We start from the raw sequence: 279197 nt of genomic DNA on the forward strand, positions 1-279197 counted from the left end.
AAGCAGTAATTATCCATCTGCCAATAATCCCATGGGCAATGGCAGTCCTGGCATGTTCCAACTGTGCCAGCACGACTCAAGTCTTTGGGAGCAGCACACCACCACCAGTGGTGGGTGATAAAGCACAAGGAACTCCCTGTCCAGATAATTCCACCCAATTCCCATCAAAGCTCTTCCTCTCCCTTCTCCAGCAAAGCACAAAAGCTGGGAACACTCCTGGAAAAAGGAAGAATAAAGTGGAGAAAAGGCTACAATCTTTACTCACCATTTTAATACTGCCAACAAGTCTAACAGATTCAACTGTACACATGACAAACTGGGAGGAGTCTGGATGCAATCATGGATCAGCAAAGGAATGTAGGACTGGTTAGGGATGGCACTAGAGGGAAACAGGGATTTGGCACCACACAGACAAAGTAAAGGCATGCTCAGGACAGGGCTGGGCAGGGAGGGCCATGGGAAAGGCAGCACTGAATAATGCACCGTTTTCATCCCAAAAAATGCACAGGAATCAGTGGTTTGGGAGCTGGGAAGCAGCAGATTTCCCCCCAGCGAGGGCTCAGCTCCTCTCCCCACCAAGCTGGGATTATGCAGAGCACAACAAATCCCTTCCCATAAAACTGGCATAAAACTGGGCTCAAACCCCCAACAGAACCTAAACCCTCCTTCTGCTGCAGGAGCCTTTCCCAAAGCCTGGGGGGAGCAGGATGGTAACAAATCACACATGGAAAAAAAGCCGAAGCTCTAAGGATCCCTTGGTAGCTGCAGAAATATTAAATCCTGGCCATAGCAAGTGTTAAAAACAAGGAATTCCTGCTAAGAGGAATATTTTCTGCAGGATCTGCTCACATGTGCATAGTTAAGTGATTTTTTTTTGTTGTTTTTTTTTTTTAATTATTATTATTTTTAAAACAAGGTTTGCAAATAAAGAAATAAAGTTTAGTAAAGTTATAGTTTTCTCGATGGAAAAAAAAATAACCTTAAAAACAGACTAGTGGTGGCTTGTTAACCAAAGGAAGAGAGAAAGCTACATATCCAAGGTCTGGAATCCAGCTGGAATCCACCGCACATCCCGGAGATCACGTCGTCCAACGATGCCAGGAGGATCTACTCCCACTACGTGGCTTCACTGTGCCCTAATTCCACATCCCACAGCAATAAAAGGTCCCTAAGACAGAAGATTGTGCTAAAGAATTCCAGGATTCCGCATGTTCTCTGCTCCTGGGTCATGCTCGTCGCTGTCCCCACGAGGCAGCAAGAGGCTGGGGCTCACCAGGCAGAAACACTGGGAAGGAAACCAGGAATGTAGAGGGGAGCAGACAGAGCCCTTCCCAGCAGGACACCCAGAGCTGCATTTACCTCTCAGTAGAGCCCACATTCCTTGAGGTTGTTTTTGATGATGACGTCGGTGACGGCGTCGAAGACGAACTGGACGTTCTTGGTGTCGGTGGCGCAGGTGAAGTGGGTGTAGATCTCCTTGGTGTCCTTCCTCCGGTTCAGATCCTCAAACTGGCACTGGATGTAGGCGGCTGCCTCCTCGTACGTGTTGGAGCCTGCAAAGGAGAAGATCCCTGGCTTTGCCCACCGGCTCACGGGAGCTTTTAAGTCTGTATTAAGCTGCTTGCAACCATCTGCCTTATCCAGCTACAAATCCAAATCCACCATTAACTCCTTCTGGGAGACCTGAAGTCTATTCTCTGGGCAGTGACCTTGGACATGGGATCCAGGGATTGCCAGGCTCCACAGAGAGTAACAAATCATGGGAGTCATGGGCTGGAAGGGACCTTCAATCCCATCTCATTCCACCCCCTGCCAGGAATAGGGACACCTCACACTACACCAGATTGCCCCTGTCCAGCCTAGCCTCGAGCACTTCCAGGGACAGGGAATCCACAGCTTCTCTGGGAATCACAAAAATCAACAGGTTTGAAGAGATTTGAAGGATTGTTTAAGCATGTAAATGCCTCGAGCATTGCCCAGGTAAAACCTTCCACCTGTGTGGAACCACAGCAGGGATGGGTTCTGGAACAATCCACGCTGAACACCGACACTCCAGGGTGGACAGGAGCCAGAGCAAGACGTGGTTAAGTTCCACAGCCTCTAAAATTGAATTTGAATGGAATTACTGTCCCAGTTAGGTGTGGAAACCTAAGTGGGGAAGTGACTTTAATTTGCTGGAGTGCAACACTTTATTCCAGGGAAGGACAAAGGTTGTTCCCAACTCCAGCTCTTCCAAGAAAACAAGCACCAGCCAACTGAACAGGCCAGAACTGTCCAGGAGGCAGAGGGAAAGAACTGGGGGAAAAGTTTGTAACTGATCCTGGGTTGTGCAAGGCTCTGACTCACTCACTGCTTGCCCAGTGACACAGATGATCCCATGATCCCAGTGATCCCAGCCTACCTGTGTACTCTGGGTAGCAGATCGTTAGTGGGCTCTTCTTAATCTTCTCCTCAAACAGGTCTTTCTTGTTCAGGAAGAGGATGATGGAGGTGTCTGTGAACCATTTGTTGTTACAGATGCTGTCAAACAGTTTCATACTCTCATGCATCCGGTTCTGGAAAAGGAAATCCAACAGGGGAGATGTTAGGGAAGGGTGGGATGGGGGACAGAGGCCCTGCTGCACAGGGCAGACTCAAAATTGAGGTGTCACTGCCACATCCTCACTGCCATTGCCTCAGGAGGAGCACAGGGGGGACAGTTCACCTCCTCCTGCTCCTTCCTGGAGTGACTCACATGCAGAGAACAAGGCAAGAGAACAACTCCAGGCACCTCCCAGCAACCAAGTAGGTGGAAACCTCATGGATGGGTTGTATTAATCATTTTGTGGGGGCAAGATTCCACTGGCTTATTCAAAGAGTGCTCAACCTTGCAGCTCTCAGACAATTTAATGGGAGGAGTGTCGCCACATTTCTCTTCACAGAGAAAAGCAAGGCACAATTCTTCCCAAGAATATTTCTGGGTTTCACATTCTCTGAACCTCAGAGAAAGAAAAAACAATTCTTATCACTTGCTGTGCCTGTGTTTGTGCAAAAGTAGAATGTAATATGGAGATTGTTTACCCACAGGGATGGTGTTTTGTTTCCTTGGCCTGTCAGGGCAAGTGTGTGTGTGTGTGTTGGGACTGTTGGGTGACAGTCACGAGATTCTGTGCAGTTGTGCAGAGATGAGTGCTTGGCAGATTCAGTTTAGATGTAATATAGTATAGAATAACATAGTATAATAAAGTAATTAATTAGCTTTCTGCTAAGATGGGGTCAGATGCATCATTCTCTCCCCTTTGTCAGGGGACCCTGCAAATTCTATAGAAGGACTACACCAGGAACATTCCAACCTGGTGCAGGATGGAGCTAGGATGATCCCAGCTCCCTTCCACGCAGCCATAAATCCCAGAACACGCACCATCTCCTCGTCCTCAGCCAACACCAGGTCGTAGTCACTCAGGGCCACGCAGAAGATGATGGCTGTCACCCCCTCGAAGCAGTGGATCCACTTCTTCCGCTCCGAGCGCTGCCCTCCCACGTCGAACATCCTGGCAGAGGCAGGAGAAATGGCTCAGGAGCTGGGCACACCCCTCCTGCCTGGCCCCCGTGGTGCTCCCAAGGATGGGGAGGCTGAGCAGGGGTTGGGAACACGCAGGGTTTCAGGAGCTACCCTCAGGAGAGGGGGTGTTAAAATTCCCTTCCTGGGAGAGGGGATTTTAAATCAGTATTCTCTATTTTCTTTCAAGCTAGGGTAGATAGAGCTTGCAGCAACCTGGGCTAGTGGAAAGTGTCCCTGCCTGTCTGGTTCCAGCTGTCCCTGGATGAGATTTCATATCCCTTCCAAGCCAAACCATTCCATGAGTCTGGTTTTCAGCAGGAAGAACTGGAAGTCACCATCCAGAGTTCTGCTGATTTTGTTCTCTTTCCTACTTCCTTAGCAACAACTCATTTGCTTGACTGGACTCCAAGCACTTTCTCACAGCACCTCCAGGGAAATGGATTATTGGGAACACACTACCTGCAAGCTCCTGCTGGGACCCAGGAAGAGATTAAAGGGGTTAAGAAATCATTTCATTTATTAAAAATAATCTGAGGTACTGGAAGTTAAAGGCTGAGCAGTTGCTTATGGAATTTCTGTATAAATTGAATTAGTTTCTAATTAAATAGGAATTTGTGTCACAGGTAGTTCCAGCCCCCCTGCTCATCCAAATATTTTGATGAGAGACCAGGATTGGGATTTAATTAAATCAAGTTAATATCTGAGTTATTAAGTCATAGAGATTGATTTATTCCCAGAGCAGACAAGGAGCTGTCCAAGGGGGGATTGAATGATCCCAAACGAACTCCCACCTTCTATTTAACCCTTTGGTCTGGAAGGAAAGATGGAAATCTCTGTGAGAATCCAGAATATTTCCATAGCTTGAATCATTTACCATTAGCACAGAAAGATTCATGAAGGAAGAGCATCCCTGACACCTCAGCTCATCCCAGTTGCAGTCACTGAGGCTTCCCCATCCCATTATTGATGTCTGAGATGGAATATCACAGCAGAGCTGGCAGCACCAGGGTTTCTGATGGATTAATGCTTTCCTTTGTGGAGCAAATCCCTCTGGGACAGCACTCGTGTGTCTGGGGCCCTGCACATGATCAATGGCTCTGGGCAGGATCAGGAAGGAGGGTGGAGATGATTAAAGAACACACTGGAGATGCTAATCCTGATCCATCATCATGGGAAGACAAGTTATTCCCTGGCTGGACCAGAAGCTGCATAAATAAATTGATGATGCCAAGCATTTTGGCATTTTTGTTTAAAATGTTCTTAAATTGCACAGTTTGGAAGCCAAAATGCTGTTCTTCCAAAAACTGTGCAAAAGTTTCTTTCTCCAGAGGAGACCACGGAGATGCCCCAAGCACTGGAGCCCCTCTGCTCTGGATCCAGGAGAGCTGGGAAGGAGAATGCTCCAGGGAGACCTGAGAGTCCTTTCCAATGACTAAAGGGGCTCCAGTAGAGCTGGAAAAAGATCTGGGACAAGGGCCTGGAGGGACAGAACAAGGGGAATGGCTTCCCACTGCCTGAGGGCAGGGTTAGGTGGGATATTGGGAATAAATTCTTCCCTGCAAGGGTGCTGAGGTCCTGGCACAGGATGCCCAGAGCAGCTGTGGCTGCCCCTAAATCCATGGAAGTGTCCAAGGCCAGGCTGGACAGGCAGTGGAGCCACCTGGGATAGCTGAAGGTGTCCTAATCCATGGCAGGGAGCAGGGACCAAATGGGATTTTAAGTCCCACCCAATCCAAACCAACCTGGGATCCTGTTAAAACCCTTGGATTTTAGAAGCACCACTTGGATTTTGCTGCAACTCCATCAAAGTGTTTCACAGCCCATTTGTAAATAAGCCAACACACAATTTTTAGGAATGTGAGCAGGAAAGACTCCAAACCACTGGCACAGACAGAGGGAAGGGGGCTGAGCCACAGGCACTGCACTGTCCTACACCCTCCAGCACAGGAATGCTGTGGGGCTCCAGCTGTTTGTCAGGAGCACACTGGGATCTGAAGCAAGGAATTCCTAAGCAGCAGGAAGGGGAGCTACAGGGATCCAAGGTGAGGAAGGAGGGATGCAGCCTCAGCCTACAGAGGCCATGGGAGCCACTCTGAGGTTAGAGGAAGCTCGTTAGTGACATGTAAAGGGACACTGCCAGGAGCAGGCTGGATCCACAGCCTGGCAGGGACTGGATCAGCAGAGGGGACAGGGAAGTCCCAGCCCCTGCAGTGCCAGGCACAGGCTGGCAATTCCCAGAGGAACACATGGAGCACACCATGCATCCCAGAGCCACAGCCTGGCTACAGACACAGCTAGGTTCCTCTGCTCTGAGGAAAGGGTTAAACTCAAACTCAAACTCCAGTCAGTGTCCTTTTAGTATTATTGTTGGGATTGGATCCTGGAAACGAGCAGTCAGTACCTGTGTCTGCGATTCCAACATAAAAGCAGCTGAAAAGAACAGAAGGCAAATCAAAGTCAAACTGGTCTCTCCGGAGAGGATAACGGAGGGAAGGAGGGCAGTTAAACCAGGAGCAAGTGTGGGATGTGCCCCCAGTGCAGGGCACAGGCACAGCCCTTCACTCACTTGAAATAAAGGTCCTTGAAGGTGAAGTGAGTCTCCACAATTCCTGTAGTTTTCACTCTGGTCCGCAGCACATCCTGCTGAGTGGGAATGTAGGTCGGCTGGGATATTCTATCCAAGTCATTTAGGTAACTAAACCAGAAGAGACAACACAAGAGGCTTTTTTTAGTCGGCTGCCTCACCATGAATCTTTTATAAACTGCAGAACAAAGCACAGAATTTATTTATCTCCCTCACACAGCACAGCCCTCGAAGCAAACAACCCCCTGGGGCTGTCTTGAGGGATGTTTTGGGGGTTTGGGGATTTTAATCCCTCCCTGGATGACCTTGGAGGTAGAGCTGGGGGAGCTGAGCTGGCTGGGGAGGGTAGGGAGGGAATGCAGAGCTGTGCCAGGGCTGGATCTCCCAGGGCAATCCACAGTCAAGGTCTCTCGCTTCAAAGCACAAGGCAATAAATCCAAGGGTTTGCTGTTAAAGGGCAGGGATGCATCAAGGGAGCTGGGAGGGAGGGATGAAGCCCCTTAAAAACCATCCCAAACCAGGCAGATCCAGTCACCTCCTTCCCCAGCAAGATGACTCTGAGCATACAGCCCTGGAAGAAGCCACATCCTCGCAGAAATTTTCCCATCAAGACCTCAACTAATTCCAGCCCCAAGCACATTCCTTTCAGAGTTCAGCTCTCAGGCACACCAGCACGAGGTACAGATGATTCCCAGCAGGATCAGAAATCCCACTCCAGCCAGCAACACCTCTGAGCTTGTCTTCCCTCCTGCTCTGACAAAGATGAGATGGATCCCACAGCTCTGCAGGGATGGCACAGGCTGTGCTCTTTCTTGGGAACAGGTTTTAGTCACCCCAGCCCTGTGTCACTGGGAGGGCTCAGGGGCTCTGATGGGTGTAATAAAGCCTCCCAAATCTCACATTATCATCACAGATCCATTGGCAGCCAGGAATTTCTTCTTCCCATGTGCCTGGAAGCTGTGCAAGGAACCCCAGCAACACATCCCTCCTCCAACAGTTCCAGCATCACCCTGGCCAGGACTTGCTGAGCCCTGCCCTGTTTCCAAACCCCAGATCCCAGTGATCTGCCAGGACCTGCCCAGTGCCATGGGGCTTTTCCCACAGAGCTGGGATCTGAGAGTGGATTTAGTCCAGGAAGAGCTCGACTCTCTCAACTCCAGGAGGATGGCAGTTTGTGAGCTGCTGTGTGACCAGGACTGGGCCTTGCTTTAGTTTCACTTTGATGATTTGAAAGGTATTTACTTTCCTCAGCTTCTACCAAGTAATATTTCTGCTGAGGCAGTAACATGCCCAGATTTTTTTTTCTCCTCTCTCCCTCCTACCAGTTTAAGTTTAGCTGAGACACAGTGTATCAAAAGCCAGTGGGAATGCTAAGAACTGACCCAGCAGCTCCTCAAAGCCTGGCTTTGACACAGGTCACACCACTGATATGATAAATCAGGAATTGTTTGGGCTGAAAAGTCCCTTAAGATAGAGCCCCACTCTTACCCCAGCTGAAGCTGTAAAGCACCTGCTCCCAACAGCCACGTGGAACAATGGGCACTGAAATTGGTATAATTCCTAATTAAGGCTTTGGGAGCAGCCAGGGAGGGGGGAATGGAGCTGGCAAACAAACTCAATCAGGGAATAAAGCATATCAGATTCAGTGGTGCTGCCTGAAACAATAAACTGTGCCAGACTAATTCCAGGGAGACCTAAAGGGCAAATCCCATGGAAATATAAGCAGTTGGAAAACCCAGCAAAGGGGATTTCTGGGAAACCCTGAAAGGCCTGCCAAGTGTGGGCAGAGGAAGCACCTGTGCCCTCCCAAAAATCCAGGCTGTGGAGCCCAGCTATGGCCACTTGTATTTCAGATTAAGTGGAACTTGAAAAGGATACCCCAAAAAGCTGGAAAAGCAGAGTCTGAATCTCTTTGTTCCCAGTGGCTCCTGGTCCCAGTGCCACAGCCTGAGACACCCCTCACAAGCAGCTCTGAGAGCAAACACTGACCTTGCTGTGTCTCCCCTCATCCCAAGCACTTCCAATCCCTTCCCACCACCTCCTTCACCTCCATCAGGCTAAAGCTGCACCCCTCCTTCCCCACCTGGGATCCCTGTGTTTACAGAGCCAGCTATTCCTCATCCTTCAACACCACAAGCTTCCAAAAAGCAAATTTGGGTTTGTTTTCCTTCTTTTTTCATGCTTAAAATGAGCCCTAAGTACAAAAAAAGTGCTGATCAAGCCTACAGTGTCACTTGTTTGCCCTGCTGACTCTCCAAGCATTCCTGGGACATCCTGTGCCAGGCTGGCACAAGGCCAGTGTGTGCAGAGATCACTGAATCCCAGAATTCCAGGATGGTTTGGATGGAAGATGTGGGAAATGGATTTATAGAAAATTCTTAAAGCCTGACAGAAGGCTCACATAGTATGAATCTCTAAGTAAATTTTGAGAAAGAAAGGTTAACTTAGAAATGCCATGGAACAAGATAAACATTGTTGAGAGAGAAATGGAACTAGAAATAAGTTTCAAGGGATGGTTTTGTAAATCAGATTAGCTATTTTAGAGAAATAAAACTATAAAAGATATATTGTAGTAGGACTTACAAGAGGTAATTTTAAATGATTGGTTTTAAGGTATTTACAGTATGGTGTGGCTAAAGCTGATAAGCTAAGAAATGTTTATAAAGCATTGTAATTAGGAAATAGTTGGTTTCTGATGGGAATGGTGTGAATTATAACATCTCTATTGTCTCATCCTTCACATGAGACTGAAAATAGAAGTTTTTGAAATACCTCTCAGTTATCCCATCTGAGACCTTAAAGCTCACCTCATTCCACCCCTGCCATGGCAGGGACACCTTCCACTGTCCCAGGCTGCTCCAAGCCCCATTCAAGCCTGGCCTTGGGCACTGCCAGGGATCCAGGGGCAGCCACAGCTGCTCTGGGCACCCTCCCAGGGAACAATTCCTTCCCAGTATCCCATCTATCCCTGCCCTCTGGCAGTGGGAAGCCATTCCCCTTGTCCTGTCCCTCCAGGCCCTTGTCCAAAGCCTCTCCCAGCTCTTGAAGGAGCTCTCAGGTCTCCCTGGAGCCTTCTCTTCTCCAGGCTGTACACCCCCAGCTCTGATCACACTGTATTGGGAGCTCCAGTCTGATCAGGAAACATCCCAGTCCTGTCTCATCCCACACCCAGACAGCTCCAGGAAGCACAGAGGGCAGGACAGGGATGCTGGGAAATGAACAAGAGAGATAACAGAGCTCCCCTCGTCATCCTGCTCACAGCAACCTTGCAATGGTGATTTTCCTTACAATTCACTCCTTCTGGTGCTGAGAGGAAGGATTTCAGGGCCACAAATGGCTCTGAAAGTCTTTAAGGGGGGAAGGAGGGAGGAAGAAGAGGATGGGAAAAAGAGGAAGGGGGAAAAGAGGGGAGGGGAAAAAAGCAGTGGAAGAGGAGGGGAGGAAAAAAAAAGAGGGAGGGGAAAAAAGAGGAGGGGGGGAAAGGAGGAGAAGGAAAAACCTCACTTAGAAATAATCTAGGTTTTATCCAGCACCATGTCAGTGAATTTAGGCCAGAACTGGAATTTGGGAACACGAGGAGATGGCCAGGACTAGAGGAAGGTTGATCAGGACTGTGCTAATTGCCCATGAGACTGCAGATAATTACCTACAGCTTCCACAGGCTGGGATCTGCCTGAAATCCAGGAAAAGTATGAAAACTAGGAACAAAAACACTTTAAAGCATTATGTGCTTGGTGACATTTTCAAGTATCTTGAAAATCTGGAGAGGCATGAAATGGAAATGTACTTCACATTCACCCTGCTGGACCCCAAACAGGGGTTTAGAGGGGATATTGGGAAGGAATTCCTATCTGTGAGTGTGGTGAGGCCCTGGAATGGAATGCCCAGAGCAGCTGTGGCTGCCCCATCCCTGGAAGTGTCCAAAGCCAGGTTGGACAGGGCTTGGAGCAACCTGGGAAGGTGTGGAAGGTGTCCCTCCCATGGGGGTGGAATAAGATGAGCTTTAATTTAGTCCCTTAATTCTGGGATTAATTCTGGAGCTAGGCTGAAAGAGCTGGGAATGTTCAGCCTGGAGAAGAGAAGGCTCCAGGGATGGAGACCTCAGAGCCCCTTCCAAAGCCTAAAGGGGCTCCAGGAGAGCAGGAGAGGGGCTTGGGACAAGAGCATGGACAGACAGGACCAGAGGGAATGGCTTTCCACTGCCAAAGGGCAGGGTTACATGGGATATTGGGTAGGAATTGCTCCCTGGGAGGGTGGGCAGGCCCTGCACAGAGCCCAGAGCAGCTGTGGCTGCCCCATCCCTGGGAGTGTCCCAGGCCAGGTTGGACAGGGCTTGGAGCAGCCTGGGAAGGTGTGGAAGGTGTCCCTGCCCATGGAATCAGATGGGATTTAAGATCCCTTCCCCAAGTGTGCACAGAGGTCCCAATGCTCCTCCACAGCCCTGGCTGGAGGCAGGAGCTGGGAGCCACAGATTCATTGCTCACATCAGAGGGAAAGACAAATAGGAAGTTGAAAAAAGGCAAGTTAAAAAAAAAATAAATGCTTGCAACATTCCACAAAACCCAGGGTAGCTGCAGGGGGCTTTAGCAGATGGTGCTGGGAAAAGCACTGAGCATTTCCACATCAACAGCTTGGACCAGGAGCTACTCAGTGTTCTTAAAAAAAAACAAAAGAAGAAAACATGGAAAACACCACGATTCCAGGAAAGATTACTTGGATTAGTGTTATCCTCCACCTCCTCTCCTCCCATACCATCTCCAGCCTGCCAGGGCAGTGCTCTGACAGGCAGGATCTCTGCCTGCACAAGAAAGAAGTGTCCATGAAGCAGGAAACAGCAGGAAGGGGAGTTTTGGGAACAATTCTATGCTGAAATGCTTGGCTCTCTGCCACAGCAGCCTTGCTCTTGATGCTACCTGATTTTCACAAGCAGTTACTTGTCTGCTCCTCTCTTCCTCCATTCCATGTGTGTCTCAGCCCCAGAATCGCATGTGGAGCCAGAACTGGTCTGGAATCCCAGCACAGAACTGGATTTCAGATAGAAAACCAGGACAGAACTGGATTTCAGCTGGAAAACCAGCAAACAGGGCACAGATTTAACAGCTGCTCACACTGAGGTGCCAGTGCTGTTTGTAGGAGGTAATGAAAGGAACAGGGAAGTGAAATTCCCAAGAGAAGTGAGACAAAGCCTGTGTCATCCCACCAGAAAAAGGGGTGCAGTACATTCACCCTTCATTGGGCACTTGAACAGCTCCCCAGGGCATGGTCACAGCCCCAAGACTGGCAGAGCTCAAGGAGTGTTTGGACAATGCTCTCATCCATGGAAAAAAATCCCCCCAAACACAGGGTGGGATTTTGGGATGTCCTGTGCAAGGCCAGGAGTTGGACTTGAACTTGATGATCCTTGTGGGTCCCTTCCAGCTCAGGATATTCCATGATCAAAGCATGGACAAAGAAATGAATCAGGGAACACCAGAGATAAGGCGGGTCAGGAGCCATGTGTGGAGGGGGAGGAAAATCCTGGGAATTCTGCAAGTCCTGTGGAAGAACCAGCCCTTATAGTGGGGTGAATTTACCATGAAGAAATCAACCCACTGCTGGGTGTTTCCCAACTGTGGAGCTGCAGATGTATCAGAACACCAAGTTGGTTTGCTGCAACTTCCTGTGGTTTTGGGACAGGAAGCTGAATTTTCTGGGGCACTTCTCAGGAAACGCCTGGGTGGCTCATCCCAAGTGTAACACCCCCATCCCAGGCTGTGCCAGCTCCTCACAGCAGCCAGATCTGGACCTGTGGGTGGCAAATATCCAGGAACAGGAAGAACCCTCCAAAATCCCACCTCTGTAAGGCAGCTGGGTCAAGTAGGTACCTATAAAAGCAGGGTAACACCCTCTTTTCCCAATCTGCTCCATTTCTCCAGCTGCCTTCATCTTCCTCCTCTTCCAAAGCCATCCAGAAACACACCAAAGTTGCTCCTTCAGCTCCACTCCTGCTCTCTGCCCAAGTCCTTAAGCTTTCCTCCTCTTCTTCCCATCTTTCCATTCAATCATTCCTTCCTTTCCCCCTCCTCATCAATCTCTTTCCTCCCTTGGAACCTGAATTTCTTCCTTTCCTGCTGCAAAGACATGCACAAATCCAAGAAAACTCCCATCAGCCCTTCCCTTGATCCAAACCCCTGCCAAGGTGCTGCAAATTAAGAAGGGTTCTGCCTTATTTTCAAGCTCAAATATGCTCTGAACAGAAAAGCCCTGCAGGCAGTGAGCTGTGGTACAGCTAAAACTTCTCCACAAAGCTCTTCTCAACTCATTATTCAAAGGGTTTTTTTTCCAAGCTTAATTTAAAACTCATTTTTTTCCAAGCTTAAAGTAAGATGAATTTTCAGCTACAAATGCTGAAAAACACCTTTCAGAGTGTCAAATATTTGTTGCAGAGAGACCAAAAATGTGAGTTAAAAAAAAAAAGAGGAAAAAACCAACAACTGTTCTGCTCATCAAAGGAACAGTTTTTCCTTCCTGCACCAACCTGCCCTTGGAAAAAGATGAGGCATTTCATCAAAAATTCCATTAGCAGCCTGTTTATCTACTTGGAACCTTCCAGTTGTTCAGCAGCTGTGCTGATTTTAGGACCAGGACAAGAAGATTTTAGAATCAGAACAGTTTAGAGGCAGTGTTGCCTGTGAGGTGCCAGACACAGGGACAAGAGGGAAAGCTGTAAGGAGAAAACTGAGAATATTGATCTGCCAGGTAAGGGGATCCCATTTTGCAAATAGATAAATGTCAGGAAAGTGGCAGTTTTAAAATTTAAGAGTGTTGCTCTCTTTTGCAGGGACAATGGAGGTGACACAGCCAAACACCTGGCATGCCAACAGAATCACTGAGCTTGGAAAAGACCTCCAGGATCCAACCCCTGACCTTGTCACCAGAGCAGAACAGAATACTGAGTGCCATGTCCAGCTGGTCCATGAACACCTCCAGGGATGGGAACTCCACCACCTCACCTGGCAGCCCCTGCCAAGGCCTGGCCACGAAGAAATTCCTCCTGATGTCCAACCTGAACCTACCCTGGCACAGCCTGAGGCTGTTTCCCCTCATCCTGCCCCTGTTCCCTGGAGCAGAGCCCGACCTCCCTGGCTGTCCCCTCCTGTCAGGAGTTCTGCAGAGCCACAAGGTCCCTCCTGAGCCTCCTTTGCTCCAGGCTGAGCTCCTTTCCCAGCTCACTCAGCCCCTCCTCCAGCTCTGTTCCCTTCCCTGGACATGCTCCAGCCCCTCAATGTCATTCTTGTCATCAAAAACCCAAAACTGACCCCAGGATTGGAGGTGAGGCCTCAGCAGTGCCAAGAGCAGAGGGACAATCACTGCCCAGTGCCTGCTGGACACACTGATCCTGACCCAAGCCAGGTGCCAAAGTTTCTTCCATGAAACCAGCAAGTTTGTCAAAAATCACATTTTTCAAAATTAGATCAAATCCCTTGCTGTGAGGGTGGGGAGGCCCTGGCAGAGGCTGCACAGAGGAGCTGTGGCTGCCCCATCCCTGGGAGTGTTTAAGGTCAGACGAGATGGGGCCTGGAGCAGCCTGGGATACTGGAAGGTGTCCAGGCCCATGGCAGGGGGTGGAATGAGATCTTGAAGGTTCCTTCCAGCCCAAACCACTCCAGGATTAAATTCACCAAGGCACAAAACAAGGAATGTGGGGTTTTCCCAATGCCCCATAGGGAGAAGACAAACAGCCCTCCATCCCCAGTGTCACCCAGACAGGACCTTCCCACCCAGTCCCACCCCGCTCCAGCCACACTGGCCCCTCCTGGACCATTGTGGGAGCTGGGAAGAGCCCAGGAGCTGCTGTTGGTTCCTTACTAGGATGCAGAATCGTTCAGCTGGTATTCCCTGGATCTGCTGAAGCAGGCCTGCACTCCAGGGTCCCTCCAGAGGCGTTTGATGACTCCAGCCAGCTCAGCTGTCATCATTCCCTCCTCCGCGCTGCCAGCCAGCACGAACAGCTGCCGGGCATCGTCCTGCACGACAGGAACACATCTTTGGGACAGCCACCCACAGACACCTTCCCCACCAACAGCAACATCTCTGCATTAATTAATCACTGCTCTAATTACTCACAGCCCAGTCTATCCAGCTTGCTTTCAAAAGTCACGGAGTTGTTAACCCCGTGCAGCCAGAGAGGGAATTTTTGGGGGGGAAGCTCCAGGGCTGGGGGGTGAGATGCCCTGATCAGGGATGGCCACAGCACTTCCATGGGGATCACAGCTCTGAAGGCACCACCCCCACCAAAACCATGGGATTTCAGTCATTTGGTGTCATGTTTCAAGGAAAGGTGGGAATGCTGATGTGCCACTACAGTCCAATGAGCTGACCTAGAGGTTTTACTTGGAAAACCTCTGTTGGTGTGGCACAGCACCGGGAAAAGGAAAAAAAAAGTGAGCTCTGAGAGGTGATGGGACCAAAGCTTTGAGGATTTGTCTTTTGCTGCCAGAGCTGTCATAAGTGAGGGAGACTGATTTCTTAATAAAACATTTCCCCAGTAGATGGGATGGACTGTTTGGGATCTGAGCATAAAAAATCCCCCTCGGAAGCCAGAGCAGGATCACGCTCTTGTCCATGTTATCCAGTGGATTAGGGGAGGGAACCCCTGACTGCCCTACAGCCTCCCTCTGCTTTTATTCCCACCCTGGTCAGACCTGTCAGGTCCTTCTAGGACCTGTGAGAGACCTTCCACCACCCCAGCATTCTCCTCCTAACACCAGTTCCTCTCCCCCGAGCCCCAAACCCTGCATGTGCCAAGCTCAGGCTGCTGATCCCAAATCCACCTTATCGAGGTGTTAACAGCCAAATGCAGAGGGACCCCAGTTCTGGATCTCTGGAGGTCACTCCATGGTTCAATGCATTTCCTGGGAAAGCATGGCAAGGTTTTTGTCCTCTGCAATGGTGAAAATTCATGGCAGTCAGCTCTTGTGAAGCCACCCCAGCATGGGCAGGTAACTGAGAAAGGACCTGGATTCAGCATTTTCCTTGCTCCAGCTCCAAGATCCCAAGTCAGCTTCAACAAGCACCAAGAAAGGTGGAAGAGAACTCCAGGAAGATTTGAAGCAGCAGCTGAACAATAGCTTGGGTGAACACACGAGTGAAGATGTGCCCTTTGGCCAGGACTTGGAGTCATAAATCCAAAATAAATACCATAAATTCAAATTATCTGGGGCTGGATCAACTGCAGCACGAGACAGAACAGTCACAGTGCAGCCCTGTGCTGACACAATTCCTTTCTCCTGTACATTTCCAGGAATCCCTAGTTCCCCTTCTGTGCCTTTCCCACCACCACAACCATCAAGGTTTCCTGGCTTCCAGCTCAAAGTGCTGGACATAAATGCAAGAAACAGGCCAGGGAAGGAGCAGAGCTAGAGGGAAAGAGAAAAGCAGGGCCTCAAACCTCCCAAAATTTCAAACTCAAAATTCCCAAAAATTCAAATAATTTAGAGAAAAACTTGGGTTTTTCTTTGAGCACTCAAAGTACTAAAGGTTCTTACCCAGAACCTCAGTAAAATATTGATATTTTGTACTGACAATATACTAAAGTTATGACAGATTTTTTGCAACTTTATCTTGAAAAAAACATATTCTGGCCCAGACTGAAATTCCAGGATTCATTAACAAGTTCAGGCTAAGGAAATAAATGCAATACTCACTGCTCTGGCAACTTCCCCAAAGTCTATCTTTAGCCTCCCCATGGCTCTGATGATGGCAATGATGGATTGGATGGTGTTGCTGTACACAACCACTTTATACTGTTTGCATTCCTCCTCTGAGTAGCCATCCTCATGGATAATCCTGGAAGGAAACCAGCTTATTATTCCCAAGCCAAACCAGAAGGGCACCACACATTTTTCATCCCACAAAAACAAAGGCTGCAGCCTGCACTCACTTACTTCATCTGCTTCACAATGGTGCTTTTCCCAGACTCTCCAGCACCTGAAAAGCACAAAAACCATCCAGTTAACCACATGAAACTGAAAGGAAAAGCAGGATGTGCTTTTTCCAGTTCCCACAGAGAAGTTGATGGGGTCTGGCGTAGGATATTCCTTGTGCACTGCTGCTGGTAGTAGAGTTCCACTGGACTGTCCTGTCACATCCTTCCTGGATTTTATTTCCAGATGCCAACAGTCACCATGAGTTCATTGGCTAAAAAACCCTGAAATTTCTCAATTTCCAGAGATCAGCAAGGGCAGCCAACTGGGAGGCAGGTCTGAAGAGCTGGGATGAGGATTTATCCAACAGAGCAGCTCCCATCCCTCACTCCAGGCCAAGACAGCCAAAGTGCATCAGCACCACCAGATGCTGCCATGGTTACTGAGCTGGGCAGGAAAGGCCTTGAAAAACCAGGTGGGAAGAGACCCCTGGCACAGGGTGAAATCCCAGAGCTATCTGCATCCCATTCAAGGAATGCCAAGAATACCTGGCTTCCAAACCTCTGCAGGGCTGGGGGGGGGGGGGCAATTATCCCTGGTGGGGGTCAGTTACGCCTAGACAGCGGTCAGCTATCCCTGGGGGTGGGTCAGTTATGCCTAGACAGGGGTCAGTTATCCCTGGGGGTGGGTCAGTCATCCCTTGAAGAAGGGCCAGTTGCCCTGGGGAGGCAAATTACCCCTTGAAACAAGGTCAGTTACTCCTGACTGCAACACCCAGCAAGTTCCCTGGTTTTCCTATTTTTTTGTCCCAGATCCCAGATCCTGCCCAAACCAAGTCCCTCCTGCATGGCTCAGGGCAGTGGGCATCTGAGATTGCAAACCATCAGTTCTCCTGGTTTATGGGGCTTAGCAGAGCTCTCCACATGCCTGTCCCAGCCAGGAGTGTGCCAAAGGCAGGCACAATGCTCCTGAAGTCAGCAGAACTCCAGGACTTCACCTCGTGTGGCAGCAGGAGCTCAGCTCAGCTGGCTCTGCCACTGCCTGAGGGCTCCTTGGCCTCTAGACTCCCCCAGCTGCAGAGCTGGGCTGGCTGTAGGCAAGGAATGATGTTGGACCTGCTTGGATTTAGACAGATGACTCAGGTGAGCCTGGATGGAATAAATCACCCATAGAATTCCAGGATGGTTTGGGTTGGAATGGTCCTTAAATCCTATCCCATTCCACCCCCTGCTACAGGCAGGGACACCTTCACTGTCCCAGTTTCCTCCAAGCCCCATCCAGCCTGGCCTTGGATGCATCCAGGGACCCAGGGGCAGCCACAGCTGCTCTGGGCAAACTGGGCCAGGGCCTCTCCACCCCCAAAGGGGAGAATTCCTTCCCAATATCCCATCTAACCCTGCTCCTTGTCAGTGGGAAGCCATTCCCTGTGTCCTGTCACTCCAGGCCTTTGTCCAAAGATCCTCTCCAGCTCTCCTGAAGCCCCTTTCGATCTCAGGTCTTCCTGGACCCTTCCCTCCTCCAGGGTGAACATTCCCAGCGCTCCCAGAGCAGCTCAGGCTTTGTGGTCAGGTGTGAAAACATTAACACTCTGTGGACTCAGCACTTCCACCCTGGGAAGACACGAATCCTTTTTATTTCCCACGCCCACCCTCCACATTCCCAGGATCCAAGTGCTGGGATTTCAAATCTCTGGTGCCCCCAAACAGCTCTGAATCCAGACTGAGAAGGGACTTTTGACATGACCTGGCTGCTTTTGCCTTCTCAGCATCATTTACTGTTGTTTCCTCCTTAGATTATCCCAAAATAATCTCCTGCCACAGCCAAGCTGTTCTACCTGTCACCAACCCCATCAGATCCAACCTTGCCAATACAGCACTAATTCTAAGCAGATTCCTTTCCCCTCTCAACCCCAAACACTGCCTGGTAGAGCAGGAATTCCCCTCTCCGAGGTTACTCACACCTTACTTCAGAGGGGGAAAGTAGGAACCCACATCCTCTGAACTGTCTCCTCCCCAACACACTGCCCCAGACTGGCTCCTCAGCCATGGCCAAGCAGTGAGCTGTTATTCCTAAAGAAGTTTTTCCTGTTGTTCCAGGTTCTCTCTCTCAGGCAAGAGCCACCCAGACAAGGTACCTCATTAACACTCACTGAAAAACATCTCCCCTCCAGCTGCAGCTCTGGAATGGAAGGCTGGAGCTCCTGCTGGGATGGCCCAGGAGATGGGCAATGCCAGGGGAAAAAAAGGGATTAACACTGCCCATGTCTAGTCTGACACAGAGGAACAGCTTCCTGCTAACAAAAGGAGGATTAGATGGGATATTGGGAAGAAATTTCAGAGGGTGATGAGACCCTGGCACAGCTTTCCCAGAGAATTTGTGGCTCCCTCATCCCTGGAAGCAACCAGGTTCATTGGAAGGTGTCTCTGCTCATGGCAGGGGGTTAGATGAGCTTGAAGGTCCCTTCCCACCCAAACAATCCTGGATTCCATGATTCTGGAGCCAGGCTGGGAGAGCTGGTGGTGTCCAGCCTGGAGAAGGCTCTGGGGAGATCTTAGAGCCCTTTCCAGTGCCTAAAGGGAAGAGGAGCTTTGGACAAGGACCTGGAAGGACAGGATGAGGGGGGATGGCTTCCCACTGCCAGAGGTCAGGGATAGATGGGATATTGGGAAGGAAAAACTCCTTCTGATGGTGGCAAGCCCCTGGCACAGTGTGCCCAGAGAAGCTGTGGCTGCCCCATCCCTGGAAGTGTCCAAGGCCAGGCTGGACAGAGCTTGGAGCACCCTGGGCTGGTAGAAGGTGTCCCTGCCATCGCAGGGGAAGTTGGAATGCAATGCCTGGAAGGTTCTCTCACTCCACTCCAGCCAATCATTCCCATTTTACTCTTCCTTTCTGGACCTAATTTCAACATCTCTAGCTCTCACTCCCGTCCTTTGTGCTTCTCTAAACACCTGCAGATGTTCACACCAGAGAAGCTGCTATTCCCCTCTTCCCAACCCACTGGAAAGGGTTTGCCTGAAATGATCCATATTGGACCAGCTCAGGAGCTTTTATCCTGCACCCTTCGTTCCCACCTCTGGGGGCTTCCATGTGCTGTTTATACCCAGTGTGGCTGAATCCTTCAGTAGGAGAATAACAAATGGGAATTTGAATCCTACTAAAATACTGCTTCAGCCAACAACAAACTGATGCTCCACACTAGAAATTCACATCAAGAGTGGACAGAGTTACACTGGAATTTTTACAGATTCCTCAGGCAAAGCCTTCAACTCTGGGACCTTAGACAGGGACTAGATGGGAGCCAGGAACACCTCAAAGATTCAGAAGATGTGAGAGTGGATTCAAACCCATGGAAATCAGGATGTTCATTGGACATTTCTGGCTGTCTAAGGAGAAGCAAACCTTTCTCCTCTGCTCCCATGAGCACAGCCAGACAGGGATCACATTCTGCCACAAGAAACCAGGGCTGAGCTCAGCGTGAATGCTGTAACCCCACAGAAAAACTGCTTCAGAAGCCTTAATTTCCCTTTTCCCAAAATAGCAGTGAGGAACCTCTTCATCCCACCCTGGACACAAAGAGCAGCTCATCTGTTACAGGGATTGCCCCACTCCATAGACACACTGGGCAAGAATTCCACCATGCCCCTGTCCTCAATGCATCCTTCCACAGGCGTTCAACCATTCCCTCTGGAAACCAGATGGAGCCAGGAAGCATCACAGCTTCTGAAAACCCCCACACCTCACCCAGCAACATGCTAGACCACGCCTGTGACATCCCAGTAACCATCCCAGTAACCATCCCAGTAACCATCCCAGTAACCATCCCACAAGTTCTTAGGGAAAAGCTCAGCATTTAAGTGCTGGAATTCCATCTCCAAGGGTGGCAATCCCTGTACCCGTTCCTACAGCCAGATCCTACAGCCAGATCCCTTCTCCCTCCTAAGCAGGAGCAAACTGAGACAGCTTTCCAGCTGTATCAGTGCTGGCCCTGGGAATGCAAAGGATACACAGGGAGGAAATTACCATCCAGCCATTTCCCCCAAGAAAGCCAGAGGATTTCCTGGAGCAGCAGATGGCAAGCAACTTGGCATGGCCACGTGCTGGAGATTACAGGGAAAAGAGCAACAAAACACAGCTTGGACTGGGGATTCCAAGAGAGGAATTCCACACAACCCTAAATTTTTGCTTTAGAAATTCTCCAAGGAGGTAGGTCAGACTCCCTACATCTTCCAGACATAAGCATCCAGTTTCCTGCTCCAGAAGGTCCTAAAAGTCCTGTTTTGAGTGGTATTTTTCCCTGAAGTTGTATCAAAACTGCATTAAACTGTACTTCAGGAAAGGAATTCCACACACATAATTAAGGGGAAAAGCCCTGGAACATCTGCAAGTTTCTGAAGAGAAACCAGGTCACTGCTGAAACAAATCCTTCCAGGGACGGAACAGGGATGCACCGGAAAATCCATTAAAGTACAAATGAGGAAGATAAAACTGAAGGGCCTGACAGGCATGTGGCTTGGACCTGCAGCAACAGCCAGTTCAGAAACTCTGCAGGGATTTGGCAGGAGCTCCACTAGCCCACTCCTGAAGTGCTGCAGCCCTTGGTGAGCTCCCAGATCCAGGGGCATTTCACAGTAAACAGCTCAGGAATAACCCCAGGAGTTCACTTGAAGCCCCAGGGCTGAGCTACAGACCTGGGAATGTGACAGAACCCTCCACATGAGGAGCAGGCTGGAAGCAATACTGGATCATCTGGCTGTGGTTACAGCTCCCAAATCCCAAACGGAACCAGCTCCCCTCAGACAGGCTGAAAGGGGCCCAAACAAAAGCTCAACCAAATTGGGAGGAGTCCAGGTCCAAAAATATCCACTGGCTTGAGAGCCACTGGAATTGGGGAGCAGGAGCTGTTCAAATCACCCTAAATCCCAAAAGGTATCTCCCTGATAAACACATTTTCTTTATTTAACACTCATCCCACCCCACAAGGAACATGGACACCTCCCCTTACCCAACAACACCCTCCTTAGCTTTTCACAGCACTGCATTCCTAGATTGTATTCCAAGAGGAATATCTCCCCAACAGCCTCCAGCATCCCATGGACCTGTGCAGCCACATCTGGGGAAAGTTGAAGTATCAAATCCTCAGCATCTTCACCACTTCCCTCCTTCCAATCTCATCATGTGGAATGCATATCCCAGCATCCTGACCTTCCTAGCACTGCCATCCCTGGTAACACAGATCCCATATCCCCTTCTTGAGTTTTTTTTTATTTCAATGGAGATCTAGAAAATTCTTGGATACCACAGAATCAAATGCAGCAAGAGAACTGCACTGGGAATCAGGAGAAAGGGAAAAACACCAGAGAAAGGAGCAGTAGAGTTGTACCAGCAGGCTTGAAAAAAACAGCTATTGTTGGAAAAGTCAACAGGAGCCAGGAGAGATTAGGCTGACACTCCTAGTTTCACAAGAATGATGGGAAAAACAATATATTCAAATAAAACAGGGCACATGGGCTGGCTACAGCCTGCAGAGAGAACAGGAGCCACTGGCACAGGATAAACCACTTGAGGCTGTCACTGCCTCCAGAGGAGAAAAAGGTGAAGGCTTGGGTAAGAAATGGCATATTGGAAACAGGAGCAACATGAACCCTGAGACCACATCAGTGAAATTCTGGGCCTGCTGGAGCACATGGGCTGGAGCTGATGAGGCTTTTCCCACCAAAAGGTACCTGGGACATGCACAGGAAGAGCAGCAGCCCCGATGGAAGATGCCGAATCAAAGAAGAAATCCTGGAATGTTTGGGTTGGAAAGGACCTAAAATCCCACCCAATTCCACAACCTGCCATGGGCAGAGACACTTTCACTATCCCAGGCTGCTCCAAGCCCTGTCCAACCTGGCCTCAGACACACCCAGGGATGGGGCAGCCACAGCTGCTCTGGGCAAACTGGGTCAGGGCCTGCCCACCCTCACAGGGAGCAATTCCTTCCCAAAATCCCATGTAACCCTGTCCTCTGGCAGTGGGAAGCCATTCCTTCTCACCCTGTCCCTCCATCCTCTTGTCCAAAGCTCCTCTCCAGATGTCCTGGAGCCTCTTTAGGCACAGTAAGGGGGTCTAAGATCTCCCTGGATCCTTCTCTTCTCTTCTCTAGGCTGAGCATTCCCAGCTCTCCCAGACTGGCTCCAGAACAGAGGGGTTTTCCTTTTTGCCTTGAAACTATTGGAGCCTCAACCCTGTTTTAACTAAACAATTACTTTAAAGCTTAGAAACATCCTATTACCACTCAGAAGGCTGAAATATCTCCAGGAATTCTGCATCATTCCTGGGAAACATCAGGCTGTAGGAACCTGTCCCCTACACCCAGACCTGAGTGACCACTGATGGTACTGAGGAATTCCTTAAGGAGTTGCTGAAATAACCACAAACCAGCAGCAAACACCCTCTGCTGCACCCCTGAAAGTGTTTCAGGCCAGGCTGGATGGGGCTTGGGGCAACCTGGTCTAGTGGAAGGTGTCTCTGCCCTTTGCAGGGTATGGAATGGGATAAGTTTTAAAATGCCTTCCAGCCCAAATCATCCAGGGATTCTATAAGCACAGACCTCAGATTTGAATTTGTTTTCCCAGCTCTTTGATCTCCCCTAGGAGTGTTTTGAAGGAATTACGGCTGCTGTTGACCAGCATGGCTGGAGACCCCCATGGAGAGAGGCCTTGTGTGGCTCTTGGCTGAGCATCAAACCACCATCTCCAGCCTCCTGGGCACCCCCAGCTCCTCATCCACACACAGGGGATTACAGAATCATGGAAAGGTTTGGACTGGAGGGACTGTAAAGCTCTTCCCATTCCACCTCTGCCATGGGACACCTTCCACTATCCCAGATTGCTCTGAGCCCTGTCCAGCCTGACCTGGAACTCTTCCAGGGCTGGACACCTCAGAGCCCCTTCCAGAGCCTAAATGGGCTCCAGGAAAGCTGGAGAGGGACTTTGGACAAGAGTTGGAGGGACAGGACAAGGGAGAATAACTTCCCATTGCTAGAGGGCAGGGCTAGGTGGGGTATTGGGAAGGAATTGTTCCCTGTGAGGGTGGTGAGGCCCTGGCACAGGGTGCCCAGAGCAGCTGTGGCTGCTTCATCCCTGGGAGTGACCAAGGCCAGGCTGGACAGGGCTTGGAGCAGCCTGGGATAGTGGAAGTGTGCCTGCCCACGGAATGAGATGAGCCTTAATGTCCATTCCAACTCAATCCATTTCAGGATTTCATGATAAATGGACGTGCTTGGAGATATGGGATAAAAAGTCCAAGTCTGGTGTCTTTGGATCCAACTCTGAGTGGCAACAGCAGAGAAACAGCCAAGCAAGGCCTGTAAAACAAGAGCTGGATGATAAAACAACAGATAACTTGGAAAGAGAGGGAACAGTGGGAAACCCTGGGCTTGGAAAAGATATTTCTTAGTTTTCCTGATTATCAAGAGTCACCTTGTGCTGGGCTCGTTTTTAAAAGTCAAACACCCTCTGAATTTCCTGCAGGAACAACAATCCTGAGCTGTTCCAAACATGCAGCCAGGCTCTCCCTGCCCAGCAGCTCCTGCTGAGGGATAAACTCATTCCCCAAACACTGGGAGCTTGCAGGGATGGAGACCCCAAAGCACTGAGCTCCAGGAGGCCAACCCTGTGTCCCAGCATTTGGTGTTTGTTTCTAAAGCTGACCCAGGCAGCACCACCCTGGTAACCAGAGAAGGTTAAAGGATGCACTGAAGTGACCAAACACCAACTGGGAAAACATGAAACAAGAGCCAGGCATCGGATCCCCAGGAACAAAGGAGACAGCACAGGGATCACCACAAAGAGCGTGCTGGAAAAATAATCAGCATCTGTCCCTCACTGCAGCTCCAAACCCCATCTAAGGCATGAATTCCATTTTTCCATCCCACTTCTGCAGGGAACAAGTGCTGCATCCCAGGAGGAGCAGGCACAGCTCGGCTCACTCCAAACTTCCAGAAGATTAGATCCATGATCTAATTAAAAATTCCTCTTTACAGCTCCCTCTGCTCTTCTGAGAAAAGTTATTTCAATGCACTGCCTCAGAATTTAATGAAACTTGAATCATATCCAGAGGGCTCTTGGAGCATAGATGAAATCACAATTCCTCAACCAAGCTGTCTGCTGGAAATTGTCCATCCCCAAATCCCAGAGCTGGGCATGGACACTCACCCATGTGTCCTGACAAGAGTACATGATGTACACACCACACAGGGGGGCAGAAGAATTCCCATCCCACAGCTGGAAAATGGCAGTGTGTAGAAAAGAGGGCATCTGACCCTGGTGCAACAAATTCTCTTTTCCAGGAGATTAAATAAATCATGGCTGATTCCTGAAAAACTTGAGGGGTTTGGGCACTCTGGAGATAAGGAGCATTTTGCCTGTCCTGCACCTAGTTTTGGTGGGGAAAAGGCAGAACAGAAAATCAAGGGGAGACCCAATGGAAAGGTGGGAGAACATGGGTGGAAGCTGCAGCTCCCACACCTGAGGAAAGGGAAATTCCAGCCTCCAGTGCAGCTGTGGCAAGACCTCCACAGAGCTCAAAGCCCAGAGAAGAGCTGCATCTTCAAAGAGATCTGACCTGCTGTCAAATGAATTATAATCATGGAACTGTTGAGATTGGAAAAGCCCTCTGAGATCGAGTCCAACCATGTCCCAGCACTGCCATATCCACCCCTAATCCATGTCCCAGGTGCCACATCACATCTTTTTTGAGCATTTCCAGGGATGGAGACTCCACCACTGCCCTGGGCAGCCTGTGCCAGGGCTGGACAACCTTTGTCATGAAGAAATTTTCCCTGATATCCAACCCAAACCTTCTCTCGTGCAATCTGGCCTGAGGCAGGTCCTTGTGAACCGTGTGAGGAGAATCCTCCCATGGCCATGAGTCACCAGGAACCTCCAGCAGACCAGATTCCTTCAAGATCAGAGAAACAGCAGCTCCCTGCAGCTTCCCCAGCAGGATTCCTACAGCAGATCCCACAAGGAAGGACACTTGGAGCAGCAGCCACTGCTGGGACAACATCTGGAGACCAACACCCCATCACAGAGCTTCTTATCACCATTCCAAGGGCGTCCAGCAGCTCCAGAGCTGAGGAGCAGCCAGGTCTGACCCCCAGATGGATCCTCTGGAACAGGGATCCAAGGCACAGCTGCTGTGCTCCAAGAAAAGACACTTCAATTAACAACATCATTAACTGCAGCACCAGCTCTGCCTGGGTTTGCATCCCCAGAAAACACTTTCTTATCTTAAACCAAAACAGAAGTGAAACAGTGCTGAGGAAGCCTTGGGGAATTCAGGAATGAAAAAAGGTTGGAAAAATCAGTGTCAGGAAAAAACTGAGGGCTCCTGGAGTAGTGGAGGAGGGTGGATTATGCAAATTAAGGTTATTTTAAAACAAACTTATGCTTTTAATTGTTTTTGCATTAATCAGCAGCACCACTTCAACATAATTACACAGCATACCCAAACTCAGGGAAGCTGTCCAGGCTGAATTAAGGGTGTTTTGGGCAAAAACAGTCCAGCCTTGGTGCATCCACAGAGCCAGAGCCACAAAACCACCACTGACAGGGATTTGGGACTGGGACAGCTCTGGAATCCAGCTTCACCACTCAGGGTTACACAGACCCCTGAACAACATGCCAGACCTTGGAAAAGGCACTGCAAGGATCTGGGCTAGCTCCTACCCAAGCAGGAAGAGCTCCAGCACCCTCCTCCATTTGGCTGGAAAAATCTGCCAGGTTTCCCCACCAGCAGAACCCTGTGTGTGCCTGCTGAGGAGCCTTTTCCTGTGGCAAATGGGAGGAGAAAAATGGGACTGAGGGCTCCTGGGCCATTCCCAGCTTGCTCCCAGCCTCCCAGGAGCTTCAGTTGCTGTTCCAGAGAGTGAATCCACTGTTGCCATCACTCCAACCATGCCAGTGCCAATGCCAGCAGAGCTGCTGGTGGCATTCCAGCATGGAACAATAATTACATCCCACAGGGTTGTAACAACCAGGGTCAGTCATTATTCAATACTCAGGTTTCATTTGTTTTATAAAATATCCCCAGAACTTAGAATTGCTTAACAAATTTCAGAGTTGTGAAAGGGAAACACAACAAAAGGACTTGAAATCCCTGAGGAGAAGCTCCAGGATTAACTTTATCCCAGCAATACTGCAGTTATCCAGGTGCTGGGGTCACTTCCCCCAGCATCTGAGCCCTCTCCCAGGTGGAAGGTGCTGCAAAAGTCAAGCCAAAGCTCCCAGAAGAAGGGAACACAACTAGAATTCTCTCTCCTTCCTCCCCTGCTCAAGAGAAGATAAGGGTTACGGAGGAGAGAAAGGAAAACACACCCAAACCCTGATTTGGGGATTTCTGACTTCCTGTTCCCTCCCAAATCTCCTGATTTTTGGGGTATTTGACTTCCTTTCCTCTCCTCAGATCTTCCACTTCTGGTTGGATTTTTACTTCCCCTTTTCTCCCCAAGTCTCCCAATTTTCAGTGTCTTTACCTTCCTCTCTTTCTTCTCTTCCTAAATCTCCTGATTTCAGGTGTATTTTACTTCCTCTCCTCTCCCACATACCTCCCGATTTTCATGTGTTTTTAATTCCTCTTCCAAATCTCTTGATTTAGGCTGTATTTCACTTCTCCTCTCCCAAATTTCACTGTATTTGCATTTTCTCCCTCTCCTCTTCCAACCCTCCAGATTCTGGGTCCATCCCCAGCCTCCTCACACCCCAGCTGGGAAGGATCCAGCTCCCTCTCCACAGGAACAGCCCTTTCCCTGCACATCACAACTCTGCAGATCTCAAACTGGGGCAGCTCTTTTAATGGAGCTAGGAAGGATGTGTGGACTCCAAACTTCAGGAAAAATCCATTCTTTTTTCACCAAGCCTCTGAGAGGGGCAGAAACCACTCAGGGAATTACAAGAGACTCTGCAGATCCAGACAGTTTTATGTGGGATAAAAAACCCTTCTTCAAACCACAGAAAAATCCTCATGGACTTTTCCATCTGCTTTTAGTGCCTCAGTGAAAGGATGTTCCCAATGCAGATAATTTCTCCTGGGAATCCCCTGCTCTGCTTTACCTGCACATCAAGAAGGATGTGTGTGGGGAGATTCCAGCATTTCCTGGCATTCCCAGGAATTACCACACTCAGCTTTAAAACCATGAAATACCTGAGAGAGATTTGCAAGTGACAACCAGGTACAAACCTGACCTGGGATCAAGGTAGATAGAGAGGGAGGTCCAGATCAACATTTCAATTACTCTTAAAAAGCTCCTCACCTGCAGACACACCAGGAAGTGCAGGAATTTTCCTGCCATCCAAAGCCAACAGCGACCCAAAATTGGCTGTTGCTCTGAGTTCTAAAGCCTCACCTGGTTTTTAACACATTCCAGCTGATGACTGTTTCATTTTTGGGATACCCTCCCCCTTCCATGTTTGCTGATAAGACCTATCTCAGCCCCGAAGCCTTGGGTGCTTTGGAAAAAATGTCATACAAAAATATGAGGAAAGAATAATTCCATTCCAGGGAATGTGCAAGTGTTGCTTATTAACACCAAAACAAACACCTGGAGAACAAAGGATTCTCCTGACACACAGCCAAGAGCTTTTCCATGGACACAGCAAGTACAAAGCTCGGAGCAGCTCCTGCAGGGAGTGAAGAAAAAAGGCTAAATGGGAAAGAAAAAGGATTCCTGGAGCAGGATGGTTCCTTCACACATCCTGCTCTAACAGGACCCACTCAGTGCTGCTGTTCAGATCCTCACAGACTCCATCTGTCTCCTCCGAGACAGAAAAATCAGGATAACCAAAAATATATACCCAGACCTTGAAAAGAGAAATCAGCATGAGCAGATGGTTCATCAGCCCTGAGTAGTGCTCATAAAATTGTGAGGATTTGAGCAGAACTCCAGAGTCCTACACTGGTTTGGGTTAGAAGCTCATCCCAGTCCACTCCCTGCCATGTGCAGGGGCACATTCCACTATCCTAGGGTGCTCCAAGCCCTGTCCAGCCTGGCCTGGGACACTTCCAGGGATGGGGCAGCCATAGCTGCTCTGGGCACCCTGTGCCAGGGCATGCCCACCCTCACAGGGAGGGATTTCTCCCCACTATCCAGTTTCTCCCCAGTATCTCATCTCAATCTGCTCCCCAGCCTTCAGGGAGGGCAGCTTGTGCCTCCTCTGAGCTCCCATCATCACTTCCAAGAACTCCAAAACACAGACCAAACACAGCAAAACTCTGCTGAAGGGGAAATCCTTTTTACCATTTTACCCCCTCTCCCTGACCGGGAATTTAATTCCAGCCCCAGCATTCCCTCCCTTCCATGCCCAGACCCAGGGATGAGCTGTGCCTCTGCCAGGCTCGGCCCAGTCCCACCTGGGAGGGACCACGGGGAATTCCATCGGGACCCGGAGGGGACATTCCACCGGGAAAAGCCCATGGGCCACGTCCCAGGACAGCTCAGAACACCCTCGCCCCTCACTAGGATGGGATAAGCCATGCCCTCTCCCTCAGAAGGGGACCAGGGGACCCTCGGGACCCTCCTCAGCATCCGAGGATCCCTTGGGATCCACCTCAGCCCATCCAGGAATCCCTCGGGAACCACCTCAGCCCTGCCAGGGATCCCTTGGGATCCACCTCAGCCTATCCAGGGAACTCTCGGGATCCACCTCAGCCCATCCAGGGACCCCTCGGGAACCACTTCAGCTCTCCTAGAGATCCCTCGGGAACCACCTCAGCCCCTCCAAGGACCCCTCGGGAGCCAACTCAGCTCCCCTAGTGATTCTTCTGGAATCACTTCAGCTCCCCCAGGAATCCCTCAGGACCTCCTCAGCCCATCCAGGGATTCCTCGGGAATCTCTTCAGCTCCCCCAGGGATCCCTCGGGATCCACCTCAGCTCCCCCGGGGATTCTTCAGGATCCACCTCAGCTCATCCAGGCATCCCTCGGGACCCTCCTCAGCCCATCCATGGATCCCCCCGCTTCTACATTCCCAAACTCTTTCCTGAGGGCAGATGCAGCCCTTTGCCCAACCCCAGAATCCCCCCGGAGCCCGGAAGGCCGCATTCCGCTCTTCCCCCCGGGCCCCTCCTCACCGAGCAGCAGCAGCTTCACCTCCTTGGCCGCCTTCTCGCCGTCTTCCCGCAGGTTGCGGTCGATCATTTTACTCCTCTCCACCGCCGCCTTATCCTCGGCGCTCAGCGTGCACCCCATGGCGGCGGCGGGGGCGGCCGGGCGGCCGAGGGCGGGGGGACCGAGAGCGGGACCGGGATAGGGCCGGGACCGGGATCGGGATCGGGGCCGCAGCTGCCTCGGCCCGGGCGGCTCCTGAGGCGGCGCCGGATTTCCTGTCCTGGCCGCAGGGCACGCCGGGAAATGAAGTCCCGCGGGGTGATAGTGTGAGTACTTCCGCCTCGGTAGAGCGGGGCATGATGGGAGGAGCCATCACTTTCCGCCACGTTAGAGCGGAGTATGATGGGGGGGAAAAAAGCGCTTTACTTCCGCCTCGATAGAGCGAGACATGATGGGAAATACCCTACTTCCGGGCTCTCTTTGGCGGGCATGATGGGAGTTGTAGTCCTCGCGGGGGTCGGTGGGGTCCGTGGCGGCCCCAGCCCCCCAGCCCGCCCTCATGAAGGGGGCTCAGGCTCCGCACCTCCAGAGGGCCGGGCCTCGGCTCCGCGGCTGCGGGGCGGGCTCGGGGGAAGGGGAGCTGGTCTCCGGCGCTGAGGAGGGGTCTCAGGGCCATGGGGGAATGGAGGGGACCCCCTCCGCAGGCAGCCCCCCCCGGCTGTAGATTCCACCCCTCCCGGGGAGGCCCCAGACACGAGCCCCCACTCTTATCCCTGGCCCATCACCGGGCCTGTGCCCCCAGCTGCTGAGCCCCAGCCGGTGGTGCCACGGGACCCCCGATCCCCGCAGTGGCGGCCGTGCTGATGGGACCCCATCCTCACTTGCGATGGCAGCAGTGGGGACCCCCACACCCCGATGAGCGTGGTGGGACCCGCAATCCCCCACGGCAGTAAGGACCCCACACGCATCAGCAAGAGTGGCAGGACCCCCAATCCCCCTCTGTGGTGACAGAGATCCCCCAAACCTCAACGAGTGCTGTGGGACCCCCAATCCCCCACAGCAGTGAGGATCACTCCCACTCCAGCAACTGCCATGGGACCCCCAGCTCTCCATGGCTGCAGCAAGGACCCCCCACCCCATCACCCCAGTGGGCCTTGTGGGCCCCCCAGTTCCCCGTGGCTGCAGTGAGGAACCCCCACCCTCCATGGCACCGTGGTACCCCCAGCCCAGCAAGCATTGTGAGACCTCCAACCCTCCATGGCGGTGACAAAGCCCCCCCTCAACAAGTCACTGTGACCATCTCTCCCCTCAGAGCCACATTTACCCCAAACCCCCCAAACGCTACAGCCCCGCTTTGGCAGAGCCCGCCACGGGCACGAACACCCCGCTGCCCCCACCCCACTCCATCGCCTCGGCCGCCTCCTCCTCGATCTGCCCCGGGATGCGGAAATCCACCGGGGGCAGGTCCCGCCGCTCGGGGTTGGGGGGCTCTGGTGGGCGCCCGGTGCTCTGGAGGAACTGTAGGAAGTTCTCCTCGATGGAGCCCTCGCGGCTCGGCAGCCGCAGGTCCTCCTCCGGGGGCTGCTTGAAGAAGCAGGTGAGGAGCCGGCCGAGCTCACCGCGGATCTGCCGGTTGAGGCAGCCGTAGAAGAAGGGGTTGGAGGTGAAGCAGCAGAACCCCAGCCAGGTGACCACAGTCTCGGCCGCCGGCCCCGCCAAGGGCCGCGTGCTCAGCGCCGTGTACAGCTGGAAGGAGAAGTAGGGCAACCAGCAGAAGAGGAACTGGCCGCCCACGGCCAGCAGCACGGCGGCCGCCTTGCCCCCGCCAAACATCCTCTGTGGGGTGGTCCGAGGAGCCCCCGAGGTGGTGACCATGGTGGAGCGGCTGCTGAGCGACGCCGAGCGCCGGCGCGGCGTCTCCATCCAGGTGGGCGGCGGGCCGTGGTGCATGGCCGCCACCCGTGCCACCTTGAACATGCCGCAGTAGACCACGACGATGATGAGGAGCGGCAGGACGAAGTAGAAGGCGGCGAAGAAGACCACGAAGACCTTGCAGGACGGCCCGCGGCTCCACTGCAGGGAGCAGCCGTGAGCTCCGGGCGCCGGTGGACGGTCAGGGGACAGCCAGCCCAGCACGGGCACCAGGGAGGTGGCCACGGCCTTGAGCCACACGCCGGCCAGCACTCCGGCCACCAGCCCCGCGGTCATGCGCACCTCGTAGCGCAGCGGGTGCACCACGTAGTAGTAGCGCTCCACGTTGACGGTGGAGATGGAGAGGATGCACATGGAGGTGAGGCACACGCTGAGGAACAGGTACACGCGGCACACGGCCTCGCCCAGCCCCGGGCTCTCGAACACGGCCGAGCCCGACAGCATCTCCAGCGGCATCAGCGTGAGGGCGGCCAGGAAATCCACCAGGCACAGGTGGAACACGAAGACGAACTTGCGCAGCGCCGGCGTCTTGGCGATGACCGTCATGACGGCGGCGTTGCCCACGATGGCCGTGAGGTCCAGCAGCACCATGAAGAACAATCCCACGGACTTGGAGGCCGTGTCCTTGGGCTTGGCCTCGGCGGTGCTGTTGGGGGGCCGGGGCCCCCCTCTAGAGCCGTTCCAGCCCCAGGGTGAGGGCAGGAAGGGCTCCATCCAGCACGGCGCGGCCGGGCATCGCCAGAAGGTCACATCCTTGGTGGTCCGCGGGTGAGGGGGCACTCAGAGTACCCAAAGGTGCCCCCCAGCCCCACTCATGTCCCCGCTGCTCAGCCAGGGGGTACCTGGGGGAGGTGCAGCTGTCACTGGAGGGGGCAGGAGCCTGGAGGACCCCTGAGCGCTGAGCTGGACCCCCAGTTGCAGACACCAGGTACCTGGGGGGAGCTGGAGCTGTCAGAAAAGGGGGAGAGACTCTGAAGAGACCCCTGAGAGCTGAGCAGGACCCCCAGTTGCAGCCCCCCCCCCCCCCCAGTACTGGGGTGAAGGTGGAGCTGTCATGGTGGGGAGACCCGGGGGGGATCCCTGAGAGCCTGGGGGGGTTCACGGGTCACCTCTGACAGCCATGGCAGAGGCTACAGCTGTGCTGGGGGGAATGTGGTGTTGTCATGAGGGGACACAACCCTGGGGGGACCCCTGAGAGCTGAGCTGGACTCCTACCTGCATCCCACAGGTACCTGGGGGCAGGTGGAGCTGCCAGAAGAGAGGGGAGACCCTGAGGGAATCCCTGAGAGCTACGGTGGGATGACAGCTGACCCTTGAGTGACAGAGGGTGGGGCTCAACCCAGTTGTGACCCCCATCCACAGCCCCCAGGCACCTGGGGGAAGGTAGAGCTGCCAGAGGGGACAGAGAGCTCTGGGGGACACCTGAGATCCCAGGCAGGGTTCAGCACAGCTGTGACCCCCCTCACGTAGTCCCCATCACCCCCATCCATCTCCAAAACCCCTACATCAAATCCCTTCCCCAACCAAAAGCCTTGTTCCCCCAAAAATGAGCAATTCTGGGATAAACCCCCCTATTTCCAACGTTTCAACCGACAACACCCCAGTGGAGCCCTTTGCCCAGAGTGTGGGGACCACACGGGGGGGTCGGGATGGGTGGGGGGTCCTGAGAATGAGGAGAGGGGAGGGCCCAGCACCCCCAAGTCCTGGGTTCACCCCTTGTGCTTGGAGGCCTTGTGTGACCCCCCCACCCCGAGCTCACACCCCCTCCATGGGGATATGAGGGGGATGTGGGGGCTATCCCGGACCCCCCGGGTGTTCCCCACGGGGGCGGGGGTCCCCCCCCTGCCCCCCGAGGGAGGGATGCTGACGGAATGGGGGTGCAGCCGCGGCTCCCCCCTCCCCTTCTCACTGCCCGTGTCCCTCTCCCAGAGCCCCGGAGCGATGCCACCGGTTGGGGACCCCCTCCCACCCCCGGAGGAGTCTCGCCCACCTCCCCGGTATCTCCCCACCTTCCCAGGCCGGGCTCCCGGCGGGGCTGCTCGGCCGCGGCACCTACCCTGGGGGTCCGCATGGAGCCGGCCTGAGGCCGAGGGTCCCCGCTCCGGCCGGGGGAGGGGTCGGGGCTGGGGGGTGTCCCCGGGGTGGCGGGGGATGCTCGGGGCTGGAGCCACTGCGGCGAGGGTTGCTCCGCACCGCCCGGCTGCTGGGTCCTAGTGCCGCCCGCCTCGCCTCGGTACCCCGGGAACGGCCCGCGAGCCCCGGGGCTGCGGGCCCCGCAGTGGGGTGCTCGCTGCCCCCCGAAGCCTGGCTGTGCCCCCCGAGTGGGGAGCGGAGGGTGGGACACCCCCGGGTGCTGCCCCGCGTGTTGCTCTGTGCCTCAGTTTCTCCGTTTGCCTCCCGAAAGCGATGGGGAGGGCGTGGGGCCGGCGCTGGGGGGGAGAAGCCCCTCGGGGAAGGGGAGGGGGAGCTCGGGGGGTGTAGTGAGGAGGTGGTCTGGGGGAGGGGAGGTGGGAAGGGGGGATGGGGTGCAGAATGGCAGTGGGGGGCACAGGGTGGGGCCGATCAGAGGGGCCGCAGAGCCCCCCCAACTCTGCCTACCCCCACCCCAGAGCCCTTTCCCTCGCTCCCAGCTCAGCAATGGTGCAAATGGGATGGGGTCCGTGCCCCTCCCCGCCACGCCACGCCCCGTGCCTCAGTTTCCCCGGAACCCGGCCATTCCCTTCCAGGAAAGGGTGCTCATCTTTTCCATCCCTCCAAAATCCTGCTCGGGCTGCGAACTTTCCCCCTGCAGTGCCCTGGCCCCATCCCAAGGGTGGCCGGGTGGGATGCGCGGCCACCAGCTCCCATTCCCGGGATGGGGGTGACAAGTGATCCGTGGGTGACGCGTGTCCCTGCGCGTCACGTGGCCATTGCCAGGCTACGGGCTCCCAAAAATAAATCCACCCAAACCAGATTAGAAACGCCCGACCTCGGATGAACCAGCCCCGGCATTCCGGAGCCCGCGGGCGGCTCCCGGTGGGACCCCGGGCAGCGGGAACACCGGGAACACCGGGAACTGCGGCACGCGGGCTCCCGGTGGGCAGGAACGCGGCGGATTCACGGGAATCCCTCCTGCCCGGGCTCCGGACCCTGTGGGGGAAGTAGAGCGGGGGAATGAGTCCTGGTCCACAGAGTGGGGGGACACACGAACCCCCTCTTTTCCTGGGAACGTCTGTGGGCACCCTCGCCTTTTGTGGAACACCTGAGGACACCCCGACATGGCAGACACCTTGCTCTGGTACTCCTGGGATCCCTGACACTGCTGGCACCCACACCCCAGTTCCCAAGCACTATCCCACTCCCCCACTATCCCACCCCCGCCATCCCAGTACCATTATTTTTGCCCTCCAACACCCCAGTCCTCAAGCATCCCCTTATCCCAGCACCTTTGCACCCTAGTACCCCAACATCCTGGCACCCCAGTAATCCACACCTTGGCATCCCAGCACATGGCACCCCAGTACCTCAGCACCTCAGCACCCTCCATCCCAGTCCTCCACACCCTGTCACCCTGGTACCCCAGTATCCCAGTGCCCTGGCACTCCAGTGCCTCAGCACCCTGGCACCCCAGCAACCGAACATCCCAGTGCCCCTGAGCAGTGGAACCCCAATATCTCAGTGTCCTGGCACCCCACTATCCCAGCATCCTGGCACCCCAGCACTCCAGTCCCCAAAACTCCCACTGTCCCAGTCCTTGCCATCCCAGTCCCCATTATATTGGCACCCCAGTGCCCAAGCACCCCCCTATCCCAGCACCTTGGGCCCCCAGTACCCCATACCTTGGCACCCCAGTACCCAGTATCTGGGCACTCCAGGATATCAGCACCATGGCATCCTAGGACTGCTGACACCCCAACACCCTAATACCCCAGCACCCCATTTTCCCAGGACCCTGGCACCCCAACAATCCTACACCCCAGTGCTCCAGAGCAGTGGTACCCCACTACCTCAGTGTCCTGGCACCCCAGAACCTCAGTACTCTGCCCTCCCAAGTACCTCAACATTCTGGCACCCCAGCACCCCAACACCCCAGGCTATCCATCCTCCTGCACCCCAGAACCCCAGCCCCTGGCACCCCAGCACCCCAATACCCTGGGGTACTCATCCCCAGCACCCCAATACCTCACTAGCCAGATCCTGCAGCACCTTGGCACCCCAGCACCCAATGTCATGAAACCCCAGCACTCAGACACCTCAGCACCCCAACACCGCGGGGTACCAGTGTCCCAGTACCCACCCCTGGCACCCCAGTACCCCTGTCCGTGTCCCCTCTGCAGAGCCCCTGATGGACACGCGGGTTAGGCACGGTCACACCTGTGTGTGTGTTGTGTGTGTGTGTCTGTGTGTCTGTGTGTGTTCTGTGTGTCTGTGTGTCTGTGTCTGTGTGTTGTCTGTGTGTGTGTGCTTACACACGTGTGCTCCCACGTACCACCTGCCCCCGGGACCCCTCCTGCTGTCCCCTGGGACACTCCGGGCCCCCCAGGGCCGCCCAGATCCCGGTGTCGCCTGGGGATGTCGGGGTGTGGGTGGGGCCGGCTGTCGGGAGGGGTGTGGGCAGTGGGTTCTGGGCAGGGATTAACTCCAGGATTAAAACTGGGAAAATAAGGACGATCCAAGGACAAAATTCCCTGTCTGATTAAGGGGGGCATCCAGCCGGAGGGGAGCTTAGGGTGAAGGGAACAGGGTGAGGGGCACCCTGAGGACATCCTGTTCTGTGTTCCAGGGCTTCCTTTTAATCCCTGCCCCCCTTTGCAATAAAAAGCTGCATCATCCCAGCATGGTTTGTTCCAGCTCTTTTCCCTCTAATTTTGGACCCAAAATCCGGCACGAATGTTTGGATCTAAAAATACTCCTGAGAAGCAGAGCCACGAGTGGGGGGTGCGGGGCTCCCTGCTGGCTGGGGCTGGGACACCCAGGAGAGCCCCTCGGGGGCTGGGGCAGGGGAGTCCCCTCTGTCCGGGGTGGGGGGCTGTGGGGTGGGTCAGGAATTCGGGGGGATGGGGACCGTGGGGCTGTGCTGTCAGGAGAGGGAATTGGAGTGGGAGGGGGCTGGGGCTGACAGGGGATGGCATGGGGATGAAGATGGGGATAGGAGAGGGATGAGGATGGGGACAGGGATGGAACAGAGGTGATGGGGATGAGGATGGGGGGTGGGGACAGGGATGGGGACGAGATGAGGCTGGGTTGGATTGGACTGGATGAAATGGAAATGGGGCTGAGAACAGGAATGGGATGGGATGGGACAGGACGGGACGGGATGATGGGGATGAGAACAGGGATGGGATGGGGATGATGGGGATAGGGACAGAGGACAGGGATGAGAATGAGGATGGGGAGAGGATAGGAATGGGAGATGGGGACAAGGATGAGGACAGGGATGGAAGGGGGATGATGGGGATAGAGGACAGAGATGGGAATGAGGATAGGGGTATGGGAGAGATGAGTGTGAGGATAGAGATGGGGCATAGGGATGGGGATGGGATTGGGATGATGGAGAAGAGGACGGGAATAGAGATGAGGGTAAGGATGAGGATAGGGATACAGGATAGGGATGGGAATAAAGAGGGATATGAGGATGGGGGTAGGGAATGAGCTGGGGATGGAGAGTGGGATAAGGATAAAGATGGGATGGGGACAGGAACGGGGATGGGAATGGATCGGGGAGTGGGGACGAGGCGGGACAGGTTTGAGGACAGGGTCGGACATAGGGCTGGGGCTGGGGAGGGAAATGAGCACGGGGCGGAGGCTGGGGCTGGGCAGTGGGGTCGAGGTCGGTCATGGGGCCGGGGCCTGGAGCGGACAGAGGGCCGGGGTCGGACACGGGGCTGAGGCTGGGGCGGGAGATGGGGCCGGGGCTGGCGGGGGGACACGGGACTTGGGCTGGGGCCGGAGATGGGGCCGGAGGAGGACACGGGTCTGGGGCTGGTGTCAGACACGGGGCCGGGGTGGGACACGGGGCTGGGGCTCGGGTGGAGGATGGGATGGGGGCTGAGGTGGGACACGGGAGCGGGGCCGGGGCGGAGGATGGGCCGGGGCTGCTGTCGGACACAGGACAGGGGTCGCACACGGGTTTGGGGCAGGGGCCGCACACGGGCCGGTGCCGGTGCGGGTGCCGCGGCGCCGGGCGGGTTAAGCCGCGCGCTGCCGCCATTGGCGGAGCGCAGAGCGGCCGCAGCCAATGGGGCCGGGCCGAGCGCACCGGGCCGGCCCCAGACCCCGTCCCGGGGCGGATCGGGGCGGTTCGGCCGCGTTCGGGCCGGGTCGGAACCGTTCGGCTGCGTTCGGGCCGGGCTCGGCTCCGCTCGTCTGAACTCGGGGAGGATCGGGAAGGTTCGGCTACGTTCGGGCCGGGCTCGGCTCTACTCGGCTGAGCTCGGGAAGGATCGGGAAGGTTCGGCCCGGCCCGGTTCGGCCTGGCTTGGTTCGGCGCGGCCCGCTCGGCTTCTTTCGGCCTCGCTCGGCTCAGCTCGTCTCGCTTCGGCTTCTCTCAGCTCGGTTCGGCCCCGCTGGGATTCTCTCGGTTCGGCTCCGCTTGACTCGGTTCGGTTTGTCTGGGCCCGGCCCTGCCCGGTCGCCGCCGCACCGGGCCCGGTAACGCTCCGACCCCATCCCCGGTCCAGGCCCGAGCCCGGCCCCGGTAACGCCCCGGGAGGAAGGGGGGAGGGAGGCAGCGAGCATCCTCCGCCGCTCCGTCCGCAGCACGGCCGGGACCGGGGCGGGGGGGGAATCCTGGCTGGGGGGAGCAGCAGGAGCCCCGGGCCAGACGTGCCCCGGGTGGGTCGTGACAGTGGAAACAGCCACCGCGCACCGTGACCTGGTGAGCCGTGACCCAGGGACACCTTGTGACAGCAGGAGCGACCCCCCCAAGCCGTGACACTGAGGGAGCACCGGCGCACAAAGCCATTCCATGTCGTGACACCGGGGGAGCACAGCTACCCCAGGCAGTGACACTGGGTGAACAGCATGGCGCCTGATGACAGCGCTGTGACACCCCCCACCATGGCACCAGGTGAGCAGCCAGATCAGCAGGTGCTGTGACACCGGGGGGACCCTGCGCCTGGCACGTGCTGTGACACTGGGTGACCAAACCACCCTGTGCCGTGACTCCTGGGTGAGCCCTGAGCCTGGCACATGCTGTGACACTGGCCAGCCCGGACTGTGACAAATGATCGACCAACCTGGCATCTGCCACTGGGTGACCAAAGCCGCCATTGGACTGTGATACCAAGTGACCAAGCCTCTGCACCATGACGCCTGCTGAACCCTCAACCTGCCGCCTGCCATGACACCGTGTGACTGAAAGCCACCCCGTGCTGTGACACTGGGTGACCAAGCCACTCCACATCGTGACACCATGTGACTGAAGCCCCCTCCCACTGTCTACGCTGCCTTGTCCCCATCATGCCACCATCCCGTCAGCGCGCGGCCATGCGTGTCCCCACGGTGCCGCCGTCCCTGCTGCTGGCTCTGTCCCTGCTGTCCCCGTGGGGGTCTGCGGCGGGGAGCTGCCCCCCGCGCTGCGTCTGCGCCTCCAACCTGCTGAGCTGCTCTCAGGCCAACCTGAGCGCGGTGCCGGCGCCGCTGCCGCGCTTCACGGCCGTGCTGGACCTGAGCCACAACAACGTGACGCGGCTGCGCGCGGACTGGGCCCCGGCGCGGCTGCCGCACCTGCACGCGCTGCTGCTGAGCCACAACGGGCTGGCCTTCGTGTCCACCGAGGCCTTCGCCCACGTGCCGCGCCTGCGCCACCTCGACCTGTCCTCCAACCGCCTGCGCACGCTGGACGAGAACCTGTTCAGCGACCTGGGCGAGCTGGAGGTGCTGCTGCTCTACAACAACGAGATCGCCACGGTGGATCGCACGGCCTTCGAGAACCTGGGCCGGCTGCGCAAGCTCTACCTGGGGCAGAACCGCATCGCCCGCTTCCCGCTGGAGCTGCTGCGGGAGGGCACCCGGCTGCCGCAGCTGGCGCTGCTCGACCTGTCGGCCAACCGGCTGCGGGCCGTGCCCGCGGGCGAGCTGCAGGCGCTGCCCGCCTGGCTGCGCGACCGCCTCTACCTGCACAACAACCCCCTGACCTGCGACTGCCTGCTCTTCCAGCTGCTGGACCGCGGCCGCCGCCGCCACCTCAGCGCCGTGGAGGATTTCCAGGATGAGCTGCGCTGCTTCCCGCCCGGAGCCACGGCTCTCGTCAAGATCCTGGAGCTGGCGGGCAAGCCGCCTCTCAACTGCAGCAAGGCGCGGGAGGCCGTGCTGGAGGCGCACCTCGGGGACAGCGTGATGCTGGGCTGTGACAGCCGGTGGCAGGGCGTGCGCAGCCGGCACTGGGTGACGCCGGGCGGGGAGCGGGTGCTGGGGGACGGGGGCAACGGCAGCGTGGTCCTGCTGGCCAACGGCAGCCTTCAGCTGCGGGCGCTGCGCCCTGAGGATGCCGGCACTTACTCCTGCTGGGTGGCCGGACCCCTCCTCAACGAGACCCTCTACGTGGAGCTGCTGGTGCACAACTTCACCCTGCACGGCCCCCACGACACCCTGAACACGGCCTACACCACTCTGGTGGGCTGCATCCTGAGCGTGGTGCTGGTGCTCATCTACCTGTACCTCACCCCGTGCCGCTGCTGCTGCTGCCGCGGCACCGAGAAGCCGCCGGCGCCGCGCGACGACAGCATCAACTCCTCGGTGCTGAGCACCACCCCCAACCACGCCGGGGGCACCGGGGAGCCCTGCGGGTCCCACGTGGCCTCCAGTGCTGGCACGGGGCAGAACGGCCGGTTCAAGGGCGGGGGGACCACCCCAGTGCCCACCCGGCAGGGCCCCAAGGCGCAGAGGAAGGTGTCGGATCCAGACTCGGTGAGTTCTGTCTTCTCCGACACGCCCATCGTGGTGTGAGGGGACACTGTGGGGACGGTCCCCAGGGACACCCCGTGTCAGCCACTGCAAGCTGTCCCTGGGCAGGAGGAGTGGCCAGACCCCCACTGCCGTGTCCCCAGCTTGGGGGGTCACACCATCACACCCCAGGACTGAGCATTGCTGCTGGCCCCGCTGAGGTCACTGTCACCGTGGGACAGTGAGGGACAAAGATGTCACACACACTCTGGGGACAGTCTCCCACCGTGACTTGTCCCTGGGCAGGAGAGTTGGCCACACCCCCACTACCATGGCCCCAGCTTTTGGGGGTCCCGTCATCATCCCCCAGGACTGAGCATCATCCCCCACCCCCACTGAGACCACAAAGGGACGGTGAGGGACACGTGGGTGTGAGGAGATACTCCATGGGGACAGGACACCCTGTGTTCCTACTGCTGCTGTCACCTGTTCCCCATGGACATGCCATGGGCAGAAGGGGTGGCTGGACCCCTGCTGCCACGTCCCCAACTTGGGGGGCAACACCATTGTCCCCTGGGACAGAGCATCGCTGCTGGCCCCCACCGAGGTCACTGTGCTGCCACAAGGAACGAGGATGTGACACCATGGGGCAGTCCCCCCACTGTCACCTGTCACTGGGCAGGAAGGGTGGCCAGACCCCCACCACCATGTCCCAGCTTTTGGGGGTCCCACCATCACCCCCCAGGACTGAGCATCATCCCTCCCCTGCCAAGGTCCCTGAGGGACTGTGAGGGACAAGGGTGTGAGGGGCCACCGTGGGGAGTCCCCAGGGACATCCCGTGTCCCCACTGCCACTGCGAGCTGTCCCCAGGCTGGAGGGGTGGCTGGACCCCCATCACTGTGTCCCCAGCTTTTGGGGATCCCACCACCACCCCCAGGACTGAGCATCATCCCTCCCCTGCCAAGATCCCTGAGGGACTGCGAGGGACAAGGGTGTGAGGGGACAAACCGTGGGGACAATCTCCTGCTGTGACCTGTCCCCGGGCAGGAGGGATGAGCAGACTCCCACCACCGTGTCCTTCGTTTTTGGGGGTCCCACCATTGCCCCTCAGGACTGAGCATCGCTGCTGGCCCTGCCGAGGTCACTGCAGGACCACAGGGACACGTCTGTGAGGACAGCGTGGCCACCAGCTGCAGGGCATCAGCCCCACCAGGCACTGGAGGACTGAGGGACAGTGACAGTGACAGCTGTGACCCCCCAGGAGCGGCAGCAGCAGGCAGAACCCCCCTCCCCGCAGCCCCCCCATTCCCCCTGCCCCCCTTGGCATGTGCATGGCCAAGCATGAGTCCCCCGGGGAGCATGTGCCACCCCCATGGGGACACCGGGGGTGTGTCAACCCCCTGGGGAACCCCCAACACCTCCTGACCCTCCCTGCAACCCACAGCTGCAAGCAGAGCCCCCTCCCCCGCAGGGGGTGCGACCTGGGGGCTCCTGCACCCCAAGAAGGGGGTGCCCCCTCCCATGGGTGCCCCCTCCCATGGGTGTCCCCATGCCAGCCCAGCCTGTGCCCCCACCCTGGACATTCCCCCCCGCCCTGGGCAATGCCCAGCGATGCCTTGGCCAAAATAAACGTGTTTCCCTCGTGCCTGTGCGACCTTCACCCTTTTGGGGGGCTCCCAGGGGTGTCCCCTTGCTGGGGTGGGGGTGGGCTGGGGACAGGGTGACACTGCTGGGGGATCCCCCCCAGGGTGAGGCTGGGTGGGGGGCCCTGCTGCCCTCCCCACCCCATCTGGGGTGCAGGGGGGGGAGGGAGGGGGGCAGGGGGAGGCACCCAGGTCACCCCAGCGTGCCCATCCCAGGGTCCCTCTGACACACTGTGCTGGGAGGGGGCTCTGAGCACCCCCCTATGGCCAGCCCCTGCTTACCCCCAGCACCCCAATGACTCCACTGACACCCCTAGCACCTCAATGACCCCTGTGGTCACCTGCCTGTCCCCCTGGCACCCCAAAGATCCCCTATGGTCCCCAGTACCTCCCCTTTACCCCCCACCACCTTAATGACCCTCCGTGGACCCCAGCACCTCCCCAATTCACTGATCTCCCCAGCCCCTCAATGACCCCACTGCCCCCCAAGTCCCCACTGACCCTTTATGGTCCTCTGCACCCTCCTAGCACCCCAATGAACCTCACCTGTCCCCCGAGCACCCCAAAAACCTCCTGTGGTCCCCAGTATGCCCCCATCCATTCACTGAGCCTCCCCAGCACCCCAGTGACCCCGTTCACCACCACCCAGCACCCCAGAGAACTCCCAGAATGACCCCATTGACCATCTCCCAGCCCCCCAAAAACCCTTATGGGGCCCTGCCCACCCTGCAGCACCCCAAAGACCCCCTATACTCCCCAGTAAGCCCCCCAGCACCCCAATGACCCCCTCAGCCTCCCAGAGACCCTTATGAACCCCTGCCCAGCCCCACAGCCCCCCAGCACCCCAAAGACCCCCTTTGCTCCCCAGTAACTCTCCACAGCCCCCCCAACAAGCCCCCCAGTACCCCACTGCCCCCTCAACACTCTGAACAGCTCCAGTGACCCCTTCCAGCTCCCCAGTGACACTCGCCCAGCCCCCCAATAATTCCCCATGGTCCCCACTATCCCCCTGCCCCACTGAGCCCCCCCACCCCCAAACCCACGGACCCCCAGCACCCCCTTTCCCCCATCCCCCACTACACAACACTTTTATTTTTTTTCTCTTTGTTTGTTTTTTTTTTTTTTTTTTACAAAAAGAACAAAAAGAGCAACAACCGTTTCTTATAAATATCCGCGGCCGACGGGGCCCCGGGAGGTCCGGGGGGGTCCCCAGTGCCGCCCCCCCCTCCCGGGGCTGGTTTAGCAGCAAGAGAACAGAACTGAGAGTTTTGAGGTATTTTCTGGAAGTTTGGGATTTTTCCTTCGTGTTTCCTTGGGATTATTTTTTTTCCCCCTTCATCGGTTTTCTGGCGTTTCCCGGCGGGGAGGACACAGGGGGGCCCCCGGTGACCCCTCTGTTAATGGGCTTTGGACTGCAGGGGGGACAGGGGACGGGTCAGAGGGGACAGGGACCCGCAGGGACTCTCCACAGGAGCCCCACGGTGTCCCCAGGCTTGGGGGGGTCCTCAGAGTGTCCCCACCAGGACAAGGTGTCCCCCCTACAGCACAGGGTGTCCCTCCCACAGGACAGGGTGTCCCCCCCCACAGGACAGAGTGTCCCTCCCACAGGACAGGGTGTCCCTCCCACAGGACAGGGTGTCCTTCCCACAGGACAGGGTGTCCCCCCCACAGCACAGGGTGTCCCCCCCACAGCACAGGGTGTCCCTCCCACAGGACAGGGTGTCCCCCCCACAGGACAGGGTGTCCCCCCCACAGGACAGGGTGTCCCCCCCAGGACAGAGTGTCCCCACAGCACAGGGTGTCCCCCCCAGGACAGGGTGTCCCCCCCAGGACAGGGTGTCCCCCCAAGGACAGGGTGTCCCCCCTCACAGGACAGGGTGTCCCCACAGGACAGGTCCCTCAGGACAGGGTGTCCCGGTGCTATTCCCCTCCGGCCCGTGGTGTCCCCCCGGTCCCAGGCCATCTCTCAGGGCACAGTGACCCCAATCCCAGTGTCCCCAATCCCTGCTGGACCCTCAGGGGGGTCCCCCTGGCTCACCGCCCCCAGCCCTACCTTCAGGGCGCTCCTCTTCTCCTCGAATCCCAGGGGCGTCCCCGGCTTCTTCCTGCGGACGGAGCCCCCCGAGCCGGAGCTGCCGGGGCCGGGGGCGGGGGGCGCGGGCAGGGGGGGCGCGGCCTTGGCCTTCAGGGCTCGGCAGTAGGTGGCCGCGTTCTTGCGCTTCTTCACCTCATCCTCGGAGAGCCCCCGGGGCGGCGCCCCCAGCCCCAGCCCGGGCAGCGGCGGCGTTTGGGGGTCCCGGGCGGCGGGGGGGGCCCGGCAGGGCTGGCCGGGGGGCAGCCGGCGCACCCGCGGGGTCCCGTTGAGGATGGCGATGGAGGGCGAAGCCGGCGGGGTGAGTTTCGTCTTGCCGGGGGGAGCCAAGCCCGGATTTTTGCCCTTGACGCTGTCCCCCAAACAGGTCCGTTTGTAGGGGGGGCTGCCGGCCGTGGGGGGGGGCTGCCAGGGCCGGGGCTCCGCGTCCGTCCCGCCGGGCGCCTCCCGTGCCCGGGGGGATTTGCTGGCCTTGCTGGGGGGCAGTTTGCTGAAGGAGGGCGAGGGGGTGTTGGCGGGGAGGGGAGAGGTGATGGACTGAGTGCCGCCCCCCCCGCACTCGGGCTGGCTGCAGGCGGCCGCCGCCGGCGGGGACCCCACGGTGTAGGTGAGGCTGGTGGGGAGCCGGCACCCCCCGGCTGCCGAGAGGCTCCGGAGGGGCGGGGAAGGGGCTGCGGGGCCGTAAAGGGGGGCAGCGGGGCTGGGGGGGGCTGCGGGGAGGTGAAGAGGGGGGACGACGGCCGGAGGGATCTTCCTGTGGGAAGGGAAGGGGTGGGTGAGATGGGGAACCCCCAAAACCGCTCCCAGACACATCCCCCCAGTTCAGCAGGGGAGAGGTGAGATGGGACCTCTCCAAATCCCCATTCCCATCCCTCCAGCCCCACCCTGTCCTCCCCAGTTCAGGCGTGGAAATGCGAGATGGGAGCCCCTGCAAAATCACTACTCCCAGCCCTGCATCCCCACCTTGTCCCCCCGAGTTTGGATGGGAAGGGGTGAAACAGGACATCCCCTCAATCTCCATTACACCCCAATTCAGGTGTGGAAAGGTGAGATGGGAGCCCCCGCAAATCCTCACTCCCAGCCCTGCATCCCCACCTTGTCCCCTGAGCTTGGATGGGAAGGGGTGAAACAGGACATCCCCTCAAATTTCCATTACACCCCAATTCATGTGAGGAGGGGGTGAACGGAAGCCCCCCCACCCCAATCCCTGCTCTCAGTCCTGCATCCCCATCTTGTCTTTCCCAATTTGGGTGAGAAGGTGGTGAAATGGAGCCACTCAAATCCCCACTCCCATCTTTGTCCCGACAATCCTTCCTGATTCAGGTAGAGAGAGGGTCCCAAATCCCCACTCCCATCCCTCCATCCCCACCTTATCCTCATCAGTTTGGATCAGAACGGGGTGAAATGAGACCCCCCCATTTCCACTCACATCCTTGCACCCCCACCTTACCCCGCTGACTTTGAATGAGGGAGGGTACAACAAAACCCCACAAATCCCCACTCCCTTCCTCCCCCCCAATCCCAACACCACGCTGGGACCCCAAACCCCAGGCCTGGTCCCCTGGGCCCCCCTCACCTCCACCTGTGTGCGCTGAGGTGCTGCTCCAGCATGGAGCCCAGCGCGGCGCAGAACCGGTCCAGCCGCCGGTCGAACACGTAACAGCCCGGGGTCACCAGGCGGCTCCCGAAGGTGCAGAACTGGGGGGGCACCGTGCCAGGGTCACTGCAGCCCCCCCACAACCCCACCTCAACCACCCACCTGGCACGGAGCCGGGAACAGGACATGGGGATGGGTCACAGCTGGATTTGGGGGGCCCTGCCCAGCTCTGGGGTCTCACATGGATGGGTCACAGGTGGATTTGGGGGTCCCTGCCCTGCTCTGGGGTCTCACATGGATGGGTTGTGGTGGATTTGGGGGTCCCTGCCCTGCTCTGGGGTCTCACATGGATGGGTCACAGGTGGATTTGGGGGTCCCTGCCCTGCTCTGGAGTCTCACATGGATGGGTTGCTGCTGGGTTTGGGGGTCCCTGCCCAGCTCTGGGGTCCCCTCACTCACCGCCTGAGGCCGGGGTGGGCGCACTGGGGTCCGGGGGGGTTCCTCAGCCCCCTCCTCCTCGCTCTCCTCGCTGGACACGCGGCTGCCCCCCTTGGGCAGGGGCAGGGGGAGGGGGAGGCCTCCGGTGCTCCCCTCCCCAGAGGTGGCTGGAGCATCCTCAGGGTCACTGGCAGAAGAAAGTCGGGCCCTGCACCAGAGAGGAAGTTTTGGGGTGCTCGATACTTGGGGGGTCACTGTGAGACAATATGCAGCCCCTCCAAAACCCCACTCCTAATCCCTACAATGGGCCCCCCCAATCCAGGTGGGGAGAAATGCGACTCTCCCCACCCCAAATCCCTGCTTCCATCCACTTCCCCTCCCAATTCAGGTGCACAGGGGCTGAGACACGACCCCACAATTCTGCACTCACATTCCTGCTGCCCTGCCACACCCCCCAGTGCAGGTGGGGAAAGGTGAGATGGGAACCCCAAATCCCTGTTCCTATCCACATCCCCCCAAATTCAGCTGGTGAGACAAGACCCCCCAAATCCCAGCTCCCATCCACCTCCCCCTAAATTCAGCAGGTGAGACAGGACCCCCCAGATCCTTGCTCCAAACCACATCCCCCCAACCCAGGTGGGGAGGGGGTGAGATGGAACCCCCAAATCCCCACTCCCATTCCTGCCCTTTCAATGCATCCCCCCCAATTCAGGTGGGGCAAGGTGGGAGGAGACCCCCCCCAAACCCATGGGGTACTCACCTGGGGGGGTGCAAGCAGTGGGACAGCCTGGCTCGGCAGGGAGGGGTATTGGGGGGCTGCAGCAGTGAGGGGGTGTCCTGCAGGGCAGGGTGCAGTGGCTCCTTCTCAGGGGGGCTCCTGTCTTTTGGGGGGTCCCCTCGGCGGGTGCTGGCCTTGAGCTCAGCCACCAGCACATCGAAATCCTTGGCCCGACCTTGCACCTCCCGGCGCTGGTGCACTGAGTGGATCTGGGGAACAGCAGGGAGGGGCTCAGGACCCCCCAAAACACCCAGGCTGGGATATTGGGGTGTCCCCTCCCCATTTCCCGCTACCTTGCAGGTCAGCAGGCGGGTGCAGAGCTTGTTGGTGTCGGGGTTCCGCACCCCACACTGCCGGTTCAGGTCACACTCCTTACCTGGGGGGACAGGGAGGCAGAGGGTGCTGGGGAGTGCTGGGGGGGCACCCCAACGCCCCCCACTAGGGCTGGGCATCGAGCACCCACTCAGAGCAGCTCTGAGGGGGGACACAGCTCTGAGAGGTTTTGAGGGGGTGGGGGGGTCACCATGTGCTGCTCCCTCTCCTTTTTGCTCCTCTGCAGGGTGAGCCCCCCCATTTTTTGCCCCTTCCCTGTGGTGACACCTCCCCTTCCCCCCCCCCCCATTTTCCCCTGGGTCCTGCTAATGGCATTGCTCTCACCTGGGAGTGTCTGTGAGCACAGCAGCAATTGGCTCTGGTATTTTGAGGGCAGGGGGGCACATGTTTGACTCCCATCTTTTGGGGAATATGTGTCCAGCACCCATCTTTGGGGGTGATATATGTTCAAACCCCATATTTTGGGAAGGCACACATCCTATTTTGGGGAGGCACACATCCAAACTCCCTCTTTTGGGGTGGCACACACATTTGACACACATATTTTGGGGTGATACATGTTTGAACCCATATTTGGGGTGGGGCATGTGTTATACCCCCAAATTTTGGGAGGGACAACACATTTGGCCCCATATTTTGGGGGGATATGGGTTCAGCTTCCATATTTCAGGGTGACACATGTCCAACCCCCATGTTTTGGGGTGACACATGCCCAACACCCATATCTTTGTGGGGGACACGTGTTCAACCCCCACATTTTCAGAGGATACACATTTGACCCCCGTATTTTGGGGGGACACATGTTTCACCCACGTATTTTGGGGGGAACATGTGTTTAACCCCCATATCTTGAGGGACCACACATTTAACACCCATATTTTGGGGTGACACATTTGACCTCCATATTTTGGAGGGATACACATCCAAACCCCGTATTTTTGGGGGGACATATATTCAACCCCTCTATTCTGAGGGACATGTATTCAACCCCTATATTTTGGGGGGAATGCACATTTAACCCCCATATTTTTGGGGGTCACATATCCATTCTCACATTTTTGTGGGGGGAAACAAGTTTAACCCCCATATTGTGGTGGGGCAGGGAGGCACATGTTCCACCTCCATATTTTTATGGGGAACACACGTTTGACCCCCATTTTTGGAGGAACACGTGCAAATTTGGGGATCCAAACCGAGCTGTGCCCATTCCTTGGGAACAGCCAAGTGGGGGCCCTAAACCTACAGGATGACCAGAACTGGGAGGGAAGGCAGGGACCCCCCAACAACCCTCCGGAGGAGAGTGGGGGAGCCAACCCCTGGTACCTACCCCAGTGCTAGACCTGGCACCGGAATTCCGGCCCCAGGAAGTCCCGCTGGGATCATCCGCCCCCCCCCATGGCCGGCAAGGAAAGGGGGGACTCACGCGCCAGCTTCCTGTGGGACCTGGGGGGCGCTTTGGGGGCCCCCACATCCTTGTCCCCCGGAGCAGGGATGCTCTCCGGCATGGCCGAATCCCCCCCGACCCCGGCGGGCACCGGGGGCTCTTTGGGCACCGCGGCAGCCGCGGGTTTCCCCAGGGATTCCTTGGAGTTGGTGGGGACGGCTTTGGGGGGCACCTTGATCCCGTGCCCGTCCGGTTTGGGAATGCTGGGAATCTTCTCCAGGTTCACCATGGGCACAAACAAGCTGTGGAGAGAGTTTTGGGCAGGAGGGGGTGGCATCAAAGGGACCCCACGAGGGCATCGGCGTCGCCCGTCCCGGCGCTCACCAGAGGTTGTTGTCCTTGTCCGTGTGCTCAGGGAGGGGCTGGGCTCTCCCTCGGGCACCAGGGAGCTTCTCCTGCAGGGCTTTGGCTGCTCCGGGCGTCCTGCCAGGCACCGGCTGCCCGTTCACCGCCACGTGGCACGCGGTGGCACGGGCATAGAGCTTGCTGAGCGGGCCGTGCCGGCGTTCTGCCAGAGGGATGGGAGGGGATCCATGGGATGGGATCCATGGGATGGGATCCATGGGATGGGATCCATGGGATGGGATGGGATCCATGGGATGGGATCCATGGGATGAGATCCATGGGATGGGATGGGATCCATGGGATGGGATGAGATCCATGGGATGGGATGAGATCCATGGGATGGGATCCATGGGATGGGATGGGGTCCATGGGATGGGATCCATGGGATGGGATGGGGTGGGATCCGTGGGATGGGGTGGGATCCGTGGGGTGGGATGGGATCCATGTGATGGGATGGGGTCCATGTGATGGGATGGGGTCCATGGGATGGGATGGGGTCCATGGGATGGGATGGGATGGGATCCGTGGGATGGGATGGAATCCGTGGGATGGGATGGGATGGGATGGGATGGGATGGGATGGGATGGGATGGGATGGGATGGGATGGCATGGCATGGTAAGGCATAGGATGGGATGGCATGGGATGGCATGGCATGGTAAGGCATGGGATGGCATGAAATGGGATAACCCCACTGTTAGCCCACACCAGAGCTCACACTGCGGGGAGCCCCCCACTGCCCATAGGCTGCACCCCCACAGCCAGCCCTGGTGGCATTCCCAGTGCTGTTCCCAGCACCATGGGGTGGAATAGCCATTCCCCAAATTCCTTGGCTCACCACAGTGCTTCTGGAAGGCCTGGGGCTTCACCACCTGGCTGCAGTGGTTGCACACTACCAGGTAGAACTCGTCATGTGCAGGGCAGTGCCCGAAGATGTCCATGTCTGTGGGGAGAGCTCAGTAAGCTGGCACACACCTGGTGCTGCTGGAAGCACTGCAGACAAGGATCCCAGCTCACACAGCCCCAAAATGCTGGATTTCACCCCAGAGAGGAGCTCACCTTCCTTAATCAGGGTCATGGTGTCCAGTTTCTTGCTGCCACTCTTGCCATTCTCCTCCAGCTCTGACCCTGATCCTGCCAGAGACAAAATCCTGTCAGTGGCTGGCACACGGATGGTCCCGGTGCTCCCACACTGGGGTGGTCCTGGCATTCCTGCTCCTGGAACAATTAAACCAGACAAAATTAGACCAGAGAGACAGATCATCCTGTGAGTGATGTCGCCCTGTGGTGTGTCACCATCTCCAGGGTCCCCATCCTGACAGCCCAGTGCCAGCAGGATGTTCCTGGGGAGATCCCAGTATGGGATGTGACATTCCCGGGATGTGACACCCCTGGGACGTATTTGCCCTGGGACGGAACATCCCTGAGGACACCCTGGTGCTGGGATGGGACACTCTTGGGGACAGCCCCATCCTGGATGGGATGTAACATCCCAGTCCTGGCACATGACACCCCTGGGAACATCCTGGTGGCAGGATGTGACACGCTTGGGTCACCCTGGTTCCCATACAGTCGTGGCTCCACTGGCTGTGCCTGGCCAGCTGTGCCAAACTGGGTGCCCAGTCCATCCCCAGTCCTATCAGGCCATGCCATACTGGGCACCCAGTGCCATCCAGCTGTGCCATACTGGGTAACCAGTCCTGCCTGCCTGGCCATGCCATCCTGGGGGCCCAGTGCCATCCAGCTGTGCCATACTGGGCACCCAGACCCATTCAGATGCATCATGACTGGTGCCCAGTCTGGGGCAGCCAGTCCCAGTGCTGAGAGCTCACTGGGACACTCCCAGTAAGGGGCACCTGGCTCCCAGTGTGCCCTGTCCAGTTCCCAGAGCAGGATATCTCAGTGCCCCACCTGGGGCTCCCAGTTCCTCCTGCCTGGTCTGGGGTAACGGTGGCAACTAATTCCCAGCCCAGGCTCTCCAGTTACTGCTCTGCTCCCACCAGTGTCCACTGGACTCCACTGGAATCCAGGATGGGGCACCCAGCAATGGGCACAGGGTTCCCCGTGGGCAGCCTGGGCTGCCTGGTGCCACATTGGTGCCCAGTTCATATTGCAGAGATCCTGCTGCCCAGTTCCTGAATCCCAGTGCCCAGTGTGGCTGCCTAGTGCCCAGTTCCCAGTGCAAGCACAGGGTGCCTGATTCCAGGTGCCCAGTTCCTGGTGCCCAGTGTCCAGTGCAAGGTTCTGAGTGTCTGGGCAACTTCTGTAGGATGCCCATGCCAGCTCTCAGTGCTGGGTGTCCAGTACAGGATGCCCTGTTGCCAGGGCCAAATGCCCAGTGCTGAGTGCCCAGCTCCTGGTACCAGGGGCCATGTCGGGCTGTGCAGTGCCAGGTTCCCAGTCCCAGTTCCTGGTGCCAGATGCCTGCTGCTGGATGCCACATTCCCAGTGCAGGAAGTGCCCATTCCCAGTTCCCAGAGCTCAGTGCTGGGTGCCCAGTTCTCAGTACTGGGTGCCAGGTCTGGATGCCCAGTGTTCCCAGTGCCCAGTTCCTGGCATCAGGTACCCATTGCAAGATATCCTATTCCCATTGTTTGGTGCCCCGGGCTGGATGCCCCATTCCTGTTTCTGCACATTCTGGTGCAGGGTGCCCATTCCCAGTGCCAGGATCCCAGTGCAGGATGCCCATTCCCAGTACCAGGATCCCAGTGCAGGATGCCCATTCCCAGTGCCAGGATCCCAGAGCAGGGTGCCCATTCCCAGTGCCAGGATCCCAGAGCAGGGTGCCCATTCCCAGTGCCAGGATCCCAGTGTGGGGTGCCCATTCCCAGTGCTGGCTGTCAGGTCTGCATGCCCAGTGCCAGATTCCAGGTGCCCAGTGCAGGGTGCCCATTCCCAGTGCCAGGATCCCAGTGCAGGGTGCCCATTCCCAGTACCAGTTTCCCAGTGCAGGGTGCCCATTCCCAGTGCCAGGATCCCAGTGCAGAGTGCCCATTCCCAGTGCCAGGATCCCAGTGCAGGGTGCCCAGTTCCCAGCGCTGGCTATCAGGTCTGCATGCCCAGTGCCAGATTCCAGGTGCCCAGTGCAGGGTGCCCATTCCCAGTGCCAGGATCCCAGTGCAGGGTGCCCATTCCCAGTGCCAGGATCCCAGTGCAGGGTGCCAGTTCTGGCTGCCCTGTTCCCAGTGCCAGGTGCTGGTACAGGATGCTTCATTCCAGGTGTCCAGTTCCCAGTGCCAGGGAACATCCTAGGACATGCCAGGACAACCTGCACCAGAAACTGGGCACTGGGAATCCAGCCCTGGGCATCCAGACCCGGCAGCCTCTGCTGTGTGCCCAGCTCCCGGTACAGGATGCCAGGTCTCGATGCCCAGTACAGGGTTCCCAGTGCCCGGTTTCCCACTGTCCAGTGCAGGATGCCCCGTTCCCGGTGCCCCGTTCCCAGAGCAGAACGAGCCGGTGCAGAACCTGCTCTCGGTTCCCAGCGCCCGGTGGAGGATGCTCCGTTGACGGTTCCCGGCGCAGGATGCCCCGTTCCCAGTGCCCGGTGCGGGATGCCCTGCTGCCGGCTCCCGGTGCCGGACTCCCCTCTCCCGGTACCGTTGCCCGCCCGCCGCGCGGCGGCGCTCGGACCGGGGGTCGGCGGGCGCGGCCCCGGTCGCGAAGCCCCCCCCGCCGCCGCCGCCCTCACCGGTGTCGGCGGGCGGCCCGGCCCGCTCCAGCCAGGCGCTCCAGCTCTGCCCCGCGAACTCGTCCAGGCCGGGCACCGGCCGCCGCTCCGCCGCCATCGCCGCCGCCGCCGCCGCGGCACCGCCGCCCCCCCCGCGCCGCCCCCGCCCCGCGCATGCGCCGCGCGCCCCGCCCGCCCCGCGGCACCACGGGCACGGTAGTCCCGGAGCGACCCCCGCCCGGCCCGACCCGGGCAGCCCGCACCGGCACGGGCACCGGCTACCCACCCTGAGCTGGGCACACCCGCTATCCCGCACTGCCGGGCGTCCCGAGCGATCCCCAGGCTGGGGTCTCCCGTTATCCATGTACGGGGATGGGGGTACCCGGTACCCCTATAACAGGTTGGGGGCTCTCGGTATCCCTATAACAGGTTGGGGTTCCCTGTTGTTCCCATAACAGACCCAGAACCCCAGTTATTCCTATAGGGGGCTGGGGTCTCCCGTTATCCCTGTACGGGGATGGGGGTACCCGGTACCCCTATAACAGGTTGAGGGTAGCCGGTATCCTTATAACAGGTTGGGGTTCCCTGTTGTCCCCATAACAGACCCAGAACCCCAGTTATTCCTATAGGGGGCTGGGGTCTCCCGTTATCCCTGTACGGGGATGGAGGTCCCCGCTACCCCTATAACAGGTTGGGGGCGCTCGGTATCCCTATAACAGGTTGGGGTTCCCTGTTGTCCCCATACCGGTCCCAGTACCCCAGTTATTCCTATAAGGGGCTGGGGTCTGGTATAGTTACTTCTATACTGGGCTGTGAGCCCAGGGTATTGCCCTACAAGGCTGGGGTTCCAGGTTGTTCCTGTGCGGGGATGGGGTTCCCCGTTATGCCTATGCCAGCCTGGGATCCCCCTTATCCCTCCACTGGGGTTCCCTATAATCCCTAAATGGAGCTGGGACTCCCTGCCATTATTCCCATACCAGGCTGGGGGTCCAGCCTATGCTAGAGTGGTGCTCCCAATGTTATCTCAATACCAGAGTGGGGATGCTGATTATCCTTTAACTGGTCTGGGGTCCCCTGTGACCTGTCTGGGACCCTCCATCAGCCCGAACTGACCTGAGGTCCACAGTTCACCCTACACCAGAGATGGGACGGGTTTGTCCCTGTACGGAGCAGGGGTCGTGCCCCACCCGGGTGTGCTCAGCCCCGCACCGAGGCAGACACAGGAGCCCCAGTGCACAGCTGGTAGCCAGGACTTTATGCGCCCCAAACAGACATGGACCCCCGGGGTGACACACAGAGCCCCCGACAACGAGCGGGACCCCCGGGCTTCCGTGTCCCCCTCCAGCATCCGAACCCCCGGCGGCTCCGAGCCCGGGGACAGCGACACCCCGTCCCCGGGCTGGCGGCCGGCGCGAGGTGCCGGGGGCCGGGCGGGGTCCCCGGGCTGGGTCCCCCCGGGGTTACTGCTTGTCGATGGCGCCCTGCTCGGCCGCGCTGTCGCGGGGCGCGGGCGGCCGCAGCCACGGCGTCTCCCGCAGCACGAACCAGCAGTTCCCGGCCCACAGCAGGAAGTTGAGGAACCCGAAGAGCTGCAGGAGAGGAGAGGGGAGAGGACAGAGAAGAAGGGAGAGGCTCCCACAGGGCAGCCTTGGGGGAGCACAGCACCCCACACACACCCTGTGCACCCCATGAGCTCCAAGCACCCCGTGTACCCCGTACATCGTGTGTGCCCTGTGCACCCCACGCACCCCGAACTTTCCATGCATTCCATGCACCCCATGCAGCCTGTGCATCGTGTGTGCCCTGTGCACCCCACACACCCCGAACTTTCCATACATTCCATGCACCCCATGCAGCCTGTGCATCGTGTGTGCCCTGTGCACTCCATACACTCCAAACTTTCCATACATTCCATACACCCCATGCAGGCTGTGCATCGTGTGTGCCCTGTGCACCCCACACCCCCATGCACCCCATATCTGCCATAATTCCTGTTTGTCCCACGCACCCCACTGCACTCCAGGCACCCCACGTGCCCCATGTGCCCCACACACCCCATACTCCCCACCCACGCACCCCAGGTACTTTATGCACCCCATGTGCCCCAATGTGCCACGTGACCTGTGCACCCCATGGACACTGTGTGCCCCGTGTGCCTCATGCACCCCATGCACACCGTGCCACCCCCATGCCAGATGCACCCCATGCACCCCACTTCCCCCCATGAGCCCCTACACGTCAAGCAGCTCATATGCCCCGTGTCCTCATGCACACCACCCACCCCAAATACCTCTGCAGGGACTGCAGCACCACCCCCCACCCCATCCTGGCAGTCCCTGAGGGCTGGGTGCCCATTCCCAGTGCCAGGATCCCAGTGCAGGGTGCCCATTCCCAATGCCAATTTCTCAGTGGGGGGGATGCAGGGTGGATCCCACACCCCGTGGGACCAAGGCAGGTGACTGTGGAATGTTTTCACCCACATTTCCACGCTGCGCCCATATTTTCATCTGTGTGCCCTCATTACCACTGCCCTCTCCTGGCTGAGCTCAGGAATCTGGCACAGGTGTGGCAGAACATGTAAGTGTGCACCTGTGTGCCCGTGTGTGTGCCCCTCTGTGTGCCCGTGTGTGTGTGTGTATGTGTGCCCCTGTGTGCGCCCGTGTGTGTGCCCTTCTGTGTGCCCCTCTGTGTGTGTGTGTGCCAATGTTTGTGCCCGTGTGTGTGTCCATGTGGGTGCCCCTGTGTGTGCCCTTCTGTGTGCCCCTCTGTATGTCTGTGCCCCTGTGTGTACCCGTGTGTGTGTGCCAATGTTTGTGCCCGTGTGTGCGTCCATGTGGGTGCCCCTGTGTGTGCCCTTCTGTGTGCCCCTCTGTGTGTGTGTGTCCATGTGTGTGCCCCAGTGTGTGTGCCCCTGTGTGTGTGCCCCTGTGTATGTGCCCCTGTGTGTGTGCCCGTGTCTGTGCCCCTGTGTGTGTCCATGTGTGTGTGCCCCTGTGTGTGTGCCTGTGTGTGTGCCCCTGTGTGCACGCCCCTCTGTGTGTGCGTGCCCCTCTGTGTGCCCGTGTGTGTGTGCCCCTGTGTGTGTGCCAATGTGTGTGTGCCCCTCTGTGTGTGTGTGCCCCTGTGTGTGCCCGAGTGTGTGCCCCTGTGTGCATGCCCCTCTGTGTGTGTGTGCCCCTCTGTGTGCCCGTGTGTGTGAGCCCCTCTGTGTGTGTGTGCCCCTGTGTGTGCCCGTGTGTGTGTGTGCCAATGTGTGTGTGTGCCCCTCTGTGTGTGCATGCCCGTGTGTGTGTCCGTGTGTGTGCCCGTGTGTGTGTCCCTGTGCCCTCACCACCGAGATGTTGGCCAGCCCCATGGCGGGCGTGGTGCCAGCGTTGCAGAGCACCCCTTCGCCCTGGCACACGGCCATGGCAGCGATGAGGGCGGAGGGGCGCGTGGCCGCCTTCACGTCGCTCAGCCCCTTGCCCCACGCCGCCGCCGCCACCAGCCAGAAGAAGGCAAAGCAGACGGTGACGCAGAAATCCTGCCGGGACGAGAGCCGGGCATCAGCTGCCACCCTGGCACGGCGCTGGGCTCACGTGCCCCGGGGGTGAGCCTGCCTTACTGTGAAGGGGAGCTTCGTGTTCTCCGTGTACAGGGAATGGAAGCGGAGGTAGAGCACCAGAGCAGCCATGGAGTAGAGGAAGGAGAAGACCCCCAGGGTCACGAAAAACTCGGCGGGAGCGGAGAAATCACCAATGAGGTACAGGGTGCGAGCTTCTGATTCTTCCTCACAATTGGGCATCCCAAAGGGAATCTGGTATAACCTGGGGTAGAGGGAGCGGGGGTCAGGGGGCTGGGAAGGGAGAGGATGGTGGGGTAGGTGGTGTAACCACACTGGGGTGGTCCCCTGGGAATGGAGATGATAGGGATGGCTGCAATAACCATGCTGGGGTGGTCCCCTGAGAATGGTGATTATGACAGGGATGGCTAGGATAACCAGGCTGGGGTGGTCCCCTGGGAATGGAGATGATAGAGATGGCTACAATAACCAAGCTGGGGTGGTCCCCTGGGAATGGTGATTATGACAGGGATGGATAGAATAACCAGGCTGGGGTGGTCCCCTGGGAATGGAGATGGTAACAGGGATGGCTAGGATAACCAGGCTGGGGTGGTCCCTTGGGAATGGAGATGATAGGGATGGCTAGGTGGTCCCCTGGGAATGGAGATGATAGGGATGGCTAGGTGGTCCCCTGGGAATGGAGATGGTAACAGGGATGGCTAGGATAACCAGGCTGGGATGGTCCCTTGGGATGGGAGGGATGGATGGAGTAAGTGCTGGGGTGGTCCTCTGGGAATGGAAGGTTTGATGGTGATGACTACAATAACCAGGCTGGGGTGGTCCCCTGGGATGGAGGGCACAGATCCACTGCCATAATCTGGATTCTTTTCCAGGGTCTAGTGCCCTGGCATGGGGCTGGTGGCAGAGGAAAGGGGTCAGAACCGTAGCTCTCATCTGGCCCAACTCCATCACTGCCTTCCCAGACAAATCAGGATTCCCATGGTCTTCCCTGAGAACTGAGAATTTCCCTCCTTTCCCACCCTGGTTTTCCATGATGAACAAGAATCCCCCTGGGTGGTGCCAGGAACTGACAGGACTGCCAGGAGATGTCCCGTGGGGTCAGCTGAACATGGCACTGCAGAGACCACAGCTGTGGTCCCATGGGGCTCCTACCTGCAGGAAGGGAGTGTAACCCCAGCCCAGCACCCCCCAGGTTGTTTGAGGGCAGTCCTGGGGGGTGTCAGGGCTCTGCACCCCCTCACCTGAAGGGGTACCCGAACTGGATGTTGATGGCTGTCATCCCTCCACCGTCACATCTCACTGTGGCTCCGGTCTCGCCGCTGAAGGAGCCGCAGGAGCCGAAGGCGAAGATGGCAAAGAGCTACAGGAGAGGGCAGTGGGTCAGGGGGTGAGCCCTGGGGGCCCTTCCATCCTTGGGGGGCAGGCTGCATCCCCTGGCACTCAGCAATGGGCAAGCTGCCACCCCCCAGGTGTTTGCCTCAGGTGCCTCCCTCCAACACTGGGATTCTACTGGCACCGGGATTTGAGGGTGGGGTCAAGCTCGGGGGGTGGGGACACCAAGGCCAAACCCACCCCCATCCCCCCTTAATTTGGGCAGGGTACTGGGTGTCAGAGTGGGTTTGCAGGCAGCTGGGAGCATCCCCATGGTGGGACCCCAGGCGTTGTCCCCTCCCCAGGAGCCAGCACTGCCCTCCCTTGCCGTTGGAGTCACACTGCCCTCATCTCTTGGATGAGGATGCAGGGAAAACACCATTCCCAAAGGGTTTTCCCACAACTCCTCCTGGCTGAGCTCCCACCCCTCCCGGGCGAAATGGGGGATTTAAGCCAGGCCTGACCCTGCAGGGATGGGCAGCCCAGGTGTGGCACTAAGGGTTTAAGCAGCAGTGTCTGTGGCTCCTCCAGGGATTTTCTCCTCGTTTTTGTTTTTGGGCTTTGCATGAGGGTCTGATCCCATATGGTGGCCTCAATGACAGGGGGAGCCCAGAGCCTCCGTGGTTGGGATTATGCAAACCAAAGAGCTGTAGGATTGGGGGAAAGCCCCTCAAGCTGGCTTCTCCGGGTGGGAGATGCCCAAAGAGGGCTGAGTCCCCCCTGTACCTCAGTTTCCCCCGGGAGCCCCCCGGCCCTGGCGAGGCCGAGCTGCAGAAATGCCACCCTGAAACCCAATCTCCCAGGGAGCCATTCATGGCATGGCCACGACAGGACAGAGCCGCGGGCACTTGGCTCCCCCCCTGTCCCCAGCGTCCCCCTTCCTGGGGCTCACTGACCCTCTGTCCCTCTCCCCACCCACCCACCCACCCGGGCAGTGCCCCCTGAGCCCCCGGCAATGGCAGGGACCCGGCACCCCGGTGTCACTGTCCCCTTTGGCATGGCCGGGCAGAGCCACCTGCTCAAGGTCACCGGGGAGGGGCTGGTGGCCCAAACCCCTGCGGCCCCGCTCCCCTCCTCCCCCGGAGCCCCCAAAATGAGGCCTCCACCCCGCTGCTGATGGGGTGCAGGAAGCTCCAGAGGGGCAGGGGGGGCTCCAGGATTCCTTCAGGAAGGAACGGAACCCCCCAAATGTGGGGGGACTGCGGTCCGTGGGGGCAGCAGCCAGCAGTGCGGGGAAGGGGCTGTGACGGGGGTCCGGGATCGGGACCGGGATCGGGACCGGGGGGCACACCGGGGTCACTCACCCATTCCAGCACCTTGATGAAACCCAGCGGCTCCTGGAGGCGGCCCCAGCGCAGCCCACGAAGAACACGGTCCTGCGGGAGAGAGCGGCGGGAGCACCGGGACGGCACCGGGACAGCACCGGGGGCTGCTCCGGGGGACTGGGGCCCCACCCCGGGTTGCCGCAACGGGATTGTCCCGGGCACGGGGCTGCAACGGGGGATCCGGGGCTGCAACGGGGCCTGCGCTGGGCTGGGGGTTACCCGGGTGGAGAGGGGTTTACTCCGGGAAACCGGGGGGACTGCCCCCGGGAACCGGAGGGGCCGCACCGGGGAACGGGGGAGCTGCCCGGGGGAAACGGGGGGGCTGCAACGGGATTGCCCCGGGCAGGGGGTGCCCTGGGGGACCGGGGAACGGCATCGGTCACGGCACCAGAGCAGCGGAGGGCTGCACCGTGGCACCGGGACGCTGCACCGGACGTCGCACCGGCGGCTACAACGGGACACTGTGGGCTGCTCCGGAGGTCGGCACTGGAACACCACGGACTCCTCCGGGGATCTTCTCCGGGACACCGGGGAGGCACCGGGAGTTGCCCCGAGCAACAGTGCCGGGACACCGAGGGGCTGCACCGGGAGCCTGCCGCGGTCACCGGGAGGGGGGGAAGCACCGGAGCCCTACCTGGAGCCGGGGCGCTTTATCACCGGCCGCGGGGGCGCCGGGCTCCGACATGGCCGGGCCGGGGGCGGTCGGTGCTGCCTCCGCCGCCCGCTGGGACGGCTCCGCTGGCGGAGCCGCCACCGGGCACCGCAGCGCCCCCGGGGCGGGCAGCACCGCCCCGCCCCCGGCAGCGCCCCTGGGCCGGCCCCGGGCCCCCCGGGCCAGCCCCCCGCCCCGGGCCGCCCCCGGGCCCTCCGGCCGGCGCGGGGTGCGCAGCGCCCCCCGGGGGGGGTCCGGCCGTGCGCCGGCTCCGCCGCTCCCCCGGGAGCCGGGAGCGCTGGGACGAGGCGGGAATTCCGCCGGGAGCCGCTACCGGGGCCGGCAAGGAGGCTGACGGCGTGGCACCGTGTACCGGGCGTTGGGGTGCCGGGATGGCCCGGGGGGGCAGGGGCATACAGCCCCTCCCGGTATCTCCTCCCGGGATTCCCGTCCGTGCAGCCCGTCCCGGAGCCCCTTCCCGACCCCGCCTCCCGTAGATTCTTCCCGGTGCCCCCTTCTCGGTATCCCATCCCTGCTGCCGCCTCCCTGGGCCCCCATTCTCGCCCTTCCCGCCCCCCCTTTCCCCGTTCCCCTTCCCGGTTCCTCATGCCCGGGAACCCCTCCCGGCACCGCGCCGTGCCCGCCGCAGGCCCCGCCCCCTACAGCTCTGGCCACGCCCCTGCGAGCATAACCACGCCCTTTGCAGAACCACGCCCCCATAGCCCCTCCCCGTCCCTCTCTGGCCCCGCCCCCACCCCCCCAGCGATGCGACCACGCCCCCGATGCTCCGGCCCCGCCCCTCGCGCCTTGGCCCCGCCCTATCGCATGGCCCCGCCCATCTCCCATCTCCCCCATCCCGGCCCCGCCCCTCCTCTCTGTGTTGGTCCCGCCCTCCACGCGTTTCCATTGGCCGAACCTCAGCGCCGCTGTCCAATGGGCGAGCGGCGCGGGCGGAAGTGCGGCTTGGGGCCGGAAGCGGCGTTGCAGCCCCCGGTGAGGCCGCGGCGCTCCCGGTGCCCCCGGACCCCTCGAGCCTCCCCGGCATCTCCGGAGTCCCCGGGACTCGCCGGCACCGCCCGGCCCCGCCGCCGCCATGTTCCTCACGCGCTCCGAGTACGACCGGTGAGTGCCCGCCCGCGCCGCGGCTGAGTCACGGGCCTGCGGCCCGAGCGGTCCGGGCCGCCCCGAGCGGCGCCTCCCGCGCTGGGGTCGCACCGGGAACCCACAGCCCTGCCACGGGAGCGGGGATGCCAGGATGGGACGGAGCGAGGGCAGGACGAGCTCCTGGTGTGTGGGGATGGGTACCCGGGGAAAGGAGCGTGTCCGGGGGCAGCGGCGGAGCTGGGAAGGGAACGGAGCACCGGGAGCGGCTGAGGGAGCTGGAAAGGGGCTCGGCCCGGAGAAAAGGAGGCTCAGGGGGGATCTTCCGGCTCTACACAACTCCTGACACGAGGGGACAGCCGGGGGGAGCCGGGCTCTGCTCCAGGGAACAGGGACAGGAGGAGAGGGAACGGCCTCAGGCCAGGCCGGGGGTGTTTCGTTTGGATGCTGGGGATTTTTTTCATGGAAGGGGCTGCCCTGCCCTGACACAGACCGCCTGAGGCAGTGGGGGAGTCCTCATCCCTGCAGGGGCTCAAAAACCACGTGGAGGTGGCACCTGGGGACAGGGGTGAGCGGTGCCCTTGGTAGGGCTGGGGGAAAGGCTGGGCTCCCTGACCCCAGAGGGGCTCCCCCAGTCCCCCCCCAGAGGGGCTCGTCCAGTCCCAAAGGGCTCCTCCAGTCCCAAGGATTCCATGGTCAAACAGGACCAGTCTGGCTCCTGGTGCTCCCTTTGCATTCCCAAGTGTGCCAGGGCACCCCACCTGCTTCTCACCTGTGCCTTGACCTGCTGGCTCTCCTCGAGTCCATGACCCTGCTGAGTGGCCACCCTGTGGCTGTCCTGTGCTGAGGGGACATGTCCCTGCTGTCCCCCTGCCCCACCTGTGCCCAGGTGGCCTCACCCTTGAGCAAAGCTTTGATTTCCTGCCCTTCTCACTGTGTGTTCTCCTTGCAGGGGTGTGAACACCTTCTCTCCAGAGGGGAGGCTCTTCCAGGTGGAGTATGCCATCGAGGCCATAAAGGTATTTCTTAAAAAGTTTCCTTCAAAGATTTCCTTCAAAATCTCCTTTCCAAATCTGGGCTTCCTTCCAACCCCAGGCAGGGATTGCTCAGGACTTGTTGGAACCCTGGATCTGAGAATTTTAAACTTCCTGTGCTGAAAGGCACAGACCCACAAGAGAACACTGCATTTGACCTGAGGCTGCAAAGAGGAATAACAACACTAGAATTATGAGGGTGTTGTTAATTAGAAGTGTATAATATCACAGAATAGAAAACTTAAAGTTTGGGGGTTTAAATCATAGTAAAAAATATGAAGCTAAATAGAAGTTTTAGAGTGGAAACAAATTGTTCTTCTTTACCTTCTTATTTCTTCTTCATAGATTTGAGTGGTATTTTATAATTAAACAGAAAATTCCACACTGCAGGCTTTGAGAAATCAATTCTAAAGTAGAAAGAAAAAATAATTTAATTTCTTAATTAGATAGTTTGACCTTAAAAGACCTTATAACAAGAGATAGTTAACCATTTTGTACTTAACTCATGAAAAACTAGGAAACTTACAGCTGTGAGACTGTAACATTGATCAGAAACAATGAATACCTAAATCTGAACACAAACTATCATTTCAAGTACCTTCAATCCCAACCCCAATAAAAAAAAAAAAAAAATAAAAAACCAACCCACAAGGACAAATTCAGGCTGTGTCTGTTTCCTCCAGCCAAACATCCCACAGCTCTGCTCTTTCATGGGTCAGGAAGGACCAAAACCCATTGATTTTCCCCAAAATTCAGTGGAATGTTCCCTCCCTTGTCCTACCAAGTGATTTATCCCTCCCAAAAAATACAATCAAAGCTTTTTATCCCTAAATCCCTAAATTGGGTGGATTTAAATGTAAAGCTGAAGGTTGTTAGGAGCAAACCCACCTTTGCAGGGCCAAATGACCTTTGGGGATTAAATATCCTTAATTGATAAATATTCCTGTCTGTTATATTGATAGAATGTGGGTGTTGATTGGTAATAAGTTTAAATTTGGAAGAAACAGGTCAAGTGAGGAAGGGAAAAATTTCTGAGGTGTTTGAACAGGTCAAGTGAGGAGGGGAAAAATCTCTGAGGTGTTTGAATTGGGGAGAAGAGTCCTGACTTCATCTTCCCTGTGCTCCTTGTGCTCATTGGAGCGCTAAAAAGAGGAATAAAGTAATAATGTAACAGAAAAAGTAATACAAGTATCAAGGACTTGGGAATTAAAGCTTCCAGGGGAATGTTGGTGGCCATGCTGGCTTGTTAAATTAAACCACATCTCCTGCCCTCCCTGTGGCTGTAGGTGCAGCTTTCCAGGGAATCTTGGGCTTAAAATTAAACCCCATGAAGTGGGTGTTGGGAGGGAGCATTCCACACTGCAGCTGAGACAGTTCTGCCAGGAAATTCCCTGGTCTGGGAGAGCTGGGAGCAGGCTGGGATCCAGGCAGGGCTGCTGGGATCGAGGTGGGATGAAGGGAATTGTTGGTGGGATCAAGCTGGATCAGGTTTAGGAGTTGGTGGGGTTAAGGCAGGAGCAGTGTGGGATTTGGTGGGATTGAGGTCAGGGCTGGTGGGATCCAGATTAGGGGCTGGTGAGATCCAGAAAAGCATTGGTAGGATCATGGTGGGATCAAGGCAGGGCTGGTGGGATGGAAGTGGCATCCAGGCAGTTCTTGGTGTGCCTGAGGTAGGATCAAGTGGGGGCTGTTGGGATCAAGGCAGGGATTTGTGGCATCAAGGTAGAATCGAGGTGAGAGTTGGTGCAGTTGAGGTGGGATCCAGGCAGGACCTGATGGGATCAAGGTGGCATCCCAGCAGGATCCAGACAAGGGCTGCCAGGATGTGTCCCTGTGCTTGTGGCCCTGGTGACACTGAGGTGTCCTGCAGTCCTGGGGTGGAACTGCTGCCTGGGACTCTGGGGGGGAACAGCAGCTTATGGAAAGCCATGTGGCCAAGCCAGAGCTGCAGAGGGATTTGTACTGATGTGAGAAGTTCTCTCACCCTTAAAGGTTTAAAAAAGTTTAAAACTCTCTTTTCTCTCTGGCAGTGGAGAATCCCCAGGGCCTTTTACACTCAGCAGGCTCCACAAACTGCTGTTGCTTGAAGGATGTGCAGCTGGGGATGGGGCTGAGGGAGCTGGGAAAGGGGCTCAGCCTGGAGAAAAGGAGGCTCAGGGGGGACCTGCTGAGCTCTCATGGGAATCCCATGGATTTCACCTTCCCCATTTCCTACTTCAGGGAATAAGCTTGAAAATCCACCATGCCAAGCCAGAGTGGGTTTGTGTGTGGGTGCCACAATTGAATCCAAACCAACACACCTGTAAATAAGTCAGAATTAGCAGTGATGTGTGTGTGAGCTGGAGCCTGTGGTGGTGTTTTGCAGCTTGGCTCCACAGCCATTGGGATCCAGACATCAGAGGGAGTTTGCCTGGCTGTGGAGAAGAGGATCACATCCCCCCTGATGGAGCCCAGCAGCATTGAGAAGATTGTGGAGATCGACTCCCACATTGGTATGGAGGGAGGATTCATCCCTGGGGGTCCCTCTGCACCAAATCACCCCTAAAATTGTGAATTATTTTTGAGAAGAGTCCATCCCCTGGAAATCTGGGGAATTGTGTGTTGGGATGAGCCCGCCCTGCCAGGAAGGCTCATCCCTCCCAGGGCACACCAGCTCCTGGTCACTGGTTTTGCAGGCTCCAAGCCAGCAGAAGGAAGCTCCAGGAAGCAGAGACAGCTGAAGCCTGCCCCTGCCTCAGTAACCTCCCTCATGAAAGCTCATCCCAAATTTAGCTGTGTGAGGGCAGGGAATTGTGGTGGGCCTGGCTGGGGCCAGTTTCTCCAGGATCACTGATGCCACCCACGCTCTGAGCAGCCCACAATGTGCTCATGACCAAATATGTCACTCTGAAGGGGCAGGAAAGCTCCAAAATTCCTGTGTTACTGCTCCATGGGCATGGGAGGAGCTCCAAGAGTCCAATTTCCTCCTCCCAGAGTGGGATCTGTGCTGGGATTCCTGCCTGTGGGATTCCTGCCTGTGGGATTCCTGCCTGTGGGATTCCTGCCTGTGGGATTCCTGCCTGTGGGATTCCTGCCTGTGGGATTCCTGCCTGTGGGATTCCTGCCTGTGGGATTCCTGCCTGTGGGATTCCTGCCTGTGGGATTGCTGCCTGTGGGATTCCTGCCTGTGGGGCAGCCAGGGCCCTTCCCAGCAGGTTGTTCTGGAGTAAATCTGGTTCAATCCCACGGAGTCCTCGAGGCTGGAAAAGCCCTCTAAGATCATGGAGTCCAACCATCCCAAGGCCATCACTGATGCATGTCCCAAAGTGCCACACCCTCACTTTTTGAACCCTTCCAGGGATGGGGACTCCAGCACTGTCCACAGGGCAGCCTGTGCCAGGCTCTGACCATGCTTTCCATGGGAAAGATAATGTAATATCTGACCTGAGCCTGTGCAGGGTGGGGCTGTTCCATCTTGTTCTCACCCTGTTCCCTGGCAGCACAGCCCAGCCTCCCTGGCTGTCCCCTCCTGTCAGGAGTTGTGCAGAGCCACAAGGTCCCCCCTGAGCCTCCTTTTCTCCAGGCTGGGCCCCTTTCCCAGCTCCTCAGCCCCTCCTGATGCTCCAGCCCCTTCCCCAGCTCTGTTGCCCTCTCTGTACACGCTCCAGCTCCTCATTGTCCTTCTTGTGAGAAACCCAAAACTATTCTCAGGATTGCAGGTGTGGCCTCAGCAGTGCCCAGCACAGGGGGACAAATCTCTTTCCCACCTTCCCACTCAGGGACCAGCTCCTCCCTGCAGCCCTTTGTGTTTTATGTGGGCTTTGGGCATTCTGGGGGAAAACACATCCCAAATAATGAGTGGAATGACTCAGGAATGAAACAGGAATGACTCCTGGTACCCTTCCCTTCCAGGCTGTGCCATGAGTGGCCTAATAGCTGATGCAAAGACTTTAATTGACAAGGCCAGAGTGGAGACTCAGGTAAGATCTGACATCTCTGTTCTTAAATCAGCAGCACAAATCCCAGGAACTCCTTGAAAGTCCTGGGAAAGGGAAGATCATTCCATCAAAGAAGCTGGTGGGAAGCTGGAGGCCTGTTGGGAGTGTAGGGACTGTCTGACTGTTCTGGTAAAATATTGGATATCTTGGTTTTCTTTTTTTTCCCATAAATTTCCTGGGTGCCTCAGGTGCTTGGAGGTCCCAGGTACAAATCTGTGCTGCTGCAAAGGATTTTCCTGGGCTTTTCTCCTGCATATCAGCACTTTTCCACCCTCTGGAGAGCTGTGTAACACATTCCTTCCAAAGCAGATATTTGGATAAAGTCCTTCAGCTTTGCATTTCCCTGTTGGCATCCCAAGCCTTGGTATCCAATTTTCTGGGGAGTTTTGTACATCCCACCCTCCCTGATGCTTCCATGAGGGAACTGGCTGTGCCCTGGGTTCCACAGGGAAGTTATCCTTGTGTCCCCCACCTCAGCCATGCAGGGCTGTCATATTTTGGGCTCATGGGAGTAATGGGAATCTTGATTTGGATTTTCCTGCAGAATCACTGGTTCACCTACAACGAGACCATGACAGTGGAGAGTGTGACACAGGCTGTGTCTAACCTGGCCCTGCAGTTTGGGGAGGAAGATGCTGACCCAGGAGCCATGGTGGGACTGGGGGGATTGGGGGGTGCTGGGGAACCCCCCTGTCCCCCCTGTCTGACCCATTCCCTCCTCTGTCCTGCAGTCCCGCCCGTTCGGTGTCGCTCTGCTCTTCGGAGGGGTGGATGAGAAAGGACCCCAGCTGTGAGTTCTGCTCTCTCAGTCCAGGGAAAAGATCAAACCTCCACTGCAAAATTCCCAGGCTCTTTTAAGGACTTGATTCTGGGATTTTCCTTAAGTCAACCCCTTGGGGTTTATCCTATTATGTCCCTGATATGTTTGTTAATCCTGGTAAATCCTTTCCAGAGCCCTGCCTGTTTGTTTGGCATGGGCAATCATCATATCTGCCCCAAACCCTTGCCTTTTTTAATTAAAAATGTGGTTTCCTGGGGAGGAGGGAAGTGTTAAAGCTCTCCTCATCTTGAGTGTATTCTTACCTTTCCCTAAAGGACCGGCAGAGCCACCAGTAACATAATCCATGTGACATTCCTTGGGGAGGTGTTGGAGCAGCTGTAACCTGAACTCAGCACTTCAAATGGCCCCACTGGAAGTGGGAAAGCCTTGGCAGAGCCAGACCAGTCAGGTCTGCCTTCCAGCAGGGAAAAAAACTTGCTGAATTTATTTAAAAAAAAATTAGGATAAGATGGGAAATCCCAGGGGAAATGGTTCTCTGAGGGAAGAGGGCAGTGTTAGAGTGTGTAAGCTGCCAGCCCAGGAGCTCTTGGGGATCAAGCCTAGCTCCAGTTGTGCAGGGAGCTCTGGGGGGCTGGTGGGAGAGTCCTTGGGATGCCCTGGGGTGGGATGGGGTGCAGGCAGTCACCCCCTGTCCCCGCAGGTTCCACATGGATCCCTCGGGGACGTTCGTGCAGTGCGACGCCAGAGCCATCGGCTCCGCCTCAGAGGGAGCCCAGAGCTCCCTGCAGGAGGTTTACCACAAGGTAAGGGCTGCATTTGGGCTTGGGGCTCACCTCTCCTGGCTCTGGGGTTCTTCACCACCTCCCAGGATCCCCTCATTCCCTCCCCAGAGGATTTAGGACTGGGCTGGAGAGGAGGGGCCTGAGCTGCTCAGGGCAGGATCACTCCTGAGCAGAGGATCCTGTGAGTAGGTGCTGAGGATCTCTACAACTGAGGGCTGCTCCCAGCAGCTGCTCTCTGCCTGTGAGATAATTCAAGCCATGTCAGGAAGTTCTCTATAAATAAAAACTGAGCTCTGGGTGCTGCTGTCAGCACTGGATACAGCTGGAAGCATCCTGAGCTCACAGCAGCACCTTCAGGAAGGGAGCAGCTTTTGTGCTGGAAGTTCTGGTCATGTTTGATATTAAATAGGATTTTTTTTTCCCCATGAGGAGGGGGTTGCCCATTTTGGGTGGTAAGAAACCAAACCCTGATGAAAAGCACAATTAGTGATGGTGGCTGGGAGGACTCATTTGTGCACTAGAACTCTTCAAATTACCCAAATCCTGGACTCCCTGATTGTCAGCCCTTTTTCAAGTGTAAAGTTAGTGAAGCACAGCTGTGCTGCACATCCCTCTGGCTCTAGGGATGCCTAGGATTTATCAGATTAAATGCAGCATGGAGGCTTCTGCCCAGAGGGAATCTGGCTTTTTGGGAGAAAATTGGTGAAGAAAACCAGCCCTCCTGTCCCAAATGAACCATTTTAAAATTAACCAGATTTATGTGCCCAAAAGAACCATTTTTAAATCTGAGAAAGGCAGGATTTCACTGTCCCTGTGGATATCCCTGCCCTGCCTGCTCCAGTCTCCCAGGGATGCTGCAGATCCCTTGCTAAGCTGCTCCTTTGCTGCCTGGCTCAAGGGATTTGGGAGAGGGGAGGGAGAGGGGCTGGGTGCTGAGCCTGCAGCTTGTCATCCATGAGCCATTTGTTTTGCAGTCCATGACGTTAAAGGAAGCCATCAAATCTTCCCTGGTCATCCTGAAACAGGTCATGGAGGAGAAGCTAAATGCCACCAACATCGAGGTGAGTCCTGCTGGAGTCAGGATTGCCCCTGGAGCAAGGGATGGAGCAGCTCAGGGCTTCCTGAGCCAAGTCCTGCAGGTGTTCCTGCCCTTCTCATCACATCCTGTGGGGCATTTTGGAAAAGTTGAAGCTTTTCCCCTGCAGAGGTGCAGAGCCTGGTCTGTTTTCATGGCTGATCCATGTGGTATTTGCAGGATCCCCACGAGGAGGTGAAGAGATGAGTCTGACTCCATGTTCTTAGAAGGCTAATTTATTATTTTATGATATATTATATTAAAGAATGTTATATTAAAACTATACTAAAGAAAGAGAGAGGATACAGACAGAAGGCTTAAGAAGAATGATAATGAAAAACTTGTGGCTGACTCCTCAGAGTCTGACACAGCTGATGGTGATTGGTCATTAATTAAAAACAATTAAAAACAATTGACATCCAATCAAACAATGAGCAGTTGATAAACAATCTCCAGACCACATTCCAAAGCAGCAAACACAAAAGCAGCAATCAGATAATTATTGTTTTCATTTTTCTCTGAGGCTTCTCAGCTTCCCAGGAGAAGAAATTCTGGGCAAAGAGGATTTTTCAGAAAATATGACAGTGACAGATCCAGGAGGAGCAGAAGGGATTCTCTGACCTTCTCCAGTCAGCAGAACCCAACATACCACCCTGACTGCTTGTTCTTCCCCTGCATCTAGCCATTCTTTTTTGCCTTGCTGCTTGTAATATTAGAAGGAATGAAAATTACCCAGCTCCTGGGCTGCTATATTAGTCCTGGGGCAGTGCCAAAAATCCCTTGGGCAGTGAGAGCAGCAAGGATCCTCCAGGAATGGCTGTGCCCCTGCAGCCCTGGGGGCAGGCAGTACCCACAGACCCCCAGAGCTGCTCCACAGGCTCCTTTTTGGGTGGGAAAGGTACAAACCCTCAGCACTGGGTGGGGTAACTGGGAGATGAGAAGCCAGGCTGGTGTAGAGAGTTGATTTCTATTTCGGGTGGGTTATGAGACACCAGACCTTTCCAAAGTGTGGCATTCCAGCTCCTGAGCTGCTCTCTCCTCCCTTTCCTTCCCTCTGAGTGCTGGGAAAACTTTTTCCAAACAGCCCCAAGGTATTCACCCCATTTTTGTATTAAATGTTGCTGTGGGGGGACCATTCCTGGTGGGATTCAGGAGCTTCCTTTGGAGGGGAAGGCCAACAGCACATGGAAACTTGGAAACTCTGGCCCAAAATCATTCCATGTGGCTGGAATCTCCTTCCAGGTGCTCTTCCAGCCCTTGGCCATACATTTTTTCCTGGTACAGTGCAGGCAGAGGAATGTGTACAGTATCCTGATGTCATGTCCCTGTTTAACAGGGCTTAACTGTGCTTGGCACGGCCCTGGAGTGGGGTGGAATGGTGCAGGGGGAAGGACAGCAGGAATGTGCTGAGGATTAAAAGGTTTCTATTGACTCAAGGCACCCCCTGGCTGAAAATCTGCCACCTGAAGAGCTCTTTGCTTCCTAGAAGTATGTGCCTCTCCCATTTCTTGGCTCTGGCCGTGCTGCTGTGGCATTTTCCATCTAGGAACAAAGAGAAGAGGGAAAGTGTGGTTGTGGAAGAGTTAAATCCATTGGTGGCAAAGGTCAGGAGCCTGAAAGGACTTCACAATTTTAGTTTAATGACTTCCCTGTGAAGCCTGTCAGGGAATGGTGGAGCTGTGCTAGGGAGAAGGTGAGGGACAGCTTTGAGGAGGTGTGGAGAAGCAAAGGAATTGGTGTCTCTGCTGGTTTTAGTGTTCAAAAAGGTTTTTTTCAGTATTTAGAGCTGGTTTTGGTGCATAAATCTGGCTGGTTTTGAGTGTGGTTGGGCTCAGGATCAGTCCAGTCTCTGCACAGGTGGTTTGGTGCCCAGAGCAGCTGGGGCTGCCCCTGGATCCCTGGAAATGTCCAAGGCCAGGCTGGACAGGGCTGGGAGCACCTGGGACAGTGGGAGGTGTCCCTGCCATGGCAGGGGTGGCACTGGATGGCTTTAAGGTCCCTTCCAGCCCAAACTACTCCTGATTTGAGGGCCTAAAGTGGCATCTCCAAGTGTCTGCACCTTGTCTGAGAGTTCTGGGTGAAACCTGGGCTGGCAGCAGCTCTCAGGCTGAGTGTGGGGAAAAACACCTCGTGGTACCTTCCTGCCCTGGATCAGGTGTTCCCTTGTGCTGGTAAAGGGGGGGATTGTGAAAAGTCACCTCAGAAGAGCTCTGGGATCTGCTGGGATGCTCCAGAACTTTCCTTCAGGTTTTTGCTTGCATCCATACACGTTGATCCTGGAGAGTCAAACTCACAGTGCCTGTGAGTTCAGGGCCATCCCAGCCCTGTCCCTGTCCCTATCCCAGCCCTGTCCCTGTCCCTATCCCAGCCCTGTCCCCGCTGCCATCCCATCCCTGTCCCTGCTCTCAGCCCTGTCCCCATCCCAGCCCTGTCCCTGCCCCATCCCAACCTATTATGGGATACCCCAGCTCTCTCTGGAGCCTTGGCATTTCCACTGGCACAGCTGTCCCTGTTTTGGGCTCCTATCCCTGAGCCAGCTGTGAATATTTCTGCTCACGTTTCTCCTCCAGGCTCCTCCTCTCATTCAAGTATCCCTCATCCCTGCTGCTGCCTCTGGAATGTTTCTATGAGTCTGCCCTGACTCTGTGCTGTCCCTGTTTTCTTTAGAGATCTCTGCCTCAGTTTCCCTGAGCTCCCAGACAGGATTTGTCCCCTTGGTTCCTGGAGGAGCAGAATTCTTTGCAGAGGCAGGGATTCTCTCCTGGGAGGGTTTTGATGGCTTTTCCCCCATGGAGTGGGAGCAGTTCCCACTAAAATTCCCTGCTGCTGCTCCTCTTGAGGAGGCTGAGTCAATTCAAAGCTATTTGTGCAGCAGGCAGCTATTTTAGGGCATCATGGAGCGTGTTCTGGGCTGGAATGATCCTGCTGGCCTGGCAGATCAGGAGAAGGAACAGCTGCTCCCTGCTCTCCTCAGCCACTCTTAACCCCTTGTTCCTTCTCTTGCAGCTTGCCACGGTGGAGCCTGGCATGAAATTCCACATGTACACAAAAGAGGAGCTGGAGGAGGTCATCAAGGATATTTGAAAAAGAGGGAGAGACCCCCAAAAGCTCAAAGCCCTGCCCTGACCAAAGGAACTGGTGCAGTTCACCCAGCTCCTGGGACTTCCCTCCCCACACACAGCACCTCCATCTGCTGCTCCTGCCAACTCCAGAGGTTTTTTACCTTTTCTGGACAGAACTGAGCTTTGCCCCAGGAGGGAATGAAATAAATAATTTTGTTACTCTCGTTGGGCTCCTCAGCAGGGGGGGAAAGGTGGGAAGGCAGGGATTTGGAGCCAAAACTGGGGGTGGATTGGGACAGCAGCTGTGCCAAGGGCACTGCCAGGCCTGCTGCAGGAGTGAGTCTCCCTCTTGTGGTGCTGTCCACAGGGAAATCCAGGTGTCATTCCACACTTCTTTTAAAAAAATAGAGTTTTAAATCTGTTCAGTGCATTCCTCCCTCCTTCTCCAGTGTTTTTTATCTGTAAAAGAGTCCCTGGAGCTCTGTCTGCTTCCCTGCAAAGAAATCTACAATCAGCCTTGGGGCTTGTGTTTCCTTCTGGTAGGGCTTGAAAAAAAATCCAGAAGAGTTGTTAGATCAGAGCCCACCAAGCAGAAACAGGGATAATGGGCTGAGGCAGCCCCTCACCACTGCAATCCTGCAGGTACCTCTGGGTTTTGAGTTAACCCTATTTTTCACCAGAAAATTCCTGCTTATCCCACTTAGTTTTTTTGTTCTCCAGCAGAAATCTCTCTGTGTGTCCTCAAAACAGTGTCTGGGAATCAAAGATGGGTCTGATAAGGGAATTAATTAAGATTAAAAGAGTATTTTCCTACAAAATCATGATTGTGGGGAAGCCAGCTCTGCCTAGCTGCTGGCTCTGGGCTGCCCTTGGAAGGGCAGAGGCCTGGAAATCAAAATCCAGGAGCAATTACAACTTCAAATTACAATTTCAGGATAAATTATGGTATCACCCTGAACCAAGCAGCAGTGGCTGGTGTGGAAGAGCTGGATAGAGCTGGGACAGGGGTTGTCCTAGGAAATAGGAATGCTGGAAATGAGTTTCATCAATTGGCAAAGCCAAATCTCCCCCCACCTCCAGCTCTGCCTTTTCCAGAAGGAAGAATGCCTTTCCTGGTTTTCCCTTCTCTTGCCATTGCCAGATGGATTCAGGAGGAGAAGCAAGTCTGGAAAATCAATTTTTGGATAACCTCAGTTTCAGCACAGCCCAGTGCCCTCCTGGAGCTCCTGGGAGAATTCCTGTCTCCTCTTCCAGAACCGTTTAAAGGGAACAAATTGGATCAGGTGCTGCCCTTAGGAGTTGGATCCAACACCTGTCCCTGCAGGTGGAACCGAATTACCTGAATTACCTGTTCATGACTTTGCTCCTTTGGGAAGATGTTGGAGTTCTGGATGCTGAGGATTTCAGACTTTCTGTGCTGCCAGGCACTGACCCCCAAGAGAACTCTGCATTGAGCTGGGGCCGTGGAGAAGCTTCCAGAATGGAATTATAGAGCTGGGTGTGGAGTTTGAATGGAAGTGTGTGACATCACAGGGCAGAAAACTTGGAGTTTGGGGTTTTTAAAATATAGTAATATATAAAACGCAAGATGGAGGGGAAGGGAGGAAGGGAATAAAATAAAAAATTCCTCGGAGCCTGGGCGTGGGGGCTCAGCCTGGCTCCGGCTCGGTGCTGTGCCGCTCCTCATCCCCCTTGTGCCGTGTCCAGCCCCGGGACCGGCCGCCATCCCCTCCCCGGGACCCCCGGCCCCGCCCGCGCTTTGTCAATGGGAAGGGCAGGCCCCCTGTGGCCTCAGCCAATCAAAAAATCGCTCCGGCGCCCCCCGCCAATCAGAGGCTGTCGCTGGGTAGATTAGAAACCGGGGAGGGGCGGGTTCAGGCAGTGCCCGCCAATCACAGGAGTAGGTGGGCGGTGATTGGCAAAGGAGCGAACCAATCAGAGCTGGAGAGACTGGCTTTTGAGGAGGAGGCGTGACCGCATTCTGAGCGACAGCTCCTCCAGCCAATCGCCGCCGCCCCAGCTAGGCCAGCGGGACACGCCCCCTAATGGACAGCAATAGACCGGTGGACGGACGGACGGACGGACAGAAAGCGCGATAGATGAATCGACAGAGAGGGCCCTGCCCGCCCAGCGCACGGCGCCAGCACGTGGAGGCTGACGGACAGAAAGACATCCCTCCTTGCAACTCCTGGGACGGACAGACAGATACTCCTCCCTGCATCCCCCGGGATGGACAGACAGACAGACAGCATCCCCCCTGCATCCCCCAGGATGGACACGCAGACAGACAGACATGCCCCTCTGCATCTCCTGGGGTGGACAGACAGACATCCTCTCTGCATCTCCCAGGACGAATGGACAGATGGACATCTCTGAGACCTGTGAGAGTGGGGAAATCCTGGATGTGAGCAGGAGCTGCAAAGCCCAAGTGCTGTGGGCAGTCCAGGGGCTGCTGGGAGCAGGGGATGATCCAGGGGCTCCCTTGTGGAGTCTTTGGTTCTTTTCTGCCAGGGTAGGGATTAAATGTGTGAGATGGTATTTCATGTTGGGACTCAGGTGTTTATCAGTTCTTATCTCTGTCCCAGTTTCACAAACCCTGAGCTCTACAGCACTTCACTCTAAAAGACTAAAAATGGAGCCCTGTCTCTCTCTACAAGGCCTTTTAAGAATAAACTGTCTGTGATATTTTCTGGGGTCTCTGTCGTAGCAAGGAATGAATCAAACTGATTCCATGTTCTTAGAAGGTTAATTTATTATTTTATGATCTATATTTTATTAAAGAATGCTATACTAAAACTATACTAAAGAATAGAGAAAGAATACAGACAGAAGGCTTAACAAGATGCTCATTAAAACTCGTGACTGCTTCCAGAGTCCTGACACAGCTGATGGTGATTGGTCATTAAGTAAAACAATTCACATGAAGCCAATTAAAAACCACCTGTTGAGTAAACAATCTCCAAACACATTCCAAAGCAGCAAAACACAGGAGAAGCAAATGAGATAATTATTGTTTTCGTTTTTCTCTGAGGCTTCTCAGCTTCCCAGGAGAAGAATCCTGGTGAAGGGATTTTTCAGAAAATATGATGGTGACAACTGTCCAATTAAGAAATGACATGTAAATTATTTTTACTTTTAACCCAATAATCAACCACCTGTGGCTGCAATGTGGGCTTTTTTATCCAATCACACAAAACCACCCAAACCCATGGAGAAGAAGGTGGAGAAGAAGGTGAAGAAGAACGAGAAGGACCAGCCACCACCCTAAAACCTTTATCTTGCTTTATAGTAATATCTCTATTACTATAAAGAATATTTCTATATTCTTTATTTCTTTATTATATCTTTTACTATATTTAGAATATTACTACATTCTAAGACCTTGAACTCTAAGTTTTCCACCCTGTGATATCACACACCTCTATCCAAACTCCACACCCACAATCCCAGTTCTATCATTCCATTCTGGAAGCTTCTCCACAGCCTCAGGTCAATGCAGAGTTCTCTTGGGGGTCAGTGCCTGGCAGCACAGAAAGTCTGGAATTCTCAGCAGTAACCTGGGTTCCTCCAGTCACTCTGTCCTGACACTTTGTGAGACACAACTGGCTGAACTCTGGGTGAAAGTGATTGCAATTAAATTGCAGTTCTCTTCTGTTCAGTGGGCAGTTTTTCCTTATCTCTTCCACACCCACTCCTCCCTCTGGGCAGACACCTGCTGATAAGAGGCCATTGAATGTCCCTGCATGGCTGATAAGAGCCACAGCATCCCATTGGGAGATGTGAGCCCAGAGGGAGGAGCCAAGCATTCCTATCCAGATATAATATGAGATTCTGGAGCACCAGCACGGCTTCTCCACTGGATTCCCAGAGGAGCAGCAGCTGCCTCTGCCCCTGGATCTCCAGAGGATTCTGCACCTTTCTCCAGGATCCCTGCTCCAGCAGAACCACCCCTGGCACTGCAGGAGGGCTGCAGCCACAATTCCAATGGCCCTGCTGCAGCACCCTGACCCACAGGGTGTCAGGCTGTGTTCTGGCTCTGGCAGTGTTGGTTTAGTTTACTGCATTGTTTATTTTATCCTTTTATTTTCTTCTCTAATAAAGAACTGCTATTTCCTGCTCCCATATTTTTTACCTGACAGCCCCCCTTTAATTTCAAATTTCTAGCAATTCAGAGGGAGGGGTTTGCATTTTCCATTTCAGGGGAGGCTCCTGCCCTCCTTAGCAGGGACCTGGCTTTCCAAACCAGGACAGAGCCCCATCACATCCTGGCAGTGCCCAAGAGCTGGGACCCGCAGCAGAGCTGTTCCCCCTCAGGAATGGGGCCGGGCCAGGAGAGCTCTTCCCTTTTCCTGGGCCCTGCCAGAGCTCCTCACAGCAGCCACACGATGCCGCTGCTGACTGGCAAAAGAAGGAAACAGGAACCGCTCCCAGGCCAGCTCAGAAACACCCCGAGGGCAGAACCAAGATGCTCTCAAGCCTCCTCTGCCAGAACAAAATTATTTCACTGATCTTCCCCTTCCAAGTGCAAATTCTTTCTATGCCCCACATTCAAAATGCAACACAAATTTATTTCTGCTTGTGAAAAACGCCAATTGCTTGTTTTAAAATTTGAAAAGTTTATTAGTAGTAAAATGGTTATAAAAAAATAGTAATACAAATTAGAGCAATGAGAATTTGGACAGTCAGAGTTAGGACAATAAAGGACAATAAAAGCAAAGAATTACAAATGTTTGGATGCTTTCCTCTTGAAAGTGTGGCTTGCTAACAAAGGATTAACCCTTAAAAGCAACAGCCTGCTGCATATTCATTCCTCTCTTACATGATTCTTTTTCAAACAAAGGGTGTTTTCTGGTTATTGTCAACTTTACCCCTTCATCTTGTAAATCATGGTCAGACTCCATGAAGTCTGCAAGGTCACTAGTTCTTCACAATAAGGAGGTAATGATTTTTCTCTTTGGGATCTTAGTGTCTTGTTGCTGTTATCTGTGAGAAGAATTTATCGATTATCTCATCCCTTTCTTGAGCTAGTTAAAAAATATATCTTACATAGCATAGTTTCTATTTTAACATTATGTTCTAACCTAAAACTATATTTAACACACTACTTAAGAGGATTAATACAGCATATCCTTCTATCCTAATACATATAATATTAATTTTAATATTTGCAAAAAGCCAGTCATATAATACACATTTTTCACACACTCATGAATTTTTTCATTCTTGCTGAGTGATGCCACAAACTTGAAAATATTTGTCAAAAACCTAGCTCACAAAAGTGTTTACCATCATAATCCTTCTGTCTGACAGCATCCAAAACTGAGCACCACCCCTGATTGCTCAGACACCAAAGGTAGCAGGACAAAAAACTCAATGGTTTTGGATTTTGCATTCTCACTGTAATGGTTCAACATGAGAGGAAAAGTGGATTTGTCTTTACAAACGAGCTGTGGGTCTGCTGGGAGATAAAACCAGCTCTGGGAGATAAAAGAAACAATGGGAAAGGTTCCACTGATTGATGAATGGAAAAAGACATTTGCTTTTACAAATAAACTTTAGGTTTGCTGAGAAATGAAACTGGACATTGAAAGATGAAAGAAACAATGGGGAAAACCCTAAATTCAGTAAGAATTAAAAATGAAAAGGGAGGGTTGGACATTAGAGGGAAGTTTGGTATCAGGTGTTTTGGGAAGTCTGAATCTCTCAAGTACCTCAGAAATGGGGAAAGAGAGAAGGGAAATGCAGCAGGAAATTGGGATAAAAAGGAGGCTGCATCCTCCAAAAATGTGAGACATCCCAGGGGAATGCCCCATGGCCTCTCCCTTTGTTGGAATAAAGCAGAAGGGCTCCTCTGTCTCCTCTTTGGACACAAACCTCTGGTGTTTGTGGGTTAATTTTCCTAACAAACGGCTCTAACCAATACAACATTGGCAAGAGTTTACAACAAATTATTAAGGCACATATCCTCTAACTGCAAATGTCCCTTATGTGTTTATTTTATCAGTTTCCATGCTAATGGCCTTGCTTATTTCCCTGCTATGGATAAACTTGTATTTTATCAATTTCTTCTTCTGTTAGCTCAGTAGTTTGCCCTGCAGACCAGCTGCTGTGCCCATCCACACTGCCTAGTGTGAAATGTGAATGTGCTGCCCCTCAGGAGGGAAAAAGGGAGTGCAGTGTTTCCAGGAGATTTTCATTTGTTGGATTTCGGGTTCACACAACCTGTAACAGCCCCTTGGCAGGATTTAAGCACATATTTAAAGTCAAGCCAGCTTTGCCCTCCTGAGGTGCGGCTGGAATCCACCTGTGAGCTCCTGTTCCCTCCACCATGGAGAAAGCAATGTATTTTTAAATTTAATTTAGTGATGAAAGCAACTCAGGAGTCCCACTGATGTTCAGCACCTGTTCTAACTTCAGCTGCCACCCCATCCTTTCCCAGGCTGTCAAATGACAGAAGGGATCCATCAAACCAGCCCCATAAACATCCTGCACCTTTCTTTCTTTGACCTGCAGTGGCAGCACATGATTCTGCTGGGCCATCTCTGCTGCTCTCTGTGGTATTTTGTTATTTTTTCAAGTGACTTTGGAGCCACCTTAAGGCTGGAGGAAAACAGCAACTTCCTCTGTTTCCTTTGGGGTTTTCTCCTTCCTGTGTATCCCATTTAAGTGATATTCTCCCAATTTGGCAGGCAGAATCTATCACTTAATTATGAGCTTTGGTCTAATAATCATGAATATCAATGCTGAAAGTATTGATTGGCTGAGGCCCTCTATGCATTTTATAAAACTGCCTCTGGCCGCTGTTGAAATTTACTTTTCCTCACCCCCTTTTATCTTGAGTGTTGAATCTGTGAAAGGGATTGTCCTCCCTCAATTTGCTCCCTCCTTTGTGGGGTGTGGGTGATGTTTGCTTCTTGGCTTTGCAGAGGAGAAATGCCATTATCACCTGTTCCAGACTGCAGGGCAGGATGTGTCATATTACCATCAGTAGGGCAGTTTGTCTGGTGTCAAGTGAGCAGTTTGCCTTATCTCTCTCTGAGTGATCACAATCACTCCTCCCTCGAGGAGACACCTGCTGATAACAGGCCATTGAATGTCACTGCATGGCTGATAAGAGCCACAGCATCCCACTGGGAGATGTGAGCCCAGAGGGAGGAGCCAAGCATTCCTACCCAGATATAATCTGGAGATTCTGGAACACCAGCACGGCTTCTCCACTGGATTCCCAGAGGAGCAGCAGCTGCCTCTGCCCCTGGATCTTCAGAGGCAGACTGCACCTTTCTCCAGGATCCCTGCTCCAGCAGAACCACCCCTGGCACTGCAGGAGGGCTGAGCCACAATTCCAATGGCCCTGCTGCCAGCACCCTGACCCACAGGGTGTCAGGCTGTGCTCTGGCTCTGTCAGGGTTGTTTTAGTTTACTGCATTGTTTTATTTTATCCTTTTATTTTTTTTCCCTTCCCTGTTAAAGAACTGCTATTTCCTGCTCCCATATTTTTATGCCTGAGACCCCTTAATTTAAAATTCATTGCAATTCAGAGGGGTGGGGAAGGTTTGCATTCTCCATTTCAGAAGAAGCTCCTGCCTTCCTTAGCAGGCACCTGGCTTTCCAAACCAAGACATCCCCCCTCCAGACTTGCACTGCTCTTGTTGGAAGCCAATGAAAAGCTTCCTGCTGCCTGCCCTTGCAGGTGCCCATCTGCTCCTCTTTGCATGGGCAGCCTGGGTTTGTCAAATCCCTCTCCAGAACTCAAAATTACCCAAAGCAGTGATGCTTTATTAAATACATTTATTTATTTAATAAATACAGATGTATTTGAAACTCAGTGATGCTGGTATTGAGTCAAGGCATTAAAGAAACTAAGAGAGTTAAAAGTTTAGCTAGATCTAGTTAGGAGGCTAGAAACAATTTATAATGATTAAAAGTATACCAAGAGGAATAGAAGTGATGGGGAATGGTTAATTATTGGCAGATGGAGTAGTTAAGGCTAAGATATAAATCACTTATTTGTCTTACTGTGTTTGAAGAAGCAGAATAAAAATGTGGAGCTATTGTGGAAATGAAGAAACCATGGCTTGCACCTGAAACCAGCTAAGGCCAAGTGGGGGAGCTTGGACTGCACCCAGGGTCAGAAAGCCTGACAACACACAAGAGTAAAAAGGTCAAATCCAGAAAAACATCTTTGCCTTCATCTTAAGAAGACCATTCCCCATTTCAAAACCCACCCACCCATTTGAAGTGAAGGACTGTGCAAGCGTGAAGGAACTTTGAACTCATTTAAATACATTTTAATACTAGGTGGAGCTAGGTAATGAATATGTATAGGCATTCTGGGGAATTATATGAATATGTAAGGATTTTTTTGGTAAATAAGGTATTGAATTAAACACTTTTCTGACCCAGAGATGGGCAACTGAGAGGAGTTTTAAAAGTTTTTATTCCATTTATCAGAAGGGTGAGACAATACAGATGTTATAATTATCACCATCACAATCAGAAGCTATTTCCTAATTACAATACATTATAAGAATTTCTTGGCTTATCAGCTTTTTGCCACGCCATGCTGTAAATGCCTTAAAGCCAACCATCTAAAATTACCCTTTGTGGGTCCCACTACAATGCATCTTTCACAGTTGTTTCTCCAAAGTATCCAGTCTTATTTATAAAACCATCCTTTGAAGCTTGTTTCTAGTTCCATTTCTCTCTCAGCAATGTCTGGCAGGTGGCACGTGTGCATTGAGCTTGGTGTTGTGTAAGCCAGCACTATATTCCAATTAAGCCTTATTATTTCATAGGTAACACCACTATTTTACACCCCCTGGCTGGAATTGTCCCAACTTTATTAATTTCAAGGTAAATCCTGCCCTGGGAGTTGTCTTAATTTCATCTTGATGCCAATTCTGACTTGGGAGTCTCCCTAACTTTGGCTGGTTCCAATTCCCTGTATCCTGTTTCTCATGTGGATCATCTACAAAGGAACCCATCTGCTTTATAACCCTAAATCACATGTACTTTTCCAATCATTTTCCCAAAATATTGATATAATTACAATTTACTTAGCATGAATCACATCCATTTCTCACAATCCATAGGCCCTGTGCAGAAAGCACAGCTGTCCCCAGGCCCTGCAGGTTGTTATTCCCTACAGCTGTTTCTGTGAATACAGGACTTCACAGAGGAGATTCACACAGCACTGTGCTTCTTTTAAATGGAATTGTTTTTATTCTTGCTAGGTAGCAAGTGCCAGCTGATAGCTTGAGAAAGAAATAATAAAATCATAGAATTTCCTGAGCTGGAAGTCTCTGAGTGTCTGTGGTCGAGATGACCCCTGAGGTGTTGGAAAGTCTCTTTTTTCCCAGCCCCACAATCAAAGAAGAAGTTCAGATTCCTCAGCTCTGGTTTTCAAGGTTGTTTATTTTCTGTCATCTGTTCCATTCTTTCTCTGACCCGCTGAGATCTGTCCAGCAGGTTGGGTTGTGGCACAGTCCCTGCCCTTGGGGTGGTGTTGGCTTTTTATACTAAGAACGACATGTGCTTTATTTACAATAATTTCCCAATACCCATCACCTCTGTTAGACAGTCTGTCTCTACTCTAAACCAATCTAAAAGTGTCACCTTCACAGCAGAAGAAGGAGGACAAGAAGAAGAAGAAGAAGGACAGGACATGCCCAAATTCCTCCAGCTTGCCTCTTGAACCCCCATTCTAAATCCCCAAAATTCTACTTTTTCACCCAGTGACAAATTCACTATCATTCTACTCAAACTCTTGTGGTTTGTAACTCCTCACACAAAGTTGGTATTGTTTCCATGGGCTAAAATCAAAGGCACAGGTGTCTTTGACTCCATGCCAAGGTCTCTGAGCCCCCTGCCAGGGTCTGGAATCCCCCAGGGCAGCCAGAGGAATGTCCTGGGCTCCAACAGGATGGACCCACCAGGTTCCACCTTGCACAGACACCCCAACAATCCCACCCTGGGAGCACAACCTGGGGTCCAGATTTGATTGATTATTTGTTCTATATGAGCTTTATGAGACATAAATTTTGGAGTAGAAAAGGAAAATGTTGATTGACTGCATAGCTAACTTTTTCTATTTAAATTGAGAGAAGCATGGTTTAATTTCACTTAAAATGTGCTCTTTTGCCCATTATAGCTTGGAGATGTGGATTCTAACCTTTTAAACATTAAAAAAAAAAGCAAACCAAATCTTTGACTGTGACTAAGTGTAGGTGGAGCACCTGAGCTGGTGAAAGTCAGATAATCTCTCACTGATATCCACAATTAGCAGAGCTGATGCAATCAAGACCTAGAAACACAGAGACATTAATATTAAACAGAGGCAGCTCAAGAACCTAGCAGTCAAGACAGAGAATAATTTTCTTCACTAACACATTTTTTTTCTTTTGTTTTTACATTTAAAAGTGTGTAATTTAATAAATACAGATGTATTTGAAACTCAAGTCATATCCTTCCTAGTTTATGACAAGTGTATGGCAGACAAGACTTTTCCACTTAAAGAGATGTTGAGCTGGAGTGGAAAAAGGTTTCCTGGAACAAATGTGAAAGAATAAAAAGCAATAAAAGGGCCTTTTTTTTCCCTGTTGGGTGGTATGAAAATTCCAGCAATGACATCCCTGCTGGCTCTGAGGGAGCAGTGAAATATCCTTTATTTAGGTCTTTGTGCTGTATAGTTATGACATAGAGGAGAACCTTGCTGGAAAATGTTGGGGTGTGAGCAGGGACAGCTACAGGTGAATGTGGCATTGCAGCATCTCCCCTCACAGCTGCAGGGCTCAGGGGCAACAGCTTTCCTATGCAATTGTGCAAGATTCCCAATATTTCCTGTTTCTGCATCAGGAGAAAACAAAAAAAAACACTGGGGCCAAAGAGCTTTTTGGTGAAGCAAAGAAAGAAGAAATATCTTGGTAGGAAATAGCCAATATCTTGGTAGAGATTTAATTTTAATTTCTTTTTTAGTTTTAATTTTATTTTAAATTTAGCTTTTGGGGTGGGTTTGGTTTTTTTTTGGTGGTTTTTTTTTTTTTTTTTTTTGGTAGTAGCTTCATTCTCCACTGAGGTGAAAGTCAGCTGGAACTTACACCTGCTGGCCTTCTTCTGCTTAGCTCCTCAGTTCTTCCCCTCCTCTGGCAGAAGAACTGCAGGGCTGGCCAAGCCAGGGTGTCTGACCAGCCCAGTTCAAGGTGTCATTCCCAACCAGGTGTAAACTTCAACCAGAGTAAAAGCTGCTGAGAAAGTTCATGAGTCATATCCCATTCTGCAAGTCAAATTCTTGACTATTTTCTTACTACTGTTGATTCAACTGTAAATTACTTTAAAATAGCACTTAAAATGTGTAATTTTCCATTCCAGCAAATTCTTGGTGCCATAAGAGAAACTTTGTGCTGAGAGGGCCCTATAAACATATGGCAATGTTTGCATTTATAGATTTGGTTTTCCTTCAGATGAAGTTATCTCTTCATTTCAAAGCTTAATGGAAAGATTTTTGGATTTATCATGGTATATTGGATTTATCAGACATACAACTGTCAACCCTCTGCTACAGGTGCAGCATAAGGACTCAAGTTGTTTAAGCACTAAATTAAAGTTTTACTTTCCATTTAGCTGTCATTTTTCTCCTTCCTCTTAAGTCTTATCTTTCAAATGACAGTTTGAATATTTGCTTAGCAGTGCCATGCTTATCCTGTCAAGATAATCTACTTATCTGAAAGGCAGAAAGCTGAGATGACCAAGAAATCTGTTAGGAGAAGGAGGCCTCCAACAGAGCTGGACTTTGGACAAGGACTGAGTGCACAAGGGGGAACAACTTTAAGTTGAAAGATGGTAGATTTAAATTGGATATTAGTAAGAAATTCCTCCCTGGGAGGGTGGGGAGGCCCTGGCACAGGTGCCAGAGCAGCTGTGGCTGCCCCTGGATCCCTGGCAGTGTCCAAGGCCAGGCTGGACAGGGCTGGCACCAACCTGGGGCAGTGGAAGGTGTCCCCCATGGTGGGGTGGAATGAGAAGGGCTTGAAGGTCCCTTCCAAGCCAAACCATTCCATAATCAATGCAAATATCTCCAATATCCCAGGGCTGGCTGACCCCCAGCTCAGCCCACTCAGGTCAGGGCTGCTCCTGGGCTCCCCTGGCAGGGGAACTGCTGTGCCCAGGGATGTGGTGTCCTCTGAGCCCAGGGCTGGCTCTGGGCTCCCCGAGTGTCCCAGGGCTCAGGAGCAGCACTGAGCATCCTCACACTGAAGGGGCAGCTGAAGGATTCACACCTGAGTGAGGGGGAGCAGAATCTGGGGCCTGGCCGCTCCTCCTGCTGTGGTCCCAGCCAAAGAAACACCAAATAATAAAAGAGCTATGAAATACCTCTTTCAAATAACAAAATATAGTGGGTTTAGATTAAATTTTAGGAAAAAATCCTTCCCTGTGAGGGTGGGCAGCCCTGGCCCAGGGTGCCCAGAGAAGCTGTGGCTGCCCCTGGATCCCTGGCAGTGCCCAAGGCCAGGCTGGACAGGGCTGGGAGCACCTGGGACAGTGGAAGGTGTCCCTGCCATAGCATCATCCCACAAGATGATCTCCTGTGGGAAATGAATTTGTATAGAATTCCCAAAGCCGGACAGAAGGCTCACATGGAACAGGACAGACATTGCTGAGAGAGAAATGGAACTAGACACAAGCTTCAAAGGATGGTTTTGTTAATAAGACTGGATACTTTGGAGAAACAGCACTGTGAAAGATGCATTGTAGTTTGACCCACAAAGGGTAATTTCAGATGATTGGCTTTAAGGCATTTACAGCATGGTGTGGCAAAAGCTGATGGGCCAAGGAACACTTAAAGTGTATTGTAACTAGGAAATAGCTTCTGATTGTGATGTCAGGAATTATAACATCTGTATTGTCTCACCCTTCTGATGAGACTGAAAATAAAAGAAAAGCTTTTAAAACACCTCTCAGTTGCCCCATCTCTGGGTCAGAAAAAGGCATAATCCAACAGCCTCCCAGGTTTCTTCCAACCCAAACTATTCTGGGTTCTAGTTTACATTTTTCAGCTGGCCAAAGCAGAGGAGGGAGCAGAAGAAAGGGAAGCACAAGAGCCCAGCTCCCTCAGGAAGGTTTAGAGGGTGAGGAAGAGAGGAAGACCATCCCAATGAGGTTCAGAGTGGAGCCCCTTGCTTTCTAACCTCCACACCAAGCCTGGATTCAGCTAGGTCTAATCTTAGCCTCAAATTATGACAATAGTTTATGTTTAATGGAACTATCTATACCAAATTTATAATAGTTAATATTGAACAGCTACAAGGATTATTTAAATAAATTCAGCATTGCATCAGTCACTTCCTGAGGATCTGTTGGAGCTAAGAAATGTCTCTGCCTTGGGCATGGAAGGACTTCTTATTTTTAGGTAAGGGATCTGAAACCTTGAGTGGTGCTCCAGTTCAAGGGGAGAGTCACTGGTATGCAGTCCAGCTGCCACGCAGGGACAGCTCAAATTTGGCTTATCCTGGTGGTAATAGTTATTAGAGTGAAGTAGTTGGCTGCTGGTCAATAGTTTAGAGAAGATAGATGTCTTTGTTTTAGCTCTGTTATCTTCTTCTGTACTTTAGTTCTTTTCCACTTTTGGGCTTTGAAACCACCTTTAAAAATATTTTTCCAAGGCAGCTTCACTTCCTTGTACCTAAGCCAGGAGCATTCCAGCTCACAAATCCACCACAGGGTGTGGGGCCTGTTGCTCCATAGCTGGCCTGATCCAAAGTAGAGCTGAGGGTCAAGTGTATCCATGAGAGGCACCACAACAATATTTATAACCCTGCCTTGGCACCTCAGTTACCATCTGTCTGTCACTGGTTATCTTCCTGTATATGCAACATTTTTTGAATAGACAGGAGAGTTTTCTTCTAATTACGAAATTCAGTGTCAGCACATGACTGGTTTACAAATGGAGATGAGAGCTTAGACAAGTCCTGCCTCTGACTCAGATTTTTGGCAGTAGCTCTGTTTGAGGGACCTGCACCCCAAATGTCTCTCATTTGTAACTTCTTAAGAACGGCCAATGAGGTCTATTACAAAATGAATTGACACAAGATTTACAGACTAAGGGCTTTTAACAGACTGCTTACTACACAGGATGAAACAAAACCAACTGCTAGTAGATGAAAAGGTACCTGTATTACAGCTAGTGAAGAAATAGGAGTCAAGGTTAGGAGTCAATGTAACTTAGCATTGAATTGATGCTTGAGTACTCATAAGGTCCTTTCCACTCAATTCCTGGGAAAATATCTGTGGAATTTGCATCCAAACTCTGGGGAGAAATCCTTCACATTTCCAAGGTGGGTGGAGGAGATTTCTGCCTCCATGAAAGTTTGTGCAGCTTTTATAGTTTGTAAAGTGAAGTGTCTGTCAGTCAGAAATTCCAGCTCATATCCCCACACCTTGTTGTCCACTGGGAGCTCCATCCCTGGTGCCAGAGAGAGAGAGAGAGAGAACTGACCAGCCAGAGACAGCTCTGGGGGATCTCATCATCCATGCGAAGGGAGGACAATGCTGATGGACAGAACAATCAGCTCTTTTGTGAGAAGTCCCAGGGAACTCTGCCACACTGGTTTCCAAGCAGCAGCTGGAGTCACTGAGCAGAAGTGACAGCTCTCAGTGGCTCTGGGCACAGGACTTGGGTTCCCACCTGGCTTTTTGGTCCTTTCCTCAGTCATGTGGGACTGTGGTGCACACATGAGATGTTTTGTGGGATGGCCCATCAGAAATGCCAGCTGGGTCTGTTCCAGCTGCTGTGGCTGTGTTTGGCAGAGCCTGGTGCTCTCCCTTTCTCACCCAGGTGTACCAACAGGAGGTCTGGAGCTGGCTGAAAGGAACTCCCCTCTTGCAGCCTCCCTGCACAGCTCCTTTGCCTGCCCATCAGGCATTTTTGGCTTTCCTTGCAGCAGCCCCATGTGACCCATCAGTGGGTGCTGAGGGTACCTGGGGCTTTGTCCTCCATCACCACAACCCCTTTTAGAGCAGGTTACAGGCACTTGCAAGGGAGAGGAAGGAAACAGAGGCCATGTCTTTGTGGTTCTCTTTTCTTGGAGAACAAATGGGATCTGGCATGCAATGCAGGTCTAAGCAGGGTGGTATTGCCCAGGCTATAAACCAGAAGGGAAAAACCTCTCAGTGCAACTCAGGGTAAGCTGGGAGGAGGAAAAGGAGAAGAAATGAGATGTTAAGGATGTTTTGTTGCTGCAGGAAACAAGATGAATGCAATGGCACTATTTGTGCATCCATTCTCTCTGGTAATTATTTCAGCACTATGATCAGACCCAGCTTGGCAGAGTTAGAAGTCCTGCAGATAACAAATCTCCCACAGTCTGGGAGCAAAGTGGGAACAATTGGGTAGAGGAAACAAGCTCAAGTTAATATTTCTGTCCAGCAAAGGCAACAGCAATAAACTTTTATAGACAGCAGAAACTGAAAGGTATTGTTGTTCTAACCAGAAAATCACCTCTGAGTTAGTCCCTGGATAACAAAAATCTGTCTTTCACACTCAAAGCTGTACGAAACTGGGCTTCACATGTTCCAGGGTGTGTGGTTCCATCACTGTAAGGTGAACAGGCCCCAGCTCATGGCCTCAGGGGCAGCCTCCCTTCCTGTGCCAGCCCAGGGAACAGTGCCTGGTGACACTGGTGCTGCTGAGGCACCAGTAATAACCCCAGAGCTCAGACATGAACTGCAGCATCCTTCCAATCCGTGAGAAATGATATTCACTGCCAAAAAATGTAAAAGGTTTATTAAAACCTTATCAAAAATACAGCAGAAGACTGAATAGAGAAAACATTACAGAGCAAAGGATCTTTCCCACCATGTGCTCATCCACACAGTGGGGGTTTCACCTTTTAACCCTTCAGCCCCTCCCAAAGTTCTGTCCATCTGTTCTGTCCTTCTTTGCTGTCCAGTGGTGGAGATCACTTCCTCAGATCCTGATTGGAGATCAGCTGTTGCCATAGTGACAATCCCACCCTCCCAAATGTCCCAAACCCAGGTCACCCCCTGATAACAGCCCAAGGGGGTAAAACATAACTATGAATCTATAAAACTTCTCTTAACATATTTACATGATATTTACCTTTTAATTGTGACAGTCACCCATGGCATTCCTCACCTATCACACAATCCAAACCATCCTGGAATTGCAGGATGAATCTGTGATTCCTGGCCCTCTGCAAGCATCCTTTACTGGTTTATAGATAACTTACTAGTTAGGTGTGGCAGTGTTTGAGGGTCCCCAGGACGAGGGAAGAGATGAGAATCTTGACTCCATGTTTCAGAAGGCTGATATTATATTATATGATATTATATGATATTATATGATATTATATGATATTATATGATATGATATGATATGATATTATATAAAACGATATACTAAAACTACACTAAAGAAAGAGAAAGGATACATCAGAAAGCTAGACAAGAATGAATAGTAAAAACTTGTGACTGACCAGAGACCTGACACAGCTGGACTGGTATTGGTCATCAAGTAAAAACAATCCACATGGAACCAATCAAAGATGCACCTGTTGGTAAGCAACCTCCAAAGCACATTCCAAGCAATCAGGTAATTATTGTTTACATTTTGTTTCTGAGGCCTCTCAGCTTCTCAGGAGAGAAATCCTGGCAAAGGGATTTTTCAGGAAATATGGCAGTGAGAGCTGGGTGGTGGGATGAGCCATCTAACCTTCAGGCAGACCTGCCAGCACTGACTTTTGCAAACCAAAGTGGGGATGTGCAGCTGCACAGTTGCCACCCTGGGCACCCCAATTGTGAAAGCAGAGCCAGCACGGCTGTGAGGTCAGAGCAGCTGCCTGCTCAGCCCTGTGGCACAGGATGGAACCCAGAGGGGCTGGGTGGCTGTCACCCTGGGCAGACACCACGTCCTGCTGCAGCTGGGGAGGCAGAGCTGAGCCCAGAGGGACAGGGAGGACAAAGGCTCACCAGACAAACCACTGGAGTCTTCCAAAGCACTGGCAGAGGTGACTGGAGCTCAGCAACTGCCCCGTGAGCTGGTATGGAGTGGGCTGCTCCTGCCCAGGTGTCAGGCTGGAACAGCAGGGTGGATGTGGCTGTCAGTGGGGTTGGGGCAGCATGGGGAAGCTGGCAGGTTTTCTGAAGACCAGCCCTGTGATGTGATGTGATGTGAAGTCCCCTTTCTGTGGGGATGGAAGAAGAGAAGAGACTCAAGAGACAGGCATAACTTTTCTCTGGTTTCTTTTCCAAGAGATGTTGTTCAGGCTTATTTGGCAGGTGCCTCTGTCTGCCCAGTAGAAATTTTCTGAGCCATTCTCACGCCATCCTCACAGAGTGCACACTACATGTTTCTGCTGTAGACAGGGGGCAGGATGGGAATGTCTGAGGGCCAGTGCAAGCAGAGGGGAGAGCAGAGGGTGTTCCCTAATCAGCCCAGGGCTCTCACTTGGATGATGAAGCCTGAGCACTGCTTGTGCATCAGGCAGAGCCAAGAGCAAAGCCCCCTGGCAGTGTCACTGGCACACCAGAGGTGAGCTCCAGCTTTGGCTGCAGAAGGACAAACTGCTGTGGAGCCAAGCACTCAGGGGAGAGCCAAGCATCTGCAGGGGAAGGGTTTTTTCCAGCTCTGGCAAGAGACTGTGCAGGTGTGGGAGAGCTCTGGGACCAAAGTCAGGCAAAGCTCCTGTGGTTCCTTGTGGTTATTAATTGTTGTGGTGTTGTGGTGGTCTCCAGGACAAGGGGAAAGATGAGAATTGACTCCAAGTTCTTAGAAAGATGATTTGATATGATATTATACGAAAATTATATACTAAAACTACACTTATGAAAAAGAAAGGAGACATCAGAAGGCTAGACAAGAATGATAATAAAAAACTTGTAACTGACCAGAGTCCCGACACAGCTGGACTGAGAATGGTCATTAATCAAAAACAATTCACATGCAACCAATCAAAGATGTACTTGTTGGTAAGCAACTCCCAAACCACATTCTAAGCAATCAGATAATTATTGTTTACATTTTGTTTCTGAAGCTTCTCAGCTTCTCTGGAGAAAAATCCTGGCAAAGGGATTTTTCATAAAGTATAACAATAACACTTCCTTGCTGTTAAGGGGTTTGCCTGAGGCTTGGTAATTGACAGCCCCAGGACTCCCTCTCTTTCAGGCAAAAGATGCTGCAGCTGAAGAAGATCTTTAAAATCTTCATCTTGTTGCTCTCAGTGGCTCTTGGTGAGTTTTCATGAGCAAACACCTGAGAGTGGCAGCCTGGCTGTGCTGGATCCCAGCTTTCCTGCGGGGCCATTGTGTGTGAAAACTCCTGTGGCCCAAGTGCTTCCTGAGGGTGCCCTTGACTGCCTTTAGGACCAGCAGGAAGAGCCCCAGGCAGTCTCACAGCCATGCTACTGCTCTGGCTGCTGGCCTGAGCAGCTTGCTGCAAGGCTGAGAGAGAAGGGCAAGGGTATTTCCAGAGCTGAACTGGAAATACCCTGGGGATGCCCAGAGGAGAGTGCAAGGCGAGGGGTGGGCAGGTCCTTTCCCAGCCCCTACAGCCTGGTGCTGCTGGTGACTGAAGTGAGGGGAGACAGGGAGTGGAACTGGGGCAAGAAGCGCTGCAGAGCACACTGCCATGTCCCCTGGCCCTCAGCCAGAGGCACGTCCTCCCTCTGCAGTCCTCATTCCACACCCCTGAGCTGACCTGCTGCCTGACCCCCAGGGCAGCAGGGAGCAGACAAAGGGCCCTGGGGTTGGCTGCAAACCCCACTCCAGTGCCTGGGGATGTGAATTGCAGGTGGTTTCGGTGGGACTGCCCTGTCAGAATGGTCACCGTGGACAAAGGAACTGGTGGAGGTGAGTGACTCTTGTGGGACAGGCACCTCCTGCAGGGGAGGTGTTGCTGATGGTGGCTGGGTAAATCTGAGGCTCTTCTGCTTCTACACAGCATCACCCAAAGAAGAAGCAGATTGTGCAGTATGCCCTGGGAAGCCATAGGGGCTCTGGCAGTAAGTGTTCTAATTGAGATTTTTTTCTTTCAGAAAGTGCAAAGTGCATTTCCAACAGGACTGAAAACCTTCTGGTAAGAGATTTCCTGAACTGGAGCCATGTCTGTGCAGAATGTCAGCAGACCTTGTGCTACCTGTGCTCAGTTTCCAAACAGCAAACAAAGTTTCCTGTACTTCTGTCCTGCCTTTGCTTTTTCCTCAGCTTGGGCTGGAAAGAAGCACTGGCAAAGCAGAAAAAGCATGTGTGTCTGTTCACTGAGCTCAGGTGCTTCACAGAAGGAATGGGCTGCTTTGCCAAGATCTACTTTTCTGTTCCTGCAGGAATTCACACACTTTGATTGAAACCCAAAAGTTGCAGAATCTGCTGGAAGAGGTCACTCAACTGAGGGTGGAGATCAGTAGTTTGAAGGTGACACTGCCAATTTTGGGGAAAGAGGCTTGGCTGGGCAGAACCCCCAAGAAAGCTCTCCTTGGTACTGTTGGTGGGGTCAGAACATCGTGGCCACAGACCCTGTTCCTCAGCCCTTGTGGCTCCATCAGCAGCACAGCGTTTGCCAGCTCTGTGGGCATGGCTGGCACTGAGCTCTGCCTCTGTGGGTGATGGATGGCAGTGTGCTGAACTGTCCTTTCCTCTTTGCTCATGGCTTTCCCAGGAATTGAGCCAGATGGCTTTGGAGCCCTGTGTCAAGACAGACTGGGCCCTCAAGAGCTCTGGTAAGGACACGAGCAGCCCGGTCTCCCTGCCTTGTGCTTGTCTGTGTCCTGCCCACAGCCTCCACAGGGATGTCTGGGGTTGCCTCCACACAGGTTCTGGGGCGATGGCACAGAAATGACAACGTTCCTGTGTGGATGGAGGGGCTCTCTTCCTCTCCACTGCACCAGGAGAAGGAATGGCTGGCTTGTGCTTTGCTTCCTCCCAGCACTCTTTGCCCTGTGGGAGAGGCAGTCACCAGGCATGTGGCTGCTGTCATTGCCCCCCAGGGCAGGGTGGTGCAGGCAGGACAGGTGGACATGGAGCTGCCCAGTGGCACCAGAAATGGTGTCTGAGCACCAAACCCTGCCAGTGTGTAGCTGCTTGCAGCCATTTGCCTTCCCTCCCTTGCAGGAGCCACCATTGACACCCAAAGAACTTCCCAGACCTATGACTGCAAAGAGAGCTGTCTCTGCAGGATTTTACGCTTCTTCTGGACTGCCAGCCCTCCTGATACTATTCTGCAGGTATCCTAGCAGAAATCACCGGTTTTCTTCTCTCCTGTGAATTTGGGAACCATTCCTGGGGGCTCTCCTCTCAGCCCAGTTGTACTGATGAAGCTCCCAGCAGATTGGATTCCTGAAACCAAAGCTGGAGCACAGGGCTGGGCTTGCTGGGAAGCAGTGGCTCCTCTCCAGAGGGGAGTGGAGCCAAACTGAGCTGTACTGCTGCATTCTGCCCACACTCCTTGGCCACAGCTGGCTGAAAGGATTTCTTTCTACCTGGTGACCCTGTCTCCACTGTCAACTCTAAGAACTGCTTTGCAGGGTGGGAGGTGGGAGGAGGAGGGATGCCCTACAGAGTCCCTGGGCAGAGCTGTTTCTGCTTATCCCTGAGTAGATGGTTTCATAACCAGTATTCTCTGCTCTGCCATGCTGAGCCCACCTTGGCAGGCAGGGAAGTCCTTCTGCTTCTGTCCATATTCTCACAGCCCCTTATTTCCAAGCTGAAATAGAGCCCACAGACATGTCAGCCCCCAATGCTTCAAGCTACATGGGCAGTTGTGTTGGCCCTCACATCACTGCTCTTGCATTCTGTTGCAGCCAAATGTTTTCCCAGGAAACTGCTGGGCTTTCAAAGGGCATCAGGGCCAGGTTGTCATCAAGCTGCCAGCACGAGTCTACCTGACTGCCATCACAATGCAGCACATCTCCAAAGATGACTCTCCAAGTGGGACCATCATCAGTGCCCCCAAAGAGATTGCTGTCTTTGTAAGTCTGCTGGGCACTTCTGGTGGGGGTCTGGCCCTGGCAGGAGCTCAGGGCAAGGTCTTGCTTGCTTTTGTGCACTCTGAGCTTTGTGTCCTGCACTCTCCTGAGCACTATGACACTTCAAGGGCTCAAGAGGTGCATTCTTAAGATTCCTTCTGGCCAAGCACTCAAGGGCTCTTGACCAAAACACAAGGCAGAGACTGAGCTCTACTATTGGAATAATTACCAATATAGTGGGATGGGACCTGCCTGAGCTTGTCTGGCCCTTGCTGCTTGACCAAAAGGCGCAGCTGTGGTGATTTCACCTGAGAGACACCTTTGGCTAGCTGGGTGCTGCAGCTGGGTGCTTGGAGACAAGTCCAGGCTTGCAGGAGCTCAGGTTTCCCTCTGCCGGAGAAGCTTTAAGGTGATGGTGAAGGAAAGGAGTCGGTTCTGATGGAGGGTTTGGATCCAGAGCTTTATTCTGGCCCACAGCCCTCTGTAACAGCTCCAACAGAGCTCCCCAAACTGCACCGTGTGGGTGCTGCTCCTTTTAACCCCGGGGAGAGGGGCAGGGAAGGGGCACAGGGGGCAACCAACCAGGTGGGGGGGGAAGTCTTAAGGGACAAATGACACCTGGGTGGCCCAATGTTTTCTAGGGGTAGAGGGCATCTTTTGAATTCTGCCAATCACTTGATGCCCTTCGGGAATGCCAGGACTGACAGACAGTGCTCAGCAGGGTTCAGGGAGGGGGAGGGAGAGGTGGCTGACACACTTGGGGAAGAAATCTTCAGGGAAAAACCCGGGGTGTCTGAGGCAAACCATGACACCACACTGCAACACTCTACCCTAACCCTAACCAACTGCCAGAGCCCTGGCAGAGGCTGGGTACAGAAGGGGGCTGACATTCCCAGTCTGTACATTCCCTCTTTGTCAGGGTGAGCCCGACTCACTGTCTTTGTGCTTTGCTCCCAAGGGAGTGGACACAGACAGAGAAGAGGAAACTCTCCTGGGGGTGTTCACCTACAATGTGGAAAAAAACCCCGTACAGACCTTCCCTCTGAAGGTATGCTACACACATGGGGCCAGGTGCCAGGGAGCAAAACAGGTTTGCTTGCAAGTGCATGACAGGGAAGGTGCAAATGTTTCCTCCCTGGGCAGAGGGTCCTGGATTGCTGCTGAAGGAGACCTGGTGTGGCTGGGAGGGCTGAGTAGCACGTGGTTGTGGTGGCTGAAGGACAGGGTCAGGCCCATGGCACCACAGCTCCTGAGAGACCCCTGGCTGCAGCCACTGCCGTCAGAAAAGCCAGATGGACGTACAGCCACACCACCCAAACAACAAACAGAGCTTGTGCCATGGAGAAACGGGGACAAATGGTGGCAAAAGCTGTCAGGATCACTGTTGTTCCACTCTGTGCCCTGCTGACAAGCTGGACAGTGTCACCCCAGCACAGAATGCCCCTTCTCTCCCATTGCTCTCAGTCTGCCAGGAGGAAGGCAGGCATGGCAGGGGCTCAGTGGGGTGACACACAGTGGGGTGACACACAGTGGGGTGACACACCAGTGGGGTGTGGTAATGTTCCTCACTTGGGGTCACCAAATGTGGTGGTGTTCGCAGGGGTCCCAGGATGAGGGAAGAGATGAGAATCTTGACTCCATGTTTCAGAAGGCTGATTTTTTTATTTTATGATATATATTAGATTAAAAGAAAATGATATACTAAGACTATACTAAAAGAATAGAAGAAAGGATTTCATCAGAAAGCTTGAAAGGAAAAGAATGGAATGATAATAAAATCTTGTGACTGCTCACAGCCTTGACACAAGTGGCTGTCATTGGTCATCAAGTAAAACCAATTTCACATGCTGGGTAAACAATTCTCCAAATCACATTCCTAAGCAGCAAAATGTGGAGAAGCTGAAGCGTCTCAGCTTCTCAGGAAAAAAGATCCTAACGAAAGGATTTTTCATAAAATATGTCTGTGACAGTGGGGTGACACACCAGTGTGGTGACACACAGTGGGGTGACACACAGTGGGGTGACCCACAGCCCCATGCACAGGAGCACGTCCCCAGCCCCTCTGTCAGCACAGAGCAAGGGACAGAGGGAAAGGAGGAGCAGCCCCAGCTGGGCCAGCATGCAGAGGATGCCAAGTGCTTTCCCTTGCCCCCAGCAGCCCCAGTAGCAGCCTCAGATCTCTATTGCTTCTCCCAGCTTCTTTTGGGAACTTGTTCCTGAGCAGAAACAGGGCTGGCAGGGTAAGAGATGTTGATTTGACTGTTGATTTTAACACCCCCCTTTTCCCTCTTCACAGAACATGCTGCTCCCCAGAGCCTTTTCACATGTCAAACTTCTTGTGAAGAGCAACTGGGGAAACCCGTGGTACACCTGCATTTACCGAGTGAAGGTTCATGGAAAGATGGAAAACCAGAAAGCCTCAACCCATGGCCAAGATAAATAAAGAAGAAAACACAAAAGAAGAAGAAAGGGCAGGGGGAAGAAGGGAAATGGGGGGAATGATGTGGCATCCCAATGTTGATTTTAGACTATGCATGTAGAACTGTGTCAGGGGAGTTTTAGGCAAGATATTAGGAATTATAGAATCATTTAATCCCCTCTGTGGAAAGGGACCCACAAGGATCAGCAAGTCCAACTGCAGGCCCTGCACAGGACAGCCCCAACAACCACACCATGTGTCTGGCAGCTGGCTCAGTGCTGTGACCAGTTCTCTGGGAAGCCTGTTCCAGTGCCCAACCACCCTCTGAGTGAAGAACCATTTGGGTAAAGAACCTTCTGGGTGAAAAACATTCTGGGTGAATCAGAATCTGCTGAGTTAGAGGGACCCACAAGGATCATCAAGTCTGAATCCTGCAGCTCCTGGCCCTGCACAGGACAGCCCCAACAACCACACCATGTGTCTGACAGCTGGCTTGGTGCTGTAGCCAATTCACTGGGGAGCCTGTTCCAGTACCTGACCACGTTCTGGGTTCTGGTTCTTCACCCAGAAGGTTCTTCACTCAGAAGGAGAAGGTTCATTACCCAAAGGTTCCTCACCTGTTTCTTCTGGACAGTTACAGGCTCTTCAGGACAGAAGAGGTGTAGGGGTCCCTTCCATGGCAGGGCTTCCATGGTTCCATGATTCTATGATTCTGTGACCAGTTGTTTCCAGCCCATCTCTTGCAAACCCCTGACACAGTGCTGTATGTGTCCTATCCCAGAAGCAGAGTGGAAACCACAAGTCCAGGGTTTAAGACAATGGCAAAATGCATGGAAACCTCTAGTCCTTGACCATGGATGTGCAGTGAGACATTAATTTGTGCCAGAGCCTAGCACTACTGACTAAAACAAATAAAGCCATCGGTCCTGGGAATTGTACTCCAACCTTCATTTGATCAGTAGAACTGTAAGCAGTTAATAAGGAAGCAAAGGATGGGGACTCCACCACCTCCATGGGCAGCTCCTTCCAAGGCCTGACCACCCTTTCCATGGGGAAATTCCTGCTGATGTCCAACCTTCCCTTCCCTGGCACAGCCTGAGGCTGTTCCCTCTCCTCCTGTCCCTGTTCCCTGGCAGCACAGCCTGAGCCCCCTGGCTGTCCCCTCCTGGCAGGAGTTGTGCAAAGCCACAAGGTCCCCCCTGAGCCTCCTTTTCTCCAGGCTGAGCCCCTTTCCAGCTCCCTCAGCTGCTCTTCATCAAACTTGTGGCATGTGACTGTTACCTAGGGATTCTCTGCAAACCCCTTTGTAGCAATCTCGTGCTGGTTTATTGTCACTTAAGTTAATCCAGGACAGGGAATTAATTTTTTTCTTACCAAAAATTCAGTAAAATAAAAAACTCCTTAGCACAAATGGAGCATTAAAATGAGCATTCTTTATTCAGCCAGATGCACAGGGGGATAGCTCCTCCCAAAGCTGTGCATGCTGAGTACAGGAAAGTTTCTGTTTATATTCTGTATTTTTTATACATATTCAGTGATTGTCCCAGACTAAACATGCATCTGATAATAATATGATACATATGATTATACATATGATTTTTATACATATATTTTTTTATACATACAGATGATTTCCCCAAAATCATTAACATATTTCCCCATTCCTTCTTCTGTCCTGGGGGTCTCTCTGGTGGTCCCTGGTGGTTGTGGACCCCAATGTTCCAGGTGACCTGGCTGAGTTGGCAGGACATTGAGGCTGGTGAATTTCCAGTCTCCTTACACAAAGGGCATTGTGCAGTTTCCATAGGCCAGTCATTCTGGAACAAGCTTTATGTTAGCTCACCAGGTGTAGGCCATTTATCATCTGGTAACAATTTTATTTATGGCATTATCTTCATCCTTCCCGTTAACCCACGGTCTCAAATGAAAAAAGGCAGGACTTTAAAGTGAGGTAATTATATTTTTAGTACTCCCATGCAAAAAAAAAAGAAAAATCAGCTCAGAGAAAAAATATTCTTCCACATGACCAGTGTATGGAAGTAGCTCACTCTACTCAGCTGAGCTTCAAGTCTGAGTTGCTGGGGAATCCCCTGGCAGCAAAAGCTCTAATGAGTGTCACTGTCACCTCCCTTATGAATCAGACAAGTAAAGCAATCCTACATGGAAGCACCAGCGACTGGTAAGGAAGCCAACTTCAAACCATGGCACAGAAAGAGCAGTGAGCAGCTGAGCAGTGAACCCTGCTGCAACTAAAAGCTATTCAGGTTACATTTCCACAAAGAATTTCTACTGTTCCTTCAAATGTAGGAAAGCTATTGTTGTGAATGTGAGGCTCTTTTTTTTTTTCATTTCCTAGATTTCAAGTTTAATTCTTATCTGACAGTTGAATCTCAAGTCACAAAGTTGTGCAAAACTTTGTTTAAAAAGTCCAACCTTTTATAAAAAGTGGGTCTTGGAAACAAATTCTAGACTATGCAAGGGTAAATAAAATAACAAATACATATTTTACAGTTATTTACAAATTTTGTAATACCTTGTAATTTCAGAACCATTTACCCAAGTGCAAAGCCAAGCACTGAAATTTTACACTAAACAAACTGTCTCCAGGAAACACATTCTAAAAGTGCCTTAGTAAAGGAGATCCCTTTCCCAAAAACAATAAAAACTTGCCTGGAATAAACCACAGTTGTCACTGAAAATGTGGGAAAAACAAAATTCTCCACCAACATTTTTAGTGTTAGAGAATCAATGCATTATTTCATTCTGGCCAGGATGTGCAACAGAAATAATTTCATCCGCATAGCCTGGGTTGTGTAGAGAAAATCCATGACACATGAATTTTACCAGATTTTTCACAAACTTTTACAGTCAAAACCCATAGAGATACATTGGTTCCAAGTTATGCAATTCTTAGTATTTGGTTTCTTATTGGTTACAGATCTCTTTGACTCTGATTCTAATTAGGTCCTCATACTTATCTATCTCTTATCTATCTTTTCTCAGGCCAGGTGTTTCTAACCATGCCAGGGGTGATGTTTGGAGTTGATGGTCTGTGCTACCCCCAGTTTACTGAGGTGTTAAGTTCATCAGGCCTGGAGGGGTGAAACAGTCTTTTGAAAATAAACTTCAATTCCTTTCCATTTGGGCAAAAGCAAACAAAACCCCTGACTAATGCTATACAAAAAATTTTAAACTTGGTATCATTTCCAACAAGAGGACCCCCATAAGCTCCCCACTGAGCTAGAGGGTTGTAGAGGCATGGACTCCTTCCCTGGAATTCATGGCAAATGTAAAGCCTTTGCACAATTCCCTCCAACTTAGGTGTGATGGCAGTTGATATAATAATACACAAAGAAACCAGTGAAATGATTTCTCCTGCCAATGTCCTCTCTGTCTGTTAGAGAAGAAAAAAGAAGCTCTTCTATTCAACACCTCATCCACAATCCCCTCCCCTCTGTTAAGCCTCAATTCTTCCTTCTTCAAAGCTGCATGGCAGCTTGCTAGCATGAAAGGATAAAGAGCTTGCTTTGGAGCTAGAGGAGGAAATAAACCATAGAGGATCCTTTCAAGGATTGAGAAGCCTGAAAACATGTAGAGGAATATAATTCCTGCATCCTGAGTTTCTCAGGCAATGGTGGTTTAGCTCCATGCCAAGCCCCACACAGCTGCTCCCTCACTCCCCTGCCAGAAGGATCAGGGAGAGAATCAGAGAAGGGTTAAAGCTGGAAAATTCATGGGTTGGGATACAGTTTAATATGGAAAGCAAAAGTCACACATGCAAACAAAGCAGACCCAGGAATTCACTCCCTGTTTCCCATGGGCAGGCAGGTGTTCAGCCATCCCAAGGAGAGCAGGGTTCCAGGACATGTAACAGTGACTTGGGAAGACAAACACCATCACTCCAAACATCCCTCCCCTCCTTCCTTCTACCCCCACTTTATATACTGAGCATGATGTCCTATGGCCTGGAACATGCCTTTGATCACTTTGGGTCATCTGTCCCAGCTGTGTCTCCTCCCAGCTCCCCACACACCCCCAGCCCCCTGGCCAGCCTGGCAGTATGAACAGCAGAAAAGGCCTTGGCTCTGTGTGAGCACTGCTCAGCAATAACAAAAACATCTCCATTATCATCCCTACATTCAGCACAAATCCAAAATACAGCCCCATGCCAGCCACTGGGAGGGAAATTACCTCAGCCACACCCAGCACAGTCATCTTTTGCTATTTCTTCATCAGACACAGCAATATGAGAGACTCCTGTTACTCAGCTGTGCCATATCTTCTTAGCTTTATGTCTTTGATAACCATTCCTCTTTTTATTTTTACCTTTTAAGATTTTTTTCTTATCCTTATTTTCTTGAGCTTTTTGATGCATACAGTAGGAGAAAGAAAACTGATGTCAAAGGCAGTCAATGTAGTGGTAGTGACCACTTGAGGTAGTGACAATCTTGAGATAGTGACCAATGAAGTTAATGTCCAGTGATCAGCCCTGGCTTGTAAAATACAGCCCATGCAAACAAAAACATAATAAATCAGGTTTCTTTCTGTTGTATGTAGTTTATTGTTCAGAAACTTTACAAGGGATAGGAGGAAGACGAATTAAGAATATAAACGTGGCTACCCCTTCTTCACCTCCTTTGCAGGAGGTTCTATTCAAGGACATTTTTCATGGTTGATTCTTAACTCATTGCCATTCCCAGTAAATTCTTTTTATCTCAACCTAGGATTGGAGAAGGTGATGGGAGCAGCTTGTAGACTTTTTAATGGGATTACTAAATTGGGGAATATTATTCCTAGACCATCATGTGGGATGCAGCCAAGACAGCTGATCCCCACTGAGCATGGCATATCCCAGATCAAGAGTAGTGTCGTGCTCGAAGTATAAACCTGAAGGAAGAAGAAGGAAGGAGGGGGATGATTGGAGTGATGGTGTCTATCTTCCTGAACCACTGCTAATGTGGTGGAGCCTGGTTTCCTGGAGGTGGCTGAACATCTTCCTGCCAATGGGAAGGAGTGTGTTTCCTCTTTATTTTGCTTTTTCTTGCATGTGTGGCTTTTTCTTTCCCCATTAATCTGCCTGTATCCCAACCCACAAATTTTCTAACTTTTACCTTTCCCAACCCATCAGGGTGGGAGAGATTGAGTGATTTATCAGACTGCTGGTGTTGAACCATGACACTCACATAAGGGAACTACAGCCATGACATTTGCAATAATATCCAACTGAGGATTTCTGGGGTGTCTGGGGAAAACATAAAACATATGCCCCAGTCTTGAAGGACCAGCGAAATAGGTACTGGCACCTTCCAGGAATTTTGGAGTTTGTTTTGGAGTTTGTTTTGGAGTTTGGCCCACTTCCTTATTGGCTTGTTACTGTAAAGACTGCCCAGACTTCCCAGATATGCTTGCTCAACCAGCTGATCCTCCTCCTGGGAGCACAAATAAAAGGCTGGCATTGCTGGCAGTCCTGGCAGACAGGCAGCTCAAGCTGCTTTGGCACATCTTGCTGTGGACTGCAAGATGAGAAAGTCAATGCTCTTCCTTGGCTTTCTTCTTGTTTTCATTGGCCTGGCTCTGCCAGGCACCCAGGGAAAAATAATTTCCAGATGTGAGATGGTGAAGATCCTACGTCGGAATGGCTTTCAGGGCTTCGAGGGCACAACTGTTGCTGACTGTGAGTATAATGAGCTGCTCCAGCTCTCTGCCTGTACCACCTTTGTCCCTCTCTTGTTTCTGATCTTCCAGCAGTACTATTCTGTCCCTCCATTTCTTTGACTTCATCTTTTCCTCATCCCCTTCCGTGCTCCCTTCTATAATTCACACAGCAAATATGCATCTAGAGCTTTGTCCTTCCAAGAATTTACCCATCCAACTCTCAAGGTTATGATATCACCAGTTTAATTACTTCTCCAGCACTTCATTCATCCTGGATACTTTCATATCTTTCCCCTTATTTACCCTCAGCATTCCTTAATGTTCTCCTCTGGGATCTCTCTTCCTCCTGCAGGGATGTGCCTGGTGAAATATGAGAGTGGCTATAACACAAAAGCATACAATGACAATGGTCCCAGCAGGGACTATGGCATCTTCCAGATCAACAGCAAGTACTGGTGCGATGATGGCAGGACCCCTGGCTCCAGTAATGCCTGCCACATCAGTTGCTCAAGTAAGTGGTAGGACAGAGCAAAGAACCTTTCTTTGTTCATTCCATGAAAGCACTTGCTCTGTCCATAATACCTGCCTAGCAGCTGTTCCAGGCATTTCTGTCTGTCCTTCCTCCATCCATCTTCTCAGTGTCCCAACTACCCTTCCTTCCTGATGGACACCTTTCCTTCTTCCAGTCTGTCCTGCTCTTCCTCTGCCCTGCTTTCCTCCACACTGATCTTTTCTCCCTTCTCTACAGAACTGCAAGATGATAATATTGAGGATGACATTCGGTGTGCCAAAAAGATTGCCCGGGAGGCTCATGGCCTCAGCCCCTGGTAAGGATATTGGCAGGGGACGCTGGGGAAGAGCAGATCAAAGACAGTCCTGCTACTCACTGAGGGAGGCAGGGGGATCAATGGATGGGAAGCTGGATTTGGTGCAGTTTAGCACAGTCCTTCTCCTAAAGCTGAAAGGAGAAGATAGGAATCCTGCCTCGCAGCATCTGCTCTGAGTCCCTAAACTTCCCTCCTCTCCCAGAGCTCTCCTGTTGGTTCTCTTCCCCTTCCCCCAGCTCGCTTAGATTGAGCTCACAATAATTTTCATTTATTCGTGTCTTTCAGAGGGATCACTGAGAGTCTTCAACCAAGACTCTCAAAGAATAACCAACTCTGTTTTCATAACCAATTCAATCATAATCTAACTCCTCAAATTACAGAATGCATTTGTTTTTTCAGGTATGGCTGGAAAAACCATTGCCGGGGCAGAGACCTGAGTTCCTTTGTCAGGGGTTGCTGAATCGCTGCACAGGTGTTGATTGTTTCCTCAGGACCACCAGAGGTGGAGAATGACAGCGTTTGGAGAGGAGGCCAGGGAAATGCATGGGTGTGGGGAATTAAAAGCAGTATATTACTAAGAGAGAGTGGGTACTGGCTAGTGCTAACTCTGGAGGCTTTCACACTGCTGCAATGCAAACAGAGAACTTACAGCTCACAACTTAATAAAAACAGGTGTGGCAATAAGCCACTGCAGATGGAGTTTCAGCCTTGATTTACTTCCATAATCCTGACTCAAGATTTTGTTGCCCTAACAGGGTTTAGCAACATTTAGGGTTCCTTCTCCTTTTGTTTCTTTCTCTGTTCTCCTTCACCCCCTCCCTTCCTCCTCTTCTCCTTCCCCTTTATTTTTTTGCCCATTCTTATTGGTGTGTCTGTAGTGAGAAAATACAAAAATTTCATGAACAATGTGTAAGTCATGCACAATTATGTTGCCTTATGACTAAGGCAGTCACTGATTAAGACAGACCACTGACAGAGAGAGAAAACTATGCTGAAACCTGACATTGCTCCTTAAATTTATCAGATCATCTGCCTCTGGCTGGTATGAGGGATAGGGCACTGAAACATTTGGGCATCTGGCCTGAGGAAATACAGCATTTCTTCTCATTCTTTGAGGAAGTCAAACAGCCCAGAGTGCAGGCAGAATCTCTGTGAGGAAACGATGGGGTTCGAAAGGCTGTTAGGGAGGGGAAATGTTTTGCTGTTTAGTTTACAAGTCCTTTTTCCAAATGAAAGCTGGATTCAGAAACAGTGCATGAATGAAAGGTGCTAACACTGAAAAAACCTGTTTACTGCTTCATGTGCTTTCTGCTGCTGCTAGGGGAGCCATGACTTCTTTGGTGCTTATGAAATAAAGGGATGCTTAAACTCATGTCTTGTGTGAATGTATAAACCAACCATTAAAGGCATGCTTGTTTAGATGGCTGAAGTCCCTCTTCCGCAGTGTTGGAGGTTAGGGTTTTTCCTTTTTATTTTCTTTCTCTCATGGAATTTTTCTCCCATTTGTTGCCTAAGAGATGAGAACACAGATTGTCCTGGGGTAACTCTCAAACTGAGACACAGATCTGCAAGTGAGACAAAAAATGTGGGCAAGGTGGCCAGGAAAGGGGTGCAGTTTGCTACAGTCTCTTAGCTGGGGGGTTTCTCTTGGGAAGGGCAGAGATGCTGCAAGGTTTTGGCTGGGGGATGGGGGTGAAGCTCAGCTCTCTCATGCTCTCTCTTGGGATCACAGTGGAGACAGGTGGGGTTTTGGTGCTGGGCTGTTGCTGCCCAGAGGGTTTGCTGCCACTGTGCAGATTTTGTCCTGCACTGCTTCTTCTTACCATGGGTGAGACGTTGCTTGCAAGAACTGGGACCTTTCCAACACCCAGCCTCACTGGGAATGGCACTCAACCCCATCTCCCTTAGTGTGACATACGTTATAAAATAATTTGTGCTAAAGGAAATTAAAACCACAGCATTTTGTATACAAAGCCAGTAATAGGCTACAAGATAAGAATGGAGATTCCAACACCAGGGGGACACCGTCTGCAGGGTTGTATATTTCAAGGGATTTCTTTCCATCTCACAAGACCCCAGCAGGAGGCATTTGATAGGCATCATCAGAAGTTTATGCCAGAAAGTTTTCACCTGACAGGATTCCAGCAATTATCCACCGGTACCGGGAAATGCAGCAGCAAGAAAGAAAAACTACAATAATATGCTAAAATATGCTAAAGAAGAGCTCCTTCCAGAGCCCAAAAGACTGTATAAAACAGACCCCTTAGAAATGACATTTTGGAGAACCATGGGGACTTTGGTGTGATAGAGGCCAAATCCTGAGTCTCCCTGACTCTGATCACCTGGCTCAGAGTCGAACCGCTAGTGGCTTTTTCCAAATTTATACTTTGATTATTTAATACATTTCCTTAATTATTAAATTGGAGTATTCATTTATAACCCTTAGCATATCCTGGCTTTACGTGACAGCTCTACCCAAACTCCACACCCACAATCCCAGTTCTGTCATTCCATTTTGGAAGCTTCTCCACTGCCTCAGGTCAAATGCAGAGTTCTCTTGGGGGTCAGTGCCTGGCAGCACAGAAAGTCTGAAATTCTCAGCAGTAGCCAGGGTTCCAACAGCAGGAGTCTTCAGTGACCTACCAAGGTGGATAACAAAGGATAACTGCTAACAGTTATCCCTGTTAGCCTTGGTAAATCATTTACCTGAGTTCTAACTTGAGTAGAATGGTACCATTGTTCCCAATCTGGGTTATGGCCAGATTATGAAAACTTGGAATTGATAGGGAAGATGTGATAGGAAAGAGAATTTAGGCATGACTTTATCCTGGCCAGGATGTGCAACAGAAATGATTTAATCCACACGTGCCTGGGTTGTGCAGTGAAATTCATTCTGTCACACGTGCCTCTTTAGCAGAATTCTCACACATTTATACATACAAAGCCCCAAAGAAATCCTTGCTCATTGGTCCTAAATGACACAATTCTTAGTATTTTATCTCCTATTGGTTGTTGATCCCTTTGCCTTCAATGCTGATTTGGTCTTCTTTCTTTGGTTCCCTTATTAACCCCCAGCCCTGACACCCCTCAAGGTGCAATCCCCACCTTTGAGAATCACTAAGGGGTGTGACATATTTCACTGAACCTAAGGGGAATTTTTGGCAGGTTCCTCTGCACAGATCAGTACAGTTGTACACACCTCTGAATGTGAGTGACTTGATTCTGCTATCAATGCTTTTATCACGAGTCTGTTACTAAGTCACTGTTAAAATGTAGCAAATGCTATTGAATGTTTAATTGTTAAACCAGTCCATGATTGAGTGCTGCTAAACCCTTTTCACCCTTATATTTTTTGTACCCTCGCCCTTTTGCATCCTCAGTCAATGTAAAATCCCCTTGATGTAAATAATCCTAAATGGATTCCAGTCTGGTTTTCCTACACATACTTCAGCCATGTAGCCAGCAACAGGCTGAACATCATAATTCAACTCCCTTAAGTCGCACTTTCACAAATTTGCATTAAAATCTGCTTTTTGCCAGTATCTCTGAGTGCCCAAACCATTCACTGGTGACACCAGTGGGCACACACAACTGTACAGACATGTGTGCACGTACGGGCATGGACATACCCATATGAGAATCGATACTCACTTCCAAAAAATTCAAAAGGTTTTAATAAATGTTATCAAAAATACAACAGAAGACTGGATAGAGAAAATACTACAGCACTGGGAGCAAAGGATTTTTCCCACCATGTGCTCATCCACACAATGGAGGTTTCAGCTTTTAACCCTTCAGCCCCTGCAAAGTTCTGTCCCACTCCTTTGCTGTCCAGTGGTGGAGATCACTTCCTTAAATCCTGATTGAAGGTCAGCTGTTGCCATAGTAACGAGACAACCCTCCCCAATGTCCCAAACCCAGGTCACTCCTTGATAACAACGCAAGGGGGTTGTAAAACATAACTATAAAACTTCTCTTAACATATTTACATATTTGCCTTTTAATTGTGAGAGTCACCCATGGCATTCCTCACCTATCACACCCACGTGTGTCTGGCCGAAGAGATGAGGACAGGAACACCAGCAACACCAGAGCCTCATCCTGCTCCCCTCTGGCTAATCATCCCTCAGTTCTTGGGTGGAAAAACACACACACACACACCTACACCCGCACACGCGTGCAGGTCCGTGCACGCACACGGCTGCACAGCCGGCCCAGCGCCTCTGCCGGCCCGGCAGCTCTCCCAGCATCTCCCCATTGCGGGCACCGGCACTCGCTGTCCGCGCCACCTCGCACCCAGAGGCGGCCCGAGGTCCTGCTCCGCTCCCGGGGACAAGTCCCCGTGCGGGGACGGAACCGCCCGGCACCGCAGCAGCTCCGGGAGCGAGGGCGGGCGGAGCTGCGGGGCCGGAGAGGGGCGGGAGTGGGGCCGGCAGCGGCGGCGGGCGAGCGGCACAGCGGCCCGGGGAGCGGCTACGGCAGCTTTTGGCTTGGCACGGCTCGGCTCGGCACGGCACGGCACGGAGGCAGGAGATGCTCCTGCGGAAGTCGAGCCCCCATCCCAACCCACCTCTCTGCGACCCTTCCCACGGCCGTGCCGGTGCGGGAGGGAACGGGAGAGGGACATGCAGGCCCAGAAGTGTGCGAGGAAGAGGAGAGCGGCTGTGAGGAGCTTCCACAAGGAAGGAGTCTCTCTCTGCAGGGCAGGTAGGGAGCGGCTCCGACGGGCAGAGCACTGTCCCGTGGGTGCTGGAGCCGTGCCGGGTCGGGTTTAGTGCCCTGTGCCAGTTAGAAATTAGAAAACCTGACAGAAGGCTCACACAGTGTGCATCTGTATGCAAACCTTGAGATAAGAAATGCTGACTGAGAAATGCCATGGAATAGGACAGACATGAGAGAAATGGAACTAGAAATAAGTTTCAAAGGATGGTTTTGTGAATAAGACTAGATACTTCGGAGAAATAGAACAATGAAAGATGCATTGTAGTAGGACCCACGAAGAATAATTTCAGATAATTGGCTTTAAAGCATTTGCAGTATAGTGTGGCAAAAGCTGATAGGCCAAGAAACACTTATAGTGTATTGTAATTAGGAAATAGCTGGCTTCTGATAGTGAAGTCAGGAATTATAATATCTCATTGTCTCACCCTTCTCATGAGACTGAAAATAGAATAAAAGTTTTTAAAACGCCCCTCAGTTGCCCCATCTGTGGGTCAGGAAAGGGCTTAATCCGACATGTGCCAACAGCTCCCGGCGGGGCTCAGGGCGGCTCAGGGCTGTGCGAGCCCAGGGAGGCTGCGGGGATGCGCTGAGCCCGGCCGCCCTCCCGCTCGGGTTCCCGGGTGTCCCGGCAGATGTTCGTCCTGGAGATCCCCGCTAGATGGGCCCCGCGCCCTGCGCTCCCTGCACAGGCTCCTCTGCACCGGCAGCAGGGGAATAGGGCTCCTGGCTTGCGCTTGGAGTGTAGGGGGAAATGACGGCTGAGTGAGAAGAGGGATCTGCCTCCCACGGAAACGGGGCTGGACCCCGCAGCAGAAATGATTCACTCTGGTTTCACGGCAGAGTGGTGTAGAAGGGGGCAGGTTGCTAATTTAACCCTAGTGGAGGCTGTCCTTGGCCATGGCAGCGGGGTTAGGATGAGATAATTTGTAAGGTCCCTTACAACCCATGCCATTCCATGATTTTGTGAACCCCTTCACAACCGAGGGCACCCTCCACCAAAGGACATCAAAACTGGCTGCAGCAGCTGCAGGAGTTGCTCTCCCTGCCCCGGGCTCCCCAGTCACTCCTTTCTGGCTCCCAGCACAGCTGGCTGCACACCTGGCAAGCATTTCCTGTGAGACATTTCCCTCCCAGGCAGAATGACCCCGCAGAGGCAAGGAGGGGAAACCGTGAGCAAGGCAGCACAGTGCCCTGGGTGGAGCAGCACCCTGGGGTGCCCCGGGTGGAGTGGGGCACAGCTGGGCAGTCACAACAGCTGTAACATCTGTACAACAAGGATACCATTTGCTGTGGAACATTAGATTGCTGCAGTTAATTTTCTGACAGTGTAGAAAACCCCAAGAAAACCTCCATGAATAACACTTCTGGTGCCTCAGTCCCCTGCTGTGGAATGTGCTGATAACCTCAGCTCAGGGGTACCCTATCATTCATCCAGTCAGGCTTTCCCAAGCCCAGCAGGGCTTGGCAGGACACAATCTGGCCTAGTGATGCCTTAGGTTTTAACTTTTATATTTTTCAGATTCTATTCTGTTTTAGTGTGTAAGTCTAGGCTTCATATTAGGGGATAGTAAACTCTCTCCACAGAACAGGTAGACAAAACAATTCGTTCTCTAGCTGGGGGCCAAGGACAGATCTCAGGCCCAAGAGCACAAACAACGTGGAATGAAGAGAGAAAAACAAGAAGGATGGGACTTGATGGGCTAAAGCTGTAATTGGACAATTAACTCCGGTATGCAAATGGACCAAAACTTATAAAAGTGAGAGACGCCATGACCTGTCATCCATTTTGTGCCCATTTTGGGTTGTGCTGCCCAAGGTGGATCTGTTTGAGACCTCTTAATAAATCCCTACTTTATTATTTAGAGATTCTCTGTTCTAGGTCAGCCTTCACAAGGCATCACCAGGCTGGTTGGGTTCCTGCATCCCCAGACATCCTCCACACCCTGCATTCAGGACTTACCTCTGTAAAGCTGAGCAATAAGTGACTAGTACAAGCCAAGGGTTTCCTCTGTGCCTCCAGAAAAGCAAGCCTATAGTAATGTGCCTTTTGTTGACAGAGTGACAAAACTATCTTTTGTCTCCTTAAAAAGGAAAAAAGCCCAGAAGTTTGTTTCTTCAATTAGGTAAAAAGACACCTCACAAGACTTTGGCAACTTCACCTCAACTTAAGGAAACCCAATTGGACAGGAGCTAAAAAGTCCCACCTGAGCAATTTACTAGAGAAAGAGGAGAACAAAGAAACAAATCGCTTTTGTGAGGTGTTTTACCAGGAGCAAGAACCTCTTGCATCTGGCTGGGTTTTTCTCTGTAAAGAGTTTTGTTATTTTGCCTTTTATTAAAACTGATTTGTTTCCAACACTATCACAGAAGCCATCCTGCTGATTTTATGCTTTCTAAGGTAGCTGAGCTATCTTGGGTGTGATATAGATCTTCAAGAGCTTAAGAGACCTGGCTCGAGGAGACCATATATCACAAGCCTGAGCACTTTTTGGGCTCACCATGATTCCCTGGAGCTCTGAGACTGGGGTGTCCAGCCAGTGAAATGGACCCAGCCTTGAAGGCCCTGCAGCCCCACTATCACATGGTCCAGGTGTGCACCAGCTGCAGGTGAAATCCTGCAGAGGAGGGGCTGATAGCATGAGGGAGGGTGGGGAACTGTCCCTGGGAGCTGGCCAGAGCTGGCTTCTCCATCTCACCCTGCAGGATGTGATTCGGCAAAAGCACATTGCCCCGGGCAGCCTGGCTGCTTCCTGGTGCAGGTGGAGACCTGGGGACAGGGCTGAGCCGGGACAGGGTGCAGGTGGGGACCTGGGGACAGGGCTGAGCCGGGACAGGGTGCAGGTGGGGACCTGGGGACAGAGCTGAGCAGGGACACGGTGCAGGTGGGGACCTGGGGACAGAACTGAGCCGGGACACGGTGCAGGTGGGGACGTGGGGACAGAGCTGAGCAGGGACACGGTGCAGGTGGGGACGTGGGGACAGAGCTGAGCAGGGACACGGTGCAGGTGGGGACGTGGGGACAGAGCTGAGCAGGGACACGGTGCAGGTGGGGACCTGGGGACAGACTGAGTCGGGACACGGGTGCTGCTCTGTTGGAGACAGTGCCTAGCCCGGGCAGCCTGTCCCACCCCCAGCCCAGCCCGTGGCACGCCAAGCACTCGCCCAACTCCCCATGTGCTGGGTAAAGAGGGAACAGCTGCAGGGGCCCTCAGGAGCTGGGACAGCACCCAGAGCAGGCCGGGATCTAAATTTAAACTCATGCTTTGTGTGTTTGTACATGCGAGTGCAGGCTCCAGCCCCCACTCCCCCAGCAGCTCCCCTGCTGCACGGAGGAGACAGAGCCAGAGGAGCTCCAGCTGGCTGGGACCTGGGGAAGGGGGCTCCACTGCAGGGCAGGAGGGGAGCAGACAGCTAGGGGAGCAACACCATGGAGCCCTCTTCGCCCCAGGGTGATGTGAAGAAGAGGCAACAGAAGGAGAAATCCAAGAAGCCGGTACCACCAATAGCTCCTCGTCCACCCAGGGCTCTGTTCTGCCTAACGCTGGAGAACCCCCTGAGGAAGGCCTGCATCAGCATCGTGGAGTGGAAGTATCCTGTGGCTGCAGGGGCTGGGAGCAGTGTGTGTGTGCCTGGGAGCATGGCAGGGCTGCTGGGGAGAGCTGGCGGCCTGTTTGAGCCTGTGCTGTCCCATGGGGCACAGGGAGCCCGGCAGGATGCCTGGCAAAGGCAGTGGCTGTGCTGGCTGGGGAAAGCTGGGCTGGGGAGTGGGTCAGGCCTTTGGTGGGGTGGGACAGGCAGGGACAGCCTGGGGCAAGGGACTGGGGGGAGTGAATGTGTTTTGTGTGCTGGGGAGGGACAGACTGCTGAGAGGGGAGGGGGTTTGGTGTGGCAGGAGGGGCACAGTGCCCATCCAGGGGGGAAATGGGGTCAGGCTGGGGACAGTGTGATACTCTGGAGGTTTGGGGGTGGTAGCAAGACCCTGGTGAGTTGTTTGGGATGGCTCTTTGTGTGTATCACAGTCTGATCTCACAGCTGTGCTCTGCCCTGGTGGGGGGCCTCCCCCAAATCCTTGCTGACACCATTGTCCTCTCAGCTCCCTTTCCCATCCCTCCCTGGTACTGCTGTCACAGGTGAAGGCTTTCTGTGGGTGATATTGTCAGAGGGATAGTCTTTCTTTGTGCCTGTGGCTTAGTGTTGTAGTTTGGGTGTTGCTTTTTGACCTTTTCACTGGGGCATTGCAGCTCAGAAATACCAAGATGTCATGTTTCTGCCATGCATCCAGGAACTAGCACTTTGTTCACCAATGTTTTATGTAAAGGAAGAGAGCAGGAGATGAAATACTTCACTTTGATTTCAGCAAAACATTTGGGCTCTAGCAAAAATGATGGACTGGGCAATAGAATCGAGTTTTTCTGCCACATCTTTTCTCATTTTAGTTGCTGAACCTTATCTGAGTGTTCCTGGCCTTGGCAAGATTGGCCTGGCTCCTGTCCAGGCTTTACTCTGCGAGGTGGCTTGGTCACCTCAGGCTGGCTGTGTTGCTGTGGGGACACCAAAACCATGCCCAGAGATGCTGCTTTGTCCAAAGCCCTGTTGGCAGGCATGAGGGCATGCTCACAGCTCTGGTGCTGCTGGAGTTTGAGACCTCATTCCTTCACTGCAAGGGGACTCTCTGTCCTCCAGGACGTGGGAGCAGAGCCAAAATTGGGCAGTTCTCATTTTCTGTGTCTCTGGCAAGAGAAATGATGGTTCTGTGGGCACAGAAGGGAACTGTGCCTGTGTCCTAAACGGGCACTGAGAAAGGAGGAAACTTGTGTGTGTGCCTGAGTGGCAGGGGAGGTGTGGCATTCACATGCTCTGAACAGAGAGAGACGTAATTGTCTCACAGGATTTTTCCTGGAGAAACACAGAGAGAAAAAGAGAAAAGAATTCTTATCTCTATTCTCTGCTCCTGTTGTTTTTGCACATGTAAAATGTGTTAAGAAAATAATTTACCTAAAGAAAATTAGTAATTAAATTCTACTAAAGATTATTTTATTTCCTTAATCAATTAAAAAAACTGTACCTGACTGTCGAGAGACAGTCACAAGATTTTCTTTACTATACATCTTTTATGTAGTATAATATAATATAATATTCTTTTAATATCTCTTTAGTATAATGTCTATTTAATACAATATAGTATAATATCTCTATAATATAGTATATATAATATAATATAATATAATATAATATAATATAATATAATATAATATAATATAATATAATATAATATAATATAATATTCAGCCTTCTAAGAACATGGAGTCAAATTCTCATCTCTCACCTCGTCCTGGGGACCTCACAACACCACAGGGGACGAGTGGGTGCCCCCCAGCAGGGTGGCATGTGCAGGTGGCTCTGACCTGTGCAGGACAAACGATCCAGGGAATCAGGTTTCTGCAGTGCCTGCCTGTATTTATACCCAGCTGCACCTGGCTGCCCTCACTCAGGGATCAGGGTATGTGACAGGGTCGGGTCGTTCCAGTTCCTCTGGGTTATTATGGTCTGCAGGGCCATGCAGGCTGCCAAGGGGAGATTAGCTGTGGCCCTCTTGTGTGGGGGTACCTGGGTGTGGTATATTCTGGGACCCCCGTTGTTGGAAGGAATGATGGATCTGACTCCATGTTATCAGAAGGCTAATTTATCATTTTATGAAATTGTTATATAAAAGAATACTAAACTAAACTATACTAAAGAATACAGAAAGGATACAGACAGGAGGCTAAAAGATACTACTGAAAAACTCATGACTCTCTCTTCAGAGTCCTGACACAGCTCAGCCCCAATTGGCCAATAAGTCAAAACAATTCACATGAAACCAATGGAACATCTACCTGTTGGATAAACAATCTCCAACTACATTCCAAAGCAGTAAAACACAGGAGAAGCAAATGAGACAATATTGTTTTCCTTTTTCTCTGAGGCTTCTCAGCTTCCCAGGAGCTTCCCTGGGCAAAGGGATTTTTCCAGAAAATATGACTGCCACACCTGGGCTGTTGGTTCTGTGTGGCAGTATGGGTCCCTGTTCCCTGGGCCCATCACTGCTGTGTGGCTGCTGCTGCCAGAGCACAAAGCTGGGCCACAGGGGTGGGCCAGGGTGTTTTTCAAGGAATTGAAGGGAAGGCAGCATCACTCCACTCAGCCCAGGGTGGGTGAAAGGCTGACTTGAGGCAGAGGTTGTTTTGTGCTGAAATTTGCTCACATCTCAAGAAACATGTTCATTAGAACAAGGAAATTGAATGTTCTGCAGTTTACTGGGTGTTGTGTACTAGGCAGTCCTACAGCCTGATGGTTGTTGGGACATGTCTCGCTTTGTGACACCACCCTGGTATTTCAGGTCATTCTGTAGCCAGGAGAACTTCAAGGCAGATGGGTGAGGATTCTGGGCACCCTGGAGGACCACAGAGCTGCAAGACACAGAGGCCTAATTCCTGCTGCAAGGCAGATGTGGGGACCTTTGGATGCTGTGTGATGGGAGCCTGCTGGACAGAAAAAAGTCAGATTGCAAGACAAGGAGATGAGGAGGATGCTGAGGCTCTGTGTCAGTGGCAGGAGGCAGAGACACTGTACCCCATTATCCACATGTTTGGTTTTTGGTTCAATCTGTGCCACTGCATTTCTGCCTCATAACTCTGCCAGAATCACAGGCAGCAAGTGGATTTCAGCTCCAGTTACAGGAGCTCCAGTGGAGGTCACCCTTCAAGGAGGGCTTGTCTTACCCTGCCCGAGCAGGCAGGGAAGCTCCAGGCCCTGGGCTCTGCCTCATTACCTGGACACAAACGGGAGCAGCTTTCCCAGCTGACTTCAGTTTTTAAAGTGTCATCAGGTTGATGGATAGAAAGGTTCAGAAAAGGAAACAAAGGCTGTGATGAGCCCAGGACACAGCTGGCAGCGCTCAGGCTGCTGTGGATGGCATGGTGCCCCTTGTTCTGAAATGCTGGGCTGGACAGTGGCGTGGGCACCAGAGCCCAAGGCAGCCCTCAAGGGAGAATGCTGGGGAAACAGAGAGTGGGGATCCCTGGAGGGAGAGCCTGGCTGCAAATGAGGCCCTGAGCTCTTTGGAGGTTTCAGGAAGGTGAAAGCTGAATCTTGTCCAAGAGGTTTCAAGGCCCAACAAAGCAGTGACAGCAGCAGAAGCCTGGGAATGACAAAGCATCTGTCCCAGGGTCTTCATGGGATATAGTAAAGTCACCCCTGTCATTCTGAGGTGTTATGGGGCCCACACAGCACAATTTCTACCTTGAAGGGGGTGGGACAGCCCTCAGGCTGAGTGCTGTGCTCACTGCTGGGGACAGTCACAGCAGTACTGCCTGTCCTGGGCCACCACAGCTGTGAGGACACCTGGGGCTGTTCTGCCACAGGAGCCCCTGGATGAGCTGCCTTGCCCCTAGATACCTTCAGGAGTCTCCCTCATGGATGCCAAGTGCAGAGGGAGCTGGGGTCTGCCTGCTCCGGGGGGGATGCTTGGGTTTGTGTCATGGCTGAGACAGAGACAATACAGAGCAACACACTCCATTTTCAGAAGGCTTCAAACTGTTTTTATTCTAGCATGCATGCTTTTTATGCATTCTTACAAAACTCATAGGTTTACTCATTGGTCATGAGAGACAAAGTGCTCATTGGAATAGGCAGTTGAAGGTTTCTCTTATTTATCTTCTTTCTTGGTTTCTATGGTAGAAAATTCTTTCAGGGGTAAACATAGATCCTCTTCTCAAACTTCTCTGTTGCTCACAGGTGTCACTGTAAAACCTCTTCCACAGGTTCAGTGTCTACATTCTGCAAAAGGCTCCTGGCCCTTTGGGGTGGTTCACTGAAGGATGAGGAGGGGGAAGTTGCCAGCTCTCCCATCCCTTTGTCCCGTGTCAAAGCTGACCCCAGTGTCCTGGCCCTGCAGCCCCTGAGGATGTGCTGAGGTCTGGCTGCTCTCTCTGTGCTCTGCCCCCATGGGGGGGTTGGCTCTCCACACCCACCCAGCAGGACAGGGCAGGGCAGGGCAGGGGTGGGGTTATTCTGCTTTTTCTTTCCTGTCTGCACTCCTTAACGCTTCCTCTTAGGCCCTTCGAGATCATCATCCTCCTCACCATCTTTGCCAACTGTGTCGCTCTGGCCATCTACCTGCCCATGCCCGAGGATGACACCAACATTGCCAACTCCAGCCTGGTAAGGAGCACTTGGAGCCCTTCCTGCAGCCCCGAGGGCTCTGTGGGGTGGTGGCTTGGGGTGACACGGCTGCAAGGTGACACGAGCTGCTCTGGGGCTGCTGGCTGCCCCAAAGGGGAGGCAGGCTGTGTTGGTCCAGCCAAAGCTGCTGCAGTCAATGGGAGGCAGGGGTGGGAAGAAGTGACTGCAAAATGGGTTTTCAGAGGGGCTGAAAGCACCTCTGGGTAGAGATCAAAGGCAGCAGGTTCTGTGTGGAATACACAAGAAGGAAGAATTGATGCCAATGAAGGAAAAAACTTCCTCTGATTTTTTTTTATCTCACCTTCAAAAGGAAACATGCTGTTCCAGAAAGGCTCAAATTGTTTATTTCAGCATTTTGGAATAAATTTTTCTGACCTTTCCTTTCAAAACTCAATTTTATTTTTTATTTTAGAGGGAAAAAACCTGTTTCTGTTCGGCAGAAAGGTTACTCCTTTCCAATCATTATTCCATATTCTTCCACAGTTGCTCCAGTTTTCCTGGAATATGATGTTTTGACGTGACCCAGAACAACAGTTTACACTATTTTTAGATTGCCACACCTTTCTACTCTTCAGATCCCCACTGTAGTTCAATCCACATTGATTTCCATTGAGAGACTGAGTATAATAACTGAATCCAAACATCTCGACCCCCCTTTTAATGAAATGGGGTTCCAGGACTCCTCAGGGTGAATGCTCATGGAGGGCCAGATCCTGGGGTGTTCCTTCAGCCTCCTGGCTGGTCTGACCAGCCTCCCTAACCCCTTGGGCTGCTTTGGGGTTCTTCCCTGGCTGGGGGGCACAGCAGGGTTTGGTAGGTGCAGTTACCTCAGGGGAGGGGTAAAAGGGGCAAAGCAGGGCTGGGGCAGGTTGGCCATGGGGACAGAGGGGATGGAAATTCCCTTTGGGAGAGGGCTTGGGATGTGGCTGAGCCATGTGGGGGCAGAGCTGGGGGAAGCCCAGGCGTGTGTGGGGATAAGGGGTGAAGTGGCCCTGGCCTCACAGGGGCTCCCAGAGGGGCTGATGCTGCCCCAGGAACTTTCCCATGAGCAAGAGGCACATGGGCAAGGACCAAGTGATGTAAATTCATTGCATAAATGAAATTCCATCTCTTTTTATTTCTTGTCTATTGGATTACTTATGCTATAGCCTACTGGGGGATGTTTCAGCCTGTTGCCACAGCAATAGGTGTCAAGAGCCAGGGAGCCCCAGGCTGCTGTTCTTTCATTCCTGCTTGCTGTCCCTTTGTCACCATGTCCTGCTGGCTTTGTAGGAGCAAAGCCAGCTGAGAATTTAGCCAGGCACCCATCACTTGGTGCCTCAGGCTATGCTTAGCACAGGCCTGATGTTGGAACCCTGGTTATTGAGAATTTCAGACTTTCTGTGCTGACAGGAACTGACCCCCAAGAGAACTCTGCATTTGACATGAAGCCATGGAGAAGCTTCCAAAATGGAATGACAGAACTGGGATTGTGGGTGTGGAGTTTGAATGGAAGTGTGTGATATCACAGGGTGGGAAACTTGGAGTTCAAGGTTTTAGAATACAGAAATAGATATAAAGCAAGATGGAGGTTGTAGGGCAGAGGCTGCTCCTGCTTCTTCACCTTCTTCTCCATGGGTTTGGGTGGTTTTGTGTAATTAGATAAAAAAGCCCACATTGTGGGCCATGTGTGATTGGTTATTGGGTTAAAAGTAAAAATAATTCAGGTGTCATTTCTTAATTGGACAGTTGATCCTTAAAAGGCCTTGTAAAGAGAGAGACAGGGCTCCATCTTTAGCTTGTTAGAGTGAAGTGCTGTAGAGCTCAGGGTTTGTGAGACTGGGACAGAGATAAGAACTGATAAACATCTGAGTCCCAGCAAGAAATACCATCTCACACATTTAATCCTGACCTTGGCAGAGAAAAGAAGCAAAGAATCCTCAGCCTGCAGGTAGTGGAGAAAGGCTTGTGGAGGCATTTTCCTGCAGCAGAGAGGTGCTGTGATGTGTTTAATCTCTCTGTGTCCCTTTTCTGTGTCTTCATTTCCCAATCCTCTCTGGAGAAGGTTGAGTTTATGAAAAGACATTGAAATTATTGAGAAGGCAAAATGTATGAGGGGAAACTGAGTCAGGGCAGTGAGGACATTGCCCCAAGTTGTTTGTGTGTGGAAATCAGAAAAACAGAAACTTCCACAGACACTGAAAGGTTTGATTTGCAGCCTTGGGAGAAGCTTGGATTGATGTAAAAATACAATACACAGACATTAAGTAGAAAAAACCATAAAATTTATGAAACTATGAAATTTATATGAACGATAAAATTTATAGAAGCTATGTTTCTATAGTTGTAAGTAAGAATGTGCCTTAAGTAAGTGAGAAACTGTATTGATAAGATGGTGAAGAGTTTATAGTGTAGTAATAAAATAGTATGGAGTAGGTTGGGAGTTTAGAAGTTCTAACCTAAATGCATTTGTGTACATGTGAGACTAAAGGATTGGATAAAATTATTTGCAGTGCAGTAGAATTAAGTAAAGGTGATGGGTCAGAAAGCAAAATAAACCCTGTGCCAACTGTCCATTTGCTTAGAAAGTTCTATATTGCCTTGTAACAAAGAAACTTGTGACTATTCTTGAGTTATGGCTGACTGCTTGCTCCTCTAAAATCTCACAGCTCTGAGACTGATGTTTATCTCAGCAATAAATCATTCTTAGCCCCAGAATAGTCCAATCCCTCCATCAAAAGCAGTGACAATGATATTGGGGAGGCAGGATTGAGGTTCCCTCTGGTCAGGGCTCAGTGCTGAGGGTGTGCAGGGCTTGCCCAGCCCTGCAGCCCAGAGCAGGGACAGCCACTCTAAAAAGCTTTAAAGCTGAGAGCTCCACAAGTGGTGCTTTGTGGGCCTCCCTAAAACAGAGGCCAGGCAAAATTAAGAGAATAAAAAGCAGTTCTATTTACTGAAGGGCCTTCAGGTTCGTTTTGGGCAGAGGAAGCCCCTCAGGAGCTACACCTAAAACAGAGATGGATTTTTTACACTTTGATCCATTTGCATATTGTAATCTGCCAATTACAGCTTCAGCTAATGAAGTCATTACCCCAAATTTGCTGCCCCCCAACTCACTTCTGTTTCCATCTCAGGCCCTGAGGCAGTGAGGTGTCCTTGACTGCCAGGCCTGGAGAGAAATTGTGTCTGCCCAAAATGGGAAAGCAGCAGCTCACACTGAGTATGGAGTTTAGAGTTATACACCAAAGAATTACAGGATTGCAAATAGATGAAAAATATAAAAGCTGAAATCCTAGGGCAACACAAGGAGAATCTCAGGAGGAGAGGATTCCTAGGAGACCTCTGCTGCCACTGCCTTTCTGCAAAACTGGAAAACTGCAGAGCAGCCACCTCTGAGTTTCCATGACCAGCCAGGGAAGAGTTGCAGTCAGAGTCTACACTAGGTAAACTTAGAATAAGTCTCATGAAAGCTTGGTTAATCAGAACTCATTTATGGGGGGTGAAAAAAATGAAATACCATAAAAATGAAAATAATGAAATAACCATAGCCATATATTTTCTAATAATCCATCTTGCTTTGTCCTGGAAGAAGTACAGTTGTTCCATTTTAACATATTTCATTATTACTCTTTCTATATTGGATTTCTTTTAATCCAGAAGGGTTTCTTAAATCCTCTTTGTATCTGATTTTGTCTTTTTCTAATGGAATCACAACATTTTCTTCAACCCTGATGAAATTATTTTGACTTTTCAACTCGTTCAATAATTCACAGCATTTATTTTCACTTTTACTTGAGTTTCCAGAGTTTCAAATCCCACTGTTTTTCACTGGAAACCTTACTGCAAGAGCGAGCAGCTTCAGAGTGTGTTTAGCAAGGCAGGTAAATCACGGGGATTCACTCAAGAAAATATAGATGGCTGTGTGTGACCTGGCTGCCCGACCTCTGTTTATGAGCAGTGAGGAAATAAAGTCAAATTTAGAGTACAGTTCATCTCCCAGGGCAGCTGAGCCATTTCTGCAGCTCCAGTGGGTGGTGTTTGACATGCTGCACACACTGAAACACCTGGTTTTCATAGAAGCATGGAATTGTAACATGGTTTGGGTCAGGAGGCTCATTCTACCCCTTGCCTTGGCAGGGACACCTTCCCCTGTCCCAGGTGCTCCCAGCCCTGTCCAGCCTGGCCTTGGACACCCCCAGGGATCCAGGGGCAGCCACAGCTGCTCTGGGCACCTGTGCCAGGGCCTGCCTACCCTCACAGGGAAGGATTTTTTCCTAATACTTAAATGTACTGTTTGTCAATTTAAAGCCAACTCTCTTTTCAGTTTTAGTGGGACTTGAGGGTGAGGGAGGCCACCCTGTCAGACCACCCAAAAGCAGCTGTCCTGAGCCCTGTGGGCTTTGTAGGAATGTCAGGTAGGACATGGGGCCTAGGGAGTGGGGGACAGAGCTGGAGCTCAAACTGTCAAGAAGACAATTTAAGTAACACAGGTGTGTTACTTATTTAAATATTTAAGTAGCCCTGTGTGCAGGCACGCTGCTGCTGTCACACATTGTGGTATTTTAGGGGTCCCTCGTGCCAGGCAGGAAATGATGAATATGACTCCATGTTCTTAGAAGGCTGATTTATTATTTTATGTAGTTATATTATATTAAAGGACGTTATACTAAAACTATACTAAAGAATAGAGAAAGAATACAGACAGAAGGCTTAACAAGATGCTCATTAAAACTCGTGACTGCTGCCAGAGTCCTGACACAGCTGATGGTGATTGGTCATTAAGTAAAACAATTCACATGAAACCAATTAAAAACCACCTGTTGGGTAAACAATCTCCAATCACATTCCAAAGCAGCAAAACACAGGAGAAGCAAATGAGATAATGATTGTTTTCATTTTTCTCTGAGGCTTCTCAGCTTCCCAGGAGAAGAAATCCTGGCAAAGGGATTTTTCCAGAAAATATGATAGTGACACACATAATGGCTTTAGGGATTTTAGGTAGCACGAATGTTTGATGGCAAGGAGTATGCTTCTGAAAACCCCATTTTGGGTTGTGTCTCAGCCCTGGAGTTGGGGAATTCTTGTGTTTCCAAAGCCTGGACAAAGCCTCAGGTACAATTCAGTGACAGGAATGTGGGTGTGTGATGCAGTTGTAGGAGTCCCAGCTTTTCATCTGCTCTGGGGAGCTGTAATTACCTGTGAGTCCTGTGTGATGTCTGTCACCCAGGGCTGTGCCATCTCAGGAACACTGGACCAGTTGCTTTTGGGCATCTGACTCGTGTCCCACAGTCCCTGAGCAGGGTTTGCTGTCCACTGCTGGTTTTCAAAAGCTACTGGGCGCTGTGCCTGGGGGTTGGCATGGAGGAGAGTCATGAGTGCATGTGGCTTTCCTAGAGCTTGGGGTCACCCCGGATCTCCTGGAGTCTTCCAGGAGCTGTGACGATGGGCAACACTCCTGCATGTCTGCATGCACAGACTCGATAAAACTGCAGAAACTGCTGCTGCTCTGGTACTGGCACCTGGGGGATGCACATGCAGCTGTGTGAGCTAGCCCTGCATCCCTCTGTCTTGGTTTGAAAAGCCAGGTGTCTGCTAAGGAGGGCAGGAGCCTTCCCTCTGAATTGTTGTAATTTTGAAATTAATGGGCTCTCAGGTAAAGATATGGGAATAGGAATAACAGTTCTTTATTAGGAAAATTAAAAATACAAATAAAATAGTGCAAAAAAGAAAAGAAACCACTGCCAGAGTCAGAGCAGTCCCTGTCCCCTGTGTGTCAGGGTGGGGGCACAGCCCCATCCCATGGGGGCTCAGCCCTCCTGCAGTGCCAGCTGTGGTTCTGCTGCAGCAGGATCCTGCACAAGGGGGGAGTTTTCCTCTGCAGCTGCAGGGCTGCTGGAGATGGGCCTGCTCTCCCTCTGGGAATGCAGGGCAGGAGAAAGCTGCTCCTCTGGGAATGCAGTGGGCAAAGGCTGCTGTGCTGTTCCAGGGCAGATTGTATCCAGGTAGGAATGCTTGGCTCCTGCCCTGGGCAGAGCATCTCCCCATGGGATGATGGAATTTGATCAGCCCTGCAGGGACGCTCAGTGGCCATGGACAGCAGAGATCTCCTGGAGGGAGGATGGGCTGTGGGAGAGATAAAGAAAACTGCCCCATGGACAGCAGAGAACTGCCCAGCTCTGACAGATGGGGATAGAACACACACCCCCACATCTTGCAACCTGAGACAGGGGCTTATAAGAAAGATTGAGACAAACTTTTTAACAGGGTCTTCTGCAGTAGGACAGAGGGTGATGGTTTTAAATGGAAGGAGGGTAGATTTAGATTATTTATATTTTAAAAAAGTATTTATACATTGATGGTGTTGAGGCCCTGGTACAAGTTGCCCAGAGAAGCTGGGAGTTTGCTGTTGTGTCCCTCCCAGGCTGGGGCAGGGTGGCTGGGGCAGGGGCCTGCTTGCTGCCTCTTCCTTGGCCCAGGTTTGAACCTTGCTGCTCCTCACTGGCTGCACCTGATACCCTTGAAGCAGCACTGTTCATCTGCTGTGGGCTTCTCAAAGGGTCCTCTAAGGAATAGCAATTCACCTTTTGATATTGGGCAAGGGGTTTTCAGAGGAAAATCCTTTCTAGCGAGAGACTGAGTCTGTTCTGCTGGAAAATCAGGGAATGGAATTGACTTTTGCAGTGTGTCACAATCCGTCCTTACGAACAGGTTTCATGATGGTTCGTGATCTCAGAGTGCAAAAAGAACAGACACGGTACAAGGGGGTTTGCAGTGATAATCCAAACAAATGCACCTTTATTGAAATAACCACAGCAAAAATGCATTGGGGAGGAATTGGGGAAAAAGGGAAAAATAAGGAAAAAAGGGAAGAAGAAGAAAAGGGTATATAGCTACCAAACATAGAATGGTGAAGTCCTTCGGTGTCCAGCCGATGGAGTTCACCAGGTCACGTCTGGGGAGATCTCAGGGGTGCAGTTCATCTGGACTCTAATTATACTCTTTTTTGATGGGGGAAAGGGAATGATTTTGAAACTGAATCAAAGGTAGTCTATTGTATTTTTTGGGGAAAAAATGGTATTTAGAGAAGGGTACACACAGTCCATGTTCTCAGCAGTGAGCAAGAGCCATTGTCTTCTTGGTCCACTGCTCACACCTGCAACATCCATCTTGCTTTGGTCAACTTGCCTCCCCCACACACCTCCCTGGGTTAGGGGTTTCAGTCCCAGTCCTTGGAAAGTGTGAGAGGCCTTCTCACATGGGAATTTCATGTCTTGGCTTTTTCTCTGGTCAAGAGGCTTCCTACATCTCAGTTTGTCTGTCATGGTGGTTGCAAATGAGCAAGAGGGTTCTTCTTTGGGGGACCACCCCCAAAACTCAGGAGAAGTCCAGCCAGGCCAAGAGGTGGGGAAAAATCCTGGAGCTATTGTTGCAAAAAGGCCAGAATGTCCTTCTTTCTTCTCACTGAGCTCAGCATAGCATGCAGTAAACACACCTGTGAAAACAATATCTTAGCAATGCTCTCAGGTGTCAGGGCCTTTGTGTAACTTTCTCCTACAAAGCCAGAGATTTTAGACAGAGGGGTCTTTTCTTCAGTGGTCCCCCCAATGACGATTGTGATGCTGATGAGGGAAATTTCGGACAGACTCTCACACAGTGCTGGATCCTGACATCAGCCTCAGCAGCTGCATCCCACTCCAGGCTGGGCCCTGACACTCACCATCCCCAGCAGCTGTAGGGCTGCTGTAGCTTGCAGTGGGCTTTTCTGTTTTTCCTCTGCAGCTGGGGAGACACCCCACCCCACCAGTGCCTGCTGGCATGGCTCTGCAGCCCCTCCATGCCTGAAATGATCCTCATGGCAGTTGTGTTTGCATGGGATTGCAAGGACAGGCTTTGGGGAACAGTCTGGGGGGCATTTGTTCCCTCGGGGTGGGAGGTGAGCAGTGTTGAGTTGGTGTAGTTAAAACCTTGAAGACAGAGGCAATGCCAGGATCTCTGCTCTTACCCTAGCTGCCCTCAGATCCAACAAGAAATGGCATTGTGTGGGTGACATTCATGTGGGGACACAGCACAGTCACTGCTCTTGGACACATTAATTGAACCAGCAATGCTTCTCTCTTGAGCTCTAGCCCTGGCTTTGTAAAAGGAGAGGATTTTCCCTTTGGCAGGGCATGGGGACCCCTCACAGCGCTGCAGTATTCCCCAGTAAAGATCCACTCCCAGTTTGCTCTCAGAGAGAGGTTTCTGCCTTTCTGAGGGCAATTCCCTGGAGATCCTGAGCAGTGATGCTCCTTGTCCTTCAGGGGATACAAGCTGAGGAGAAGGACCAGAAAACACCAGAAATATTAATATCCCTCTCCACCTGGCTGCTTCAGGAGGCTTTTAGTCCCAGTCTGGAAGGGACATTGCCAGCAAGGGCAGTGAGGACTGTGACAGGCAGAGCCAGCTGGGCACAGGCAGCTCTTGGCTGTGCTTCAGGGACAGATGAGCTGCCCTGGCCCAGCAGCTGCAGGGCTGTGCCAAGCCCCTGCCATGGGGTGCCAGGTCCTGCCTGGGAGGGGGTGCAGCCCCTCTGCCCAGTGAGGCCTGAGCCCATTTCTAACTGGTCACTTTGCCAGGAAAATGTCTGGCACTAAGCAGGAGTCCTTGAGCCCCAGGCCTCCATTCCCTGGGAGCTTCCTTATCATCCCAGGCTCATCAAAAGGGGAGCCATGGCACAGCTGGTTTGTCCCACAGTGACTCTGTGGGGACTCCAGGACAGACCCAGCGAGCCCTCAGCTGGAGAGGATGAGAAGGTGTCAGTGCTTCCTGTAGGAGGAAGGCTGTGGGGGGAATGAGAGGGTGAGCAGCAGGGAGGAGAGCCAGAGAGGAGCAGTGCCCTGGGCCAGGCACCTTCAGGTGGCTTTGCTGGAGCAGTTTGTAGGAGCCAAAGCCTCAGGGCAGGGTCCTGGCAGGGGCTGGGGGGATCATGCTGCAGGCCAGAGAGTGGCATGGGGTGGCTCAGCATGCCACCCTTGTCCCCAGGGTCCCCTTGGTGTGTGCAGGGGTGGCAGCAGGGGCTGGTCCAGAGTCACTGGTGAGGAGGGGAGGTGTCAGTCTGTTCTAATGGAGCATTCTCTCCTGCTTGCCTTTGCAATCCCCAGGAGAAGATCGAATATGCCTTCCTCATCTTCTTTGCCATTGAGGCCATGCTGAAGATCATTGCCTACGGCTTCCTGTTCCACACGGACGCCTATCTCCGCAACGGCTGGAATGTGCTCGACTTCTCCATCGTCACTCTAGGGTAAGGAAAGGTGGGAAGGCTGCTGCTGTTCAGCTGGTGCCAGGCCTCTTCCACAGCCAGTTTTTGTGGCGATTGCAATGTGTTTGGGGACATCTCCTTGACCAAGTTCATGGGCCCTCTGTTCCTGCTCTGACATCCCCTGGGATCCACTCTGTCTAATTTCTTCCTGTCTTGACTTCTTCATGCCTCGTGGGTCTCCTTGCCCTGGGGAAAGAGGGTGGTGTGGGGTCCTCCAGGGTTTGCACATGGGGTGGGAGCTCCCTGGCTGTCAGTGGTGGAGCTGAGCCCAGGAGCTGGCCTTGCCAAGAGCTGCCCCTGGGCGAGGCTGAGCACAGCTGGCAGTCCTGACCTTGCTTTGCTGCCTGCAGAGCTCTGAATCCTTAGCTCTGATTCCTCAGTCTCCATTCTCACGCCCTTCTCTTTTTCCTTGTCCTCCCTTCTGCTTCTCCTCCTCCTCTCTCCCCTCCCTGTGCCCTGGCTCTTTCAGGCTCATCACCATGACCCTGGAGCAGGTCAATGTGAAGCAGGCAGGGCCCTCGGGGGGAAAAGGCGGCTTTGACGTGAAGGCGCTGCGAGCGTTCCGCGTGCTGAGACCCCTGCGCCTGGTGTCCGGAGTGCCAAGTGGGTGCCAGTCCCTGCTGCCACCCAGGGCTGGGGCTGGACGGACCCTCTGGGCCTGGCCAGGCTGGGGAGCCATGGGACAGGCTTCTTGGTGTTGCTGGATTGAGCCCAGCCACGAGGAAGGTGTAGAGGAAGCACGGGTTCTTGCTTGTTCCTGCAGCTGGGGGTTGTCTGTGGAACTTGCAGGCAACCCTGACAAGGGAAGAGATGAGAATCTTGACTCCATGTTTCAGAAGGCTGATTAATTATTCTATTCTATTCTATTCTATTCTATTCTATTTTATTCTATTCTATTCTATTCTATTCTATTCTATTCTATTCTATTCTATTCTATTCTATTCTATTCGCTATACTAAAACTACACTAAAGAAAGAGAAAGGAGACATCAGAAAGCTAGAAAGGAATGAATAATAAAATCTTGTGACTGACCAGAGTCCTGGCACAGCTGGACCATGACTGGTCATCAAGTAAAAACAATCCACATGGAAACAATCAAAGATGCACCTGTTGGTAAAGCATCTCCAGACCACATTCCACAGCCATCAGATGGCTACTGTTGACATTTTGTTTCTGAGGCCTTTCAGCTTCTCAGGAGAAAAATCCTAGTGAAAGGATTTTCATAAATTATGTCAGTGACAGTTGTCAGCCCTGGGGAGCTGCAGGGTGGCACACACCTGGCTGCCTCTGTGGCTCAGTGGCACTACCTTTGGGTGGCCAGGATCTTGCTCTGGTTTCTCAGAGCAGGAATCTTCTTCATTCATTCATAACTCATTAATATAGCCAGAATGAGAGCACCAGAACAAAGGGAGGGGCATGAATCAGCCTTCAGTGCTGCCTGCCTTTGTTGTGCCCTTCCACATGCTTTCCTGGTGGGTAGAAGTGAAATAGGGATCTCCTTGAGCCAGGTCTCACAAGCTCTTGGAGATTTATATTACACCCAAGATAGCTCAGCTACCTTAGAAGGCATAAAATCAGCAGGATGGCTTCTGTGATGGTGTTGGAAACAGAAAAGTTTTAATAAAAGTCAAAATAACAAAACTCTTTACAGAGAAAAACCCAGCCAGATGCAAGAGGTTCTTGCTCCTGGTAAAACACCTCACAAAAGTGATTAGTTTCTTTTTTCTCTTCTTTTCCTAGTAAATTTTTGGCACCTGTCCAATTGGTTATCCTTAAGTTTGAGGTGTAGTCCCCCAGGTCCTATGAGGTGTCTTTTTTGCTAATTGAGGAGAGAAACTTTTAGGCTTTTTTCCTTTTTAAGGAGACAAAGGATAGTTTTGTCACTCTGAAAACAAGGGGCACATTCCTACATAGGAGAAAGGATTTCCTCCTTCAGAGGTCTCAGTCCTGCCCCACCTGTGCCCCTCTTCCCTTGGCAAGGGGCACTTCAAAGGCTGCTTGTTGGTGGGTTGGCAGGGATACAAGGTGCACCCAGCACTGTTTAGGAAGGGGTTGACCTGCTCTCCCTTCATCTTTGTGCAGGCCTTCAGGTTGTCCTGAACTCCATCATCAAGGCCATGGTGCCCCTGCTGCACATCGCCCTGCTGGTGCTCTTCATGATCATCATCTACGCCATCGTGGGCCAGGAGCTCTTCAAGGGCAGGATGCACAAGACCTGCTACTACCTTGGGACAGGTGGGGAGTGCAGCAGAGCTGTCTCTGTGGGGTGCTGTCAGACCTCAGGGACTCTGTGTTGGGCAGAAAGTGTGGTCTGGCCAGCATCAGGCCTGGGAGTGTGGCTGAGGGATGTTTGAAACAGCACCCAGCTGGGTGTGAGGGGTGGTGAAAGGGCCCTTTAACTGGTTTGAGCTATGCAGGAAAAAAGGCTTGAAAATTCTGTTCTTTTCCCTCTCTCATTCTTCACCCCCCTTTTTTTCTTTGCTTTGCATGCTTAGAAACACTGATCTTTGAGTTACTTTTTGTGTTAGTGTCCATGGCTTTCTGAGGTTTTAGCCCAACTCCCAACACATCAATCTTTTGCCTGAGGCACAAGCAGCTGTGAGCAAGCCCAGCCCTGGAGCACATGAGCTGTGGTGTCTTCTGCCTGCACACAGAGCAGATGGAGCTGAGCAGGTCTCGGGTTTGTTGTTGCTGAAATGGCTTCTGAGAGATTAAAAAGTCTTTTTTCTTAGCCCCATGATCGAAGAAAAAGTCAGAATTCCTAGGCTCTGGTTTTCAAGGTTATTTTATCTATTCCATTCTTTCTCTGACCTGCTGAGATTTGTCCAGCAGGTTGGCTTGTGGCACACTGACTGCCCTTGGGGTGGTGTTGGCTTTTTATACTACAAACTACGTGTACTTTATTTACAATAATTTTCCAATACCTATCACCTCTGTTAGACAGTCTGTCTCTACTCTAAACCAATCTAAAAGTGTCACCTTCACAGCAGAAGATGGAGGACAAGAAGAAGAAGGAGAAAGACAGGACACACCCAGATTCCTCTATCTTTCTTCTTGAACCCCCATTCTAAATCCCCAAAATTCTACTTTTTCACCTTGTGATAAATTCACTATCGTTCTATTCAAACCTTTGTGGCTTGTAAATTTTCACACAAAGTTGGTAATTGTTTCCATGGGTTAAAATGAAAGGCACAGGTGTTTTTGACTTTGTGACAAGGTCTCTGAGCCCCTTGCCAGGGTCTCAAGTCTTCATGGGCAGTCAGAGGAATATCCTGGGTTCTGACAAGCAGGGGGAGTTTGGAGGGGGAGAAATTGTGAGCTGCTGTGTCCGGCCTGACCTGCAGCTCACAGCGTGGCTTTGCTCCCCAGATGTGATTGCCACGGTGGGCTCAGAGAAGCCAGCCCCGTGCACCAGCTCGGGCCACGGGCGGCACTGCAGCATCAACGGCAGCGAGTGCCGCGGCGGCTGGGCCGGGCCCAACCACGGCATCACCCACTTCGACAACTTCGGCTTCGCCATGCTCACCGTCTACCAGTGCATCACCATGGAGGGCTGGACCGAGGTCCTCTACTGGGTATGGGCTGGGCTTGGAAACACAGCTGTCTGCTAAAGAGGGCAGGAGCCTCCCCTGAAATGGAAAATGTAAACCCCCTCCCTCTGAGGTGGCATAATTTTGAAATTAAGGGGCTCTCAGGCAAACATATGGGAGCAGGAATAACAGTTCTTTACTAGGAAAATTAAAAATACAAATAAAATAGTACAAACAAAGAAACAAACAAAAAAACCCACTGCTAGAGTCAGAGCAGTCCCTGTCCCCTGTGTGTCAGGGTGGGGGCACAGCCCCATCCCATGGGGGCTCAGCCCTCCTGCAGTGCCAGCTGTGGTTCTGCTGCAGCAGGATCCTGCACAAGGGGGGAGTTTTCCTCTGCAGCTCCAGGGCTGCTGGAGATGGGCCTGCTCTCCCTCTGGGAATGCAGGGCAGGAGAAAGCTGCTCCTCTGGGAATGCAGGGGGCAAAGGCTGCTGTGCTGTTCCAGGGCAGATTGTATCCAGGTAGGAATGCTTGGCTCCTGCCCTGGGCAGAGCATCTCCCCATGGGATGATGGAATTTGATCAGCCCTGCAGGGACACTCAGTGGCCATGGAGAGAAGAGATTTCCTGGAGGGAGGATGGGCTGTGGGAGAGATAAAGAAAACTGCCCCATGAACAGCAGAGAACTGCCCAGCTCTGACAGATGGGGACAGAATTCACATCCCCGATTCCAACCTAAGACAACAGGAGATTGTCCAGCTCCCATCCTGTGAAGGGGTATGGGCCAGCACAGCAATCACTGGTGCATGCTCCTGCAGCAAAGCCCATGTTCTTCACTCCCTGGGAGACAGTCATGTTGAAGCTTAGGCTTGGGGCTGATATTTAAATCTGCCCCCAAAATGTTTGGGTCTGGATGTAAACCAGACACAGAGTTGTAGGCAGCCAGGACTTGGAGCCAGGTTTATCTGCCACCATCCCAAGCACTCCTTTTGAAGGGGGCAAAGATCCCAGAGGCTGTTGAGGGGCTCTAAGGGGAAACAGATGGAGGACAGTGCCTTCAGAATATTTCACCTGCATCTCTCCTTGCCAGGTAAATGATGCCATGGGGAATGAGTGGCCCTGGATCTACTTTGTCAGCCTTATCTTGCTTGGCTCCTTCTTTGTGCTCAACCTGGTGCTGGGGGTGCTCAGTGGGTAAGTGCCATCCTATCCTTTCTGCCATCAGAGGAGTTTTAACTGGTTTCAACTATACAAGGAAAAAGCCTGGAAAAGTTCTGTTCTTGTCCCGCTCTCATTCCTTACCTTTTTTCTTTTTGTTTTGCATGTTTAGAAACACTGATGTGTGAGTTACTTTTTGTGTAAGTGTCCATGGCTTTCTGAGGCTTTAGCCCAGCTCTCAACACCTCAACCTTTCCCCTGAGGCACAAGCAGAGCACATGGGCTGTGGTGTCTTCTGCCTGCACACAGAGCAGGTGGAGCTGAGCAGGGAGCAGGCACCCCACGGCTGTGGGTCTGGACACTCCTCACTTCCAGCTCCCTCCTGCTGTGAGCACACACAGTTTTCTCATGGGCAGCCCAAGGAGAACATCTCTGATGACTGCAAGGGATCTGAGGGAAGGATTGTTAGTCTAATTACTGCTTCATCAGTCTCGTCCAAGTACACCAATGAGCTGTCATCAGTCTGTTATGACAATCTAGGCCAAATTCAATTAGTGTTAATTGCCCCAGTAGTACAGTTAAAACCTGAGAAGTTCCACTCAACCTACCATGCATTGCTGTGGGACTGCTACCACCCCAGTTTTGTTGCTGAGAAATATGTGTTGTCCTGAGGAGTGAGGAGGGCTTTTCTCCTCAGGTCTGTGTAGGGTCAGGGTCTTTGTTATGTTTCTGTCCTTCTTTGTGCAAGTGCATCACACTCATCACCTCTATTAGTTCACAGGATTAATTATACCTTAATTATTTGGATTTGTTAGGCCTCTTTTATGACAAGAACCATGCACTGTAACATTAAAACAAATTGGGTGTTACTGGAACTAAAACAAGTTTAAAAGCACAAGATAAACCACAGGAACCTGAGGCTTGTCTAGAGCTGACTGTAGCTGCAGGACAAGCTGGACTATAGTCATCTGATCCTGGAGTAAGTTGCTGGCATGGAAACGTTCTGAAATGTTTTTACAAATACAACTAAATTATGTTTGACATCAGGAAAATTACTGTTATAGTGTCTGAGACCTGTTACTAACACATGGCAACACTGGCATGGCTGGGCAGCAGGTCTACAGTCCTCCCAGACCCCAGAGGAGAAAAAAAGGAATTGAAAGAGAGCAGGAAGAGTGGGCAAGGACAATGGCAGACCCGTCCTTTCCATGTTACCGTGACAAGAATGTCCTGTTTACCTGCCCTGTGATGAGGTCACCTTCTCCATATGGAGAGCTTTTTCCTCCTCCGTGGGTGAGACCCCAGTCTGATGGGGAACTGTTCTGGCCAGATGTCAGTTGCCCTGTCCAGCTGTAGCACCTGCAGTGAGAAGGTCCCAAAGAGCAGCAGTGGTGGGGAAGGAGCCCTGCCTGCCTTTGGGCAGGTGGTGGGCCCCTATGACCTTGTCAAGAAGAAGGAAAATCACTGGAGCAGTGTAATGGCAGTGCTGGTGTGTCTTGGTTTGAAAAGCCAGGTGTCTGCTAAAGAGGGCAGGTGCCTCCCCTGAAACGGAAAATGTAAACTCCCCCTCCCTCCAAATTATTATAATTTTGAAATTAAGGGGCTCTCAGGCAAAGATTTGGCAGTAGGAATAACAGTTCTTTACTAGAAGAATTAAAAATACAAATGCAATAAAACAAAAAAACCACTGCCAGAGTGAGAGCAGTCCCTGTTCCCCTGTGTGTCAGGGTGGGGGCACAGCCCCATCCCAGGGGGGCTCAGCCCTCCTGCAGTGCCAGCTGTGGCTCTGCTGCAGCAGGATCCTGCACAAGGGGGGAGTTTTCCTCTGCAGCTCCAGGGCTGCTGGAGATGGGCCTGCTCTCCCTCTGGGAATGCAGGGCAGGAGAAAGCTGCTCCTCTGGGAATGCAGGGGGCAAAGGCTGCTGTGCTGTTCCAGGGCAGATTGTATCCAGGTAGGAATGCTTGGCTCCTGCCCTGGGCAGAGCATCTCCCCATGGGATGATGGAATTTGATCAGCCCTGCAGGGACACTCAATGGCCATGAACAGAAGATAATTAATAATTAATGTCCCATTAACAGCAGAGATCTCCTGGAGGGAGGATGGGCTGTGGGAGAGATAAAGAAAACTGCCCCATGAACAGCAGAGAACTGCCCCACAGATAGGAATAGAACACACACCCCCATTCCCAACCTGAGACATGGTGGCAGGGATTTCAGGGCTCTCCTGCAAGGCCTGGCCTGGCACAGAGCTGTGGCTCCTGCGAGTTCCTGAGTTCCTCAGGCCATGCCCTGAGTCTCTGCTGCCTGCCTTGTCCCAGCGAGTTCACCAAGGAGCGCGAGAAGGCCAAGTCACGTGGAACGTTCCAGAAGCTGCGGGAGAAGCAGCAGCTGGAGGAGGATCTGAAGGGCTACATGGACTGGATCACCCACGCAGAGGTCATGGACAGTGATCGGGCCAGGGGAGAAGGTACCAGCTCTGCTTGCTCACAGACCCTCAGCCTGAGGGTTGGGTTCCTAGTGCTGACCACCTAGGGAGGCAAGGTGGGAGTCTTTGAAGAAGTCACAAAGACTCATTTTGCCTGAAAACCCACAAAACAAAATGCTTTGGCTTCTGCAGGACAGTTTCCTTCCTCTTTTTTTTACATTTCCTGAATAATTTGGTTGAATCTGACCTAAACTAGCAATAATTTATCCCTGATGATAAATCTCCATTTCAACCACAGTGTTTAAAATTTGCAGACCACAAACAAGGCCTGAGTCTCCTTTGGCAAGAGGGGCTGAAAAGACCATGAGGAGCGGGTGCCCTTGGTGTGCAGGGATACAGTCAGGGCCACAAGCTCTCACTAGCAGATGCCTTCATTTCTTGCCATCACTTGACAGTTTCAAGGGATTAAAAGTGGTCCAGGGAAGGAGGTGGATGTACAGGCATCTAGCCAAAAGCTCAACAAAGCCTGGGGAGTTCTACCCCAGAGTCACAGGGTTTGCTCTGCCACCCTGCCTGGTGAAAGCACTTGTGATGCCTCAAGCTGAGTGATGCATGTGTGCAAAGAGCTTTGGGAAACAGTGGGACAGACAAAATGCCTCTTACAGAGCTGTGGCCCGTGTTCTGTTCAGCCTTTGCTCAGATCCCAATCTGCCCCAGTTTTTCCATGCTGGGGACTTGCTGCTGTCCCTCTCTGGGCTGATGCTGCTGCTCCTGCAGGGCAGGAGTTTCTCATGCCTCGTGCTTGGTTTGCACCTGACCCTCAAAGCTTTCTGCCCAAACTTGGGTGGCTGACTCCCTGGGACGGCACTGCTTGGTGGGGATTATTCACTTCTGACAGGGAAGCTCTTCCTGGTGTACTTCTGGAAGAGGTTCCCTCCCATGTGTTCTTCCCAAGGGCTCCAAGGAGAACCTGTGATGTCATTCCCTCTAGGTATGATGCCATCAGATGAAGGAGGGTCAGAGACAGAGAGCTTGTATGAAATTGAGGGCATGAACAAGTGGATTCTCTTCTTGTAAGTATGCTCTGAATCATCTGCTTGCATGTGTGCTTCCACGGTCTCTCACTTGCTGACCCAGCTGGGCCACATTTTCCTGGTCAGCCCCCGTTTTTGGCAGGGACTGGTGCTTGGGGGAAGATGCAAACTTTGGGTTAGCAAACAGGGAATTTGGCTATGGTACTGGCAAAAAGCTCCTCAAGGTGGACAAAGTCTTTGCTGTGGGACCAGGCTCTCAGCATCCTCCCATGACCTGTGCAGCACAGTGTGTAATTTAGGACACTACAATTGCAATTTTCTCCTCAATTACAGTGTAATTTGCAATTACACTGTGCCTGCAAGCCCCCTGTGAGAGGGACTGGAGCGAAAATCGAGCCAGGAGGGTGAATGAGCTGCAGTGCCTGAGTGACTGCACTCGGTTCCAGGGGCAGGCTATGGTCCTCATCCCTTTTCAGGGAGGGAGCAGGGGTGGCTGTGCCCTGCAGGCACAGCCCAAGGGCCTGGGTCTGGCCCACTGCCAGCTCTGCTGATCCTTTGCCATCTCTCCAGCCGTCAGTGGAGGCGTTGGAACCGAATGTTTCGTAGGAAGTGCAGGGATGTGGTGAAGTCCAAGTTCTTCTACTGGCTTGTCATCCTGATGGTGGCACTGAACACCCTGTCCATCGCCTCTGAGCACCACTTCCAGCCAGAGTGGCTGACACAGGTGCAAGGTGAGCAAAGAGCCTGAGAGAGAAGGAGGGCCCAGGACACCCTGGTTCCCCAGAGAGCTGTGTGAGCTCCTGCTGTGAGTGCACAGCCACACTGGCACGGCACAGAGGCTCTCAGGCACACACTGAGCCTGCACTTGCTGTCATACAGCTCACACTGACCACACTCTGTACTCTTAGGGACACAATCTTGCATGGTGAACACACACAGAGTGTGTCCATTGGCATCTCTGCACACATGGCACGCACTCATGCAGTGCAGCCACATGCATTTGTGCATGCAGCCCCACTGACTGCACCTCCACACCCCCAAAGGCACCTGGAGCACGGGTGTGCACACACACACAGACATACACTCAGAGGCACACAGAGCACAGGTGTGCACACAGAGCTCACACCCAGAGGCACACCCAGAGCACAGGTGTGCACACACACAGAGCTCAGCCCCACGTACACACACACACACACACACACTGAGAGGCATACTGAGCACAGGTGTGCACACACACAGCTCACACCCAGAGGCACATGGAGCACAGGTGTGCACACACACACAGCTCAGCCCCACATACATACACATGCACAGCCCACATGCCCACCCTGCATGGGCTCATGTGCACTGTACAGATGTGTGCTCACACACACGAGCATGCAGCTGCACATCACCCTCTCATCTTCCTCCCCATGTGGTCCCCAAAAAACAGCAGCTCAGGGCTTGGTGAGCAGCTCTGCCCTCCTTCCCTGGCTGCCTGGCCATGCTGGGTTGAGGTCCCTGCTCTGACAGGCTGCATCTCCCACCCCAGACAATGCCAACCGGTTGCTGCTGGCGCTGTTTGTGGCTGAGATGCTGCTGAAGATGTACGCGCTGGGGCTGCGCCAGTACTTCATGTCGCTCTTCAACCGCTTCGACTGCTTCGTGGTGTGCTCAGGCATCCTGGAGACCATCCTGGTGGAGCTGGGCACCCTGTCCCCCCTGGGCATCTCCGTACTGCGCTGCATCCGCCTCCTCCGCATCTTCAAGATCACCAGGTTGGGGAGGGAGCTGGGTGGGTGGGGCTGAGTTGTGTGTGTGTGCACTCCTGTGCTCTGTGTGTGTGCACACCTGTGCTCTGTGTGCCTCTGGGTGTGAGCTGAGTGTGTGTGTGCACACCTGTGCTCTGTGTGCGTGCACACCTGTGCTCTATGTGTGTGCACACCTGTGCTTTGTGTGCCTCTGGGTGTGAGCTGTGTGTGTGTGTGCACACCTGTGCTCTATGTGCCTCTGGGTGTGAGCTCTGTGTGTGTACACACCTGTGGTCCATGTGCCTCTGGGGGTGTGAGCTCTGTGTGTGTACCTGGGGCTGAGCTCTGTGTGTGTGTGTGTGAGTGTGTGCATGAGTGTGTGGATGACCCTGGCTGCTGGCAGTTCAAGGTGCCCGGGCATCCCTCACATTTCTGGGGCATTCCTGTCCCCAGGGGAGGCTGCAGTGAACAGAGCTGGGAGCTGCTGGGCAGAGCAGCAAGGCCAAGCTGGGGGTTGGTCTCCAGGTTTGACTGGAAGGGGAGAGTGGGACAGAGCTGAGGCCCCACTCTAGCTCTGGGTTTTAGGATGTTGTGTATTGTATTTGCTAGGAAATGTCCTGACAAAGGCAGGAATGATGAATCTGACTCCATGTTCTCAGAGGGCTAATTTATTACTTTATTATACTATATTATATTAAAGAATACTATACTATACTAAAGAATACAGAAAGGATACTTACTAAAATGCTAAAAAGATAATCATGAAAACTCCTGACTCTTTCCAGAGTCTCGACACAGCTTGGCCCTGATTGGCCAAAGAGTAAAAGCAACTCACAACAGAATGCAATGGAACAATCACCTGTGGGTAAACAGTCTCCAAACACATTCCACATGAGCACAACACAGGAGAAGCAAATGAGATGGGAATTGTTTTCCATTTCTCTGAGGCTTCTCAGCTTCCCAGGAGAAAAATCCTGGGCGAAGGGATTTTTTCAGAGAATGTGAATGCCGCTGCTGTGGGCCAGGACTCCGAGCTCTTCTCACTGTGTGTTCACCCCTCTTCCCCATCCTGCTTGCTGGTGCTCTGTGCAGGCAGCAATGTGATCTTACTTGTCACACCATGCCTGCAGCTTCATTTCTGCCTCCTGGAGCCTGCCTGGAGCAGTCCCAGAGCTCAACCTGGGTCCAGAGTCCCCTTTTTGGGCTGCTGGCACATCACCTTGGTCTGTTTGGCTGGGTTGCCTGTGCCTTCCCCACTCTTTCACCTCCCACATGCCTCTGTCTCTCCTCTTCCCAGGTACTGGACATCTTTGAGCAACCTGGTGGCCTCTCTGCTCAACTCAGTCCGTTCCATTGCCTCTCTGCTCCTCCTCCTCTTCCTCTTCATCATAGTTTTTGCCCTGCTGGGCATGCAGCTCTTTGGGGGCAAGTTTGATTTCGAGGACATGAAAGTGCGGCGCAGCACGTTCGACAACTTTCCCCAGGCCCTCATCAGTGTCTTCCAGGTTTGGGGCAGTGGGAAGGGCAGCAGGGGCTGGGGGTCTCACCTGGGCTGGGTGTCTCCAGGCAGGGGTTAGGGCTCAAGGGGATGTGGGTTTGTGGGGGTCTGAGACAGGAACAGGGAAATGCAACTGGAGTTGCGAGCAGTAGTTCAGGGCTGAGCAGAAAGGAAGATTTGACCATGGGGCTGGAGCCAGCAGGGTAGGATCAGTCTGTGGGGTTCTGTCATGCTCTGCTGGGGATGCTCTTAAGTCTTTATTACCGCTCTGCTCCCAGATCCTGACCGGAGAGGACTGGAATTCAATCATGTATGATGGGATCATGGCCTACGGGGGCCCGTCCTTTCCTGGCATGCTGGTCTGCATCTACTTCATCATCCTCTTTGTCTGTGGGAACTGTATCCTCTGCCTGCAAAGCCAGGCCTAGAGACCCCTGCACCAGCCCCATAGCATCAACTGCACAGCACTGGGCAGGGGGCAAGCAGGGGCTTCCCTCAGGGTTTCAGTGCTTGCCTGAAGCTTTTTGGTTGTAAAGAGCAGTGGAACAAACCATGGGCTTCAGAGCTGGCACTGGTGATGGCTGAAGGCTGGGGACTGGAGGAAAGCACATCTGGAGCAGGTTTGGATGCCTGGCAGGCAGAGATTCAGCCAGAGAGGGCAGCCAGCTCAGAGCTCAGTGCTCACAAAGGATGGATGCTGGTTAGGCATCACCAGCCAGGGTTATCACAAGAGCTAAGCTCCAGGAAGGTTTCTAAGGCACCCTGGAGACCATGGATGGCTCCAGACAGGAATCATGTCCGTGTCCTTAGCACTGTGTCCCCAGATATCCTCCTCAATGTGTTCCTGGCCATTGCAGTAGATAACCTGGCCGAGGCTGAGAGCCTGACCTTGGCCCAGAAGGCCAAAGCAGAGGAGCGCAAACGGCGGAAGATGTCCAGGTGGGTGCTGCCATCCCTGCCCTGGGAGCTCCCAAACGACCTGCTGGCTGTGAGGGGACACAATGAGCTTTCCCATGGCCCCTGCCCAGACTTCATTTCCTGCTCTGCCCTCCTCTCTGCTTAGAGGTTACCCAGAGAAGTCTGAAGAGGAGAAGCAGATGCTGGCAAAGAAGCTGGAGCAGAAAGCAAAGGGAGAAGGGATTCCCACAACAGCCAAGGTCAGTTCTAGTGGAGGTGAGCCTTGGAGGGCTCCTGGGGGGGATGGCCCTGGCTCCCTCCCACCAGCCAGGAAAGACAAAGGCTCGGAGCTGGTGTGGGTCTGGCCTTTTGTCCAGAATCACTGCTCTCCACAGCATGCACTGGTGATGGGGGCCCTCAGGGATGGGGGCTCTCTGGGGCAGGACATGCTGAAACAGCTCCATTGCTGGGGATCCTTTTCCTCCAGTTCATTTCCTTGGCCACAGCCAGTTACCAGTGGCTGGTGCACACCAGAGTGGGGTGGAGCAAAGCAAGTCAGCAGCATCCGAGATCTCCCTTATGTCCACACCAGCACCCCCATGTGCAAACCCCCTCTTCAGTTGTGCTGGCTGTGCTGAGCTGCCTCTGAGAAGTATCTGGCCAGCAGCTACTTTCCTTTCCACTTTCCTGAGGTTCTCTTAGAAGCTCACTCAGGAGTTGCTTCCTATCTTATTCCCCCCCAGGTATATTTGCATGGCTCCAGCACACATTCCTGTTTCCCATCCTCTTTGCGGCCTCCCCTCACCAGGTTCCAGCCTGGGCCAGCACTCCATGTGCTGGCTGCTGTATGGGCCCAATGCAGAGAGGCTGCTTGTCCCACTTGGCTTCCAAGATGAGAGGGTCTGGCCAGCTGGCACATGCAGCTGCACATCCTCCTCTCTGTCTCTCCTTGTTTCAGTTGAAAGTGGATGAATTTGAATCCAATGTCAATGAGATCAAAGACCCCTACCCTTCTGCAGACTTCCCAGGTAAGATTTGTCCCTGGCAGGGCAGCAGGAAGGCTGAGGAGGCACTGCAGAGGGATGGTGTGTGAGGAGCAAAGGATGCAGTGAACTTTCACCAGCCTTGGGGTTCTGAGGTCCTTCTGGCTTGCATGCCAAATCAGGATCATGGGATCAGAAGATTGTCCATAAGGTCATATTCCCTCTCCCTCTCTGGGTGATTCTTTTCTTTTCCCTTTTTCATGGTCACCCTACAGGTGATGATGAGGAAGATGAGCCTGAAATCCCCCTGAGTCCTCGGCCACGTCCCCTTGCAGAGCTACAGCTGAAGGAGAAGGCTGTGCCTATGCCTGAAGCCAGCTCATTCTTCATCTTCAGCCCAACCAACAAGTAGGCATTGCCCCTTGTCCCTGCCCTGTAGGGCCAGGCATGGCCCAGGTGTCTCTGGCACCAGCTGTTAACAGCAGGGTCTTGTTTGAGCATGACAACCAGTTCTGAAGGGAACCAGCTCATGGGGAAAAGCCTTCTGTGTGGAAGGACTGGTACAGACATCCTTTCATGCCTAGGGCCTTCCTGTCCTCAGGGTTTGGCCATAGCCCCCTGCCAGGCTGCCATCACCCTGTCTGATGTCCCTTGCAGCATCCCATGGCATTTCTGTCCCTGGCAGGTTTCGGGTCCTGTGCCACAGAACTGTCAATGCCACCTGGTTCACCAACTTCATCCTGCTCTTCATCCTGCTCAGCAGCATTTCCCTGGCAGCTGAGGATCCCATCCGGGCCGAGTCCTTCCGCAATCAGGTGCCTGCAGAGGTGTGGGGGTTTGGGGTGGGTGGGGGAGACCTCATGGAGACTCCCAGCTCCCCAATCAGCAGGGATTTACTTGCCAGATGCTGCTCCTAGGCTGGCATGCCAACCCTGCCTCTGGCAGGAGGTGCTGGATGTGCTTCCCATTCAGGACACAGCTGGGACAAGGTTTTACTGCTCCGTGTCTCAGTTTACTTCTGGGTGAAAAGATCCACATGGCAGGGTGTGCAGGATTAATTTGGTTTGAAACTGTGGTGGCTTATTGGGGAAGGAGGCATCCTGTGAGGCAGCAATCTGGGCCTCTGGTGTGTGCAGTGCCCATGAATGCTGCTGGCATGCAGCCATGGGAGCCACAGCTCCTGTCTGTCAGGGCACCACTGGGTCTGGCAGGGCCTGGGGATCTCACATGATACAGCTTCCCAGGGCACTTGGGGTTTTTGGGGATCAGATGCTTTCTGGTGGAATTCACCTGGTCACGGGGAGCTTTGTCCCAGCTGCAGGTTGGATCATGCACTGGAGAAAAACAGCAAAACTGGGGAAAGTTCAGGAGTCTTCTTGGTACTGGGTTTAGAAACTGTTGAGCTAGATGGCCTCCCCAGTCCACAGAGTGGACAACTTCAGGATGTTTGAGCACCCTGAACATTTCCCTTGTCACCCAAGTCTCATCCTCTACTGGTGTCTCTGTCCCCAGATTCTTGGATACTTTGACATTGGTTTCACCTCTGTCTTCACAGTTGAAATCGTCTTGAAGGTGAGTCCATGGTCTTGCCATGAGCATGGCCTAGCACATAGGTCTGTGTGGTGTGACAGGTTAGTCAGAGAAACAGGTAGCTTTGCCAGGCATCATCCTAGGAAAGTTGTGAAAATACTCAGTGAAAGATTTAAAACAATTCTTATCTAATCTCTACACCTAGTGTTTGTGAACATGTAGAATATTTATACATGTTTATTAAAAAAATATTTTACCAAAAAGTGTTATTCCTAACCAACCAGTAGTACAAAGACTGTTATTTATAAACCAATCAAGTTCTAAGTGAACAGTCCTACCTATAAATATGTAAAGTTCCTAATAAATCTCACATTATACCTTCTAATCATGAGAGTCAGTGTCACCGGTCTTCAGCCATTCCTAACTCAACGGCGACGGGGCTAGACTTTGTGGCCATGGACACTCCCCCTCCTTAGGCATCCATGCTCCTGAAGGTCTCAGTGAGGAGAAACTTCCAGCTGATCCTCCTGGAGAGTTCATTCATGCAGTCTGGGTGGTGTGTGACCTGTCCCAGAGGCCGTGTGTCCTCTCCACTGAGGTCAGGCAGCTCAGCCAGCTGTGCTGTGACACAGGGACACATCAGCCATGGCACTGGCATTTTTATTCTGACATGCCATTAAGAAAAAGAGAGAAAGAGAAATCAATGAAAGTCTGTGGACAAAAGTCACATGCAAGGGTCAAGGGTCTTTACTAGTCTCCTCTTTAATTTGCTGACTGACTGGGAGAGTTTTGTCTCCAGCCAGTGCTGCACAGAGATTTCCACCTGAAGCCAGTTTCCTGCCTGGCTGCAGAGGTCTGAGCAGGATGGGGTCCCCAGGCCATGGAGCTGTGAGAAGTCCTTCTGCCCTGTCCACCCTTCCCCCTTGGAGGAACCATGCCCCTGAGCCCTGCCCAGCCTCTTTCCTAACTCCTTTTGCTCCCCAGATGACAACCTATGGTGCTTTCCTGCACAAAGGCTCCTTCTGCAGGAACTCCTTCAATATCCTTGACTTACTGGTGGTCGCTGTCTCCCTCATCTCCATGGGATTTGAGTAAGCACCTCCATGTGCCACAGGGTGGGCACCGGGCTGTGCAGGCTGGTGGGGCAGCTGGGGATGGTGGGTGGAGGAGGAGCAGCCAGCCCAGTGGCTGCCCATGTGCCCATCATGTCATGTTTGGGGGACATGGGCCACTGGGAGCATGCCCACAAACTGGTCAAGGAGGTCAAAGGGCAATCCTTGAGTGTCAAATGTCTCTGGGTAGAAATTAATTTTGGATCTGCTTCCTCCAGCTGCCAGTGTCACTTGGCCTTATGCAGGGTGGTGGCTGGTGACATCTGCCATCCTTTATGTGTCCATGGTGTCTGCCATCCCTTGTCCCTCACTGCTGGCCCCAGCCTGCCCTCCTTAGCTGCTTGGTGGGGTTGTGCCAGCCTAGCCTGGGCAGGGCAGTGGCCCCAGCTCAGCTCTGCCTTCCTGCCCAGGTCCAGCACGATCTCTGTGGTGAAGATCCTGCGGGTGCTGAGGGTGCTGAGGCCTCTGCGAGCCATTAACAGGGCAAAGGGGCTGAAGGTGAGTGAGAGGCTGGGACAGGGGACCTCCTCCCATGGCAGTCCTACCCAGAGGTTGTGTGGCAGACATCGTGCCCAGTTCCCAATTCCCACCACCCCTCTGTGGAAGAGGTCTGCCCAATCCCTCTGCTCTGGCAGGCTCCCACTCTTCCTGGAGTGGGAGGGTGTGGGACACAGAGCAGGGTCACATCTGCATTGTCCCCCACCTCTGCAGCACGTGGTCCAGTGCGTGTTCGTGGCCATCAAGACCATTGGTAACATCGTGGTTGTCACGACATTGCTGCAGTTCATGTTTGCCTGCATCGGAGTTCAGCTCTTCAAGGTGAGCTCAGGTGGGCAGGAGGAACCTTCTGCTCAAGCACATCCTGGCCAGGCTCTCCTGGACATCCCCCTGGGGATGGTGCCTGCAGTGCTGGGTCGGTACAGGCTGTGCTCTCCATATTCTGAGCCACAGAAGAGCCTGCAGTGAGGGGAGGGCAGGAAGCACCCACGGTACTGTCAGGTCCAGACACACCTGTAAAGGGCTGCCTCACCTCCCTTGGTGCCTCAGTTTCCTCTTTCTAGGGCAGGAGGCACTTCTGACCGATTTCCTCTGTGCTTTGGTTGGGAAGGGTTTCCTTTCTCACAGTGCTGCTCCTGCTCTCCGGGCCTTGGCTGCTCTCAGGCAGAGCTCAGTTTTATCCTAATAACTGAGCTTAAACTCTGAGCTGATGTGGGAAGAGCTTTCAGGACAGCCAGCAGACTGAGCAGAGCTGTCAGCATACCTTAGCTTTTAGTTAATTCTCTGGGTACTGCTTTCTTCCCTGTTTCCCAGACAGTTGACTCCCAGACAGGGTGAGCTAGGCAGGCCTCAGCTCAGGGCTGTGGGAGGTTGCTCCCATCTCCAGGCAGTGTTTCTTGATCTCAGCCTGGGATTAACCCCAGGTCTGCCATGACTCTGGAAATGTCTTGTGAACTGGTTTGTTTGGCATGCACAGTGGGGAGGGCCAGAGTCTGCATCGAGGTGGTGAGGGGGCACTGACTGAGGGCTGGGCTGGGAAAAAGTCAAAACTCCTCAGGGCTTCTAAAGTCAAAGCAATACCATGGCCTCTTCTGGTGTCTGTTGAATGCAGGGCAAATTCTACAGGTGCACAGACCCATCCAAGCTGACAGAGAAGGAGTGCAGGTAAGAGCTCTCTGCAGCTCCCAGCTGGGCAGTGGCCAGGGCTGGGAGCTGGGGGGATGTGGTGGGGAATGCTTGTGTTCCTGCAGGGAATGCTGCATCCAAAACTGGACCTGAGGTGTCATCCTGTTCTCCCTGTCCCTGGGGATTGGGATAATACCAACATAGCCAGATGGGATGTGCCTGAGCTTGTCTGGCCCTTGGTGCTGAACCAAAAGGCAGCAGCTGTGCTGTTTCACCCCAGAGACACTTTTGGCCATGGCTGTGTGGTGTTTCACCCCACAGACACTTTTGGCCATGGCTGTGTGGTGTCTCACCCCACAGACACTTTTGGCCATGGCTGGGTGTGTGGTGTTTCACCCCAGGGACACTTTTGGCCATGAGTGTGTGGTGTTTCACCCCACAGACACTTTGGGCTGGCTGGGTGCTGCCCTGGGCACGTGGGGACAAGTCCAGGCGTGCAGGAGCTCTGGTGGTGCTGGGATGGAGCCTCCCCCATAACAGGGGCTGCTCCTCAGGGTTCCCTCTGGCAGAGCAGCTTTAAGGTGGTGGAGAAGGAAAGGAGTGGGTGCTGCTGGAGGGTTTGGATCCAGAGCTTTATTCTGGCCCACAGCCTCTGAACCCACAGCAGCTCCAGCAGAATTCCTGACCCCGTGGGTGCTGCTCCTTTAACCCCGGGGAGAGGGGCAGGGAAGGGGCAGGGAGCCACCAGCCAGGTACCGGAAGGGAGGTCTCAAGGGACAAAGGACACCTGGATGGCCCAGTGCTCCCAAGGGTTAAGAGGGCATCCTTTGAATCTGCCAATCACTCTGTGCCCTTCTGGAATGCCAGGATTGACAAACAGTGCTGGGAGGGGAAAGGAGAGGAGACTGACACACCTGGGAGGGAATTATCAGGGGAGGGACCCGAGGTTCTGAGGTAAACCCTGAAATCACAACCCAACACCGGGGGTAAATCAGGAACAAGCACAGGGCTCTGCTCCCCTCCCAGGGCCCAAGGAGGGCCAGGCCAGAGGGGCTGAGGGGCCCTGCCTGTGAGCTCTGTGTCCCCTCTGCTGCAGGGGTCAGTTCATCAACTACGTGGACGCAGACCCCACGCAGATCGAGGTCCAGGACCGTGTCTGGCTGCACAGCGACTTCCACTTCAACGACGTCTTCTCAGCCATGATGTCGCTGTTCACCGTCTCCACCTTCGAGGGCTGGCCAGAGTGAGTGTGCTGAGGGGAGCTCTGTGCTGGGGGCAGGGCACTGCCACGGGGTCTTGGCGTGAACAGCCAGGTGTCTGCTCAGGAGGGCAGGTGCCTCCCCTGAAATGGAAAATGTAAACCCCCTCCCTCCAAATTATTGTAATTTTGAAATTAAGGGGCTCTCAGGCAAAGATATGGCAGTAGGAATAACAGTTTTTTATTAGGGAAGAAAATTAAAATAAAATAAACAATGCAGTAATACAAAACAACACTGCCAGAGTCAGAGCAGTCCCTGTCCCCTGTGTGTCAGGGTGGGGGCACAGCCCCATCCCATGGGGGCTCAGCCCTCCTGCAGTGCCAGCTGTGGTTGTGCTGCAGCAGGATCCTGCACAAGGGGGGAGTTTTCCTCTGCAGCTCCAGGGCTGCTGGAGATGGGCCTGCTCTCCCTCTGGGAATGCAGGGCAGGAGAAAGCTGCTCCTCTGGGAATGCAGGGGGCAAAGGCTGCTGTGCTGTTCCAGGGCAGATTGTATCCAGGTAGGAATGCTTGGCTCTGCCCTGGGCAGAGCATCTCCCCATGGGATGATGGAATTGGATCAGCCCTGCAGGGACACTCAGTGGCCATGGACAGCAGAGATCTCCTGGAGGGAGGATTGTTGGTGGGAGAGATAAAGAAAACTGCCCCATGAACAGCAGAGAACTGCCCAGCTCTGACAGATGGTGATAGAATTCACACCCCCAGCTAACCTGAGACACATGGGCCTTGGCCAGGGTAAAGAAAGAAAAGCTATCCAGGGTGAGAAGCAGGACCAGTCACCCTGGCAGTGGCTGTGGAGCTGGCAAGGTTACCCAGGCAGTCCTGTCCCACTGTTGTTGGATGTCCCCAAAACTCTCAGTAACTTTCAGAAGGAGACATGATCTTTCCCACCCAATTAAGGTTTCTGTTGCCTCGATTTCCCTCCTGTAGGCTGCTGTACATGGCCATTGACACCAATGCTGAGGATGCAGGCCCTATCTACAACTACCGGGTGGAGATTGCCATGTTCTTCATCATCTACATCATCCTCATTGCCTTCTTCATGATGAACATCTTTGTGGGCTTTGTCATTGTCACCTTCCAGGAGCAAGGGGAGAATGAGTACAAGAACTGTGAGCTGGACAAGAATCAGGTAATGGGGCTGCTGGAACAGGACAGGGAGGACCAGCCCTGGACTGGCACCACTGGCTGATTTGGATCAGCCCCTCTTTTGTGGTGATGCTGCAGACACAGATGAGTTGAACCTGCCCCAGGCCTGTTTGCTGCTGGGGCAGGGCCAGCTGGACCCATGTCTAGCACAAAACAAGCCTGAGGGAAGGGCAGAGGGGAGCTGAAACAGGGAATGGGCCTCCCTGGGCAGGTGGGGTGCCCAGAGTGAGCTGGAGCAGAGGGTTGAGCCCAGCTCTGGGCTCCCTGGTACCAAAGCAACATGGATGTACTGGAGTGAGTCCAACAAAGGGCCACTGAGATGATGGAGGGTCTGGAGCATCTAAGGAGGGTCTGGGAGTCAAGTCTGGTACTGAGAAGGCTCATAGGAATCTGACCTATGGGTAAAAACACCAACGGGAAGGTACAGAGGAGACTGAGCCAGGCTCTTTTCAGTTGTGCCCAGTGACAGGAAAAATGCAACGGACACAAACTGAGGAAAAGAAATTCCATTTAAACATTTAAAACCCCTTTTTTTTTTAATGGTGATGGTGGCCAAGCGCTGGAATAGGCTGCCCAGAGAGGCTGTGAAGCCTCCATCTCTGGAGCTTTACACAAGCCAACTGTCCTGGGCAGCATGCTCCAGTTGGCCCTGCTTTGGGCAGCAAACTGTGACTAGACCATCTCCAGAGGTACTTTCTGCTGCCAGCCCTTCTGTGATGCTGTCATGCTGTCATTCTGGTGGGGGACAGCAAGGCTGAAAGCAGCAGAGGCATTGGCAGAGGATGTGGGACACGCTGGGGAGGACATTGGACAGGGACAGCTGCTGGCCCTGGAGTGCTGCCATGCTCCTGCACTGAGGCAGCACAGACAGCTTGAGGGTGATGTGAACCACAGGGAAACCCAGCAGAGATGGCCCTGGGCTGCTGGGGAGGCATCTCAGTGCCCCCTTCACCCCTGGTTCATGTGGTGTCTTCACAGAATTCACAGAATGACCAGGTTGGAAGGGACCCCAAAGATCATTGAGTCCATCCCAGCCCCAACACATCATCCAAACCCTGGCATGCAGGCTTTGTTAAACACACCCAGGGATGGTGACTGCACCACCTCCCCAGGCAGCCATTCCAGAACTTTATCACTCTTTCTCTAAATAAGTTTTTCCTAATATCCAACCTAAATTTCCCTTGACACAGCTAGAGACTGTGACCTCTGGTTCTGTCAGTGCTGCCTGGAGGAAGAGCCCAGCCCCAGCTGAGCACAGGCACCTTTCAGGAGCTGTGCAGAGTGATGAGGGAAGCCCTGAGTCTCCTTTTCTCCAGGCTGAGCACCCCCAGCTCCTTCAGTGGCTCCTCACAGGGTTTGTGTTCCCAGCCCCTCTCCAGCCTCGTTGCCCCCTCTGGATGTGCTCTCAACGTCCTTCCCAACCTGAGGGCCCAGAACTGGGCACAGCACTCCAGGTGTGCCCTCACCAGTGCCCAGTGCAGGGCAGAATGACCTCCCTGCTCCTGCTGGCCACACCATTCCTGATCCAGGCCAGGAGCCATTGGCCTTCTTGGCCACCAGGGCACACTGCTGGCTCCTGTTCAGCCGGCTGTGGACCAGCACCCCCAGGTCCCTTTCTGCCTGGGCACTGTCCAGCCACACCATCAGGGTGCTCTAAGCTGGTCCTGGGAGAGCCTGGGGAAATGCTGAGACAAACAGGCAGGTTGTAGGGGTGAAACCAAGGGCAGCATGGCCATCTTTGGAGGCAAAAGGTGACTTTGGAAGCTTGTCCCACATGGGTGTTTATCGGTGCTAGGATCCCATTCTGCCCCCCCGGGGGACTGAGCTCCATGATATCAGAAGGCTAATTAATGACTTTATTATACTATAACTATATTACAAACTATTACACTAGCAAGAACTGTCACTAACTAACAGAAAACCTGTGACTCTCTGCCCAAGAGTCCCAATACACACACGTGGATCCAGTTGGCCAATGAACCCAAAACACCATCACCAAAATCCAACCAAGCAATCACCTCGGGTAAACAATCTCCAGAACGTTCCACATGGGCACAAGCACAGGAGCAGCAAATGAGATAAGAATTGTTTTGATCATTCTTTTCTCTGCTTCTTTTATAGCCTTTCTCAGGAGAAATTCTGAGAAAGCTCATTCTCTCTCTGTTCAGAGGACAGAATGCCACAGGTGCTCTGGGGTGTTTAGAAGGAAGCACAGCAGTTCCATTCCCTGCCCTGTGTGGTTGGGATGGGAGAGAAGGGTGCTCCAGCTTGGGGCTGTGGGGGTGTCATGGTTTGATGCTGGTGCAGTGCCAGTGCTCTTATGAAAATATATTCTCTTTAGTGTTTGCTGTGAGATGTGACCAGAGATAGAGCAAAGAAGGCTCTAGCTCAGGAATAAAGGAAAAAAGAACTTTATTAACTTACAATATATAAAGGAAAACACACACACAGAACTCAGAATGAAAACTTTCTAAAAACATTCCTCCTCCCTTCCAACTTGCAGGGGCTTTCACCTCTTTTCTCTGGCCTACCTCACTCTGGCCACATGGCTTCCTGTCCCCCACCCAGCCCCCAGCTGGGCCGGGGAGCTCTGCCCTCTTTCACCAACTGGAACTATGGGAGTTTTCTTCTGGGAGTTCTTTGCTTTTAACTCTCTGTTCTCAGAGGAATATCTATGCCTTCAGTGGCTACACCAGGTGCCAATATTTAAGTTTCAGCACTGATGGGTTTGACCACAAACTCCCAAAAAGCTCACTGTCTTGGTTTGGAAAGCCAGGTGCCTGCTAAGGAAGGCAGGAGCCTCCCTTGAAATGGAAAATGTAAACCTTCTCCTCCCCTCCAAATTGCTATGAATTTTAAAGTAAGGGGCTCTCAGGCAACAAAAATATGGGAGCAGGAAATAACAGTTCTTTTAATAGGGAAGAAAAATAAAAGGATAAAATAAACAATGCAGTGAACTAAACCAACACTGACAGAGTCAGAACACAGCCTGACACCCTGTGGGTCAGGGTGCTGGCAGCAGGGCCATTGGAATTGTGGCTGCAGCCCTCCTGCAGTGCCAGGGGTGGTTCTGCTGGAGCAGGGATCCTGGAGAAAGGTGCAGTCTGCCTCTGAAGATCCAGGGGCAGAGGCAGCTGCTGTTCCTCTGGGAATCCAGGGGAGAAGCTGTGCTGGTGCTCCAGAATCTCCAGATTATATCCGGGTAGGAATGCTTGGCTCCTCCCTCTGGGCTCACATCTCCCAATGGGATGCTGTGGCCCTTATCAGCCATGCAGGGACATTCAATGGCCTCTTATCAGCAGGTGTCTGCCCAGAGGGAGGAGTGATTGTGATCACTCAGAGAGAGATAAGGCAAACTGCCCACTTGACACAAGACAGCTGCCATACAGATGGTAATATGACATATCCTGCCCTGCAGTCTGGAACACTCACTTCCTTTCAAACTAAGACAGGGGGTGTGCAGCGTGGCTGGGGGTGCTGAGTGTGCCCGCAGTGGGCTCACAGCTGCCCTCCCTGTGTCCGTGTGTCCCTGTGTCCGTGTGTCCGTGTGTCCCTGTGTCCCCAGCGGCAGTGCGTGCAGTACGCGCTCAAGGCTCGCCCGCTGCGCCGCTACATCCCCAAGAACCCCTACCAGTACCAGATCTGGTACGTGGTCACCTCCTCCTACTTCGAGTACCTCATGTTCTTCCTGATCCTGCTCAACACCATCTGCCTGGGCATGCAGGTGAGGGCACAGGGCTGGTGGAGGGGTGTGTGTGAGGGTGCACAGGCTGGCTCAGCCCTGCCATCCCCAAGAGAGCCTCTGCACGGGGGTTTGCTCATGGTGTGAGGTCTGGGTCAGGGCCTCTGGACCAAAATGGGACTGGTGGGATGTGGGGAGCCCAGAGAAGGGGCTGCAGGGGGGAAATTTCCTTTGTGCTGAGCCATAGGCCTGGCTGTGGGAGGGGGCTCTGCATCAGCACACACATCTCTGAGCTCACAGTGGAGGCTGGATCTGCTGTCAGCTAATGGCTTCCTCTGCCTTGTCCTCAGCATTACAACCAGTCTCCAGAAATGAACCACGTTTCAGACATCCTCAACGTGGCCTTCACCATCCTCTTCACCCTGGAGATGGTCCTCAAGCTCATGGCCTTCAAAGCCAAGGTGAGAGAAGAGCATCATCAGCATGGAAAGCTGGCCAGGCCAGGGGGTCCATTTATCCTGGGCATCTCTTGAGTACAAGCACTCCCAGCCCTGCAGCTCCAGAGAATTTCTCCTTACAAGACCATTAAGGGCCCTCATGCGTAGGACCTTGGAGTTTCTGGAGGGGCTACTGCTTGTCAGGGCTACCCTTGCTGGCCAAACCCCACCCAGTCCAGTTGGACATAATTCCCATCTTAAGTGTCAGGGCCATAGTGGGGTCATAGCTGCAGCTATCCTGAACCACCCTCCTCATCTCACTGCACTGCAAGTCAGGACCAAATAACCGAGCAGAGGGTGCAAGCTCTGACCACCATCCCTTCTTCTGAGGGTCAGAGTCACTGAAGAACCTTCTGGTTCCTCTGTGTCCTCCTTGACTTACAGCCTTGCATGTTCACTCTTCTTTGTCTCCTCCTTGACAGGGCTACTTCGGGGACCCCTGGAATGTCTTTGACTTCCTCATAGTGATTGGCAGCATCATTGATGTCATCCTCAGTGAGATTGATGTGAGTGTCCAGGGGCACGGGGCTGTCCCCACCCAGGGACCTGCCCTGGCCCGGGGCAGGAGTGCAGGATGTGTCCAGCCCTGCAGGGGGATGGTGTCCTCTCCTCTCTGCCTGCTCTGCTTGGTTCTGAGGAGGGACAAGCAAGGATCAGCACATGGCACGAGCACATGGAGAGCACAGCTGTGGCCCTTTCAGCATTAAAGCACAATTTAGACATCCCCAACTGCCCAGCATGTCACACTGCCCCCTCCCCTCTGGTGTCCTGAATCTGTAGGCACTGGAGTCCTGTGGAAAACAGGCACTCAGGACTAGCCCATCAGCAGCAGGCTGTGTGCCAGCCCCTGCCCCACTGGACAGGCATCCACACATCCAGCCTCAGATCAACGCAGGGGGGACTAAAAGGGCTCCCACAGCTCCCACAGGACTCTGCTGGCCCAGGGGAACCACCAGACCCATCAGATTTCCAGGCATTTGCTTTGTGTGTGTCCCTTTACAGGGCAGCCCCTACACACAGGTGGTGTGTGTGAGCTCCAGCCATCCCTGCAGGAGCCCTGCAAGCTGTGGGGCTGGTGCCTCAGGCAGTGCCTGTTTGGTGGGTGCTCTGCTGGCAGCATTTCCAAAGCAGGGCTAGGAAGCCACCAAAGCCCTGCCTTCCCTGGCACTGGCACATCCACACCTGTGTCTGGCCCTGAAAATGCCCTGAAAGTGCTGTGGGAGGTGTGTGCTGCCTTCAGCAGAACTGATGGGGCTCCAGAGGCAGCTGTGGAATGGGGGAGATGCTGGAGTGACCCTCTGCAGTGGCTTGGCAGTGTCTCCTCAGAGGGGCAGGGCTGGCTCTGGCACTGCTGCTGCCTCTGCCAGCCTGCACAGGGTCACCTTCCATCTTCTCTGTGCAGGAAGGTGAGGTTTCCAGAGACCCTTGAGAGCAGTCACCTTCTTCTCTGCAGGGTATTCCAGGCCTCACAGGGCTGGGATGAGCAAAACCCACCCACCTTCCCCTCCTGTGAGAGCCCTGTGCCCCTCTCTGCACAGCCCTGCACATCAGTACAGCCATCCCCTGGGCTTCTCAGCCTTCATCATCTCCCAGGTTTCCTGCCAGTGCCAGCAGCTTTTATCTGTCAGCTCCTCCTCATCCTCACCAGCTCTCTGCACCTGTGCCTTGGTTTCCCACTGCCTGTCCTTCCCCAGCCTGCTCTCAGAACTCAGAACTGAAGTTCAGGCATTGCTCAAGGCCCTGGATTCCACAGTGGCTTTCAGTCCCTCTGGAGCAAGGGACCAGTTCACCACACACCAAAATCCTGCTGGCCTTGAGATGGGGATGCCCAGGACCCACCAGGAGGAGCCTGGTGCCCTGACTGGGCTGGCCCAGGTGCTGTGCTCTGTGTGCTGCAGCTCTGTGGACAGCAGCAGGGCTGTGCAGAAGGCCAGGCAGAATTTGGGGAATGATCTCTGTGGCCTGAGCTCCCCAGGTCCTTTCCTCTGTGTCTGTGTCCTGAGGGTCTGTGGGGATGCCCAGGACACACCACAGGAGTCTCGTGGTCTGTGTGGTTCCTTGCTCACCCAGATGCAGCCTCTGCCTGTCAGCAGTCACATCAGCTTGTCCCTGAGCCTGAGGGATGCTGGGGCTCTGCTGCCCTTCCCCAGGCCCCTCCTCTTCTCCCCAGTTTCCATCTTTCTCTTCCTTCTGTGTCTGTGTTCTCTCCTTTGTCCCTCCCTGCCTCCCCTCTGCTGACTCTCTTTTCTCTCTCTCCACAGACCATCCTGGCACCCAGTGGTGGGCTGTACTGCCTCGGGGGGGGCTGTGATGGCACTGTAGGTACCAGCTGTGTGTGCCTGCATCCCTCCCTGCCCCTGCCAGCCTTTGCATGTGCCCTGCGTGTCACCGAGGCCACCACACCCAGCTCCTCCCTCTGGGCTGTGACTCTGCCCTGGCTGGGGGGGATTGGGGTGACTCCCCACACACACAGACACCCCTTCCCCCCCTGAGGGGTGCAGGGCTCTTCCCCAGCCCTCCTGGGGCCACCTGAAAGCCCAGCCCTGCCCTCACCATCCCATCCCCTGGAACTGCCATAGGGCAGGAAAGGTGGCCTTGATCCTTCTGCCATCACCCTGCCTGCCTGAGGCCTGGAGGGAGGCAGCCTCTGACAGGCAGAGAAATGGAGAGAACAATCCCTGCCCTGTGACAGCCAGAGAAATGGAGAGAGCAATCCCTGCCCTCTGACAGGCAGAGAAATGGAGAGAGCAATCCCTGCCCTCTGACAGGCAGAGAAATGGAGAGAGCAATCCCTGCCCTGTGACAGGCAGAGAAATGGTAAAAGGGGACAATCCCTGCCCTGTGACAGCCAGAGAAATGGAGAGAGCAATCCCTGCCCTGTGACAGCCCAAGAAATGGAGAGAGGGACAATCCCTGCCCTGTGCCCTCCCCCAGGGCCAGCTGTGTCCCCTGAGTGCAGCCCCATGTCCTGGGAGGCTGAGTGAGCCAAGCCCTGCACTGGTGGCCAAAGATCACTGTGGGAAATAGAATTGTAGAGAATTTTCAAAGCTTTACAGAAGGTTCATTTACAGCATGGTGTAGCACAAGCTGATTGGCCAAGAAATGCTTTTAATGTGTTGTAATTAGGAAAAAGTCAGCTTCTAATTGTGACAGCATGAATTATAACATCTGTATTGCCTCACCCTTCACAGGAGATTAAAGACAGAATAAAAATAGGTTAGATTAAAAACAATAGATTAAAAAGAATAGATTAAAATAGAATAAAAGTTTTTAAAACCCCTCTCAGTTACCCCATGTCTAAGTCAGGAAAAGACCTAATGCAACAGCTGACCAAGGGGCTGCAGTGGCACTGGGGTGGCCTGGGTTGGTGTGAAGGTGTGGAGGAGCTGACTGCAGGGTGCCATGTGCCACAGCCTCTGCCCAGGGCCCTGGGGCTGCGAACTGCAGAGTGCAAACTGCTCTGCCCAGAGCCCAGGGATGGGGATTGGTGTATGGTCCCCTCCAGCCAGGTCTGACAAGCTCTTGAAGATCTATATCACACCAAGATAGCTCAGCTACCTTAGAAGGCATAAAATCAGCAGGGTGGCTTCTGTGGCAGTGTTGGAAACAGAAAAGTTTTAATTAAAGGCAAAATGACAAAACTCTTTACAGAGGAAAACCCAGCCAGGTGCAAGAGGTTCTTGCTCCTGGTAAAACACCTCACAAAAGCTATTTGTTTCTTTGTTCTCCTCTTTTTCTAGTAAATTGCTCAGGTGGGACTTTTTAGCTCCTGTCCTGTTAGTTATCCTTAAGTTTGAGGTGAAGTCCCCCAAGTCCAATGAGGTGTCTTTTTACCTAATCGAGTAGAGAAACTTCTGGGTTTTTCCTTTTTAAGGAGACAAAGGGGAGTTTTGTCACTCTGCCAACAGAGGGCACATTTCTACAGAGGATGGGGATGGGGATGGGAATGGGGATGGGAATGGGGATGGAGATGGGGATGGGAATTGGGATGGGAATGGGGATGGGGATGGAGATGGGGGTGGGGATGGGGATGGGGATGGGGATGGGAATGGGGATGGAGATGGGGATGGGAATGGGAATTGGGATGGAGATGGGGATGGGAATGGGGATGGGGATGGGATGCACTGGGGCTGCTGGATGCTCCTGAGCACTGCATTCACTGGTGGGCACGAGGCACCAGGAGAGTGAAAGGCAAAAGAAGGAGGTGGGAGAGGAGATGGAGATTTTCAGTGCAGCCCTGGGAACTGGGAAGTGTGATGCTGAGGAAGGTGGAGCTGCTGGGAGGGGTATTTACAGTTGGATTTTGTTGCCCTGGAATAGCTGGGAGTGGGTGGCCTGGGTGATGGAGCCAGAGGGGTCCATGGCAGCAGTAAAGCTCTGGCAGGCTAAGGGGCAGTGGGAAAAGCATCCCAAGCAGGGATGGAGTCCAGGCAGGCAGTGCCAGCAGGGTCTGTTCAGGTCCTGGTGGCAGAGACTGGCTGAGGCTGTGCCATGCTGGGGCTACCAAGGGCACAGGTGACCCCAGCATCTCCAACCACCACTGTAGGTGCTTCCAGACAAAACCCAGTCCTTTCATGCCAGGAGCTGTTCCTCCTGCCTCACCTCCTGCCTGTCCCCTCTGCCCTGACCCCCTGGCTGTCATCCCTTCAAGGGGGATACCCACAGAGAGCTGGCATCCCTGCACAGCCAGCTGACATGGGCAGCACCCTGCAGAGACACCTCTCTTCAATCCCTCCTTTGGTTAAAGTCCTGCTGTGACATTCTCAAAACTGCCCTTCTCTGCTTAAACAGCTCTCATTAACCCTTCCTGTGCCTGGTGCCCACCCTGCACCTCACTCTACAAATACAGGACGTGCTGGGCAAGACTCTGGTGGGACTGAGGGTGTCTGTGGTGGCCCTGTGACCCTCAGGGCTCTCCCAGTCCGTGTGGCAGCATGCCTTCCTTCCTGCACGATCCCAGTGTCAGAGTGTGAGCGTGGGGGCCTGGGGAGGTGGGGGAGAGGAGCCAGGGGGGAAATGCCAGCACACCTCTGCAGTGTGACCCTGTGTGCAGGCAAGGGCAGCATGGCTGGTGCCTGGGGGTGGGATCTCTTTGCCCTTCCTCCCCCAGGACCTGGAATCCCTGCCTTGAAGGCCTGGGGCCCCAGCACTGTCTGTCCTGCAGCTGTTGTGCTCTGCCTGCAGGATCCTGATGACAATTCCCGCGTCTCCATCACTTTTTTCCGGCTCTTCCGGGTGATGCGGCTGGTGAAGCTGCTGAGCAGGGGGGAAGGTGTCAGGACCCTCCTGTGGACCTTCATCAAGTCCTTTCAGGTCTGTCAGGAGCTCTGCTCCCCTCCCAAGCACATGCATGCCCAGGGCTGGCAGCACTGGCTGATCCTCAGGCTGGTGGGGTGAGCAGCCTGTCCTCACCAGGTGTGATGGAGCCCTGTCCCTGGGCTGTGTCTCACACAAGCCATGGTCCTTTTGTCACAGGCTCTGCCATATGTGGCCCTGCTGATTGTGATGCTTTTCTTCATCTATGCTGTGATTGGGATGCAGGTGAGGGGCACGGGGCCAGGGGGTGGGAATTGGTCTTCATCAGATGCCCTGAGCCTGATGGCACTGGGGAGGTGGGACAGGGAGGGACTGGTTCCTCTGTTAGGCTCTTTCTGGGACCTTGCACATGGTGGGACCTGTTTATCCTGCTCTGCAAGGGTGTTTGCCACCCCAGCAGCCTCCTGTCCCTGGGCTTCAGCCAGGGCAGCTGGGGCACGTGGCACAGAGCACTTTGGGAGCCAATGGCACAATGCAATGGCACAATGCAATGGCACCAGTGCTTATGCTGGGTCAAACCTTGTCTCTGTGGCCCAGCTGAAGTGCAGCTGTAGTCAGGGGTGCTTTCAGCCCTGGCAGGAATGTCCAAGTTCCTTCTAAGCCCCAGAGCACCCACATCCCAATCTCAATCTTTTTTGGGGATGTCCAAAGCCAAATAAAGCAGAGGAAGTGGAGCTCAGGCTCCAGAGGGTAGTTGGTGCCAAGGAAAGGATGGCACACTGCAGACCTGCCACTGTGATTTACAGATGTTTGGGAAGATTGCAATGGTGGATGGGACCCAGATCAACCGAAACAACAACTTCCAGACCTTTCCACAGGCTGTGCTGCTGCTCTTCAGGTCAGTCTTGTCCTGCCATGTGAGCAGCTCCAGAAGGCTCTGGGCCTGTGGGAATGCCCAGCTTGGAGTGAGGGAGGACCAGCATTTCAGTAGCTGATTTCTTTTTTGTCCCACAGGAAGATCTCCTGCAGCAGTGGGAGTGTTTCAGGAGAGGCTGTGGGTTTTCTTGGTGTGGCTGGGCTGCTGGAGAGAGGGGCATTTGGGGGTTGCTACTCTGAGTGATTCCTTCCCAGACTGGATTTTAATTTGTGAATTGTGAGGAAACTCATGGGAAGCAGGAGCTCAGCCCAAGGCTTTCCTTGACTCCAGACATTTCTGGAGCTTTCAGTGGCCCTATAGCAGCAAGCCCAGAATCCTGACTGCTCCTTGTTTTGTTCACAAACAGCTTTTTGCCAGTGACTCAGTCAAAACACCAATTACCAGCGTAAACCTGGGTGGCCTTCACCCAGCACTAGCTGTTCTGGTGTTGCTCTGATACCTCATGCCTTTACAGATTGCAGGTCTTCCTCCACTCTTCTGGGAGTGGATCTGCCATTGGTTTGCTCCAAGGGGCTGCCCACGTGCTTCTGATGACATGAACATTTTATGGGCAGTGTCACAAATCAAAGCTGGTCTTTCACTGGCATTCTGAAGCATTGTTTCACCAAAAGCAGCTGGCAGTTATTAGTTCTGCTCCCTATCTAGTGTTGTGGTAAGGTGGGAATCCTATTTCATTGATTTTTGAAAATTCCAGTATGTTATGCCAGCGGAGGGTTTGGATTTCCTCACCAAAGCTGAAGTTTCCCCTCTCCCTGTGTGCTGGGCTGGCCTGAGCCCTCCCTGCACACCCAGGGACCAGCAGGTGTGCCCTGTTGCCAGGTGTGCCACGGGCGAGGCGTGGCAGGAGATCCTGCTGGACTGCAGCTACGGCCGGCGCTGCGACCCCGAGTCCGACTACGCCGAGGGAGAGGAGTACACCTGTGGCACTGGCTTCGCCTACTTCTACTTCATCAGCTTCTACATGCTCTGTGCCTTCCTCGTATGCATCTTTCACAGTTCTGTTTCTCCAAAGGGTCTAGTCTTTTTTGTAAGGCCATCCTTTGAAACTTGTATCTAGTTCCATTTCTCTCTCAGCCATGTCTGTCCTATTCCATGGCATTTCTCAGTCAGCATTTCTTATCTCAAGGTTTACATTTCTTATCTCAAGGTTTACATACACATGCACGCTATGTGAGCCTTCTGTCAAGCCTTGAGCTTTCTCTACAGACCCATTTCCCACAGGGTGCTGGCTCCCACGGCACCCCTGTCCTGCCTGGGCAGCCATGGGGTTGGTAGCTGTGGGTCTCATGGGGTGAGCCCCTCAGCCCCCCCTGGGCACATCCACCCAGCCATGCTGTAAACTGACACTGCACTCCTGGGGACCCAGGATCCCCTTTTAGTGTCTTCCCACAGCCTCTGTGTGCTGCCTTCCAGATGTGTTTGTGTTGGCCTCAGCAGGGGTGGAGGGGGATGAGATGCTGATGTCCTTGTCCTTTCACATGACCTGCTTGGGCAGGAGGCTCCTCTCTGCATGGGAAGAGCCTCACTCAGCATCCTCTGACTGCAGGACATCCCAGAACACATCTGCCCTGTTTTTGTAGTGCTGCTCTCTCTCCCCTGGCTGTGTCCTTCCCATCCCTTCCTCTGCCCTCAGATCATTAACCTCTTTGTGGCTGTCATCATGGACAACTTTGACTACCTGACACGGGACTGGTCCATCCTGGGGCCCCATCACCTGGACGAGTTCAAGAGGATCTGGGCTGAATACGACCCCGAGGCCAAGTGAGTGAGGGTGGGTGGGCAGCATGGAGGGGGTGGGTGGTGTTTTCTGGGGTCCCCCATCGAAGGGAGGAAATTATGAATCTGACTCCGTGTTTTTAGAAGGCTAATTTATTATTTCATTATATATATTACATGACATTATATTCTATTACATGATATGATATGGCATTATATGGCATTACATGGCATTATATTATATCCTATTACATGATATTATTATATTATATTATATTACATTACATTACATTATATTACATTACATCATATCATATCATATCATATCACATTACATTACATGATATCACATTACATTACATTACATTACATTACATTACATTACATTACATTACATTACATTACATTATATTATAGAATGCTATACTAAAACTATACTAAAGAATAGAGAGAAGATACAGGCAGAAGGCTAAAAGATAATAGTGAAAACTCATTACTTTCTCTTCAGAGTCCAACACAGCCTGACTGTGATTGGTCATTAAGTACAAACAATTCACCTGCTGGATAAACAATCTCCAACCACATTCCAAAGCAGCAAGACACAAGAGAAGCAAATGAGATAATTATTGTTTTCCTTTTTCTCTGAGGCTTCTCAGCTTCCCAGGGGAAGAATCCTGGGCAAAGAGGATTTTTCAGAAGCTGTGACAGTGACAGGGGTGTTCCATGGAGGGGACACATGCAGGCAGGGTGAGCTGTGGCACTGCCTACAGCCAGCTTCCAGCATCTCAGAGGTTGATGTGGACTTGCCAGAGTTGGTGCAGGTTTGATGAAAGCCATCAGGAGATTTGGGACTTTTAGTCTGAGACTTTCAGTTCCCTCTTCATCCAGCTGTGGTGAGGCTGCCTCTGCACCCTTCACCTGCTCCCCAGGGCCACAGGGAGCAGCTGCTTTCCCCAGGAGGAGCAGAGGGAAGGGCAGGGATTTGCCCAGGGATCAGCCCCCAGGGTGCTGCCTCTCTGCTGAGCTGCTGTTTCCTCTGCAGGGGGAGGATCAAACACTTGGACGTGGTGACTCTGCTGAGGCGGATCAACCCTCCCCTGGGCTTTGGGAAGTTCTGCCCACACCGTGTGGCTTGTAAGGTAAGAGCCAAGGTGATGCCCTGTGTGAGCACAGGGACGGTGTAGGAGTGTGCCCCCTGTGCATGGAGTGACCAAATTATTCTTTGGCTGCTTAAAAAGGCAAAAAGCCCAGAAGTTTCTCTCCTAAATTAAGTACAAAGACACCTCATAGGACCTTTGGGACTTCACCTCAGACCTGGGGCTGTCTGATTAGACGGAGGCCAACAGGTCTGGCCTAGGTAATTCACTAGAAAAAGGAGAGAACAAAGGAAATAATCACTTTTATGGGGTGTTTTAGCAGGAGCAAGAACCTCTTGCCCCTGACTCGCTTTTTCCCTATTATGGCTTTATTATTTTGCCTTTTATTAAACCTTTTTCTGTTTCCAACACTACCTCAGAAGCCAACCTGCTAATTTTATGCCATTCTGGGTAGCTGAGCTGTCTTGGGTGTGATGGTTTCTCTGAGAGCTCACAAGCCCTGGCTCAAAGAGTAACAACACATCAGGACACCTTCCCCAAGCTGGCACTGTGTCCTCCTGGCAGGCTGACAGTGACATCCAGCCAGCTCACACTCTGCTCTGACCTCTCCTTTTTAATGAGGGGGTGATCTGGGGGGCAAGGAGAGGTGCTACTGACAGAGTGAGGTGGTTCAGCTCCTGAAGGTCAGGATTTACCTGTGCTCACCTCCTACTGATGGGCTGGCTCTGCCCAGAGCCCTCCCTGCAGGGGACCCCAGGCACACTGCAGCTGCTGCAGGAGGGCAGTGGCTGCGTCAGCTGGGCTGGAGAACTTGTTTCCAAGAGCTGATGGTGCTTAGGGAGAAGGAAACCCCAACTTTCTTAGCAGAAATACACTTTTCCTGGCTTAGCTCATTCTGAACAAATCTGTGTGAGGCTCATGTGTAACATGCATGGGCAGGAGCTCAGGCACTGGTGTAATCCCTCCTGGGTTTTGGGCAAACACATCAGCTTTGATCCCCAGACTCCTCACAGCAGCTGGAACACGTTTTGGAGTGGGCAGTGCAATGCAAAATGAGTCTCTGAAAGCAACTGGGGGGGTTCAGCCTGGAGAAGAGGAGGCTCAGGGGACCTTCTTGCTCTCTACAACTCCCTGACAGGAGGCTGAAGCCAGGTGGGAGGGGGTCTCTTCTCTCAAGTAACAAGTGACAGTCCAAGAGGAAACAGTCTGAAGTTGCACCATGAGAGGTTTAGGATGGATATTGGGGAAAGATTGGCTAAGCCTTGGTTGTCCAGGGCAGTGGTGGGCTTCCACCCTGGAGGGATTTAATAGCTGTGTGGATGTGGTGCTTGTGTCCATGTTTTTTTCTGGTGGCCTTGGCAGTGTTGGGGGAATAGTTAGACCTGATGATCTCACAGATCTTTTCTGACCTAAACAATTCTGTAATTCCATGATTTCCTCCCATGGCACCCATGCCCCTGTAGGTTATTTCCCTCTGTAATTCCATGATTTCCTCCCATGGCACCCATTCCCCTGTAGGTTATTTCTCTCTGTGATTCCATGATTTCCTCCCATGGCACCCATGCCCCTGTAGGTTATTTCTCTCTGTGATTCCATGTTTTTCTCCCATGGCACCCATGCCCCTGTAGGTTATTGCCCTCTGTGATTCCATAATTTCCTCCCATGGCACCCATGCCCCTGAAGGCTATTTCCCTCTGTGATTCCATAATTTCCTCCCACAGCACCCATTCCCCTGTAGGTTATTTCCCTCTGTGATTCCATGATTTCCTTTCATGGCACCCATGCCCCTGTAGGTTATTTCCTCCAGCTCTGGCCATCTCTTGCTCTGGTTCATCCCCTGGGACCAGGGATGTCACTGCCTATGGCAGCTGTGGTACCAGGGGTGATGGGCCAGGGAACTCAGGCACTTCTCTGTGGGACCAGCCCCATCCTTGTGGACAAACCCTCAGCCCTGCTGTTATCACCCATCCCAAGGGGATCAGAGCCCCTGGGTGCCTGCATGGGATGCTCAGCCCAAGCCTGGAGGGTGTTATCAGTGCCACCAGTGCCACTGCTGGGCAGGGCAGGTGGGGCTGGGAGGACTCCATGCCCTGAGCAGACCCTTATAGTAGAGACAGGTGACCCCCAGCCAGGGAATAATGTGCTCTGACTCCATGAATCAGGAGGCTGCACAATTGCTTTATTAAGCTATTCTATATTACACTTATACTATACCTATACTAAAGAGATACTATACTAAAGAATACTAAAGAAAAACCTGTGACTGTCTGAGACAGTCAGGACACAGCTTTGACCCAATTGGCCAAGGAAACAAAACAACCTTCAGCCATAGGTGTCCTGTGGAAACCCAGGGCACCAGGAATATTTCTTTGTCTGCTCTTGGGTGCCCTGACACCCAGGGGAGCACTGACTGTGACCCTCACTCATGGAGAAACTTTCCCAGACTTCAAGATAGACTGGAACCCACAGAAGTGTGAAATAGGTTATAGAGAGCAGTGCAGGTGGATCACTCGGTGAGAAATTGAGGCTTAGGGAATTTTAGTGTGTTGTGGATGGAAGAAAGTTGGAGGGCACAGGGGTTGTCCTGGGTTTCTTCTTCATTCTTCTTCATGGGTTTGGGTGGCATTTTGTAATTGGGCAGAAAAGTCCCCCTTGGGGGTTCTGTGGGGTCAGTTATTGGGTTAAAAGGGAAAATAATCTAGGTGTCAGTTCTTAATTGGATAGTTTAGTTTTAAAAGACCTTGCACCAAGAGATTGTTGGCCATTTTGTGCCTTCTAATGAAAAGCTGCTGAACTCACAGTAGTGAGACTGTTTTACTGATAAGAAATAATGAACACCTAAGTCTGAACATGAACTACTGTCTCAAGAGCCTTCAGTCCAGACCCAGAGAAACCCACAACTGGTACCCCCACAGTGTCCAATAACCAAGTCACTTTCAGTAATCAATCTCCATAACACATTCCACATGTGCCAAACAACTGGAGCAGCGAATAGAAATAAGAATTGTTTTCTCTTCTTCTCTGATCTTCTCACTGCCTTGCCCCAGAAAAAATCCTGGGAGAGAGAATTATGTCTCTGTCTGCTCAGAGGATGTGAATGCCACAGCCCCTGGGCAGGCCAGGCAGGGAGCCTGGGGGTGCCAGGCTGCCCTGGCCCTGCTGACAGGGCTGGTTTGCTGTTGCTGTGCAGCGCCTGGTGTGCATGAACATGCCCCTGAACAGCGACGGCACCGTCACCTTCAACGCCACCCTCTTTGCTCTGGTGAGGACTGCCCTCAAGATCAAAACAGAAGGTAAGCAGTGATCCTGGCTGCCTCTACAGCCCACAGGGAACCTTCCTTGGGAATTTCCCTTGTTTGACTTTCACATAGACTGAGTTTTGTTGTTGTCTGGGACCAATTGAATAACAACCATTCATTGAATTCAAATAGAAGACATTCAGTGTCAACATTCCAGTGTTGCCTCAAGCAGGAGAAAGTGCACATTAGGTTTGGAAAGGACAGAGTGATAGAGCATGATGAAAATTTTCCACTGTGCATGAAAACCAGCCACATGGCACCTTTTAATGGAAATCTAATGATGTTAAGCTAAAAGAGAGCTAAATAGAGTGTTTCATTCTTCCAGGAGCTGAGTATTGGCAGAGAAGATGTTGAGATTCAGGAAAAAACCTCTGGTTTAAAACAGATGGGAGGACAAATTGTGGTTACTGCATCTGTCCACAGCTTGTTTTTACAATTATCAATACCATAATATTACATCTGTCCTCTATTGTATAGGAACAGGTGTGATGCAGTTCCTTCACTTAGAAAAGCCCACTTTCTATAACTGGGTGTGGAAACTCAGACACTTGTCTGTGGGGTCAGACCCTGTGGACAAACCCCCAGCCCTGCTGTTATTGCCCATCCCAGGGCAGCCAGAGCCCCTGGGTGCCTGCATGGCCCTGCTTAGCCCAAGCTGGAGGATGTCATCAGCTGATGGCTACATGTGGCAGCCCTGAGGAGGGAACCAGTGCCACCAGTGCCACCCTGAACAGCTCAGGAGTGGGGCTGCTCCAGCTCCCATCCTTTGGATGTAGCTTAGGAGAGGTGCTGCTGCCCTGCACAGAGCTGAGGTGGTTCCAGAAGATCAGGACTTACCTGTGCTCCCCTCCTGCTTCAAAGTGTGGCAGGGATGGGCTGGCTCTGCCCAGAGCCCTCATTGCAGAGGACTCCCAGGCCCCTGAATTCACCTGTGCTGGGGAGGAGCTGCTTTCCTTCACCCCTTCCTTGGCAGCAGCAGCAGAGTTTGCTGAGCTTTGCTGTGTGTCCCAGCAGCTTGTTATGGGAATAAGTCGGGCAGGACTCCATTTTCTTCATGGTGGAAAAAAGCTCCTTCTTTATTCACATAACTGGTTTTACACAGTTACAGACCTTGTGTGGGACTCCAGTTGGTCAGGAGCTTTCTTGCCAATTACTTTATTGGTCAGTAACAAGTTGTTATCCTGTATTGGTTGGTCACTCAAACCTCCAGTGTGTGCACGCAGGAAAAGTTGTTTGTGAGAGATAGTTCTCATTTTTCTTTCTAACGGTGTAAAAACAGTTCATACAGGTGCAAGCTGTTTTTTACCCAGAATTAGATTATGAACTGCTCACACCAGGATTGCTCTCACATGGGAACTTGCAAAGGGCTAGCCTGACAAGGCCAGCCACTGATTTTAGGAGAGCAGGCTTGGTTTTATGAAGCTTTTATGATTCTTACCTTACTGCAAGCCTTGTTTGTGTGCCTGTGCTGTGAGCAGCCCTGGGCAGCTGTGGCAGGAGCCACGGCCAGGCAGTGGTGGGCTCCTGGGATCAGTTCTTCCAGCAGTGTGCCATGGTGCTTCCCTCTGCCTGGGGTGGGAACTTGGCAGCCTGGGAGGAGCACGGGAGATCTCAGAAGTAAACTGGGATTTCAGGAATGGTGAACCCTGTGGGAGCACCAAAGGGGAGGTCAAAATCTGTGAAGTGTTCTGGCTGAAATCAAAGCCTGTCTCTTACTAAGCTCACCTTTGTTGGGTGGGGAAGCAGAGAGGAGCTGTCACACCCTCCAGAGACTGGCCAGGTGTTCACAGGCTTTGTCTTCACTCCTGTTCACGCCCCTGGGAATAAACTGCTCCGTCCTGCTGGTTTCCCGTGTGCTCTTTGTTGATGGAGGGACAAAATTATTCTTTGTTCTTTTAAAAGGAAAGAAGTTTAGAAGTTTTTTTCTTAGATTAAGTGAAAAGACATTTCATAGGACTTTGGGGACTTCGCCTTAAACTTAAGTATAGCTAATTGGACAGAAGCAAAAAAGTCTTGCTTGGGCAATTTAGTAGAAAAAGAAGTGAATAAAGAAACTAATTACTTTTGTAAAGTGTTTTACTAGGAGTAAGACTGTTTAGTTTTTGGCTCAGTTTTTTGTTTGTTATTTTGCTTTTTATTAAACTTTTTTGTTTTTAACACTGCAATAGAAGCTATTTTGTTGATTTTTATGTTTCTAAGGGTAGCTAAGTTATTTTGGGTGTGTTATAGGCCTCCAAGAGCTTATTACACCTGGCTCGAGGAGGCTATCATAACATTTCCTCACAGGTAATTTTGAACAGGCCAATGAGGAGCTCAGAGCTATTATCAAAAAAATCTGGAAGCGAACGAGTATGAAGCTTTTGGACCAGGTGATCCCACCCATTGGAGGTATGTCCCCAGGTGTCCCTCCCAGAGGGACACAGCAGCTCCTGCTCAGGGCCCCACTGCTGCAGCCACGGGGATCCTGGGACAGGCAGAACCATCGTGTTGGTTTCCTCCCTCCAGATGATGAGGTGACAGTGGGCAAATTCTATGCCACTTTCCTGATCCAAGAGCACTTCAGGAAGTTCATGAAGCGCCAGGAGGAGTATTATGGGTACCGGCCCAAGAAGAACCCTGTGGAGATCCAGGTTGGTGTGTGGGTGGTGCTGGAGGGGAGATTCTCCCTGGAAGGGAAGGGCAGAGGAGCCTGGGGGGCTCAGGGAGCTGCAGGGAGCCTGTGCCTCTGGAGGTGAGGTGCCCCAGGTGAACCCACACTGAGCTGGCCATGGGTCCCCAGCCATGAGTGTGACCTGGGTGTGCAGGCTGCAGGTGGCTCAGAGCAGAGGAGGGTTTGACTCTCTGCTCCACTCACTCCAGTGTAGAGAGGGTTTGGCAGGATCTAGTGCCTCACCAAGGAGTTTTAACACCTGGAAAGTTCCACCCCAGACCATTGTCTGTGCCAAATGCTGCTGATCCCAGCCCTTACCCACCTGCTCTGCTCCTGTCCCAGGGCCTTGTCCCTGCTCTCCCCTCAGCAGTGTCTGACAGCTCCGTGTTCCTGGTGTTCTCTGAGCCTTACCGAGCACCAGGGGGAGGGGGGTACATGTGGCTGGCTTTGAGGGGACCCCTGCAGTCAGAGAAGCCTGCACAACAGGCCCAGGGGGTGCTGGCAGAGGATTTCTGTGCCTGGCCAGAAGGGTGGGATGTCCCCAGGCTCTCCTGACTTTGTAGGGAGGAAATAACCTGTGGAGATAAAAGACCGGGACCCAAGGGTGCAAACCAAGGAAAGAGCCAGGTCCCAGAGCAGGGACAGAGGCCCAGCCTGCCCTTGGCTGTCACCTCCATCAGGGTGTTCCCTTTTGGGGACAGCATGAGCCCAGAGACTGTGGGACAGCTGTGGGACAGCTGTGGGAGCAGTGCCACCAAGCACAGCCAGCTGCAGGCTGTGCCCCACGGCCTGTCCTTGGCAGGACACCTGGCAGGGGGGAGTGCCTCACCATGCTTCCTTCTCCAAAGAGCAAGGAGAGGGTGGTGGGGTCACCCAGCCCTGCCTTCCTGTCCCCTCCAGGCTGGGCTGAGGAGCATTGAAGAAGAAGCTGCTCCAGAAATCCATCGGGCCATTTCTGGGGACTTGACTGCAGAGGAGGAGCTGGAAAGAGCCATGGTGGAGGCTGCCCTGGAGGAGGGGATTTACAGGGTGAGTTCAGCCTCAGGGCTCAGCACAGTTTGGTGTCCCACCAGCCCTGATTTCAGAGTGCTGGTGGGTCAGCTTGGCTGCTAGCTCTGGGGACATTCTGCAGGGTGTGGGCCACAAGGATGAGCAGCACTTCTGTTCTTTCTGTGAGCATCAGGACATCCTGGTTGTGTCATCTTGGGCAAGCTGCTCCCTGCCTCAGTTTCCCCTCTGTGAAAGGAGCCAGCCCATGTGCCTGGCAGGGCTGTGCTGGGTATTTACCTGCTGGTTTGGAGGTTCCCACTCACACTTTCTGCCAGGCTCAGGTGGGACAGCTCTGGTGTCACAGGAACTGATTCACATCCCATCCCTGGGAGCCTCAGAGACAGCCTGGGCAGCTGTGGGGCTGCAGAGTTCCTTCTGTGTCCCCAGGTGCCACCACCTCAGGCTGTCCTACAGAGGTGACAGGATTTTTCATGGGCTGACTTCTCCCAGTGCTGCTTGTCTTGGTTTGAACAGCCAGGTGTCTTCTAAGGAGGGCAGAAGCCTTCCTTGAAATGGAAAATGTAAACCCCCTCCCTCCAAATTATTGTAATTTTGAAATTAAGGGGCTCTCAGGCAAAGATTTGGGAATAGTAATAACAGTCCTTTACTAGGAAAATTAAAAATACAAATGCAATAAAACAAAAAAAAACACTGCCAGAGTCAGAGCAGTCCCTGTTCCCCTGTGTGTCAGGGTGGGGGCACAGCCCCATCCCATGGGGGCTCAGCCCTCCTGCAGTGCCAGCTGTGGCTCTGCTGCAGCAGGATCCTGCACAAGGGGGGAGTTTTCCTCTGCAGCTGCAGGGCTGCTGGAGATGGGCCTGCTCTCCCTCTGGGAATGCAGGGCAGGAGAAAGCTGCTCCTCTGGGAATGCAGGGGGCAAAGGCTGCTGTGCTGTTCCAGGGCAGATTGTATCCAGGTAGGAATGCTTGGCTCTGCCCTGGGCAGAGCATCTCCCCATGGGATGATGGAATTTGATCAGCCCTGCAGGGACACTCAGTGGCCATGGACAGCAGAGATCTGTTGGAGGGAGGATGGGCTGTGGGAGAGATAAAGAAAACTGCCCATGAACAGCAGAGAACTGCCCAGCTCTGACAGATGGGGATAGAACACACACCCCCCTTTCCAACCTGAGACACTGCTGCATGGCCATCAACCCTCAGTGCCTCGGTTTCCCCACCTGGGCAGTGAAGCTTTTGGGACTGTGTGTTCTTCAATGCCTGAGCAGACCAATCACCGTTTCAATGTGGGAATGGCCCTGGAGCAGCCTGGAGCTCCAGGCTTCCCCTGATGCCCTCTCTGTTGGTTGCAGAGAACAGGTGGCCTGTTTGGCCAGGTGGACAGCTTCATGGAGCCCAGCAGCCCACTGCAGCCCCAGGTGGCCAGCCAGAGGCCCCTGCAGTTCACCGAGGTGGGCAGTGAGGACCTCGACTCTCCTGTGTTCCTTGATGACTTCCCCCAGGAGGGCAACACCAACATCAACAATGCCAACAGCAGCAGCTGGCTGCAGGGGTAAGGGGCTCAGCCTCGGTGTGCAGGTGAGGAGGGCAGTGCTGACCCTGCCACTGCCTGCCCTGGGGCTGTCCTGGCAGCTGGCTGCACCCTGGCCTGGCTAGGGCTCCCATCCCACCATCCCTCATCTCAGTGCCATGAGCATGGAGGTGGCAGCAGGGCTCCAGCAGTTGCAGGAATGTCCCCTGCCCCTCACCTGCCAATCTCTGAGGGCCAAGGGCCAGGCTGGGGCCACCAGCACATGCCTGGGCACAGGCAGAAGGGACAAAAATGACCGGTGTAAGAGATGTGCTTGGGGTCTCCAGCCTATTCATCCATCCCAGTTGTCCCTATGGGTCTGTGCCCCCAGGCTGGGGAAGGTGGGAGGGCTGCACCCCCAGGTGGAGCTGGGCTCAGTGTGTGTCCCCAGCCAGGCTGACCCACCTGCCTGCCCTTGCCAGGGTGCACTATGAGGATGAGGTGCTGAGGAGGACGGTGCCAGTGGCACGCAGGCGCCCGGCGCGGGGTGAGTCTGGGCTTTGTTCTTCTTCTGGGGCACTGGGACCAGCCCAGGGGCCAGGGCAGGGGGAGGGGGCTGATGGTGTTGGGTGGGAGGAGGAGATTCAGGCCCCAGTAAGTTGGAGGTTTGCTGAGAGCACTGAGCACAGCAGGATCTCTCTGGCTCCAAGGAGATCCTTCTCCTTCCTTCCACCCTTTGAGGTGATGAAACATGGAGACAGAGCCTCAGCTTGAGGAGCACTGGCCATCCCAGGGTCTCCAGACCATGTTCATTTCCTTAAACAGGAACTTTGGGTGCTGCTGAACTCCTAAACCCTTTGTTTCCCCCAGTTTAGTGAGCCTGGTCCCATCTCTGTCTGGCAGTGGTGTCCTTGCTCCTGTACCCAACTGATGGATGTTGAGATGCCAGAGGAGGGCAGAGGGCAACGAGGCTGGAGAGGGGCTGGGAGCACAAACCCTGTGAGGAACCCCTGAGGGAGCTGGGGGTGCTCAGCCTGGAGAAAAGGAGACTCAGGGGTGCCTTCATCACTCTCACAGCTCCTGAAAGGTGGCTGTGCTCAGCTGGGGCTGGGCTCTTCCTCCAGGCAGCACTGACAGAACCAGAGCACACAGCCTCGAGCTGCACCAAGGGAAACATAGGTTGGATATTAGGAAAAAGTTTTTTACAGAAAGAGTGATAAAGTTCTGGAATGGCTGCCCAGGGAGGTGGTGGAGTCCCCATCCCTGGGTGTGTTTAACAAAGCCTGGATGTGGCACTGGGTGCCAGGGTTGAGTTGAGGTGTTGTGGCTGGGATGGACTCAATGATCTTTGAGGTCTCTTCCAACCTGATGATTCTGTGAATTCTGTGATGTCCCCACCCTTCCCTCCCACAGAGCACAACCGCCCCATCCCCATGGAGAGGCTGAGCAGGAGGAGAGGGGGCTCCTCTGGGGGTCTCTCATCACCAGGGCCACTCCTCCCCCAGCAGGTAAAAGGGACAGTGCATGTCAGAGGGGATGTGTAATGTGGGGGACACAGGTGAACCTCCCTCCCTCCCATCCTGGCACTCCTCCCTGCCATCCTGCCACAGCTGTGCTGGGAAGGAGCCCTCTCCAGGCTCATTGTGTGAATCCAGCCTTGCTGGAACTTTTCTCTTGGATCAGCCTGGAGATGGAGATGGAGCTGGGCTCCCACCCTGCTGCTTTAACAGCTCCATGGGGAGCTCCTTGAAGCTGGGACAGCTGGAAGCACATTCCTCTGGCTGCCCATCTGCCTCCAGAGCCAGGGCAGGCAGAAGGGGTGCATCAGATTTGCCCCCATGCTCCCTTTGCTGGCCACACTGCCATGCCTGGCACATGCCAGGGCTGGTTTCCTGCTCTCTGTTCATGTGGCCCTGCTGGTCCCATTTTGGGGGTGCCCTGGAGCCAGGAGCTGCAGCAGGATGGCATTGCCTGTCCAGGCACTGGCCTGGGACAGGGGACAGAACCTGCAGTCCCCCACACTAACATGGGAGAGATCTTCCCTGGGCAGTGTCCCAGCACATGTTGCAGCTCTGTGCTACTCTCACCCAGCTGCCCACAGAGGATGGCACTGTGACAGGAACAGCATCCAGCTCCAGGTTCCAGCAGAGAGAAGCTGGTGAGCCAGGAACATCCTCCACCCCAGCCATCACCTTCCTCATTCAGGAGGTAAGGCAAGGGCACAGCTTGGCAGAGGGAACAGCAGGGATGGCAGGGAATTCCAGGGATACCATGCTCGTGCCATGATGGGAGACTGGGGGTCACAGCTCAGCCACAAGGACAAGCAGCAGATGTGTGCCAGCACAGAGGGCAGAAGGAAGGAGAAGAGGGAGGGAGGGTGGGTGCCTGCAGCCAGGGCAGTGCCCAGGCTGAGCACCCAGGCTGTGCTCTCATCCTCTGCCAGGCTCTGATCTCCGGAGGCCTCGGGGCTCTGGCCCAGGACTCGTCCTTCCTAGCAGTGACCAGGGATGAGATGGCAGCCAGCAGCCAGCTGGAGGTGGATGAAGTGGAGAAAGCAGCTGTGGAGCTGCTAAAGGGAAGAGAAACACTGCAGGGCACAAAAACTGGCTCTGCCCCTCTGGACACCTCAGCTGTGGCACCAGGCAGATGCCCAGGGCTCAGTGCAGCTCCCTCCCAGAAGACCATCACTGTCACTCGCCTCTGAGCTGCCACTGCAGTGCCCAGGGCTCTGTCTCAGGGGTGCAGGAGCAGAGCCACCCTGTTCCTGCTTCTGCCTGGGGTCCTGAGCTGCTCTGGCCAGCTGTGGTAATACTTCTGGGACAGGTCTCTGGGATGCTGGTGCAGAACAGGACAGTGCTGTTCCAGCGGGGTCTTGCAAGAGCTGGACAGGTCATTAAAGTGTTCCTGCTGTGTGACTCTGGGTGCCCCTCCCGTCCTTCCTCTGCCACCCTGCCTGCACAGCCAGCGGAGGGGGCTGCAAATGCGACACCAGTGATTCATGTGGCAGCCTCCAGTCCAGTCATTTGAGGTTGCCAAGCTCTGGGGAATCTCCTGAAATCCCAGCAGCTGGACTCTGCATCCTTGTGTCTCTGCTGGACCTGCAGCCTCCTGCCTGCAGCTAAGTTTGGCCTGTGAGGAGGAGATGAGCCAGGGCTGGGCAGCAAAATGGAGCCTGGGCCCTTCTTGGCTCCCTGTCCCAGCTGTGTGTGAAGCTGGGGATGGGGCAGAGGTGTGAAAGCATGTTTGAGCTGGGGCAGCAGCCCTGGGGCTGGCCAAGAGGAGAGCTGGACACTGTGAAGCCATTTCTGCCCTTCCGCTATCTCCACACTGTGCTCTTGGGGTCAGGAATCCCTCCCAGTCCCTGGGAAGGTCTCGTTCAGCCCTTGCCATCCATCCCACAGCTCAGTGGGACACGGGCCAGGAGAGTGTGAGCTGTTCCTGCAGTGCTCCCAGCTCTGCCTGCTGGTGCTGAGCAGGCTGTTCCTCTCTGGGCTGCCCAGGTGACTCACAGTGCCCCCCATGGGATTGGGGTGCTGAGCTCTGGGGCAGCCCCATCTCCCAGCCCAGCTCTTCAGTGGGATCTGGCTCCCCAGGGCCCCCAGCCCAGCCTAACGGGGAACTGGGGGGCTCTTGATCACCTAATCTATATTAAAATGCAGAGAGTGGATGGGTCCCAGGGGAGGAGCAGATCAATGAGCCAGCCTGCTCCCCAGCATGGCTTTTATTGACTCAATCAAGGGAACTGCCTGAGCTCCAGCTGCAGCCTGAGCACCAGAGCCAGTCTGGTGCCTGCCCATGGCACAGCATGCAGCCAGCAGAGATGGACGGTGTGGGGGACCATGCTGCACCCCTTCCTCTTGCTTCTGTGCCCTGGGGCAGGAGCCACCCCCCTTGACACCCACAGCCTCACACACACACCCTGATGGAGGAGCACGGGGGCTGGCAGCTGGGCTCTGGCAGCTGCCCTGACAGGGGATGCCAAGGACACCATGGGGTCATGGCTGTGGTCTCCTGGTGGGTTTAGGGAGATGCAGGGCTGCATGTATCACTGGGGAGGTCACTGGAGACTCTAAACATAATGGGTGACACTCTGGTGGGGACAATAGCACTCTGCACCTCTGCTGCTATCTAGGGATGATTTGCTCTGTCCTAGGTATGTGTGTGGTGTGTTTTTCTTGAGCTGATCCTGGCTGAACTGGGGGACAGATGTGATTTGTGGTACAGCTGGCATGTGGGTGGGAGTAGGAAGAGAGAAATAGCAGGACACAGTCACTGCCCCTCTCTGCATGGAGCTTTGGTGGGGAAGAGTCCAGCCTCAGGAAAACCAGCAGCTCAGGCTGGGAACTGCACCGTGCACCTTGCAAACACAGGACAAAGAAAGAGGAGCACCATCAGGAAGCCAGACAGGCCATGTCCTGTCACCCCCATGATTTTGTACCAGCACATGGTGTCCTGGGACTTACCCATGCCAGCAGAGCTGAGGAGCTCCTGCAGGATGCAGAGTCCTGTGAGTCATGGCCCACGGTCCTGGCACCTTGGGAGGGGCAAACATGGGCATGGGGTGAAGGGACCCAGACTGCAGAGCAGGGGGCAGGTGCTGGGCTCTGTGCTGGGCACAGCACTGCCTCACCAGCCACCAGCTGCTGGCCACCAGTGCTGTGTGTCCTGGCTATCCCTCTCCCAGGATACAGCCTGGACTCCTCCATAGAAACCTCTGAGTGCCTCAGTTTGCCCTCAGGGTCCGTTGCTCTTTGCCCTGATGTTGACCCCAACCTGCAGAGCTGGGAGTGCCCTGCAGGTCCTACCCTGCTGGAAGATTCTTTCCTCTGCAGAGCCAGGGCCTGTGTCCGGCCCCAGAACGTGAGTGCAACACAGGACAGGCAGAACAGCTCCCCAGTGCTTGTCTGTCTCCAGCCCTGCTCTCTGATGGCCTCCCCAGACCAGCTCCAGTGGCCCTGTGGGCACAGCTGTGGGCACTGCCCTGTGCCATGTGGGTGCCCACCTTGCTGTGCAGACCCCAGCCCTGCAGTAGGGACTGTGCACGCTGGGGAGCTCTGCTGGCACCTGACACCGTCCTGGCGAGGAGGGACCTTCCACAGCCCAAAGGGCTGCCAGGCGCCGGTCCCGGGGGCTCTGTCAGGAGCTCCGAGCTCAGCCCTGCCCTGCTCTGTGTCCTGCTGCTCTGTGGTGTCACCCACCAGCACCAGAGGGGACAGGATCCGGCAGAGCCGAGGAGGAGTCGGAGCGATGCCAGCCATGCGGAGACACGCGGTGCGGTCCGGAGCAGCCCCGGTACATCCCGGTACGTCCCGGAGCAGCGGAGGCGGCAGCGGGGCCGCTGACCCGGCAGAGGGCAGCAGGGGCTGGCGAGTGGGAGTGGGAGTGAGTGCGCGCTGCGTCCGTGTGTCAGTGTGTTCCTGTGTCCGTGTGTCCCTGTCCCTGTCTGTGTGTCCCTGTGTCCGCGTGTCTCTGTGTCCGTGTATCCGTGTCCTGGTGTCCTGTGTCCGTGTGTCTCTGTGTCCGTGTCCCTTTCCCTGTGCCCATGTGTCCCTGTCCCTGTGTCCGTATCCCTGTGTCCTGTGTCCGTGTGTCCCTGTCCCTGTGTCCGTGTGTTCCTGTCCGTGTGTCCGTGTGTCCCTGTCCGTGTGCACTGTCCCTGTGTCCGTGTGTTCCTGTCCATGTGTCCCAGTGCCCGTGTGTCCCTGTCTGTGTGTCCCTGTCCCTGTTCCTGTGTCCCTGTGCCCCTGTCCCTGTCTGTGTGTCCGTATCCCTGTGTCCTGTGTCCGTGTGCCCTGTCCCTGTATGTGTATCCCGGTGTCCGTGTGTCCCTGTCCCTGTGTCCGTGTGTCCCTGTCCGTGTGTCTCTGTGCCCCTGTCCCTGTGTCCATGACCCTGTGTCCCGGTGTCCGTGTGTCCCTGTCCGTGGGTCCCTGTCCGTGTGTCCCTGTTCCTGTGTCTGTGTCCCTGTCTGTGTGTCCCTGTGTCCTTGTCCCTATGTCCGTGTGTCCGTGTGTCCGTGTCTCGGCTCCGAGCGGGTTCCCGCGCCCTCCACCGCGTGCTCGCGGTCCGGCCCTGGGGGCGTGGCCCGGCGTGGCCCCGCCCCCACCTGGGCCGCCCCGCCCCTCCCGCGGCCCCGCCCCTCCCGCCCCGCGGATGCTCCGGGGCAGCGGCGGCCGCGGTGCCGTGCGGGGCCATGGCGGCCCCGGACAGCTGCGTGAAGGTGGCCGTGAGGTGAGTGCGGCCATCGGCGCTTCCCGCGGGGCGGGCCGCGCGTCCCGGGCCGCGCGGAGCTCGGTGCGCCCTGACCGGTGCCGAAAGGCGGGGCGGGCGCGGCAGCTGCGGCTGCGAGGCGGGGGTTGCTGGGTGCCCGCTCGGCTCCGACCCCCAGCCCGGGGCAGTGAGACCCCACCGGGCCGGTCTCTGCCGCACCCCCACGGCCCCGCCGCTCTCCTCCCCACCCCCCTCCGCACCGTTTCGGGATGTCTCCCCACCGGCTCCCGCGCCGCGCAGCCCGGCGCTGCTTTCCCTCCGCCCGCCCCCACCGCCCGCCATCCCCCGTGGCCGGCGGAGGGCGAGGCCGGGACCCCCGGCTCCTCCACCTGCAGAGCCGGCGGGCGCCCCTCCTGGGCAGCTCCCGGCTGCTGCGCGGGTGGCTTTGGCCGTCCGAAGTGTCACCGGGATGCCGGGCATTGTAGGGGCTCCCTGCCCGCCCCCCCCGCTGGGTGGTGGGAAGCGATGCGGTATATCGGTGTCCTTTGTGCTGGGAACAATGCGCCTGCAGCCCCGCACCTCGCAGAGGAGCTGCTAGCGGCCTCGGAGCCGCACCTCGGGGGGCTGCGGGAGCTCGGGGGGCGTGGGCCGGGCGAGGCCGAGCCCCGCGGGAGCGGTGACACCCCCCTGTGTCACCCTGGTCTTTGTGAGCGCCATGGCCGGCCCGGTGCGCGGCGGCGGGGCTCTGCTGCTCCTGGCCCCTCGGGAGGAAGGAGTCCCCGCCGAAAGACGGGATCCCAATCCCGCGGAGCGGCACCGCAGAACCCTGCCCGGCCCGGGACCGGAGCCGCCGTCCCGCGGGGGAAGGGACCGGCCGGTCCCTCTCTCCCCGTGCCTGTGCCGGGGCAGCCGCATCTGCCGGGCCCGTGGTGGTGGCGGGGCGGATGGGACCCCGTGGGAGCCCGGCCCCGCAGCCGGTCCCGCAGCGGACACGCCGTGCCGCCCCCCGCTCTGAGCCCCGTGCCCCCGCCGGAGCGGGCAGGGCGGGCTGGCGGCTGCGGGCACCGTGCGGGGGCTCGGGGGGCACTGCCCGCGCCCTGCCTGCTCGAAGCGGGAGCACAAAAGATGCTGCTGGTGCAGCGGCAGTGATGGAGGGAGAGGGTGGGTGTGGGGCTGTGTGCGTGTGCACGCGGGTGTGCGGGGCTGTGTGTGCGTGTGCACGCGTGTGTGTGTGCACCGCGACCCCTCCCAGCTCCCCCTGCCCCTCCATCCTGCTCGCCCTGGCTGCAGCCCCAGGGGATTTTTTGCCGTTCTCCTCTCGGAAGGCCGAGGGTCGAGGCCAGGCTTTGGCTGTGAAGGATGGGGGAGCTGCAGGAGTGACGGCAGCCCCTGCTGCGGCTGTGCTGGGGTGGCTGCAGAGGGGCAGGGGGCTGTGCCAGGATAGAGTGTCCGTGCCAGGACACTGACCCGGGAACCGACTTCATGCCGACCATGGGGGTGGGGATTTCCTTCTGGCCGGACTCTTCCCGTCTCCATCCTGCATTTCAATCGAGATGATGCCTTTTAACAGCATCCTGGAGATGGGGTGGGTGCCCCGCGGCATGGCAGCTGTGGAGTCCTTTCTGCGGGGCTCTCCTAATCCCTCAGGTCGCCTCCAGCACTGGGGTCCTGGGCTGGCTGGTGCTTGGCTAGGGGACCGCAGCGGGGAGGTGGCTGGGGTGTGCAGCATTGCAGTGGGGCTGGGGTGCTTATGGTGAGGATCCAGGCAGGGGGGAGAGCTCCAGCCCTCTTGCACCCCTTCCTTGAGGGAGTGAGCCAACATCCCACTCAGAGCAGCTGATGAGAGCTGGGCACAGGGCGGGATGTGGTGCTGGAGGTGAGTCGGGAGGACAAAGGAGCAGGGCTGGCAGCGAGGAGGCTGCAAACAAAGCCATCAGGTTGTGACGCCGTGCAGGAAGGTGGCTCTGATGCTGAGCTGAATGTGCAAAGGCTGAGCTTCTCTCCCTGCAGACCACCCACCTTTTCTGCCACAGCAGCCCCAGGGGCTGGCACTGGGTCCCCTCCTGTCCTGGGCTTGGAGCAGAGTGAGATTTTCCTTTGTCAGTGCTGGTGACACCCTGCCGGTGGAGCAGCCAGGCTGCAGGATTCTCTAAGACCCTTGAAGTAAACCTGCCCCAGATCCCACCTCTCTCAGCCATCAGAGCACAGAGGAGGTTGAATGGCTCTGGGATGCAGCAGGACACGGATCAAAGCTCCCCTTTTGTCCCTTGATAATAACATGAATGGGCCAGCTGTGCTGTTTCTTTGGGGTCTCTGTGTCTTTCTTTGGGATCTCTGTGCTGCTGGTGGGAGGGAGGTGGGACCTGGGGAAGGGCCAAGGACACTGGGAAGTGACAGTGGTATTGCTGGGGATGATCCAGCTGATGTCAAGAGGTGCCACAGCCATCAGGACCCATCTCTGTGGTCCCAGGGTGGGAGGATAGGGACAGTTGAACAGACATGCTGATCTGTGCATCCCAGTTCCTGCTGATTGCCTTGGTCTGGCAGGAGAAGGTGGGAGAGATGCCATGGTGTTTCACTGTCAGCCTCACAGGCTCCCATCTTCTCCTGGGGACCCTCGTCTGCCCCATTTGCACTGGGCTCCGAAGAGTGCAGAGGAGCACACACTGGGAGCTGAGCTGTGGGCACCTGGTTTAGGCTTCCCACGTGCTGGGAGGGAGATGGCTGATACCTGCAGCAGTGCTGCTGTCAGCAGAAGGAAATGCAGGCCCAGCAGCTCCTCGTGGCCTAGGGGCTGATTTCTTCCTGTACCTTGTACCTGCAGCTCAGAGCTGCGGTGTCTGCAAGGGCAGGGCTGGATCCTGCCCTGGCCCTCGCCCTCCCTGCCAGCCAGGTCTGCTTTGCTTACCCCTTAGCCTGGAGTGTGACTCGTGAGTGTGTCATTGTGTCTCCTGGGGCAGGCTCTGAGTGTCCCTGTGTCTCCTGGGGCAGGCTCTGAGTGTGTCCCTGTGTCTCCTGGGGTAGGTTCTGAGTGTGCCCCTGTGTCTCCTGGGGTAGGTTCTGATTGTGTCCCTGTGTCTCCTGGGGTAGGTTCTGAGTGTGCCCCTGTGTCTCCTGGGGCAGGCTCTGAGTGTGTCTGTGTGTCTCCCGGGGCAGGTTCTGAGGGTGTCTCTGTGTCTCCTGGGGTAGGTTCTGATTGTGTCCCTGTGTCTCCTGGGGTAGGTTCTGAGTGTGCCCCTGTGTCTCCTGGGGTAGGTTCTGATTGTGTCCCTGTGTCTCCTGGGGTAGGTTCTGAGTGTGCCCCTGTGTCTCCTGGGGCAGGTTCTGAGTGTGTTCTGAATGTGTCCCTGTGTCTCCTGGGGTAGGTTCTGAGAGTGTTCCTGTGTCTCCTGGGGCAGGTTCTGAGGGTGTCCCTGTGTCTCCTGGGGCAGGCTCTGTGTGTCCGTGTGTCTCCTGGGGCAGGCTCTGTGTGTCCCTGTGTCTCCTGGGGCAGGGAGGAGCTGGCACCGGGCTGTGCCTCAGCCAGGCCATGCCAGGGTAGTGGTCTCTGCAGGGAGCTTCCTCCTGCCATGGTGGTGCAGAGCAGGGCCTGGGGGCCAGCCCTCCTCAGCAGCAGCCGCTGCTTCCTCCTTGTAGGTGACCTTCAAACGGGTGCCTGCAATGCAGCCGGTGCAGCAGCTCCCCACTCCTGCCCTCTGTCCAGGAGGTTTGGTTTGAGGCTTGGCACAGGAATTTGAGGCTGGCGTCCCTCAGCAGCCCCTGTGCCCACAGCCCCTCCAGGTGCTGCCAGCTCCTGCAGCCACAAGGCGCCAGGCCGTGGGACTGACTGTGCTGCTTGCAGGAAGCTCAGCCCAGTAGTTCTGCAGTGTCAGGCAGGGCTCATGGCATCTATTGACCCCCAAGCCATTAAACTGCTTGGCTGGAGGCCTGAGTGGCCTGGCTGGCTGCAGAGCTGCTCCCTGGGGGCACCTCCAGACTGGCTGCTTTGAGAAGAGCAGCATCCCCTGTGCCAGAGCTGCCATGGCACTGAGCATGCCTGGCCTGCCGAGGAGACGCAGGAAACGGAGCTTGTGAAATTGGGGAAGGAAGTTGAGTCGTATTTCAAGTTTATTTAAACTCTGCAACCTCCAGTGCTCTGCTGCTCTCGCGGCCGCCCTGCTGCGATGCTCTGTGGCCCTCACCAGAGCCTGTGTGTGGCTGGTGCCTCGGGGAGGGACTCACAGCTCCTCCTCAGTCACCCTGCCCTCATCTTCATACACCCTCGGGGAGGGACTCCCAGCTCCTCCTCAGAGTCACCTCCTCTCATCCTCGTACACCCTCGGGGCACTCCAGCCAAGAGGCTGAGCTGGCAGAGGGCTGGTGGTGAGATCAGCTGGGCTCCAGCTCTGCCAGGGTGCTGGCACCTCTGGTGCCCCATGGCTAGGGCTCTCTGCCTCCTGGGATGCTTTCTGTGAGCCCAGAGTGTCTGCTGCCTGCTGGGGTCACTCACTGAGGAAGTGAAGCTGTAGCCCTTCCATATCAGCTGTTCTGGGGTGGATTTGGGTCCAGGGGAAAGGTGGTGTGAACCCAATTTGTGTCATTGTCCGTGCTGCCCAGGGGCTCCAGCGGGGAGAGGGTGGGTGTAGCCCTGGTACCTGCTGCCCTCCATCCCCTGCTGCCCCCCATCCCCTCCCTGCTGCTGCTGCTGTGCCTTGGAGCCCTCTGGTGAGGTCCTGGGGGGCCCTGGCTCCTGCCAGCTTTCGCTGGTACTGGCCTGGCTTTGCTCAGCTGTTACAGCTGTGCAGGGAGAGATAAGGCAATCAATTCCACCCCAAGGCACGGGATGTGACTGTCTCCTGGAGGGGGAGGGGAAGGGGGGAGGGGAGCAGCCCATGGTGGTGCTGGGCACAGCCCTGGGGTGCTCTGTCTGCCTTCTGCAGGGTCAGGGGCAGGGAAAGCTCCCAGGAGGCTGCTCTGTCCTCAGGGTGCTGGGCTGGCAAACCATCGCTGTGGGCACCCCAGCCCCTTCCTCTCCACGCTTTGCACCTGCTGAGGGCAGCTCAGCCATGGCAGAGGGCCCTGCCCCATCCTGTGGGTGTTTTGCTGCTGGAGCTGCTGCTCTGCTTTCACTTTGGGGCTTTGCAGCCCGCTGTGACTCGGGGTGTGTTCCCAGAGCTGGGGACAGCGGCTCCCCAGCCTGGAGGGAGCTTTAGGGGAGCACGCTGGGCTCTGGGGGCGTTGAGCCCAGGTGGGCGCTCTGTGCCTGCCTTCAGCCAGGCACTCAATCGGATTTACAGCGGAAATGCTCAAAGGGGATGGAGACGTGTGGGGGAGAGCAGGGCTGCACCCCCGGATGTGCCGGCGCCCACGGCAAAGCAGCTCGGGCAGGGTTGGGCCCTGCACAGTCACCCATGGCAGGCAGGCAGGCAGCTCCCACCCTGCGGCCTCAGCACAGCCCGGGCCTCCCAAGGATCAGCCCCAGGACGGAGCCAGCTGCTGCCTCAGCGCTGAAATTGGAGGCTGGAGAAAATTGCAGATGAAGCCCCAAACAAAGCTGTCAGAAACATGGCTCCTGGCCCCCGGGGAGGGAAGGTGATATCCTCTGTGGGCCCGGTGTGAATCACGGAGCCAGGCCTGGCCAGTGCTGCGCTGCTGCTCCTGCTGGGGGTGGGGTGGCCCCGGTGGTCCCACAGGGCTGTTTCCTGCTGGAGGCTGTCAAAACACCCGATGGCACTGGTTAAACAGCCAGCTTTGGGATGTGCTGGATTGTGAGGGCACTGGTTAAACAGCCAGGTTTGGGATGTGCTGGATTGTGAGGGCACTGGTTAAACAGCTGGCAGGTTTGGGATGTGCTGGATTGTGAGGGCACTGGGTAAACAGCCAGTGGGTTTGGGATGTGCTGGATTGTGAGGGTGCTGGTTAAACAGCCAGGTTTGGGATGTGCTGGATTGTGAGGGCACTGGGTAAACAGCCAGGTTTGGGATGTGCTGGATTGTGAGGGCACTGAGTAAACAGCCAGGTTTGGGATGTGCTGGATTGTGAGGGCACTGAGTAAACAGCCAGGTTTGGGATGTGCTGGATTGTGAGGGCACCGGTTAAACAGCCAGGTTTGGGATGTGCTGGATTGTGAAGGCACTGGTTAACCAGCCAGTGGGTTTGGGATGTGCTGGATTGTGAGGGCACTGGGTAAACAGCCAGGTTTGGGATGTGCTGGATTGTGAGGGCACCGGTTAAACAGCCAGGTTTGGGATGTGCTGGATTGTGAAGGCACTGGTTAACCAGCCAGTGGGTTTGGGATGTGCTGGATTGTGAGGGCACTGGTTAAACAGCCAGGTTTGGGATGTGCTGGATTGTGAGGGCACTGGGTAAACAGCCGGGTTTGGGATGTGCTGGATTGTGAGGGCACTGGGTAAACAACCAGTGGGTTTGGGATGTGCTGGATTGTGAGGGCACTGGTTAAACAGCCAGGTTTGGGATGTGCTGGATTGTGAGGGCACTGGGTAAACAGCCAGGTTTGGGATGTGCTGGATTGTGAGGGCACTGGTTAAACAGCCAGGTTTGGGATGTGCTGGATTGTGAGGGCACTGGGTAAACCACCAGGTTTGGGATGTGCTGGATTGTGAGGGTGCTGGTTAAAGAGCCAGGTTTGGGATGTGCTGGATTGTGAGGGCACTGGTTAAACAGCCAGGTTTGGGATGTGCTGGATTGTAAGGCCGATGCCGCTGGGGCCTGCTGCAGGAGATCAGTCTGCAGGGGCTTCCTCTGCACCCTGGGCCGCTGCTGATGGGTTTTACTGTGGCTTGGTGGAAGGGACAGTGCCTGGCACCTGCCTGGCACCCCCTCCCTCTCTGGGCAGAGCAGGAGGCAGCCCTGGTGTGTGCTTGTGTCCCCTGCCCTGCTGTGGGGTGCAGGTGCCTCCTCTTGCTCAGGATCTGCCCCTCTGCTCTCTCCATGTGGATGGCACAGAGTCACTGCCCCCATTGCCAGGGGAGGGCTCAGAGCTGAGCCCCAGCACTGGGGGATTCCTTTTCTCAGCCCTGCAGCTCCTTGGAGTGTGACATGGGTGGGAAGGATTCCTTGTCACAGCCTGCTGTGGTGGAACCTGGTGCCAAGCTGCCCTGTCCTGTGCCCTGTGGGGCTGTGGGCACTCCCTGCCCGCCGCCCATGCCCAGCTCTGGCAGTGGGATGTTCCCATCCCTGCTCTGCTCTGGGATGCTGGCAGGGAGCTGAACTGCTCCTCCTCTTCCCCGTGCCTTCAAGCACTGAGTTCCCAGTGTTGCATGTCTGGGAAACACAGCTGGAAAACCCAGCTGGTCCATGGTGCTGTGGGCTCTGCTCATCCATTATTTCAGGCTGCACCTGCCTGAGGGAGGCATTAGGTCAAAATGTTCTCTGTTCCTTGCCCAGGTGAGGGATTGGGTTTGCTCCTGGGTACTTCAGAGTATCCCCCATCCTGCTGGCCAAGGACTTGGCATTTATTTATTTATATATAAGTTATATATATTTATTCTATATATAATTATATATTTTTCAATTTATTTATATTTATTTTTATTTCTTTATGTTATTTATTTATATAAATTATATAGTTTTACTATATATATAATTATATGTGTTTATTTATATTTATTTAATCAATTTATTTATTTCTATTTAATTTTATTTATGTAGTTCATTTTTATATATTATCTATTTATTCTATATATAATGATATATATTTATATTTCATTTTATCCATTGATTTATATAAATACATATTATCCATATCCTTTTATATCCATTTATTTATTGATATTTATGTCCCCTTATTTGTATTTGGGGGAGGGGCTGGAGAGGCACCTCTTTTGTGCCACTTGCTCCCATGTGTTGTGGGCAGTTTTGCTCTGGTGTTCCTGGTGAGCTCTGGGGCTGCAGAGTCCCCTGCCCAGGCCAGGCTGTTGTTTCCCCCGTGGCACTGGGGTGCCCTGGGAGGTTCCAGCCCTGGCTCTAGGGCAGCCTTATCTCCAGCATGGGCACACCACAGTGCTGCTGGGCTGAAGTGGGACACGGGGACCTTGCAGGGGCTCCTGGGAAAGGGAGAGATCCTGTGGGTGGGATTTGCTGGGCTGGGGGAAAGGGGAGGCTCAGTGCTGGGTTAGGGTTAGGGGAGGTGTGTCTGTCTGTCCCATCTGTCCTGGGGGTTGCAGTGCTTTGCAGGCTCAGGCTGATGGCCTGGCAGGGTCTGTTGGTGAGTGATGGTTTCCTTTAACTCCCTGTTCATTGCCATACTGCTGCTGAGGCTGGTTTGGGGGCTGTTCTTGCATGGCTGGAGGGGAGCTGGGGCCCTGCTGGGGTGTGTGTGTCACATCATATGTGCTGTCACACGTGTGTTTCCCACCCACTGGGGTTTGGTGACACTGCACCCTTCACAGGTGACTCTGCTGGCTCTGGTGTGTGCAGACATCCTCGTGGGTTCCCCTTGGTTGGGCTAAGGCACTTACAGGGGTGAAGCTGGAGTCCAGGGAGACCCCAAACTGGATTGGCTCTGCTCCCCTCTCCCCTGCATCCTCTGGGCCCTGCTGGGTGTCCCTGCCAGGGGCTGGGTGTCCCTGTCACGGGCTGGGTGTCCCTGCTGTGGGTTGGGTGTCCCTGCTGGTCCCTGCCAGGGGCTGGGTGTCCCTGCTGCTGGCCTGTGCGTGTCCCTCAGCCTGCCATGGTCCCAGCACAGAGCAGATGGTGCAGCTCACAGTCCCGTGCTCCTGCCAGAGCTAATGAGCAGCACATGGTGCCTGCCACGGCCTGATTTAAAGGTTTCCCTAAGCCTGGGAAAGTCTGGAGCGGTGGATTAGGGGGAGCCCAGGGGGCTGTGGGGTGTGAGGCAGGCTTGCCCTGCACAGGAGCAGGCTGGGTGGTGTTGGGGTGGGGTTCCTTGGGGCATGGATGTAGAGGCATGTCCCCCTTTGGGCTGTGCCCAGTGGGGCTCTGGGTGCCCCCAGCTGTGTGGGGTGTCCAGAAGCTCTGCCTTGGCCCAGTGCTGATCCAGTTGTGCTGGCTGTGGCACCCTGCCTTGGCAGGGTTTGTCAGGGCACAGTGGCACGGGGGGCTCTGTGCTGTGCTCACTGCTCTGGGAGGTGCCTGGCTATATCTCTTAATTGGACTGTTTGCTGACCAGACCTGGCAGTCTCCAGGGAGCCTGATTCAATTTTCTCTGATTGCTAAGCCACTTCCCTGCCGTGGTAATTAAATGCTGAACTTTGTCTTGGTTTGTGTCCAATATAACCTGAGTGCAGAGAGGCAGCCCTTGGCAGCCAGCTCTCTCCCTGGTCCCCATGCTCAGGGAGAATGGGGCTGGGACATCCTTTCCCAGGCAAGGGGAAGATTCTCCTATGGGATCTGGGCCTGGGCAGCCACTGGGGAGGGTGGGCAGCCCCATCCATGCTTGAGGTGTGGGAAATCCTGAAGTGCTTTGTTCTGATCCTACTCTGTGGAGCTGCTTGGCCAAGCTGAGAGCCCCACACAGCTCCTCACCTGCTGGCTCTGTGGTGCCTGGGATGTCCTGGGAGAGCACTGGAGGAAGAGAGAGCTGCCCTGGTGGGATTGGTGGGATCACGGGGCAGCAGCACAGCGTGGGCAGCAGCCTTGGGGCAGAGGAGGGTGAAGCTGGGCAGCAGGGAGGACAGCAGGGCTGGCAGGGGCTGGGTGCAGGGCTGGCTGCCGGGCACTGCTCCTGCAGCTCTGATGCTGGGGGGCTGGAGGGGGCTGGTGCCCCTGGGAGCAGAGCTGGGGCCATGGGGGGAGTGGGGATGGGAGCAGGGCAAGCACAGGGGGTAGGGTGTGGGAGTGGGGTGAATGCAGGGTCGGGGGGGGAGGGGAAATGGGGTGAATGCAGGGGTGTGGGGTGAGCACAGCTGATGTGGGAACAGAGCCAGGAGCAGAATGAGTGCAGGCAGTGTGGGGAGAGGAGCCAGGGGCTGTCTGGGCTTGCCCAGCCCACCTGTCCTGACAGGCTCCCAGAGCTGGGCTGTGCCCCTGGTGGGCTCTGCCAGCTCCGGCTCTGCCAGCTCCAGCTCTGCCAGCCCACAGAGGCTGATCCTGTGCCTGGGTGAGGGGCAGTCCCTCAGCAGCAGTGCAGTGGGCAGCCTTGCCCCTCTGCAGACAAGGTGGACAAGAGGTGGTGGCTGTGAGCATCTGGGGCCTGGCGCAGAGAGGGAAAATCACATGGAGCTGTTCCACCCATCACTCTCCAGCTCTCTGGCTCTGCTCCCAGGGCAGCCAGCCCTTCCTGGCTGGGCAGCCTCCTTGGGAGGGAAGAGGGACAGCTCTTTGTAGGGTCTGCAGGCAGCTTGCAGAGAGGTCCTGGAGGGACAGGAGCTCTTTGTGATCCCCCCAGTCTGTGAGCAGCTGCCCTATAGCCCCCGACAGTGCTGGGAAATGCTGTAGGGCGTGTGTGCTCAGGCTCCCTGGGAGGTGGAGCAGCCCCTGTGTGACATGGGTGATCCTGGGTGATGGATCGGGGTCCCTCTGCCCCTGCACCATGGCAGCTGTGTCTCAGCAGGGTGGTGTGGCCTGCTGTGTGCCCACAGGCAGTTTGGTGGGGTGGGGCTCTCACGGCTCTGCCTCTGTGCTGGAAGGCTGTGGGAGTGTGCTGCTGGCTTTGGCACAATGCTGGGGGCCAAAGGATGCTGTGAGCCCCTTGGGGCTGCCGTGGTGCTGGGCTGGGAGACAGGAAGCTGAGACAGAGGACATGAACCCAGCAGTCCATGTCAGCCAAGCTGTGCTTTCCCATGCAAGGAGACAGCCTCCCTTCAGAGTGCAGGAGGCCGGGGCTGCCATGGTGTGTGCAGCCCCCACTGGGGATGCTGGCAGTGCCCAGCTGACCCCATCCCTGTGCCTCTTGTAGGGCTCGAGATGCTGGGCTGGGGAGATCCCGCCCAGGAGGGATCAGGGACCCCCAGGCTGACCCTGCCTGTGGAGCTGCCTCTCAGCGCCCACCTGGCCCTTGGCTGCCGGCCCCTCCTGCACTCCCGCAGGCCTGGCACAGGGCAGCAGTGCAGAACAGCTCACCCTTTGTGCCTGCCCGAGCTCCTGTGCCTCAGCTCCTGCCCCTCGGGTAGCAGGAGCCCGTCCCCGCCCTCCCTCCTCGCAGATGCTCGGTGCCCGCGGCAGCCCCTCCATGGAGACAGCGCTTTCAGAGCCTGCCAGCCCGGCAGCGAGGGCAGGGGCGGCGCTGGGGACGCTCCAGCCGGGCTCCCCTTTGTGTGTGTCCCTGCGTGGCTCGTGCTGATGCCTTTGGATGCTGCTGCTGGATCAGGCTCCTGCTGGGAGCCCGTCATCACCCAGCGGGAGCTGCCGGCTGGGGAGGGGGGTTCTGCACCCCTGCCTGCCCCTCTGTGTGTCCGTCCATCCATCCTTCCACCTCCTGCCTGCTGCACTGCCTGCCTGGGAAGGTTTTCTTGGCAGGAGCATTTGGCTGGGATTGTGCAGCTCTGTCCTGGCTCTCTGTTCCCTGTCACCATCAGGGCAGAGAGCTGAGGGCTTGGTGGTTGGTGTGGTTCTGGTCCTGCTGCCTTTCTCCTTCCTGGGCTGCCTGTGCTGAGCCTGGTGTGTCCATATGGGCAGGAGAGAGGTGAGCACTGAGCAAGCTGCTGGCCTCAGGACAGGCTGTGTCCTCCCTGTGTCAGCTTTGGGCAGAGGGGGTCACCGGGGTGTCACCAGGGCCAGCATGGGCTGGCTGGGTGCAGCCTGCCAGGGACAGCTGGGGCTTAGGTCACTCCTGCCAGGCTGGGGGGTGGAAGGCAGCACCCCTCTGCTGAACTGCTGGCTAATTTTGATTGCCACTTAACAGGTAGGTTGCTAGTTGTCACATAATCTGTGTCATGGGCTCTCAGCAGGGCAGCAAGGTTCTCGGTGGGTGTCCCAGTCCTGCAGGCCAGGGCACCCCAATGCTTTTGGTTCTGCTGTGGGTCCCATTGATTGGCACAAGCTGTCCTCAGGGCTGGTGGCTCATGGCCAGGTGTGGAGCAGGTTGGCTGGCAGGTGAGGGAGCAGCTCCATCATTCACAAGTTTGACCCTGACAGCTTCAAACCCAGTTCTTCTGGACCTATGAGCAGACATCATGTGGCCAGGATCTTTTTTGCTAGTGGTAGGGACAAGGAGTGCCAGAACACACTCAGATGGTGACTTTATGGCCACTACAGTTGCTCATCTCTGTTGGAGAATGTGGGATGAGGCAGAGGATGGCAAGCACTGTGACCTCTGCAGCATTACCAGCTGGGGTTGAGAACGGGGCCAAGGAGAAACGTGGGCTGGTGCTGTGGGGGATTGTCATGTTTGGCTGGAAAGCTGCTGGCAGGAAAGGACCTGGGGGATGCTGGTCAGTGGTGCCTGACCATGAGCCCAGGTGGCCAAGAAGGCCAATGGCACTTGGCTTGTACCAGCCATAGGACCAGGGCAGTGCCCATCCCTCTGAGGTGGCTGAGGCACCTCCAGCCCTGGGGAACCCTCACAAGAAGGACATTGATGGTCTGGAGCATGTCCAGAAAAGGGAATGGCACTGGGGGAGGGTCTGGGGCTCCAGGAGGAGCTGGGAGGTCTCAGCCTGGAGAAAAGGAGGCTCGGGGGGACCTCCTGGCTCTGCACAACTCCTGACAGGAGGGGACAGCCGGGGGGATGTTGAACTCTGCTCCAGGTAAAGTGACAGGACAAGAGGAAATTGCCTCAAGTTGTCCTGGGGAGGTCTAGGTTGGATATTAGGAAAAATTTCCTCCTTGATAGGGTGGTCAGGCACAGGCTGCCCAGGGCAGTGGTGGAGTTGCCATCCCATGTGTAGGTGTGGCACTTGGGGACATGGTTTATGGTGAACATGGCAGAGCTGCGGGAATGGTTGGGCTTAGAAGGTGTTTTCAACCCAAATTCCATGATTCTACATTTGGAGGTGCCATGGTGCCTGGCCATGGCTTGGAACTACACATGAACACCTCCCTGCCCAGCCAGGGTCTCACATTGCCCAGTTCCCAGCCTGGTGGGTGCCCTCTGAGAGGGCAGAGGTGCAACACTGGTGCAGGAGAGCTGGGGCAGTTGGACGTTGGGGAGCAGGAGGAGCTGCACTGGCCTAGAGAGACCCTCTGAGATGTCTCTGGTGGCTGCACGAGGCCCCCAGGATGCTTTGTGATGTCTGTGCTTTGCCATGTGGGTTTTGGCAGCTGGTGCCCGTCCTTGCCTCTTGCTGCACTCATCCAGCCCTCCTTGCAGAGTCTGTAGTGTTTGTCCACCAGCAGGCAGCAGCTCCCAGGGACATCCCTGGTTGAGGCTTGGCGAATTGCCTGAGGAGCAGGATCTCCCTGGCGGATTCCTGCATCTCCAGTGTCTGTCTGGTGCTGGGGAGATGGGAGAGGATGGCATGGGGGGCACATGGGGACTGGCACGTGGGTTCTCCCCAGCCCCACAGCTCCCCTGGCTGGGAGAGCCAGGGTGAGGGATGGGTCTCTGGGGTGCTTGGAGCTGGCTGGGCAGCGAGGTTTGGGGAATGGGGCAGATGTTGGTGTTGGTCTATGAGCACTGGAACAGCCCAGCATGGCCAGGCTCAAAGTGGGTTCCTAAATGCCCTGTGGAAAATTCATGTGTGCACACCCCTCTAGCGCTGCTGGTCCAAACCCCCCTTGCAGGTATTTAACCCCCTGGGGGGAGTAGAGAGACAAAGAAATGTTTTGCTGAAAACCTGCTCTCATTTTTCCTGAGAGGGAAAAAAATTCCCAAACGTATTGTGGCTCCAGTCTGCCCATTCCCTGGGGCTGCAGTTGCTGTTCATGTCTAGGGCGGGGATGGGGGAAGCACATCATCTTGCTCCAAAAGTAATTAAAGTCAGGGATAATTTTTTCTGGAGGAGGGTGGAACCCTGGGAAGGCGACAGGAACGAGTCTGGGACTGAGCACATCAGAAGCTGCTTTTTATTGTGGCTGCTGAGCTAAATATATCCTCAGAGGCACAGAGCAGTTCCCATGTGTCTGCTGCGTGGGGTGAGGGGTGCAGGGTGCTGGGCACTGCCTGCCCTGCCAGGGACACCCTGTGCCCCCAACACAGCCCAGGACCCTCCTGGGCCTCACTCCCGGGTGGGTGAGGATCAGAGACTCGTGCACAAAGCTATGTCAGGGCAGGTTTGGGTTGGATATCAGGGATAGGTTCTTCCCCAGAGGGTGCTGGCACTGCCCAGGCTCTCCAGGGAATGGGCACAGCCCCGAGGCTGCCAGAGCTCCAGGAGGGTTTGGGCAGCACTGCCAGGGATGCACAGGGTGGGATTGTTGGGGTGTCCTGGGCAGGGCAGGGGTTGGACTGGATGATGCTGGTGGGTCCTTCCAGCCCAGGAGATTCCTGATTCTGAGTCCCAGTGCACACAGTGGCTGCTCAGGTCTCCATGTGGCTTGCCAGGGATGTGGTTTGAAGGAATTAATAGCTGTGTTTATGGAGCACCCAGGGACTGGAGCTGTGCAGTCATTAGCACTAATGAGAGCTATCTGCACGGCTTTGGCTCCAAACTCCTTTCTCCAGGAGTCCCCTGGGAGCCCCCGGCTTCCTGCAGCCGGTGCATCGCCACAGGCAGAGCTGTGCAGCCCTGCAGAGGGGCAGTGTGTGTGCAGAGGGGCAGCAGTGAGTGTGCGTGGGGGCAGTGAGTGTGCGTGGGGGCAGTGAGTGTGCGTGGGGGCAGTGAGTGTGCAGAGGGGCTGTGTCAGTGCAGAGGGGCAGCAGTGTGTGTGCAGAGGAGCAGTGTGTGTGCAGGTCCTGCTCTGCTCCCTCATTCCCAGGCAGGGGTTGGGTGCAGTGGGTGGGATGTGATGGGTGGGTCAGGCTCTGCCCAAGCCGGGAGCCAGCTCAGCCTCGCCCGTCCCGGTCCCATTGGCGAGTCCAAGGCTGGGGACAGCTTTTGGGATGGGTGGTGTTTGCTTCAAACGGTGAGGACTGTTTTGTCTTGTTGTGGTTTTGCATTTTGCATTTCAAGCCTTTTTACTGTGTTTGGATGTGTCTGCGAGCGGGGCTGTGCTGGCCTGGCTGCCCTGACTCTGCCAGGCTGGGGCTGATCCGGTGCCACAGGCCCTGTCTGTGCCCAGCCCTGCCAGGGGCAGTGGGGTGCATGAGCCAGTGCAGCTGTGAGGGGCTGGGGGCAGTTCTAGGTGCGGGCTCTGTGTGCCCACCCCTGCATGTCACCTCACTCATGGAGGTGCCTGGTGGTGTTTCTGGGATGTGTCACCCTCTGTTCCCAGCTGCAAACAGGTCAGGGTTATGGCAGGCTGCAGGAGCTGAAGCATCCCCTGCTCTGTATGCTCTGTGCTACAGGCAGAGGTGCTGTCTGTCCCCTGCCTGCATGAGCCATGTTTCCAGCAGGGGTTGCAGGATGTCCTCAGCTGGAAGGGACCCACAGGATTCAGCTCCTGGTCCTGTGCAGGGCACCCCAGCAATCCCACCCTGGGCGTCCCTGAGAGCATTGTCCAAACCCTCCTGGAGCTCTGGCAGCCTCGGGGCTGTGCCCATTCCCTGGGGAGCCTGGGCAGTGCCCAGCACCCTATGGGGGAAGAACCTTTCCCTGATATCCAGCCTGACCCTGCCCTGGTACAGCTCCAGCTGTTACATTGGGTCCTGTCACTGTCACAGAGAGCAGAGATCAGAGCTGCTCCTTGTGAGGAAGCTGCAGACCTCAATAGGTCTGACCTCAGGCTGCTTTTGTCCAGTCTGAACAAGCCAAGTGACTTCAACTGCTTCTCATATGGTTCCTCAAGGCCCTTCACCATTTTTATGTCCCCCTCTGAACACTCCCTGATACCTTTCTGTCCTTCCTGCACTGTGGTGTCCCAACCTGCACCCTGCACTCAAGGTGAGGCTGCAGCAGTGCAGAGCAATGGGGAGCAGTCCTTTCCCTCTGGTTGTGCTGGACTAGGCACAGTCTGGGACATGGCTCACAGGATGGGCTGTGCTCTCATCCTCAGGGCCAGGCCTTGGTGTCCCCCAAGCCTGTGCTGCCCTCACCCTCCTTCTCTCTCCGTAGGATCCGTCCGCAGCTGCCCAAAGAGAAGATAGAGGGGTGTCACATCTGTACCTCAGTGACACCTGGCGAGCCCCAGGTGCTGCTGGGCAAGGACAAGGCCTTCACCTATGACTTTGTCTTTGACCTGGACACGTGGCAGGAGAGGATCTACACGACGTGCATGGGGAAGCTCATCGAGGGCTGCTTCGAGGGCTACAATGCCACTGTGCTGGCCTACGGGCAGGTACGGGCTCTGCCCTCGGCCCTGGGCTCTCCAGGGAGGCTGGACAGGGCCCCTGGGGAGGCTGAGGAAGGTGGAGGGTATGTGAGATCCTGGGTGTGGAGAGAACAGAGTTGTCCCTGGCTGGGTGAGAGCTGGGGGCAGGGGTGGCCTTGGGTGGGAGGAGGGGGTGGTAGGGGTGGGAGGGTGGGAGCTGATGTGTCACTGGGGGTCACAGTGGCTCAGCAAGGGCATTTGGGGAGCCTAAAGTAGCAGAGAGAGAATGTGGTGTGTACTGGGCAGGGCTGAGCCTGGGAGGGCCCAGCCAGCTCCTCTCCCTGTCTCTGCACAGACTGGAGCAGGGAAGACCTACACCATGGGCACTGGCTTTGACATGAGCATCTCGGAGGAGGAGCAGGGCATCATCCCCCGGGCCATCAGCCACCTCTTCAGCGGCATCGAGGAGCGCCGGCGGGCGGCCCAGAGCCAGGGCCTGGCCGCGCCCGAGTTCAAAGTCAGCGCCCAGTTCCTGGAGGTGAGTGGGTAATGGCAGTCTGGGGGACACCATGGCTCTGCCCTGTCCTTGCTCCTGTGCCCTGGGCTCCTCCAGATCTCCTGACAGAGCTGGACCCTGTGGCAGGCGTGGGACTGGGGATGTGTGCTGGTGCAGTGGGGACTCCAAGCACCTACATGGCTACAAACTGGGTGGAGGGAGCTCCCACCATGGGGAAGGGTCTCATGGCTTGGTCCCCTGGGGATCCAGGGGCTCTGGGCTGTCTTCTCCCTGTTTGAGGTCAAGGATAGCCCACTGCCTTGGACCAGAATTCCCAGTGAAACAGGAGGAGAAGAAAGTGCCACCCTTGGGGGGGTTTGGGGAAGGACTGTGCTATTTTCCATGTCCTTTGTTGCATCTCTGATCTTGAGAATGCATCCTCTCCTGCCTCTGCCCTGGCTTCTCCTATTCAAAACCTCTTTCATTAATTGCTTCATTCCCTGGAGAAGTTTGTCCTGGGAAGCACATGGACCTCATGTGTTGACAGCATTTTTTCTGGGGGTTGTTCCTGGGCTGAAAGAGCAAAGAGGTGCAAGTGGGAACTTTAGGGCCCCAGTGAGAAAGCACAGGGTGGTGCCGAGCAAAGCTGAGCTCCCAAGCAAGCTTCATCTGGTTGAGGTTGAGAGAGGAGATGGGCAGGGAGAGGCCCTGTGCTGTGATCTTGCCTCCTGGTGGCTTTGTTGGCCATCACATCTGGGTGTCTTCAGATGCTGATGGCTTGGAGAGGGCCCAAAGTCACTTCCTTCCCACTTCTGTCTCCATCTGCAGAGCCCTTGTTAACTCTGTGGTGCTGTTGTGTCCTCCCATTCCCATCACTTGGCCTAGCCAAGCTCTTGGTTGCCTGCCCAATTGTGCTCAGTTTGTGGGGCTTTTTTAGGGATCCTTTGTGCTGGGATGGAAATGGGGACAGTTTCCTGCCTGTCCTGAAGTCCTCCATGGCTAAAGCAGCACATGGCCATGTCAGGCACTGGTCACCAACCCTGCTGTCCTGGCAGGACACAGGACTTGTTCTGGCTGATCCCTGTCTTGTGACTTGGCTCCTGGGAGCAGGTTCTGGGAGCAGGTTTAAACCTTTGAGGAGCCTGGTGGCACCAGGGCAGCCAGGGCTGGATTAGTCTGATCCCTTGTGCTGGCCAGGAACCTGCAGTCCTTGGGTGACCCAGCCCTCTGGACTGGGATGTGGGTGCAAGTGTGACACTGAATGGTGGCAGCAGGGGGGACACATGGGCAGGGGTGTCCCTCCACCCCAGGCTGAGGGGACTGCAGAGTGAGGATATGGATGGAGTCAGCTCTGGGGCAGCAGGGCTTTCCTGCTTGTTCAGCACCCCCTGGTCCCTGTTATCCCATTCCACCTGACAGAGATGCCTTGAGCTGTGATGAGGGTGGGCTTTCACTGGCTTGTGTAGCCAGGTGGGCTGGGAGGGTCAGGGGATGCTCCTGGGCATCTGCTCGGTGGAGCTGCTTGTGTGCACCAGGAACTGGACAGGTTTGGGCAGCAGAGACCAGCCCAGACTGCAGCTCAGAGCTTTGCATGGCAAGCTCTGGAGCACCAGTTTGATGAGGATGAGGACTGGCTGAGGGAGTTGGGGGGCTCAGCCTGGAGAAGAGGAGGCTCAGGGGGACCTTTCTCTCTACAGCTTCCTGACTGGAAGGTGGGGCTGGATGGGGGTCAAGCTCCCAGGGACAAGGAACAGGAAGAGAGGAAACAATCTCAAGTTGTGCCAGTTGAGGCTTAGATTGGATATTAGGAAAAATTTCCTCCCTGAAGTTGTGGTGTGGCTTTGGCACAGGCTGCCCAGGGCAGAGGTAGAGTCACCATCCCTGGAAGTGGTCAGAAGATGTGTGGGGACATGGTTTAGTGGTGAACATGGCAGTGCCAGGGTAAATGGTTGGATTTGATGATCTTAGAGGGCTTTTCCAGTCTGAAGGGTTCCACAATTCTGTGCTTGTGCCTCCTCTGGTACACATGCACACACCCCAGCTCCTCTGCTCAGCCTTGCAGGCAGTGTGAGCACACACAGCTACAGGGGAGAGGCAGCAGGGTGCCAGAGGGCAGCTCCTGCCAGTCCTGCAGTGCCAGAGGGCAGCTCCTGCCAGTCCTGCAGTGTCAGGGCAGCTCCTGCCAGTCCTGCAGTGTCAGGCTGGAGCAGCCTCGTGCTTCCTCTGCTCACCCCACACCCACTGCTGCCCTGCCCAGCTCTACAACGAGGAGATCCTGGACCTGTTTGACAGCACCCGCGACCCCGACGCGCGCCACCGCAAATCCAACATCAAAATCCACGAGGATGCCAGTGGGAGCATCTACACCACGGGGGTCACGTCACGCCTCATCAGCTCCCAGGATGAGGTGGGTGCAGGATGGAGCAGACACAGAGCAGGGGTGGCAGCTGGGTGCCACTGGCCAGGAATGTGCTATGTAGGGACAGCTTGGTGGGGGGAGGTCTCTCCCAGGATGGGAGTGCAATCCTGGGGGTGTTCTGGGAAAGGTCAGTGTGTCCACTGAGCTGCACTGGGTCTGTCCTGACTCCCTAGAAGGGTGCTTTAAGGTTTCCTTCCCTGCCTGGTGTTGTTGCAGCTGATCCAGTGCCTAAAACAAGGAGCTCTTTCTCGCACCACGGCCAGCACCCAGATGAACGTGCAGAGCTCCAGATCCCATGCCATCTTCACTATTTACCTGTGCCAGACAAGAGTGTGTGCCCGCCCAGAGCTGGTGAGATGTGGTCCTGCCTCATGGCCAGGCTGTTCTTGGGTTTTATACCCAGGTGATGCATGAAGTTCCTTTGGGAAGGGGAGAGGGTTTGAAGTCTAAGAGAAGCAAGGATTTTTCTTTCCAGTCACAGCCTGCATTAGGATTTAGTGGCAGCTGAGGCTGAGCTGATCTGAGGCAGGATGGCTCAGAGCAAGCTGCTCTTGGGATGCTGTCCCCATCTCTGGGGGGCTGGATATGGAGGGTGAATGCTCAGACTCTGGCTGACGTCTGAGTGAAGGCCAGGGAGCCTCTGCCTGCTCCAGTCTGGGGAGCTGACCCCTGGTGTGTCCTTGGCTACAGGTGAATGAGGAGGTGAGCAGCCTTCTGGATGGATCCCAACCCGCTGCTGAGTACGAGACCTTGACAGCCAAGTTTCACTTTGTGGACCTGGCTGGCTCGGAGAGGCTGAAGCGGACGGGTGCCACGGGCGAGAGAGCCAAGGAGGGCATCTCCATCAACTGTGGGCTGGTAGGACACCGGGCTGAGCTAGTGGGCAGGGGGGTGGCAGGGCAAGGCCTGCCAGGGGAAGCCTCTGACACTTCTGGGTCTTGCCTGGAGCTGCCCTGGCCTGTTGGGGTACTGCTGTCATGGCTGGGGTTTGTGCTGCCTGATGGCAAGAACATGCAGTGCCAGTGGTGGGAGCACAGCTCTGCTGCCAAAGGAGACTCGTGCTGTGGGGAGGGGTGCAGTTGGGCACAGGGGTGCAGCTCCCAAAAGGGTGAGATCTGCTGATCAGAGCTAAAAAGCCACTCTGGGGCTTGATGCTTCTTCTCAGTGCAGCATGGAGAGAGGCACAGCCCAGGCTAAGGGAAGCCCCACGCCTGCCCCTTGTGCAACCCAAACCTGTGCTACAGTGTGTGCCCCAGACCTGATGTGCTGTATCCTCAGCCAGGGCTGAATCTGGGGGGGCTTCCCTTTGTTGGTAGCTGGCCTTGGGGAATGTCATCAGTGCCCTTGGAGACCAGAGCAAGAAGGTTGTGCACGTGCCCTACCGTGACTCCAAGCTCACCCGCCTGCTGCAGGATTCCCTCGGGGGCAACAGGTAAGGGGGTCCTAGGAGGGGGCTGAGCTTGGGCTGGGGGCTGCAGGGGCTGTCCCCCTGCCCATGGGCCTGAGGGGGCTCTGAGCTGTGTAGGAGCTGTCTCAGGACTCCAGTGGCTGCCTGGTGAGGGAGAGATGCCTTCTTCCAGGCACAGCAGATGTAAAGACATCATAAGCCTCAGGTGCAATTAGCAGCTTTGGCAGAATCAGCTGATGCAAAACCTTCCTGAGCTCTCACAGATCTGGGACTTAGCAAGTGTTGGTGCCCAGAATGGGATTGAATTCCCTGTCTCTTCTCCAAAGAGGGAGGCATTGAGGAAGGGCTGCCTTTGCCCAGTGCTGTGTGATGTGCTTGAGGGGTCTTGTGGGTGGTCTGGCTGCTCAGGCTCTGGGAGGAATGAACCCAGTTCATACCTTGTTTTAAAACCCAGAAGGGCCCAGGATGGGCTCCCATCCAGGATGGGTGTCTGGGGGCACATGGTCTGTGCTGAGTCCTGGGTTTGCACCTGCTGGGCTGCTGAGCTGTGCAGGGACTGTCTTTCACCCTGCCCTTGCATCCCCAAGCCAAACCATCATGATTGCCTGTGTGAGCCCCTCTGACCGGGACTTCATGGAGACCCTGAACACTCTCAAGTACGCCAACCGGGCCCGCAACATCAAGAACAAGGTGGTGGTGAACCAGGACAAGACGAGCCAGCAGATCAGCGCCCTGCGCGCCGAGATCGCCCGGCTGCAGATGGAGCTCATGGAGTACAAGGCAGTGAGTGGGGCCATGTCCTGCTGTACCCAGCCAGGGAATCACTGCAGGCAGCTGTTCACTGCCCCCCAGTGGGATAGGGGAAAGAGCTGGGAGTAACAGTGAGAAAACTCCTTGGTTTAGGTACAGTTTAAGAAGTAAAGCAAACTAAGGAACTCATTACCCATATCCCATCACAGGGAGGTGTTCAGCCATCCCCAGCCCAGCAGAGCTGTGTCAGGTGTAACAGTGACTTGGGACAACACTCCAGCCATGCCCTGTTTCTTCTTCCTTCCCCCAGCTTTATATGCTGAGCATCATATCCTGTGGTTTGGGATATCCCTGCAGTGAGTGGGAGACAGCTGTCCTGGCTGTGTCCCCCTAGCTCCTTGTGCACCCCTGGCCCAACGCTGGTAGGGGCAGAGCAGCTCCTGACTCAGCAGGAGCTAAATCATCCCTGTGGGATCAGTGCTGTTCTCAGCACAGATCCCAAACACAGCACCACACAAAAGCTGCTGTGAGGAAAATGAAGTCCACCAAAGGCAAATCCAGCTGATGGAGCAACCCTGGTGAGGTGGCAGAGATAGGTGCAGAAAGGCCCCTCCTTGTTTGAACTGGGGCAGGTTTATTGAGACAGACCCTCCTGTCTCCCATCCCCTGTCTCCTAGGAGAAACTGCTAGGGGGAATCAAGAGGCTTAAGAAACAGGGTCTCGGCTCCTGCCTGTCAAGGCAGGACCTTGGCCAGGTTTTGGGGGTGGTAAGGCAGGGAGAGGCCCTGAAGCATCTCTCACCCTCTGCGTGTTCAGCTCAGGCTCTCCTGGTCCCTAGGTTTGTCCCTGCTCTCTGTGTGAGGCTGCCCCCAGGGGTGCAGTGGTGGGTCTGTGTGTCCCAGGTGGGTCTCTGTGTCCCAAGCCTGCCCTGCCCTCAGAGGCTCCCCTCCTGTGCCCCAGGGCAAGCGGGTGATCGGGGAGGATGGCTCGGAGGGCTACAGCGACCTGTTCCGGGAGAACGCCATGCTGCAGAAGGAGAACAGCGCCCTGCGCATGCGCGTCAAGGCCATGCAGGAGGCCATCGACGCCATCAACAGCAGGGTCACCTACCTCATGAGCCAGGAGGCCAACATGATGCTGGCCAAAGCAGGTGGGGCTGGGCTGCTACGTGGCACGGTGGGCCAGCCCAGGCAGCAGCTGGGCCAGGGGCTGTGGGACAGCAGTGTGTGCCTCTCTCCACCGGTGCCTGTGCGCTGCAGGTGACGGGAACGAAGCCATCGGCACCCTGATCCAGAACTACATCCGGGAGATCGAGGAGCTGAGGTGAGCAGGCATCCAGCTGGGGAGTCTGGGCTCCTGGGCCAGGGGCTGGGGCTGGGTGGCTCACACAGCTCAGTGCCTCCAGCATTGCTGGGGTGGACTGTGAGCACTGCTGCTACACAGGGTTGAAGGGGCCCAGCCTTGGTGCCAGGCAGTGCTTTGGTTATTGCTTTCCTTGGTGTGGGCATTGATGGAGGGGGAGGTCCTGTTTGAAGTGCCTGGGGTGTTCCAGGGACTGCTGCCTCCCAGTGGTGGGTCCATCCCACTTTCTTGCTTGATCCTGGTACCCTGTCTGGCAGCACTATGGCTTTCTCACCCATCGTTAGGGAGAATGGCTTAGTAGTGACTGTGTCCCTGCCTCACCATCCAAGCACATCATATTCCGTCTGTAGAAGACACTGGGGAGACCCTAGAACCCCTTCCACTGCCTAAAGGAGGCTTATAAGAAATAGGGAGAGTGCTGGATTTTTTTTTTTAACGTGGACAGATAGTGATAGCACAAGAGAGAATGGCTTTAAACTGGAAGTGGAGAAATTTAAATTAGAAGTTAGGAAGTTCTTCCCTGTGAGAGTGGTGAGGCAGTAGCACAGGTTGCCCAAAGGAATGGTGGTTATCCCATATCTGCAAGTCTATGAAGCTTGGAGAGACCTGGTCTAGTGGAAGGTGTCCCTGCCCCTTCCATAGCAGGAATGTGGAACAAGATGAGGTTTAGCGTCTCTTCCAGCCCAAACCACTCTGTGATTCTAAACCCAGGCCAGACCCCCCTCCCTGTAGGGCCAGTGGGATGGCCCCTGTTTGACTCTGCTTCCACTCCCTAGGACGAAGCTGCTGGAGAGCGAGTCCATGAACGAGTCCCTGCGCCGCAGCCTCTCGCGGGTCTCCGCCCGGCCCTCGTTCCCCGTGGGCTCCTCGCCGGGTCCAGGTCTGGCTGGGCTCTGCAGCCCCGCCGCTCCCCTGGACACCGAGGCCTCCGACGTGCTCCGGAGGGCCAAGCAGGACCTGGAGCGCCTCAAGAAGAAAGAGCGGCGGCAGCAGAGGAAGAGGTGAGGGGAGGTGTTGGCAAGGGGGAGGCTCGGTCTGTCCCCGTGGGCTTGGGTCTCCGGCTTCCCCCAGCTCTGCCACAGCCCCAGCTCTGCCACAGCCTGCCTTCCCCTCCCAGCCCTGCCCTGCCCTTGGTCTCCTGTTCCCCATCACGTAATTCCAGAAGCTGTTTTTCCCCAAAGAGTCCAAAAGCAGGAGGATGGGTGGCCCAGCAGAACCTGTTTCTGGCCTCTCTCATGCTGGGACTCACCAGCCTCCTTCTGTTCCCCCCAGCCCAGAGAAGGAGGCGTTTAAGAAGCGGCAGAAACTGCAGCAGGACAATGGGGAGGAGACAGATGAGAATGAGGTGGAAGAGGTGAGTGGGCATCGTGCTCAAGCTGTGGGGGTGGTGGAGCACTGAAATTGGCACACATGGGACAGGGCCCAAGCCAGCCTGGCCCTGAAGCAGGCTGGAAGGGTCACTCTGCTGAGGGCTCCGTGCTGGAGCGTGGAGAAAGCTGGGTACTCACCAGTCAGCCTGGAGGTAGAACGAGGAGTCCACGTTTTTAGGGACTTGGTTTCAAGCAGCATAGATGAAGAGGGGTCAGCTAGGAAGGGATGAATGGGTCAAATTGCTGTTCCTCTCAACAGGATGTGCTGAGGGTCCTGAAATGGTGCTGCAGCCCCTGGGCATCCTGTGTGGGAGGCTGAGTCCCAAATGGGGGGCTGTGGCCCATTGCTGTAGGGTGAGCTCAGCTTTGGAGGAGGGAGAAGCTGTGGGGAGAAGGACAGACCATCCTGCTGGCTGAGATTAGGCACTCATCTCTTAGGAAGAGGAAGAACAGGATGAGAGTGGCTGTGAGGAGGAGGATGGGCGCGAGGATGAAGATGAGGACTCGGCCAGTGAAGAGAGCCTGGTGGACTCGGACTCGGATGCAGAGGAGAAGGGTAAAGTGGAGATCTGTGTGCAGCCATGGGCATGGAGGGCCACTTGCTGGCATCTCTGGCAGTGAGCCCTGCTCTTGGGGAGGCAGAGCTCACCATGCCCCAGCCACATCTGCTCTGTGGGACTTGGAAGAGCCCCAGGGCTGCTGCAGTGCTCTGTGGGTGCAGCTGCTCCCCAGAAATGGGGGTTCCCATCAGCTCCTCTGCCCTCTCCATGTGCTGTGACTCAGTGGGGCCGTGCAAGTGATGCTCCCTGTGCCTCCCAGCCTGACTTTCTCCTCTGCCTCCAGCTGTGAATTTCCAGGCTGACCTGGCAGATCTGACCTGTGAGATTGAGATCAAACAGAAGCTGATTGATGAGCTGGAGAACAGCCAGAGGCGTCTGCAGACCCTCAAGCACCAGTATGAGGAGAAGCTGATCCTACTGCAGAACAAGATTCGGGACACGCAGCTGGAGCGGGACCGGGTCCTGCAGAACCTCAGTGAGAACTGCCTCACCCTTGGGATCCCATTCTCAGTCCCCAGTTCCAGCTCAAGCCCAGCTAACTCTAAGTCAAAGCATCCACGCCTTGCTCTGGTAGAGCTTTGTCATCCCCCTGCTTCTCCTTGAATCCCTGGCACTCCCAAGACTCTGCTTGTCTTGCCATGAGAGCAGCATCAGTTAGCTGCACAGCTCTGGACCCTGCTGGTGCTGCAGAAGGGGCAAAGCCTCTTCCAGCCTTGAGCACCACTTCATGAGCTGGGGGGACTCCTGGGGAAACTGAGGGGCAAAAGACCCAGTGGTGTGGCTGATCTCCAGGCTTAAACAGGGCAGGGTCACCCCCGTGTGTGGCTGTGTGTCCCAGTCTGCAGCTCTGCTCAGGCCAGCCCTGTATCTCCACTCTGTGCTGAGCTTTTCCAGTGGGTATTCCCAGACACAGCCCAGTTCCTGATGGGTGAGGGGGGCTCAGATAGGACGGGGAGGGATGCAGTGCTTGGTGCCTCCAGGCAGGTCTGTGGGTACAGGAGGATCCCGGGGTGCGGGCCCCTTGTGAGCTCTGTCCCCACCCACCAGGCACCATGGAGTGCTACACGGAGGAGAAAGCCAACAAGATCAAGGCAGACTATGAGAAGCGGCTGAAGGAGATGAACCGGGACCTGCAGAAGCTGCAGGCAGCCCAGAAGGAGCACGCCCGCCTGCTCAAGAACCAGTCCCGCTACGAGCGGGAGCTGCGCAAGCTGCAGGCAGAGGTGGCCGAGATGAAGAAGGCAAAGGTACCTGGATGTGCCGGGGCAGGGAGGAATCCTGGACAAGCCCGGCTCCCCGCTTGGAGCAGTGATTTGCACTCTGGTGGCAAGTGCAGGGTGCTGTCTGCTGGGAGGGTGGTGGCCCGGGGCGGTGGCACAGCGGCCCCTCCTTGCAGGTGGCGCTGATGAAGCAGATGCGGGAGGAGCAGCAGCGGCGCCGGCTGGCCGAGACCAAGAGGAACCGGGAGATCGCGCAGCTCAAGAAGGAGCAGCGCCGGCAGGAGGTCAGAGCCTGGCTTGCCCCGTGCAGGGGGCTGGTCTGGCTGGGGAGGGGGTGTTTGTCCTGCTCGGGCACTCCAGGTGCTCACAGATACCTTGAAGCTTGGTGAAGCCTCACTGGAGCCTGCCCAGTCCTAGCAGAGCACACAGAGCACAGCTCTGTGATGGTGAACGGCTCCCAAAGGCTTCCCGCTGCTCCTGCCGGAATTCTGGGGGATGCTGTGGGAGGGGGGAACATGCAGCCAGAGCCAGCTCAAGGCTGGGAGCCTGCTCAGTGTTAGGAGTGAGACTGTGCCAAAGCAAGCACTGGGACTGTGACCACTGGGCTGGGCTGGACCTCAGGGGTGTCTTTTTCTTTCTCACTCATGCAGTTCCAGATCAGGGCTCTGGAATCTCAGAAGCGACAGCAGGAGATAGTGCTGCGGAGGAAAACCCAGGAGGTGAGGAAAGGGGGTTTCCTCCACATAGCCCCCAGCTTCCATCGGGGTCTGGGCCCCAGTGCTTGGAGAAATCCCATCTTTAGACAGGGCTGAATGGGGTCCCCAAAAGGCAGGGAGAGGGTTTGTGGCTCAGGAACCAGGTGGGAAATGGATGTAGGCAGCAGCAGAGTTCCCCATCCTGAGCAGCAGAGCCTGGTGGCAGGGGTGGGCTGTGAGGGGGGAGAGGGAACTCCATGAAGGACAAATGTCCCTGGGCTTTGATGCTCTCAGACCCATGGGGCCTGGGGGTGATGCCAATGGGTTTAGGCTGGTTGAGGCTGCCCAGCTGACACCATTTGCTGTTGGTTTGTGGGAGTCCCTGGGGGCCCCTTAAGCTGTGTGTTCCCTGGTAGCAGCAGGCAGGCGAGGAGACTCCACAGGGCTTCTGAGGGTGCTGATCAAATGAGGGTTTATTGGGGTCCCAGCCCTGGGAGCAGCATGGTTTCTGAGGGAGAAGGGGGGAAGAGGGAGGGAGGGGGAGAGAGGGAGAGCCTAGGAGGAAAAGGGTCAAGAGGGAGTCTGGTCTCCCTCGTCCAGCTTGACAGGGAGATCCAAAGTGGGGGCAGAATAAGCCTTGTGCCAATGGGATTACAGACCCATGATACTTCAGGGGAGGATCACAGGCTTGGAATAAACCCTACATTTTCAAGGGGTGAGACAGAGCATCCCATTGAACTAGAATGTAACAGCACAGACACCCTCTGTTGTGTCCTCCCTGCGGGCAGGTGTCGGCGCTGCGCCGGCTGGCCAAGCCCATGTCGGAGCGGGTGGCGGGCAGGACGGGCCCCAAGCCGGCCATGATGGACTCGGGTGCCGAGGTCTCGGCCAGCACCACCTCCTCCGAGCCCGAGTCCGGCGCTCGCTCCGTCTCCAGCATCGTGCGCCAGTGGAACAGGAAAATCAACAACTTTCTGGGAGACCCCTCATCCTCCATTAATGGGGCTCGGCCTGTCAGGTCAGGGCAGGGGCTGGGTGGGAGGGGGTGAGACATGCCAGGGATCCCCGTGCCTGGCTTTTGGCGGGTGGTGGAGGTTGAAGGGTAGCTTAGTGCCTGCTTAGTGTTCACTTGAGCCATGTTAAATCAGTGACCCTGTGATAAGCTGTGCTGGCAGAGTGTGACCGTCACCTGAGCTCAAAGCTGGCCTTCCATGAGGATTAAATGTTGTGGCACAAACCCTACTGGACTCACCTCTTGCCCCGCTTTGCTAAGAGGAAAAGTTGGGTGATATATGGTTTCCTCGAGCCAGGTCTCATAAGCTCTTGGAGATCTATATCACACCAAGATAGCTCAGCTACCTTAGAAGGCACAAAATAGCAGGATGGCTTCTGTGATAGTGTTGGAAACAGAAAAGTTTTAATAAAAGGCAAAATAACAAAACTCTTTACAGAGAAAAACCCAGGCAGATACAAGAGGTTCTTGCTCCTGGTAAAACCCCCCACAAAAGCGATTTGTTTCTTTGTTCTCTTCTTTTTCTAGTAAATTGCATGGGAGGGACATTTTGGCTCCTGTCCAGTTGGCTGTCCTTAAGTTTGAGGAGAAGTCCCCCAGGTCCTATGAGATGTCTTTTTACCTAATTGAAGAAAAAAACTTCTGAGCTTTTTTCCTTTTTAAAGAGACAAAGGATAGTTTGTCAACAGAGAGCACATTCCTACAGTTGGGCAATGCAGAAACAACACAGATGCATCCTCTGTTTCTGGCCAGCCAGATCCCTGATCCTGGGGCAAGCCTAGCTCTCCAGCATGGTGTGGCCATCTGCCCAAATGCCTCTTCTTCCCTCTGGCTGTAGGAAGAAGTTCCCCAAGAAGGGGACGAGCCAGACCTTCAGCAAGGCTGCCCGCCTCAAGTGGCAGTCCCTGGAGCGGCGCATCTTCGACATTGTCATGCAGAGAATGACCATCGTCAACCTAGAGGCAGACATGGAGAGGCTCATCAAGGTGGCTGTGGCACTGGGGACAGAGAGGGCTGGATGGTGGGTGCAGGACAGGGAGGTGGCCATGTGGACAGTGCTAATCCCCCTTTCCTTTTCCCCAGAAACGTGAGGAGCTATCACTGCTGCAGGAGGCGTTGCTGAGCAAGCGGGCAAAGCTGCAGGCAGAGAGCCCCAAGGAGCAGAAGGGTCTACAAGAGCTGAACGAGGAGATTGAGGTGCTGGGGGCCAACATTGACTATATCAACGACAGCATTTCCGACTGCCAGGCCACCATCATGCAGATTGAGGAGACCAAGGTGGGCAGAAGGACGGGGTCTGGCTGGCAGGGAGAAAATGAGAGCATCCCTCTGTGGAAAGAGCATCCTTGGGCACAGCCAGCTGGGGCTGGGCTCTGCTCAGAGGACCCAGAGTGCTATGAGCTGTCACTCTTGGTGGGCCTTCGCCCACACAGTCACTTCTCATTAGGTGACTAATTACATAGAGGAGTTCTGGCAGGTCCTTGCATGTCCATGGACAGGCTGCTGGTGTCCTGCTGCCCTGGAATTGTAGGGGGCCTGCAGCCCCCATTTGCCCATGGGGACACATGGGGCTGGTGGTCACTTGTACCCATGGTTGTTGCTTCATGCATTGGAAGCATCCCAGGAGGATTGCCTTTTTCACAGCAGAAACCATCTAGGTTTTGTGTCCAGTTGTGATACTGGGCATGCCACTGGGGAACTCCCAACTCCTCTCAATGCCTGCAGCCTGAAGTGGAGGCTGTGTGCTGTCCCTGGCTTGTCCCCAGCTGTCACCTTGATTAGCAGGGAAGAAGACCTGCTGTTAATTCACACTTTGAGTTGTGGATTTGGGTGAGCCTGGTGTCTGTTCAGTGTCTAGTTTTGTGTTGGAACCAGAATTTCTGTAGCAGTATATAAACCCTTCAGCACTGGACAGTCCCATGGCTGGATCTCCCCAGTAGCCACTGGGCAGACTGGGGAGGGTGAGAGTTGGACTGGGCAGTGCTTGCAGGGTGATGGAAGTGCTGTGCTTGCCACGGAGGCCCATCCAGCAGCAAAGCTACTCTGCTGCATCCAGCCCTTGTCTCTGTGTGTTTCAGGAGGAGCTGGACTCCACGGACACCTCGGTGGTGATCAGCTCCTGCTCCCTGGCCGAAGCCCGGCTGCTGCTGGACAACTTCCTGAAAGCCTCCATCGACAAGGTGTGGGGCAGGGCTGGGCTGGGCATGTGTGACAGGGTTTCTTTCTGGGTGCCAGGGTGGGGACCTGGTGGCCAGGACCTTGCCTGAGTTCCAGCATTGCTTGCACAGGGGTTGCAGGTGGCCCAGAAGGAGGCCCAGATCCGGCTGCTGGAGGGGCGCCTGCGGCAGACAGACGTGGCCAGCTCCTCACAGAACCACGCCCTGCTGGATGCCCTGAGGGAGAAGGCTGAGTCACACCCCGAGCTGCAGGCACTGATCCACAACGTCCAGCAAGGTGGGGCCTGAGGCAGGTGCATCTTCAGGCCAGGTGTGCTGCCTGTGGGCTGGGTGCCCACCTGTACTGGGCCTCCAGAAAGCACCTGGAGGTGCTGTGGCTGGGACCCTGCCCAAGGGCCATGGTGGGTGGGAGTGTGTGCCCTGGTCATGGATAACAGGGACAAGGACTGGGTCACCCCCCATGCCCTCCTGGCCGTGGATAACAGGGACAAGGACTGGGTCACCCCCCATGCCCTCCTGGCCATGGATAACAGGGACAAGGACTGGGTCACCCCCCATGCCCTCCTGGCCATGGATAACAGGGACAAGGACTGGGTCATCCCCCATGCCCTCCTGGCCATGGATAACAGGGACAAGGACTGGGTCATCCCCCATGCCCTTTTGGCCATGTATAGCAGGGACAAGGACTGGGTCACGCCCCGACACCTCCCTGGCCATGGATAACAGGGACAAGGACTTGGTCACTCCCAATGCCCTTCTGGCCATGGATAACAGGGACAAGGACTGGGTCACCACCCCAGACCTTCCTGGCCATGGATAACAGGGACAAGGACTGGGTCACCCCCCATGCCCTCCTGGCCATGGATAACAGGGACAAGGACTGGGTCATGCCCCATGCCCTTTTGGCAATGGATAACAGGGACAAGGTCACCCCCCACACCTCCCTGGGCTGCCCCTCTGCTGCAGGGTTTGGAGGGGGCTGGTGGCAGTGGGGTCCTCTCTGGGCCCCCTCTGCTGATGTACTGTCTCCGTCTGACAGAGAATGGCTACACCAGCACAGATGAGGAAGTTTCAGAGTTCAGCCTGGCCTCAGATGGGAGGTGAGCACCCAGCCTGGCACTGCCTGAGGTGGTGGTGGCTGGGGCACAATGCCTGATGCCCTTCATGGACCTCATAGAGGGACATACATGAACAAAGCCCCACCTGAGCTTTTCTATGGTGCCCAGCCCTTGGTGGGAGGAGCAGGATGTCTCTTGGATACGAGCAGGGAGTGAAGGCTTGGTCATTCCTTGGAGATGGGCTGCTGGGGAGCAGAGGGTGACCCAAGGAGTCTGGTGGAGCAGTGGCACCAGCTTTCTCAAGAGAGTTTGGCACTGAAGATCCATCTTTGCTCCTTTCCCCTTGCAGCATCTCCCAGTCTTTCACCATGAAGGGCTCAGCAAGCCAGGATGACTTCAAGTTCAAGGTTAGTTGGCCTTTTTGTGTGGCCTGGTCACAGAGACTGGGAGGAGGGATGGAGGGATGTTCAGTGATGCTTCAGGCCTCTGCTCTGCAGTCTGAACCTTGGGGAGCCAGGCTTGGCATAAGGAAGTATGGCTGCTTTTTGGATGGGCAGAACCAAGGTCTCTTGGTGCAGTGGTCCTGTCCTGGAGCAGCAGAGACTTGGGAAGCACCCAGCACACCAGGCAGTACCTTCCAAATCTGAGTGGCACTGAGGGTGTCCCCATGGAGGAAAGCAGCCACTGTTCTGTCAGGCTGTCACGTTTGCTGGAGAGCTGGCTGTGAGGGGCATCCCAGTGGGACGTGGGGGAGCTGGTTTGTGGCCAGTGAGCACAAACTCTTCCAGCCCCCATTGCTGGCTGCTCCCACTGCCCCCCGTGTGCCCGCCCTGAGCCCTCTGCCCTGCTCTAGGGAGAGCCCAAGCTTTCGGGGCAGATGAAGGCAGTGTCAGCTGAGTGTCTGGGACCCACGCTGGACGTGTCCACCAAGAACATCACCAAGTCCTTGGCGTCCCTGATGGAGATCAAGGAGGATGGGATCGGCTTCTCCATCCGGGACCCCTATTACAAGGAGAAGGTGTCGCGCACCATCAGCCTGCCCACCCGAGGCAGCACCTTGTGAGCATGGGCCGCCAGTGGCTGGGAGGCTCAAGGGACATGGGCCTGGGGAAGCTGTGCCTGGCCTGTGGAGGTGCAGAGGGGTGAGGGGAGCCCAATCCTGCATCTGTCCATGCTTGGCTATAGCATGCCGTGGGGAATTTCCTCAGCGGGGCTTGGAGGGTGTAGGAGTATGTTGGTGTCCTCTGCAGATGGAGAGGAGGATACTTCAGAAGCAGGGAAGGAAGGGGGGAGATGGAGAGGGGATACTTCAGAGGCAGGGGGAAGGACCACAAGTCTCCCCAACTCCCTGCTCTGGGTTATCAGCCTTTTAAGGTGTCTTGGGCTGCCAAAAGCCTCTGCACTTGTGGGCTGCCATGAGAGTGTGACTCCAGCCCAATCTCTTGTTTGCTCTTCTGGGGGAGGACAGAGGTGTTCGTTGTGGAGGGATCCTGGGGCAGGGCAGGCACCCACTCTGCTTTGTTCATTTGCTGCAGTCCCAGGCAGTCCCGGGGCTCAGACACTTCGCCCCTGACACGGCGGAAATCCTACGACCGTGGGCAACCTGCCAGGTGAGCCTGGGAGAAGCAGTGACATGGGCAGAGGGGGCTGTGTGGCCCAGGATTCTTTCTGGGCCCAGCCAGGTGAGCAGTTCCCAAGTCACGTGTCCCTCTGATCCTTTGGCTCAGGCCTGCAGACATTGGCTTCACACCACCCTCCTCCCCACCCACCCGTCCACGCAACGACCGCAACGTCTTCTCCCGTCTCACGAGCACCCAGAGCCAGGGATCTGCCTTGGACAAGTGAGTCCTGCTGGGGTGAGAGTGTCTGAGCAAGGGGAACCCAGACCAGGATAGCACACGGCCTGTACTGAGTCCTGTGGGGGTATATAGCAACACCAGGGCTTGGATTGGCTCCAGCCAGCGTCCTGTCACCACTTCAGCTCCCTGCTTCTCCCTGTGATGGAGCAGCTGTGCCAGGGCTGTGCTGCTGCCCACTGTGCCCCCTCTGAGCTCACTGTCCTGGCCTCTGCCTGGAGACAGGGTGGTACCAGACTTGGACCCCCTGGAAAGACGAGGGAGCAGGATGGGGTGAGGGGATGAGGGCTCAGAGGAAGCTGATGGACTGACATCCAGCCACAAATGCTGCTCCAGCCTCTCCTGGCAGCAGGTCAGGTGCTGCTCTGGGCTTGCTAGCAGCGCTGGTGTTCCCTGATGGAGACCTGCAGACCTGCTGTCTGATCCTCACATGCCCTTCTGCTCTTCTGCTCTCCCTTGGTTCTCCATGTGTGCTTCTCCTTCTCCCTCCCTCCACTCCTTCTCTCTGTCCTACACTGGCTTGGATGCAATAACAATCTTCCACCTCTGACTCCACTGCTGCCTTCTCTAGTCTGGGTTTTCTCTCCCATAATCCTGCTAATTTTCTGCCCCTAGGTCTGATGACAGCGATTCCTCTGTCTCGGAGGTGCTGAGGTATAGACAACTTTCTATTTATTATCCCTTCCTCTGCTCCTCCTTCTCTCTGTCAGATGCCTGCTCTCCCTGTCCCTGCATGCTCTGCCTGCAGCTTGCTGCTCTCCCCCCATCCCAGCTTGTGTGTCTGTCCCCCCTGGCATGCCACCTCTGGTGCCTGATGCTGTCAGTTCAAGCTGTTCCTGCTTGGATTAGCCCCTGGTACGTGGTGCTGGGCTCACTGCTGGGTGCTGGCTGCTTTGGGTTGGCAGCATGTTCTCCTCCAGCTCTGATGGTATCTTGCCAGCATGAGGCCACCACGTCCCACCCCTTCCCCAGCTCTCCAGCAGGATGGTGAGATGATGGGGAAGGGTGCTTGCAGTACATCCTTTGTGCAGGCTTCTTCCAGGCAGTTATCTCAGGTTCACCTCGTGCCTGGTTGTGCTTCCCTGGTGCTGAGTTGGAAAAGGTCAGTGTCTTCCCTAAAGAAGGCAAGTCAGATTGTGGTGCAGAGCTCAGCCTTGGCGTTAAGGTTCTCCTGGGCTTCCCTCCCTGCATCCACCACTGCAGAGGTTTCCCAGAGCAAGGGCCACATTTGCCCCATCCTTTAGGAACATTTCAGCCTTCCAGTGCCTAAAGGGGCTTGTTACAAAGAGGGAGAGCAACTTTTTACATGGGCAGATAGTGACAGGAGAAGGGGGAACAGTTTAAAACTGAAAGAGGAGAGATTTGGACTAGATGTTAGGAAGGAATTCTTCCCTGTGAGGATGGTGAGGCCCTGGCACAGGGTGCCCAGAGCAGCTGTAGCTGCCCCATCCCTGGAAGTGTCCAAGGCCAGGTTGGATGAGGCTTGGAGCCACCTGGTCTAGTGGAAGGTGTCCCTGCTCATGGCATGGACATGGAATGAGATGGTGTCTAAAGTCCCTTCCAACCCAAATCATTCCATGATTCCATATCAGCTGTCCAGCACCCAGGTGTCCCCTCCCTCTGCCTGTGCCCTGAGCTCCTGCAGGCCCCCTGTCACTGGGGAAGTGACACCAGACCAGTCTGAGAGGGTCACCCTGGGCAGTTTGTAGTCAGGGAGCCACTCGAAGTCCATGGAAGATGCAGTGCAGGGATTTCCCCTTGGATTCAGTGTTGCTTTGAGGCTGGTGGAAGCACTGGGGGTAGGGGGAAGGCTGTTGGCTTGGCTTTGATAAGGGCACAGCTGAGGAACATCACATGCATGTGATTTCCAAACCCAATTAATGAGCCTGTGCTTGTCCTCACAACTAATGCAAACCTTGCCCTTCTCTAGCCCCATGCATCAGTTTCCCTGCCTGTAAGAAGAAACTAGTACAACTTTGGGTGTTGTGGCTGTGCTTGATGACCAGGCACATTGGGGTCATGCATGGGAGGGTCAGGCTGGTGGTCCTCAGCCCCCTGAGCATATCTGAAGTGGAGGGGATTGGCAGATGATGTCCCCCAGGACAGGGAGCGGTGTCCCTTGGCAGCAGATTTGGCAGGGGTAGGTGCTCTCCTGCCCAGAGCCAGCAGTGGGATCCGGAACAGCCATTGCAGCAGGGATGTGGGGGGCAGATGCTGGTGCTGCCCTTTGTCACCCTTGTCATCTGTGTGAAGGAGCAAGGCCCTCTCTTCAAATGTCACCAGCCAAAGGGTGACAGCCCTCAAGGGATGGGGGTGCTGATACTGGAACTCTGAAACATTATCCCAGCAGAGCTTCAGCTTCAGGCTGGAGAGGGCACAGCTTGCCCCAAAATGGACCTCAGGCCAAGGAGCTGAGTCTCCTGGACTGTGCTGGGTCTGTGCTGGTGAGGCAGGAGAGGTTTGGAGGGATAGCAGAGGTCACTGGGCAGCCTCCCCCCTTCCCTGTCTAAGGGCAGGGGCAGAGGTGGGCAGGGGGTGCCCATGGGGACATTCTGGGGTTTCCACAGAGACCTCAGACAGGCCACCTTCAGGGGGAGCAGCCTGTCTCAGTGCTGGGCAGTGGGAGATGCTTGGTGTGAGCCAGCTCATGTTCTTCCATGCCCTGGGGCTGTGGGCACGGGCCTGTCCACCCTGCACTGTACCTGTTCTCTCTCTCCTGTGAAGGGGCATCATCAACCCGGTGGGTGGCACCAAGAATGCCCGGACAGCCCCTCTGCAGTGTGTCTCAGTGGCAGAGGGACACACCAAGCCTGTGCTCTGCCTGGATGCCACTGATGAGCTGCTCTTCACCGGCTCCAAAGGTGGGTGATGGGCAGAGGGGGCAGGCAGGATGCAGCTGCTGTGGGAGCAGGCTGGCATTGGGAGCATGGGAAGTGTTGGGCATTACAGGGATAGTCCCTGTCTACAGTGTTGAGCCCTGTCCTGCCCCTGTGCTGGAGCTGGCTGCCTCCTTTCCCCTGGCCCTGTGGGTGGGGGGACATGCTCAGAGGGAATATTGTCCCCAGGCCACCACGCCCTCGGAGGAGACACCCCCAACCCTCTTGGGCGTGTTCTTCCTCCCACAGACCGCAGCTGCAAAATGTGGAACCTGGTGACAGGCCAGGAAATCGCCTCTCTCAAGGGCCACCCCAACAACGTGGTGTCCATCAAGTACTGCAGCCACACGGGGCTGGTGTTCACCGTGGCCACGTCGTACATCAAGGTGTGGGACATCCGCGACTCCGCCCGCTGCGTCCGCACCCTCACGTACGTGCAGCTCGGGGCACACGGGGCACTCTGGGCTTCCCTGGCTCTGCAGAAGCCATTTCCAGAACCTACAGGGGCTGGGGACATGGCCAGATACAGCTCCTTAGTGCCAGTTTGGAGTGCTGCTTCCTGAGGGAACAGGGAGGCTGGGAGAGGTTGGGGTGAGGGAACTCATGGGGACTCCTGCAGCAAAGACTCAGGGTCATAAAATCACAGAAATCTGAGTTGGAAAGGACCCATCAGGGTCATCAAGTCCACCTCCTGGCCTTGGGAAGGACACACCAACAATCCTGCCCTGTGCCTGGGAGCATTGTCCAAACACTTCTTGAGCTCAGACAGGCTCGGAGCTGCGCCCACTTCCTGGGGAGCCTGTTCAGTGCCCCAGCACCCTCTGGGGGAAGAACCTTTTCCTGACATCCAACCTAAACGTCTCCAGCCATTCCTGTGAGTCCTGTCACTTGTCATGAGAGGAAAGAGATCAGTGCCTGTCCCTCTGCTGCCCCTCATGAGGATGTTGAAGACTCCAGTGATGTCTCCCCTCAGTCTCCTCTAGGTTGAACAAACCAAGTGACCTCAGCTGTCCCTCATGAGGCTTCTCCTCCAGACCCTTCACCATTCTCATGGCCATCCTTAGCATGCTCTCCAATGGCTTAATGTCTTTTTTATATCGTGGTGCTCAAAACTGCCCTGAGGGCTTGAGGTGAGGCTACCCCAGTGCAGAGCAGGGCAGGACAATCCCCTCCCTTGCCCAGCTGGCCATGCTGTGCTTGGTGTGTCCAGGACATGGATGTCCCTCCTGGCTGCCAGGGCACTGCTGGCTCACATACATTGACCAGGATGCCCAGGTCCCTTCCCCCAGCTGCTCTCCAGCCTCTGTTCCCTGCCAGGGTTGCTGTGTCCCAGGTGCAGAATCCAGCACTTGTTGAGGGTCAGTGCTGGCAGCTCCCATGGTGGGGCACAGCCCCAAAGAGCAGAGTGGCTGGTTAAATGCAGCCTCTTCAGTGGGAAATGTGGGTCTCTGTGAGGAGTTTGAGGACCAGAAAGGAGCATGGAACAGACTGTAGCTGTGGCTGCCAGTCTGGAGTAGGGCTCAGAGGTTAGGACAGGATGGTAGGTCAGAGTTACCCACTTGATCTGGCACAGGTCTCCTTTGTCCATCCAGCCTCAGCTGGCAGCCTTGGCTTCTCTCTTGGCACAGAGGCCAAGGCCTCTGCTTCCCTGTGTGCCAGCACTCACCAGCCCTTCCTGTGGGAAGCAGAGAGGCACAGGGGGAGAGCAGAGGGGCCTCAGCTGGAAACCAGGGCAGGATGCTCTGAGTCATGCACAGACCCTGATGCCTGGCTGCCTTTGCAGGCTGGGCACTGGCCTGTGGGACAGGGCTCCTGTTGGTCCCACTGTGGCCAGAGGGACAGGGATGCTTCAGGGCCTTTCCTCAGTGTGGGACCCAGCTGTGCCAGCCTGGAGCCAACCCTGTGGTTCCTCAGTGGCTCTGGTCTCATCCTCCCTGATGAGAGCCTCAGGTTTTGGCTTTTCTGTTTTTCAGGTTCTGTGCTGCTTTAGTGTGTGGGTCTTCATATGAGGGGATGGTGAGCTCTGTTCACAGAGTAGGGAGACAAAACAATTCCTTCTCTAGCTGGGGACCAAGGACAAATTATCCAAATCTCAGGCCCAAGAGCACAAACAACGTGGAATGAAGAGAGAAAAACAAGGATGGGACTGCATGGGCTGGGGCTGTAATTGGATCATTAACTCTGATATGCAAATGGAGCAGAACTTTAAAAAGTGAGAGACCCCGTGACCTGTTGTCTATTTTGTGACAGGTTTTGGTTCACCTGGGGTGTGGCCCTGGCTGGTGTTGGAATACAAGTCCCTCAGGGCACAGGCCTGGAGGCAAATCTAAGCACAAGGATTGAACTGAAACCCCTGGAGAAACTGAGATATTTAAAGCTACAAAGTAAAATAGAAATATAGATTTAGGATACAGATTTTAGCTTTTAGTAGAAACTTATACTAAGTGCCTTGAGTATTGAAAAAGCTGCAATAGAGAATAAAAGGGTTTGTCTTTAGGCACAATTCTACCATAGTAGTGGTATTTCTATAAGATTGCTCTGCCCCAGACAAAATGTAAATTGCTGGGCTCTTGTGCTGCCCAAGGTGGATCCATTGAGGCCTCCTAATAAATCCCTACTTTATTCTTTAGCTCTGGCTAGTCTCTGTTCTAGGCTCTGTTCAGCCTTGACAAGACATCACCTGTAGTAATCACATATCTTCTGAACAGAGAGACATAGCTCTCCCAGGATTTTCCTGGGAAGCTGTGAGAAAGCTCAGAGAAAAGAATGAGAAACAATTCTTATCTCCACTTGCTGCACCTGTCATTGTGCACAGGTGGAATGTGTTATGGAGATTTGTTCACCAAAGAGTGATTTCTTAACTGGCCACTGGTGATGGTGTTTTGGATTCAAGGACCAATTAGGTCAAAACTGTATTGGACTGCCTGCAAGGGGGGTCTGGTGGCTCGACCTGGACACCCCAACCTTCCCAGAGAGAGGTCCCACAACTTTCTAGGGCTCTCAGGCAGTCCTTCAGCTGCAGGGTAACCTCAGCAAGGGGCAGCCAGCTCAGCTCTGAGCAGGGATTTCAGCTCTGCCTGGCAAGGTGTCCCCAGGCCAACACAGGGACAAAGAGAAGGAGCACCCTGTGGTTATTCTGCAGAGGTAGCCTTTATTCCAGCACCCTGCAAAGGAGGCCAGGGACAACAGCTCCCTGATGAACTGATCAGAAACTGGGATTTTATGGGGAAATCAGGGGTGGTACAAAGGGGGAAAACCAATCAGTCCCAACAAATCTACATGGGGTTCCAAAGCATGCTGGGAACTCACCATGACCACGGGGATTTCTCAGTCCAGGAGGGTTTGAGAAGATCTTATCAGAGCCCACTCAAAGGATGCCTCTCCAAGGGAGAAGGCTGGCATGCCCATCTGTCTCCACAGATTGGTTTATTTCTCTTAATAGTATAATATAGTGTTATGGTAATATCAGGGCGCCCCTGTCACAGGAATGATTGACATCTGACCCCAAGGCTTTGGAATGCTGGACACTTGCTTTATTATACTGTGTTATACTAGATCTATAATACAAAGAATGCTAAAGAATACTAAAGAAAACTTGTGACTGTCTCTTGACAGTCAGGCAACAGCTTTGTGTGATTGGCCAAGGAAACAAAGCAATCCTCAGCAGAATCCAATTACCAAATTCCTTCAGGTAAACAGTATCCTGGCACATTCCACATGTGGAAAACAACAGGAGCAGAGAAGAGAGATAAGAATTATTTTTCTCTTCTCTGAGGATTCTCTCTGCCTTTCCCAGAAGATCCTTGGGAAAAATTGTGCCTTGCTTTTCTCTGTGAAGAGAAACACAGCCACATAGTATAGGATAGTACAATAAAGTTATAGGCTGGGGACAGAGTGGCTGGACAGTGCCCAGGCAGAAAGGGACCTGGGGGTGCTGGTCAACAGCTGGCTGAACAGGAGCCAGCAGTGTGCCCTGGTGACCAGGAAGGCCAATGGCTCCTGGCCTGGACCAGGAATGGTGTGGCCAGCAGGAGCAGGGAGGTCATTCTGCCCTGCCCTGGGCACTGGTGAAGGCTCACCTGGAGTGCTGTGTCCAGTTCTGGGCTCTCAGGTTGGGAAGGACGTTGAGATGCTCGAGCACATCCAGAGGGGGCAACGAGGCTGGAGAGGGGCTGGGAACACAAACCCTGTGAGGAACCACTGAGGGTGCTGGGGGTGCTCAGCCTGGAGAAAAGGAGACTCGGGGGTGACCTTATCACTCTCTACAGCTCCTGAAAGATGCCTGTGCTCAGCTGGGGCTGGGCTCTTTCTCCAGGCAGCACTGACAGAACCAGAGGTCACAGTCTCCAGCTGTGTCAAGGGAAATTTAGTTTGGATATCAGGAAAAAGTTTTTTACAGAAAGAGTGATAAAGTTTTGGAATGGCTGCTTGGGGAGGTGGTGTAGTCCCCATCCCTGTGTGTGTTTAACAAAGCCTGGATGTGGCACTGGGTGCCAGGGTTGAGCTGAGGTGTCAGGGAACAGGCTGGACTCGATGATCTTTGGGGTCCCTTCCAACCTGGTGATTGTGTGATTGATCAGCCTCCTGCAATCATGGAGTCAACGCTGATTCCCCCCAGCAGGTACGATCCATCACCCCTTTGCCCTCTCCCTCTTCAGGTCGTCTGGCCAGGTGATCTCTGGGGACGCGTGTGCCGGGACCAGCAGCCGCACGGTCACCAGCGTGCAGGGCGAGCACCAGATCAACCAGATCGCGCTCAACCCCTCGGGCACCGCGCTCTACGCGGCCGCCGGCAACGCCGTGCGCGTCTGGGAGCTCAGCAGGTCAGGGCAGGGCAGCCTGCAGTCATCCCCTGGGGGAAGTGAAATGATCACCCTGGGGGAACTGAAATGATCACCCTGGGGGAAGTGAAATGATCACCCTGGGGGGAATGAAATGATCACCCTGGGGGAAATGAAATGATCACCCTGGGGGAAATGAAATGATCCCCTGGGGGAAAATGAAATGATCACCCTGGGGGAAAATGAAATGATCCCCCCTGGGGGAAATGAAATGATCACCCTGGGGGGAATGAAATGATCCTGCTGGGGGAAATGAAATGATCACCCTGGGGGAAATGAAATGATCACCCTGGGGAGAAATGAAATGATCCCCTGGGGGAAAATGAAATGATCACCCTGGGGGAAATGAAATGATCCCTTGGGGGAAATGAAATGATCACCCTGGGGAAAATTAAATTATCCCCCTGGGGTGAAATGAAATGATCACCCTGGGGAAAATGATCCCCCTGGGGGAAATGAAATGATCACCCTGGGGGAAATGAAATTATCACCCTGGGGGGAATGAAATTATCACCCTGGGGGGAAATGAAATTATCACCCTGGGGGAAATGAAATGATTCCCTGGGGAGAAATGAAATTATCACCCTGGGGGGAAATGAAATTATCACCCTGGGGGAAATGAAATGGTCCCCCTGGGGCAAAATGAAATGGTCCCCTGGGGGAAATGAAAGCCTTTTCCACAGCAGAAGTTGCCTGGAATAAGGATTTTCAGGATGCTTTCCTATGGGGTTGTAGTGGTTTTGGTTTAAAAAAATGTTAAAGATTTTTTAAGATTTTCTTAAATACTTTTATTTTTTAAATTTAAGATTTTCTTAAATCTTAAGATTTTTAACATTTAAGATTTTCAATTTTTAAAAATATAAGATTTTTTAAGATCATAAGTCTTAATTTAAGAATTAAAGATTAAGATATTTTAAGATTTAAGATTGAAATTTAATTTTTTTTAAATTTACGATTTTAAACTTTTTAAAATTTAAGATTTTTTTAAGATCATAAATCTTAATTTATTAAAGATTAATTTAAGATTTTAAAATTTAAAATCTAAGTTTTTAAATTTTTAAAAAATTAGGATTTTTTTTTAAGATCATACATCTTACTTTAAGATTAAAATAAATTTAAAAAAATTCTTAAGATTTAAGATTTACAGCTGTGACCCAAGGGGTGATGAGCAGCACCAGAGCTGTGTGAGGTGGGGGTTTGTCAGTGCACTGGGCAGAGCTCAGCAGAAGGGAAAAGACAAAAGTGGGATGAGCAGCAGGGCCCTGGTGTCCCCTGGTCCTCCTACCTGCCCAGGCCAGGTATTCTGTGCTGTAGCCTGGGCTCTGCAGCCAGATGTTGACACACTCTCAGGCTGTACAGCCAGATGTTGGCACACTCTCAGGCTGTACAGCCAGATGTTGGCACACTCAGGATGTGCAGCCAGATGTTGGCACGCTCTCCGGATGCGCAGCCAGATGTTGGCACGCTCTCCGGATGCACAGCCAGATGTTGGCACACTCTTGGCTGCCCTCCTCCCCTGGATCACGGGCTATGGGCTCCTCTGCCCCCTCTCCCCCCGAGGGAGCAGCCCCGGCTGGGGCAGCCAGGGTGGGAGGGCCCTTGGCAGGAGCCCCAGCACAAGCAGGGGCTGAGCTGTGCCCTTGCTCCCCTGGCAGGCTGCAGCCCGTGGGGAAGCTGAGTGGCCACATCGGGCCCGTGATGTGCCTGACAGTGAACCAGACTGCGAGCAACCACGACCTGGTGGTCACAGGCTCCAAAGATCACTACGTCAAGGTACTCTGCTCCTTGGGGAGCAGCACCCCGAGTCCTGGAGCATCCCATGAACTCTCCCCCCTTGCTCAATCCCCGAGCCCTCAGCCCTGGAAACATTCACTACTTACCACAGAGTCATCCCTCCCAAAGGCAAAAACAGTCTTCCCCATGGACTTGGTGTCACAACTTCCTCGGGTTTCCCCATCCCCTGTCACTGGCTTGGTACCCCTGGTGGCCACCTCCCTACCCCTGGTGGCCAGGCCCCTCTGCCCCCCACCCCTTCCCCTTTATCAGGTGTCTGCCCCTCGTGGTTCTTCCTCTTTCCCTGGGTTTGTCCTTCATGGACTGTGTTACCCTGCTGGACTAAAACCTTCCAAAAGAGCCTTTCTTGCCTCTATCACTGAGGCAGCAGTGGTGAGTGTTCAGTGGAGGTTTGACTGCACTGCCTGAATGTTAATTCAGCCTGCCTTTCAACAGGAGAGGCTTGCTGGGGACAAGAGATAGGCAGCAGCACCTACCACTTTAACACTCACATTTTTAAAGTCCTGTAGGGAAGCTCAGATATTGGCAACCCCTCACTCTTCTCCTGACAGCTGAGCCCAGATTCTGTTTTCACCTCTGCATGTGAGGTTTTCACTTGTTCCCTTTTCCCAAATCTTGCCTTTTGCTTGGTCCACAGTGTACCTTTGGAGAAGTTGTTGCATTCCTCTCATGCATCAGACTCTCTGGCTGGAATTTGCATGTGAGGGCTGACCCAGATGAGCAGTTCACCCTGTTCTGCTCGATAATACCCCCCAATAAAGATGCCTTTTGCCTGCTGAGTCACAGCTGCAGCACAGCAGGAGCCTGTCCCTTCCTTTCAGGTTTTAGCAGGTTGAATTAGGGCTGTCCCCAGGGAAGTGAGGAGGGGTGGTGAGATGGTGAGACAGGATCCCCCTCAGCTGTCAGTGTGGCTCCAGAGCAGTGTGAAAGCTCACCATGAGTAAAATGCAGCAGAGTGGGGCTGTCCCTCCTGGCAGATCTCTGCTTGTGGCAGGACCCTCAGCCCCAAAAGCCTCCAGCAGCCAGTGCCCAGTCCCATTTCCAGCATCACTCTAGGTGCCCTGAGCCTGGGACACAGAGGGTGGTGGCCAAACTCCCCAGGGGAGGGAGTCCCCAGTGCCATCTGTGGTCTGTTACCTGCCGCTCTTCCCCAGGTGTTTGAGATCACGGAGGGCATGGGCGGCAATATCAGCCCCACTCACAACTTCGAGCCCCCTCACTACGATGGCATCGAGTGCCTGGCCATCCAGGGAGACGTCCTCTTCAGTGGCTCCAGGGACAACGGCATAAAAAAGTGGGATCTGGAGCAGCAAGAACTTATCCAGGTCTGGAGGGGAGCACAGGGCAGAGGGGGGTTGTTACTGGGGCCTGGGGGGTTGTCCAGGACCCTGGTGCCAGTGGAGCTCACCAGGGAGGGCACTCCCAGTCCTGGGCCATGTGTGGGTGAGGGTGTGCTGTGCCCCATGATTTGTCCAGCAGGGTGCTTGGGATTGCTGGCTCTCCTTCAGGCAGGCTGAGGCATCAGTTGCAGTGTGGGGGCTTGTGTTCCACCCTGAATTCTGGGTTGCTGTCCCCTGCCCAAGGGAGAAACTGAGCCATGATTTTGAGCCCAGACTCTTGGCCCCTAACTGGTTCCCCGGTCCCAGTCAGTCCCGGGGTGTCAGTGAGGAGCTGAGCTCCCTGAGACAGTGAGGACCCAGCCACCCAGGATGGGTGCATGAGGCTGCTGGTGGTGCTGCAGATGAGGTTGGTCATGGCTGTGCTCTGTGCCTGTGCCTCCAGCAAATCCCCAATGCCCACAAAGACTGGGTCTGTGCCCTGGCCTTCATCCCCGGCCGCCCCATGGTGCTGAGCGCCTGCCGAGGAGGCGTCATCAAAGTCTGGAACGTGGACAACTTCACCCCAGTCGGGGAGATCAAGGGCCATGACAGCCCCATCAATGCCATCTGCACCAACTCCAAGCACATCTTCACTGCCTCCAGGTGAGCCCCCAGCGTTCTGCCCCCGTGGCCCCTGGGAAGGGGGAGGCCCTGGGTTTGAGCTGTGACCCCTGGGCCTGGGTGGGTGCTGGGTGAGCAGGGAGCGGGGAGGGGATCGCAGCTTTTTAGTCCCTCCTTCATCTCCTTCTGCCCACTGTAGCCTGCCCACGGCCAGGCCTGCCCACTGCAGTGCCAAGAGCTGTCCCTTGCCACCCCCTGCCCACGCTCTGGTGATGCCCTGGGTTACTCCCCACGCAGGGACCCCTCTCCCTCGGGGCTGGGCATTGTCTGCTGCTCTCGGGGAGCTCTTCAGCAGCAAGACTCTGATATCCTCTTTTCGACCCTGTCCCTTTTCTCCCTTCCTTTTTTCTCTGTCTCTCTCTGCCTCTCCTTCTCCCCCCCTCCCATCTGTGCCACAGCGACTGCCGGGTAAAGTTATGGAATTACGTGCCTGGGCTCACCCCTTGCCTTCCACGACGCGTCCTTGCCATAAAGGGCCGTGCTACTAGTCTGCCTTGACCCTCCTGCTCTTTGACTCTCTTGCTCATATGCTCCTCTTCTGTCTCTCCTTCCCTTTTCTCTCCATCTTTCCCTCCCTCTGTTCCTCTCACTGTTGCTTTTGCTCCTCTCTCTCTTTCCCTTCCCCCCTTTTTTCTCTGGTCTGAGCTGCTTCTTCACGGTATGAAACTATTCTGAGTTTTTCCCCACTTGATAAGTCTTTGTTAGAATGGACTCACCCCCTTGGCCCAGTCATGCCCCTGCCTTGGTTTCACTTCTTTTTGGTTTTTTTTCCTCGCCAAGTGCCCACATCTACTTTGGCAACTCAGTGGGAAGCCATGGCCTGCCCGTGCCTTTGCATGGATAGTGGGTTGGGAGTCAGCAGCCACCCTCAAATCAGCCCATGCCCCAGGAGCAAAGCAGCTCCCTGGATTTCACTGCTGGAGCTCATTCGAGGCGGGTAGGAGTCCTGGTGTGGGATCAGCCCTGGAGGTCACCTGTTCCCTTTGTCCCCAGCTGCTGCCAGTGGGGTGAGCTGGAGGCTGAGCCCCATTGGGTTTGCCTTCTCCCCAAAGCGCATCAGACAATTCCTGCCAAGGGAGAAGGGCCTGGAAGCTTGGGGGGCTGCATGCTGCCGTGCTGGGGAGGGGAGTGAGCACCCTCTGGGGCAGTGCTGTGGGGCTCCTGCCCCAACCCCTGGGTCATGCTGTCCCTCTCACCTTTGTTCCTCAGTGACTTGACAGTGAAGCTCTGGAGTGGGAGGAGGTTGCCTGCGGGGTCAAACTAGGAACTGCAGAAAGACTGGAAGGCGTGGGGCAGGGTGAGGGGCAGGGTACCTCCCCCTGCTCTCAGGACTCAGTCACCCACAGGAGCTCAGCCCAGCACAGGGATTTCTTTGTGCCTGACCCAACGGGGTGGACAATGCTGCATCTGGTACTCCGAGCACTGTCAGCTCCTGTGAGGAAGCAGCTCTGTGGGGCACCAGCAGCTCCACCTGCCCTCCTGCTGAGGCTTCTCAGTGGTTCTCCAGTGAACAGGAAATGTTTCATCTCTCCTCTCACCCATCCTGCTGTAAGGACTTTAGGGGTCAGAGATCCCTGACTCCTCAGAGACACCCAGCTCCCTCCTGCCATGTGGGCCCCGTGGCTCTGCCATGCTGTGCTGCTCCTGGGCTGGTTCCTGCAGGAGTCTTCTCCACTCCACGAGGACATTTGGTGTCTGCTGGCCAGGACCACAACACAGAGGATGCTTCTCTGGAGCCATTACTTGTGAGACACCTCTGCTGTGGGGACTGCAAAAGGATTTCCTGGTACTCCCAGCCTTCCCTTTCCTGTGTGGATGTGTCCCCAGTGGTTGGAGGTGCACTCTGAGCTCCTTTGCCATGTCCCATCTCGTGAGGCACAGCAAGCCTGGGATGATCTCCACTGGGCAGCTTCCAGACTCACCTGCTGCAGTTCCTTTGACACTCTCCAAACCCAGCTGTAAACTCAACTGCCCCCTGGCTCCGGGCTCTTCCCCACATGCCCAGCCCTGCTCTGGACATCGTGACTCCATCAGGGCTTTGTGCTGCAGCCAATTAACCCCCTTGAGATGGAGAAATGAAGCAAGAACGGAGGTTACAGGGCAAAAAGGCCAAGGCTGGATTTGGCACCCCACTGCTGTGGCTCTGTCTGTCCTTCCCTTAAATTCCTCCCTCAGACCTCTGCCTGGGCTGGAGCTTGCTTAGGCTGGGCCTGCATGGATCCAGGGCTGGAGAGGAGCCAGCAAGGCAGAGAGCAGCCAGAGTCCTCTGTGGCAGGAGCAGAGGGGGGCAGGGGTTGCACACTCTGACCTCGCACAAGTCCCCTGACTCCCCCTGTGCTGGAAGGACAATCCTGCCGTGGATGATCTTGCACAATCTCATCTCCTGGAGGGTCTGGGTGCTCCACCCAGGAGTGTTTCCCCAAGGTCACACAGTCTTCAGGCTCTTTGCTCTGTCTCTCCTGTTCAAGGGAGGCTGGTAAGGCCCTGGTCTCACACTGGAACTTCCCTCCATCTCTTCTATGGCCCACTGGACCATCCCCTGCTCTGTCCTGCCCTGGGCCACCCAGGGTTCTTGTGGAATGGCTGATGAGACCCCAGGATGGGTGTTCCTGCCTCACACACTCTCCTTTCCCCTTTGTCACAGAAGAAGCAGCACTTGAACTCAAATTTAAGGATTTCTTCGTGTGATCCCACAGCACTGAACTGGGATCTTGGAGGCCAGGGGCTCCAGGACCTGCCCCATCAAGCACAGACCGTTTCCCCTCTGCTCTCATCTGCCACCAGCCCTTGTTCCAGGCATTCTGGCTGGAGTGAGGGGATTCCTCTGCATCTCTGCATCATGAAAGACAGGAGTGTCTCTATTGATTTGGTGGGGGAAGGGAGGGTTGCCTTTTTTTGGGAAAATTCCATCCTGCTGGCTTGCCTTGTTGGAGGGCAAATGGTACATGTGTGTGTGTGTGTGTCTGTGTGTCTGTGTGTGTGTGTGTGTGTGTGACCCTGCCCAGCTCCTGCTCCCTGTGAATGTGGCTGAGCCCTGCACAGCCAGGACTGGTGACTGTGCTGAGGAGAGGCTCCCACCCATCCTGTGTGATCTGTGGAACTGAGGGTGCAGCCAAAAGTGTACAGAGACCTCAGCACCCAGTGGCACACCCCCCCAAGGGGGGTCTGGGGGTCTGCAGGAGGTGTCTCCCCCCCAGTCCTGTCTTGGAGAGGTTTCTGCACTCATTCCTCAGCTGGTTTGTGCTTTGCTTGGCTGGAGGGGCTCTGTGAGTGTGGGGGTGTCTCTGGGAAGTGTTTGGCTGTAGCCTGGGGTTGAATCTGTCTGCTCTGAGATCTCCAGTGCCTGCCCTGGAGCCTTCCCTGCTGCCATGGCTGAGGGGAGCACCCAGGGTCAGACCTGCCTCGCCTTTGCCCTCTGTACCTCCCTGTGTGCAGGCTGAGAGTGCCTGTTCAGTATTGCAGGGCTGAGTGGCCAGTCCTGGGTGATGCTGAGCCTCTCTTGTGCTGTGTCCAGCAGCCTCAAGGCTCTCACAGCCCGTGGAGGGAGGGAGCTGGTGCTGGGGCATTGGTGTGCTGAGGCATGGGGTTTGAAGTGAGGAGAGTCTGATTTAGGAATAGCATTCTCCAATTTTGTGCTCCCACTAAAACCCCCATCCCCAGCAGGGTGGAGAGGGGAATTGGAGGCACAAAAGATGAAGACCACAGGTTGAGATAAGAGCAATTTACTGGAAACAGCAGTGAGATAAAAGACAAAGAGTAAAACAGCAGCAATGTTAATAACAGAAGTATACAAGAGAGAGAATGATTCACCTGCAGAGTGCTCACCCTGACTGACCACAGCCATGCTCTACTGACCAGAGTAGACTTCTCTAGGAGAAGAGAAGAAATGGATCCTGCCTCAGTGTGTCTCCATGGCATCAGGACATTGTGATAAAGCCTTACACTGCTGTGGATCTGCTGTGCCAGCCTTGCATCCGCCCAGCCCAGCAGTGCCCAGTGCTGCTCTCCCCCCCTGGCTGCAGGCAGGGCCCCTCTGCTTCTTGTCAGGGTGCTCACTGCTCACTCCTGCAGGTGTGAAAGTGCATTCAGGAGGATCAGAAGTGACATTTGCCCTTTGATTCTGAGCACATGCCCACTGGGAGCTGGGCTGGCATTTATCCCTGAAGAATTTCCTGCAGTTGTTGTTTTTCCTCTCAGCTCACACACCCATGCTTCTGGGGCAGAGGTGGGTTTTCCTTCCCACTTCCTCCTGTCCTCTCTGTGCTCATGCAGGTAAAACCATAGGTTGCCTTGTGGTGTGTCCCCTCTCTCTCAAAAGGGGGCCAGTTGCTCCCAGCAGCAGAGGCTCTGGTCTGTACTGGTGTGACATGGGGCATTTCCTCAGTCCACAGCCCTGCACTGGAGGATAAGTCCAGTCCTAAACTGGACCTGGGCTGATCCAGTTTAGACAGTCTTTTTACACAGCTGAGACACAGGTTGGTAGGAAGGAAAAATGATGATCTTCATCATCAGAGTTGGGGAGTCACCTTTAACACAGTTTGTTCTCCTGTTCAGTCAGATCTCTGAATAACCTCTCTAGAAATCTCTTTCTAGACTCCAAAGATTATGTGGACTGCACTAAGGACACCTGGCAAAAATATTATTTCCTTAACATCCCAAGGGAATTCAGAACTTCAAAAGCTGTTTTAACAGGCCTCAAGCAGGTGAAAGGTGAAAGAGTGGGGAAAATCATCCCCATCAGTGCCAGTGAGGCTGTGCTGTGTACACCCTCCCTGTACACATGGATGGTGAGCACTGGACCTCATCTGCATCTGCAGGGCACTGCTGCTTGTTTGAATCCCTGGGGACTCCCTCTGACACAGCCACTTCCCTCAGGTGCTGGGCAGCATTTATCCTATTTAACCCTGTCCATGCTGTTCCACCTGCTTGGGTGCACTGCTCCATCATCCCTGAGGGAATACCTTTCCCTCACACTTGGCAGGAGCTGCCTGCAGAGGCTGAGTTCCTGTGCTTGGAATTGCCAATGCCCAGGTCCCAGGACAGGTCCCATTCCTCGGCTTCCCTTCCATCTGGTTCCATGGCATGGCTGCAGCACCCAACATTGCAGCAGCTGGGTCAGCAGGGGCTCAACCCCCCTGTCAGCTGAAAGCTCTTCACATCTCAGCTCACTGGGGATGGGGATGGGGTGATTATCTCCAGCCCTGCCTCTTCCTCCTGCTGTGAGGGCCCTGCATCCTCTTCATCCCTCTATGCAAACTGGTTTGGTCTGGGATTTATTCTGTACAGGGGTGACTGCAGCCAGCATGGTTTGTCCCTGTGGTTCAGCTGCAGTTGGAGTGGCCACAGTGCCTTCTGCTCTGCCCTCCTCCTCCTCCCCTGAGGGTGCTGTCTGGTGAGAAGCAGTGTCTGAAGAATGCTGACCAGGGCCCAGCACGCTGCAGTGAGGCTCCTTGCTGGAACTGCCACAGCATTCTCCTTGAGAGTGCTCTGTCACTTCTACAGCCTCTTGTACTTGTTCAGGGGGACACTTCCCAACCACTGCAGGAGAGAATTTCATCCAAAAGTGCCCCCTTTGCTCCCACATTCCATGCCACTCATGACTATTCCCCATTGGGGTAGATCTCAATAGAAATCTCTTTACTCCAAAGATTATGTGGACTGCACTTAGGACACCTGGCAAAAATATGATTTCCTTAACACCCAAAGGGAATTCAGAGCTTCAAAAGCTGTTTTAACAGACCTCAAGGGAGAAAAGTGGGTGAAAGTCTGGGGAAAATCATCCTCCCCTGTTCCCCCACGGGTTGGTCATGATTGTTATTAATGGAGTCCCAGAGGAAGTGCCCCAGGTAAGGGTAGAAGAGAAGCACTCCAGACATCCCAGATGACCCTCACTGCCCTTGATGTTATCATGTCATAAACTAACAATCCTGATCCCCCTCCCTGCTCTGAGACAGAGACTGTGGTGGGAGCAGACAGAAATATGTGCAGGGTTAGGTACCCCCATGGGCAGACCAGGCAACATTGTCACCAGTGGCTCAGTACCTACTACAGAAAATGTTGAGATCTCATTTGTTTCCAACCCACTCTGGGGAGATCTGTTGTTATCTCAACTTTTCAAGCCCTACCTTGGATGCCAAAAAAAAAAATCTGTTGTGGTTTAGGACTGGTATTCCCCAATTTAGTGTTCCCACTAGAACTGTGTGCTGCCACACCCCCCACCTCCTTCCTTCCCTGTGGTGGGATGGAGAGGAGAACTGGAGGCACAAAGGTAAAAAAATCACAGGCAGAGATAGGAACAATTGACTGGAAACAGCAATGAGATAAGAAAAACAACAGCAACAATATTAATAACAAAAATGCAACAATATTAATAACAAGAGTGTTCAAAATAGAGCAAATCACATGCAAATGCTCACCACAGTGTTACCCTGATTGGAAGAGAGTCCCTTCCCCCTGCCCAGCAATGATGTGAGGTGGCCTGAAAGAACCTCTGGGCTCTGGCCATGTCCCCTCCTGGCTACTGCAAAAATTAACTCTGTCCTGGCTGGAACCAGGCCGGGGTGACTGTGATCCCACAGCTGTGTGTGTGTGTGTGTGTATGTGTGTGTGTTTAGCTCTTAGTTCCTGTGTGGGTTGATGTTTCTCATGCAGAAGAGCATTTCTTGGCTGTTGATCTGGTTTAGCTACCTCACGGTGCAAGCTGGGTGCTGTTGTCATTGAGTTTCCTATTGGGGATGGGGTGGGGAGTTTGTGGTGTAAGAATTTTATATTTTTTTTCTCTTAATTATTGTTATTGTTATGGTTTTGACACTTGAATTCATCCTGGGGACACGTGGCCTCGCTCCCACCTTGCTGCATGTCTGAGCCACCCCCTGTGTTCCCTCCCTGCTCCTCCTGGGCAGGGAGCAGGGCTGGGGTCCCTGCCCCAGCTCCCACCTTTGCAGTGGGATCCCCCAGAGAAGTTGCAACACCGAGATTTTGCTCCCATTCCTCGTGGGATTCCTGGGCTGAGGATCTGTGGTGTTGCCATTGTGAGTGGGTTGGTTTGGCAGCCTGGGTGTGGCTCCATCTGGTTCCATGGAAAGGGGGCTCAGAAAGGCTCAGCTCAGCCCAGATTTCTCCCTCTGCTCTCCCAGATATTCTCTGTGGATGTGATGGAGCTCTGGATGGGGAGATGTCTGTGCAGAGCACATTGCTGGGGTGGGCTGGTCCCAGCCAGCTGCAGGGCAGCAGGGCCTGGGGGCTGGGAAAGCCTCTGCCCAGGCTGGGCATGGTCTGTGAGAACCTGATTCTGCTGTGTGATGGATTTTTCACTCCCAAAAAACGTAGTTGTGTCTAAATTCAGTGCCAGGCACTGAACATAAACCAGGGGAGCCCTGGAGCCCCAGCTCAGGCTGGCAGCTGCCCTGGCACAGGGGTCAGGGGGCTCTGAGCCAGTTTGGGTGCAGGTCCTCCCAAACACTAAAGCACAAGGTCCCACATGCAGGTGGGTCTAGGAGAGGTGGCCCCTCAGTCCCTGTTCCTCCAGAGCTCCAATGGGACCATGGGCTGAGGCTGGAGGAGGAGGACTGGGCTGAAGGCTCTTTGCCTGTGGGTGAGCTGTTCCATCCCTGTGCACTGTGCTGGCTGTTCCCTGCACATCAGGGGCCTGGCTGCACACCTGAAGTCCCCTCTGGTGGTCTCAGAGCCCCTCCAGAGCAGGGACACTTTGGAGCTGCCTTTGTAACACACACCTCACTTTTCTCTGCCCTTGGGCACCTCGATTTGTGACAAGGGTGTGATCATACCTGCACTCCTGCCTCAGGTTGCTGGGTTATGCTTTTTCCCCAGGGCCTAACTCTGGCTCTGGGGGTCTCCTCACCCCCAGCACACAGCTCCAGCCTCTGTGGAGGGAGCAGAGCTGCCCCAGAGCTGAGCTTTGCACAGCAGGGCTGGACCAGAGTCAGCAGCCTAAAAGCACTGGACCCCCCAAACCACTGTGAGCCCTCCTGAGCAATGTCCCCTCCCTGTCACCTACAGCTCTGATGACACAGGCTGGGCTGGCCAGGAATGGGAGCTCTGGGGTCCCATCCTGTCCCCCCCAGGTCCCCTCCCCACCACCTCTGAGCACAGCTGCTTTGGGGTCTCACTTGCTGCCTCCTGCCTTGGTGCTGCAAACTCAGTGCCTGCTTCCCATGGTGCTCTCCCAGGGCCCCTCTCCCAGTCCTTCACCAGTGCTCCCAGTGCCCTCACCAGTCCATCACCAGTCCTTCACCAGTGCTCCCAGTGCCTTCACCAGTCCATCACCAGTCCATCACCAGTCCTCCCAGTGCCCTCACCAGTCCATCACCAGTCCTTCACCAGTCCTCCCAGTGCCCCTCACCAGTCCTTCACCAGTCCTTCACCAGTCCTTCACCAGTGCTCCCAGTGCCCTTCACCAGTCCATCACCAGTCCTTCACCAGTCCTCCCAGTGCCCCTCACCAGTCCTGCCTGTGCCCCTCACTGGAGAGAGTCCAGGTACGATCCCTGCCAAGCGCAGGGCTCCAGTTTGTTTTCCACAGGCTCCCTGGAGCTTCAGTGCCTCCTGCAGGCTGCTCGTCCTTCTGAGCCTCCCTCACCCTTCTGGGAAGGGACCAGGACCCCCAGCCCTGCAGGTGCTGCGTGGTGCTCCAGCTGTAACTGGGACAGAGGCCAGCACAGACCCAGCTCCCAGAAAAGCACAGCCCTGCACCTTCCTCCTCCCCAGGGCTCGTCCTCCACCCACCACAGCTCTGCCCTGGTTCCTCCCAGCTGCTCCTCCTGCCTGGCACCCCCAGGTGCTGCCCCACCCGAGGCTGGGGCAGTGCAGCACTGTGTCCCCTGCTCCAGCACTCCCTTCTGCACAAGGAGCACAACAGCAGATGCCTTTTCACACTCGGGGCTTTTCCCAGAGGCCAGCTGCCCTGGAGGCTGTGGTGTCTCTGTGGGGGCTGTGCAGCCCGGCCCTGGCTGGGTTTGTCAGAGCATGAGGGGTGTGTGTGTGTTTTCTACCTTGGTGTGTTCCTGTAAATAGTGTAAGTTATTGTGCTCTCCTGCTGTACGTTTTTCAATGGCTGTTTGTTTCTTGCCTTTTTGTCTTTGCAAATAAAATGTTCTTGACATGAAGGGATGAGCACAGAGGTGGCTTTGAGGAGGGAAAGGGCACAGCCAGGAGTTTCCCATCCCTTCCTGTGCCCATGAGCCTGGCAAGGGGCTGGGGGATAGATGGGGAGGGGGGACTGTGGCTGCATCCCTTCTGGATGGAGTGGAAAGTGTCCCTCCCCATGACACATGGTGGCCCTTAAAGGTCCTTTCCATTCTGTGATTCTGTAATCCTCTTGGCTGGAAGAGGATTGGACAAGAGGAAACGGCCTCAAGTTGTTCCAGGGGAAGTTCAGGTTGGATACCAGGGGAAATTTCTGCACCAAAAGGGTGCTCAGGCCTTGGCACAACTGCCCAGGGCAGTGGTAGAGTCACCATCCCTGGAAGTGTTCAAAAGATCTGTGGATGTGGCACTTGGGGACAGGGTTTAGTGGTGAACATGGCTCCCCTGGGGGAGTGCTTGGATTTGCTCTTAGAGGGCTTTTCCAAAGGAACATTTCCATGATTCTCAGGTGACCCGGGCCCCTGCAGGCAGGGGGGGCAGAACTGATCTTAGTGGGGGCAGGTTCAGGGGCTCAGGTGGTGGAAGGGGCTGAGGGGCTGCCCCTCTCCTGGTGAGGAGGAGGAGGAGGAGGAGGATGCACACCAGGCAGTGCCAACCCCTGCAGGAGTCAGAGCATCCCTGAGCCTGCAGCATCACATCAGTGGGGAAGGGAAGGGAAGGGAAGGGAAGGGAAGGGAAGGGAAGGGAAGGGAAGGGAAGGGAAGGGAAGGGAAGGGAAGGGAAGGGAAGGGAAGGGAAGGGAAGGGAAGGGAAGGGAAGGGAAGGGAAGGGAAGGGAAGGGAAGGGAAGGGAAGGGAAGGGAAGGGAAGGGAAGGGAAGGGAAGGGAAGGGAAGGGAAGGGAAGGGAAGGGAAGGGAAGGGAAGGGAAGGGGAGAAGGGAGAGGGAGCGGTGGCGCGGGGCCGCCGGCAGGGGTCAGCGCTGGCTGCGCCACCGCAGCGCCCGGAGCGCGGGAGGGGACACGGGGATGGGGGGAAATGCAGAGCCCCGCCGGGGACGGGGGTCCTACTGGGGGCTCAGGGTGGTCTGCGCCCCACAGCCCTGCCAGGCAGCCCCCGGATTCCCTGGGGAGATGCAGTGCCGTGTCCTGCGGGATGGGGAGGGGGGGTGTTGGGGTCCTGCAGGTAGGAGATTTTGGGGGCGATGCTGGGAGGTGGCAGGGCTCTGCCGCTGCGGTGGGGGATGTGTGACACGGTGTCACCGTGTGGTGCCCGCTGTGCCCCCCGAGGTGACCGATGATGGAGCCCAAAGACACTGGGCAGCCTCCAGGGTGGGGAGGGGGACAGGGAGCTGTCCCTGCAGCCCCTGGGGCCGGGCTCAGCTCCCGCAGCCCCCATGGCCCCTTTGCCAGGCAGCGCTGTTGGGCTGGTCACAGCGAGCAGCTCTGGGAGCTGCCAGCCCCGGGCTGTGCCCGCTGCCCCCGTCCCTCCCTCCCTCCCGCACCCCCTGCCCTGCCTGGGCACCGCTGCCCCGACACCCTGGGGCCACAGCCGGGCTCCAAACGTGCCCGCAGTGCTGGTCCCGAGCAATGCCAGCCAAGCTCGGAGGCGTCTCTGGGGGCTGGCAGTGCCCACGGCTGTCCCAGCCCCCAGCACCATGCCCTGTGTCGCCCTCAGCCTGTGACACAGCTGCCACCTTGGCATGAGCCTCCGTGGTGCTGCCAGGGCAAGCGAGGGGTTGTCATGGGCCCAACTCCCCCTGGCAGGGCAGGTGACATCGCTCCTGCTCCCACCTGGTGCCTCAGCCACTCGTGGCACCACAGACACTTTTACTGCCAGTCATCATGGCACCATGTCACTCTCATGGCCACCCCTGTGCCATGCACCCCTATACCTGAAGGTGCACTGGGCCAGCAGCAAGGGGACAGCAGGGACACAGCCCTGGGAGCTGTGGCAATGAGATGCTGGCAGCCCCCTGCCACCCATCCTCAGGCTGAGGGAGGAATTGCTCTGAGCCCATCAGGGCTGGGGCTGCTTCTGGCTAGGGCAGGTTCCCATGGCACCATTCTGCACCTTGCTGTGCCCCGTGCCTTTAGGGAGGCCATGGGGACACCTGAGGAGAGGTGCCCTCCCAAGCTCCCATCACAGGGCCCAGGCTCAGTGGCCAAAGGGGCAGGAAGGGCATTCCTGCAGGCAGGAGAGCTGGAGGGTACCTGCAGGGGGTGGGGGAGGAGAGCTCAGATGCTCTGGCCTCCTGATTCCCAGAGCCCAGGGAAGGAAGGGGCAGGCTCAGGAGGACTCAGAGGGCTCCCACTGTGCCAAGCACACATTGGAGGCTGAGGGTGTCACCCCTGGGAGCCCCTCTGTCGTGGTGGCACTGCCTGGGCACATGGGCTGGCTGTGGTGCCTCCCTGACATCAATCTGCAAGGAAGGGACATCTGGCCAGGGGGTGCTCAGGGTGGTTTGTGCCACACAGCCCTGCCAGGCAGCTCCCAGATGCCCCAGCATGGGCAGAGCTGTGGGTGGGTGGGCTGTGCACAGCTTGGGCAGGAGATTCCCAAATGCCACAGGGCCATCTCATCACCCTTGGCTGGTGGCCCAGGGGATGGCAAAATTTTGGCGTGTCCCACCCTGCTTCAGGGACACCTGCAGTGTAGTGGAGGGTGGAAAATCCTTCCCCAGGGGCAGCTTTCCAGCCACAGGCACTGGCAGCGCAGTGGGCAGCCAGGTCCCGGGCACGGGGCAGCCCTGGGCTCCATCCCTGGCTGGGTGCATGGCCAGGCTCTAGATCTCTTTCCCTGGTGGCCCTGTGACAGTGACAGACAGGGCTGCTCCCTGGCAGGGGATGTTCCTGTGGGATGCTGTGCCCAGGGAACAGGAGAGCCTGGCAGCACCAGCTCTCGTGAGGGTGCTGAGGAGGAAGCTGGGGTGGGACCTGGTCCCTCCTGGCTGGCACACTGGCCCTGCCTGCCCCAGGGCCTGGGGGGTGTGACACAGGGGACAGGACATGAGCCACCCTGCCCTTACTGGTCCATGTGCCAGGCTGGAGTATCCATGTTTGCAACAGCCTGGCAGCACAGTGTCACAGGAGATGGTTTGCTGCCAGGTTTGGAGTGATAAGGACCCTGAAGTGACAAGGGGGTAGCTCTGTGATGCCAGGGTCTGCTCTGCTCCCAGGTGCCCAGGACTGCCTCAGTCTGCAAAAGGCTGGCTCAGCAAAGAACCAGAACCAGGCAAAGGGGTGCCCCAGCTTTGGCTGGCACTGGCCTGGCACAGGCCTCCCTTGCCAGCTGGGCTAAACCCAGCAGGAATAAACCTCAAAGGGCCCCAGGTACCCCTGCCCAAGGCCAGAGAGGCAAGAGCCACCAAAGGTACTTCCCCAAATGCATCCCACGACCCTGCCTGTCCCTTGGCACACATCCCTGGTGAGTGTGCGTGCCTGCCGGTGCCAGGAGCGTGTGGCAGGGCAGGGCAGGGGCTGCCACAGCTCTGCAGCCTTTCCCAGACCTCCCCCAGGCAAAAATCGACCCATTCTGACAGACAGAGCAGCAGTTCTCAGGCACTTTCCTTGTCTCTGCTGTACCCCCACAAAAACCACCTGTCCCCACCTGAGCCCCGCTCCCAGCCCGTGCCCTGTCCTGCTTGGTCACTGAGCCCCTGCTCCTGCTCTGGGACATCTCTGCCTGTGCCACCCAGGCTGTGCTCCAGGCACACCCAGGGCACCCCCAGGGCACCTGCTGAGTGCCAGGGCTGGCTGCCCACCTGGCCAGGTGTGTGCCCGGGGCAGAGCCCTGGCAGCGCTGCCCAGGCAAACCCCGGTAGGGATCCACGGGCCCAGGGCCCACCCCGACCCCGCGGGCGGCTCTGGCTGCAGGAGCCGAGTGAACCTGCTGCTGTGAGCAAACAAACACGAGCCTGGCAAGAAAACAGCCCGTGAAGGCAGTGTGGGTGAAACTCTGGGCACCGGTGGGGCACGGGCTCTGACAATGATTAAACTGGCCAGCCCAGATTTCCCGGCAAGGCAGCGCAGGGCTGGGACCCGGTGGTTCATATTATGCAAATCACCTGGATCTGGGAGCATGAACGTTTGGGGCTGGAATTCCCCTCGGGCTGCCAGATTGTTACGCCGCCCAAGCTATAAAAGCCGAGGCGCGGGCAGGGCTTGCCCATCGGCACCAGGCTCCGGGCCCATGAGCAGTGCCTAGTGGCCAGCCCGGCCTCCTCTCCCCCGGCTCCTCTCTGGATTACCGCCGCTGCCGGAGTTGCCACCACAGAAGGTACCAAAGCTTTTTTGCCGAGGCTGTTGACGTCCCCGAGGCCAGGACGGCTGCTTTGCTCTCTCCTTGCACCTCGCCTCTCACCGGGGATGTGCTCTGGCCTCTTCTCCAGGCTCCACCTCGAGGGCCCTGAGGGGGCAGCGGGACAGCCGCCCCCAAAATGGACAGCACGATTTGGCTTTTTGTGAGGGCCGGGCAGGGCTCGGTGCCCTCCTGGCTGCCGTGATTGGGATGTGCTCGTTGTGACCGCTGCAGAGGACTGGAGCTGTGGCACGGCAGTGGGCAGCGGGGCAGCCGGCTGGGCCGGGGGGCTCAGGAGTGCCCAAACCCCCACCCACGGAGGGGCTGGGGGTCTCTGTTCTCTGCTGGCCGCCTTCTGGCTGTCACCTCTTGCTGGGTGAGGCCAGGCTGCTGGGGACGGGGCTGCTCACAAACAGTGACGCCACGTCCCCAGCTCGCTGCGGCTCAGCCTCCCTCTGTGCTGGCCCCCGAGGAGCTGTGAGTCAGCCCCAGCCAGCAGGTGCTGGGTGCCTGTGTCTGCTGAAGTGACCTAGAGGTGACTGGGTGGAGGGAGAGACAGCCCGACCTCACCCAGCCCGGCTCTGGGGTGCTGCAGGTGCTGAGCCCAGGGCTCACTGGGCTCTCTGGGCTCACTGTCATCTCTTGGCACAGAGCTCCATGGCAGGATCTTGTGAGATCAGCAACATCTTCTCTAACTACATCAGCGCCATGTACCAGCCCGACGAGGTGCAGCCAAGCTTGGACATGCTGGGACAGCTTGGGGATGACAGCACCCTGGGGCTTGGCCTCCCGGCCAGCCAGCCCCCAGCACAGAGCACAGGTAGGAGAAGGGGAGTGGCAGTGGTGGCACTGGGGACCTGGCACATTGGGGCAGTTGTGAGGCAGTGCCACTGGCTGGGAAGAGCTCTGCAAGGTCCTTGTCCCACTCGGACAGGTCAGCAGCTTCCACCATGCCTCAGTTTCCCCAGGGAAAGGCTGTGGGAGGACGCCCTGGGTGGCACAAGGTATGGCTGCTGGGAGCACATCTGATTTATACAGGAGATGGGGGAATCACTGTCCTCCTCTCACAGCACAGCACAGCCCAGAGGACAGGCTGCCAGGGCTCACCAGGAGCAGTTTGGAAGTACGATCCTGGTGATGGGGGTTCATGTGATGGTGCTCAGGGAGGCACCATGAGAACCACACCAGCAGAGCAGGCTGGATCACAGCACAAACAGGCCAAATGGCACCGAAACCAGCCGTGGGGGAAGTGTGGGGTCTGCAGGAGAGGGCACTACGGACCCTTTAGTCCCATAGCTCTTCAAGAGCAGGGCCTGCTTGTCCCTCAGGATCACCACTGGACCACACCAGGTGCCCAGTGGCCACGGGCAGCCCACCTGAGGCACATGGTGGTGGCACAGCCACCCTGCTCTGAGCCCTGCTCTCCATCCCTTGCAGACAAACCCCAGTGGTTCAGTGAGCTCCCATACCTCTGGAGCAAGGTGCAGGTGCTGGAGTGGATCAGCTACCACGTGGAGAAGAACAAGTATGATGCGAGCTCCATCGACTTCTCCTGCTGCAACATGGACGGGCACACGCTGTGCCACTGCAGCAGGGACCAGATGCGCCGCATCTTCGGGCCCCTGGGGGATGAGCTCTACGACCGCCTGCACGAGATCAGTGAGTGCACCAGGGTCTCCTTCACCTGCGGGCCCAGCAGCTTGAAGAATGAGTTGGAGAGGCCTCCACCAGCCCAGGAGGCCAGTGCTTCCTGGGCACTGCAGAGGCTGCGTGGGAGGGTGTGGGGGCACAGACCAGGCCAAGCGTGGCTGGGCTCAGCTCCCAGTATGCACTATTCCCCTTCATATGGAACAGGCATTGCTAATCCCAGTCCTTCACCCCTGTAGCCTCTGATGAGCTGAACTGGATCATTGATTTGCTGGAAAAAGAGGATGCGACTTCCCAGACCTTCCTGAACTCCAGCCAGCTGGGTAAGAGAAGTGCCCTGGCCAGGCCTTTTCCCCAGGGATCACATACTGATGGCAGCAAGGCTAACCCCTTCTTCCCTTCTCTGTCCCTTCCAGAGCTGGGAAATCCCTGTGCCAAGGACTCCCTGGAGGACTTAAAGCCCACGAACCCTTTCACAGACTTCACCTGCTTGCCTGGTTCCATGTCCCCAGGCAGCTCTGATGTCTCAGGTCAGTGTTTGACAGGGGTGGGTTTGGGTCTCGCTGCAGTCTGGTGGCAGGTGAAGGGTGGCAACCAAGGGAAAAAGCCCCCACATGCTCAGAGGTCTGAACCCTGATCCTTTGCCTCTCAGGGCCTGTGATGTCCCACAGCCCCAACTCTCAGGACTCCGGTGGAAGTGACCTTGACCTCGACCCTGCAGAATCAAAGCTCTTCCCTGAGGGTGAGTTGTTTCCTTCCAGACAGCTGGGAGGGGAGGGTTGGCTCCTGGGCAGCTCTGCACTTCCTACCTGGCCATGATTTAGGGACAACACCTGAACACCCATCCTCACACTGAGAAGGAGGGAAAGGCCTGTTTCCCTGGGTGCTCTGCTTCTCTTTCTCTCCATTGAGCAGAGTGATGGGCAGGGCAGTGGTGATCCTGTGGGAAGGGCTGGGTGGTGGCAGATGGGTGAAGACTGCAGCCAGGGATCCTGGGCACAGGAGTCAGGGTTTGGTGTTGATCCCAGCTGGTGCTGACACTGGGAACACAGGAATGCAAGGATTCAGTAGGGTTTGGGGAAGGAGCAGTATGGGGATGAGGGTGGGATGAGGCTTGGAGGGAATGGGGTGACCTTGCTCTCAAGGGATATTTCCCTGGTACCTGGGCCTGAAAATGGGGTGCTCCTGATCCCTGGGAGAACAGGGAGGGAGCTGCAGCCCAGCATGTGCTGCCCAACCTGACGTGTGCCCCTCTCTGTGTGCACAGACCACTTTTCAGGCAGCAAAAAAGGGGACAGCAAACACGGCAAGCGGAAACGGGGACGGCCCCGAAAACTCAGCAAGGAGAGCAGAGACTGCCTGGAGAACAGGAAGAGCAAGCACTGTACGTGAGGAGCATGGACTGCCTCTCTTGGCTTTATGAGGAATGATGGGAGGAAGGGCCTTGGCAGGGGGGTTTAGTGTGATCCAAAGGTCCAAGGACCTGCAGGCGCTTCCCTGCTTTACAGCTCAATGTCCTCTTTCAGCCCCAAGAGGCACCCACCTGTGGGAGTTCATCCGGGACATCCTGATCCACCCCGAGCTGAACGAGGGGCTGATGAAGTGGGAGGACCGGCGCGAGGGCGTCTTCAAGTTCCTGCGCTCGGAAGCTGTGGCTCAGCTCTGGGGCCAGAAGAAGAAAAACAGCAGCATGACCTACGAGAAGCTGAGCAGAGCCATGAGGTAAGTGCCCTGCCCTGTCCTGGGCGGGACTCAGCCCCACTGGGGTTCAGCCTCCAGCAGCTCCTCAGCGTCGGGACCCAGGACATTCCTCTGGCTGCCCTGGGTGATTCCAGACCCTGGCAGGGGGCTCAGAGACCTTGGCATGGAGTCAAAAACACCTGTGCCTTTGATTTTAGCCCATGGAAACAATTATCATTTCTTTTTTCTGGAAAAAATCTTGTGTGAAGCCACAAGAGTTAGAGTAGAATGATAGTGAATTTGTCACAGAGTGAAAAAGTAGAATTTTGGAGATTTAGAATGGGGGTTCAAGAGGCAAGCTGGAGGAATCTGGGCATGTCCTGTCCTTTTTCTTGGCCTCCATCTTCTGCTGTGAAGGTGACACTTTTAGATTGGTTTAGAGTAGAGACAGACTGTCTAACAGAGGTGATAGGTATTGGAAAATTATTGTAAATAAAAGTACATGTCGTTCTTAGTATAAAAAGCCAACACCACCCCAAGGGCAGTCAGTGTGCCACAACCCAACCTGCTGGACAGATCTCAGCAGGTCAGAGAAAGAATGGAATAGATAAGGAAAAAAAAAAAACTCTGAAAAGCAGAACCAATGAATCTCAACTTCTTCAGTGGCGGGGCTGAGGAAAAGACTTTCTGATACCTTGGGGGTCATCTCAACCACAGAAACCCGCGACTCAGAGCCCTGACTGCACCTCTGTCTCCCACAGATATTACTACAAACGAGAGATCCTGGAGAGAGTCGATGGACGACGGCTGGTGTACAAGTTTGGGAAGAACTCCAGCGGCTGGAAGGAAGAGGAGGTGCTCCAGAGGAACACGGAGCTGTAGGAGTCCTGGATGAGCCAGGGGCTGATAAGACCCTCAGGGCCAGCCCTGAGCTGGGCTCCTTGACAGGAAACTTTGCCTGCAGCTGTATCTGGAAGCTGCTGGCCCATGCAGCGTGTGGAATTGCGCCCCTCGCTCGTGTGTGCGGGTGACTGCCAGCCCCGAGGTGTGCAGGGCCCATGTTTGGCTCCAGTAGGTTATTGCAAACTGTGACTTCCCTTGCTGGATCCGTATCTCCAGCTGGAGCCGTGGGGACTGTGGCTGCTCCAAAGCCTGAACAGATGCAACGGGGAAGAGAACTTCAAGCCCCACTGTGAGAGCCCAGCAGGTCTCCTGCAATCACCCACCTCCTGCCTGGGCAGAGGAGCAGCACATCTGTGTCACCTGTGACTGAACAGAGCTTGTCCCAGCTGTGGGGTCTTCCCTCTCACTGTTTGCACCGTGCCAAAGGTGCCCCCTGTCCTCTTCACTGCATGTGGGTTGGGTGAGACCCCCTTTGTGTAGCAGCTTCTCAGTGTGGCACCGGCTGAGAGAAGATGGGAACATTGTGGAGCTTCACCCGGCCCCAGAAAGCCCTCAGTGAGTGAGAAGAGGATGTGGGACAGCAGGGCCATGCTGCATTTCCAGGCTGGCCTGTGTCTAGAGACAGGCCTTTTCTCCAAAAGTAGCTTCTAACTTATGTAAGACCCAAAACAAGTACAGAGTGAATGTACAGATATATTTTTTCATGAGTAAGATGTTCCTGTGTGAGAGTGTGTGCTGTGGGGCACACGGGTGTGTGGTGGCAGGTGGTGATGCTCAGCTGGACTGAAGTGATGTCACAGGGCACAGACTGGTGCTGTGCCAGCCACGGAAGGGGACACCAACCCAGCCAGGCACCCACCAGGTGCATGTGGTTTTCTCCTTTTTGAGTGTGAATATAAGATGAATAAATCATTGGTTTGTTGGGGTTTTGTACCTATCTGTAATTTTTCTTGTTTTTCTTAAACACACGGTGAGGACTAGGCTGGTGTTACTTGGGATGTGCCATGGCATGGACCTCGTCTGCCACCATCTCCTGCCTGGTCAGCCTGGCAGAGTCACAGGGTCTTCCTCAGGGTGAGGTGGGCTTGTCCCAAACCAGCTCAAAGCCATGGAGGGACACACCCACTTCCAAACCTTGGCCCTTCTGAGAGCCCTCTGGAATTCCAGCCCTGGCACTCACCTTTCCTGGAGCCAGAGTTCACCAGCTGCAGGCTGGTGGGAAGCAAAGCCCTGGCTGATGTGAAGAGGGGTTTCTCTCACACCCTCACGTTAATACCCAGTCACAGCCTAGGGTAGGACCTTTAGCCTCTCCCTGGCCAGGGAGACATGGAGGGATACCAAGAAGCAGCACAGGCACTACAGGATGATTAATGCTTGCTCATCTCCGAGCCTGGCTGTTTTCTGGCCTCTTCCAGGACCTGGGTGGCACAAGAACCACAAATCAAGAGGGGGGACCGCAGTGTGGGCAGCCCAAACACATCATGTTCCCCTCCTTGCCCAATGCCATCTTGCCTCCCCATCCAGCCCAGCTGGGAGGAAGCCAGGAGGTTGTCTCAGGGGTGCTGAGAGGATCTCTCCAACCCATAGGATCTGTCTTGGGGTGGCAAGAAGGAGTTCAGGGTGTTGGAGGCCAAGCAGACTCTCTGATATGTTTCTGCCATGAATGTGGCCAGCAGCAGTGGCTCCTGGCTGGCACACACTGCATTTCACAATGAGTGACACCAGAGGATCTTGGTGCCACCCTGACCTTCTGCTGGTGCCCAATACCTGCTGAATGGGGCACACGGGGCACTGGGCACTGCTCGGTTCCTGCTCACCCCTAAAGAGAAAAGCCCTGGGACCTGTCCTCTGAGCTTGGAACTGGACAAGGTCTGGATGCCCAGGCAAAAGCTGTGCCACATCCTTTTTTATGGCTTCAGCCACTGCCTGGAGGGACTGAAGAAAGAAGCCAGAGCATCAGCAGGAGGGCGAGGGGAGGTTTTGCTGTCTAGAGAGTAAAGGTGCTTTGCAAAACCTGAGATGCATTTTTGGCAGGGAGATCCAGCCATTATCACAGAATGACAGAATCCTAGAACCGTTTGGGTTGGTAGGAGACATAAAGCTCATCTCATTTCACACCCCTGCCATGAGCAGGGACACTTTCCACTAGCCCAGGGACACTTTCCACTAGCCCAGGTTGCTCCAAGCCCTGTCCAACCTGGCCTTGGACAGTCCCAGGGATGGGGTAGCCACAGCTTCTCTGGGCACCCTGTGCCAGGATCTCACCACACCCATAGAGAATTTTTTCCTAATATCTAATCCAAATCTCTCCTCTATTAATTTAAAACCATTCTCCCTGTCCTATCTGCCCACGTTGCCCTACTGACCTTGATTACTGCCAGAGACATGGCACTGTTCAACATCCCCCCTCCAGCACTCACAGGAGTGGGACACACTGCAAAGGAGAGCAGCAAGCCCTTCAAAGCAAGCTCTCAAACAGACCATGTGAGCTGTGCCCCTGAGCTGTGCTGGCTGAAACAGCAGGAATTGCTCCCAGTCTGCTTGGCCTCAGCTTGAGTGTGAGGTTGGTGGCTTGAGCATCCTCCTAGAGATGCTGCAGCAACACCAAGGGCATGACCCAGCTGCTTTGCAGGGACAGAAGGTGCCCATGGGCCAGACCCATCTTCTTTTCGTGGGTTCAACTGCTGTTTCTGTATGGAGTTGCCCTGCTGGTCCACCTGGGATGCCTGATCTCATAGGGAAGACCTCTTTGCCTTCCAGTATGCTGGGCTGAAGCTTTGTTGTTCCCAGATGGGAGCTGGCATTGCTGGGCTGAGGAGATCAGGGCTGCCCTGTGGTGCAAGAAGAGGTCCCAGGCCCTGGGTGTGAACCTGGAGCCAGTCCATGCTCTGGGCTGCAGCCAGACCTCTGTCAGGCTCCTTGCATAACCCTCCCCAGGGAACAGGTTTTCCTGCCTGGTGTCTGCTGGCTTCAGTGAGTGGAGGGTGCTCCAGCTCCATCCCTGACCTCCTGGAGCTCCTACAGGCCAGAGGGGTGGCAGGAGGGCCAGTGGCACACACGGGAGGTGCCAGGCCGGTGGCAGGAGGGCCAGTGGCACACACAGGAGGTGCCAGGCCAGTGGCAGGAGGGCCAGTGGCACACACAGAAGGTGCCAGGCCAGTGGCAGGAGGGCCAGTGGCACACACAGGAGGTGGCAGGCTGGTGGCAGGAGGGCCAGTGGCACACACAGAAGGTGCCAGGCCAGTGGCAGGAGGGCCAGTGGCACACACAGGAGGTGGCAGGCTGGTGGCAGGAGGGCCAGTGGCACACACAGGAGGTGCCAGGCCAGTGGCAGGAGGGCCAGTGGCACACACAGGAGGTGCCAGGCAGTGCCCAGTGCCCATCAGTGTGTTTGTGAGCAGACACAACCACGGGGAGTGGGGCAAGGCCAGCCCCAGGCTGGCTCTCCCAGGAGCTGGCTGTGCTCCTGGCTGCTGTCCCTCAGGTTTGGGGTTGTGGGTGAGGTGTTTATTCTCTGTAAATAGATAAGCCCAGCAGGCTGGCAGTGAGAGGGGAGAACTTTGTCACGCAGCCTGGTGCCCTGCCAAGTGCGCCTTGTTTGCTCAAGCAGTTTCATTTCTCTCCCGCTGCAGTTTGTGTTACCTAACTGGCCTGGGACAATGTTTAACCAGCTCCAGCAGCAGCAGGGAAGCTGTGTGCCTCGCCTCTGTGCCCCCAGTGTCCCCAGTGCCCGTCACTGCCACCCCACTGCCATTGAGTGGGTGGCACAGCAGGCAGGAGCTTGGGGCAGAGGCAGGACCTGTGGATCATAAAGTCAGAAAATGGTTTGGAAGGGAATTTATAAACCACCATGGTCCACTCTCTCTATGACCATGGGCACCTTCCACTGCCCCATCCAACCTGGCCTTGGACACTCCCAGGGATGGGGCAGCCACAGCTGCTCTGGGCACCTTGTGCCAGGGCCTCAGCACCCTCACAGGGAAAAGTGCCCACCTAAAATATAATCTAACCCTACCCTCTGTCAGTGTGGAGCCATTCCTTCTTGTCCCTTGAGGTCCCCCAGCTGTGTGGGTACCTTGTGAGAGAGGAGGAGGAGGAGGCAGAGATGTATGGGCACAGACAGGGGGACCAGATCCTGCAGCGTCTCATGAAATCTGTGTGGTCAGTGGGATGAAGAGCCAGGAAGAAAGAGCAAGGCTATAAAAATGCACACACACCAACATATGTGCAAAGCCAGCACCCACTTGGGGTAACCTCTACAGCCACCTCCAAGCCCATACTGAGCTACCCCAGCAGAGCCTCCCAGCAGGAGGCAGGAAAAACAGATGATTTGTTTATTTTATTATCTTTGGAGGCACCTGGATTTTATGGCTGTGGCAAGCCATGACAAGAACTGAAGAAAAAGAAGATTTTTCTCCAAAACAGCCTCCCCTCACACTTTTACCCTGGGATCTGTTGGGAGACTTTTCCCATCAGGTGGTCCCAGGTTGAACAGGCACACAGTTCTCATGGAAATATCTTGGGCACCCTTCAAATCTCAGCATTGCAGTGTGTTTTGTCTTCCTCAAGACTTCCCAAAGGGACACAGGGGCTGTTGTTCAGCCCTGGTCCCACTTAGGGAAGAGAACAGCTTGCCCTGGCCACTGCTTCCCTAGGAGCTGTGGCCAAAAGCTGAAAACTGTGGCTGAAATGTGCTGAGTTGGAGCAGAGAAATTGGGTGGGGGGAGAGGTTTCACCTGGAGCAGCAAGAAGGTGCCCAATATCCCACAGGCCAGACCATGAACTGGCCCTGAGCACAACAGCATGACCTGCTTTTCCAGCCAAGCCAGACCGTGGCCATCCTTGAGCAGATCAGAGTAGATGGGAATGCAGTGGGGATGGGGACAGCTGGTGGGAGGCAGGGACCTCTTGGAATAATCACCACAACAGGGACCATCTCTCTGGTCCTTCAAGCTCCCTGCAGTCCCTGGTGGCTTTCAGCCTTCCTGACCCTTCTGCCTCTGCAGCGAGGGCAGAGCTCAGGGGTGGCAGAGCAGGGAAGGCACTGTGGGAGCCATGCCCACTCTGGGGACATGGAGAGGAGCTGGCCCCAGCACGGCAGAATAGGGTGTGTGGAGCGGCTGGAACCACTGCTGAGGGATGGAGGGTTAGGGGCTGTGCTGGGGGCAGGAAGGGAAACCTTTGCAGGGCCCAGGCTGTGAGGGATGGGGCTGTTACACACCTGCATTTCTGAGAGTGGAATTGCAGAGGGGAGGGCTGCTCACATCAGATGTGGAGGGCAGAGCTGCTGCCCAGGGGACCCACATCACACAGGAGCTGGCAGGACAGTGCTGCCAGGGACTGCAGCAGGGTGCTGCTGTGGCAGGCCCCAACCCAGCCTGCTGTCAGGGCTGGGCTGGCATGCCCAGGGCTGGGCAGGCCCCCTGAGCTGCATCCCTGCCCCATGGGCAGCAGCAGTTACCCAGGGGCACTTACCTGGGCTCCCAGAACACCCTCCCCCTGCCTGACAGTTTCTTGGATACTTCAGGCAGAACTGCCAGGGGTGCCTGCCTGGCCAGGGCAGCTGCCTGCTGCCAGGAGCTCGTCTGGCAACCCTGGGCTGTTGGATTGTTTAGCAAGAGAATGGCTGTTCCCACTGGAGGAATGGGGAAGCTGCTGCAGCTGCCTGGAACCAGAGGCAGCAGGGAGCCAGTGACATCAGGAGCACCCCCAGAGCACGAGGGTACCACCCTGGGACACCCCACATGCCTCTGCCTGTCCCCTCTTCCCCTCTCCCTGTGCTCAGCACCTCAACTTGTGCATCCCACCCACCCCTTGCTTCCAGCCAGAGCTCCTGGGGGCTGCACCAGGACATCCTTTGCTTGCTCATGAAGGATGGGACTGGAGGGTCCAAGCTCCCACATGGCTGGCTCCTGGCTTGCCACTTGCTGATTCAGCACCAGGAATCTTCCCTGCAGCCTGAGAGTGAAGCAGAAGCTGCCCTGTCCCCCATGGTGAGGGGCTGTCCCAGCCCCATGGCCCCATGCTGCTCTTGATGCTTCTCTGGGAGCAGAGCTCTGCTTGCACTCCAGCTCCTGCTGACCACGGTGGCTGATCCCTGCTCCTCAGGGATAGATTCATGAACAGTTTGCCCAAAAATGTGTGGCTGCCCCATCCCTGGAAGTGCCCAAGGCCAGGCTGGATGGGGCTTGGAGCAACCTGGGCTAATGGAACATGTCCCTGGCCATGGCAGGGGGTAGAACTGGATGATCTTTGAGATCCTTTCCAACACAAACCATTCTAGGAGTCTGATTGCATGACCTGATTCCAGCCAAAGATTTATTCTCACACAAGTTTAACAAATCTGCATCTCTGCATCCTCCCCAGCTCCTGTTCCTGCTTAGATGCTTCCTCTCCTACAGAAAGTATCTGATCTCAGACTGCTCAGGTTGGGATACATGTTCAGCCCTTGGTTTCTGGCACCCTGAAAAGGGATGGGTGGATGTCTCCCAGCTTCCTTCATTCCCCTCTCTTCCTCATTGCCACCAGGAATTGCAGTGTTTCATTGTGGAATCAAAAGAAATATTCATTGCATTCTTGTTTCCTGGCCAGCCCTGCCCTTTGTTATCCACCAAACATGATATGGAGCCTGGCACTCCACCAGCCTGAAATGGAGTCACTGGGCAGAGAGCACAAGCTGGGGACTCCAGGAATGGGAAAGCACCAACTGACGGTCCAGCTGAGCTTGTGGCATCCCTGGTGGGCTGGCAGATGCCAAAAAGGCTGTCAAGGTCTGTGTCTATCACACAGACATTTCACTCCAAATGACCAGTCCCTCCTGAGAGCTCCACCTTCCCAGGGGCAATCAGGCACCACAAGCTCTTCTCTCTGCTCCCTCCCAAGCAGGCCACATGCAGACAAGCCCAGAAGCTCTTTGCCAAGCCATCATGATGGGTGATACTCAAAGCCCTGTGCTCTGGAGAGGCCTGGGACTGATCCTGGGGCTTGGTGATGGGATGGGGATCTGGGGACAGGGGCAGCTGCAGATGCTGTGGCTGTGTGATGGGGGACAGAGCTGAGTGAACTCACAGGCTGCAGCTCCCAGCTGGTATCTGCTGTGCAGATTCATTTCACAGTGAGGTCACCAGGAGCCCTGATCTCCTCCACTCACTCTCACCTACCCACCCAGTCATGGCCACACGCCCCTCTGGGAGTTTCACTGAGAATACACACAGGAAATCAGGGTGACAGAACCCTTTGGGGCATATTCTGGTCCCAAGAATGTACCCCCTGGTTCAGCATGGTGCTAAGCAGCGAGAGTTACTCTTCAAAAGCCAGAATGTTGAAAGGCAGAGTGGCCAGGGCACTGGCCCAGGTGTGTGAGAGGGGCTGTGCCAGCTGCACACCTTCCCCTGCTGCAGTATCCCAGCACAGAGCACATCCCAGCAGTCAGAGAGGAAGGAGAGTGAAATACTGTGCTGGTGGGGAGAAGAAAGATGAGGGGCAGTGGTGTCTGAAATGCCTGAGAGGAGATGCAAGGGAGCAGGAAGAACTGGAATATAGAAGTTATGCCACCCTGCTGCATTGCAATGGTGCCTAATGAAGCCACAGGGAACCCCTTGCTGAGCATTTCACTGTGTCCATGGAACCTGAATGGAAAGGGCAATGTCTCTCTCTGGTGCTCCACAAAGGATTCTGGGGGCACTGGGATGTCATGAAGGCTGCTGATGGCCAGAGATGTTCCAGGGGCATGCAGGGAGGAAATGGGAACAGCGACACAGCCAGTGTGTCACCCTGGGGCAGGCCAGGGAGGCCAGCACCACCATGGCTTGGGCAGGAGCATCACAGCCCTCCTGTGTGCATTCCTGGCAGGATTCCAAGGGTCAGTGAGTGGAGACAGGAGACAGGCAGAATAAAATATCCAGCCTGCTGTGCCATGCACTGTGTTGTGCTGGGGTGTTTGCTGTATATTCCCTGCCTGCCTGCCCCTGAATCACAGAACTATTGGGTTGGTAGGGAACTTAGAGGCTATCTTGTCCCACCCTCTGCCATGGCTAGGGATAACTTTCACTATCCCAGGTTTCTCAAAGATCCATCCAACCTGGCACTGAACATTTCCAGGGATGGGGCAGCCACAGCTGCTCTGGGCACCCTGTGCCAGGGCCTGCCCACCCTCACAGCCAAGAATTCCTGCCCAATATCCCATCTAACCCTGCCCTCTGGCAGTGGGAAGCCATTCCCCCTTGTGCTGGCACTTCGGGCCCTTCTCCAAAATCCCTCTCTAGCTCTCCTGGAGCCCCTTTGGGCCCTGGAAGGAACTCTAAGGTCTCCCTGGAGCCTTCTCTTCTCTGGGCTGAACAATTCCATATTCCCTTAGCCTCTCCTGTCACAGAGGTTTCCATGTGCCCAGCATGCCCGTTGGCAGGACAGGGCTGGCAGTGCCCTGAGAGCTGTGGGCACACCCCCTGGGCACAGCACAGCTTTGCTGTCTCCTGCATCAGCCCTACTCCCTGCCAGAGCCCCAGGGCAAAGCTGTGCTTGGGGCTGAGCTGCCAGAGCCCCTCCACTGTCACTGGGATATTTCCTGAAAAATCCCTTTGCCAGGGTTTCTTCTCCTGGGAAGATGAGAAGCCTCAGCTTCTCCATGTTTTGCTCCTCTGGAATGTGATCTAGACATTGTTTATCCGAACAATCCAATCCTATCCAATTCTAATGAATAACCTAAATTAATTATATTAATTAATTATTTAATTAATAATGTAATTTTTTCAAATTTTAATTAATAACCAATCACCATCAGCTGTGTTGAACTCTGAGGAGTCAGTCAATTAACTTTCATCTTCATTCTTGTCTAGCTTTCTGATGTCTCCTTTCTCTTTAGTGTAGTTTTAGTATAGCATTTCTTTAAAATAATATAATATCATAATATAATAAATCAGCCTTCTGAGAACTTGGAGTCAATTCTCATCTCTCATCTCATCCTGGGCACCTCACAACACCACAACACTCCACCTCTGAAGGACAGCATGAGCCAGGGAGGTGAAGAATGGGGATCTAGTCCTGGTCATCCCAACACAAATCCTTGGAAGATATCACTTCACATTGAGCTGGCTGGGGGCAGCTCCCCCTGCCTGGGCTTTCCTCACCCAAGGAACTCCCCTCCTGTGTGGGGGGGTCTCTGCTGCTAAAACACCCCAGGGCAAGGTGACCGTGCCCACCGTGGCCAGGCGTGGATGCCAGCCTCAGCCCAGGGGCTGCCATTGTGTGGCTGCCAGGTGGCAGCTCCCGGGTGATCCTCAGGCTCCCTGCAGAGCTGGCACTCCTCCAGCCTTTGCCTTCAGGAGTGCAGGTGAGCAAGTCCAGGCCTGAGCCTGCTCCTGGGCAAAGGGTGGGTCTGACAAGATCTCATGGCTCCAGGCCTTTCTAAAAGGAGTTTCAGAGCACTCTGTGGGAGCCACAAACACCAGAGCCATTACATAAGGCGTGTTTGGGGGTGCACAGCGGGGTGAACTGACAAGAAGCCCAGGCCACAGTGGTGCTGCAAAAACCAGGGACTCTGGGGCCAGGTCCTGAGGGATGAGAGTTGTGTTTTCCTTGTGGAAAATCCCTGTGGGATCTGCATTATTCCAGCAGCAGGAGGATGAGAGCCTTGGCTCTTTCTGACAGTGGGCACAGTGTGGTTTGTGCCACTGGGAGGTTGCAAAGGCTCCCGGGTGTGGAGGTGCCTGTCCCAGTTTTCTTGTACCTTCCCAGAGTACCCAGCTGAGCACAGCAAGACCGGGCTGTGGCTGACACCGGGCTCCAGCTGGTGCCATCTGAGGTGCTGGCCTTGCCAGGAGGCCAGAGCAGGCAGCAGCTCCAGCAGGATGCACAGAACTGTCTGGCCCCAGGTGTGCTGCTGGCAGTAGCCAGGGTGTTCTGTGTAGGATGCAGAGGGGCAGAGGGACACTGAGTCACTCGGAGGAGAAGCCCTTCACCTCCTCCACCCCAACAGGCTGGTGGAATCCATGTGCAGGAAACCCTTCTCCAACAACAGGACTAAGAGGGAGGGTGCCCTGGCATGAGCCTCAGGGGTTCTCTGAACACAGCAGGAGAGGAGATAGGCACATAGGAGCTGATTGTCTGTCCCCTCTCCCTGGGCACCTGCAGAGAAGCCCTGAGGCTTCCCAGAGCCTCTGGTACGGGGAGCCCTTCCCCAGCCATGGCAGGGAGCGGGTCCCAAGGGTCACTTTAGCTGTGGGTAGGGCCTCAGCCTTTGTGCAGACCCATCCCTCCTGCATCCTCCCTTCCCAGCAGTGACGGTGGCAGGTGGTGGCAGCTGGCCAGCTCCACCTGTCTGACAGGTAGAGCAAGGGTGGGGGCAGTGGCTGGCACCCGCTGCCTGTCCCAACCTGCTGGCTCCTGCCAGGAGTCACCTGCTGCAGGAGCAGGAGGAGTGTGACCCCAGCTCCAGGGCCACCCTGCAGGGACAGCTCTGCCCCACCACGGAGGGAAACCAGGAGGTGATGCACTGCTGGGTGAGGGTATCCTGAGAAAAGGAGCTGGGGTTCTTCATACTGGAAAAGAGAAAGCTCCAGGGAGACCTTAGAGCCCTTCCAGCACCTCAAAAAGGCTTATACAAAAGAGGGTGGGCAATTTTTACACAGGAAAATAGTGACAGGACAAGGGGGGAAGAGTTTTAAACTGAAAAAGAAGAGACTTAGATTAGATATCAGGAAGAAATTCTTCCCTTTGAGGGTGGGGAGGCCCTGGCACAGGGTGCCCAGAGAAGCTGTGGCTGCCCCATGCCTGGAAGCATCCAAGGCCAGGCTGGGTGGGGTTTGAAGCAACCTGGCCTAGTGGAAGGTGTCCCTGCCCATGGCACAGGAGTGGAACAGGATGACCCTCAGGGCACCTTCCAACCCAGACCTTCCCACACTTGTGCCTGGGTGACTCTATGATCCTGCACCATGTCCTGCTACCCAAACAGAGGGGGAGTCCTGGGGGGTCAGACACTGCAGACACAGTTATGGGCCCATCAGGGGGTGTGACACTGGAAACACTCCCAAACACAGACGCACAGTGTGCACAGACACAGTTTTGGGCACAGCCAAGGTGTGTGACACTAGAAACACTCGCAAACACAGACACAGCTGATGCAGGCCAAAGGTGAGGCTTACAGCCAGACACACAGACACACAATGTGCACAGACAGTGTGCACTGCACACTGCAAACACATGGTTATGGGCACAGCCAGGGTGTGTGACACTGGAAACACTCCCGTACACAGACACACAGTGTGCACAGACACACAGTGTGCACTGCACACACACAGGTACAGCAGAGTGTGAGCTGCAGGTGTGCACACACACACAGACGACACACAGACAGACAGACACACACACATGCACACTGCAATACTCAGTGTGTCAGCAGTTACACACAGGGTTACTCACACGAGTCCCCACACAACTCCTCAGCCATGGGCATACACACTCTCTCAGGCAGGCTGCTCCCAGTAAGGTGGTGGCCCAAGCCACCCCCATGTCCCACCTCTGTCACCCACAGAAGAGGCCCAGGCGTCCCCTCACCCTCAGCCAGCCATACACACCCCAGCCTGTCCCTCTGCTCCCAGCTCCCTGGATTGAGGAGGGCTTTGGGATGGACAGAAATCCCTGAGGGGTGCTGATGGGACCAAGGAATCACAGTGGTGTGTCATGCCCTGATCCAGCCCAGCTGGAGGCAGCAGGGAAGGACACCTGATGATACAGGGTAAGTGCTCCCTGTTGTGTGGCAGCAGAACCCTCAGGTGTCGGGAGCTGACCCCCAGCCTTGCCTGGTGAAGGTGCAAGCAGCCCATGGGGGGGACTCTTGCCCATCCCTTATCAGGAGATGGCAAAGACAGGCTTGTACCTGCTGGCCAGCACCCACCCTGCCTGCTCTGGCAGCCACCCCAGGTGTGTCCCCAGCAGGGGCTGTGCTGGCCCGTTTGGGGACAGCTGGGCAGTGCCCAAGGTCAGTGTGACCCCACACTGTATATTTCCTTAGTTTCAGTCCCCACAGCCTGATGGCCTCAGAGCTGCAGGGACAAGCTCACCTAGGGTCAGAGACCTCGAGCATTCCCAGCACCTCAGCATTGTCTGAGAGTCACAAACACCCTCCTGGATCTGGCTGGGCCACTCCAGCCCTGAGTGACAGCCAGCAGCATCTTGCCCAGCCACTTCCAAACAAGCCAAACAGCTTGAGGTCCTGCAAAGGCACAGCAGACACCTCAACCCCCTCCCAAACCAGGCTGAGGTTGGGGCTGTGCCTCTCTCTTCCAGGCAGGGCTGACAGTGCCATGCAGCTGCCCAGGTAGGTGGGTCCTGGCAAGCCAGCCATGGTGGGTCACACACACCAGCCCAGCTGACTGGCACCTAGCTCAGTCTGCCCAGGCAAAAGCCACTGAGTGTCCCTGGGTCTGTGGGTCCCAGAACAGGGGACAGGGATAGGAGAACAAGGGGACAGGGGAACAGGGGGACAGGGACAGGAAAACAGGGGAACAGGGATAGGGTGATGGAGCTCCCTGGGATGAAAGCAGCAATCAGTTCTCCATGAGGCAGACACACTGGTCAGGGCTCAAAGCAAACTCCTGCCAGCTGAGGGAGGTGAGGAGGGCTGAGGGTGCAGCACAGCAAGGGGTGACTTGGCACTGTGCAGAGCTCCTGGTGCACAGGGTTCTGGGGAGACCAGCTCTTCCTCTTGGGTCCACAACAGCAGGTTGGGCTGAACCTACAGCAGTCTTCAGCTTGGTTCCCCCTCTTGTCCCCAAAGAGTGAGCAAATCCCATTTATCCTGAGGAAACAGGCACATGGGGTGTGCCACAGGGAAAGCTGGATGGGGAAAGGCCATGGCTGCAGCTCCAGTGACCCTGAGACTGTCCCACAGTGCCCCCGGGGTGGCGATGAGCTCATTCCGCTGCGGTTACCCTCGCACCGCATGCCAGGTGCTTTGTCATGAGGCAAGAGGAGGAGGGGGAACAGGTTATTCAAGGTCTGCAGGACGCAGGGCACAAACAGGTGAGGGCAGGGGATGGGGTAGGAGGGCTGGGCCGGCAGGCAGGGTGCAGCCCCCTCCCCTTTCCACAGGAGCTCCAGGGAAGGGGGGCTCAGGAGCGCCAGGCACCGCGGTACAGCCACAGGGCACGAACGGAGCAGCAGCAGACTTTGCCCCCGCCTACAAGGTGTGGCACAGAGACCGAACAGTCTGCAGGGCATAATTATCATCAAAGCCGGAACAGGTGGGTTGGGAGCAGGAGAGGTCATATTTGGGTCAGGTCAGGGACCTGACCTGCATGGGATCAACAGACTGCCCCTGTGATGGGGTTTGCAGCATGACAGCCTCCTTCCATGCCTGGGGCTCCTCAACAGCCAGTGTGTCCCCCACTGTCACATTCCCAGCCTGAGAACAGCAGCTTCAATGTGTCCAGATGGACCAGAACGATTCCAGAGCCCTGGAACACCCTCCTGCCCTCACCAGGCTCTTTTTGCCATGAGTCCACCAAACTGGGCGAACTGCTTTTGGGGAGGGCCCGGCCCTGCAAGGCACAGAGAGCGGGCAAAGCAGCCCTTCTGCTCTGCCATGCCAGGGCACTTGGCCCTCTGGGCACCTTGGAGACCTGGTGATGCTTCCCAGAATACTGTTCCTTCTCTTCTGCTCCAACCACTGCTCTTCCTGCTGGCAGCTGCCACAGCCAGAGCCCCTGGGCCCCATGTGCTCATCCCTCATGCCTTTGGGGGGGCTGTAGTGCTGTGCCCCTTTCCCCCCCACAAACACAGACCCTCTTCTCACACACATCCCAACTCTGCACACACACACTCTCCATCCTTGCCCCATCTTTCCCCCATCCATGTCCCTCCCTCTCTGCCCCTGGAGCTGAAGGTTGGGGTCTTGCTGTCACAGAGGGTTGTCTTGGAGAGCTCAGGGCTGGAAACATGTGGTCTGTACAAAGATTTGGCTGCTGCCAAGGTCTCCAGAAAACAGAGGAGGGGCTGGGGAAGCACCGTGAGAGGTGAGGATGCTCCCAAACCTGCCAAGCCCATGCTGTTCCAGAGCCATCCCTGTCACCAGCTGGACACTGACAAGGGACTGCTGGGGCTCCGCTCCTAGCCAAGGGCAAGAGCCAGCAGGGACCTCTGCTCCCAAGGGCTGGGGAACTACAAGAGCCCCCTTCTTGTGGACAGGTTGTCCTTGCTCCAGACACTGGCCTGGGAAATGGTTGCAGCTCCTCCCTGCCCTAACAGTGCTTGGAAATTTTCTCTTTTCATGTTAAAGTATGACAAGAGACACTGTTGTCCAGTCACTTCTCTTTCTGTGACCTCTGTGCGTGGCCAGAAGAGCTGTCCCCCACTCTTGATGGCTTTTGGAGGCCATCAGGCTGGGCTGCACCCACACCCCAGGGTCTGGGGACGGAGGGGAGAGCAGAGCTGAGGGCACCCACCCTGTATGGAGGCAGAGGGTGCCCTAAGGAGGGATGACCCCACACAGGCACCAGCCCAGTGCAGGGGACATGTCAGCAGTGCAAAGGAGAGAGGGTTTGGGAGACCTGCAAACCTGGGGCACGGCTGAGCTGCACCATGCCCAGTGCACCCAGTGCCAGAGGGGTCCCTGGGTCCCTCCATGGCCTGGTGGGAGGAGGGACCCCCCTGCAGCCCCCCCGGGTGGTGCAAGCAGGTGGTGTTTGCACTGCGGGAGGTGTGTACGTGTGGGCAGGGCCCCCGCGCACGGAGCTCCGTGAATGCCACGGCAGACGGGTGTGGCACCACCCTGACATTCATTTTGCAAACAGTCCTGGGGTCATGAGCAACAGAAAGGGCAAGTAGGTAGTGCCAGCACCCATGCTGAGCCGTGCCTCCTCACCCAGGTCACCCCAGGAGAGCCCACATGCAGTGGGGCACAGGCAGGGAGTGGACGGAAGGGCACAGGGAATCTCTGCCCTGGGACAAATAAAGCCCAGCAGCAGCTCATGCTCAACCCAGATGAGGGACTGAGGATTCCCCCAGCCAAGCACCTGGTGGGTCTGTAACAGCTGGAGCTGCATTCCTGTGCACCTCCCCCAGCACTGGGCACAAGGATCTGGGGTTCCTGACCAGCTGGCTGGACTCCCAGCAGAGATGTGGGAAGCCAGGGAGGTTCCTGGCACCCACCCAGATCTCCAGGGCAGCTGGTGATCCTGCAATACCACTGGGTCTCCCAGGGCTGCTGAGGGTGGCCAGGATTTTAGTTCAGTTTAGCCACGGTGAGCCCAACACCATTTACCTGTTCCTTGGTGCAGTGGCCACAGCCAGGGCTGGATGTTCTGGTGCTCCTACCCCTGCCCTCCCTGCTGTCCCTGGTGGCTGGAGATCCCATTTCTGTTATTCCACCTTCCAGCCCATGCCTGCAGGCAGGGACAGCCCTGGGAGACCCAAGGACATCAGCCTGAACTGGTGGCTTCCCAGAAGAGGGACGGGAAGCCTTGACACAGCTCTGCTTCTCCAGCACCTTGGTGGTTCTCTCAGCTGCAGATGGCATTTAGGGTGCAGGAGTAGCTCTGTGCCCCAGGGGTGAACCCTGTGGGGCTGCAGACTCAGGGGAGCTCTGTCTGATTGAATAGCAGGGTGCCCCTGCTGCAGGGAATGACTGGCATCTGACTCCATTGATTCAGAAGGCTGAACAATTGCTTTATTAAGACTATATCATATTACATTATACTATACCATATTAAAGGGACACTACACAAAAGATACACACCAAAGAAAAACCCACAACTGTCTCCACACAGCCAGGACACAGCTTTGACCCAATGGGCAAATTGATATAAACAACCATCACCAGAATCCAATTAAGAATTCCCTTCAGGTAAACAATCTTCCTAACATAGTCCCTGTGTGCAAAAGAGCAGAAGCAGCAAATAGAGATAAGAATTGTTCTCTCTTCTTCTCTGAGCTTCTCCAGGAAAAATCCTGTGAGAGAAAATTATGTCTCTCTCTGTTCAGAGAATGGGAATGCCACACTGTCTCTTTTCAGATACCTGCTGCTCCTGAAACTAATTTGCCTTCAAACCTGTTGCCCACAGAAATAAAACACAAGACTGAAAGGGCCAGACCCCAAAGTAAGGCCCATTTTGAAGCCCTCCTTTCCCCCAGGCTGCAGCCCCATGGTCCTGCTCTCACAGCTCCCCTCTGACACAGAGCTGTGCTGGTCCTGCACAGCAGATCAGGGGCTCAGCAAGTGTGGCAGAGCTCTTACTCCTTTTAATGCAGGACTGGCTGAGATATCCACTGGGATGAAGGCAGCACCTTGACCCCATTTTCCAGAGAAAGGAAGAGCTGTCAGGGAGGGGAAGGGATCTAGGACCCTGTAGTACATACAAGAGAGTCTTGCACGTACAATACATATTATATTGTTGGCTTCTTGCAAATATTAAAATAAATACTCTATGTATAATGTTAAAATAACTTTGCTTTTATTTTTACTAAATAAAAAAATCTACTAAATTTAACAACAACAAAAAAATTTCTACTAAATTAACAAAAACTTAGACATAAGTTAGACATAGTAGTAGACGCTAATAGTAGACATAGGCATAGTAGTGGTAGATAATATAGTTATAAGTGAACTGTCTATTTAGTCAAAATAACATCCAGTGAACATGTAATAAAGACCCTACTATTGATTTACCAACTACTAGCTACCATCAGAAGAAAATATAAACCAAAGCCCAAACTAGAAGTGATAAAGAAAACAAAACCATAGCCAAAAAACACACGTACTCTAAAAAAAAAGACCCAAAGAAAAACCATACAAAATAGTTCCTAGAATATGTACACTAGTTTATAGAAAAATATAAATATGCATAAGAGTCCATGAATATGCAACAAGCTAATGGAATAGAAAAAGTATTTACAGAGTATCTCCAAAAATAGCAGTGCACTCTTAGCTAAATGCCAAGCACACAGCTGTTTTTCTTCATTTCTGCCTCCTACTGTATTTTTATTAAACTTCTTAAATTTTACCAAGAAAATAAACTTTGTTTTTCACACTCTGAACTTTGCTCCTGTCTGCTTGGTACCAGGGCAGTTCACATGGACCCCACAGCCCCAGAGGCATTGCCTGGTGATGCCCTGCATGCCACAGGGCCTGCAGGCCTGTCCCCAGCCCCATTGCCGCGGGCACCGCTGACATTGGGCTGGCACCGTGGCTCCCTGTATCACTCCAAGGGCTGCAGGACCCTCTGAACTTTGCTCCTGTCTGCCTGGGATCAGGGCAGTTCACATGGACCCCACAGCCCCAGAGGCACTGCCTGGTACTGCTAAATGGGGTCTGGAGGCCTGTCCCCTGCCCCACACCTTGCTGTAGGCACCACTGACCTTGGGCTGGCACTGTGGCTCCCTGTGTCACTGGGAGGGCTGCAGGACCCTCTGAACTTTGCTCTGTCTGCCTGGGATCAGGGCAGTTCACATGGACCCCACAGCCCCAGAGGCACTGCCTGGTACTGCTAAATGGGGTCTGGAGGCCTGTCCCCTGCCCCACACCTTGCTGTGGGCATCACTGACCTTGGGCTGGCACTGTGGCTCCCTGTGTCACTGGCAGGGCTGCAGGACCCTCTGAACTTTGCTCAGGGCAGTTCACATGAACCCCACAGCCTCAGAAGCATTGCCTGGTGCTGCCATGCGTGCCATAGGGTCTGGAGGCCTGTTCCCTGCCCCACACCTTGCTGTGGGCACTGTTGACCTTGGGCTGGCACTGTGGCTCCCTGTATCACTGGAAGGGGCTGTAGGACCCTCTGTCTGCCTGGTACCAGGGCACTTCATGCCCCAAAGGCATTGCCTGGCAATGCCCCACACGCCCCGGGGCCTGCAGGCCTGTCCCCAGCCCCACCTTGCTGTGGGCACTGCTGACCTTGGGCTGGCACTGTGGCTCCCCATGCCACTGGAAGGGCTGCAGGACCCTCTGAACTTTGCTCCTGTCTGCCCTGCAGCCCCACAGGTATGGTGTGGTGCTGCCACATGTGCCACAGGGTCTGGAGGCCTGTCCCCAGCCCCACCTTGCTGTAGGCACCACTGACCTTGGGCTGGCACTGTGGCTCCCTGTATCACTGGAAGGGGCTGTAGGACCCTCTGTCTGCCTGGTACCAGGGCACTTCATGCCCCAAAGGCATTGCCTGGCGCTGCCACATGTGCCATGGGGCCTGCAGGCCTGTCCCCTGCCCCACACCTTGCTGTGAGCATCACTGACCCCCAGCCCAACACTGGGCTGGCACCGTGGCTCCCTGTGTCACTGGGAGGGCTGCAGGACCCTCTGAACCCTGCCCTGCAGCCCCAGAGGCACTGCCTGCTGCTGCCCCACATACCACAGGGTCTGCAGGCCTGTCCCCAGCCCTGCCTTGCTGTGGGCACCGCTGACATCGGGCTGGCACCGTGGCTCCCTGTGTCACTCGAAGGGCTGCAGGACCCTCTGAACTTTGCTCCTGTCTGCCTGGGACCAGGGCAGTTCACACGGACCCCACAGCCCCAGAGGCACTGCCTGCTGCTGCCCCACACGCCCCGGGGCCTGCAGGCCTGTCCCCAGCCCCATTGCCGCGGGCACCGCTGACCTTGGGCCGGCACCGCGGCTCCCTCCCCGTGCCGCTGGATTTTCCGAGGGCTGGGCTGGGCTGGGCTCCGCTGCTTTCGGTGGAAATTCCCCACCTCCTCCCGGAGCAGGAGCTGCCCCGCCCCAGCACCCCGGAGCCCCAGGGCTGTCCCCGGGCCGGGCTGTGCCCCTGCCGTGCCCTCCCCCCGAGAAGGGAGCCGAGCCGAGCCGAGCCGAGCCGGGCCAGCCTGGCAGCGCTGCAGGCTGCACACAGTGCCCTCTTTGTCGTGCCACCCGCCTGGGACTGATTTCTATTTATTTATGGAGGTGAATGCCTAGGGCTTGTTTGAAAGGAAAACACGGCACCTCGGGGTGCAGGCAGCCGTGCCAGCCCACCGGGCAAGCCCGGGCATCCCGAGCCGGGCGTGTGTCCTGCAGGGTGGGAGAGGCCGGAGCACCCTCAGACCCTGTGCACAGCCCACCCCAGCCCTGCCACAGGTGTTTTGGGAAAGGGGACTGTGAAAAACGCCAATCGCTTGGTTTTTGTTTTTTTGTTTGTTTTTTTTTTAATTTTAAAAGTTTAATGATAATAAAGTGGTTATAAAAATAGTAATATAATTAGAGTAATAATAATTTGGATAATTTCGATTAGGACAATACAAGACAATAAAAACAAAGAGTTCTGGACATCCAGGTACCTTTTCTGGGCAAAATAAGCCCGTGAAAGGACCCACGTTAACAGAGGATTAACCCTTAAAAGCAACAGCCTGTTGCATATTCATATACCTCACACATGATGCATAAATTCCATTCACACACAGGATTCTGTCTGGTCAGTGCCAGCTTCTTCCTCTGAATCCTGATGGCATCTTCAGGGCTGAGTGAGGTGGGAAGAAGTTCGTTTCTTCTGATAAGGGAGCAATAAATTCCCTTTCTCTGAAAGATTGAGGTGTCCTGTGGCTGCTATCTCACTGCAAGTCCTTTCTTTACAAAAGGTATCTTACATAGCATAGTTTCTATTTTAACGTTTTGTTATAAGCCAAACTATATTTAACACACTACTTAAGAGAATTAATACAACATTACTTTCTAACACAACACATATAATATTCATTTTAATATTTGCAAAAAGCCAATCATAAAATCTGCATTTTTCACAGGGACACTGAGGCAAGAAGGTAAGGACAGCAAAGGCCTTCTCCAGGATCCTTCCAGCAGTGTCCTGTGGCCAGGACCTGAGGCAAACACCATATCCAGCCCTTCAGGGCTTGTCTGGATCTGCTCCAGCCCTGACACAAGCTCATCCCACACCTGGAGCAGCACTTGGAGTGCTGCACCCACAGCAGGCAGCTCCTCCCTGCCTTTGGCTTCCAACCACAGGGAAGATGCTACCAGGCTGCCGCAGAGTGGCTGATGTGACACCTGATGCCATGTGCCCCGGAGCCCCTCTGCTCCTGGGACTGGGGCAGGGAAGGTCAGGGCTCAAATTTGGTGAGGTTGCAGTTGGGAAAAGGAATGGTCTTGATCAATTTTGGGCTGTCCTGTGGGCAGAGGAGCTTCATGCCCACCCAAACTGCAGGTCTTGGCTGCCATGAGGCTTCACTCCCACAGCCTGGCAGCAGCAGAGCTCTCCATGACATGAGCTCAACTGGCCAAACCCCCTCCCCAGGTGCAGCTCACGGGCCTGCAGAGAGGAGTGTGTCTGTGTTTTGGGGGGCAGGCCAGGTGAGAAGCTGGCAGGTGTGCTGGAGGGAGCTCTGGCCTTGGGCTGTGGAGAGAAACTGCTGAAATGTTCATGTTTATCCTCCATCAGTGTTTTGTCACTAACCACAGTGCCACCTTGTCCACCCCATGCCTGGTGCCCCTGGGCATGTTGTTCCCTCTCAGAGGGGATGGCACAGTTGTGCAGCCTCTCCTCCATCAAGGAGCACCATCAGATCCTTGGGGCTGCTCCTGCTGGAGTCTCACCCACTGGGCCCCATGGTGATGACGGGGATGACTCCCTCAGGGAGCTGTGGTGATTCTGGGTCAGGCCCTCAGGAAGCCTGAGGTGTCCCAGCAGTGTGTGCCCATTCTTCAGTGCTAGGGACCTGCAGAGGGGAATGTGCACTTCTGGGGACACCCAACTCTGCAGCCTTTGGTGGGATGATGACCAGCAGTGATGGTGTGAGCATGAGCATGGCCATCAGTCCTGCTGCAGCTTGCTGGTGCTCTCCCAAGAGCAGACCACCATGGCCCTCACGTACAGTGAGGCTGGGGCAGGTTCAGTGGGAGCAGTGGGATTTAAGCTCATCACCAGGAGAAGCTGGTGGCCAGCACAGCTTTAGGATGAAGTCCAGCAAGTCTGGGGATGAGTGGAGATGTAGGAGCACCATGACCCATTGCAGCTGCTTCTGTGAGCACAGCTGATGCTGCTGATGGAGTGGCAGAGCAGCCTGGACCATCTCCAGCCTTCTCCACACACACAGCTGGATTGGCTGGCCTGGGAACGGCCACAGGAGGGCAATGACCACACAGGACACCTGGACAGTGCTTGTAACAAACTGTCGGTTTGAGACTTGTCCTACATGGAGCTCTGAGCCCACAAAACACTGTGGACCACTCTCCAAGCACAGAGCTGGGTTGTTTGTTCTTTTGCTTGTATAGCATGGGCTTTCTTCCAGTTTGGCTTCAGAGCTCACAAGGGACAGAAATGAACACATCAACTGTTCCATTTCTGCTGAAAAACACACCTGCACCAACCAGTGCATAACTCACCTGCTTTTAATTCATCACAGACTGTCTGGAGAGGTTCTGCTCTCAGCAGACTGGGCTGTGGATGTCTCCTTGTTCTCCTTCTAAACAAAGAGAAGTCAGTTCACACCAGCCCATCTGATGGATCGGTGCAGTTTCCCAGGGGCCACTCGCCTGGCAGAAGCCTGATAAGTCACTGGGGTCCTTGAGCTCTCCCCACTCATTAGCTGCAGACAGCCATGAGTCTGCAGCTACCAAATGTGAGGTAATAAACCCCAAGAGCAAAAAGCAGAATTCAGTGCCCTGTCATGGCTGAGACCACGGGACAAGGATGGCATAGAGGAGGGTGCAGGTTCAGGTGTCATGATTAGACTTGTTCAGACCCAGACTTGTTCCCAGCACCCACCCAGTCAGGGCAAGTTGCCTTTCCCAAGTAGAAGTTCCTGTGTCATCCCCACAACCATCACATGGGGATATCTGCAGGATAATGCAGGCCTGCTCACCCCTGACAGCAAGCTGCTGAATCTCTCCTGCACTCAGCAAGAACTCTTCTGCTCTGGAGTTGTGACTTGCCAGGATCCCCCACCTTGCAGCCTCCCAGCTCAAACTGGATCTGTGTTTTTATTGCAAAGCCTGCCCTGGGGAGTGCAGGAGAGGCAGGTCTGGGACACAGACAGGGCTTGTTGGGGAAGATGAGACAGGAAAGCCTTATAAATATGATTGCCTGGCAAAAGACTTTGAGAATATGGAAACTATAAGTGAGATTGAAATGAAAGCAAGCTTTGAGATGCCTTAGTTACTGAACAACTGGAAAACAATGGTGTGGCCAGCTGAAGGTAATCCCCTTTTGATGGAACAACACCCTCTGCTTGCAGGCAGCTCAAAGGGGCAGAGCAGACCCTGCTAGCCTGGCAGAAGGGCCCAAAGAGGAATTTTTAGGGTTTAAAATGTAACACAGTGTGGTAATGTAATGATCCTTATAGGCTGTATGTAAATGCTGTAGGATTTGTATCTTGGGCTAGGTTGGTTAGTGAGAATTAGAATATTCAGCACAGAAGAAGATTTATGGTATTGTAATGGGAACCTCGCTCTCTTACTCTTTTATCCTCTCTTTTACTCTCTCATCCTCTTTACCACACTCTTGCCTTCTCTCTATTCCCCACTCTCTTTACTTCTCTCAGGGCTGCTCTGAGCTGTGGCTGGCAGCTCCCAGCAGGGCCCTGCACCCAGGCCCTTTGCAATAACCCACAAGTTCCAAGCCCTGGCTGCAGAGATCTCTGCTCTCCGTCTGTCCCCACTGTCCTACCCCCTGGCACTCCTCCAAGGGCTGTCCCTCCCTGCCAGCTGCTGGCTGTCCCCATGTGCTGTTTGCTCAGCACTGGGTACCGTGTGAAGGCAAACACGGCTGGAGCACAACTGAGGGCAAACAGAGCCTGTGCCAGTCCTGCAGCCAGGGCATGGTGAGAGCTGCCTGAGGATTTCCAGGGCACAGCCAAAGCCCTGGCACCCCTACAGCCCCTCACCTCTCTCAGTGCTGGGGGACATCCTCTGGCTTCCACAGCCCCAGCAGTCCTGTCCCCCCAGCCTGCTTTCACAGTGTGCAGATTTAACTGTGCCACATGAACCAGGTGGGCCAATCTCCCCAGGACAGAGAGCTTGGTGGCTCCTGGGGACACAGAGCCAATGCCCAGCAGGAGGCTGGTTAATGGCATCACACTAAATTGGCCATCGTTGTGGACCATCCTGAGAAGCAGATCCTGGACTGCTTGGTGACCCTGGGCACCATCAGCAGTGTCCCCCAGCCCACATGCAGTGCCTGTCCCTCCTCTCTAAGCCCCAGGCATGTCCCCTGCTGCTGTCACCTCTGAGCCCCATCCCCCGCCACTCTCAGCTCCCTTTGGCTGCCCCAGTGCAGGGGAGGGAAGGGAGGAGGTGAAGCATCTTTCCAGTGCTGCTGGGGAAGGACAAGCCAAGTTCAAACCAGCAGCACCTGGGGCAGACAGGGGGCCCGTCTGACCCAAAAAGAAGCGTGGTGGCACCTTGCACATCTGGCTGCTTGGGAGCCCTGCAGCCCATGACCAGAGCTGCCCCCGTGCCAGGCCAGGACCTGGCTGACCCTTGGCCATAGGGGACTCTGAACAAGATGTCACCTCCTCCTCCTCTAATTAGCACAGCCATTTGCTGGAGTGCTGTGCTAATTTTCTCCTGTGACATCTGAGGTCAGGGACAGTCCTAGTTTTCCTCCTAACACTGCTGAGCCTGACCTGCAGAGAACAGAGCCCCCATGTGCCACAGCAGAGCTCTCTGCTGGGCCTGCACAGAAGGGTGCCTGCCCTGCCCTTTGGGAGCTATTTCTACACCTCTGAAAAGGGTACCCAAAATAACTTCTCACCTCCCTCTATCCACCCCACCCAGAGTGGCAGAGGGGCCACAGTGTCCCTGCTGTGCCAGGAGCCACTCTGACCCAAAGGGATGTGGCCAGGGTGGCACAAAAACATGCCCTGGCATTTCCAGGACCACCTGTGCCAATTGAAAGCAGAGGGAGAAACCCAGCATTCACAGGCTGATGGTTGTGTGCTTGAGGTGTGTCTGCAGATACATTATCTGTCCCACGGTGGGGTCTGAAGTCCAGCAGATAAGAGGCTGGGGAGAGCACTCTGCAGAGCTGCTGGGAGGGATTCCAGGCTGTGCAGAGGGTGTGGAACAGGTTCCCAGTGCACTGTGCTGGTGGTGCCAGGTTGTGCTGGGAGAGGGCAGGTCCCCAGTGGCACTGCTCCAGTGTGGGGCTGGCTGCCTCCTGTGTGCCCAGCTGTGCAGGGGGCAGGGGGGCACCACTGGAATGGGCTGGAGCAGAGGGAACTGCCCAGTCAAGGGGGCATCACTGGGATGGGCTGGAGCAGAGGGAACTGCCCAGCCAGGGGGACATCACTGGCATGGGCTGGAGCAGTAGGAACTGTCCAGCCAGGGTGGTGGGAGAGGGAAAGAGGCATGGCTGGGGTTCACAGCAGGCAGAGGGGAGCAAATGCTGCTCTGTTCTGCCAAAGCTCCCTGCACCCAGCCATGCCCACACAAGAATCCTTTGTTCCTGCCATGTCCCTGTCCCCCCTGCTGCTCTGTGAGTGAGGGACGAGCCCCACGGCCCTGGTGACTCTGGCAGGCAAAATGAGAATAATTAGGATGTGTCTTTATTACAGGTGTCTGTGAGGGCCTGCAGTCTGACCCAGAGGGCCCTTTGATCTCAGCTTTTGAAACCCTATAGCTTTGCTGACAGAGCTTCTCTGTATTTCCAGGTCACCAGGATGATCATTTCCATCTGGGAACAATGCAGGCTTTATGCTGCCCTGTGTGCTGGACTGTCCCTGTGTGGAATGAGCTGGTGTGCAGGAGGATGTGCTGCTGCACAAGCCCTGGCAGCCTCAACTCCTTCTCTGGGTGGGTGAGGGACAGCAGCAGGAGAGCCCACCCAGCTCTTCATCCTCATTACCAGTGGAAAATGGGGGGCTCTTAGTGCCAGGAGGTTACATTTACCCAATGCACAGCCCTGTGAGAGGGCCTTTATTCCCCAGGATGTACCCCAAACCTTCCTGCTCCCCTGCACATCCCCAGCCCCAGTGCAGCCTCTGGGATGGGTCACACAGGGAATTTGCACATGGAGGAATAGCTGTGCCTCCCAGTGCAGCGCACCCAGCACCTCACAATAGGGAGCAGGACATGCCAGGGCTCCTGAGCAGGGCTGAGGGCACTGCAGGGTGGGCACTGGGTGCTGTTTGGAGGGCTCCTGGCATAGTCCCCTGGGTGTCCTCAGTGCCCCAGGCTCAGGCCGCTGTGCTGTGCTGGTGGCCAGCAGCAGCAGCAAGCCCTAAGCCTGTATTTCTCAGGGCAACGTGGACTTTGCTGGGAGCCTGGAGCCTGCTCAGGTCACCTGGGGACAAGCCAAGGAACAAGAAGCACCTGGAGAGGAGAAGACCCTCAACACTCCCTTGTCCTTTGTCCCACTTTGGGATTTTGTCTGAACTGAAAATGCAGCATCAGAAAAACCCCAGCATTCTCCTGGTTGATATTGTCTGGGCCTTTTCCCAGCCTGGGATTCTGCAGTGACACCCTCTCCTCTCCTCTCCTCTCCTCTCCTCTCCTCTCCTCTCCTCTCCTCTCCTCTCCTCTCCTCTCCTCTCCTCTCCTCTCCTCTCCTCTCCTCTCCTCTCCTCTCCTCTCCTCTCCTCTCCTCTCCTCTCCTCTCCTCTCCTCTCCTCTCCTCTCCTCTCCTCTCCTCTCCTCTCCTCTCCTCTCCTCTCCTCTCCTCTCCTCTCCTCTCCTCTCCTCTCCTCTCCTCTCCTCTCCTCTCCTCTCCTCTCCTCTCCTCTCCTCTCCTCTCCTCTCCTCTCCTCTCCTCTCCTCTCCTCTCCTCTCCTCTCCTCTCCTCTCCTCTCCTCTCCTCTCCTCTCCTCTCCTCTCCTCTCCTCTCCTCTCCTCTCCTCTCCTCTCCTCTCCTCTCCTCTCCTCTCCTCTCCTCTCCTCTCCTCTCCTCTCCTCTCCTCTCCTCTCCTCTCCTCTCCTCTCCTCTCCTCTCCTCTCCTCTCCTCTCCTCTCCTCTCCTCTCCTCTCCTCTCCTCTCCTCTCCTCTCCTCTCCTCTCCTCTCCTCTCCTCTCCTCTCCTCTCCTCTCCTCTCCTCTCCTCTCCTCTCCTCTCCTCTCCTCTCCTCTCCTCTCCTCTCCTCTCCTCTCCTCTCCTCTCCTCTCCTCTCCTCTCCTCTCCTCTCCTCTCCTCTCCTCTCCTCTCCTCTCCTCTCCCTGGGAATCCCTCTGGTCCCAGCTTGGCTGGGGCTGCTGGAGGCTGTGGTTTGCTTTGCCTTTGTCAAAACCAGGCATTGTTAGTGAGCAGCTGCAGGGTGGGGACCGGTCCTGCCAGTTCCCTGGGCTGGGACAGATTCTGCGGGGGTACAAGGTAAAACTTTGCCCGAATAAGCCCCAAGGCCTGGTCCCTGGTGAACAGGGTGTCCCCACAGGTGCTCTGGGGACACCATTGGATCCAGTGTGACCCCTGGGGCTGTGCCTGGGGGATGATTTCCTCCCTCTCTGCCTGTTGGAGCACGACTGTTCCTAACCTGAGGAATGAAATGAGCTGCCTGGGTGGGGGCCAGCGGTGTCAGCCACTGTGTTCCATGGCTCCACAGCAACTGACTCCAGTGGCAGAGAGCAGCCCAGCCTCTCCTGCACCCATGGAGGCTTGGTGGGTACGTGGGATGGGCTCTGAAGCCAGAGCACAGATCCTGGGCAGCAGCTGGTGTGGAGATCTGTGGGGTGATAACCCATCCTGTCTGATGGATTCATGGAGAGCAGGAACACAGCCAGCAGTGTGCAGCTTCTCTGGGTGCTTGCTGCCCTCTCTGCTTGTCACCTCCTGGTTTTGCAAGGCAAATCCTGGCTGAGCAGGGCCAGTGCAGTGGGGACATCTGCTTTTCTGCCAGACAAATTCCCCAGGGACCAGAGCCAGAGCCAGCAGTCAGCCTGTCTGTCAGTGGGGCCTGGGGACCCCCCATCCTGCTCCCTCTCCCCAGCATGCTGGAGCAGAGCTCTCTGCAGGTAGCCCAGCCAGGCCAAGGAGAGTCTCTCCCCTGCTGAGGTGTGCTGGTGCCACACATACCTCACATAGCTGCATGCAGGCATCACCAGGCACAGCATTGCTAACCCTTTCCTACTCTCCAGGCAGCAATGCCAGCTGAGTGCTGGTCTCCCAAGGGTGCCACTGGCCTTCAGACCCAGTCCCAGTTCCAGCACCCTGAGCATGGTGCAGGCAGTGCTGGCACCCACCTAGGCAAGGAGCCAAGCATCTCCCCGGTGCCAAAAGCTGGCTTTGCTGCCTCTGCAGGTGTCCTTCCAGCCATGAGCAAACCCAGTGCAGCTCACCCTCCTTGACCCCTGGCACTGTATTCTGCTACCCCCCCTCTGGAGCTGTGAGTGCACCTCCCTCCACCATCCTCTCACACAAGGGTGTTCCCAGCTGCCTCAGAGACACAGAGTGGTTTGGGTTGGAAGGAACCTTACAAATCATCTCATTCTCCTCTCCTGCCAAGGACAGGGACCCCTGTGGGAAATTCAGGATTCTTGGACAACTGTGGTTAAGCAGAAGCTGTTTATTGTTTACATTATGCACTTACTTGTACATTCTAACTCTACTGTGCACTCTGATCACACATTTTTATTGGTGCTTTTGTTTGTCTATGAGTTTTGCATGCACTTCTCAGAATATGTGATTGCTTACAGCCTAAGTGGCTCACAGTTCTCTGTTATTTCTTTCTTGTGGTTTTGGAATTTAGTTTCTTAGCTTCTTCTTTCTTATTTTAGTACAGTTTATGTCTTAGTAACTTTGATGAATTCTAGAGGGCCCTGAGAGAATTAAGAGCAGTTACATGTGAATGGCTGGTGCACCCTGTAGTTTAAGTTGTTCAGGTACATTGCTACAGGCATCTGCCACTATCCCAGGCTGCTCCAAGCCCTGTCCAGCCTGGCTTTGGACACTCCCAGGGATGGGGCAGCCACAGCTGCTCTGGGCAGCCTGTGCCAGGCCCTCACCATGCTCACAGGGAAGAATTTCTTCCTAATCTCTAATGTAACCCTGCCCTGAGGGTTTGAACCATTCCTCCTCCTGTGTCCTCAGTCACAAAGCAAGTTGTGATGTACAGAGTCCATGCAGGTGGAGACTTCCCAGAAGCTTTGTCTGCCCCAACAATGTTCAGGGGGATCAGACTGGATCCCTGCTTATCTCTAGGATGCTGAAAAGTCCACCCTGTTCCCTGCAGCATCTCCCACTCCAGATGCACCCAGCTATCCACTGGCTGCTCCCAGCAAGCACTCAGCACATGCTCAGGCCACGACAACCTGACACATCCTGCACCAAACCTGGAATGTGCAGGAAGGGAGCTGGGAAAAAAATCAACATGAGCCCCAACTGTGTGGCTCTTCTGGTTCACTGCAAACCTCCCAGCCCACATTTCATAGCCTTGGAGGAGGAAGGTGTCCTTTCTGCTGGAATCTGAGATGCAGCTGAGCCCGTGTCAAAGCAGACAGGAAGCTCCTCATGCATGTCTGGAGATGCAAGTGCTGTGTTTCCATTTTGGCATGCAGGGGGATGTGAGCCTTTGTTGTAGATGCCTCAGCAGGTGAGAGCCTGCATTTAGCTGGGTTCCCAGGCTGCTTTCAGGTGTTTGTGTGTTTGTGTGTCTCCTGCTTCTGGCTGCTCTCTGCAGGGTGGGTGCATGGGGAAGAGAATCACATTATGCCTGTCCAGGGGCTGCAAGTCCTACTCTTACACCATAAGTGCTCATTGCAAGAACTCCATAAGATCACCCCACTCATCTCTCTGCCAGTGGGATGGGTGGGTGCAGGGAGCTTTGGCAGAACAGAGCAGCATTTGCTCCCCTCTGCCTGCTGTGAGCCCCAGCCATGCCTCTTGCCCTCTCCCACCTTGCACCACCCTGGCTGGGCAGTTCCCACTGCTCCAGCCATAAGATCACCCCACTCATCTCTCTGCTTCACCCACTGTCCTGGAGTGATTTATGATGACAGTCTATTCCAGGATCCTCTGCTTTATGCCCAAAAATGTTTGCGGTATCTTTTAGGCTCAGGACTGGATGTGTGCAGGGCTGGGGAAGTGGGGGAGCTTTGGGTTTTTTGGTGGCATTTTTGAAGCCTCACTGCCCCAGGCATTCTGTGGTGCTGTGTGGTTTGGTTTTGCTTGGGGTTTTTTTGGCCCAGGCAAAAAGCTTTTCCCGTGCCTGGCTTGGAGAAGCTGCAGCAGCAATCTCGCAGCTGCCTTGAGGTGAAGGGAACAGCTGCTGGCTGGGGGCTGGAGAAGTGGGACTGGCAGTGCACCCCCCTGTTCCAGCCCCAAGCCTTGGGGAGCTGAGCTGGGCAGAGAAAGCCCCCCAGAGAACCCAGCCCAGCTGCTTCCTCGGCCCTGGACAGGGGGTTGACACCAGAGAGCCACCAGGGGTTTGCCTCCTGCTGGAACTCCTCTGTGGAAGCTGCACTTCCCTCGGGGTGACAGCCAGCACCGTCTCATACCTCGTGTTGGGAAGGGGTATTTATTTCTTCAATGTTTGCCCCATTCTCTGGGCATTTTGGGGTCTTTGTTCCTGTTGGGGGGTGAGGGGGAGGAAGGTGTGAGTTCTGATAGTTTGGTGTTTAGCAGTTGTTTCCTTTTCTTCCTTTCCTTGTGGGCACTGTTGACAATAAACTGTTGGGGTTTTTTTCCCACTTTCCTGTATTAGCATTCATTTTTCAGTGGAGGGGGATTGTTGACACTCTTTAGAGGAGACTACTCATTGCAGAGTGTCTCCTCTTAAATTTGTCTCCAAACTGAGACACCCACACTACCAGCTTCTCCTGCATCCTCCAGCCTGCTGTCTGCCTGGCTTCCAGCAGCCCATGCTGCAGAATCTGACACCCTGGGGCTGCCTGAAGTGATTCCTCCCCCTGAGCCAGCCTGCCTGCCCTGACAGCACCCAGACACTCCTGCCATGCAGGCCCATGCTCCAAGAGCCCTCTAGCCAAAGCCCTACTGACACTGTTGAGTCAGGGATGGAATGAAAGACTCTGGTCTTCATTAGGTGAATCAGAAGGTATAAGGTGTTTAATGAAGGTAGTAGGTCTTTTGATAACCTGACTCGATTGGTCTCAAAGGAAAAACCTCTCACACTATTGGTGAACTATGAATAGCAGACTCTGGAGAACCATATCTATAAACCACAGTTACAGAAAGAGAGATAATAATTGTTTTAATTATTTTATCTATGTCCTGGGAGAAATTATCTCTGTTCTTTCTTTGACTGAACTGAGAATATCCACACCCTACATCCCAGGGGTGTGGGGGTGGTCTGGACCCCTCAGTCTCTGTGCTGCAGCTGCAGCTCCCCACAAACCTGCACAGCCACAGTGCAGCAGGAGGTCTGCAGGATGGGCAAAACCACAGAGGCATGTTCTGAGCCTGAGAACAGAATAGATTGTGTTTGGATGAGAGAGCCTGAGCACCAGTGTTGGAACCCTGGATACTGAAGGTTTTGGGCTTTCTGTGCTGCCAGGCACTGACCCCCAAGAGAACACTGCATTTGATCTGAGGCCATGGAGAAAGCTTTCAAAACTGAATGATAGAACTGGGATTGTGGGTGTGGAGTTTGAATAGAAGTGTGTGATATCACATGGTGGAGAGCTTGGAGTTCAAGGTTTTGGAGTATAGTAATATATATGGAGCAAGGTGGAGGTTGTAGGGCCGTGGCTGGTCCTTGTTCTTCACCTGCTTCTTCATCTTCTTCTTCACCTTCTTCTCCACCTTCTTCTTTACCTTCTTCTCCACCTTCTTCTCCATGGGTTTGGGTGGTGTTGTGTAATTGGACAGAAAAGTCCGCAGTGCAGACCTGCGCGGGATTAGTTATTGTGTTGAAAGTGAAAATAATTTCGGTGTCATTTCTTAATTGGATGGTTTTTCCTTTAAAGACCTTGTAGTGATAGATATGGGGCCATTTTGTAGCTTGTTAGTGAAATACTGCAGAACTCACTGCCTGTGAGACTGCAGCATAGGTAAGGAGAAACTAAACATCTGAGTCTGAACATGGAATATCATCTTGAGCACTTTCAATCCTGACCCTGACAGAGGCAGAAAAGAAGCCAAGAACCAGCACACCAGGCCAGGCCTGGCTCCCAGGGTACTGGGTGCCACCCCCACAGCACAAGCAGCGTTATTTTAAAGTCCTTGAAAGTGTCATAGAGAAGGAAAGGGGCAGACCAACCATGAGGCATCACATGAGATCATGCAGGTGCCTCTGGAGGACACTAAAGGTGAGCTACACACAGGCAGCACCCAGCACACAGCGTGCTCCAGGTTTGCTAGCTAGAAGGGAAGGATGGAGGCTGAGCTGCCCAGGAGGTTTCTGTTTCCTGGAGAGGTGGATCCCAGGAGACTGGTGGCACTGCTAGCCCAGAGTGGCACTGCTAGCCCAGGTTCTCCTCAGCTGTGAGTTCTGCCTGCTGGCCCTGTAGTCCAAGAGGCTGTGCCAGGTGGTGGCTGGTCCAGGCTGTGCCAGCCTGAGCACAGCTCTCACCACCAGCATGCTCTGGCTGGTGGGTACCTCACAGATCCTAATGGCAAGCACCCAGAGGGCAAGCTGAATTGACCTGAGCTGGGGGTGCAGGTCTGAGTGACAGAGCTCTGCTACAGTGCTGGATGCTGGGGACAGGGCATGGAGGTAAGCAGGGAAAGCCTGGCAAGGAGCTCAGAGCACTTGGAGCAGGCAGGTCTGGCACAAATACCATATTTCCATCTCCTTGGGTGTTACAGCTGTTCTAGTATTGCCAGCTCTAGAGTGAAAGGAGTTCAGGGAAACCCCAGCTTGGTGACGAGACCAGATTTAGATCTTGTGGCTAAGGAAAGAAGCCTGCTCCAGGGCATCTTCCAGCACCAGCAGCCAGTGTGGAGCAAGTTTCCAAGCTGCTGGGTACTCTGGTCAGTCCTAGGCAGTGTGGCTCATGCTCAGCAAGGCTCTGCTCACAGCCACGGGGCAGCCCTGTGCTGGAGGAAGCAGTGGGTGGAAGTGCCCTGGGTGATGCACAGCAGCATGTGCAGAGCCAAAGGATGGGGAGATCCCCATGGTATGCAAACCAGCAAAGCAGAGGAACACGTCACTGTGGGGTTCACCTGCCTGAGACAGAAATTCTCGGCAGCCCCAGGAGCTGAGCTGAGCCTGCTCACCCCCTCCACCTCTCCCAGCTGGTGGGCTGTGCCTGGACCAGCTCCAGGCACACGGGAATGAGCCAGTGACTCACACCAGCCTGCTCCCCCAGCATGGCACAGGTCCCCCTGGCCCTGCCAGGTGCTGGGCTGAGCCAGGAGCTGAGACCCAACACCACCTTAGAGGGTTGCTCACGCCTTCCCCATGAAGCTGGTGAGGGCAGCCTGCACTGTGCAGCACCTGGGCTGATGGCCCATGGCAGGGCTGAGCCACAGCACAGGCTCTGCAGCCACCAGCCCAGTGCAGGCCAGTCCAGACCCCCCAGCCTGTGCCACTCCTCTTGCCCATGGGTGCTGGGGCAGCTCCTGGGAGTTTTGGGGAACCCCCAGCCCAGTGCTCTGTGCCACATGTTCTTGTGTCACCCTGCACCAGGTGGCTGCCAGCACCACCCTGCCATGCTGCCATAAGGACTTGTTTCCCTGCCAGGGAACTCCATTATTTCAAAACAAGTGGAAAGGAGCTGAAGTCCTCCCTCATGGAACCTTGGCACAGCTGGCTCTTCTCAGAGGTCCTGCAAGGTGTAGAGAACTCTCAGCACCAGTCCTGAGTGGGGCCAGTGATGAAGGAGTGGGGACCAGCTGAGCACCACTGCCAGGGTGGTTCAGAGAGGCAGAGTCAAATTCTCCATGCAAGCAGAGTGCCTGCATTTTATTTCCAGGCTGCATCACGACCAAGAGTCATTTCCCTCTCCCAGCAGCAGTGGCTGGACCTGGTTAAACATCCTGATGGAACTTGGAAGGGGTGCACTGCCAAACCTTTGCAGGGTGCAGAAATTGCCCCCAGCTCTGAGAGTCCTCCTGGAAAGCTGGTGCTGGTCATGCTGCCCTCCCCACACGGGGGTAGAGCCTGATGTGCTCAATCCTGTGGAGAATGGCTCTGATGGCTCAGTCCTCTCACTGGTAAACTGAGTCAGCTGCCTCCTACCTGGGAGCCCTTCTGCCACGGATGGGGAACCTGCAGCAGGCAGAAGTTGTGACTGACTCCCATTTCAGGCATGCTGAGGGGGATCTGGGCCCCAGGCCCTGGCAGGAGAGGGGACCTGCACTGGTGGCACTGTGGAGTGGAGAGGAGAGGGCGGGATTCTTATAGATGGATAATGAGATGATTGGCTCTCGCAATTAAGGGATGACTATTGTGTGAATATTAAGAAAAGCTTTTGTGATGTATAGTTATGTTATTATAGTTTAGATGTCCTCTGTTCTCCCCACAGTTCCCTATCCCCCCTGTATTATTGCCATCAGACAGCCTGGGTTATCTAGGACAGGTACAAAGAAAGGGTGCACAGGTGTCCCTTGCATGGGGCACTTGGGAATGGAAGAGCTTGCTGCTTAGGGGGTGGGCATGGCAACACCCGATCTACAGTCAAGTTACAAGCAGTCTGCACTGAAAAATGGCACAGAAGAGCTGACTGACCCCTTGGGAGGGGCTGGGGCTGGCTGATGCCACCCCCAGGGGTATAAAAGACAGAACATCCATCTTGAAGATGAACCGGCCACGTGGTGTCCATGAGGGCAGTTCCCAATACTGCAAATTTTTCCTTATGTAGTCCTTTGTTGTATTTTTGTCAAGGTTTACTAAATTTCCAAACTTTTTAAATTTCCAAAGTGAGCAGTTGTTTCTCCCAGGACGGGCAGGAGGAGCAGCCCGGAGCGCGGGATGACTCAGCGCGGCTGTGACGGGGGTGAGGCTCAGCCCAGCCTTTCGCAATGTGTTTACCAGCACCTGGGTGGCTGCTGCCTTCCAGGACACGCAGCCCATCCTCCCCAGCCCCGAACCTGCTCACCAGGCTCAGCACAGCTGGGGAGTGACCTGTTCCCACCCCGCTCTGGCTGGCTCATGGTGGGGAGCTGGGCAGGGAGCCTGGCCAGCCCTCTGCTCCAGCACTGCTGCTGGCATGCTGCCCCTGCCCAGGGGACAGCAGTAGCCCAAACTGAGGTAGTGTCCAAAAATCACTGGATACACCAAAACACAGTCCCAACCCATGGGAATGTGGTGGCACGTTGCAGCAGTCATATCCCCATGATGTCAGCCCAGGGACAGGGACAGAAATTCCCCTGCATTCCTCACACTGTGCTGACTGCCATCACAGCTGCCTGGCCACCTTCTGCCAGCTGCCAGGATACGTGTCCTGTGTGGGCAGAACAGAGAGTCAGGGGAAAGTCCCTTTATATGGATACTTTCAGAGCTAAAGATGCTGTTTTGAGAAACTTCCCTAGAGGAAAGTCAAGGGCAACAGATGTGAAAAATGTTTTGTTTCAATTCAGCTTCTTGTGGAGCTCGAGATGGGAAATGCTGGTCAGAAGCAGAAACACCAACATTTCCTTCCACAGGGGCTGGGAAGGAGGGTGCCAGGCCCATCTTTCTGCATTCTGCTCTAAGTTAACCTGGTTTTGCTGTCACAGCACTGCCAGGGATGGACACTCAGAACGATGGGCATCAGTGCTCCTGCTGCAACTGGAAACAACTGCTGTGCCATGGGCAGGAGCACCTGGCACACAGAGACCCCAGACAAGAGGTCCTGGAGCCTTCAGTGGAGAACTTCCAGCAGGCCCACACTGCTCGCTGGCACGCTGGCCACAGGGCACTGCAGAGCGGTGCCACCTCCTGCTGCATCCTGCTGGCACCTGGCCAGCCCGGACCCTTCGTCACGCACACATGACCCGTGTGCAGCAGTTAACCTCAAAACACCGTTCCCAGTTAACCTACTTTGGCTCTGGGCAAGGCTGGGCCCTCTAGAGAAAACCACGTGTGGGCTTGTCTCCTGCTGGCCTCTTGGCTGGCCCGTTTCCATGGCATGATTCAGGGCAGCTCCCAGTGCCAACGGCTGAGAAGGAGCCTGTGTCATTGCATTGTCCCTGGGATATTTACTGCCTGGTTACTGGGCAAGGTTCAGGCTGGCAGGAGCTGGCACCGCAGGCACAAACTGGTGTCCCCAGCCTGGCGGGAGCTGTGGCTGCGTCAAGGTGGGCAGCTGAGCTGGTCCCACAGCATCACCTGTGAGGGGAGGGATGGTGAGAGGCGGCTGTGCGGTGCCACAGCCTGGCCTGGCAGCTCTCTGGCTTCCTGGGGAGGGCTCAGCCATCCTCGCTCCTGCCAGGCACTTGCTCCACCCTGACAGTGCCCCAGCATTCACCCTGACTGCTTTCCTGCCCCAGCTCCACAACAGGAACATCAGAGAGGGCAGGGCCCACACATGAAATAGAAATGTCTTCACCCACCCCATGCCAGGAATATCTGCCTGCAGGCCATGTGCACTCATGGGCTTGGCACGTTTTTCCTCAGCCCATTTCCAATGGGTCACCAAATGTGTGTTCAGCCCAGCCCCTTCCTCTGTCGGGCTGACCTGCAGCTCCCAGGCCTGGCAGTGCCTGGCAGATATCAGACTGCTGTCCCCATTCCCGGGTTCAGAGGGTGTCAGGGAGGTGGGGACAGTGCAGCACAGCACACTCAGTGTGCAGCACGGCACAAGCAGGAGCCACCCAGGCAGTAAATCAGGGACAAAGTGACGGCTCCCCATGTGACTGCAGCCTGCAGCCTCTCCCCTTGGCTGGGGGGAAGGAACAGGCAGTGGTGTGGCCGTGCAGTGGTGTGGCCGTGCAGTGGTGGGGCTGTGCAATGGTGTGACTGTGCAATGGTGTGACCATCCAGTGGTGTGGCTGTGCAATGGTGGGGCTGTGCAATGGTGTGGCCATCGAACAGTGGGGCCATCCAACAGTGTGGCTATCCAGTGGTATGGCCATCCAATGGTGTGGAGCCATCCAAAGGTGTGACTGTGCCATGGTGTGGCCACCCAGTGGTGTGACCATCTAACGGTGTGACCATCCAGTGGTGTGACCATACAACAGTGTGACCATCCAGTGCTGCGTCCATCCAGTGGTGTGGCTGTGCAGAGGTGTGGCCATCCAATGGTGTGGCCATCCAGTGGTGTGACCATCCAGTGGTGTGGCCATCCTGTGGTGTGACCATCCAGTGGTGTGGCCATCCAGAGGTGTGGCCATCCATCCAGTGCTGTGGCCATCCATTGTCACACACGCTGGCCCCAGCGCCCTGCAGCGCCGCTGCTGGGACACACACAGAGGGGAGGGGACAGCCCCTCTTCCCCAGGGGCCGTGCCCACCCTGTGTCCCGGTGCTGTGGGCCTCAGCTCTGGGACACACACCTGAGCCTCTCCTAGCCCTTGTTTACAAATGCCCCTCCTTTGGGACCAGCTCTTCCCTGACCACCTCTCATCACCTGTGCAGGTGTGACAGGAACTTGTGGAGTCCCTTGGTGGTCGCTGGCAGATGACGCTCCTGGGATATACCCATCCCTCCAGCAACCACCAGGGGCTGAAATAAAGTTTCATTTCAATTATCACATCTTTACAACAGTGAGAGACAGAGGGGGCACAAAAACCCCCGGTTTCTATGGCAACCAGGAATAACCTCCTTGGAGACAGTGCTGTTTTTCCCCCAGGTGTACCTCAGGCGTGCCCTGGTGTGCCTCAGGGTGCCCCAGGTGTACCTCAGGTGTGCCCCAGGTGTGCCCCCGTGTACCTCAGGTGTGCCTCAGGTATGCCCCAGTGTGCCCCGGTGTACCTCAGGTGTGTCCCAGTGTGCCTCAGGTGTGCCCTGGGTGTACCTCAGGTGTGCCCTGGTGTGCCCTGGGTGTACCTCAGGTGTGCCCCGGGTGTACCTCAGCTGTGCCCCAGGTGAGTCTCAGGTGTACCCCAGGTGTACCTCAGGTATACCCCAGATGTGCCCCAGGTGTGCCCCAGGTGAGTCTCAGGTGTGGCCCCTCAGCCTCAGGTACGGTGACGTCATGGCTGGTGCGGCGCGGGAAATCCTGACCCCGAGTAACCCCGCGGCGCCGCTGCTCCTGATTGGCTGCAGCGCAGAACAAGGTGGCTCACACGGCCAATCAGAACACAGCTATCACTCCCTCAAATGCGGCTGCAGCAGGAGGCCTCTGATTGGCTACTGGGCCTCTCCTGAGGGTTTACTGGTGGGCGCTGATTGGCTGCGTGGGTCGGTGCTGGAAGCTCATTGGTTCCTTGCTGGGTGCCGTAATGGCGGCTGCGACCGCCTCTGGCTCCCGCAGCCGTGAGGGAGGAGGGCGGCCCCGGCCGCAGCACCTGTGCCTGCTGCAGGCCCGGCTCCAGCCGCTGTGCCAGCCCCTGTCCCATCCCCTGTCCCTTTCCCTGTCCCTGCCGCAGGCGCGGCTACAGCCGCTGTGCCAGCCCCTGTCCCATCCCCTGTCCCTTTCCCTGTCCCTGCCGCAGGCCCGGCTCCAGCCGCTGTGCCAGCCCCTGTCCCTGCCCCAGGCCCAGCCTCTGCCCCTGTCCCTTCCCATCCCCTGCCCGGTTCCCTGTGGGGCTCTCCTGTGGGGCAGAGCCTTCCCTCGGCTCTCCCAGCAGTGCCTGCCCTGCTGGAGCCCAGCCCTGTTCATATCCGACCCTCAGGAGGCCGAGCCTCCCCTCGGCCTCCCTTGTGATCGCTGTTTGCTGGCAATGGCCACCGGTGGCCACCAAGGGCCTGGGGCAGGTGTTGAGTGTCAGTTCCCAGTCGTTCTTGCTCCAGTCTGTGGTCTCAACAAGCCGCAGAGCCTGAGAAAACAAAACATTACAGGTGGGAAATGATTGCTGGCTGCAGTCTGAGAGCTTTGAACAGTATCTGGGGTTCCTTGGGCTAGTGGAAGGGAGGGACTCCATCCGTGCGGCAGGTCCTGGAGCTGGGCTGGTCCTGGAGCTGGGCTGGTCCTGGAGCTGGGCAGGTCCTGGAGCTGGGCCGGTCCTGGAGCTGGCACCTGGGCAGGTCCTGGAGCTGGGCCGGTCCTGGAGCTGGGCCAGTCCTGGAGCTGGCACCTGGGCAGGTCCTGGAGCTGGGCCGGTCCTGGAGCTGGCACCTGGGCAGGTCCTGGAGCTGGGCCGGTCCTGGAGCTGGGCCAGTCCTGGAGCTGGCACCTGGGCCGGTCCTGGAGCTGGGCCAGTCCTGGAGCTGGCACCTGGGCAGGTCCTGGAGCTCGCACCTGGGCAGGCGGAGGCACTGGGTGTCGGGGGAGATGGGTGTGGGGCACCCCTCGTGTTCTGTCCCCCCTTGTGCCTCGGTCTCCCTTGGTGCCACCACTGCAGTCCTTCCCTGCTCCATCGCACACAGGGGATCCTGAGGAGCTGTCTGGGGCACCAGCCTCACTGCTGGTCCTGTGGCACCCTAAGGGCCTCTGGGCTTTAATGCCACCAGCAGCACCACCTCCAGAGAGGATCCCCAAGACACCCAGCTGGTGACCTCAGTCTTTGGGGAGCACTTCACTGCCAGCATCACTCTGACTCTTAAGCACAGCTCACTGCTCGGCCCCATGGCATGGGTCCCCTGCCAGGCAGCAGCCCCAGCTGTGAGCTCCCAAACCTCTGCATGAAGACATTGCTCCATGTGAAGATCCTGACATTTTTCTCTCCATTCATGTAGACAAATGTGTTCTGAAACGTTCCTCTCCTGGCATCCTCATATGAGGAACCTCCTTGAACTTCTTCACTGTGCAGAAAGAGCACAGCCTGGGAAGCCCCCGAGTGCCTCAGCAGTGTGGGGGATTCATCTCACTTCTCCTTACAGCTCACTTTCATGAGTGGTCCTGTTGTACTCCACTGTTTGTTGACTTCAACCTCTTTGGCAGGCAACCACCTTTTGTCTACTCACCAAAACACTTGAACGTTAGTTGTTATGCCTTTTGCAAGTTGCTCCTCAAAAAAAAGAAGCTGGCTTGCCTGACCATGGTTTCACATTTCACTTGCCCAGGTTCCTCTCCTTGGTGTTTGGACATGGTTTTGGCTTATTCAAAGATATCACTTTACTTCCAGCCAGCTCCCACGCTCGCTTTTCACAAACATTTGCTGTAACTCTGCTCCAACCTCTATGAACAGACACACACACTCACTTTCTGCCTCCAGGGTCATATTTACACAACATCCAGCATGTTATAAAGGCAGGAGATAAAGCTGTTAGAGAACAGCCAAAGCAGGGCTGGGAGGGTGCTGGAAGGGCTGGAGGGGCTGAGGGCATTTGGTCTGTTCACCCTGGGGCCTGAGGTCAGACCCCACTGGGGGCTGCAGCTCTGATCTCTGCTCTCTGTGACAGTGACAGGACCTGAGGGAACAGCTGGAGCTGGGCCAGGGGAGGCTTAGATTGGATATTAGAAAAAGGTTCTTCCCCCACAGGGTGATTGGGCACTGAAGAGGCTCCTCAGGTCACAGCCCCAAGGCTGCCAGAGCTCCAGGAGGATTTGTACAACACTCTCAGGGACAGGGTGGGATTGTTGGGGGTCCTCTGCAGGACCAGAGGTTGGACTTGAAAGCTGCTTCCAGCTCAGGAACTCTTCTGTTGCTAATTTTAATTTCTTAATTTTCTTCTTTTTTTAAGTATCTTAATTTTCCTAGTGTCCCTCTTTTTGCACATAACTATTGCTGCTGGTTTTCTGCTGCTGGTTTTCCTGTCCTAGAGATCTTAGTGGTCATCAGAAGAACATTTTGGCCCAGGTTTGTTGTCCTGCAGGTAAAGTCAAATTAACATGTACACTGAGACTGGGATGAAGGAAGTGGCTGGGTTTGGATGTACTAAAACAAACTCTAAAGAGGAAAATTATGAGTGTGGCTAGCACAGGGCATGGTAAAGACCAGGAAGATGCTGAGCAATCTGTTGTTTGCATCAGCCCAGATGGCTGGACTTTGATTTGGGCTTGGATGTTGGTAACACCAGCAGGAGAGCTGTGCTTTGATAGTGGCAGGATGGCCACAAGGTACAAACTTGTCCCTCTCATCACCTCCTCCCCTGACATGATAGCACCTGTAAAGGCACCACAGCAAGGAAGCCCAGACAGAGGCAATAATCCAGCCTGGCAGGTGGATCAGACACTCCATGAGAATGGTCAGTTCCTACAGGCTGTAAAAGAGCTGTTGGCACCATGTGCTGTGGCCAGGGAAGAGGAACCCGTGAGCCACAGTGAGGACCCAGCTACCACCATCCTCATCCCAGTGCTGCACTGCTCACCTGGTCAGACCCTGTGCAGGTGAGTGTGAGGGAGAGGGACACTGGGGATGCACAGTGTGAGTGACTTAGGCTAATGCTGGTTCTTTTGCTTCTTTTCTGCATGGGTCAGGGTCAGGATTGAAAGTGCTCAAGACAATATTTCATGTTGGGACTCAGATGTTTATTAGTTCTTATCTCTGTCCCAGTCCCACAAACCCCGAGTTCTACAGCACTTCACTCTAACAAACTAAAAATGGAGCCCCATCTCTCTCTACAAAGGCTTTTAAGAATAAACTGTGTAATCAAGAAATGACACCCAAATTATTTTTACTTTTAACCCAATAACCAACCACCTGTGCCCTGCAATGTGGACTTTTCTGTCCAATTACACAAAACCACCCAAACCCATGGAGAAGAAGGTGAAGAAGAAGGAGCAGCCTCTGCCCTAAAACCTCCATCTTGCTTTATATATATTACTATATTCCAAAACCTTAAACTCTGAGTTTTCCACCCTGTGATACTGCACACTTCTATTCAAACTCCACACCCACAATCCCAGTTCTTCATTCAATTATGTATCATTCAAGTATCATTCCATTTTGGAAACCTTCTGCACAGCCTCAGGTCAAATGTGGCGTTGTGCCTTTCAGCACAGAAAGCCCAGAACTCTCAGTGTCCAGGGTCCCAACATTAGGGAGTTCATTTTAACAAAAATCCCCTTCTCCAAGGAATTTACACCATATAATGTGCCTGGCCCAGAGGAAGCACAAGCCCCATAATGTCCCTCCCATTGGAGGGATTTCCTGGTCCACAGTTTTGTGGGGCTGAGGTGTCAGTGGTATCTGTGTGTGTTCAGCCTTTACCACACACCTGTGCCTTGGCTGGGACTGTTCCTGGAACTGCAATCCCCTTGCCCAGTGCAGTTGTCTGTGGGCAGAGGAGTTGCTGATGTGCTGGCCAGGCTGGCAGTGCTGCTTCCAGAAGCTGCTGGGAACACATTCTTGGAGAGTAAGGTTGGATTCCACAAAGGCAAAGCCCCTGTGAAATCCTAGAGAGCTGCAAAGAGCTGGGGATGGTGTGCAGTGATGGCTGGGGCTGTGCTCTCCTCAAACCAGCCCAGTCCGTGGTGGTCTGTGGAGAGGGGTTGTCCTGAAGGCAGCCAGAGCCAGGGTTCTGTGCCCTGGTTCCTCTCTGGTGGGCAGCATTGCTTCTGTTCTCCAGGGCTGGGGAGGGCTCTACTTAGGTGGGGAAAACTCTGTGGTAGATCTTTCCAGGGTAAAGCCTGGACGTTTCCAAGGGTTTTTTTGTGTTCCCACACATGGTTGGACAGGCTTCACCCAGGAGAAGATCCCTGTGGTGTCACCCCAGTGCAGGGCACTAAGGCTGCCCAGGGAAGGGGCTGCTCAGGGGGCACCACTACCCCAGCAGAGGGGGGCCATGTGCTCACAGCAAGGTGCAGGTGTGTGTGGGAATATAAAAAACCCCTTGGAAACGTCCAGGCTTTGCCCTGGAAAGATCTACCATAGAGTTTTCCCCACCTAGGCTGAAAGAGAGGACTCAGCCCATGGTGCTGTGCAGCACTATTGCTAATCTACATTAGATTGCTTCCCCCACTGGCCAGTTGACCCTGCCCACCCCAACTGTTCATCCCTCATCCCCCCTACAGGCTGCTGCCCTTTGCCCTGCCCTGTGCCCTCAGGTCACTGGTCACTGACCCCAGAGCTAAGCCTGTGCACAGCACACGGTCGTGTCTTTGTCCCTGATCCCTTCAGTGTGCTGGAATAAACCTTCACTGGAATTTATCATACAAAAAGCCCTTCTGCCTCTCTGTGCTGAGCTAGCCATGGTGAGTGTGGTGTGTGTGGACTTCGCTGCTTTGCCTGAATGCTTACCCAAGCAGCTTTTCCACGGGAGATGCTTATTGGGAAATAGATAGCAGCAAACACCATCTAAACCCCACGTTGCTACAGGTGTGAGCATGAGGGCTTGTGGCCATGTCACCTGTAGGGAAAGACATCACCCACAGACTGGGAGATCCCCTGCATCGTGGGTCATGTTGTTGTCTTTTTGTGGTCCTTCCCTGCCACCCCATCCTGACTGCATTCCTGCAGCCTGACTCAGGGTTTGCAGATACTGCCCACGCCTGCCCAGCCACACAGGAGGGCTCAGCCCCTCCTCCTGGCAGGGCAGGTTGGCAGAGCTCGGTCAGTCAAGGTCACAAAGGTGTTTGGAATCAGGGAAAGGGGGAGGGAGGAGTATAGGAACCGTCATGGAAGATTTGGAGCTGCAGTAGATGGATTTTGCAGAGCTCCTTGCTCTGTGAGAGGAGACCTCTGCAGTGACCCATCAGCGTGATTTTGTCAGGATATCCCAGGCTCAGCACCCCTCCAAAGGAGACTCCAAGGAAACCACAGGAGCTCTGAGGGACTGGCAGCCAGCAGTTAATGCTCCTTGTCACTTCTCCCTCCCTGAGTGGGAAAAGACCAGTGGGATTGGAAGGGTCCTTCCATCTTCCAGGCTGAAGAAGAAAAGAAGTATTTGCTGCCCATCTGCAAATACTGGACAAGAAGAAAAGTGAGCAAGTAGTGATAGGAAAAAGAGAAAAAGTCATTTCAGCAAATTGTTCCATTTCAACAAAGCTCAGAGAAGGAGATGTCTGAAGATGGATCCCCAACTTGAACATGGATGAGGGACCAGAGGTGTCTCTGCCAGTGGCATAGGAGATGAGGTGGGACGAGAAAGACACTGTAGGCTAAAAGGTCATGTTGGACAGCAAAAATTGCAGACCTTTCCCCAAGTTCCAGAGACTGTTTGTGCCTGAAATTGTACCTAAAAGCAGATATTGTCCCCAGTGAACTGGTGACCTCCTAAGTGGGGCCATGGCACTGATCAAATTATGCTGGTGAAGATCAGAGCAGAAATGCAGGAGGAGCAATGACTTCCTTCCAAGCACACACCAAAACTCAGGGCCAGACCTTGATGTCAGGGGATTTCTATTTTAAGTGGAACTGACTCAGTCTCTCACACTTCTCCTGGTCTCTGTCACCCTCACTCCGCCCCCACCCTGAGGTGTTTGTACAAGGGGCACGGCTGGGCCTAGGGCTGAGACACAGGACAGGGCTGCCACGTCAGGTCTCCTCTGCATGGGGCTCTCTCAGCTGGCAGCAACAAAACAGTGTTGGGGAAGGTTCTGGATGCTTCAGCAATTATTATTAGTGCAGGATCTTTCACCTCCAAACACTGCTTTCTTCACCTGCCACAAGACTCAGCAGAGCTACTGCTTTTTAGCTGTTCATTTTCATCGTGGGTGTCTTTTCTGGCTGCTGTCTGTTAAAGTGTTGGGAAAGGAGGAAGATGGGAATAGCTGGCATCACCTCATGCTGCAGGAGTGGGCTGGCACTCTGGGCTGGCAGCAGTGTCCTTGCACTGCCTGGCAGCACTGGCACCTGCCTGGCAGCCTGTCCTCTCCCTGGTCCTGGAGCCTGACATGGCACTAACTGAAGTACCTGCCTGTGATATCTTATCTGCCAGCCTGCTGCACACTGGGGGTGGGGAGATGGCCCAGATATTCCATTTCATGGGTTCCCTCCATCCACAGCCACAGGCACGCAGGGCAGGAGCAGCCTGCCTGTGCCCCACTGGCTCTGCTCAGCACTGGCCCTCTGTTCTCCTGTCCCTTCTTTAGGGCTCACTCAGCACCCCACAGACAAAGGGATGTGAGGTCCTGAGGTGCTGGAAATCCTCCAGAGCTTTGTCACATGACATGCATGGAGTATCAGCACTTGGATCCTACTTTCCTGCTGTCCCCTCTGACCTTGCTCCTTGCTGGCAGTCCCAGGATTGCTGCTGTGGAGGGAGAGCAGAGAAATGTTTCAGTATTCTGACTGTCCCAGACAGGAGAGAGAGACCTGCCAGGCTGGTTGGCACATGGCCACTGCATGACCACCATTAGGACTTCTGACAGCCTGGTGGAACCAAGGGACCTTCTGCCCCAAATACAAATCATCCCTGCTGGGTTTGCAGCCAGCCCTGGACCCTGCTCCATTACAGAGCCAGAGAATCATGGAATGTCCTGTGCTGGAAGGGACCTACAAGGATCACTGAGTCCAACTCCTGGCCCTGCACAGACACCCCAAAATCCCACCCTGTGCATCCCTGAGAGCGTTGTCCAAACACTCACAGAATTCACAGAATTCCCAGAATTCCCAGAATCACCAGGCTGGAAGAGACCTTCAAGATCACTGAGTCCAGCCCAGCCCCAACACCTCAGCTCAACCCTGGCACCCAGTGCCACATCCAGGCTTTGTTAAACACACCCAGGGATGGTGACTCCACCACCTCCCCAGGCAGCCATTCCAGAACTTTATCACAGAGCTCCTGGAGCTCTGGCAGCCTCGGGGCTGTGCCCATTCCCTGGAGAGCCTGGGCAGTGCCAGCACCCTCTGGGGGAAGAACCTTTCCTGCTCTCCAGCCTGAGCCTGCCCTGACACAGCTTCATGCTGTTCCTTCAGGTCCTGTCACAGGAGGGGATGTGGTGCCTGGGGCTGGCTCTGTCCCCAGCTGGTGCATCTGGCTCTGAGGAGTGGGCAGGAAAGGTTCCTACAGGATTTGTAGGCAGCAGACTGTGCTCATGGCTCTGATGTCAGGGACAGGGACAGAGGGGCGAGGAGCCTTCCTTGGAGCTCAGTAGCTTCTCCCAGGGAAGAGGAACCCAAATCCTGGCAGACATTGGACATGTGCCAGCTGAGTGATCTGTCTCACCAGCTCCTCAGCAACTGCCCAAAGCTGTGAATAGCAGAGACCTCCCCCAGCTGCAGTCACGAGTGCTATCAGCACCGAGGTGCAGTTGCTGCTGCATTGCCTCACATCACCCATGCTGCTGCCACACCTGAGACATTCCAGCAGGATTTCGTCACCTGGTGACTCAGGGCCCTGGCTTTGGCTCTGAGCTGGAGCTCTGACCTGAACCTAGGGGACAGACTCCTGCAGGCTGCTGGCCTCTGCCTCACTGGGGAGCTCCAGGCCCCTGTGGGTCACTGGCTGAAGGCCCTGTGGGTCAGAGAGTCAGTGCTGAGCAATGCACTGATGGGACTGAGTCACTGCAGAGAGGGAGAAACTGCTCAGGAGGCCTGGGGATTCCTCCATCCTCTCCCTCTGGCTCTTCTGCTGCCACAGCCATAGCTGACAGCTCTATCCTGCAGCTGGCAGGGCTTGGAGCCTGGCATGGATGGTTCTGACAGCCTCAGGAACCCCACTGTGCTTGTCACTGGCCTTGCTGATACTGCAGATTTTGGGTAGAGCAGCTCCAACACTGGTGGAGCACATCTTGGCCACCCATGGACAGGTCCTCATGGCTGTCAAGTGGGATCCCAAAGTGCAAAGAGTCTGCAAGGTAAAAAGCTTGGCAGGGAAGTTTTTCCCTTCCTGCATCATCCTTCAAGCATCCCAGGCAGTAACAGGGCTTTTTAGGTAAAGGCTTAGGATATTCCCTTCTGTCCTGTGCTCTTCCCTGAGCCTGGTCTGTGGATACCCTCAGAGCTGATGGTGCTGATGGTGTGCAGCTCTGGGACCCCAGGGGGCTCCTGCCCCCCAAACCATTCAGCATCAGCACAGTGCCAGCACTGCAGTGCCCTGCAGTGGGCACAGGTACCAAACTGCCATGGCAGAGCACGGATGGATGCCTGTCTCCTCCCATGGCCTCCTGCCTCCAAGGAGCCTGGCATAACCTTTCTCCCCACATGTGCACAGCAGTGGGGATGTGACCTGCTCCATGGGACACCCCTGGGGCCTCGGTGTGGCCCTGACTGGATGTGGCTCCAGCAAGGCTTCTCTGGCCCCAGAGCAAGGCCCAGTGGAACAGGGTCTGTATGGCAGGGCAGGGCACAGCCCACCCAGGTCACAGCCAGGCTGGGGACACAGCCATGCCCTGTGCCAGGACACCTCCTGGCAAGGACAGGTTTTGGGGGGCCAATATATGTGATGGTGACCTTAGTGGGGGCAGAATGGAAACCCCCAGCCTGGCTGGGGCTTGGAGAAGGGAATGCAGTGGCAGGGGTGTGGGCACGGCTCCCCACCCTCATTTGCATGTGTGCAAAGCAGGGAATTTTCCACCAGCCAGCAGCTGAAGTTTCTGCACGGTGACCTTTGTCCCCAGCCAGGCTGGGAGCCCAGGGGAGCTGACAAATGTCACCGTGGTGCCCTGCTCCCCCCAGAGCTGGGCAGCCAGGGGACTTTGTCCTGCCCCCACACCCTGGCACTGCCAGCCAAAACCAGCAGGACCCCCAGATCTCCCCCAGGGAGGGCCCCCAGCCACCTCTGAGCATCAGCAGGGGCTGGCACCCCCAGTCCCCCCTGTCCACCCTGTACCAGCCCCTGGTGCTGCCCTGGCCCTGCAGGGAGGGCTGAGCTGTGGCACAGGCTCTGGGGATGGCAGATGAGGGACAGGCGTTTCTGGGGTCACTCAGTGCATCACAGCATCAGGGGCTGCCCGTGGGTGGAGGATGGGCAGGGTCTGGGCAGGATCTGGGCAGGATGGAGAGAGTGAACTGTGTGCTGGAGGGC

General features: G+C 54.8%; 10 protein-coding genes across 12 annotated transcripts; 6 read left to right on the forward strand and 4 right to left on the reverse strand.

Moving 5' to 3' along the window:
- Nucleotides 1-281: 281 nt before the first annotated feature.
- GNAI3 (G protein subunit alpha i3) lies at nucleotides 282-29366 on the reverse strand. Of its 2 annotated transcripts, none has more exons than XM_084220524.1 (9): nucleotides 29143-29366; nucleotides 16052-16094; nucleotides 15812-15953; nucleotides 13974-14131; nucleotides 6108-6236; nucleotides 3401-3530; nucleotides 2402-2555; nucleotides 1360-1553; nucleotides 282-1168 (listed from the first exon to the last, which is right to left on the reverse strand). In XM_084220524.1, the coding sequence occupies exons 1-8, from the start codon at nucleotides 29258-29260 to the stop codon at nucleotides 1363-1365; spliced, it is 1065 nt and encodes a 354-aa protein (XP_084076650.1). In that variant the 5' UTR covers nucleotides 29261-29366; the 3' UTR covers nucleotides 282-1168; nucleotides 1360-1362. The 2 variants fall into 2 exon arrangements, with proteins under 2 accessions (XP_084076650.1, XP_084076649.1); XM_084220523.1 differs by having other exon boundaries at nucleotides 282-1285.
- A 1094-nt stretch (nucleotides 29367-30460) lies between these two features.
- On the reverse strand, nucleotides 30461-31765 carry GPR61 (G protein-coupled receptor 61; the record flags this gene model as incomplete). The annotated part of the gene is made up of 1 exon (XM_084220741.1): nucleotides 30461-31765. The coding sequence occupies one exon, from the start codon at nucleotides 31763-31765 to the stop codon at nucleotides 30461-30463; it is 1305 nt and encodes a 434-aa protein (XP_084076867.1).
- Nucleotides 31766-37844: 6079 nt separating this feature from the next.
- Nucleotides 37845-41215, forward strand: AMIGO1 (adhesion molecule with Ig like domain 1). The gene has a single exon (XM_084220583.1). It carries the CDS (start codon nucleotides 38492-38494, stop codon nucleotides 39977-39979), a length of 1488 nt encoding a protein of 495 aa, XP_084076709.1. The 5' UTR covers nucleotides 37845-38491; the 3' UTR covers nucleotides 39980-41215.
- A 1502-nt stretch (nucleotides 41216-42717) lies between these two features.
- ATXN7L2 (ataxin 7 like 2) lies at nucleotides 42718-49716 on the reverse strand. The gene is made up of 10 exons (XM_084220774.1): nucleotides 49645-49716; nucleotides 49424-49528; nucleotides 48567-48750; nucleotides 48222-48484; nucleotides 46759-46841; nucleotides 46448-46674; nucleotides 45709-45895; nucleotides 45229-45350; nucleotides 43614-44406; nucleotides 42718-42972 (listed from the first exon to the last, which is right to left on the reverse strand). The coding sequence occupies exons 1-10, from the start codon at nucleotides 49661-49663 to the stop codon at nucleotides 42958-42960; spliced, it is 1998 nt and encodes a 665-aa protein (XP_084076900.1). The 5' UTR covers nucleotides 49664-49716; the 3' UTR covers nucleotides 42718-42957.
- Nucleotides 49717-53715: 3999 nt separating this feature from the next.
- On the reverse strand, nucleotides 53716-59198 carry SYPL2 (synaptophysin like 2; the record flags this gene model as incomplete). The annotated part of the gene is made up of 6 exons (XM_084220610.1): nucleotides 53716-53844; nucleotides 55587-55778; nucleotides 55860-56061; nucleotides 57059-57177; nucleotides 58493-58564; nucleotides 59148-59198. 6 exons carry the CDS (start codon nucleotides 59196-59198, stop codon nucleotides 53716-53718), a joined length of 765 nt encoding a protein of 254 aa, XP_084076736.1.
- A 937-nt stretch (nucleotides 59199-60135) lies between these two features.
- Nucleotides 60136-71201, forward strand: PSMA5 (proteasome 20S subunit alpha 5). Its single transcript, XM_084220492.1, has 9 exons — nucleotides 60136-60287; nucleotides 61219-61285; nucleotides 63666-63792; nucleotides 65192-65259; nucleotides 65822-65929; nucleotides 66009-66067; nucleotides 66759-66861; nucleotides 67815-67901; nucleotides 70922-71201. Exons 1-9 carry the CDS (start codon nucleotides 60259-60261, stop codon nucleotides 70997-70999), a joined length of 726 nt encoding a protein of 241 aa, XP_084076618.1. The 5' UTR covers nucleotides 60136-60258; the 3' UTR covers nucleotides 71000-71201.
- A 28678-nt stretch (nucleotides 71202-99879) lies between these two features.
- Nucleotides 99880-102130, forward strand: LOC311162275 (lysozyme C-like). The gene is made up of 4 exons (XM_084220545.1): nucleotides 99880-100042; nucleotides 100376-100534; nucleotides 100772-100850; nucleotides 101250-102130. The coding sequence occupies exons 1-4, from the start codon at nucleotides 99889-99891 to the stop codon at nucleotides 101308-101310; spliced, it is 453 nt and encodes a 150-aa protein (XP_084076671.1). The 5' UTR covers nucleotides 99880-99888; the 3' UTR covers nucleotides 101311-102130.
- A 6869-nt stretch (nucleotides 102131-108999) lies between these two features.
- On the forward strand, nucleotides 109000-167354 carry CACNA1S (calcium voltage-gated channel subunit alpha1 S; the record flags this gene model as incomplete). The annotated part of the gene is made up of 44 exons (XM_084220743.1): nucleotides 109000-109160; nucleotides 113669-113774; nucleotides 122915-123054; nucleotides 123542-123675; nucleotides 125155-125307; nucleotides 126442-126647; nucleotides 127694-127797; nucleotides 130080-130228; nucleotides 131178-131259; nucleotides 131791-131951; nucleotides 132752-132977; nucleotides 134248-134455; nucleotides 134727-134847; nucleotides 135273-135387; nucleotides 135512-135605; nucleotides 136304-136373; nucleotides 136604-136736; nucleotides 137014-137143; nucleotides 137841-137900; nucleotides 138843-138949; nucleotides 139381-139468; nucleotides 139682-139789; nucleotides 140580-140632; nucleotides 141690-141836; nucleotides 142781-142982; nucleotides 146565-146723; nucleotides 147032-147142; nucleotides 147601-147684; nucleotides 149440-149496; nucleotides 152363-152491; nucleotides 152654-152719; nucleotides 153241-153332; nucleotides 154191-154350; nucleotides 155005-155132; nucleotides 156130-156226; nucleotides 159375-159477; nucleotides 161770-161871; nucleotides 161989-162113; nucleotides 163034-163162; nucleotides 164493-164692; nucleotides 165133-165197; nucleotides 166064-166158; nucleotides 166742-166858; nucleotides 167094-167354. 44 exons carry the CDS (start codon nucleotides 109000-109002, stop codon nucleotides 167352-167354), a joined length of 5538 nt encoding a protein of 1845 aa, XP_084076869.1.
- Nucleotides 167355-170843: 3489 nt separating this feature from the next.
- Nucleotides 170844-216206, forward strand: KIF21B (kinesin family member 21B; the record flags this gene model as incomplete). 2 transcript variants are annotated; one of them, XM_084220699.1, is made up of 35 exons in its annotated part: nucleotides 170844-170881; nucleotides 186853-187075; nucleotides 187404-187586; nucleotides 189802-189951; nucleotides 190180-190314; nucleotides 190654-190821; nucleotides 191280-191395; nucleotides 191959-192154; nucleotides 193082-193271; nucleotides 193381-193444; nucleotides 194260-194484; nucleotides 194756-194837; nucleotides 195292-195409; nucleotides 195697-195888; nucleotides 196461-196660; nucleotides 196810-196917; nucleotides 197284-197352; nucleotides 198117-198346; nucleotides 199179-199326; nucleotides 199424-199618; nucleotides 200419-200520; nucleotides 200629-200794; nucleotides 201557-201617; nucleotides 201925-201982; nucleotides 202429-202634; nucleotides 203111-203185; nucleotides 203303-203416; nucleotides 204047-204085; nucleotides 206156-206292; nucleotides 206557-206737; nucleotides 210966-211130; nucleotides 212804-212921; nucleotides 214097-214267; nucleotides 214725-214924; nucleotides 216152-216206. In XM_084220699.1, 35 exons carry the CDS (start codon nucleotides 170844-170846, stop codon nucleotides 216204-216206), a joined length of 4878 nt encoding a protein of 1625 aa, XP_084076825.1. The 2 variants fall into 2 exon arrangements, with proteins under 2 accessions (XP_084076825.1, XP_084076826.1); XM_084220700.1 differs by lacking the exon at nucleotides 204047-204085.
- A 12793-nt stretch (nucleotides 216207-228999) lies between these two features.
- On the forward strand, nucleotides 229000-232551 carry ELF3 (E74 like ETS transcription factor 3; the record flags this gene model as incomplete). The annotated part of the gene is made up of 8 exons (XM_084220608.1): nucleotides 229000-229162; nucleotides 229780-230001; nucleotides 230229-230312; nucleotides 230406-230519; nucleotides 230642-230731; nucleotides 231257-231373; nucleotides 231516-231711; nucleotides 232431-232551. 8 exons carry the CDS (start codon nucleotides 229000-229002, stop codon nucleotides 232549-232551), a joined length of 1107 nt encoding a protein of 368 aa, XP_084076734.1.
- Between the last annotated feature and the right edge of the window lie 46646 nt (nucleotides 232552-279197).

The sequence above is a fragment of the Fringilla coelebs genome, assembly GCF_963513975.1.
Source record: "Fringilla coelebs genome assembly, chromosome: 23".
Taxonomy (NCBI): domain Eukaryota; kingdom Metazoa; phylum Chordata; class Aves; order Passeriformes; family Fringillidae; genus Fringilla; species Fringilla coelebs.

Excerpts from the sequence above, each read along its gene's own strand:
- ATXN7L2 (XM_084220774.1), bottom strand. Across the intron at positions 48,751-49,423 it reads GGCCTTCCAGAAGCACTGTG|AACGCCGGCACGGCCCGCTC; the intron begins GTGAGCCAAGGA and ends TCCCTCTGGCAG. Across the intron at positions 48,485-48,566 it reads GACAAGGACAACAACCTCTG|CTTGTTTGTGCCCATGGTGA; the intron begins GTGAGCGCCGGG and ends CTCTCTCCACAG.
- GNAI3 (XM_084220524.1), bottom strand. The coding sequence starts at position 29,260 with ATGGGGTGCACGCTGAGCGCCGAGGATAAGGCGGCGGTGGAGAGGAGT. Across the intron at positions 16,095-29,142 it reads GGTGAAGCTGCTGCTGCTCG|GTGCTGGAGAGTCTGGGAAA; the intron begins GTGAGGAGGGGC and ends TGTGCTTTTCAG. Across the intron at positions 1,554-2,401 it reads CTGCTACCCAGAGTACACAG|GCTCCAACACGTACGAGGAG; the intron begins GTAGGCTGGGAT and ends TCTCCTTTGCAG.
- LOC311162275 (XM_084220545.1), top strand. The coding sequence starts at position 99,889 with ATGAGAAAGTCAATGCTCTTCCTTGGCTTTCTTCTTGTTTTCATTGGC. Across the intron at positions 100,535-100,771 it reads CTGCCACATCAGTTGCTCAA|AACTGCAAGATGATAATATT; the intron begins GTAAGTGGTAGG and ends CCTTCTCTACAG. Across the intron at positions 100,851-101,249 it reads GCTCATGGCCTCAGCCCCTG|GTATGGCTGGAAAAACCATT; the intron begins GTAAGGATATTG and ends TTGTTTTTTCAG.
- PSMA5 (XM_084220492.1), top strand. The coding sequence starts at position 60,259 with ATGTTCCTCACGCGCTCCGAGTACGACCG. Across the intron at positions 60,288-61,218 it reads ACGCGCTCCGAGTACGACCG|GGGTGTGAACACCTTCTCTC; the intron begins GTGAGTGCCCGC and ends TTCTCCTTGCAG. Across the intron at positions 65,930-66,008 it reads ATGCTGACCCAGGAGCCATG|TCCCGCCCGTTCGGTGTCGC; the intron begins GTGGGACTGGGG and ends TCTGTCCTGCAG.
- AMIGO1 (XM_084220583.1), top strand. The coding sequence starts at position 38,492 with ATGCCACCATCCCGTCAGCGCGCGGCCATGCGTGTCCCCACGGTGCCG.